General features: G+C 39.9%; 1 protein-coding gene across 6 annotated transcripts; it reads left to right on the plus strand.

Moving 5' to 3' along the window:
- The first annotated feature begins 46,224 nt into the window (after window positions 1-46,224).
- Window positions 46,225-239,660, plus strand: ARMC3 (armadillo repeat containing 3). 6 transcript variants are annotated; one of them, XM_055092481.3, is made up of 19 exons: window positions 46,225-46,516; window positions 131,562-131,610; window positions 145,665-145,782; window positions 155,326-155,451; window positions 158,597-158,665; window positions 158,926-159,101; window positions 161,408-161,602; window positions 167,799-167,982; window positions 180,776-180,928; window positions 181,029-181,134; window positions 197,558-197,807; window positions 201,319-201,455; window positions 202,600-202,768; window positions 206,246-206,343; window positions 207,633-207,731; window positions 208,193-208,288; window positions 230,856-231,056; window positions 233,119-233,281; window positions 237,457-239,660. In XM_055092481.3, the coding sequence occupies exons 1-19, from the start codon at window positions 46,326-46,328 to the stop codon at window positions 237,664-237,666; spliced, it is 2,790 nt and encodes a 929-aa protein (XP_054948456.1). In that variant the 5' UTR covers window positions 46,225-46,325; the 3' UTR covers window positions 237,667-239,660. The 6 variants fall into 6 exon arrangements, with proteins under 6 accessions (XP_054948456.1, XP_003821441.3, XP_003821442.3 ...); XM_003821393.5 differs by lacking the exon at window positions 46,225-46,516 and adding an exon at window positions 127,565-127,737 and having other exon boundaries at window positions 208,172-208,288; XM_003821394.5 differs by lacking the exon at window positions 46,225-46,516 and adding an exon at window positions 127,565-127,737.
- The last annotated feature ends 48,698 nt before the right edge of the window (window positions 239,661-288,358 follow it).

The following is a 288,358-nucleotide window of genomic DNA, read 5'->3' on the forward strand; positions in this document are numbered from 1 at the left end:
AGCTATTTTTAAAGTTTAACACAACTGGAAAATTTTGACTCTGCAAGATCAGGAAGTCATATTTCATTTTGATGAGACCCTAGCAGAATTCTCTGTGCACACTCAGAATTATGTTTTAGAAACTAGAAATATCCACAAGGGAAGCTATCAAATTATAAATATCTTATAAACTAATGCCTAAGGATAATAGTAAAGTTGCTTGAATCAATGGAGATAAATCTTGGGGCTAGAGATCAGGGTTTTTTTTTTGTTGTTGTTGTTGTTGTTGTTGTTGTTGTTTTGAGATGGAGTTTTGCCCTTCTTGCCTTTTTGCCCAGGCTGGAGTGCAGTGGCACAATCTTGGCTCACTGCAACCTCCACCTCCCAGGTTCAAGCAATTTTCCTGCCTCAGCTTCCCGAGTAGTTGGTATTACAGGTGCCCACCACCACGGCTGGCTAATTTTTTGGATTTTTAGTAGAGACAGGGTTTCACCATGTTGGCTAGGCTGGTCTCAAACTCCTGACCTCAGGTGATCCTCCCGCCTCGGCCTCCCAAAGTGCTGGGATTACAGGCGTGAGACACCACACCCAGCCGGGCTTGTTCTCTTTAGGATCTCACAAAGTGCCTAACACTGTGGGTGCACAGTCAAGATTTCGTTGAGGGCTAACTCAGCCTTACTTTGCATGTAGAACAATTATAAGAACAATAATCTCTCCAAGAATATATAGATGTTAGATGTTGGAGGCTGCAACATCTACCTTCTTCAACCTCTGATGGATGCACTCAATGCAGACCTATCTTATGGGGATCAACAGGCACATTTCGTAAAATGGCCAGATCAACAAATCTTCTCTCCCGCTTTTTTAAATCTCCAGTGCAGGAAAAATGTTAGGGATACGTAATTCCAACTAGGGGCCAAAGTAGGGCTCCTGGCCCACCAATTTTTTTTTTAAATATTTCCAGTCCCTAGAGTACCCTTGCGGGAGGAGTACCAAGTAGGTTTTACTGCACGTTGTCACACTCAGGGCACAGGAAGCAGCAAAGAACATGGTTTCTTCTAACCTATCAGGAAATGAAGAATTTGGGCAAAACAGATTGGGCAAAACAGATGTAGAAACACTTCATCATGTGTGAAAGGCAGTCAAATGGATGTCAAGCTCTTCAATATCCCTCCCCAAAACTCTTTGATGGGGTGTAGGTAGTCGCCATTTCTTCTATGAGCCAAGTTGAAATTATAAGTAGGAAGCATGAATGTTTCTCCTCATAATAAAATAGACAAGCATGGTTTTAATTTTAGATCAAGGAGATTCAAGTTAGAGCTAAGCAACACTCTTCTTTCAGTAAGAATTATTCACAATGAAAACAGTTCTCAATGAAATGCTCAAGATGTGGCTTACAAGTGAATGCCTAATTAAAGTCAGACTTCCATATTGTTCATGCATGCACTATAAGAAATAAAAAGCGGGGCATACAGCCAAAAATAGGAGATTCTGGACACAGAAAACATAGACAAATGTGCTACAGTAACTCAACAAGATTGACAATAAATATTCCACAATTGATCATAAATGATTTGTTTTCAGGACAAATTAATGAAAGATTGAGTTGAAATATTTGTTTATAAAAGAAATCAGAAATGTACGGGAAGATTAAACTTCTATTTGTCACCCTGTAGGAATGTTCTATTTGGCTCCAGGGCTTTATTTAAGAATGAAGTTTTACTCTTCTATGTAGGAATGCTCAGGCTTGGAACCAAAATCTATCTGCAGAGCCGCTGATCTCAAAACACAGATTATCCTCTCTCTTATCTCTCACATGACTTAAGTTCCCATTCTTGAGCTATCTATTTCTCCTTCTCTGATGAAAACTTTTCAGATCTCACCCGTTAGAGGAAGTTGCTTTTCCTTTTGCCAAATGATCCAAATAATGTGTGGTTCAAAGTGATTGTTCTTCCAATCCTCCAGGTGCCTAATCTTGTAGGGCACACAACCTTTTTCCACGGGGCTTTATTCTGAGGAAGATTCTTTTGTGAATCAAGATACAGCTGCTATAACTTGAGAAAGTGTAATAAGACCCCTTGGGTGAGCCATTACTTTTGAGTGAAGAAGGTAGTACTGAAGATGAAATGCAGTGAGTTCACCGGCATCTGCGTCTGCTGCTGCCTGGCTCATCTAGGGTCCTAGGATTGCTACTTGACCACAATTCAGAAGATACCAAAAAGAACTCAAAGAAATGTATCATTCGGTTAATTTTCACATTAGCTTACCAGCTTCCAAATAATATAAACAAGGTGGATGGTGTAATTAAATTGTCAACAAGATTTTAGAAAATGTATAGTTCATGGCACTGTGCTAGGAAAACATTACTTGTGTAGGCCTGTGGGTAAATATTTTACTAATATTTACCTAATAGTAAAGTTGTTATGCCCACTTTAGCTCCCTATTGATTTGGAAGACAGAGGATATTTTAGACGAAATGTATAAACAAAGGCAAATCTTGATTTGGATTCCTTTTTTTTTTTCCTTTTCGAGACAGGGTCTCACTTTGTCATCCACAGTAGTGTGCAGTGGCGTGATCATAGTTCACTGCAGCCTTGACTTTCTGGGCTCAAGTGATCCTCCCACCTCAGCCTCCTAAGTAGCTGGTACTACAGGTACATGCCACCACTCCTGGCTAATTTTTTTTTTCTTATTTTTTTGTAAAGACAGGGTCTTATTATGTTGTCCAGGCTGGTCTCTAACTAACAGGCTCAAGCAATCTGCTTGCCTTGGCCTCCCTAAGGGCTGAGGCTACAGGCGTGAGCCACCATGCCCGGCTTTGATTCAGATTGTTAGTGAATATCAGAAGGTTCATACAACCTTTATCATTCAGCATCATGCATTGTAGACATATACTTTTAAACAATCAAAAATAAGAAACCTGGAAAATAGAATTTTCTTGAAAAACATCTCCAGTAGTGCGAGGGACACATATTTTGTGATCACCGTCTGCTAAGGTGTATTTGCAGGTCTTCCTTTTCCCTCTTGCAATTGCTCCCTGTGTTTCCTTGTGAAGCTGTGTTATGTGAGCCCAAGCAGAGATTCCACCTAGGTATTCTATTGGCTTTTACAGTAAACAGTGTGTAGAAAACACAAATGACGGAAGTCATTGCTTTTAAAGCCCTTCTCACAAATGAATTTCCTTTGGAGACGCAATATCCCAGGAGCATAATAGATTTTCCTCTCCCTTCTTCCATTTGAACAGACACGTTCACAGCTAACTAATCAGTTGCAATTCTAATCTATATTTCTGATTTGTTTACATGCATCATGCAGGCTGGCAATCTTTTGAATTTAAATGTGACTTAAAGTAAAATAAAATAAACTACAAGTAAATGACCCAGAATTGCTAACAGTAGGAACTTTGTTTACATTCCACATTCTGAAAATATTTTGTTCAGCTGGCTAGGGAAACCACATGGTGGAGACAGACTGGGTGAGGATTTGGTTTACTGCCTGGCTGGAATCAGGATGGAAAAAGGGATGGCATGTGATATGGCTGTCTGTCACCTCAAATCCAGAGAAAGAACACATTCTCAGCACACATGTGATCTGTGCTTTAACAGAAGAGCTCTGATAATCCTAGCCAGATCATCATGTGCGCCTGGCACTGGGCCAGAACAATATGCCAGTCTATTGGAGTATTCAGATAATAACCGTCTCTTCATTTCTGCAGTCATCAGCAGGTGCTGCTTCGTACATGACTCTCTTGGAGCCTGTTTGTTCTGCAAGTCCTTTGTTCCTGCCTACTTTCTGAAATTATCCTCTAATACAGTCCTATTTCTCCCTTCCCACCTACATTTGAAGGTTTATTGAGAGGCTTTCGTATTCTTGTTGGCCTCGCTGCCTTTCCCAGATGATGACTCCAGCTCAATTAAATGAAACTTAGCTCAGGAATGGTCACTAAAGGGACAAGATGCATTGAAAACACACAGATGCCCTTTAATGTGGGCTCTGTCCTCCAGAGCAGAACATTGCAGTGAACGCACCTGTACCAGGGTGCATCCTGGTACAATTACTTGGTGTAAGAAATGAGAAAGAAGGCAGGAATGGAGATGAAGACAGAATTTAGAAGGGAAGAATGAGATTTTAGCAGGCCAGTTCTAATAGCAGATGCTCCTAAGATGCAACTCAGAAAATTAGTTATTTCATTATCCCTTTGTTAGGAATATATTGCCCACATGAAGAGAACCAAAGGAAAAAAAAATTTTAGAGATGTAAGGACACTGTTCACATTGTTGTTGTCTTTTTTTTCTTTGAAAAAACAAGTCTCCTTAAGCACATGTGTACCTTGGGATCTCATCAAGGAACTCATCCTGCTTAGGGATTTCAGGAGCTCCAACAGAGAGTGCTTGGAGTACTTAGAAGAGGGGTCAAGGCATGGGAAGAGCAGAAGTCTCCTCTCCCAGCCTTTGATGTGTCCATCTGGAAAGGAAAGAATGTCTAGTAGGCACTGTGAGAAGCAGAAGAACTGAAACTGTTCCAGATTCTATAGGCATGTCTCCAATTCTCTGCCCTCCGGGGAAATTAAAGGCAGCCCCTGCTGCCTTGGCACCTTCCCTTGCCTCTGTCTTCCCTTTCCCCGCCCTGGCCCAAGCTCACCTTGACCAGCTCCAATCTCTGTTCTCTGAGCCTGGTGACAGGTCTTGAAAAGCACTGCCCTGCTTGGATGTTCTTTGGCCACACTCGGAGGAGTCTTGCTGTCCATTTTCAGGGGAGTGGTGTCCCATCCTCCAGCCTGGGCCTGCTTTCTGCTTGGTGTTCTTTAGTCCCAAGCTTCACAGACCTACTCCTCCATGCGCCCTCAGCCTTTCCTTCCAAACTTGCAGGCTTTGGAGAGAGCCTTTCAACTATGAGAGCCTCTCATAGTTATCAAAGAGCAACACATCAAGCTCTAGAATGAGAAAAGAGAAAACAAATGGAATTCTGGAAAAATTCTCCAGTAAATTTATAAATGCTTAGAGAAAAACCTTTCCCCTTGTGACACAGACTTGCTCATGAAACAGAAGAATAATGTAGTTAATACTTTTAGTTCTCAATGAAAGAGGATATTTGGAACACACACACACATACACACACACACACAGAGATCAAACTTTAATCAAAAGCAATAAAAAGCAGACTTAACACTGTAGAAAACTCTACCATGTGTAGATAACTAGCTTAAGGAAATGATTTAGATTGTGAAGGAATTTTTTTTTTTTTTACTTCATTGAGTTCTAAGTCATTTACAATTGTCCATTTTAGGTATACAGTTGGATGAGTTTTGGTCAACGCACACAGTTGTGCAACTATAATCACAAGAAGGTTTCCAACAGTTTATCACTCCCAGACCTTCCTTTGAGCCCCTCTGCAGTAAGTCTCTACCCCCACTTCAGTCCTTAGCCCAAGGAAACTAGTAATCTGCTTTCTGTCACTGTAGTTTTGCTTTTATAGAAGTGTTTATCAATGAAGTCATACAATATATACTCTTTTGTGTCTGGTTTCTTTCACTTAGCAGAAGTGTTTTTGCGATTCATTCATGTTGTTCATTTTAGTAGTTCATTTCTTTTTATTGCTGGGTCCCTTGTATGGATACACCACATTTTGTTTATTCATAGGTAAGCATTTAGGCTGTTTCCATTTTGGAGGTTATTATGAATAACGCTACTGTGAGCATTCACATGAAAGTCTTTACGTGAACATATGTTTCCATTTCTTTTGGGTAGGTACCCAGGGATGAAAATGTCGGTACATTGGTATGTTGGTACATGCATATGGTAAATGCATATTTAACCTTTAAAGAAACTGTCAAACTGTTTTTCCAAAGATTTGCAGCATTTTGCATTCTTACCATCAATAGATGAGGGTTCCAGTCACACCACATCCTCATGTACCCTTGGTATTATCTTAATTTTAGCCATTTTAATGGATGCATTTTGTTGTCTAATTTTAGATTTAATCTGTATTTCTCTACTGATTGATGATATTAAATAAACATCTTTCTGTGTGCTTCTTGGCCAGTGATTTATTTTTATTTCGTAAATGAGTAGTCAAAACTTTTTTGCCCGTTTTTTCCATTTGGATTATTTGTATTCTTCTTCTTGAGTTTTAAGAGTTCTTTTTATATTCGGGGTACAAATCTTTTGTCATATCTATGTTTATTTTATATTCATATATAAATACAGATTTCCAATCCATGGCTTGTCTCTTCTTTTTTTCTTTTCTATTTTTGAGACAGGGTCTTGCTCTGTCACTCAGGCTGGAGTGCACCCTCAGCTCACTGTGGTGCCATCTCAGCTTACTGCAATGTCTGCCTCCTGGGTTCAAGTGATTCTCATGCCTCAGCCTCCCAAGTAGCTGGGATTACAAGCATGTGTCACCATGCCCAGCTAATTTTTGTAGTTTTAGTAGAGACGGGGTTTCACTATCTTGACCAGGCTGGTCTCAAACTCCTGGCCTCAAGTGATCTGGCCGCCTTGGCCTCCCAAAATGAAGTCTTTTCATTTTTTAATGGTATTTTTCAAGAAGCAAACATTATTAACTTTGATGGAGTTCAATTTAACAGGTTTTTTCCTTTATAGTTTGTGCTTTTTATCCCCCATCTAAAAAATCTTTGCCCTAACCCAAACCCACAAGAATATTTTCCTGTGTTTTCTTCTGAAGTAAATATTTTTTATTTATTTATTTACATTAAAAAGAGTATTTATTGAGTACTTACTATATGCCAGGCTTGGAGCACTTCATATATATTATTTCAATAAATCTTCATAACAATCCTAGGAGGTAGGCTGTTTTGGTATTTTGTTTGTTTTATATTGTTTTTATACGTAATTACCTGCTCTACTGTTCTCTTTTAAAATTTCAATAGTTTGGGGAGAACAGGTGGTGTTTGGTGCATGGAAAAGTTCTTTAGTGGTGATTTCTGAGGTTTAGGTGCATCCATCACCCAAGCAGTGCACACTGTACCTAATGTGTAGTCTTTTATCCCTCACCCCACTCCCATCCTTCTTGCCCTTACTCCAGGCCCCAAAGCCCATTATATCATTCTTATGCCTTTGTGTCCTTATTGCTTAGCTCCCGCTTATAAGCGAGAACGTAAAATGTTTGGTTTTTCATTCCTGAGTTACTTCACTTAGAATAATAGTCTCCAACTCCAACCAGCTTTCCGTGAATGCCACTATTTTGTTCCTTTTTATGGCTGAGTAGTATTCCATGGTATCATAGATAATACATTATCTTTATTCACTGTTGGCTGATGGGCATTTAGGCTGGTCTCATAGTTTTGCAATTGTGAATTGTGCCGCTATAAGCATGAGTGTGCAGTTTCTTTTTCTTTTTCTTTTTTTTTTTTTGACGAGATGAAGTCTTGCTCTGTCACCCAGTTGGGAGTGCAATGGTGCAATTTCAACTCACTGCAACCTCCACCTCCTGGGTTCAAGCCATTCTCCTGCCTCAGACTCCCAAGTAGTTGGGATTACAGGCGTGTGCCACCATGTGTGGCTAATTTTTTGTATTTTTAGTAGAGATTGGGTTTCACCATGTTGGCCAGGCTGGTCTTGAACTCCTGACCTCAAGTAATCTGCCCACCTCAGCCTCCCAAAGTGCTGGGATTACAGGTGTGAGCCACCACACTCGGCAAGTTTCTTTTTCATATAATGACTTCTTTTCCTCTGGGTCGATACCCAGTAGTGGGATTGTTGGATGAAATAGTAGTTCTACTTTTAGTTCTTCAAGGAACCTCTATACTGTTTTCCATAGTGGTTGTACTAGTTTACGTTCTTACCAGCAGTGTAAAAGTGTTCTCTTTTCACCACCTCGCTGCCAACATCTGTTATTTCTTGATTTTTTAAAATTATGGCTATTCTTGCAGGAGTAAGGTGATATCTCATTGTGATTTTGATTTGCATTTCCCTGATAATTAGTGATGTTGAGCATTTTTTCATGTGTTTGTTGGCCATTTGTATATCTTCTTTTGAGAATTGTCTATTCATGTCCTTAGCCACCTTTTTGATGTGATTATTTATTTTTTTTTCTTGCTGATTTGTTTGAGTTCCCTGTAGATTCTGGGTATTAGTCCTTTGTCAGATGCATAGTTTGCAAATATTTTCTCCCACTCTGTGGGTTGTCTGTTTACTCCGCTGATTATTTCTTTTGCTGTGCAGAATCTTTTTAGTTTAATTAGGTCCCATCTATTTATTTTTGTTTTTGTTGCATTCTGAAGCAAATATTTTTAATAAAGAGGCAGATTTAAAAAATAGATTATGGAGTGCTGCCAATCTGTAAACTATTGTTATTAAAAAAGTAAATAGACCAAATAATCAGAAATGATAAATGAAAGTGAGCAGGGAAACAAATCTTTTATAAATCTAAAAACATTTAAAATTTAGATCTAAAATCCAAGAACAAAGGCTTGAGATGGGTAATCATAAGCAGGGCAGAGATAAGGAATAGAAAAAGAGAAAATGTACCACATGTTACAAAGAATGAAAAAATGAAGTACCTATTTGTCTTAATACATTTTGTATTGCTATAACAATACCTGAGACTGGGTAATTTATAAAGAATAAAAAAGCTTTTCAGCTCATGATTCTGGTGACTGCAAAGTTCAAGACTGCACATCTATATCTGGTAAGGGCCTCTGGCTGTTTCCACTCATAGTGGACAGTGGAAAGGAAGCTGGAGTGGGCAAAGACATCCTATGGCAAGAGAGTGAGCAAGAGAGTTAAACTGAGGAAGCCAGACTCATTAACGATCTGCTTTCATGGGAACCAATCCACTCCTGTGAGAATTCACCCCAGCAGGAGGGCATTAGTGGGCATTGATCTATTATTGAGGGATAAGTCCCCTCAAACACCTCCCAGCATGACTCAAACACCTCCCAGCACTGCCACATTGGGGATCAAATTTCAACATGAGTTTTGGTAGGGAGAAACCAAACCACAGCAGTGTTGTAGTTAAACGTTTACATTTATAAAGGATCTTAATCTCTCTAACTCCAGCCTTTGAATTGAGGATGGCTCCTCCACTTTTGTCTCCTGTACCTGCTGGCTCAGGAAATGAAGGACTAGGATGCCTTCCTGGCCCTGCCAGGCTGGGTGGTGAGCCAGATTTTGCCCTGCTTTTCCACATGTTTTCCTCTTCCAGACTTTGAGACATTTGGCTCCTGGATCCCAGCCTGGGCCCCTGCTTTCTCTCTCCAGGTGCTCCTATTCTCTTTTCTCAGCATTTCAACGCTAAACCAGCACTTAGTGGACTCTGGCCTGGGAAATCTCGGCCCCAGCCTGGCCACGTGGCTGACACTCAGTCTATCATTCCATGAAGTAGGAGAAGGGAAGGCTTAGGAAGATATTACCACCACAAGAACTAAAGCCAGCTTAGCTTGAGATGTCTCCTCCCCAACAGTGGAATGTGAGATACTGAAGCAACATCTAGAGAACTTGGCAGAAAAAAAAAGAGAATTTAATAATCTCGTAGAAGTTAATTTTTAAAATGTCAAATATGCTTATTTCTGGAATATAGATGATCCCAGTGTGATTTCTACAAAAGTTGCTTTAAAATGTGCTCCAAATACTAAGATAAATCGAGAACAATTGAATTAATGGAGATTATATAGATGAAGAGGATTGGGAGTAGACTTTAAAACCATCCAAGGCGGGCATGGCAGCTCATGCCTGTAATCCCAGCATTTTGGGAGGCTGAGGTGGGTGGATCATCTGAGGTCAGGAGTTCAAGACCAGCCTGGCCAACATGGTCAAACCCTGTCTCTACTAAAAATACAAAAATTAGGCGGGCGTGGTGGCAGGTGCCTGTAATTCCAGCTACTTGGGAGGCTGAGGCAGGAGAATTGCTTGAACCCAGGAGACAGAGGCTGAGTGAGCTGACATCATGCCACTGCACTCCAGCCTGGGCAACAGAGTGAGACTCTGTCTCAAAAACAAACAAACAATAAATAATAAAAATAAAACCATCTGAAGATGGAGATATGTTGAAAGATATTAACTGATGAATAGACAGTGCTATTCTTGAAAAGTTAAAAATATTGTTAGCAGATAAATTATGAAACTATGAGTGGCTTGAAAAAAATATTCAGGAAGTGACTGAATCCACAAAGATGGGCTGAGTGCTTATTACATGCAAAGGCCTGAGCTAAGAGTGGTTAGGAAGACAAAGACATAGAAAAGCTGAGGCCCTGTCCTTGGAGAGGTTATGATGTACACAGTTGGATATTGAAGGCTTACCGTCTTAGCGATGCTTAGGCAAAAGCAGGGGAGCAACTGGCCAGTAGGCTCTGTGCTGTCCCAGAGCCCATCTTAGGGACTAAACTAGAGCATAGGAAGTTTGAATAAAGTGGGTCAAATTCTAGGGTAGATAACATTTGGAAAACTATAGAGAATCTGTGTCTATCTATGGCAAGAAGGAGAAAAGGGTCTGGCAGGTAGGAAGTCAGGTGGAAACAACTACATCCCAGGAGTTCCTCAGGTAGGCATCTGGAACCCAGGAGGCTGATGGCTTTCCAATCACTTCACAATCCAGCAAGACACAGAGATGGCCCTTCTCATCTCTTAGTGGGCGTTATTCTTTCTAAGGGCAGGTTTCCTGTCTGCAGCCCTGGTGCTGCTTCTTGGGCATGCTCTGGGACATGGTGGCAGCTGGCTGAAGACTAAGGAAACTCACTGCCAAAGGAGCTCACTGATCAGTCACACCATTTAGATTTTTTTTTTTTTTTTTGAGACACGGTCTCACTCTGTTGCCCAGGCTGAATGAGGTGCAGTGGCGCAGTCACAGCTCATTGCAGCCCTGAACTCCTGGGTTCAAGTGATTCCCCCACCTCAGCCTCCTGAGTAGCTGGGACTACAGGCATGTGCCACCATGCTTTTCTGAATTTTTCTTATTTTTGTAGAGATAGGGTCTCACTATGTTGCGCAAGCTGGTCTCAAACTCCTGGCCTCAAGCGATCCTCCCGCCTCAGCCTCTTAAACTGCTGGATTACAGGCGTGAGCCACTGCATCTGGCCAATGTCAGCTTTTGAAATGTGTGTTGTGCACCTGCCATGTCTGTGAATAAGATGCTTCACGGTCTTTGTTGGGAATAACCTCTGGTTGAGTGACAGATATAGACACATCAGCAGATGATTTCCATACAACAGGGCCAATGGTAACTGCAAGAGCTGAAGTCTTCACAGTACCTCAAACACATAAAGAGGGACACTCAGCCTAAGTGCCAGGGCCTGTCAGGGAAGGGTTGCTGGAGAAATAATACTTGAGGGATTATAAGAATTTGCTATCTGTAGGTAAGGGAAAGAAGAGGACATTCAAAGGAGAGAGAGGTGGGTTTTCTATGCATAGGGAAACACTTGAGAAAAAGAGCAGGGTGTAAAGTGTGCTGGGAGCTCCGTGGAGCTCCGTAATGCTAGAGCTTAGGACAGTGTGGAGCAAGGGATGATGAAAGACATCCCCATGGGCAGGGTCCTGAAGAGATCTCCAGCCCATCCATAGTGAGCATGGACCATATCTTATGGTGAGCCACTGAAGGATTTTAAGTAAGAGAATGATGTTGCCATTTTAACTCACTCTGGTGGAGAAGAGAACCTGATGAGAGGCAGGGAGATTGGCTGGAAAACAAACTCTTCACACTCAGTGAAAGGTAATAAGCTTGGATCAAAGTCAATGGTAGTAGAGAAGAGAAATGAACAGCTTGGAGAAATATTTAGGTGGTAAAATCTGTGGTGGGTGAGGGAAAGTGAAATACCTAGGATTTCTCCCAGCTCCCTGGCTGGACTCCTCTGTGTAATTAACATGTAATATGGGAGTGTGAGCAGGTATGGGCCAGGGATAGGAGAGCTGGGAATACAGGGAGATTTGTATCTCTTAAAAATAATAACCGCTGGCAGGGTGCAGTGGTTCATGCCTATAATCCCAGCACTTTGGGAGGCCGAGGCATGAGGATCATTTGAGCCCAGGAGTTTGAGATCAGCCTAGGCAACATAGCAAGACCTTGTTTGTAAAAAAATAAAAATCAAAAAAAAATTTTAAAACCTTTTATTATTATAGAAGCAGTATGGGTAGATTGTAGAATGTAAGAAAATGCAGAGAAACCAAATATAAGATAATGAAGAGATCTGTGACCCATTGATTATAACTATTACATTCTTAGCGTTTATCCTTCCAAATCTCTTTTCCTAGGAGATCATACTGCATGTGTTGGCCTGTTAGTTACTTCTTTAAGTGAGCAGTCTCCAACTTTTCCTGTCCGTAAGTTTTCTTCTCACCTTTCTCCTAAAAAATTCCTTTATTCCTGCCTTGTCCAGATAAGGTTCTAACCCAGGACCACGAAATGCCCCTGTTATATATCATAGACACTATTTCATATAGCAGAGTCTTTTTCTTCATGATACTGTCTTATTGAAGAGACAGTGTGTATCTGAGCATCTACCATGGCCAGATGAACTGCAGAATGTCTCACCTTCTTGGGTCTATTTGGAACTGCCTAGAGGAGGTATCATTTAGTTTGTTCCTCTATCCTGGAGGAAGATTTTTCCATAGGCACTAGTGAAAAGCAAACAAGTAATAAGCATAGAAAATGACAAGTCTAAATGAAGTATGAAGACAGCAAGTGCAATAAAATTTCAGAAAAAGGGAAATAATATTAGAGCAGGCCCTTAAGTAGCAGGATAGAATGTGGATCGTTAACCAGGTAGAGATCAATTCCAATGAGATAGCACAATGAATAAAGGCTCAGATAAAAGAGAATATAGAACTGTGATCTAATGACTCAGATTAATTCTTTTTATTCAGAGAATGCTGGTACTGCTTGCCAAAATTACTGAGTGATAGAAGTAGTTGCTATACTTGTGATTGCTGCTCTATGCAATGGAAAAATTATTGCAAAGAGCATTTTAAAAGGATATCTTGTTTTAGATTATACCACTGAAGAATACTGATTTTCCATCAATTTTACCATCTGAAAGAGTTAAAACAAACGAAATTTATTCAGAAGGTGAATTTGATATAGAAACATATTTCTATGTGTTAACCTTCTGATTGTATTTTATTTGGATCACTTAAAGATTTGCTCTGGCCTATAAGTTCAAGGAGGATATAAATCTTCAGGATATATTGCTTATGTGACCATGCTACTGAAAATTTTTTTTCTGATGAAACCAGAAAGCTTTGAATGAAAATTTTCAGTTAGAAGGTAATCTCACGGAATAAATGTAGACCCATGCTTCTGAAAATAAATGATATCAAATGTCTGCTCAAATTTACCTTAGTAATTGATACATTCTTGTAAGATTTGATCATTTAAATAAGCAGACCTTTCCATCCTGTTAGTTTGGTAACCTAAGTTCCCATTATAATCTTAACAAGAGGATTTTTTAGATGCTGTCTTAGAATGTGGAGAGATTTGTGTGTTCCCTTGGTCTCCTTCCCAATTTAGTGAGGATCACTTACATTTCAAACCTTGACCTCATCTTTGCTTTTTCTCCCCCTCATTTTACAGAGCACACCAGTCCTAAAGTAAACCCACTGATTCATCTTAAATTTTTTTTAGTTATCATACTTTATTTTTAATTCCTATAATGAACACTCATTTCCAGGTGCTCATCACATAGGCTATTGTATAGTAATAAATTGACTTCTTTTTTCTGGTTTATTTCGTCTTTGCCTACATGCTTTACACCAGAAAAATTATTCTGAAATGCAAACATCTGCACACCACTGCCTACTTAAACAAAGACACATGACATGACCTTCAAAGATTATAAAGCAGAGTTCAAATTCTGTTATTCCTACAGAGAAACTTCTGATTCAGTTTGGCTTGTCTCCTTTTTGCCTTTTGAACATGCCCCCAAATTGACTCTCCAATCCTTTCCTCCTGCCATTTTCCTGCCTTGAATCCTCTTTCTACCTTTTTTTTCCTTTCTGAGATGGGGTCTCACTATGTTGCCCAGGCTGGTCTTGAACTCCTGGGCTCAAGTGATCTTCCCACCTTGGCCTCCCAAAGTGCTGAGATTACAGGTGTGAGCCACCGTGCCCATCCCTCTTCCCTCTCTTACTGTATCTAAGCTTGCTTGTATTTAAACCTTTATCTCATCTATGGAATTTTTCTTAATGATTTTATGGCAGAGTAATCTCCATCTTCTATGAAATTGCATGATTCAATATATGCATGTCACTCATTTTGATGTTTTATTACTCTTGGCCTTTTATGACTTATTTTCCTGTGTATGTCTTCATAATCACCTCCACTGAAAATTACTGGAAAAGATGTAACACACTTTTGTATTCTCTGTGGTGCCCCAGGGGTTGGGAAAATTAATCTAGGCATCTTCTGTCCCATAGCACACCTCCTGACTCCCATCATGTTGATCATAGTGTGTCACTGTGATGGCCAGGCCATCCCCAACACTACACTCCTGGAGGAGAGTCATCAGTGTGGCCCACTGACCTATTTCCTCTTCTCCGTTGTGCACACAATAAGAGTGCATTTTACTGCCCATGCTGATGCCAGGCATGGCCATGTGATTTACTCTGGCCAGTGAAATGTGAACAGATGTATACACTTCTGGGAAAATGCTTTAAGGGCCAGTTCATTCATGAGTCATCACATCCTCTCTCCATGTCTTTACAATCTTTTTTTTTTTTTTTTTTTTGAGATGGAGTCTTGCTCTCTCACCCAGGCTGGAGTGCAATGGCAGCATCTTGGCTCAATGTAACTTCCGCCTCCCGGGTTCAAGTGATTCTCCTCTCTCAGTCTCCTGAGTAGCTGGGATCACAGGCACGTGCCACCACACCTGGCTAATTTTTGTATTTTTAGAAGAGATGGGGTTTCACCATGTTGGCCAGGCTGGTCTCAAACTCCTGACCTCAGGTGATCCGCCCACCTCGGCCTCCCAAAGTGCTGGGATTACAGGCATGAGCCACCATGCCTGGCTGTCTTTACGATCAACACATCTCAACATGTGTTGAGATGGAGCCTCTGGCACCCTGGGACAGAGTGACTTTGTCAGCCACTGAGATTTTGGGGTTGTCACTGTAGCATAATGTTTCTCATGCTGACTGACACAAGAAAAAGCAATCTTGACTGGGGAAGGATGAGAACTTTGCTGGCTGTATTCCAACACTCCAGACCTGTGGCTTCTGTGTGACTCATACATGGCTGCCATTTCCCCCTCTGTCATCATCCCAGGCTGCCATACAAAATACCATAGACTGGGTATTTTATAGGCAGAAATTTATTTTCTCACAGATCTGAAGGCTGGAAATCTGAGGTCAGGGTGCTGACATGGTCAGTTTCTGATCAGTGCTCTTTTCCTGGCTTGCAGATGGCTGCCTTTTTGCTGTGTCTTCGCATGGAAGAGAGAGAGAGAAAGAGAAAAAGAAAATCTTCATTTTCTTTTTGCTTTTTTAAAGAGATGGGTTCTCACTGTGTTGCCCAGGTTGGACTGAAACTCCTAGGCTCAAGTCATCCTCCTGCCTCAGCCTTCTGAGTAGCTGGGACTACAGGCATGTGCCACTATACCTGATTAGAATCTTTCTTTTCTTAAAAGGCCATGGTACTATTGAGTTAAGGTTCCAAGCCCTATGACCTTAAATAACCTTAATTACTTCCTAGAGGTCCTATCTCCAGACACAGTCACACTGGGGGGTAGGGAAACCTGCAAACTCATATCAAGGTGCTACATTCGCACTCAAATGCTTAATTTTTTTTTTTTTTTTGTAACGGAGTCTCGCTCTGTCACCACAGTGGAATGCAATGGCGCGATCTTGGCTCACTGCAACCTTCGCCTCCCGGGTTCAAGCGATTCTTCTGCCTCAGCCTCCCGAGTAGCTGAGACTACAGGCGCACACCACCATGCTCAGCTAAGTTTTGTATTTTTAGTAGAGACAGGGTTTCATCAGGATGCCCAGGATGATCTCAAACTCTTGACCTGGTGATCCTCCCACCTCGGCCTCCCAAAGTGCTAGGATTACAGGTGTGACCCACCACACCCAGCCTAATTTTTTTTTTTTTTTGAGACAGTCTCACTCTGTCACCCAGGCTGGCATGCAGTGGCATGAACACAGCTCATTGCAGCCTTGACCTCCTGGGCTCCAGCCTCAGTCCCCCAAGTAGCTGGGACCACAGGTGTGAGCCACCACACCCGACCAATTTTTTTTTTTTTCATAGAGACAGGGTCTCGCCATGTTGCCCAGGGTGTTCTCAAACTCCTGGCCTCAAGCGATCCTTCCACCTCAGCATCCCAGAGAGCTGGGATCACAGATGTGAGCCACCACGCCTGGCCAAAATGCTTGATATTAATTAATGAAAGAGTTATATTAGTGGTTCTCAAAATATTTCAAGTGGTTTAGTTTCTAGAAGTCATGAGTGTTTTTATGGAATACCATGAAATATTGATTTAGTAAACATGTGGAAACTAAATATAATCTTTTGTGTTGAATAAAAAAAGATTTCTTGTAGACAAAAAGGCCTATGCACAATTTATAGCAAGAGTCAAAGTTTTAAGAAAAAAAAAATACCCGTGTGAAAACCAACAAAGAAGACACTATTATTAACCTACATTTCTCTTTGAGTTGTGAAAAGGTCATCATTATACGATTTTTAAAGAGCAGGATATCTTAGTTCTATGCACAAATATCAATATTCTTTGAGAGGTTAGTTTGGGAATGACTTCCTTTTATCAGTGAAAAAAATACATTAAAAACTGCTGTAAAAAAAAAAAAAGAAAATCTTTACCCTATACTACTATAATGTGTTTACGTATGTTTAAAATTTTTCATAATAAAAAGTTTTAAAAATTAAAAAAAAAAAGTGCTGTACTCTTGCCTTTCTCATGATTCACATAGGAAGAGAAACTAAATCCTGAGTTTGTATACCACAAACAAGCTGAAAAAACATCGGCAACTGTGGGATTTATCTTGTAGCCCCAAACATTCCAAGCAATAGAGAATGTTAATTGGGGATTTCACAAACAAACAAACAAACAAACAAATGAAAGGAAACACCTCCGTTAAATGATGCTCTTTAAAACTGACTAATAACTAATACTCATTTCAGATGAGGGCTCTACTATAAAAAGGTCTATATCCCATGATGTATTTCTTGTACCAGTGCTATAGGTTAAAAACCTTTGGTTTTATGGGAATTCATTTCCTATTAAGTATTTCTTTTAAAACAAAATACGTGCTCTTGTTTAAAAGGGCCAATCATTTTAGTTTTCCATCATCTGAGTTAAAATGTCTTGGGACTTTTTATCCCCCCAAAATATAAAATTTCCCAAGAAATTAAACTGAAGTTAAAAAAAAAACCCCAACAACCTTGCAGACCAGACATATGGAAAAATGTTAATATATCTTTTTAAAATTTACCAAGAAAAAATTGCTACAGGGATTTTTAAAATGTGACAAATAGATACTTCACTGCATAAATGACTACAATAACATCTATTTCTATCTTCAAAAAAAGTGATTTTTCTTCTATAAAAAGTCCGCTTCCATTAGCAAAGTAAAATTCTTCTAACCTTAAACTTTTAAGTAGGCTAGTCTTAAATCTGATTGAAGGAAAAAAATTTGATATGTCATAGCTTTGTCTCCTTGTCTATTTTACATTACATTACATTAGGTATTACATTACATAAGTTACATTAATAATTTATTCATCTAGCAATGTAAGAGTATGTGTTCCAGGGAAATTTTCTAGATAGCTCAAACTTACCATTATGCATCCAGCTATACAAATCAAATCAAAACAAAACAAGAAGTTTTAAAAAATGAATATATCTTGAATGTAAAGGGGCATACAATTTAACCTTTCCTCAGTGTCTTAGGGTCCTCATTATGAATGTCAGGTAAGGTGAAATACTGAAATAAAATGATATCCCCAGAGACAAAGGAGGTGTGTACAACTATTGCATGACACGAAATGGCCCCAGACTATTCTGCCTTGACACCTGAGTTCTTCTGTTTTTTTCTCATAAGCTTCTACTTCTAAAGTTACCCCAACCTTTCCTTTGTCAAAGGGTTCCAGAGTTCATCTTTACCATGGCTTACTTCTGGGTTCTTGGTTGGGTTCTATGTCCTTCATGGTTCTATTTGTGATATACTAGGAAGGGGAGATGTTATGGTCCTTTCTCCTTCTCCGGATCTCTCCTGTTTGAAGAAATAAGTCAACCGATGCTTTATAGAAACAGGTATTTAAATAAACTCATTGATTTTTGAAGGAAGTGGGGAGATGGCAGGCAAATATATCTTGTAGAATCCACATTGTGTGGAACTTGCTGTTAGCATCTCAGCAAACTCAACAAGAACTGAGTCAGTGAATAGACCTTCAAATGTGGAACTACTCTGGAGACCTGAGACCCATCTATAACTGTCTTTCTCTCTCATCTGGTTCCAAATCCCTTCCCTAAGAATCTACTCTAAGTTAAATATTCAAGGCAGGGTAGTGACTTCATAAGCAGAGAGGTAGAGGCAGTACAAGGGAACGTCACTATCCTTTAAAAGACAACCGATCATCTCAAAGTCCTTGCTGGCAGGGGAGTTGCCACTGAGGAGGAGCAGTTGACCCAGAATTCTTCATCCTGAGTTTCTCTTCCTAGGCCCCCATGTGCTGATCTTGCGGAGACACGGTTCCTCTCTGACTCTGGCCCAAGCCTCGGTACAGCCTGGGGACTTGATATCCACAGCACAGTTGAGCCATTGCAGGGGCTTGCAAAAGATTTGATAATAGATGTGACACCTTTCTATCTACTTGTCTCACTTGACTTGGAGTTTCTCGAAGGCAGAGACTGGATGTATCTCAAGCACATGATGATCACTGGTCCTTCCTCATCAAATGTTTGTTAAGGACGCAAGCTGCAGTGGATCCTTTTGGGAATTTCTTCTTGTTTGTTCAATTTAGCACTGAATACAGATATTGACACAAGGTGAGGCTACCTAGAATTACTGTTAATCTGATAAATTTAGCTTTAGTGCATCAATTTTGTTTTCATTGTTTATTTTTTTCTAGAGACAGGGTATTGCTCTGTCACCCAGGCTGGAGTGCAGTGGCATGATCATAACTCACTGCAACCTCAGCCTCCTGGGCTCAAGAGATCCTCCCAGCTCAGCCTCTCAATGTGCTGGGATTACAGGAATGAACCATCGTGCCCTGCCCAACATTGTTTTTAAAATGGCAGATTAAAATAAGAAAATCTTTGATGTTCATGAGACGGAAAGTGATAATGGTCAGAATAAATATTTCAAAGTATACACATTTACCTCAATTAACTTTTGTTTTAAACACAACAGAGATGATACTGAAGTGTACATGCTTATATTATAGATGCTTAATATTTTTTAATCAATAAATCAAAATGAGGAGGAGCTTGAAGGATCTTTGCTTCACTTAATTCTAATGATTGTTCTATAATAGTAAGTTCCACACCGTAGCCTTAGAGAAGTTACCACTTGATTAAATTTTGTAGCTGAAGGATGAATTTTTAACGTTTTCCATTATAGTTAGCCCCAATTCACTCCAGTTTAGAATGAGATTTTAGTCTAACATTAGGAAAGGGAGGTTTAAATTCCATTTGGACACACAGAAAGTGCTTGGATAGACTTGTAGGGGGGAAAAAGTGGTTTTAGTTGTTTGCCGCAAACTATTAAGATGTTTAAACAGATGGTGATCCCAGTCACATGTCCTGGTGAAATGGAATTTCCTTTTCATAAATTCCTTGCAGCTTCCTCCTGATTATAAGAGGCTCATGACTTGGATTATCAGATTTTTATATACTTCCACATCTGCAATGATATAGAGGCTGCCCCAGCACTGGCCTCAGACAAGTTTAAAGCCATTTTGCAAATTCTTTCAAGGCTGGCTAACACAACTTGATCCCACCGCCCCACCTCCGAAACCTTTTAACCTGTAATGGTTTCTCCTCTTTCTGCTGGCTTTTCTGCAGATATTCTGTTATATACAGCACTGGGACAACGCCAATACAAATTTCACTTAAAAAAAAATAAATTTAACTATGCCTAGTTATTTATAATTTTTAACAAAAATTGTTTTCCTTCTTCCCTTTCACCTTCTCTTTAAAGATGTTTCCCTGATGCCCTTTCTGATTTCATTAGTTTTATTTATTTATTTATTTATTTTTTAAACAGAGACTCACTCTGTCATGCAGGCTGGAGTGCAGTGGTGCGATCTCAGCTCACTACAACCTCCGCCTCCCGGGTTCAAGTGATTCTCATGCCTCAGCCTCCTGAGTAGCTGGGATTACAGGCGCCCACCACGATGCCCGGCTAATTTTTGTAGTTTTAGTAGAGACTGAATTTCACCATGTTGGCCAGGCTGGTCTCGAACTCCTGGCCTCAAGTGATCCACCTGCCTTGGCCTCCCAAAGTGCTAGGATTACAGGAGTGAGCCACCGCGGCCATCTGCATTACTTCTTTATCTTCCCTGTGACCTAGCTTTTGAGTAACAATTTCTGACTATTGAGTATTATATTTTTCAAAGAGGAAGAGAGTCTGAGAGTTCACTATAAAACAGTTCTAGCTCTCATTCTACATATATTTAGATGAACACAAACTAAGTTCTATAAATACATAAGGTGGTAGATCGGGTTATTTAGCCCTTTAATAGTTCTAAATAACAGTTCGTGCTAGGTGCAGTGGCTCACGTCTGTAATCCCAGCACTTTGGAAGGCTGAGGAGAAAAGATCCCTTGAGGCCAGGAGTTCGAGACCAGCCTGGGCAACATGGTGAGAGTCCATCTCTATAAAAATAAAATGAAAATACCATAGTGTCTTAATTTTAAAAAGAAACAAAAACATTTCACTTCTCCTGTAAATGCAAGGTTGTTAGATTTGTGTACTTGGAAAGTTTGTGAAATATTCCTTAAGTGTAAGGAGAATGTGAAATTTGGAAGTTTATTGTGGAACCAGCTTTTTGTGATTTTATGATAGATGGAGAAGCATTCATGTACTGGCTTTCCTGTCATAGTGTCTTTTTATAAGCCAGGCACTACCCTAGGCACTTTGCATACATTATTTCATTTATTTATCATAACAGTCCTACAGAGAAGGCGCTATTGTTACCCACATTTCAATAGGTTAAATAACTTATTTAAGATCTGAATGGTGTGGACAGCTAGAAAGCTCCAGGCACAGGACTCCATTCAGATCAGAGTAAAGCCACAGCTTGTACTTTGTCCCATTGGGCCACATTGCCCATGTGCTGTGAGCTGACTCATTTCTCTTCTCATTGTGTCTCAGATGCCTGAAATATTACTAACTGAGATTTATTCTTTTATGTTAATGCATAGTCCCTAGTTAAAATACTAATCCTTTGGGTGGGTCAACAGGTTAAGCTGTCTTAGTCATTAATAACATTTAGTGTGAGCTGATGCATTAGATTCTTTCTACTGTGATTAACTTCAGCTAAAAATAGCAGGGAACTAGTAAAAGACAAACCATTCTCCACTAGGTGAAGATAGGTGTGTCCTTCTTTTGGCTTATGGTGATTGCTGATTTCATATCAACAGGAATTTCATATTTTACTAGTTATTGGATTAGGGGCCATTTTTGCCATATGATTTCATATGTAGCCTCTCGGGATAATTGAATTAAATACTTTGAAGTGTGTGAAGCCAGTGAACAAACCTTTATTTGAAGACTAACGTTCAACTTTGGTGTTCAGCTTTGTAGAAAACCAAACAAAACTTTCTTCATTTTTAGCTTAAGTCTCCCAAAGGTGGGATTTAAAAGGTAACCCAGCTTTTTACGAGAAACTGATCATGGTGTTGGCTCATGTTGCGATTTCCAATCTGTTTTAAATTGGGATTAATGGCTCCTTCTTTTAGGGCAGCATTTCAGTTGTATCTGCATAGCTTTCCCTAGAAAATCTGAGGCTGAGGTGGGCGGATCACGAGGTCAGGAGCTCGAGACCATCCTGGCTAACACGGTGAAACCCCATCTCTACTAAAAATACAAAAAAATTAGCCGGGCGAAATAGCGGGCGCCTGTAGTCCCAGCTGCTCCGGAGGCTGAAGCAGGAGAATGGCGTGAACCCAGGAGGCGGAGCTTGCAGTGAGCCCAGATAGCACCACTGCACTCCAGCCTGGGTGACAGAGCGAGACTCCGTTTCAAAAAAAAAAAAAGGAAATCTGCTTACTTGAAGCCTTTGGAAAACTAGGAGATTTTACATATTATTTTTAAATGGCCTTTTAAGGCAATCCCACTGACAATTTTGTTAGAAGGCAGAAACATCAAGTGAAGGATAGAAATGAAAATGAACTAAGTGAACAATTGGCAACGTTTCATTTCCTTCCCAAGCAATGGAGACAGATGACCTCCAGCTCACAGTGCTCACAATTCCCCCTCAGGCCACGTCTGTGCCACTTGTCACCTCCTGCACTGCTTTCAACATGTGCTGCTGCCCTTGGCCACAGGTATGCGCAAGTGAGGAAAGATGGGGGGCTCACAGCACCTCACCCTATCTGGCTCCAGGGGTGGGTTAAGGTTGTTTCTACTTAAGAACCACGGCAACAGTTTGTGTTATCTGGATCAACGTAATTCCCTTGTTATAATTAAACAAAAAAGTTTTAAAAAAATTTAAATTCAAGGAATCTGGCCAACAAGTTGGGTGTTTCTGAGAGGTATTATTAACTGGTCTGACCACTTCAGGCACTAAAATCCTGACTGAAACATTCAGTCATGGTACACCCAGGCCAGATTGTTTTTGACAACAATGCCTGAAAGGGTTTCATTTTACCTGGGACCTTGGAAGGCAACAAAAGAACAAATTGAAATGGACAGAACCCAAACAGCTCAGTGTCATTGAATATTAGAATTGTACAACTCATACCTCTTGTTCTGATTCTAGGCTTACGGATGTTCTCACAAATTGGTTTTCCATATTGTTCACATATGGGGTGGGGGCTGGAAATGCTGGTATCATTCATGATAAATGAACCAATTGGCCTGCTGGTTTATTAACTTCATCTCTTGTGAAGTTGGTTGGTCTGAGTCCCTGAGCCCAGTCAACCCTGGAGAGTGACAGGAATGCATTTGCAAGTGTACGACTTGGGCTGTGTCCTGGACAATGATGAATTGGAACTAGCGTCACTTGGGTGATCAATCAGTTGCCCTTCCCCCAGGAGACTACCCCAGAGGTGACTGCTCACTTCCGTTTAAAACTTTTATACCAAGGTCTTAGATCTCAGAACGATAATAGTGTGTCCTCACTGATTCATCCCAGCAAGAATGTGTGATTCAGTCAGCTGCTTGGGTAAGAAGAAAATTGTCCCATGCAAATTCTCTGCAAAGGTATATTAAAAGGAAAAGAGAAAAAATGTTTTGAACCAAATTATACTACATGACTGGCATAATTGTCTCAAGCAGACACAACCCTAATCGCTGAGTCTGAATATTATTCCATTTATAAAATGAAGAGGATACTAATTACCTAAACTAGTCATTATATCTAAAATTATTTTATGCAGTGTTGTGAATAAGCCCAGGAAGCAAAGCACCACTTAAAAACAAGGTAAGAAAGCATGATTCCACAGATTCGAATGATCATTTTGGGAACACCTATAATCTAGTCATGTGCTCTGCCAAGTGCTTTTGCCTGTCATTTCCCTTCATCCTGAGAACGACTCAGTGAAGTGGCTATCACCCACATTTCACCAATGAAGAAACTAAGGAATGATTTTGTTGCAGGACTTTTCCTTAGTTCAGCTAAAGATGGGATTCTTGTCTGTCCCACAGCCACGAAAATTTAGGCTCGCAGATGGTTTAAAGGGTGAGTAAAGCAGGGTTTTATTGGGTGAAAAGGTCAAAAAAAAGGGGGAAATAGGGACTTTCACAAGGCCAGAGTCCCTCTGCTAGAGCACTTCCCGCCAGGCCATTTGAATCCCAGGTTCTGCACAGGAAGAGGAGGGGCCACGGCCTACCCGCTGCAAAGGGCGTAAACTTCCCTACCCTCCACCTTAGAGGGCGGGCTGGTTGGAGTTTCCCCAGGGATTCCCCTCCCATCTGGCTGCCTCATTCCCTGCTCTAAAGAAGTACATCTAACTGCCCTTAGATTAAGGATAAGGACAAAGACCGATCTTAACTGCTTCCTGCTGACAGGAGGCTCTGTTTTGGAGAAAAGGCAGTCAGAGCTCCCTCAGAGGGAGCTATCAGCTCCTATCTAAGGGTTCCTGGCAGAAGGGGCCATTGTCAGAGGCTCTGGTTGCATGACCGTTTGGAGTTTGATGGCCTGAAGGCAAGAACAGACAAACCAGTTTATTAGAAAACATGTATCAAAACGAAACAAGGGGAGGGGTAAGGACAGCTCAAAAAGGTTTTACCAGTTTGCACAGGGAGAGGAAGTCCAAACGCCTGACTGGTAAAGAGACTTTACCCTTTTGCCACGATGTTGGGCTTCTGGGTTGCCTTCCCCCGAGTCCAATCCTAAGCCAACCAGTTTAAGGTTTGGGAAATTAACAGTTTGGAGGATGCATCTGAGGGGAGTGTCCCGTAGTAAGGAGAGACACAATTACCTATCAGTGAAGGGAGAACCGAGGAGAAGAAAGGAAAAAGAACGTGTTTTTAAAGGAGTCCCAAGGATCCAGGATGCATGTGAAAGGGGTACAGACTGAAGATCAATGGCTACCCATCTAGAAAGAGGGGAGCAGGCATCCTTGGTTCCCTTCTCTTCCTAGCAGGTACCCGGAGCAAGTAAGGGAGAGAGGGAAGAGCGTCCTCTTTACATCTCGCATCCTTGCAGCCCCGAGCCCTGGAGACCTTGGCAGGCACCGCCATGAGTGCCAAAGCGGCTTGCACCCATGAAGCACGGGGTCCCAGAGAATAGGAATTATCCATTTTCACCTATGCCCCTATCCCACCTACTGTCAGTAGCCTCGGAGCTCCCTGGACCTCATTTATGCCATGGATACTAAGGTGGCCTTTATCCATGAAACAGGAAGCTTGGGGTTGGCTTAATCAGCAAGAAACGGCTACGCTCACCTACGCTGTGCCTTTTAATCTCTGCTGCCATCTGCCTCTGGATCGCTCAGATCCAGTTTTCTTTCCAGGGCTTTGACCCAAAGCTTGAAATTGAGTCTGGGACAAAAATGTGTCTTAGAGGGTATTGCATGGACTCCTTATTATAAGCCGAATGCTACGGTGAAACTGTGGAACTGAGTCCTCCTCCAAGGGAGAGAAAAGGATGTCTTGTGACACACCCAGATAACCGGCGGCTATAGTTATGCTTGCTAGGATTTGGATGGATGATGCTTGGCTTTGTTTAGTTCCTTTGGTTTTACTTTCCCAAAAAGGAAACCTCCAGGTGATGGGTACCCTATTTATTCCATCACCTGGCAGGATTTGCAGGATAATTGCTCAGAACTAGAATATTGATCCAGATTTCTACATTACCCATCCCTCTTGTTCTTTCTGACCTGCAGCCAGGGGTTGCTGGTTGGTTCAGAGGAGCAAGCAGGGTTAGTCTGAAATGTAGGTGAAAACTTAAAAACAACTAATGATTTTAGGATTTAATGACAAATGTATGGTAAGCTTTAGAACATAATTTCTCTCTCTCCAGTCCTTATTTTTGTCAAAAAAATTATGATAGGACTGAGTGGTTTGCAGAATAGACTTTAGTCTTATACTTGGCCTGATTATTTGCTTAAAATGCAGCAAGAATAACTATTTCTGCATAGGCCTTTTGGATTGGCTTTGTTGGAAATGTTTTCCACATGGAATCACAGATGAGACCTTTTTAAAGCTGAGCCGAGCCATAGGTTTGCATCCTCAAATACCCGTGAGTTGGGTGATCCACTGCTCTTAAGGTTCCAAGATAAACTTGGAGCTCCTGGACCTGTTAGAAAGTGACATTCTTTAGTGACCACGGGTCAGGGACCCTTTATAGGGACTGCATAGAGAAGGGTATGAGGCCAGTTTCCCCATGGGGCTTTTATTGGCTCTTCAAGTTGAGCTTGACTCCTTAAAGGGAAGCATATCCTTCCAGTGAAAGCCTTGGTAGAATAACTACTTTCTCCAATTGTGTCCTGTTGCAAAAGAAAAATGGACTCTTATTGCACTGATGCAAAAAACTATATTGCCATAAGAATACTCACAGATAGTTTCCAAATTCTAGAGGAACCAGGCAGAGAGAGACAAACATGCTTCAAATTTTGTTCATAGGAGTATGCTTTACTCAATTATCAAAGGCTGTAAATAGTTCAAAATAAGTTTCCTTGACTGAAAAAACATGGATTAGCAATATTCCAACCAAAAGTCAAAAAAGTTACTTCAGCGTCCTGAGTTCAGACCATTTAGTTAATTCTTGTTTAGCTTCATATTTGTGAGCATTTCAGCTCTTCGTGAGTCCTGTGCATTTTCCTGTATTCCAATGTTACTATATCCAAATTTATCATAAACCTGCATTTCAGAGCAGCTGTCAAAGTCTTACAGCTTACTATAAACCATCTTTTGAAAAGGATTAAAACAAGACAACAACTCTCTGTCAATAGCAATATGTCCAGGGTAATTACAGTTAGAAACAAAAATGACAAACAAGTTTGATTATCTCCGTGGTTTACAATAACTCAACAAAACCTTAATTATAATTGATAGCGTATACTCAGACATCAGAATTTTAGAAATCCCATATAATTTTTCAACATATATTAGAATTATTCAGCAAGATATACCTTAAAGAAGATTGAGCATCATTTTCGCAATCCCATGTATCTAAACATATCAAATAATCCTGTCTATCTCTCTTTTCTGGACACTTCAGGGGCCCTCTGAAGTACTCAAAAAGAAAGGTGCTAGGGAAGATAATTTTGAAACTGAAGTTTGATTTTGGGAAGGATGTTGAATGTTTGAGGTTTAAAACACTTGATATTATGAAATACAATTCCAGATTACTGTAAGTTATTTACTTTGCCAAAATGATGACTCAGAAATTTTAAAGAAGCAAAAGCCTTTTTTAAACCCCTTACAAATTTTGCCAAAGAGCAGATTAGTGCCTTAGGAAAACCTTGTTATGCTTTCATTTCAATGCTCAATTTACAGAAAAACCATATAATACCCTTTTTTGAATGTAGTCAATATGCTCACACAGAAAACCTCTTTTGCGAGATAATTTTTGCAGTTTTTCCACCACTTCTTTGAACCTTCAGCTTTTTCCTATTTTAACTCAAAACAATCCTTTAACCCTAGGTAAAAGTTTACATTTCCATGCCTTCTCATAACCTTTTACTAAAAAACACATTTTAATGTTCTTACATACCTTGCATGTAAATCAATTTCTAGTAGTTTCAATTAAATCCTAGCAATTTTTAACTTTAAGACAAAATTTAGTAAGTTGATTTAATTGTATGCTAACTGCAGCCAAGTTTTGCCTTCTTAGTTAAGGCGGTGGTTAGTTCCATGTGTCCCCAAGCTTTACCAATTGTGAAGCCAGCAAGTCAAATTGTTCTCAAAACCCAAAATGCAGTTTGTAACCTCCAAACACTTAGCAAACCTTTCATCTCACCTGCATTTTACCAATAGTCTTTAGGGACGTTCATATTTCTTAAAGATTAAAGTTACATGAACTGAAAGGTAACACAGATTTTTATCTTCCCTTTAAAAAATATTAGATCCAAGTGCTTGTCTTACTTTAGGCCAAAGTAATTAGAGCTCTTTTTTTTTTTTTTTGAGAGGGAGTCTTGGTCTGTCACCCAGGCTGGAGTGCTGTGGCGTGATCTCAGCTCAGTGCAAGCTCTGCCTCCTGGGTTCACACCATTCTCCTGCCTCAACCTCCCGAGTAGCTGGAACTGCAGGCGCCAGCCACCACCCCCGGCTAATTTGTGTGTGTGTGTGTGTATTTTTAGTAGAGACGGGGTTTCACCGTGTTAGCCAGGATGGTCTCGATCTCCTGACCTTGTGATGCCCACCTCGGCCTCCCAAAGTGCTGAGATTACAGGCGTGAGCCGCTGCGCCTGGCCTAGAGCTCTTTTTACAGACATCACACACAGTACACACACAGACAGGCAGAAGAAAACCCAGTCGATGGGTGGGGCCCTTTAAGAGACAAGGCTAGGGCCGGGCACGGTGGCTCATGCCTGTAATCCCAGCACTTTGGGAGGCGGAGGCGCGCAGATCACGAGGTCAGGAGATCGAGACCATCCTGGCTAACACGGTGTGAAACCCCATCTCTTTTAGAAAATACAAAAAATTCGCTGGTCCTGGTGTCGGGCGCCTGTAGACCCAACTACTCAGGAGGCTGAGGCAGGAGAATGGCGTGAACCCGGGAGGCAGAGCTTGCAGTGAGCCGAGATCATGCCAGTGCACTCCAGCCTGGGCAACAGAGAGAGACTCCGTCTCAAAAGAATTAAAAAAAAAAAAAAAAAAGAGAGAGACAGGGCTAGGAAAACTTGCAGACATCGAATTTGAGAGGGGCATCCCCTCAGGAGGGATTGCTAAACAAAGCCTTGCCAAGCAGTTACCAGCCATGCCCTCAGGATGGAAAACAAGATGGAGACTTTATTTCACAATCAAAACTGCAGAGAATACAGTGATAGTTTGGGGTGGTGGTAGGGGGCGTCTACCCTAGTATAATATCTTCTAAAAGAAAAGAAAGATTCTTTTGGAAGTTAACATGTGGGCCAGGCACAGTGGCTGAGGCCTGTAATCCCAGCACTTTGGGAGGCCGAGGCAGGCGGATCACCTGAGGCCACGAGCTTGAGACCAGCCTAACATGTTGAAACCCTGTCTCTACTAAAAATACAAAAATTAGCGGGGCATAGTGGCAGGTGCCTGCAATCCCAGCTACTGGGGAGGCTGAGGCAGGAGAATCGCTTGAACCTGGGAGGCGGAGGTTGCGGTGAGCTGAGATCGCGCCATTGCACTCCAGCCTGGATGACAGAGCCAGACATCTCAAAAAAAAAAAAAAAAAAAAAAAAAAAAGTTAACTTGCTGATGGGTAGAGAAGGGGAAAGCAAAGAAACATTTTAAAAGTACCTGTGGAAGAACAACTTATTTTTATTTTTTATCTTATTTTATTTTATTTTTTTTGAGGCGTAGTCTTGCTCTGTCGCCCACGCTGGAGTGCAGTGGCGTGATCTCGGCTCACTGCAAGCTCCGACTCCTGGGTTCATGCCATTCTCCTGCCTCAGCCTCCCGAGTAGCTGGGACTACAGGCGCTCGCCACCACGCCCGGCTAATTTTTTGTATTTTTAGTAGAGACCGGGTTTCACCATGTTAGCCAGGATGGTCTCGATCTCCTGACCTCGTGATCCGCCCGCCTCAGCCTCCCGAAGTGCTGGGATTACAGGCGTGAGCCAACACGCCCGGTCGAAGAACATCTTATTCTTATGCAAGTGGTTCCTCCACCAGGGAAACAAGTTTAAGCTTAATTACTGTCCATCCGATAGAGTTAAACCCCTTGGCCAGGGAAGGGGAAGGCTGGGGGAGCCTCAAGGGGCTGGGCACCGGCCAGCGGGCTGTGCAGGACTCTTGGGCCATGCATCCCAGCACAAGGAGGGATGGGGGAGCAGAGGGAGCTGCTGCTCACTGGTGAGTCCCGAAAAAGAAAATGCCACGAAAAGGCCTGAAAAGGCCCAGGAGCTATGAGGGGTAGGGGCATGGTTTCTCCCACCCTCAGAAGTCCGAGGATGAAAAGTCTTAGAAGCAACAGTGAGAGGTTTTGAGTCCCCATGTGACTCACCGCTTCTCCAGCCCATGTTGCATGCCAAAAACGTCGCAGGGCTTTTCAGTGGGCAAGCTGGTTGGAGTTTCTCCAGGGATCCCCTCCCACCTGGCTTAATTGTTGGTGATTTAGTAACTCGAATAAGGTCAGGAGTAGAAAATGGCAGAACCAAATTTTAAACCCACATCCTCTGCCTTCAGGTCTGGATTACACTTGCTTATATAACATACTGCTTTCTTATTTTTATTTTTGGAGAGATGAGTAAAGTTTGAAAATAAGATATCCAAGAAACCCCTAATTAGACATTCTTAAATGAGGATCATTCTGTGGCTTTTCCCCCCCTTTCTCTCTTTGGACTTTTATAAAATGTCAGAATCATCAGACATAGATACTTCCATAGCTTGTTAGATTAAGACGGTAGATGTTTTACTTTGAAAGGAAAATATACTCCTCAGCAGATAGGACTTGACTTGCTCTTGGCTACCATTGCGAACCAAAAATCAACTTTAGACTTTGGTCTTCCCGTTGTGCTCAAAGTCCACTGCTGGCTGATTAGATTGATTTAATGTATTTCAATTCAGGAAATATTTATTGGGCAACTACTGTGTGACAGATACTCCTTTAAGGAGCTTACAGACTAGGCATGATTTGCAAGTAAATTGGCAGCTACAAAGTAGTGTAATAAATCCCACTAAACTCCAGTGCTGTCAAGGTGAAAGCAAAGAAATAACAGCACGGCTTTGTGAAGATTTACTGGTCATTCCCATTGTTGGTAAACTCTTGAACCAGGAAAAATCACTCCAGTGGATAAAACAGGTGTTTTGTCTCCAGGTGTTGGCATTATTTTTTTTTCTATAATTATATATACTTTTCGGATTTTGTAAAGGAAGCCTATATTACTCTGACAATCTGAACAAAATGATAAAGTAACTAGAAAAAAGCAAAACAAACTGGAACACAATGACCCCTGTCTTTGCCACATCATTATTACTTCAGAATAACTTTGCCCTGTCCCTTTTCACTGAGTCACATTGTGCCCAACAAGTTATTTGGGTGAATGGGAGCAGAGCAAGTGTAACAATAGGTTAGAACCCAGCATGAAAAGAATGAGGGGCCCAAACTCAACCTGTGATTATTTTTCTCATTTTTCTGTTGAGAGATAGGTATAGAAAACTGAGGCCTGATTATGATTGGGTCTACAGAATGAGAATTACCTCAACAACTGAATTCAATGCATTCTGTGCCCTAATGAAGACTGGAGAGGTGATTTCTTTTTTTTTCTTTTTTTTAGACAAAGTCTCCCTTTGTTGCCCAGGCTGGAGTATAGTGGTGTGACCCTGGCTCACTGCAACCCCCGCCTCCCAGGATCAAGCAATTCTCCTGCCTCAGCCTCCCAAGTAGTTGGGATTACAGGCACATGCTACCACGCCTGACTAATTTTTTTATTTTTATTTATTTTTATTTTTTTATTCTTAATAGAGACAGGGTTTACCATTTTAGCTAGGCTGGTCTCAAACTCCTGACCTCAAGTGATCCGCCCGCCTCAGCTTCCCAAAGTGCTGGGATTACACCCATGAGCCACTGTGCCTGGCCTGGAGAGGTGATTTCTTGGCAATCAACCAAGTAAGATATGGTTGATTCAGTAGTTGTGATGATGGATAAACGTGAATTCTGTATCATCAGGTTTGCTCTCCCCCCACCCCCAGAACATCTCTTTTTCCCATAGCATTTCCCAGTTCACGCATTTTAATCAATTGCATAACGGAATGAGAAAAAAGGTCAAATCCAACTTCCATCCTCTTGATGATGGGCTAGGAGATAGGATGAAAGCCAGCGTGAAGCAAAGCGTTGTTTGAACTGCTCGCAAGCTGAAAGGGGTTTCAGAACAGGCCAGTTAGTCTCCTCAAGGACTGAGGAATCTTGGTCTTCCTGGAAGTCTTGATACACAAACTGCAAATGCACAGTTTACACCAAGAGTAAATAAACACACGCTTTAGCCGTGTGGATTGTAGGCTTTTGAGGGAAAGGGCCTACTTGGTTTGATTCTAATTTTCTGAAGTGTCACCTACATCTCAAACATGGTCAGAATAGCCTGTAATAATTTGTGGCACTGTGCTGAAGTGGTCTATTTTTGCATTTCCCCAGGAGAAGCTGTAAAGGATGTGTTTATGAGCTTCCTGCTTTGCCTGTGGCTATTACTATTGGGTAAATCCTCTTGCCTCTGAAGAAACAATGGAAAAGTATTATAGTGTGCTATGCTGAAAGGACAATATCATGACTGTTTCAAAAAGGGCCTTTGCTTTTAGGATGCAGATGAATTGTGATAGTCGAGGCAGAAAGAGCCCTTATTTTTGTGTGCTCCATCTCTGGGAAAATGACATGCTGAAAAATACAATAAATACATTCTGATAGTTTTAGTGTTCTATATGAAAACAGAAACTTTGTTGACTTTTTTAATGGAAAAGCAAAACTTATTGCACACTACAATTGATAGTGTCTGGTTAATATTTTCTGTTTACTTTTTACCCACACACAAACACACACACATCGTCTATATCCATAAAAAATAAATAGTTAAGGCCAAGAAATAAGGTATTTTTAAAGGAAGTTGAGCCAATGTTTGTGTGTGTGCCATGAACATATCTATATTTTTATCTAAATTTGTCCTGAACTTTGACTGGTTCAGTGGTATATTGGAAGCAGCATAGCTTTTTTTTTTTTTTTTCATCTTTTTTTTTTAACCTTTTTCTACTGGAAGATTTTATTGCAGCAAAAGACAAAGGGACAAAATGGATAGTATCTTGATTGTCCTGTGAAGCAAAATGAAAGTTTCCAGGCAATGAGGTTGATGCATTGTTAAGCACACGTGATTGAAAGAGAAGTCTTGAGAATGTTCTCCGGCAGTTAGGGCACAAGATAACACACTCGCATGTTAGATTAATTCTCTAAGCTTTGATATTTCATAAAGGGGGATTTATTACAATGTAAGCCTGGTTTCTTTTCTATGACGTTTATGAATTTCCTGTGAGGCACAAAACAAGAGACCCTGAAGGCTATATCATAAGCAAATCGTAGCACTTGGCCAATGGAGAGAAGGCACAGATGTGAAGGCCGGGAATGAGAGGAGGGGATTAAAATAACACATATCTGCTATAAAACAGGTTCTATCCGCTGTCAACACTGTAGTACCGTATTTGGGGATAAAAATAATACGTGTGTGCTTATATTACTGTTTCTTAATATCAAAACCTAGCAGTGATGGAGTCTGCAGATTATGGTTTCTTAAGCCTAGAATAACAGATGAAATGGAGGATTTGATATGTTTGACACACAGTCAAAACCTTCCACACCTCCATTCAGAACCAGGATAAGGCATTAGTCCAAATTAGACCACCTGGAAGGGTTCTGAAAAACCATAAGGATTCATTTCCTCATGTGGCTTGCCTAAAACCACTGTTATTAAAATGTGTTAGAATATGTAAGAAATATTTCGATTTTTATAAACACGTATTGAAAATGATCTAGACTGGGCACAGTGGCTTACACCTGTAATCACAGCACTTTGGGAGGCTGAAGCAGGAGCATCACTTAAGCCCAAGATTTCAAGAACAGCATGGGCAACAAAGCAAGACCCCATCTCTAAAAACAAAAGAAAGAGAGAAAGAAAATGCTCTAAAGAGTAAACTCTTTCCACAGTCCAAACAGGTTGGCATTACCAATTATTTTATCTTACCCTCTCTCTCTCTCTCTCTATATATATATATATATATATATCCTTTTTTTTAATTTTTTTTTTTTTGAGACGGAGTCTCACTCTGTAGCCCAGGCTGGAGTGAGTGGTGTGATCTCAGCTCACTGCAAGATTCGCCTCCTGGGTTCACACCATTCTCCTGCCTCAGCTTCCCGAGTAGCTGGGACTACAGGCACCCACCACCACGCGCAGCTAATTTTTTGTATTTTTAGTAGAGATGAGGTTTCACCATGTTAGCCAGGATGGTCTCAATCTCCTGACCTCGTGATGCCTGCCTTGGCCTCCCAAAGTGCTGGGATTACAGGCATGAGCCACCATGCCCAGCCCTTACCCTCTATATTCTTAAAAACACCTTATGATCCTTAACTACACAACGTAATCCAAAAGAAAAACAAAATGCCTATCTATAAAAATTGGATGTTTTAATGTAAGTTTGATCTTTCTCCTTAAGCAGAGACTTAATGTTTCATAGCTTTAGCAGAAAACGAAACCTTTCTTTACCACAGGTCCTCTAACTATATAATAGAAAAGTGTTATGGAAATTACCAAATAATTCCATATTTAAAATGTAATTCAATCAACATTTAGATACCAATGCAGACCAGGCACTTTGCTTGGTATTGGAGATCCAAAAACTAAGGGGGACAAGGGTTCATTGTCCCCCTTCAACAAACATAATTTGATAACAATAGAATGTTTTACAATGGGAACATATGTAAACAATGGGCATACAGGTGAAAAGTCAGTCATTTTAGGGCAATACCTAAAATATACCTGGCATAGTTCCCACCTGAATGTTCAACTAGCTTGCTGTCAGGAAGTTCCCCCTACACATAATATAAATCCCTTAGTAACTGGGGAAAATACAGTAGTCATTTAACCACAACTATCATGGCTGAACATCCTCTCACTCGGGAGTCAGGAGTTATCAAAGGAACAGGAATAAAACAGTTGGCCGCCATTGTTCCATTCTACACGATTGCTACTTGCCTGGGCTCAGATCTATCAGATTCCTCTTTCTCAATGACTGTACATGCCAATATCTCTTAGGAGTTATTTTTCCTGAGACCACTGGGTCAGTGCTCTTGACAGAAGCCTCAAACTAGAGCACCCAACTCTATGAATGGGTTAATGGATCATTTGTAAGAATTAAAGGGGTTCTTCCATCTCTAGCTCTATGTTACTAGATCCCTCTCTTTCTTGCTATGAAAATCCTTTTCTGTTGACATTGTTGTTGATATTAACTTCTCCAGGTATCTCACACCACTTTACACATCTAAGAAGTTTTGTCAGTTTAGCCATCTTTCCCCATTTTATAAAGACATAAAGAGAGTCACTCTCCCTAAGGCTGGTGCGGGTGGATCACTTGAGGTTAGGAGTTCGTGACCAGCCTAGCCAACATGGTGAAACCCTGTCCTACTAAAAATACAAAATTTACCTGGGCGTGGTGGCATGTGCCTGTAATCCCAGCTACTCGGAAAGATGAGGCAGGAGAATCACTTGAACCCAGGAGGTGAAGGTTGCAGTGAGCCAAGATCATGCTACTGCACTCCAGCCTGGGCAACACAGTGAGACTCTGTCTCAAAAAAACAAAACAAAAAACCAACAAACAAAAAACACTGGCTTTCCTAGTGCCTTTTATTATTTTCAGTGATCTTCTAAAGAAAAGTGCAGAACAGACTATTGATTGGTCAGGCAGAAAGCTAGCTTAGGGAGGTATGGCTCTGCTGAGAGTAGCGGCTGTTAGGAAGCTCTGTTGAACTTCCCCCGCCCCGTGGTCTGGAGCTCCATGGTGTAGCCCAGTGCCTGATACAGAGCCGACGCCAGTGTTTATTGAATTAATGAATGAAAGATGAATGCCTAAGAGCATAGTTTCCTTGTGGGGTCATCTGGAAACTCGGGTCACAGCTAACATTTAATATTTCATGTGATGGCAAGAATACAGTAAACAAACAATCTAAGTTTGTATTTTTGTTTTGTTTGGGGAGGATAGTGAGATAAATTTCTGTTTGAAAATCTAAAATCCAGGAGCAGTTCTAAACAGATCTTTATTGATCTAAAAATTATTTAATGACTTGAGTAGTGCTGATATGCTATTTTAAAAGGGTGCATTTACAAATAGTTTAAACTTAGCAGATTATTAGAGAATTAACAAGGGAAGTGACTTTATGGGAAAAAAATGGCTAGAGGGGGGAAATGACTAATAGAGAGGGAAAGTGAAACTTTTCTCTTAAATGGGGAGGAATAAATAATTGAGAGTATGGGGGAAGTTAGGTATATAGAAACCTTCAAGATTTGGAAAGATTTAACCAAAACGGTCCTGCCCTCTCTACTCAGTATAAAGATGGGGTTAGTTGGTTTGTCTCCTCTAGTTTGTGTGAGAAAGAGGAGAGGTAAGAGAGTCAGAGAGAATAGGATAGTATTAGAAAGATAAAATATATTTAACTTATCAGCACAAGTAGCCTGTTAGGTGAAATAGCCTGTCATCAGCTGTAAAAATGGGAAGAAACTAACAGCTGTAAGAAGGTACACAATTTTTTTGATGCCAATCTGTTCTGAATTCACAACTTGACCACAGCTAGGAGGGACTTTTTAGAAGTGAATTTTCTAATCGTTTATTATTATTATTTTGAGATAGAATCTCACTCTGTCAACCCACGCTGGAGTGCAGTGGCGCCATCTCAGCTCACTGCAACCTCTGCCTCCAGGGTTCAAGCAATTCTCATGTCTCGTCCTCCCAATTACTGGTGCATGCCACCACGCCCAGCTAATTTTTGTAATTTTAATAGAGATGGGGTTTCGTTATGTTAGCCAGACTGGTCTTGAACTCCTGGTCTTAAGCAATCCACCCGCCTTGGCCTCCCAAAGTGCTGGGATTACAGGCATGAGCCACCGTGCCTGCCTGTCTAATCAAGATTAGAGGTAAAGTCCATGATGCCTCCAGTTGTGAAAATGGCAGTTACTGGTAGTGAAGAAGGAAGTCAAGGCTCATCAAATCTTGCTGTTATTTATTTGTGAAGGCAGAGTTTTCTATCATGGTAGAGGGTTTGTGTATTGATATTGCAAGAACAAAGAATGAGGAATAGTGTTGACCTTGAACTTAATTGTACCTCTGGGTAAAGCCTGGTAGTTTAGAGGCTGCAAAAGAGACTTCTTCCCACCACTTGGGAAGTGGCAACTCTTACTGGCAGATATAATTTTGAAAAGTTAATAAACTTCTTAAAGCCTGAATATATAATATAGAGATGATAATGTTATCAATTAACGAATACACTGAAAAACTCATTAAGAGAGTATCAGGTAGTGTAATGAAACATGAATTCAGTCTGAAACCCAGTTTTAAATTATTGGGATAGCTAATGTAATCATGCCATCAGGCACTTATGGTCACCTTAATTCCCTTACCTTAGACGATTATTTAAAGATTGTGATACCCAGAGCCTGGCACAGTGCCTGACATTGGAAGATACCCTATAAATATTTATTTGATAAATAAATGAATAGTTCATTCATGAAGAGTTCCTATTTATCTATCATCTATATCTATAATTGTTCATCTATTTGTCACAATGTCTATGTACTCTAAAGGAATTTATAATCTAAGTAAGGGAGCCCGCCTAGTAAGTATAATGCAAGTTCTTAAATCGTAAGTACTACAATAGTACAAGGAAGAAAGGGCTTGATGAGCACGCAAGGGAAAGAATTCATTTTATTATGGTCATCCTGAGTGCTTTATGATGGAAATCACATTTGACCCTGTAGTTAGAGGAAGGGAAGACTGGGGAGAAGAGCAGTCCAGGTGTGAACAAAGGCAGGGGGCAGGGGAAATGAAAGGGTGGGTGGGGGAAAAAAGAACACATGACAAAGCTGAAGTATAGATGGCAGGGGCTGATAACCAGGAGACAGGCTGGAAGAGAAAGTGGGAGTGAGACAGTGGAGGGCTTTGATTCTCCTGGTCTCCCTTTCTTCAAGGATCTCTTGCCTTTAGTGCAGTGATCCTAGCACTCTTCAATTATGTACCCCATAAGTCTACATTTCTAGGATAGAACCTCAATGTATAAATACTAATGTTTAAATCATATATTAATATACACTACTATTTATGTATGATCTGCATTGTCTAGAAAAGCCAAGGGAAGCTTTTCTGTAATAATATTTTCATGAATACGAACTGAAATCTATTAAAAATAAAACAGCATTCCTTTTGGTTTGGGCTTTCCAATACGTTTTCTGTAGGAGTTTATCCTAAAGAAGCCACTTTTGAAATGGGCAGAGTGACTTATGAACCTGTTGAAAAAATACTTCTTGGCAGGGCACAGTGGCTCACACCTGTAATCCCAGCACTTTGGGAGGCCAAGGCAGGCAGATTACCTGAGGTCAGGAGTTCGAGATCAGCCTGGCCAACATGGTGAAACCCTGTCTCTATTAAAAATACAAAAATTAGCCCGGGCATGTATAGTTCCAACTACTTGGGAGGCTGAGGCAGGAGAATCACTTGAACCCAGGAGGTGGAAGTTGCAGTGAGCCCAGATTGTGCCACTGCACTGCACTCTAGCCTGGGTGGCAGAGCAAGATTCTGTCTCAAAAAAAAAAAACAAACAAAAAAAAAGAAAAATAATTCTTCAAAGCCTACCCTTTCCCAGAAAATATGCTGGTCACTGGGGATGTGGTAGGAGGCAACAACAGACACACTCCTGCACTCATGAAGCTCATACCTTAGTAGAAGCCTCAGAGAGCCTCAAATAATCATGCAAATACACACAAAATTAGAGTTGGATCAGGCTGCAGCGGAAGGATTAGCATGCAGTGCTATGAGATCACGTAGTAGGGAAGTAAACCTAAGTTAGGGGGTCAGGGAAGAAATCTTGAGGAAAAGATGAATGAGCAGAGATCTCAAGACTAAGTAGGAGCAAGAATTGCTTATGATAAAGTGCCACATTGTTGATGATAAACAGAAGTGTTACCACCTAATGTGATCATATAGCCATTCAGTGGACTACTACCCAGCAATTATCATGATGGAGGTACTACCTTGGAAGCAAGTCCAACATGCATTGCTAAATGGTATAGCATTGTATTTTATATGATTCCATGTACGTTAAAAATGTTCCATATGCATAGAAAAATGTTGGATGCACACACACATGTATATCCATTAGCATATACATTGATTGTTTGCAATGGGGGTTATGGTAGATTTCCACTTTCTACTTTAAGTATTTCTGCAATGTTTGAATTTTGTACAACTCTGTTATGTTTATAGTCATAAAAATAATAAAAGTAGTTTTTTTGAGACAAGATCTCACTCTGTCACCCAGGCTGGAGTGCAGTGGTGCAATCATGGCTCACTGCAGCCTTGACCACCCCAGGCTCAGATGATCCTCCTGAGTAGATGAGACTACAGGTGCACTAGGTGCACACCACCATGCCCAGCTAGTTTTTTTTGTTTTGTTTTGTTTTTGGCAGACACAGGTTTCACCATGTTGCCTGGGCTGGTCTTGAACACCTGGGCTCAAGCCATCCACCCACCTCAGCCTCCCAAAGTGCTGGGATTACAGGCATGAGCCACCGTGCCCGCCTAATAAAAGTTATTTTTAAAACTGTGGTCTACAGCTTACAATTGGCATGGGGAATGAAGTACCCACACACATATACACACACAATACATTATGTGTATCAAGTATGGATAATTCTGATATTGGAGTATATAGTCACCTCAGATGATATTTCAAAATATGCATTAAACTATGTGTTTTGAGACTATTTAGCATCATCATTATTAGTGAATCTGAACTGATAAAACAAAAACCGCCTCTGATGGCACTAAATTTCAACTAAGTCTGGCTGGGAAGGGAGAGATTAGATTATTTCTTGAGATCTCCATCTTTTTCACCAGTTTCCTAAGGACTATAGTTCATATGGCAAGACATTTTGTTAAAGGGATTGAAAACCTTCTGTAGGTCCAGTGAGCCATGGGCCTTAGAAACTTACCAGGCTCTCATCCTTCAACATTGCCGAGAGTTTGTTAAAACTACCACAGAGAATTGCTGGGCCCAGTGGGTCTCAAACTTTCATGTGTATAGGAATCACTGGGAAACCTGTAAAATAATGGATTCCCAGGCTCCACTTTGGATCTGCTGAATAAGAATTTTGGAGGAAGGCTCGGGATCTGCATTTTAACAAGGTCTTTGGTGATTCTGAGCAAAGGAGCCCTGGACCCCATGTTAGGAAACATAATCCCCTTTGAATCCAACCAATCAACCTCTGCCTTGACAAAGAGGGTGTTGCTGGTTTGAGACGAAGAAAATCCAAGAACAAGAAATCCTCTTGTAGAAATTTCCTTCCTAACGGATTTTGATGAGTAAATAAAAGGAGAATCTGAATCCTTTTGGCAGAAATGCTTTTCCTCTTTCCTTTTTCTCAGATTTTTCAAAAGGCATCTCAATAATAGCGGTTTTAACTCCTCATCCACTTTCTTAGTGAACATTGGCTTATTAATTTAAAACAGTTCCTTTGTCATTGGATATAGTTAGCACCCTTCCTGTTCTTGGGACAGTTGCGTGATTATGTCACAGGGAACCCATTTTAATGGTGGGGTGTGGTGTGGAGGGGAAGTCCTGTCGGTAAAGAGAGAGCACTGTACTTTCCTGATCTTACACTGAAAATTATCAATGGTATAGTCACAACAGTGACCAATTTATAGAGGAGACCACTGCAGCCCTGTTATTAGACCTATTTTTATCATTTAAATATTACCTAATATTTTTTAAAAATTCATATTTTTTAGTTTAAGAAAGAGTACATTACTTTTGTGACATTAAAATTAGTGAATTTATTTAAAAATGAATTAGATAACTGCATATGTAATAGAAATATTACTTTATAAAATTATATGACAAATACAAAATAATTATACTTAATACAAAGTCTGTGCCACCTGTGAATTTGCAAGCACAGAATCAATCAACTAATTTTTCTTTTTTTGAGATGGAGTCTCGCTCTGTCACCCAGGCTGGAGTGCAGTGGTGTGATCTCAGCTCACTGCAACCTCCGCCCCCTGGGTTCAAGCAATTCTTCTGCCTCAGGCTCCCGAGTAGCTGGGATTACAGATGTGCGCCTGATGTCCAGCTAATTTTTTGTATTTTTAGTAGAGAGGGGGTTTCACCACGTTGGCCAGGCTGGTCTCAAACTCCTGACCTCGTGATCCGCGTGCTTTGGCCTCCCAAAATGCTGGGATTATTAGGCGTGAGCCACCGTGCCTGGCCGAATCAACTAATTTTTATTACTTTCCACTCTCTTTCTTTTTCTCACTTTCAACAAATACTCAGCGAAGCAACAGGAAATATTGCCACCCTTTTCAGAAGGCCCCGATTTCCCATCATGACATAAAATGAGCAGGTTTGAAGATAGAATAATGTAAATGATTACGTTTTTCCTCCCCTCCAAATAATTATTTCTAATCCCGAGTAAATCCCCAATAAATATTTTAAAATAGCATTGCTTATTTGCCCTGATTCCAAAAGAAGTATGTATTCATTTTTTTTTAAAGTTAAAAATTATTAGCCAGGTGTGGTGGTGCATACTTGTAATCCTAGCTACTCGTGGTGGCACATACCTGTAATCCCAGCTACTTGGGAGGCTGAGGCAGAAGAATTGCTTGAACCCAGGAGGCTGAGGTTTCAGCGAGCCAAGATTGCACCACTACACTCCAGCCTGGGTGACAGAGCAAGACACTGCCTCAGGAAAAAAAAAAAAAGTCAGAAAAGTATAGAAAATAAAATTATTTACCATTATTAACGGTAATTAACAGTTAATTATTTTAATTTTATTTTCACTATCTAGAAACTATCTCACTATCTAGAAACTACACTATTTGGAAACTACAGTTAATTTAGTGCATTTCCTTTCAATTTTCACATTACTATACATGAAATTATATTTTATATCATAAAATTTATACAATTATGTTTTTTTTAAATAGTCAATTCAATACCAAGAACATTTTACCAAGCCATTAAATATTCTTTGAGAATGAACTTTAAAATTGGGTCTCCAGTTTCCCACCATCTGGGGCTACCATAGTTTAAGTAACTCTTCCCCTATAGTTGGACTTCTCGGTAGCTTCCACATTTTTTCTAATAAAAATAGGATTAAAAATATTTTATTGGCTGCCCTCAGAGTTCTGTTTAGAGAGGAAATTATCTTTGTTCAGGAAACTTGCATGATGAACTGCTTTCAGTGGTCAAGGAACTTTCAGAAAATGAATATCAAATCCAATTGGAAGGTGTTTGTATTGTTGCGATTTAAAACAATCTCTCCTACCTCAACCCAACATAATGAGCTGCACTCCTTTGCTTTGTGTGAGAGGTTTGAGGGAGAATCAAGGAAAGGGTTTGAGTTATACGGGAGTCATGCATGAGATCAAATGTCTAGAGGTGAGCATAAGTGACAGTGAAGTGTTAAGTGCCCAGGAATTTGCAGAAATATCAGAAAAGGGCGCTGTGCTTCCCTAAGGACATAGAACTAAAGGCTCAGGCCAATTTTATTTTAATTTTAAAAGGTCAAGATGACCTCAGCTGACATCTATGAAAGAAATAACACTGACAAAAGAGCACAAAGTTGGATTTTGTTGTTTTGATCCATTGGAGTGTCTTTGTCTTTTCACAGAGGAGATTTGAACACATACATGTATGTCATCTCGTTTCATGCTTTCGGTTAAAAAATACTCTTCATGCTCTTAGAATTTTATTTTTTATTTTTTACTTTAGTTATAATGACTATGTTGACTTTGCTCTTTACACCCTCCAGTGATTTGGAAGTCACATATTGTCATAGGTCAGGATCCCCAAGAAACAACCGGAGATCTGCACCTGGAGGTTTGCTGGAAAGTGTACTCCAGGGGCAGCATTTATAAGGAGGTGAGGGATATAGGATTGAGCTGAGAGAGAAGTTGCCTCAGCTAAACTTATATGGAGCTCTGAGATTGAGATGGCCCTTCCAGAATGTTCCAAACTGAGGTGTGGGGGTGGAGGGGGTAGAGGGGCAGCTAAGTATATAATATTTATATTCCTGCATTGGCCAGGCATGGATGTGGGCTGTGCTTGGAGAGGGATCATGTTTTAGGAGCAAGAAAGCTCCTCCAATTGCAGGCAAGTCCTGGGGAGGGACTCAGCTGTGAGCCTTCAGCAGGCAGCACTCCCAACAGCTGGAGGAATAAATGCCTCCCTTCTGAAGATGGGATCTGAGCTTATTATGTTTCCACTAACACTTAAAGTAGAAGTGTTAGTAGAGTCAAAAATACCCAGACTTCTTTTCTCTCATTTTATTGTCAATAATTACATTATATTTTAACGTAAAGGATCATTGACTTGCTCTTGGGTCAAATGAAAAATGTAACAGGGTTTTATTCCTTTACTTCCCAGTTTAGGTTAATATAATCTGGCATTTTAGACTGACATAATTAACTACACCATGTGGTTGTGTAGAAGCATTATTTTCCTTGTCTTTAAGAATGATGTTTGTCATTAATGTTGCATTTTATAACCATTCCAACATCTATATAGAGTTATCTCTGTCTATATTGTTGCGATTTAAAACAATCTCTCCCACCTCAACCCAATACAAAGAGCTGCACTCCTTTGCTTTGTGTGAGAGGTGTGAGGGAGAATCAAGTCATAAGACTTAAATATGAATTTTCTCCACTATCTTGATATGAATGAATAAATGAATGAATGAACGCATGCATGCATGAATGAACAAAAAATGAAAGCCCCAGAGCTGAGGAGAATCACACCTACTTTGCTGTTAGCCCATAAGCCAACATTCCCAAACTTGCATTGATACTGCAAAGCCCATATTTTAAAAATCTGACTGTGAAAAGTTGCATTTTGAACCGATTTTTTCCCTTTTTGGTCTCACAGGAAGGTGACTTAGAATTCTAGCTAATGATATTAAAAACCACTTTCCAGTTCTTCCAAGCTGTGAGGGACAAGGCAGCAACAAGCAAGAAACCAGAATCACAATCACTTTGATCCATCCACCCACCACATTCACTAGATTGAATCCTTCCACCAACTTTGAACGCACCTTGATCCTTAGAAATGCATTGGAAATATGCCACAGCGTGATTCTCAGCACAGATCATGCAAGATTATGAGGCTAAAGCTATGAGATCAACTCCAGAAACCAAAGGTTGAAACCCAAAGTCTGCACCTCTTGCATGACATGACCTTTTTAACAAATCTCTGAATCTGTTGTCACATCCATTCTGTCATTCAGTCAAGTAAGGAGTGCTGGGAGGAGAGGACAGACTCTAGGTGGAGTCAAAAGTATTATTCAGAACATACAAACTAGAGAGTTTGCATGCCACCTTCTGTTAATGAGGTATCTTTCACAAAACATGCTTTTGTTTTTTAGAGACAGAGTCTCCCTCAGTTGCTCAGTCTGGAGTACAGTGGCACAATCATAGTCTGCTGCAGCCTCCAACTCCTGTGCTCAAGCAAGTCTCCTGCCTCAGCCTCCCGAGTAGCTGGGACTATAGGCGAGCACCACCATGCCTGGCTAATTTTTAAAAAGAAACAGGGGTCTTGTTATGTTGCCCAGGCTGGTCTGGAACTCCCGGACTCAAGTGATCCTCCCATTTCGGCCTCCTAAAGTGTTGGGATTACAGATGTGAGCTACCTCGCCCACTGACAAAACATGTTTTATTGGAGAAGGCTAAAGCACACCTCCTCAGAACTGGGACTCCAGTGGGGTTTCAGACAGTGTATAGGTTAGTATGCCTATCAAGAGTAATTGATTTATTTTAATGTGGTTGTTTTAGCTACTTGACTGTGAATTGGAGGGAATTTGGATGGAGGTGTTGTGGACCTGAATCATACAATATGGTGGCATCATTGGTGAGGTTTTCAAAACACTGGCATGACCTGCTATGTCCAGGATCTATCATTGCAGGCTAATTTAGATACAGTTCAAAGCAAGGGATGATGCCCTGTATTCAGTAGAATAATACATTAGGTCAAAATTTGGGCTTTTTTGTATCCTTTTGCTAATGGTTGAAGGTGTCCAGGTTCTTGGCGTCTTGATCAAAGATTTGGACAAAAGGCACAAACAAAGCAAGAAAAGAATGAAATAACAAAAGCAGAGATTTATTGAAAACAAAAGTACGCTCCAGAGGGTGGGAGTGGGCCCGAGCATAGGGGCTCAATAGTCCCGTTACAGAATTTTCTGGGGTTTAAATATCCTCTAGAGGTTTCCATTGGTTACTTAGTGCATGCCCTATGTAAATGGAGAGGATATTTCCTATCATAGCTGAAGTGTTTCCATTTGATTTAGTCCTAGGAAGTCAGTGTGAATCGGCCTTATGTTCCTGCCTCCAGACCCTATTCTCCTGCCTCACTTTTAGCCTATGAAGATTTAAATCCCTCAAGGTCCCACTATTTTTTTCTGGCAAATATATAAATAACTAGCCAGGCATGGTGGCTCACACCTGTAATCCCAGCACTTTGGGAGGACAAGGCAGGCTGATTACCTGAAGTCAGGAGTTTGAGACCAGCCTGGCCAACATGGCGAAACCCCGTCTGTACTAAAAATACAAAAATTAGCCACGTGTGGTAGCACATGCATGTAATCCCAACTGCTCGGGAAGCTGAGGCAGGAGAATCACTTGAACCCGGGAGACGGAGGTTGCAGTGAGCCAAGATTGCACCACTGCACTCCAGCCTGGGTGACAGAGCAAGACTATGTCTCAACAACAACAACAACAAAAATATATATATATATATATATATATATATATATATATATTTATATAATTTTGCATCTTTAATTTTATTATGCTTTCTTTTCCAGTTGTTACATGTGAGCACTGTTCATATCTGTGAATGTTCATTTTATATTAAATGTTTAAAACTTAGTTTTTGATACCATATATTCTTTAATTAGATAAGACGTAAACACAGTTTTCATATATATACATTTTTTCCTGAAGCCAATCTGCCCTATTAGTCAAGCAGCTCTTTTACTGAGTAGATGTCTACAGATAACATTACTTTAGAGCTGATGACGAGTATGATGCCCGTGCAGATATTTTTTGTTTGTCCTTAGAATGCCCTTTTGCTATTTCCATGGGAATGTGGTCATGCAATTAATTAGCCAATTTGAAAGTACTTCCTCTGACAAGCTAGCCACCTTTTTAGTAAGAGTGTAAATGAGCAATCCAAGGGACAGGTATTCAATTCACTAATTAATTTAAATGCAAAACCAAAGACTTCCAGGGATCATATTTCTTTCGTAAAGCAAATAGACATTTTATCATTAATAGTTACATTGTGGCCATTCATTTAATTGTAAATAGTGCCCAATATTAAGGGTAAATTCAAAAAACAACATTAGATATGAAATGCATTTGTATACTAGTGACTGAACATTTCCACCAATGGGTTTTCAGTGGCAATTTCCCCATGATATTATCAAAGAGATTTTGTTCTACAGTTTTAAGAGTGCTCTTGTATCTTTCTAAACCTCAAAAGAGAAAATATACGGTAGAATGCATCATGCATACTCATATCCTAGCCATATTGGTGGTTGACAAGAATGTCACTTGCCACTTAAGATGTCATCACACAGGAGGATAATGATTGCAACCTGTCCCCTCTGCAAAGGAAGCATATCTGGGCTTGATAATATAGTCAAATAGATCCTATGTGATGGGAATCGAAGGCCACTGCAAAGCTCTCTGCCCCTAGAAGCGCCATTCCTACTGGCTTCCTATGGAACTGTCAACCTCTCTATTTTGCCTTAAACACTTTTATGTGCATCATACTGTCCAATGAAACAGCAGTGAGTGGTAAACTCTGCAAGTGGCATTGAATATATGGATCTGAAAGTCAGGATGGAGGTTCGAGTTGATGCTATCTATTCCAGATGAAAGACTTCCCAAGGAGGGTGGGCAAAGTGCAATGAGAAGATGTCAAGGTGGCGGCCTGAGGGATACTCGTGTTCAGTGGCAAGAGGAAGAAGAGCGCGTGAAGGAAACGCACATAGATGGGCAGAGAAGGAGAGCACAGAGAGAGAAGAGGACTGACTGGAACCACAGGAGGTAAGAAGCTGCTGGATCAGGGTTAGTGGTCCCAAGTGGGAAGTGGCTTGGGGTGGGGAGTGGAAGAAGGAGGAATAAGCTGGAATGTGTGGGTAGGCAGGGGACCTTAAGACCAATCCAAATGTTCTGCAAATGTGCTTAGTTCTGGGTCCGGGTCACCTTCACCAGAAGAACCTATTTCCCTTCCCAGGGGACAGACTCAGGAGGGTCTAGCCCACATACACAAACCAAGTTATATTTCAACTGGCAGAATCAGAGAAGCCTTCTCAGGAGGCATGGCCAGATGCCACGTTGCATGTGAGGTTAAATAGGAAATAACTCAGACTGCAAAGCCAAGTTTAGAATCAGAAAAACAACTAATCAGAGCAACAGCAGTGAGAACAATCTGTCCCGGAGCTGGAGCAGAGGCTGCCGGGCTCTGACAGTCACAGGCGCCGCCCTGCACAATGCAGCCACTATGACTGCCCGGCACCAACGTGGCTGAGCTCCAACCACAAGCCCTTTCATCCTGGAAGGTCTCTGTTAGGAAGCAGAGTCTGGTAAGTAGAGAGAAGTAGAAGTTTAAACGCAAATCAGTGAGTGAAAAAAAGGAAGAGAAATCAAAAGGTCCAAACTGAAAACCCAAATATTTCCTTAATTTCAAATTCTACAGTAAGTGGAGTAATATTACAAAATATTAGGGAACTCTGAAACAAAACTGCCATGCAAACAGAATATTTGCATATTTTGTCATCTAAGAGGGAGATGAGCATATCATAAATCATAAAAAATGATTTATGATATGCTACTTATACAGCAAAGAGTTTATTTTATTTTGAAATGGAGTCTCACTCTGTCACCTAGACTGGAGTGTGTAGTGGTGTGATCTCAGCTGCAGCCTCCACCTCCCGGGTTCAAGTGATTCTCCTGCCTCAGTCTCCCGAGCAGCTTGGATTACAGGCACCCGACACCATGCCTGGCTAATTTTTGTATTTTTAGTAGAGATGGGGGTTTTACCATGTTGGCCAGGATGGTCTCGAACTCCTAACCTCAGGTGATCCACCCGCCTTGGCCTCCCAAAGTGCTGGGATTACAGGTGTGAGCCACTGCACCTGGCCAAGAGTTGATTTTAAAGAATGGTATCCTCTCCTATGAACTAAGTTATAGGTTACATGATAAATTAATCAATATTTCTATAGAGATACACAAAGACGTAATACTGATCATTTATTCATTTGTTCCTTTAACAAAAGTTGATTGATTGCCTACCTTGTGCTTGACATTTTGTCATGTGCTAGGCAGACAATAAGGAACCAGGCCCTTACAGGGTCCCTATGCTCACAGGGCAGCATTCCTTAGCAAGGGGAGAAAGACATCAGTCAAATAATCATACTAATAGTTGTAAAACTGAAGCCATATTGAAGGATATTTTATAGTAGGGAGACTTTCTAACTGCACCAGACCAATCTGGCTCAACTTTTACATAACAAAGTTGTGAGTTGTTTCTCTATTGCCAAGAGCCCCCGAGGTTGAAGCTTATGTAACCTGACCATGCCCAAGTGTGCAACCACAAGAACCTAAATGCTCAGCCTGAGGAGCAGAGACTGAATTAAGAAGCAGACACTGCACCAGGCACGGTGGCTTACATGTGTAATCCCAGCACTTTGAGAGGCTGAGGTGGGCGGATTATGAGATCAGGAGTTTGAGACCATCCTGGCCAATACAAAAATTAGCCGGGCATGGTGGTGCTCGCCTGTAGTCACAGCTACTCAGGAGGCTGAGGCAGAAGAATCGCTTGAACCCAGGAGGCGGAGGTTGCAGTGAGCCTAGATCATGCCACTGCACTCCAGCCTGGGCAAAAGAGCAAGACTCTATCTCAAAAAAAAAAGCAGCAGCAGGCACCACATGGCAGAATCCAGGATCCAACCAGATTGAGTGAGGTCATCACCTCATGGCAGGATCCAATCAGCTCATGCCTCCTGGCATCACCTCATTGTGAGATCCAATCAGATCACACCTCATTACCCTATGCTTATAAAACCTGCCTCAGCACCTAGCTCCAGGAGACAAACTTGAGCATTTCCTCCTGTCTCCTTGTGAGTTAAATGACAATAAAGCTTTTCTTTTCTCAAAAGCTGGTGCCATCATATTGGCCTCTGTGTGCATCAGGCAGCAAGCCCATTGATTGCGTGGCAACAGTTTGACAATCAGAGCCACAAGAGAAGTCTTTGCTAGAAAACTGACATTTCCAAATAGAGGGAACAACACGAGAGAGGTCCTGTGGCATGAAGAAGCATGACCTAAACAGCCACCAAGGGCATCTATCTCAGGAAATAGCAGGATAAAGAATTTTCTCTTTATTCTTAGAGCAATGGAAGCTGTTGAATAGTTTTAGCAGAAGAGCTGCGTTCTCAGAATTATGTTTCTAAAAGATCACTCTGGCTTCTGAGTGGAGGAGAAGGGTAAAGTATGGTTACAGGATGAGTAGTGTGGTGGTCTAAGCTGTGGCAGGAAGAAGCTACTGACATTATACAGGCTGGGACTGATGGTTGCCTGGGTTAGTGTGGAGATGGATTTGAGAGGTATTTAGGAGGTAAAATGAGCAGGACAAGGTGTTAGAATCAATAGTGGGTGAGAGAGACAGGGAGGTTATGGATGATGCCTAGATACCTGGCTTGTAGAACAGGAAAGATGGTAGTATCTTTTGCTGAAATAAGAGAGGTAGAAGAAGAGCATGGATTGGAAGGTGGGAAGATGCGCGATTTAGGTAGGAACTTTTGCTGTGCCTTTGTGATGTCTGCATGGAGATGACAGGTTGACAGGTGGACAGATGGGTCGGAGGCGCCGATGGAATGTCTGGTCTAGAGATACGCATTTGTGAGTCATCTGTGCAAGTTTGTCATTGCTAAGAATGCCTAAGAAAAGCACGCGGAGTGAAGAAAAGTTCTGGCATAACATGGTGGATATTTAATGGCCAGGTTTGTACAAAGGAAATGGGGTAGCCAGAGAGATGAGGGCAAGACAAAAAAGTCCTGCACCACCAGAGCCTGGCAAAGAGTGTTCTGAACAATCCCAGAGTCCTTCTGTTACAGCTTCAATTTTCTTTGTGTTGTAGATGGCAAAGTTTCTGCTGAGTTTGAGGAAGAAGGGGCAGATGCGTGTGTCTGTGTGTGCATGTGGTGTGAGAGTGGCTGTCACCAAAGGAGGGGAGAAGCTCTGCAGAAGTTTTGATGGAAAGTAGGAGAGTGAGTTAATCAAAATATGTAGTAAGAGGGTCCATCTGAGATTCATTTGTTTTTTTTTTTTGAGACAGGGTCTCACTCTGTTGCCCAGGCTGGAGTGCAGTAGTGCAATCTGGGCTCACTGCAACTAATGCCTCCCAAGTTCAAGCAATTCTCCTGCCTCAGCCTCCTGTGTAGCTGGGATTACAGGCATGCTGCACCAGCATGCCCATCTAATTTTTGTATTTTTAATAAAGACAGGGTTTCACCATGTTGGCCAGGCTGGTCTCAAACTCCTGACCTCAAGTGATCAGCCCACCTCAGCCTCTCAAAGTTCTGGGATTACAGGCATAAGCCACCGCACTAGGCCCTGAGATTCATTTTTATGCATTTACAATAAAGCCAGTCTGCTCCATTGCGTGCCTTTCTTCAGAAGAGTTCAGCTGCTGGGGGTTGGAATGCAAATAGCTGGATTCATTAGGGGTGAGAGTTTGCCAGAAGAGGGAAACAAACAAAAAAAGCTCAAAGGGCAAGGGAATATAGAGTATTGGCAAAAGGGCTATCAACTTGCTGAACCCTTGGCATCTGCCAGATGAGGAGGATGTGCAGACGGGACAAGGTCAAGGCAGTGAGAGACTGAGGATGGAGCTGCAAGCCTGAAATCCTGATGGGGCTGAGGAATGGCCTCAGTGGAAGGAGCTGAGTCAGCCAGGGCAAGGGGAAGTAGTGATGCTCAGAGGACATTTGCTTCAGTGACTCTGCAAGTGGGGGACTGGGGAGTGACAGGAAGACCCAATGTGTGTGCACTAGGATGGATGATTTGAGTGGAGTGGAAGAGCTATTGCAGATGAGAACTTGAGGAATCAGAGGCCATTTGGTACAGCGGAACGCCATGTGTTTGTTGAATTTATTGGGCAGGATGGTGGGACTTTGAGTCCACATGCTAAGACTTTGACAAATGGCTGGGAAGGGAGTGACCAGGAATTGGCTAGAAGAAACTAACAGGAAGGAGTGGTTGAGCTGAAAACCACGAAGTCCAAAAAAGCAAGAATTTCTGCAAGAGGGAACAATAGTAGTGGATGCAAGTGGAACAAGGAGCAAAGACGATGGCAGCCCACCTCCATAATAGGGTGCATGTGAGAGAAAGGCATTCCCGGGCAATTGGAAGGAGTGTCTTCTGAGAAGAGACAGCTTTCGGCTGACGCAAGATGCATGAAGGAAGCTCAGGAAGAGCAGAGGAGGTGGGAGAGTTTCTCTGATGGCAGAGGGGAAGGGGTTGGGAGGCAACTCGGTGCCTAGAAGTGCAGCATTCTTGTTACAAACACAGACAGGAGAATATGGTAGTCCCCGCTTATCCTCATGAGATATGTTCCAAGACCCCCATTGGATGCCTGAAACCATGGATGGTACCAGATCCTATAGATATTGTTTTTTCCTATACCTACATACCTATGATACAGTTTAATTGATAAATTAGGCACAGTAAGAGATTAATAACAGTAACTCATAATAAGATAGAACGATTCTAAAAATATACTGCAGTAAAAGTTGTGGGAATGTGGTCTCTCTCTCCAAATATTTTACTGTTCTGTGCTCACCCTTCTTGTGATGATGTGGGATACCACAATGCCTTTGTGATGAGATGCAGTGAGGTAAATGATACAGACATTGTGACGTAGGGTTGGGCTACTATTGACTTTCTGACGATTAGGAGGACCATCTGCTTCAGGTGAACCTGGATCATCGAACCATAATTGATGGCAGTGACTGAATGTCAGGAGCAGATGCTATTGATGACTAATGTGTGTGTAGTACAATGTGGATCCACTGGACAAAGGGATGATTCATGTCCCAGGTGGGATGGGGCGGGACAATTCAAGATTTTATCACCCTTCTGAGAATGCTGCCCAGTTTAAAACTTATAATTTGTTTCTTTCTGGAATTTTCTGTTTAATATTTTTGGACTGTGGTTGACCTCGGGTAACTGAAACCACAAAAAGTAAAGCTGTAGATAAGGGAGGACACTATAACAAACCGTAGACCAGGAAGAAGAAAGATGCCTGAAAAATAATAATGGAATGAAGAAAAATAAATCGTTAGGCAGTAATCCCTACCAATATTAAGTCAAATCAGACCAAGAAGATCAGGCCCTCCAGGAGGCCTCTGACCCCTAAGCAAATGGCTTTCAATTTAGAGCAGAGTTTGTTCAAACTGGGGTTTGAACTCTATTTTTAGACAATTCTCTTAACATGTAACCCCAAATATTTATATTATAGCTAAAAAGATTGTACCCTGGTGAAAAAAATAGCTGAATTTAAATACACATATATACATACATACACACATATTTACACACATACACAATCTTGCCAATTAAAGATGCCAATTTAATCAACTCTTGGCTTTCTCATCATAATGAACAATCTTGAGCCCTTACTTTTTTGCAGAAGTCCCATTTTCTAATCCTGGTTGACTTTAGGGATAGAATGTTCTCCAAGTTCTCCATGCCCCTTAATTCTAGAACTCAGGAATGGACACCCTGCTCCTAGAAAAGTTTGACTAGTACCATGTATAATGGGAGGGTGATCTCATGGTTCCCCTGGGGACTTGGTTTTACATCCTGGCACTGTTCAGTCTTTAAAAAGCTGCTGTTATGACTGACTCCAGCTTATCTATTTTCATTGCTGGCTCGTTTTAAGACATCCTTCCCTGTAGCCAGTCACATCTTATCTTCTATTTGTATACTTCACTTCCCTCTCCTGGAGGGACTCCTACCCTGCATTTATCTTCAGCAAACTTTAAAAAGCATCCTGACCACTGTTCTAATTTAGTAGGGTTATTTTAAACTTTGCTCTTCACCAGCGGGCTGAGGCTGGTCTTCCCACTCCTCCACTGAAGCAGTGACTAATGTGCTCTGAGTTTCCTTCATGCCAACGCTGTGTTTGGGGATGTCTGTTTGCAAACATTTCAGCCTGAATTTTTCTCTGCTACTCCTGGGGCCTCCCTGTGCTGGGAGCACTTCTGTGGAGGTCAGGCCTTGGTCAGTGTCGATCCTTGTTCCTTTTGGCCTTTATCAGTTAAGAGAATCAGCTGGGTGCAGTGGCTCACACCTATAATCCCAGCACTTAGGGAGGCCAAGGCGGCTGATTCACTTCAGGTCAGGAGTTCAAGACCAGCCTGGCCAATATAGTGAACCCTCGTCCGTACTAAAAATACAAAAATTAGCTGGGCGTGGTGGTGTGTGCCTATAGTCCCAACTACTTGGGAGGCTGAGGCAGGAAAATTGCTTGAACCCAGGAGGCAGAGGTTGCAGTGAGCTGAGATCATGCCACTGCAGTCCAGCCTGGGCAACAGAGGAAAAAAAAAAAGAGAATAAATTCCCTAATATTTCAAACCTTAGGTCAAACGTCTATAGATGTTAATGTTGAGGAGGACTATTTCTAAATTAACACACAGACAACAAGAACTTAATCTTTTAGATCCAAAATCAGCACCTGTACTATTATTATTTATTTGGTTCTTTTATATATTATATATCCCAGAGACTATGTCTGTTTTGCACTGCAAGAGCCGGTGAAATGTCTATCCTTTTTTTTTTTTTTTTTAATAGACAGGACCTTGTTCTGTTGCCCAGGTTGGAGTACAGTGGAATGATCACAGGTCACTGCTGCCTTGAACTCCTTGGCCCAGGTGATCCTCCCGCCTCAGCCTCCCAAATAGCTGGGACTGCAGGCATGTGCTGCCATGTCCAGCTAATTTTTAAATTTGGTGTCAAGACAGGGTCTCGCTATGTTGCCCAGGCTGGTCTTGAACTTGTGGCCTCCAGCAATTCTCCTGCCCCAGCCTTTGGAGTAGCTGATACTACAGGAGCACCATTGTACCTGCCTGGTCGTAATTTTTAACTCAACCATTCCAGAGGGTAAGAGCATCATTAAATAGTGAAAGAAAGAATGAACGCAAAGTCAGAAAATGCAGGAAAGGATGCACAGAGGCAGGTGCAAATCCTCCCTCAAGCCAGGACTAATCCCTTCCTGTCCAAGTTCCAATGGCTGGTGCTTCATCTTTCTTCCCTTCCTCTGGTCTACATGATTTCTCTGTAAATGTTGTTACAAGCATTTGCATCTAAATCTTGTTTTCTCTATGAAACTACAAACCTGCAGAGGGAAGTTCCTGATGGTTGCTAATCTATCTCTGTTTCACTCACAGTGTTTTACCTAATGTCTTAAAACAGTCAGTGCTCAATAAAGATTGGTCATTAAAGATTGCTCAGTAAAGATTGGTCACAGTGGCTCATGTGTGCCATCTCATCTCAATGCTTTGGGAGGCCAGGCAGGAGAATCGCCTGGGCCCAGGAGTGCCAGACCAGCTTGGGCAAGAGAGAAGGACGTTGTTTTTGGGGGGGGGAAAAAAAAAAGAGCCAAGCTTGGTACACACCTGTAGTCCCCACTGTGTGGGAGTCTGAGGTGGGAGGATCACTTGAGCCTAGGAGGAGGAGGCTGCAGTGAGCTATGATTGTGCCACTGAATTCCAGCCTGAGTAAAAGAGTGAGACCTTGTCTCAAAAAAAAAAAAAAAAGAAAAGAAAAAATTTGGCTGGGTGCAGTGGCTCATGCCTGCAATGCCAGCACTTTGGGAAGGTGGGGTGGGCATATCACTTGAGGTCAGCAGTTTGAGGCCAGTCTGGCCAACATGGTGAAAACCCCCCTCTACTAAAAATACAGAAACTAGCTGGGCATGGTGGCATACACTTGTAATCCTAGCTACTGGAGAGGCTGAGACAGAAGACTCACTTGAACCCAGGAGGTGGAGGTTGCAGTGAGCTGAGATTGCACCACTGCACTCCAGCCTGGGTGACAGAGCCGGGCTCCATCTGAAAAAAAAAAAAAAAAAAGTTGACTGAGTGAACAATGAAAGAATACATGCAATTTAAGACGGTTTAGTCCCAAGTTGATTTACTGTTTTGGCAAAGTAATTTAATTTTAATCGAATTCTCTTCTAATTCAAAACTTTAATTGATTTAAATAATAATAAGATGAAAAATAACCAATTTGAAATCTAGAGACACAGACTGGCAAATTGGATAAAGAGTCAAGACCCATCAGTGTGCTGCATTCAGGAAACCCATCTCACGTGCAGAGACACATAGGCTCAAAATAAAGGGATGGAGGAAGATCTACCAAGCAAATGGAAAACAAAAAAAGGCAGGGGTTGCAATCCTAGTCTCTGATAAAACAGACTTTAAACCAACAAAGATCAAAAGAGACAAAGAAGGCCATTACATAATGGTAAAGGGATCAATTCAACAAGAAGAGCTAACTATCCTAAATATATATGCACCCAATACAGGAGCACCCAGATTCATAAAGCAAGTCCTGAGTGACCTACAAAGAGACTTAGATTCCCACACAATAATAATGGTAGACTTTAACACCCCACTGTCAACATTAGACAGATCAACGAGACAGAAAGTTAACAAGGATATCCAGGAATTGATCAGCTCTGCACCAAGCAGACCTAATAGACATCTACAGAACTCTCCACCCCAAATCAACAGAATATACACTCTTTTCAGCACCACACCAAACGTATTCCAAAATTGACCACATAGTTGGAAGTAAAGCACTCCTCAGCAAATGTAAAAGAACAGAAATTATAAGAAACTGTCTCTCAGACCACAGTGCAATCAAACTAGAACTCAGGACTAAGAAACTCACTCAAAACCACTCAACTACATGGAAACTGAACAACCTGCTCCTGAATGACTACTGGGTACATAACGAAATGAAGGCAGAAATAAAGATGTTCTTTGAAACCAACGTGAAAAAAGACAAAACATACCAGAATCTCTGGGACACATTCAAAGCAGTGTTTAGAGGGAAATTTATAGCACTAAATGCCCACAAGAGAAAGCAGGAAAGATCTAAAATTGACACCCTAACGTCACAGTTAAAAGAACTAGAGAAGCAAGAGCAAACACATTCAAAAGCTAGCAGAAGGCAAGAAATAACTAAAATCAGAGCAGAACTGAAGGAAATAAAGACACAAGAAACCCTTCAAAAAATTAATGAATCCAGGAGCTGGTTTTTTGAAAAGATCAGCAAAATTGATAGTCCGCTAGCAAGACTAATAAAGAAGAAAAGAGAGAAGAATCAAATAGACGCAATAAAAAATGATAAAGGGGATATCACCACCGATCCCACAGAAATACAAACTACCATCAGAGAATACTACAAACACCACTACGCAAATAAACTAGAAAATCTAGAAGAAATGGATAAATTCCTCGACACATACACTCTCCCAAGACTAAACCAGGAAGAAGTTGAATCTCTGAATAGACCAATAACAGGATCTGAAATTGAGGCAATAATTAATAGCCTGCCAACCAAAAAAAATCCAGGACCAGATGGATTCACAGCCGAATTCTACCAGAGGTACAAGGAGGAGCTGGTACCATTCCTTCTGAAACTATTCCAATCAATAGAAAAAGAGGGAATCCTCCCTAACTCATTTTATGAGGCCAGCATCATCCTGATACCAAAGCCTGGCAGAGACAGCACCAAAAAAGAGAATTTTAGACCAATATCCTTGATGAACACTGATGCAAAAATCCTCAATAAAATACTGGCAAACCGAATCCAGCAGCACATCAAAAAGCTTATCCACCATGATCAAGTGGGCTTCATCCCTGGGATGCAAGGCTGGTTCAACATACGCAAATCAATAAATGTAATCCAACATATAAACAGAACCAAAGACAAAAAACACATGATTATCTCAATAGATGCAGAAAAGGCCTTTGACAAAATTCAGCAACTCTTCATGCTAAAAACTCTCAATAAATTAGGTATTGATGGAATGTATCTCAAAATAATAAGAGCTATCTGTGACAAACCCACAGCCAATATCTTACTGAATGGGCAAAAACTGGAAGCATTCCCTTTGAAAACTGGCACAAGACAGGGATGCCCTCTCTCAGAGTGTTGGAAGTTCTGGCCAGGGCAATTAGTCAGGAGAAGGAAATACAGGGTATTCGATTAGGAAAAGAGGAAGTCAAATTGTCCCTGTTTGCAGATGACATGACAGTGTATTTAGAAAACCCCATTGTCTCAGCCCAAAATCTCCTTAAGCTGATAAGCAACTTCAGCAAAGTCTCAGGATACAAAATCAATGTACGAAAATCACAAGCATTCTTATACACCAATAACAGACAAACAGAGAGCCAAATCATGGGTGAACTCCCATTCACAATTGCTACAAAGAGAATAAAATACCTAGGAATCCAACTTACAAGGGATGTGAAGGACCTCTTCAAGGAGAACTACAAACCACTGCTCAAGGAAATAAAAGAGGATACAAACAAATGGAAGAACATTCCATGCTCATGGGTAGGAAGAATCAATATGGTGAAAATGGCCATACTGCCCAAGGTAATTTATAGATTCAGTGCCATCCCCATCAAGCTACCAATGATTTTCTTCACAGAATTGGAAAAAACTACTTTAAAGTTCATATGGAACCAAAAAAGAGCCTGCATTGCCAAGTCAATCCTAAGCCAAAAGAACAAAGCTGGAGGCATCACGCTACCTGACTTCAAACTATACTACAAGGCTACAGTAACCAAAACAGGATGGTACCGGTACCAAAACAGAGATATAGACCAATGGAACAGAACAGAGCCCTCAGAAATAATGCCTCATATCTATAACCATCTCATCTTTGACAAACCTGACAAAAACAAGAAATGGGGAAAGGATTCCCTATTTAATAAATGGTGCTGGGAAAACTGGCTAGCCATATATAGAAAGCTGAAACTGGATCCCTTCCTTACACCTTATACTAAAATTAATTCAAGATGGATTAAAGACTTCAATGTTAGACCTAAAACCATAAAAACCCTAGAAGAAAATCTAGGCAATACCATTCAGGACATAGGCATGGGCAAGGACTTCATGTCTAAAACACCAAAAGCAATGGCAACAAAAGCCAAAATTGACAAATGGGATCTAATTAAACTAAAGAGTTTCTGCACAGCAAAAGAAACTACCATCAGAGTGAACAGGCAACCCACAAAATGGGAGAAAATTTTCGCAACCTTCTTATCTGACAAAGGGCTAATATCCAGAATCTACAATGAACTCAAGCAAATTTACAAGAAAAAAACAAACAACCCCATCAAAAAGTGGGCAAAGGATATGAACAGACACTTCTGAAAAGAAGACCTTTATGCAGCGAAAAAACACATGAAAAAAGGCTCATATCACTGGCCATCAGAGAAATGCAAATCAAAACCACAGTGAGATAGCATCTCACACCAGTTAGAATGGCAATCATTAAAAAGTCAGGAAACAACAGGTGCTGGAGAGGATGTGGAGAAATAGGAACACTTTTACACTGTTGGTGGGACTGTAAACTAGTTCAACCATTGTTGAAGTCAGTGTGGCGATTCCTCAGGGGTCTAGAACTAGAAATACCATTTGACCCAGCCTTCCCATTACTGGGTATATACCCAAAGGATTATAAATCATGCTGCTATAAAGACACGTGCACATGTATGTTTACTGCAGCACTATTCACAATAGCAAAGACTTGGAACCAACCCAAATGTCCAACAACAATAGACTGGATTAAGAAAATGTGGCACATATACACCGTGGAATACTATGCAGCCATAAAAAATGAAGAGTTCATGTCCTTTGTAGGGACATGGATGAAACTGGAAACCATCATTCTCAGCAAACTATCACAAGGATAAAAAACCAAACACCGCATGTTCTCACTCATAGGTGGGAATTGAACAATGAGAACACATGGGCACAGGAAGGGGAACATGAGACTCCAGGGACTGTTGTGGGGTGGGGGGAGGGGGGAGGGATAGAATTAGGAGATATACCTAATGCTAAGTGACGAGTTAATGGGTGCAACACACCAACATGGCACATGTATACATATGTAACAAACCTGCACATTGTGCACATGTACCCTAAAACTTAAAGTATAATAATAATAAAATAAAATAAAGGAATCTAGAGATAAAGATGTTTGGGTAGAAAGGGGAAACCTTTGTGGATTTTCTTTAAAAAACACTCAAATCAATTTTCATGAATGAATGTAAGGGGAAGTCATATGCCCGCCTGCCTCTCTCAAACCTGGACAGAATGTTTGCAAATATCAAATAGGAAGCTCCAAAAGTTCCCCATAATAGAAAATCAGTGAGAACAGTATGTCTGGATCCTACTAGACATTTCTAAACAATCTCATTATTCAGAAAAAAGAATCATATGAAAGAAAGTATTTCTGGATAAAAGAACACATTAAAAATGAACAAGACAGTTTGGAAAAAATTAGATTGAATTAAACATGTAAATGTGATACTTTGTTATACTGTCCTTACACATGCAGAATCACCTAGACCAGGCGAAGAAAGTGATTGTTTGCAATAATGATGATTACAGATACTACTAATTCCTATAAATAACCCTTTATGTATCCAGCAGTCTAATCCACTGTACCCAAAAAGATGTAGCAGTATCATAGAACTATTCAAATTTACAGCTTCGCATTTTCTCTACAGAAGTTATAAAATGACTAAAGCAAAATGAATCTTCAACATTTCGATGGAATAAATGGCAACATATAAAACGTAATCATCTGCTCAACTACCTATTTTAAGGTAGTTTAACACGTTAACTAAAGATTCACCTGTGTTTCTCATGTTATGTGGAATGCAGAATAAAGGAAGAAGTAAAGATACTGTGAACTACGGCCTCCTGCAGGACCTCCCAGTGGCTTCTTTCTACATGTTAGCTCACCAGGACCCAGTCCTGAGCTTCTCCAGCCAGACCCAAGAGGAAGGCAATAAACCCAACCTATTGTCTGGTGGGGTCTGAAATGATTTCTGCGATTATAGACTCCACAGGTCTAGACAGGAACATGGAAATTGACTGCACACTGACTTGCAAAACACTCCTGCCCCATAAAGAGTTGGACCAGCCTAAAGAACATCAATACTAACAAAGAAAATATAAACCCTTCCCCAATATTAAATACAACTACTATCACTTGTTGACATGTTACTGTTAGGTACTATACTAAATGCTTTATATATAAGATCACATTTAATTCTTCACCACCACCTTACGGGGGACATTATTATTCCCATTTTATAAATGGGGAAACATGAGATTGCAGAGTATTAAATGACTTGCTCAAAATCGCCCAGCTGGGAAGCGGTGGTGCTAGCACTTCAAACCAGAGCTACTTGATTTCCAAGCCCTGGCTGCGGCCCTCCCTTAGGAGATAGAACCCGCACCTTGGTCCTTTTACATTGTAGCCCTGACTTGAACCCCAAACTGTTTAGCAGAAAACTTGGGATCCTGCCCAGTTCTCATCAGCCCCCTCTATATTTTCCTAATGTGCTTGATGGAAGAATTTGAAGGTTACTCTTCAAAATAGTTTGTGTGGGGAATGGTAAATAATAAAAGGTAACGTAGAATGAACGAATACCATGTGCCAGGCGCATGCAAAACTTATCCCACTTGATCCTTACAAATCTGTGAGCTAGCCATCGTTATCCCCTCTTACAGATGAGGAAACAGGATCAGAGGGGTAAAATGCTATGCCCAAAGGTACACATTTGTTCAGTTTAAGAGCCAGGATTCAAAACTGTGTTTTCTCCTTTTAGAGTCTGTGTATTTGGACACTACAGTATTCTTACTCTCAGTCAACTTGATTGTACATGGCCTGTGATCATTTATTTGTTGACAGTTCTCAGATAAATCACCTTCCTTTAAATTAAAAAAGAAAAATCATTTCCACCTTCTTTTAAATTAAGAAAAGAAAAATCACTAACAGGTATTTTTTTTTTTTGCCTCCGGGAATAAAGCAGCCTGAAAATAAGTGACATATATTAGATAGTAGGTCTTGGTTTCTAAAATTTAATAGTGAGGCAACACATTTTTGTAGACAAACCATTGCTTCTTACAAAGATAAGGGTAGAAAGATACAGAGGAAAAAATCACTGTAGTGCATGATCTCAATTTCTTCCACAAGAAACCAGATCTGGAGAGATTAATATGTCACCAAATAAAGTAAAGTAAAAGAAAAATGAAGTAATTAAGGATCATATCTCCAGTTTTATATAACACAATCATACTATATGTAATAGTTCCCTATTGGCAGAAATATACTGTCATTTACTGCCAGGGATTATCTCTTGACACAATATATTTTATAGAGTTATATTGGAAAACAAGTGAAAAAGAAGGAATCCTGTGATTCACATATTGGAAAAATCTTGATATAAGTATGGTAGCTCATTGGCTAGATTAGGTTGTCAACGTGTTTTGTGAGATGTAAATGAACTGGAATTCCCTTCTGATGCCACCAGTACCATCTTCCTCTTTCTTTCAGAATTAGAGAAGTGATTTGCATTTGAGATTCTTCACTGTGAAGTAACTCTGGTCAGGGGGCATGTGAATACTCTCTGTGCATAACACAATCAGGGTATTTCTTTGCAAGAAATAAAGACAAAATGATGTAAATGAAAAAAAATAAACTTGTTCACTTGCCCCAGCACATCCTAAATCTGTAGGTACTCAAACCCCTTCAGTCAAGAACTGTATAAACTTTCATGGATTCCTGTATGTATTTGCTTCAGAGCAGATGTTGTGAGGTGGGATAGTTGGGGAAGGGGCATTCCTGTTCCCCTCTGACAATGATGGGCAGGGGCAACAAGTCCATCCTGCCTATGGGCAGCAAAGCCCATCTACATGAGAGAAATGAAGTAACTGGAGAAATGAAAAGGTCTTTCCTACAAATTTCCTCTCCCCAGGACAGAGCTAGAGCTACATACGATGAGTCCAAAAGAAGCCATCCATTCATAGGTGTCACATACATGTAAAAGTACAATGTGTATATAAATATACACATTTACGTAAACAGATCTATTGTAAGAAATTGACTTACATGATTACAGAGGCAAAGAAGTCCCAAGATCTGTACTTAGCAAGCTGGAGACCAGGGAGAGCTGATGGCATAGTCTCGGTGCAAGTCCAAAGGCCTGAGAACCAGGAGAGCTGATAGAGTAAGTTCCAGTCTGAAAGCCAGCTGGCTTGAAACTCAAGAAGAGCTGATGTTTCAGTTTGAGTCTGAAAGCGAGAAAAAGACCCATGTTCCAACTCAAGCAGTCAGGCAGGAGGAGTCCTCTCTTACTCAGCCTCTTTGTTTTGTTCAGTCTTCAATTGATTGGATGGGGTCTACTCGCATTAGGGAGGGTATACTGCTTTGCTAGGTCTACCAATTCAAATGCTAATCTCATCTGGAAACACATTCACAGACACACCCAGAATAATGTTTGACCAAATGTCTGGGCACCCAGTGGCCCAGTCAAGTTGTTACATAAAATTAACCTAATGTATGCTGAGGGGCTAGCTAACAAATGCCTGGAACAGATGCCTTTTGGGTTGATACAAGAACAATAGATTTTAAATTCTCAACCTGAGAGGCTCTAAAAATTAACTAGTTAGCATTATGTAACTACAGGTATTTCATCAGTCTATCTGCTGTTTCCTGTAATCAGATAAATTTCCAAAGAATTCAGATGGGCTTTACAAGTAGAAAAGGAGGAATCCTATGATTCACATATTGGAAATATCTTGATATAACTATGGTAGCTCATCTTCTAGATTAGGTTGTTGATGTGTTTTGTGAGATGTAAATGAACTAGAATTCCCTTCTGATATCACCAGTACCATCTTCCTTTACCATTCAGATCAAATATTAAACTCGGATTGATGACTTTCATGACTTCCAGAAAATGTACCATTCATTTTCATTCCTCCTCTCTCCCTGATTTGACAGTCTCATTTCTTTCCTCCATCTCTTATCTTCCCCACTCTTTTTGTTCTGAATGTTATAGTTAAGTTGAATATCAACTAAAATTTGTTAGACAGTGTTGCTACTTTCAAAGAATGTTTGTCCTATAAATGTTGAATCTTTGAGTATTTCCAATGACTGTTGAATGTAAAATGGTTAGTGTTACATATAAAAAGAACAAAAATTTTGAGAGGCCAAGGCAGGAGGATCACTTGAGGCCAGGAGTATGAGACCAGCCTGAGCAATATAACAAGACCCTGTCTCTACAAAATAAAAAAAAAAATTAGAAATAGTCCTAACTATTCAGGAGACTGAGGCGAGAGAAATGCTTATGCCCAGGAGTTCGAGGTTGCAGTAAGTTAAGATTGTACCACTGCACTCCAGCCTGGGCGACAGAGTGAGACCTTGTCTCTAAAAAAGCAAAAACAAAAACAAAATCCTCTCACTGCAAACCCCTTGTGGTGAAATAATTCATTTTAGAGTGACGATTAGAATCTCTGCAAACGGGAGAATGCTTAAAGGCAATTGCTGTGATTCGTCCTTCACTCTTGCTTACTGTGCCCAATTTTCTTAAACTTCCATTGATAGATGTTTCCCCCATGACTGTCATGGAAGAAATGGTAATTTTCCTAAGCCTACTTAAGCACTTCTAGTCTTGACTTGAGTCTAACACTTTTGGGACAAATTTTGATTTTTCTAGAAATAATATGTAACTAGTTTCAAGGTTTGCCAATAACTGGGATATACATCAAATACTGTGTATCTATGATTATGCTTTTGTTAGTGCGCTATTACATAATTAGCAAATTTTAGATTCCTATAATAGTCAAAAGAGCGCATATTTTAATAATGTGCCTATGATATGGCCCACAGAATATCATAATTCTTAAAGAGATACTTGCCTCTGTGCTTTTTCAAAATTTATACAGTGAAAAGTCAGCTCCTCTGGCTTCTCAGCTGTAAACCACTTAACAAATCCAGAGTGAATTTTAAAAATGCCAACCCTGCTTTCTGAAGAGCCTGCTATAGTGCCAGATTCTGCTGATGGAAGAATGTTTTTCACAGCTTGAATACCAATTACGGAAAAGTATACAACAGAAAGCAGAAATATTAGACAAAGGGGAAGACTCTAAACCCAAGAAAGGTTCTTTCCCTTTGCCGTGGTGGTTCTGCACTCATGACTGACTGAATTGAAACTTTTCAGATTTGCCCATTATTTTTATTTTTTTATTTTTATCTTTTTTAGAGATAGCGTCTTGCTCTGTCACCCAGGCTGGAATGCAGTGGCGTAATCATAGCCCACCGTAACCTTGAACTTCTGGGCTCAAGTGATCCCCTCGCCTTAGCCTCCCAAGTAGCTAGGACTACTCCTGGCTAATTTTTATTTTGCAAAGATAGAGTCTTACTATGTTGCCCAGGCTGGTCTCGAACTCCTGAGCTTAAGTGATCTTCCTGCCTTGACCTCCCAAAGTACTGGGATTACAGGCATGAGCTACTGTGCCTGGCTAGATTTGTTCATTTTAGAAGTGTTACTTTTACTATTTTCAACTTGAAAACATTTTACACTATTCACTGTTAATTAAAAAAAAAGTCACGTATAATGTGTATATATTTAAGCCAACTTTACAAATCAAGATTGGTAATTATTCTTTTCCCACCTAGAATATAAAATATTCTGTGATATTGCTATAGCAATTGAAAATATCCATCAGGTGTGAGTGTGTGAGGCCAGGATCTACAGTAACTAACTTCACACCCAGTCTAGTGGGAGAGTTAGAGACATTAGGACCTTGCTGTTCAAAAGAAGATAATGAGAGCCACATACATAATTTCTAATTTCCTAGTAGCCACATTAACAAAGGCAAAAAGAAACAACTGAAATTTAAAAATTTGATTTAACCCAATATATCTGTACTATATGGTTTCAACATATAATCTATATAAAAATTATTAATAAAATATTTTACATTTGTTCATACTCTGTCTTTAAAATCTAGTGTGCATGTTATGCTTATAGCACATCTCAGTTTGGATTAGCCACATCTCAAGTACTCAATAGCCACATGTGGTTGGTGGGTACCATATTGGATAACACCAATTGGATTGGACACAATCTGCTTCTTAGACTTTCGTTAGACAAATTAGATGATGGATTTTTTGTTTTGTTTTGTTTTGTTTTTTGAGATGGAGTCTTGTTCCGTCACCCAGGCTGGAGTACAGTAGTGTAATCTCAGCTCACTGCAACCTCTGCCTCCTAGGTTTAAGCCATTCTCCTGCCTCAGCCTCCTGAGTAGCTTGGACTACAGGCACCTGCCACCAAGCCCAGCTAATTTTTGTATTTTTAGTAGAGACGGGGTTTCACCATGTTGGCCAGACTGGTCTTGAACTCCCAACCTGAAGTGATCCACCCACCTCAGCCTCCCAAAGTGCTGGGATTACAGGTGTGAGCCACCGCGCCCAGCCAGATGATGGATTTTTAAAATGTGAACCTTTTACTGATGCATAAAAATATACAGAATAATGCATAAATAATAAGTGCATTTTGATGAGTTTTCATGAAGAACATAGCTGCTTAACTAGACCCCAGATCATGAGATGGAACATTAACAGAGGCTCCCTTGTGTTCCCTTTACATTTTCTTTTGATATCACAAATATCAAGACCTTGCTTTTCTTGCCTCCCACTCTATAAAGCAGACTCACTTATACATTAGGTTGGTGTGAAAGTAATTGGTGCACATTGAAAGCCAGTGCTTTGGTTTTCAGGGCAGTTCCAATCCTGGTCATGAATCTGCATTATGGATCTTCACAAATTGAAGAAACCCTCAAGGGGCCACGCCGGGAAAGGCAAGTTGAAAGAGAAGGACATCCCTGACTACTTAATAAACTGGATGTGTGTGTATTTCTCTTGGCTCTCATTTAGTTTCGAATATAGGGTGATGTAATTCAAATACCTTCTGAATCTGCTTTCTTTCTCCATGTGGTCATTAAATATGAGTGGAGTAAGAATGAGAAAATAACTCTCAGTTATATCAACTTCTATGGGATGTTGCAAAGCTGTGATCATTTTTGATCAAGCAAAGTTTTCTCTTGGCCAAAGAAGAACTGGGTATACAACATACACTCTATAAATACAGTGCATGGCTAGGAGGGTGAGAGATGGAGCAAACATCCAAGCATTTCATATATTTTTCTAAAAAAAATTTTTTGGAAAAGAAACTCAGGTTTATAGATGTAGCGTCTTTCCAGAGCTACAGAAAGGGTGAGAGGCCGGCATGCGGTGGCTCATGCCTGTAATCGCAGCACTTTGGGAGGCACTTTGGTGGATCACCTGAGGTCAGGAGTTCGAGACCAGCCTGGCCAACATGGTGAAACGCTGTCTCTACTAAAAATACAAAATTAGCTGGGTGTGGTGGTGGGCATCTGTAATCCCAGCCATTTGGGAGGCTGAGGCAGGAGAATCACTTGAACCTAGGAGGCAGAAGTTGCAGTGAGCTGAGATCCTGCCATTGCACTCCAGCCTGGGCAAAAAGAGTGAAACATCTCAAAAAAAAAAAAAAAGGGTGAGAGGGAGGTAAGCATGAATGCAGGAAAGCACACTTCGCCAAGCTAGAGATGAAATCGCACACCTCCCTGCCATTCCCTTCAGGAGCCTTCTCCTAGGAGGGGAGGGTCCATGACTTCAAGGCCCTTCCTCCGCAGAGAGCTGTACAACAGCAGCACAGATCAGCATGGCTCCCTCAGGAAGCAGAACGCCTTGTTCCTGCTGTGACTGCAATGGCTCCCTCTTTCTCTCTCTTTCTGCCTTGTCCTTCCTTGTGGGGTGCCTTTCTTTGAGGGCAAAAGTGTCTTGAATATTTTCAAGCACCTGAAAGATGAAGGACATCACAAGGGTGGGTCTGCCACATAGCTATTTAAGTGGTTAAAGATAGAAAATGATATTGGCTAAAAAAAACCCAGTATCTGCATAGCTTAGTGACTGTGATGGTTAAAATTGAGTGTCAACTTGATTGGATTGAAGGATGCAAAGTATTGGTCTTGGGAGTGGTTATGAGGGTGTCGCCGAAGGAGATTAACATTTGAGTCAGTGGACGGGGAGAGGCAGACCCACTCTCAATCTGGGTGGTACCATTTAATCAGCTGCCAGCGCAGCTAGGATAAAGCAGGCAGAAGAATATGGAAGGACTTGACTTGCTGAGTCTTCTGGCCTCCATCTTTCTCCTGTGCTGGATGCTTCCTGGCTTCGAACATCAGACTCCAAGTTCATCAGCTTTTGGACTCTTGGACTTACACCAGTGGTTTGCCAGGGGCTCTCAGGCCTTTGGCCACAGACTGAAGGTTGTACTGTCAGCGTTACTGCTTCTGAGGTTTTGGGACTCGGACTGGCTTCCCTGCTCCTCATCTTGCAGATGGCTTATTGTGGGACTTCACCTTGTGATCACATGAGTCAATTCTAATAAACTCCCCTTCATATACACATCTATCCTTTTAGTTCTGTCCCTCTAGAGAACCCTAATACAGTGACTATTTCGTCACACCTTATTCTGAAGAGAGCTACATCCTTTGGTGTTGAGGGGAGGCTGAGTATTCCCCGTTCCATCATCTGTTCTATCTCACAGGATAGGATTGAACCCCTGACATATCTGAACATCATGACAAACTGTGATATTATGCAGTCTCACGGCTCAGCAGGGAAATGGGCTGGCAACACTAGATGAGTCAAGGGATTAAACCTTTCCAATTCCCATATTTTAGTAAAAAAAAAAAAAAATAACTATATAAAAAATTAAAAACCAAAAACAAACTGAAAAGAAAATCTGACATATGGAAAAGTGTATCATAGGGATAGACCATGGGCAATTGCACATAGGTAGTCCATAGAGCTGGCTGATTATCACAATCATTCATTGTATTTTGAAGTCTTGCATCGCAATGAGTAGTTTTTTTTCTTTTTTTTTTTTAATTGGGCATGGCTTTCCTTGGTGAGTATGTTCGCATTGATTTTCTTTTTTTTTTTTTTTGAGAGGGAGTCTCGCTCACCTGGGCTGGAGTACAGTGGCACGATCTCGGCTCACTGCAAACTCCGTCTCCCAGGTTCACGCCATTCTCCTGCCTCAGCCTCCTGAGTAGCTGGGACTACAGGCGCCCACTACCATGCCTGGCTAATTTTTTGTATTTTTAGTAGAGACGGGTTTTCACCATGTTAGCCAGGATGGTCTCGATCTCCTGACCTCGTGATCCGCCTGCCTTGACCTCCCAAAGTGCTGGGATTACAGGCGTGAGCCACCACGCCTGCCCACGTTGATTTTCTATGTGGTGTTGCTCTTTTTGAAATTCTTCCATTATTTGATATACATGGAAATGAGCATTCCCTATTCTGCCTAACATAATGCAACTGTCTTGTGACTGTGATTTTCAGGGTTTTATCTAATTAATTAATTTTTTGGAGACAGGATCTTGCTCTGTTGCCCAGGCAGGAGTGCAGTAGCGTGATTACAGTTCACTCCACTTCCACCTCCCAGCCTCAAGCCATCCTCCTCCTTCACCCTCCAGAGTAGCTGGAACTGCAGGCACGTACCACCACACCTGGCTATTTTTGTATTTTTTTGTAGAGGTGGGGTTTATGTGGCCCAGGCTTGTCTCAAGCTCCCGGGCTCAAGCAATACTCCCACCTCAGCCTCCCAAAGTGCTGGGATTATAGGCATGAGCCATGGCGCCTGGACTGATTTTCAGGATTTTATATGTTAGAGAATTAATTTATACTTTAGGGATTTTGATCTTTTGGGATTTACACATTAAGCATTATGGCTTTTGGCATTGTGTCTTCCAGGATTATAATCCAAACCTGAAAAATACTTTGAAGTTTTACTTTCTCTGGGTCTTCCACCTACCTTCTGCCCAATGGTAGCCTTTACTCCCTGGTAACGCTGTAAAGTGTTGCTGAGTTTGAGCAAACGTGGTAGATAAAGTTGTACCAGAGCTTCTCTTGGTGCACATTTTCTGCCTATGTGAAATCACCCTCATAGAGTTAACAAGAATTGCATGCCAGGTTCTGGACAGAAATATAATACTTACAATTAAGCATTCCTCAGACTGCACTCTGCCCCACTTTCTTGTAGCTGCTTAATAAACACAAATCTAGTGTGCATATCAGGCTTACAGCACACCTCAATTTGGACTAGCCACATCTCACTAGATACTGACCATTTGCATTCTCACTGATACTAGATACTAAATTCTCATTGTTTCTATAGCTAGACTCTCTGACATTAGAATCCTAAGGATTTTGTTTAAGAATTGCTTAAGATGTTTTTCAGATCCTGAATTCCAGCAAAATGGGTGGTGCCAACCAGTTTGAAGAACCCCACATAGGAACGGAATCAACATGAGAATACAGTTTCTTCATCTCTCTATCTTGTGACTTCACCCTACACTCTTCAACCTAACAACCATCTCTACACCTCAGCCCGCTACTTGTCCAAGCCTCTTAAAATCCCTATCCCTAGACTCCTCCAGGAGGCAGATTTGAGGTTTCCCCCAATCTCTTTCATTTGTCTGCCGTATGATTAAACCTCTTTCTCTGCTGCAACCTAATGTCTTAGTGTATTTGCTTGCCATGGGAGGACTAAGCTCTGAGTTTTTTCATTTTGCCCAAATTCTTGTCTAAGAGGTCTGGGGAGTCATGCCCTACAAACCATAAAATCTCATCAGACGGGTTTTATTTAACCCTATATATTGTGATTTACTTTCCCATCTGACTCTGGAAAGAGTCTAGCACGTTTTAAAGATCTGAAGAGGAAACATTTGTCATCTATTCTCTCTAAGGGCAGACACTACAAGACTTCAAAAGGACCTTGGTCTCCACAGTCTTTTATCTTAACCTGAACATTTCCTTTCTAAGCAATTGTCAACCAGAAAATGTTTAAATTTACCTATAGCCTAGAAGCACTCCCTCCACCCCCCGCTTTGAGTTGTCCCACCTTTCTGGACCAAACCGATGTATTTTTAAGAAATACATTTAAGATGCAGTTGATTGATGTCTCATGCCTTTCTAAAATGTATAAAACCAACCTGCGCCCCGGCCACCTTGGGCACATGTTCTCAGGACCTCTTGAGGGCTGTGTCACAGGCCATAGTCACTCATATTTGGCTTAGAATAAATCTCTTCATAAATTTTACATAATTTGACTCCTTTCGTTGACACACATGTTGGGAAACAAACCTGGTACAGTTACGTAGGTGAGCTTATCACTCCCATGAATTTGATATCTTCTATATACCAACAACTCCTAGATCTACATATGTAGCACGGGACTTTCCTCTGAGCTCCAGACCCATGATATAGCTTTACAGTAGACATCTCCAACCACAAGGTTTATAGCAATGCCAAGTTCAACAAGTCCAATTGAGCTGGGGATGCTTCCCCAACAAACCTGTCCTCTTCCAGTGTTTTCTGCCTCAGTGACGTGAGCCCCAAATATCTAAGACAGGTCCTAGTCAATTTAGGAAGCCTATTTTGCCAGAGTTAAGGATGCGTACCCATGACACAGCCTCAGGAGGAGCTAACGACATGTGTCCAGGGTGGTCAGCGCACAGCTTAGTTTTATACATTTTAGAGAGACATGAGACATCAATCAATATATGTAAGATGTACATTGGTTCTGTCTGGAAAGGCGGGACAACTGGAAGAGGAGAGAGGGTTTCTAGGTCATAGGTAGGTAAGAGACAAATGGTTGCATTCTTTTGAGCTTCTGATTAACCTTTCCAAAATAGGCAATCAGATATGCATTTATCTCCGTGAGCAGAGGAACGACTTTGAGTTCTGTCTGTCCTTTGTCCACAGTGAAATTCCTTGTGAGGGAGGGAGGGAGGTGTGTAGCTTTTTTTTTTTTTTTTTAATTTTAGTAGCTATGTTTTTTAGGAATAGATTTGGAGGCAGGTTTGCCCTAAGCAGTTCCCAGCTTGACTTTTCCCTTTGGCTTAGTGGTTTTGGGGTCCCAAGATTCATTATCCTTTCACAGTGAACAGCCCCTTCTTGTCCCTAGTCATGCCTGACACCTGGGATCTCCTGCATCAGTACTCCAATTTCCATTTGATCACCAAGTATGGTTGATTCTAGCTTCTGCAGATCTTGAATGCATCCACGTTCCTCCACCGCCCCTGGCTGTGCTACTAGGACTACTCTTGTACCAGCCATGTCACTGGAGTGGATTTAGGCTCTCCTCATGCCTACTAAGTAACTATTAAAAATGCAAGTCTAATTGTCACTTCAGAGGCTTTCTAGTTTTCTAAAACAAACTCCAAAGTCCTTAACAGCATGCATGGGACTGCATGAAGTGACAACTTTCTTTCTCTCCCACCTCTGCTTGCCCCACTTTCTGCTGTCCAGACACTGCAGCCCCTTGTAAATTCTTCCATTGTGATGTGCTGCTTCCTGTCTCAGAGCCTTTGCATGGACTCATTTCTCTTCTTCAAATGCTCTTCCACTTCTAGGGAAACTTCCTTGACCCCTAAGACTAGGTAAGGCCCACTGTTATGTGTCTCATGTTTATTCGCATAGGTATTAATAATTTTTTCTCTAGCATCTTCAGTGGTCCATAAGGATCACAAGAACAAAGACTGCCCAGCCTTAGCCCTGTTGGGGCTCGGAACATGATACTCATAATTATGGCACTTGGCACACTGAGTACTTCAAACTGAGGGATGTTGGAGAGCCTCAGAAACAAGATCTCTCTGACCTCTTGAGGCAGGAGGATAGGGAATTAGGGTAGCCAAGGGTTGGGGCATAAGCAAAGGAATAGGAGTTTGCATAAGCAACAGAACAGCAGGTGCCACCAGTTCTAGGCAAGACTGGGCAGCATACAGGCCACCTTTTCACTTCTGTAAAAACAAGACAAAAGTTTCCACTTCAGCCTCTGATTGATGTGGACCAAGTCTCCACTTCAGCCTCTGATTGGTTGCAGGCCATTGTTCTTAGGGTGTAACCAACTGGAGGCCTCTAAAGCGCAGCTGAGGGTGTTACCGAATTCTTTTGGCTTTATAGAAAGCCCGGGGTGCATTGCAGTAGAGGAGGCTCTTGGGCCTCTTGCCTGAGCCTGCCCTTACTCTGTGAATTGTACTTTTGCTTTTTCATTAAATCTATGCCTTTGTTACTCCATTCTTTTGTTGCCATTTGTCTTTCATTGCTTTGTTCTTTTGTTGCTTTGTGCATTTTGTTCAAGTCTTTGTTCAACAAGCCAAGAGCTTGGACAATTCATAGTCAAGACCTTCCATCCAGGAACACTCTTAGCTCATGTCTTCCACCCCTCTTCTTCCCTAAAGCCAGCCACAGAAATCAGAATTCCTCCTCCCCAAAATGAGTCATAAACACTAGAACTCCTCTCCCACAAAGCAAGCCATAAGACCTAGGAAAGTCATTCTCTCCCTAGGGGTGCTGCCCTATTCTCGGGAGGAAGAAGTGATGCTCAGAGAGGCCAAAAAAAGTCTGGGCAGATGGTTCTTGCTAGGTTCCCCACCTCAGTCTATCACCATTAGATCATAGCCTTTTTGTCCAATCACATTTCTACATGGCTGTCCATTCTTCATTGAACCTAAGCATAAAAATAGACAGTATTCCTGGGTCTTTGAGTCTTCATATCTGAAGGCTTCTATGTCATGTAAATCTGTGGTTAAATAGTTACGCTTTTCCCTTGTTAACCTGTCTTTTGTTATAGGAGTGTTGGCTGTGACTCTTATAATAGGTGAGGAAAGGTATTAAACACAGCTGACACTCCTATAACAAAAGGCAGGTTAAAGGCACAGTCCTCCAGAATGTTACATCTACCCAAGACTTCTGACACCAGCTACAAGTTCAGGGATCCCCAGGGCCACCCTCACTTTGGATTGGCCAGCCACAAATTTGGGGGTCCCCATGGACTCCCTCAGGTTTGATAATGTGCTAGAATGAGTCACAGAACTCAGCAAAGCGTTATATGTAGGATGACAGTTGTATTACAGATATGGATACAGTGCAGAACCAGCCCAAGGAAAATATCATAAGGCAAGATCTGGGACTGGGAGGGTCCCAAACACAAAGCTTCCATGCCCTCGGGATGCGTTACTCTCCTGATGTTGATGTGTGGCTATATACAGAATGTCACCAATCTAAGAAGCTCACCTGGGCTTTGGTATCTAGAGATTTTCTCCAGGCTCCATTACATAGGCATGACTGATTGTATCATGGCCTACATGGTTAAACCCAATCTCTAGCCCCCTCCCCTTCTTGGATATCAGTCTAGCATCATATGGCTCAAAGTCCTGACCCCCTAACCACATGGTTGGTCTTTCTGGTGTGGTCAGTGCTCACCTTGAACCTATCAGTGTGGCCTGGGCCTCACACTGAGTCATCTCTTAGTGTGATGTACCAAGAGTCTTCCTTGAATCACCTGATTAACGCAAACTATCAGGTGTGGCTTAAGGGGCAGATCATGAGTAACAAAGACACTCCCATTACTCTAGAAATTCCAAGGGTTTAAAGGTTAACTCCGGAGAGCAGGGACAAAGACAAGACTTGTTGAGTAAAGTTAATTCATCACTAGGCACTGTCTTAGAAATGGCAATGCCTAGGACAGACAGACTTCATTCCTTCTCTAACTATACATATAAAGCCAAAGGGCAAGAAAAAGCAGGTTCATTCTTAGGAAGATTTCAGATTTCGAATGCCATTGGCATACTTTATTTTGTCTTTGGTTACTTAACCCTCATGGTATAATTCCCTACTAAAAAATGTAAAAGGCGGAGAGACAGGGAAGATTTAATATCACTAGATACATACGACTGAGAAGTAACACCCCAAACTGCTGTAGCAGAGGTTAGTGAAACCAAAGATTGCAATAATTTTACTTTACCTTTCCCCAATGATTTATAGTTTACAAAGTGCTTCATACACCCTATCCCTTGAAATGTTAAAGTCATAGTGCAAAAATGGTATAAATAAAGAAAGCAAAAATTGAGCGGTAATTAACAGAGCAAAAAGGTTGCTCAAATTATTTAAGAACTACATTGTGCTAGAATGCATTTTTCTAGCACAGCAAAAAGCATCATTTACATAACAATGAATATGCTAATTAAGATTCATCTAGAAAATCTGCTGTGCGACAATGCTTTGTTAATACATTTCAAGGTATTTTACAAATTTGAAAGTTTAAAATCTGATAGCAGGTTTTGCAAGTTTTTTCTTTAAAATCAAACTGTGATACAAAAAATTAAGTGAAGCAGACAATAAAATTTTCTTCTCAGAAGGAAGCTATTTTGTATTTAAGCAGAATATTTGCCCTTTTCCTTCCTACATGAGAGGAGATTCCACTATGTCCTTTTTTGAGACTGTATAAAAATTCTCTATATATGTCCATATATTTTATATTTGTTTCTCTGCCTCTAATGTGCTTTTTTTTCCTTGTGACTGCTTTACAATTTTTATCACAGGGTTTTGATATTTAATTTTTAAAAAAGTTTTTAATATATATTTTTTATTTTAATAGCTTTTGGGGTGCAAGTGGTTCCTGGTTACATGGATGAATTGTATGGTGGTGAAGTCTGAGACTGTAGTGCACCCAAGTAGTGTACATTGTTCTCAATATGTACTTTTTGATCCCTTGTCCCTCTCTCCCATTCTGTCTCCAATGTCCATTAAATTATTATCACTCTGCATAACTTCGTATATCCACAGGTTAGCTCCCACTTATAACTGAGAATAAGTCGTACTTGGTTTTCCATTTCTGAGTTACTTCACTTAGAATAAATGCCTCCAACTCCATCTAACTTGCTGCAAAAGACATTATTTTATTCATTTTTATGGCTGAATAGTGTTTCATGGTGTTGTAGCAGGATGGGTCACAGACAAGAACCCCTCACACACCGTGTTGTGGAAGGAAAGGGCTTTATTCAGCTGGCAGCATCAGCGGACTCACATCTCCAAAAACCCAGCTCCCCGAGGGAGCAATTCCTGTTCCTTTTAAGGGCTTGCAACTCTAAGGGGGTCCACGTGAGAGGGTCGTAATTGATTGAGCAAGCAGAGGGTACGTGACTGGGGGCTGCAAGCACCAGTAATCAGAACAGGACAGGACAGGACAGGGATTTTCACAGTGCTTTTCCATACAATGTCTGGAATCTATAGATAACATAACCGGTTAGGTCAGGGGTCGATCTTTAGCTACCAGGCCCAGGGAGTGGCACCGGGCTGTCGGCCTGTGGATTTCATTTCTGCCTTTTAGTTTTTACTTCTTCTTTCTTTGGAGGCAGAAATTGGGCATAAGACAATATGAGGGGTGGTCTCCTCCCTTAGTGTAATTATACCACATTTTCCTTATTCAGTCATCATTTAATGGGTACTTAGATTGGTTCCATACCTTTGAAATTGTGAATTGTGCTATAATAAACATATGCACGCAGGTGTCTTTTTGGTATGATGACTTCTATTCCTTTGGGTAGATATCTAGTAGTGGATTGCTGGATTGAATGGTATTTCTACTTTTAGTTCTTCAAGAAATTGTCACACTATTTTCCACAGAGGTTGTACTAATTGAGCAGCCCACCAGCAGTGTAAAAGTGTTCCTTTTTCAGCATATCCACGCAGACATCTATTGTTTTTTGAATTTTTAATAATGGCCATTCTGGCTGAGGAACAATGGTATCTCATTATGGTTTTAATGTGCATTTCCCTGATGATTAGCAATGTTGATTACTTTTTCATATGTTTGTTGGCCATTTGCATATCCTTTTTGAGAAATGCCTATTCATGTCATTTTCCCACTTTTTGATGCGATTATTTTTCTCTTGCTGATTTGTTTGGGCTCCTTGCAAATTCAGGATATTAGTCCATTGTCAGATGCATAGTTTGCAAATATTTTCTCCCATTGTGTGGGTTGTCTTTTGACTCTGTTGATTATTTCTTTTGCTGTGCAGAAGCTTTTTAGCTTAATTAGGTCTCATTTATTTGTTTTTGTTGCATTTGCTTCTGGGGCTATAGTAATCAATTCTTTGCCAAACCAATGTCCAGGAGTGTTTTTCCTAGGTTTTCTTCTAGAATGTTTATGGCTTCTGGTCTTAGATTTAGGTTTTTGATCCATCTTGCTTTGATTTTTGTATATGTGAGAGAGAGAGACAGAGAGATCCAGTTTCACTCTTCTTCATGTGGCTATCCAGTTTTCCCAGAACCATTTATTGAATAAAGTGTCCTTCCCCCAATTTATGTTTTGTCAAAGATCAGTTGGTTGTAAATATTTGGTTGTATTTCTGGGTTCTCTATTCTGTTTCATTGATCTATGTATCTACCTTTATACTAGTACCGTGCTGTTTTGGTTACTATAATCTTGTAGTATAATTTGAAGTCAGATAATGTGATGCCTCCAGATTTGTTCTTTTTGCTTTAGGATTGCTTTCGCTATTCAAGCTTTTTTTGTAGGGCCCATAAGAATTTTAGGATTGCTTTTCTAATTCTGTGAAAAATGATATTGATATTTTGATAGGAATTGTATTGAATCTATAGATTGCTTTGGGTAATATGGTCATTTTCATGATATTAATTCTTTCAATCCATGAGTATGGCATCTATTTCCTTTGTTTGTGTCATCTATGATATCTTTCAACAGTGTTTTGTAGTTCTGCTTGTAGAGATCTTTCACCTCCTTGTTAAGTATAGTCCTAGGTAATTTTTTGCAGCTATTGTAAAAGGAATTGAGTTCTTAATTTGATTCCTAGCTTTGTCATTGTTGCTGTAAGGCAGTGCCAGTGATTTGTTTACATAGATTTTGTAACCTGAGACTTCACTGAATTCGCTTATCAAATCTAGGAGTCTTTCAGTGGAGTCTTTAGGGTTTTCTGGGTATATGATGATATCATTGGCAAACAGGGATAGTTTGACTTCCTCTTTTCCAACATGGATGCCCTTTATATGTTTCTCTTCTCTGATTGCATTGGGTAGGACTGCCAGTGCTATGTTGAATAGAAGTGGTGAAAGTGAACATCCTTGTCTTATTCCAGTTCTCAGGGGGAATGCTTTCAACTTTTTCCCATTCAATATGATGTTAACTGAGAGTTTGTCATACATGGTTCTTACTATTTTGAGGTATGTTCTTTCCATGCCTAGTTTGTTGAGGGTTTCTAATCATAAAGGGAGGCTGGACTTTATCGAATGCTTTTTCTGCATCTGTTAAGATGATCATATAATTCTTAATTCTGTTTATGTGACATATCACATTTATTGACTTGCGTATGTTGAACCATTCCTATATCCCTGGGATGAAACCCACTTGATCATGGTGAATTATCTTTTTGTTGTGCTGTTGGATTCAGTTTGTTAGTATTTTGTTATGAATTTTTCTGTTTATGTTAATCACGGATATTGGTCTGTAGTTTTCTTTTTTTGTTATGCCCTTTCCTGGTTTTGGTATCAGGGTGATAATGGCTTCATAGAAAAAGTTAGGAAGGATTCTCTCTTTCTCAATTCCTTTGGAATAATTTCAGTAGGATTGATACCGATTCTTTCTTTAATGTCTGGAAGAATTTGGCTGTGAATACATGGGGCACTGGCCTTTTTTTTGTTGGCATTTTTTTGTTTTTTTGCTGATTCAATCTCATTATTTGTTATTGGTCTGTTCAGGACTTCTATTTCTTCCTGATTCAAGCTAGGATGATTGTATGTTTCCAGGAATGTATTCATTTCCTCTAGATTGTCTAGTTTATGTGCATAGAAGTGTTCATAGTAGTGTAAACTTAACTTTTGTATAACTGCGATGTCAGTTGTAATGCCTCCATTTTCATTTCTAACTGAGCTAATTTGAATCTTCTCTCTTCTTTTCTTAGTTAATCTAGTTAATGGTCTACTGACTTTATCTTTTTATATAAACGACTTTTTATTTCATTGATCTTTTGTATTTTTGTTTCAGTTTCATTTAGCTCTCCTCTGATCTTATTTTTTTTCTTCTTATAGCTTTGGGTTTGGTTTGTTCTTGTTTCTCTGTTTACTTGAGATGTAATGTTAGGTTGTCAATTTGTGATTTTTCAGACTTTTTAATGTAGGTATTTAGTGCTGTTAGCTTTCCTCACAGCACTGCTTTATGCTGTATCTCAGAAGTTTTGATAACTTGTGTTACCATTATCATTCATTTTGAATAACTTTAAAATTTCCATCTTGATTTCATTGTTAACCCAAAAGTCATCTGGGAGCAGATTGACTAATTTCCATGTATTTGCATAATTTTGAGTTTTCCTTTTGGAGTTTGATTTCTGGTTTTATTCTACTGTGGTCTGAGAAGGCACTTGACATGATTTTGATTTTTAAAAATTTATTGAGACAAGCCATGATTAAGATGGCTGAATAGGAACAGCTCTGGTCTGCAGCTCTCAACAAGATCAACACAGAAGATGGGTGATTTCTGCATTTCCAATTGAGGTACCTGGTTCATCTCACTGGGACTGGTTGGACAGTTGGTGCAGCCCACAGAGGGTGAGCCGAAGCAGGGCAGGGCGTCACCTTACCCCGGAAGTGCAAGGGGTCAGGGGATTTCTTTCCTAGCCAAGGGAAGCCATGACAGACTGTACCTGGAAAAACAGTACACCTCTGCCCAAATACTGTGCTTTCCCCAAGGTCTTAGCAACCAGAAGACCAGGAGATTCCCTCCCATGCCTGGCTTGGCAGGTCCCACGCCCAGGGGGCCTTGCTCACTGCTGGCACAGCAGTCTGAGATCAACCTGTGAGGCTGCAGCCTGGTGAGGGGAGGGGCGTCCACCATTGCTGAGACTTGAGTAGGTAAACAAAGCAGCTGGGAAGCTCAAACTGGGCGGAGCCCACCACAGCTCAGCAAGGCCTACTGCCTCTATAGACCTCACCTCCGTGGCCAAGGCATAGCTGAACAAAAGGCAGCAGACAACTTCCGCAGACTTAAACAACCCTGTCTGACAGCTCTGAAGACAGCAGTAGTTCTCCCAGCATGGTATTTGAGCTCTGAGAAAAGACAGACTGCCTCCTCAAGTGGGTCCCTGACCTCTGTGTAGTTTGGCTGGGAGACACCTCCCAGTAGGGGTCGACAGACACCTCATAAAGGTGGGTGCCCGTCTGGGACGAAGCTTCCAGAGGAAGTATCAGGCAGCAATATTTGCCGTTCTGCAATATTTGCTCTTCTGCAGCCTCCGCTGGTGATACCCAGACAAACAGGGTCTGGAGTGGACCTCAAGCAAACTCTAACAGACATGCAGCTGAGGGGCCCAACTGTTAGAAGGAAAACTAACAAACAGAAAGGAATACCATCAACATCAACATAAAGGACATCCACACCAAAACCCCATCTGTAGGTCACCAACATCAAAGACCAAAGGTAGATAAAACCAGAAAGATCAGGAGAAACCAGAGCAGAAAAGCTGAAAATTCCAAAAACCAGAGTGCCTCTTCTCCTCCAAAGGATTGCAGCTGCTTGCCAGCAACAGAACAAAATTGGATGGAGAATGACTTTGACAAGTTGACAGAAGTAGACTTCAGAAGGTCATTAATAACAAACTTCTCTGAGCTAAAGGAGCATGTTCTAACCCATTGAAAGGAAGCTAAAAACCTTGAAAAAAGGTTAGATGAATGGCTAACTAGAATAAATAGTGTAGACAAGACCTTAAATGACCGGATGGAGCTGAAAACCATGGCACGACAACTTTGTGACGCATGCACAAGCTTCAATAGTCAATTCAATTAAGTGCAGGAAAGGATATCAGTGACTGAAGATTAAATTAATAAAATAAAGTGAGAAGACAAGATTAGAGAAAAAGAGTAAAAAGAAATGAACAAAGCCTCCAAGAAATATGGGACTCTGTGAAAAGACCAAATCTACATTTGATTGGTGTACCTGAAAGTGATGGGGAGAATGGAATCAAGTTAGAAAACACACTTCCGATATTATCCAGGAGAACTTCCCCAACATAGCAAGGCAGGCCAACATTCATATTCAAGAAATACAGAGAATGCCACAAAAATACTCCTAGAGAAGAGCAACTCCAAGACACATAATTGTCAGATTCACCAAAGTTGAAATGAAGGAAAAAATGTTAAGGGCAGACAGAGAAAAAGGTCGGGTTACCCACAAAGGGAAGCCCATCAGACGAACAGCAGATCTCTCAACAGAAACCCTACAAGCCAAAAGAGAGTGGGGGCCAATATTCAACACTCTTAAAGAAAAGAATTTCCAACCCAGAATTTCATATCCAGCCAAACTAACCTTCATAAGTGAAGGAGAAATAAAATTCTTTACAGACAAGCAAATGCTGAGAGATTTTGTCACCACCAGGCCTGCCCTAAAAGAGCTCCTGAAGGAAGCACTAAACATGGAAAGGAATAACCGGTACCAGCCACTGCAAAAACTGTAAATTGTAAAGCCACTGCCAAATTGTAAAGACCATCGAGGCTAGGAAGAAACTGCATCAATTAACAGGCAAAATAACCAGCTAACATCATAATGACAGGCTCAAATTCACACATAACAATATTAACCTTAAATGTAAATGGGCTAAATGCCCCAATTAAAAGACACAGAATGGCAAATTGGATAAAGAGTCAAGACCCATCAGTGTGCTATATTCAGGAGACCCATCTCAAGTTCAATAATTAATAGCCTACCAACCAAAAAAAGTCCAGGACCAGATGGATTCACAGCCAAATTCTACCAGAGGTACAAAGAGGAGCTGGTACCATTTCTTCTGAAACTATTCCAATCAACAGAAAAAGAGGAAATCCTTCTTAATTCATTTTATGAGGCCAGTATCATTTTGATATCAAAACCTGGCAGAGACACAACAAAAAAAAGAAAAAGAGAATTTTAGATCAATATCCCTGATGAACATCAATGCCAAAATCCTCAATAAAATACTGGCAAACCAAATCCAGCAGCACAACAAAAGTCTTATCCACCATGATCAAGTGGGCTTCATCCCTAGGATGCAAGGCTGGTTCAACATATGCAAATCAATAAATGTAATCCATCATATAAACAGTACCAAAGACAAAAACCACATGATTATCTCAATAGATGCAGAAAAGGCCTGTGACAAAATTCAACAGCCCTTCTGCTAAAAACTCTCGATAAATTAGGTATTGATGGGAAGTATCTCAAAATATTAACAGCTATTTATGAAAAACCTACAGCCAATATCATACTGAATGGGCAAAAACTGGAAGCATTCCCTTTGAAAACTGGCACAAGACAGGGATGCCCTCTCTCACCACTCCTATTCAACATAGTGTTGGAAGTTCTAGCCAGGGCAATCAGGCAGGAGAAAGAAATAAAGGGTATTCAATGAGGAAAAGAGGAAGTCAAATTGTCCCTGTTTGCAGATGACATGATTGTATATCTAAAAAACCTCATTGTCTCAGCCCAAAATCTCCTTAAGCTGATAAGCAACTTCAGCAAAGTCTCAGGATACAAAATCAATGTGCAAAAATCACAACCATTCCTATACATCAATAACAGACAAACAGACAGCCAAATCATGAGTGAACTCCCATTCACAATTGCTACAAAGAGAATAAAATACCTAGGAATCCAACTTACAAGGGATGTGAAGGACCTCTTCAAGGAGAACTACAAACCGCTGCTCAAGGAAATAAAAGAGGATACAAACAAATGGAAGAACATTCCATGCTCATGGGTAGGAAGAATCAATATCGTGAAAATGGCCATACTGCCCAAGGTAATTTACAGATTCAATGCCATCCCCATCGAGCTACCAATGACTTTCTTCACAGAATTGGAAAAAACTACTTTAAAGTTCATATGGAACCAAAAAAGAGCCTGCATGGCCAAGACACTCCTAAGCCAAAGGAACAAAGCTGGAGACATAAAACTACCTGTCTTTAAACTGCACTACAAGGCAACAGTAACCAAAGGAGCATGGTACTGGTACCAAAACAGAGATACAGACCAATGGAACAGAACAGAGGCCTCACAGATAATACCACACATCTACAACTATCTGATCTTTGACAAACCTGACAAAAACAAGAAATGGGGAAAGGATTCCCTATTTAATAAATAGTGCTGGGAAAACTGGCTAGCCATATGTAAAAAGCTGAAACTGGATCCCTTCCTTTCATTTTACACAAAAATCAACTCAAGATGAATTAAAGTCTTAAATGTAAGTCCTAAAACCATAAAAACCCTAGAAAAAACGCTAGGCAATACAATTGAGGACATAGGCATGGACAAAGACTTCATGACTAAAACACCAAAAGCAATGGCAACAAAACACAAAATTGACAAATGGGATCTAATTAAACTAAAGAGCTTCTGCACAGCAAAAGAAACTACCATCAGAATGAACAGGCAACCTACAGAATGGGAGAAAATTTTTGCAATCTACCCATATGACAAAGGGCTAATATCCAGAATCTACAACGAACTCCAACAAATTTACAAGAAAAAATCAAACAACCCCATTAAGAACCATTAAAAAGTGGGCAAAGGATATGGACAGACACTTCTCAAAAGAAGACATTTATGCAGCCAACAGACACGTGAAAAAATGTTCATCATCACTGGTCATCAGAGAAATGCAAATCAAAACCACAATGAGATACCATCTCACACCAGTTAGAATGGTGATCATTAAAAAGTCGGGAAACAACAGATGCTAGGGAGGATGTGGAGAAAAAGGAACACTTTTACACTGTTGGTGGGAGTGTAAATTAAAATGCTTTTACACTGTTGGTGGGAGTGTAAACTAGTTCAACCATTGTGGAAGACAGTGTGGCGATTCCTCAAGGATCTAGAACTAGAAATACCATTTGTCCCAACCATCCCATTACTGGGTATATACCCAAAGGATTACAAATCATGCTACTATAAAGTCACATGCACACATATGTCTATTGTGACAGTATTCACAATAGCACAGACTTGGAACCAACCCAAATGTCCATCAATGATAGACTGGATTAAGAAAATGTGGCACATATACACCATGGAATATTATGCAGCCATAAAAAAGGATGAGTTCATATCCTTTGCAGGGACATGGATGAAGCTGGAAACCATCATTCTCAACAAACTATCACAAGGACAGAAAACTAAACACTGCATGTTCTCACTCATAGGTGGGAGTTGAACAGTGAGAACACGTGGACACAGGGCAGGGAACATCACACACCGGGGCCTCTCGGGGGTAGGGGGCTGGGGGAGGGATCGTATTGGGAGAAATGCCTAGTGTAAATGATGAGTTGATGGGTAGAGCAAACCAACATGGCACATGTATACCTACATAACAAACCTGCACATTGTGCACATGTACCCTAGAACTTAAATAAAAAGATTTAAAAAAATTTGGTGGGAGCCAAGATGGCAGAATAGGAACAGCTCCAGTCTACAGCTCCCAGTGTGAACAACGCAGAAGACAAATGATTTCTGCATTTCCAACTGAGGTACAGGGTGCATCTCACTGGGGATTGTTGGACAGGGGGCACAGGACAGTGGGTGCAGTGCACCGAGCCTGAGCCAAAGCAGGGTGAGGCATCACCTCACCAGGGAAGCACAAGAGGTTGGGGAATTCCCTTTCCTAGCCAAGGAAAGGGGTGATGGATGGCACCTGGAAAGTCGGGTCACTCCCACCCTAACACTGCACTTTTACAACAGTCTTAGCAAACAGCACACCAGGAGATTATATCCCGTGCATGGCTCGGAGTGTCCTATGCCTACGGAGCCTTGCTCATTACTAGCACAGCAGTCTGAGATCGAACTGCAAGGTGGCAGCAAGACTGGGAAAGGGGTGCCCACCATTGCCAAGGCTTGAGTAGGTAAACAAAGCAGCCAGGAAGTGCGAACTGGGTGGAGCCCACCGCAGCTCAAGGAGGCGTGCCTGCCTCTGTAGACTCCACCACTGGGGGCAGGGCATAGACAAACAAAAGGCAGCAGAAACCTCTGCAGACTTAAATGTCCCTGTCTCACAGCTTTGAAGAGAGTAGTGGTTCTCCCAGCATGCAGCTTGAGATCTGAGAATGGACAAACTACCTCCTCAAGTGGGTCCCTGACCCCCGAGTAGCCTAACTGGGAGGCACCTCCGAGTAGGGGCAGACTGACACCTCACACGGCCGGGTACTCTTCTAAGACAAAATTTCCAGAGGAACAATCAGGCAGCAACATTTGCTGTTCACCAGTATCTGCTGTTCTGCAGCCTCTGCTGCTGATACACAGGAAAACAGGGTCTGGTGTGGACCTCCAGCAAACTCCAACAGACCTGCAGCTGAGGGTCCTGAATGTTAGAAGGAAAACTAACAAACAGAAAGGACATCGACACCAAAATCCCATCTGTACGTCACCATCATCAAAGACCAAAGGTAGATAAAATCAGAAAGATGGGGAAAAAACAGAGAAGTAAAACTGGAAACTCTAAAAATGAGAGCGCCTCTCCTCCTCCAAAGGAACGCAGCTCCTCACCAGCAATGGAACAAAGCTGGATGGAGAATGACTTTAACAAGTTGAGAGAAGGCTTCAGACAATCAAATTACTCCAAGCTAAAGGAGGAAGTTCGAACCATCGCAAAGAAGTTAAAAACCTGGAAAAAGATTAGATGAATGGCTAACTAGAATAACCAATGCAGAGAAGTCCTTAAAGGACCTGATGGAGCTGAAAACCATGGCAGGAGAACTATGTGATAAATGCACAAGCCTTAGTAGTGGATTTGATCAACTGGAAGAAAGGGTGTCAGTCATGGAAGATCAAATGAATGAAATGAAGTGAGAAGAGAAGTTTAGAGAAAAAAGAATAAAAAGAAACAAACAAAGCCTCCAAAAAACACGAGACTATGTGAAAAGACCAAATCTACATCTGATTAGTGTACCTGAAAGTGATAGGGAGAATGGAACCAAGTTGGAAAACACTCTGCAGGATATTATCCAGGAGAACTTCCCCAATCTAGCAAGGCAGGCCAACATTCAAATTCACAAAATACAGAGACTGCCACAAAGATACTCCTTGAGAAGAGCAGCTCCAAGACACATAATTGTCAGATTCACCAAAGTTGAAATGAAGGAAAAAATGTTAAGAGCAGCCAGAAAGGTCGGGTTATCCACAAAGGGAAGCCCATCAGACTAACAGCGGATCTCTTGGCAGAAACTCTACAAGCCAGAAGAGAGTGGGGGCCAATATTCAACATTCTTAAAGAAAAGAATTTTCAACCCAGAATTTCATATCCAGCCAAACTAACCTTCAAAGTGAAGGAGAAATAAAATCCTTTACAGACAAGCAAATGCTGAGAGATTTTGTCACCACCAGGCCTGCCCTAAAAGAGCTCCTGAAGGAAGCACTAAACATGGAAAGGAATAACCAGTACCAGCCACTGCAAAAACTGTAAATTGTAAAGCCACTGCCAAATTGTAAAGACCATCGAGGCTAGGAAGAAACTGCATCAATTAACAGGCAAAATAACCAGCTAACATCATAATGACAGGCTCAAATTCACACATAACAATATTAACCTTAACTGTAAATGGGCTAAATGCTCCAATTAAAAGACACAGACTGGCAAATTGGATAAAGAGTCAAGATCCATCAGTGTGCTGTATTCAGGAAACCCATCTCATGTGCAAAGACACACATAGGCTCAAAATAAAGGGATGGAGGAAGATCTACCAAGCAAATAGAAAACAAAAAAAGGCAGGGGTTGCCATCCTAGTCTCTGATAAAAAACTTTAAACTAACAAAGATCAAAAGAGACAAAGAAGGCCATTACATAATGGTAAAGGGATCAATTCAACAAGAAGAGCTAACCATCCTAAATATATATGCACCCAATACAGGAGCACCCAGATTCATAAAGCAAGTCCTGAGTGACCTACGAAGAGACTTAGACTCCCACACAATAATAATGGGAGATTTTAACACCCCACTGTCAACATTAGACAGATCAATGAAACAGAAAGTTAACAAGGATATCCAGGAATTGAACTCAGCTCTGCACCAAGCGGACCTAATAGACATCTACAGAACTCTCCACCCCAAATCAACAGAATGTACACTCTTTTCAGCAGCACACCACACCTATTCCAAAATTGACCACATAGTTGGAAGTAAAGTACCCCTCAGCAAATGTAAAAGAACAGAAATTATAACAAACTCTCCAGGCCACAGTGCAATCATACTAGAACTCAGGACTAAGAAACTCACTCAAAACCGCTCAACTACATGGAAACTGAACAACCTGCTCCTGAATGACTACTGGGTACACAATGAAATAAAGGCAGAAATAAAGATGTTCTTTGAAACCAACGTGAACAAAGACACAACATACTAGAATCTCTGGGACACATTCAAAGCAGTGTGTAGAGGGAAATTTACAGCACTAAACGCCCACAAGAGAAAGCAGGAAAGATCTAAAATTGACACCCTAACATCACAGTTAAAAGAACTAGAGAAGCAAGAGCAAACACATTCAAAAGCTAGCAGAAGGCAAGAAATAACTAAGATCAGAGCAGAACTGAAGGAGATAGAGACACAAAAAACCCTTCAAAAAAATCAATGAATCCAGGAGCTGGTTTTTTGAAAAGATCAACAAAATTGATAGACCGCTAGCAAGACTAAGAAAGAAAAAAAGAGAGAAGAATCAAATAGATGCAATAAAAAATGATAAAGAGGATATCACCACTGATCCCACAGAAATACAAACTACCATCAGAGAATACTATAAACACTTCTATGCAAATAAACTAGAAAATCTGGAAGAAATAGATAAATTCCTCGACACATACACTCTCCCAAGACTAAACCAGGAAGAAGTTGAATCTCTGAATAGACCAATAACAGGATCTGAAATTGAGGCAATAATTAATAGCTTACGAACCAAAAAGAGTCCAGGACCAGATGGATTCACAGCCAAATTCTACCAGAGGTACAAGTAGGAGCTGGTACCATTCCTTCTGAAACTATTCTAATCAATAGAAAAAGAGGAAATCCTTCTTAACTCATTTTATGAGGCCAGTATCATCCTGATACCAAAGCCTGGCAGAGACAAAACACAAAAAGAGAATTTTAGACCAATATCCCTGATGAACATCGATGCAAAATCCTTAATATAATACTGGCAAACCGAATCCAGCAGCACATCAAAAGTCTTATCCACCATGATCAAGTGGGCTTCATCCCTGGGATGCAAGGCTGGTTCAACATATGCAAATCAATAAATGTAATCCATCATATAAACAGTACCAAAGACAAAAACCACATGATTATCTCAATAGATGCAGAAAAGGCCTGTGACAAAATTCAACAGCCCTTCTGCTAAAAACTCTCAATAAGTTAGGTATTGATGGGAAGTATCTCAAAATAATAACAGCTATTTATGACAAACCCACAGCCAATATCATACTGAATGGGCAAAAACTGGAAGCATTCCCTTTGAAAACTGGCACAAGACAGGGATGCCCTCTCTCACCACTCCTATTCAACATAGTGTTGGAAGTTCTAGCCAGGGCAATCAGGCAGGAGAAAGAAATAAAGGGTATTCAATGAGGAAAAGAGGAAGTCAAATTGTCCCTGTTTGCAGATGACATGATTGTATATCTAAAAAACCTCATTGTCTCAGCCCAAAATCTCCTTAAGCTGATAAGCAACTTCAGCAAAGTCTCAGGATACAAAATCAATGTGCAAAAATCACAACCATTCCTATACATCAATAACAGACAAACAGACAGCCAAATCATGAGTGAACTCCCATTCACAATTGCTACAAAGAGAATAAAATACCTAGGAATCCAACTTACAAGGGATGTGAAGGACCTCTTCAAGGAGAACTACAAACCGCTGCTCAAGGAAATAAAAGAGGATACAAACAAATGGAAGAACATTCCATGCTCATGGGTAGGAAGAATCAATATCGTGAAAATGGCCATACTGCCCAAGGTAATTTACAGATTCAATGCCATCCCCATCGAGCTACCAATGACTTTCTTCACAGAATTGGAAAAAACTACTTTAAAGTTCATATGGAACCAAAAAAGAGCCCACATTGCCAAGTCAATCCTAAGCCAAAAGAACAAAGCTGGAGGCATCACACTACCTGACTTCAAACTATACTACAAGGCTACAGTAACCAAAACAGCATGGTACTGGTACCAAAACAGAGATATAGATCAATGGAACAGAACAGAGCCCTCAGAAATAACGCCGCTTACCTACAACTATCTGATCTTTGACAAACCTGAGAAAAACAAGCAATGGTGAAAGGATTCCCTATTTAATAAATGGTGCTGGGAAAACTGGCTAGCCATATGTAGAAAGCTGAAACTGGATCCCTTCCTTACACCTTATACAAAAATCAATTCAAGATGGATTAAAGATTTAAACGTTAGACCTAAAACCATAAAAACCCTAGAAGAAAACCTAGGCATTACCATTCAGGACATAGTCGTGGGCAAGGACTTCATGTCCAAAACACCAAAAGCAATGGCAACAAAAGCCAAAATTGACAAATGGGATCTAATTAAACTAAAGAGCTTCTGCACAGCAAAAGAAACTACCATCAGAGTGAATAGGCAACCTACAACATGGGAGAAAATTTTCGCAACCTACTCATCTGACAAAGGGCTAATATCCAGAATCTACAGTGAACTCAAACAAATTTACAAGAAAAAAACAAACAACCCCATCAAAAAGTGGGCAAAGGACATGAACAGGCACTTCTCAAAAGAAGACATTTATGCAGCCAAAAAACACATGAAAAAATGCTCATCATCACTGGCCATCAGAGAAATGCAAATCAAAACCACTATGAGATATCATCTCACACCTGTTAGAATGGCAATCATTCAAAAGTCAGGAAACAACAGGTGCTGGAGAGGATGTGGAGAAATAGGAACACTTTTACACTGTTGGTGGGACTGTAAACTAGTTCAACCATTGTGGAAGTCAGTGTGGCGATTCCTCAGGGATCTAGAACTAGAAATACCATTTGACCCAGCCATCCCATTACTGGGTATATACCCAAATGACTATAAATCATGCTGCTATAAAGACACATGCACACGTATGTTTATTGCGGCATTATTCACAATAGCAAATACTTGGAACCAACCCAAATGTCCAACAATGATAGACTGGATTAAGAAAATGTGGCACATATACACCATGGAATACTATGCAGCCATAAAAAATGATGAGTTCATATCCTTTGTAGGGACATGGATGAAATTGGAAACCATCATTCTCAGTAAACTATCGCAAGAACAAAAAACCAAACACCGCATATTCTCACTCATAGGTGGGAATTGAACAATGAGATCACATGGACACAGGAAGGGGAATATCATACTCTGGGGACTGTGGTGGGGAGGGGGGAGGTGGGAGGGATAGCATTGGGAGATATACCTAATGCTAGATGACGAGTTAGTGGGTGCAGCGCACCAGCATGGCACATGTATACATATGTAACTAACCTGCACAATGTGCACATGTACCCTAAAACTTAAAGTATAATTAAAAAAAAAAAAGAAAGAAAGAAAAAAAAAAAAGATTAGATTGAGTTCCTATAGTAAATTACAAAATCTTTGCAATTTTCTTTTTCTCTGACATTTTAACATATTGTGAAAAACATTTATTCTTTGAAAGTTTAATAGAACTTACTGATAAAACCATCTGGCCAGGAAGTTCATTTGTGAATTGTTCTGTTTATTTGTTTGGTTATACATAATCAAATCCTTAAATGGTTCTAGAATTATTAAGGCTTTTTATTTCTATTTGTGTCAGTTTTGTATATACCGTGTGTATTTCTATGTCACCTATCTCATTTCAATTTTATAATTTTTTGACAAAATTAATGTAAATGTTTTGTAATGTAAATCTGAAAATTAGTGTACTTAAATGTCAGTCTAAGAAAACTGGCACGGTAAATCTGGAGAATGTTAAAGTCAGAATATCATAGAAATAAATATTAATAAAATAAAAAATATATAATATAATGTTTAAAAAAAAATTCAAAAAAAAAAAAATAAATGGTGCTGGCAAAACTGGCTAGCCATATATAGAAAGCTGAAACTGGATCCCTTCCTTACACCTTATACTAAAATTAATTCAAGATGGATTAAAGATTTAAATGTTAGACCTAAAACCATAAAAACCCTAGAAGAAAATCTAGGCAATGCCATTCGGGACATAGGCATAGCAAGGACTTCATGTCTAAAATACCAAAAGCAATGGCAACAAAAGCCAAAATTGACAAATGGGATCTAATTAAACTAAAGAGCTTCTGCACAGCAAAAGAAACTACCATCAGAATGAACAGGCAACCTACAGAATGGGAGAAAATTTTTGCAATCTACTCATCTGACAAAGGGCTAATATCCAGAATCTACAATGAACTCCAACAAATTTACAAGAAAAAAAAAAAACCCCATCAAAAAGTGGGCGAAGGATATGAACAGACACTTCTCAAATGAAGACATTTATGCAGCCAACAGACACATGAAAAAATGCTCATCATCACTGGTCATCAGAGAAATGCAAAAGAAAACCACAGTGAGATACCATCTCACACCAGTTAGAATGGTGATCATTAAAAAGTCAGGAAACAACAGGTGCTGGAGAGGATGTGGAGAAATAGGAACACTTTTACACTGTTGGTGGGACTGTAAACTAGTTCAACCATTGTGGAAGTCAGTGTGGCAATTCCTCAGGGATCTAGAACTAGAAATACCATTTGACCCAGCCATCCCATTACTGGGTATATACCCAAAGGATTATAAATCATGCTGCTATAAAGACACACCCACACATATGTTTATTGCGGCACTATTCACAATAGCAAAGACTTGGAACCAACCCAAATGTCCAACAATGATAGACTAGATGAGGAAAATGTGGCACATATACACCATGGAATACTATGCAGCCATAAAAAATGATGAGTTCATGTCCTTTGTAGGGACTTGGATGAAGCTGGAAACCATCATTCTCAGCAAACTATCGCAAGGACAAAAAACCAAACACCGCATGTTCTTAGTCATAGGTGGGAATTGAACAATGAGAACACATGGACACAGGAAGGGTAACATCATACACTGGGGCCTGTTGTCAGGTGGGGGTGCGAGGGATAACTTTAGGAGATATACCTAATGTTAAATGATGAGTTAATGGGTGAAGCACACCAACATGGCACATATGTATATATATGTAACAAACCTGCATGTTCTGCACATGTACCCTAAAACTTAAAGTATAATAAAAAAAAATTGAGACTAGTTTTGTGGCCTATCATATGATCTGTCTTAGAGAATGCTCCATACGCAGATGAGAAAAATGTATATTCTGCAGTTCTTTTATAGAATGTTATGTAAATTTCTGTTAGGTCCATTTGTTCTAGAGTTCAGTTTAAGTCCTGCATTTCTTTGTTGACTTTCTGTTTTGATCATCTTTCTAGTGCTATCAGTGGAGTGTTGAAGTCCCCCACTATTACTGTGTTGCTGTCTATCTCTTTTCTTAGCTATAGTAGTAATTGTTTTCATCAATCTGGGAGCTCCTGAGTTAGGTGCATATATATTTAGGATTGTAGTATCTTCTTGTTGGATTGATCCTTTTATCATTATATCATGACCTACTTTGTCTTTTTATACTGTTGTTGCTTTACAATCTGTTTTATCTGATATAAGAATAGCTATTCCTGCTTGCTTTTAGTTTCCATTTGCATGGAATATCTTTTTCTACCCCTTTACCTTGAGTCTATAGGAATACTCAGGTCTCGGGTGAGTCTCCTAAAGATAGCAGATATTTAGTTTGTGATTTTTTATCTATTCTGCTAATCTGTATCTTTTAATTGGGATATTTAGATCATTTACATTCAACATTAATATACTGAGGTGCAAGGTACTGTTCCAGTCATCACTTTGATTGTTACCTAGATATTTTGTTCTCTTCATTATGTTATTGTTTTATAGGCCCTGTGAGTTTTTTGCTTTCAAGAGGGTCTATTTTGGTGCATATCAACCTTTTGTTTCAAGCTTTAGATCTCTTTTTAGACATTTCTTTTAGGGCTCGTCTGGTAGTGACAAATTCCCTCAACATTTGCTTGTCTGAAAGATACTTTTCCCCCCTTCATTTGTGAAACTTAGTTTTGCTGGATACAAAATTCTTGGCTGACAGTTATTCTGTTTAAGGAGGCCAAAGATAGGACCCCAATCCCTTCTGATTTGTAAGGTTTCTACTGATAAGCTTGCTATTAGTCTGATAGATTTTCCTTTATAGGTTACCTGATGCTTTTGTCTCACTGCTCTTAGAATTCTTTCCTTCATATGGACTTTAGATAGCCTGATGACTATATGCCTTGGTGATGTCCTTTTTCCAATGAATCTCCCAGGAGTTCTTTGAGCTTCTTGTATTTGGATGGCTACATCTCTAGCAAGGCCAGGGAAGTTTTCCTCAATTATTATCCCCAAGAATTTTCCAGGATTTTTGCTTTTTTTCCCCCATCAGGAACACAAAAACTTCTTATATTTGACCATTTTACATAATCCCATATTTCTTGGAGACTTTGTTCATTTCTTTTAGTTATTTTTACTTTATGTTTGTGTGACTGGGCTAATTTGAAAGACCTGTCTTTGAGCTCTGAAATTCTTTCTTCTACTTGGTCTAGTCAGTCTATTGTTAAAACTTCCCGCTGAATTTTGTAATTACCTAGTATGTCCTTCATTTCCAGAAATTCTGATTGGTTTTTCTTTCAAATATCTGTCTCTTTAGAAAATGTTTCATTCATATCCTGAAATGCTTTTAAAATTTCTTCATGTTGGTTTTTACCTTTCTCTTGTATCTCCCTGAATTCTGTATCTATTATTTCAAATATTTCATTTTTGTTTAGATCCATTGCTGGAGAGGTAATGTGATCTTTTGGGGGTGTTATAGAACCCTGTTTTTTTCTTATTTGACTATTTTTTAACCCTCCCCCTGCCCACTTTCTAGGATGTGACTTTAATGTTTATAGTTTATTGTAACCTAATTTGGCTCTGGGTGCTGTTGGGAGTGAAGACTCTGTATGAGTTCCTTGGTTATATACACTCTTTGTATGTTGGCCTCGTCAGGTGCTCGTTGTAGTAGCAATGTGCTCAGTGTGTATGCAGGTTCACTGTCTCCTATCGGGTTGGAATGGCAGAGGTCTCTTGAAGCTTATTTCATTCTCCAGTAGTATTCACTTATTTTTTTCCCTCAGTATTTGTGTTTTATTTACTGAATTGAACAGTTCAAGCTTTGGGTCAGTAGGGGAGATGTTTATGGATAAAACTCAGCTGTGGTTAAAGCAGGTTGGTAAATGCAATACCCAATAATGGGCAGAGGGCCCAGCCTTGACAGAGCCAGCTGGGGGACATCTTAGGGAAATGCACTGAGATCTTTTGAAGGGGAAGACAGAGAGCCACCTCAGCTCCCCTCTTAGGCCAGCAGGAAAGCAATACACCTCCCAGTCACACTCCTGACCCAGTGTTCCAGCTGTTCAGATCAGACAGGCACCTCTTTTCATCAGCAGGAATGCTCATGTTCAATGTAGAGAGGGATTGTGACTCCAACCCTCATGCAAGCCTGAACCTAGAGGGCACTTTTCCTGTGGGAATGCAGTCACCCTGAAGTGGTCCAGAAAGACGGTCTGTAGGTACACCCCTACTGATCTCTTGTGGGAGAAGCCCCAGCTGTGTCTGCAGTGGTGGACACAGAGAAGTCTCCTTCTTCAAGGCCTTTCGTAAGCACCAGAATTGCCTGACGGTTGGGTGGAGCTGCAGACCAGCTCCCTGTTGAGCCCAGCACTGCGCTGTGCCTCTGATGAAAGAAACATCCCACAGTGGAAAGTTCTGGGACTGCAGACCTGCTGTCTGGATTCTTTCTCCCCATGGGGTGCTCCCTTGATGTAGTGCACTCCCCCTTCTTCTAGGAGGAGGAGTCCCCGAGGCCAGACTATTGTGAATGCTGCTGCTCCTCTGGACCTAGCTGCCCAGTGGGGCTGCCACACTCCACACTGGTGCTAGGAAATGTCTGCAAAGGGTCCACTGATGTGACCTGTTCTCAAGTCTCCCAGCTGTGGCTATCAGCACCAGCTCTGATGGGCGTAGCAGGGGAGTGGCATGGACTCTGTGAGATTCCTTGGTTATAAAAAGCCTTAGTGTGTTGACTTTCTCAAATGCTAGTTGTAATAGTAATGAACTGGTCATGTGGACAGACTCAGGAACCTCCTGGTTATCTAGAGTAATGCAGGCAATGGTGATAGCTGAGGTCATACACAAGCTTTCTTCTTCCTGCATGCTGTGTCGTTTTGTGCCTGCAGATGTTGTAATGCAGTGGTCCCCAAACTTTTTGGCACCAGGGACCAGTTTCATGGAAGACAATTTTTCCATGAGCTGGTGGTGGGTGGGGGATGGTTTGGGGATGAAACTGTAGACAGATTCTCGTGAAGAGTATGCAACCTAGATCCCTCCTATGTGCAGTTCACAATAGGGTTCGGCTCCTATGAGAATCTAATGCTGCTGGTGATCTGACAGGAGGCGGAGCTCAGGAGGTAATGCTTCCTGTCCCACCACTCACATCCTGTTGTGCGGCCCAGTTCCTAACAGGCCACCAACCAGTACTGGTCTGTGGCCGGGGACTGGGGACCCTTGCTGTGATGGGCTGTGTGCTGGGTGGCCTTTAGCCAGGAGGCAGTGCTTGCAAAATAGCTGCTGTACTAGCAGTGGGATTTGTGCTTGCCTTGTGTTACCCAGGGGAGGTATCCTGGTAACTCACACAATGGGCAGGGCCATAGGACTCCCAAAAGTTTCAGTCCTTTTTGTTAACCTACCAGGGTGGGTGGCAGGGCAAAGCTGGGTGGTAACTGGGTCAGGCAAGTTCATGCTCTGGCTCTCCACATGCAGGTAGGTGCAAGCAGTGGCCCTGGAAGGGATTAGAGGGCAGTTCTCTGGAGGCAGAGGTACTGTTCCAGGGAGGAGTGCAGTTGCCTGTGCTGCACAGAAGAGTCTGTATGGAAAGTGGGAAGTAGCAGGAGGCAGTAAGCCCCACCCAGCTCCCACACACTTGACAAAGCATATCTTACACCCTCAGTTTTCGCTAGAAACAGCTGGCTAGGTTCAAGGCAATCTGCGCTCAATAACTCAAAACTGCCCCAGGCCATAAGCCTTTCTGGGGAAGACAGCAACCACTGCTTTCAGGCCACACCCCTCCCAGTCTGCACAAGAAGCAGGGGTGCCCAGTTCCTATGCCTGTGGCTGCAGTACACTTCCCACTTGTCCCTCACTTCTGGCCAAGGGAGCGTGTCCCCACTGGAGATCATATCACGAATCTCAGTTGGGAACTTCTATCAACCTGTGACCACCACCTGAGTTAGCTGGCAGACTTCTGCAAGTCGTCTGTGAAGTAGGATCAGGAATGGCTTCCCTTCATCCCTGGCAGACTGGGAGTGCACACAAAGCCTGTCTTGATGCTGGTTCTTCTCGTGTTCTCCCCACTGTTCACTAAATCAGCTTCATTCCTGGGTAGGGGTAAGGCTTTCCCCCATGGCCTGGATTGCTAGGTTCCCCAGTGGGAGTGCGTATCCTGGAGGCAGTTGTCTCCCTCTCACACTCTGAGGAGTGGCTGGCTCATGGTGTAGGCTGCAGCCCAATGCTTCTTTCAAAGGATCTGTGGTTTCTTTCAGCTGTCCTGTTAAGTTTCTGTGTTGCTTCTTGGAAAAAAGTTCACAGTGTAATCTCTACACACTATTTTGTCTTTCCAAGTGGGAAAGACATGGTAACAATGCCTCCCATCCACTATCTTGGGGGAAAAAACCCCACAGAGTTTTTGGCAGTTTGATGATAATATATCTTAGTGTAATTTTCCTCATTTTTATCCTGATTCTTAGATCTATGGATTTATAGTTGTCATCAAATTTAAAAAATTTGAGGCCACTATTTCTTCAAATATTTTTCTGCTCTCCCTATCCTTCTGAGACTCCAATTAACATATGTAATAGTATCTCATGGATAACTAAGGATCTCTCATTATTTTTCCAGCTATTTTTCTCTTGTGTTTTATATTAAAGAGTTTCTATTTCTTATATCTTCAAGTTCATTGATCTTTTCTTCTGCAGAGTCCAATAAGCTGTTTAGTCCAACTGGTGAATTTTTATTTCAGATATTGTATTTTTCAATACTAGAAGTTTTTATTATATAGTTTCATTTCTTTCCTCATTATGTTAATGTATTGCTTTCATTTCCTGGTATATTTTTATTTTTACGTCATTTGTATTTATTTATTTATTTTTTGAGATGGAGTCTCACTCTATCACCCAGGCTGGAGTGCAGTGGTGTGGTCTCAGCTCACTGCAATCTCTGCCTTCCCAGTTCAAGTGATTCTGCTGCCTCAGCCTCCCGAGTAGCTGGGATTACAGGCACATGCCATCACGCCCAGCCAATTTTTATATTTTTAGTAGAGACAGGGTTTCACTATATTGGTAGGGCTTGTCTCGAACACCTGACCTCGTGATTCGCCTGCCTCAGCCTCCCAAAGTACTGGGATTACAGACGTGAACCACTGCACCTGGCCCTGGAGTATTTTTAACAGCAATTTTATAGTCCTTTTCTACCAACGTCATCATCACTATCATGCTGGGCCTATTTTTATTAACTGATTGTTTTCTCATAGATATGAGAAAGAGTATTCTGCTCTTTTACATATCTAGTAATTTTTATTGGATACTGGACATTATGAATATTATGTTATTAAGTGCCTGGATTTTTAAAAACTTTAAAGAACATTGAATTTTGTTATTATGGGCAGCAAGTTATTTGTGGATCAGATTGATCCTTTTGGTAACTATTTACAAGCTTTGGTAAGGTGGGTCTAAAATAGCCTTTACTCCAGGCTACTTCAGCACTATTATTAAGTTGCAACCCTTCTTTGGTCTCTTCCAAATATTCCATGTTTTCAATATATTCACTCCATTCTAGCTAGTTAAAAAATCAAAACATCTCTCACCCCCATCTATGCTCTGGGATTTTTTTTTAGCTTACAGCTCCGTTGCAAGGCCTCATGGAGTTTTGCACTCCATATGGACAGCTTAGTAGTCAGCCAAAAGCTCAATAGAACTTTGTGTGGATTTGCAGGTTTCTGGAGCTCTCCACAGTTCCCTCTTCCCCAATTTTCTGCCCTGCAAACTCCATTTACCTCGACATTCCCAAATTCCAATCCCTCTCTCCTCAGCTCATGAAACTATTGTGGTCCACTTGGTTCCCTCTCACTGAAAAATGAGCTGACAATAGACAGATTAATAGGAGAAAGAGGCACACAAATTTATTTAGTGTGCACTGAATGGGGGAATTGCAGGAGAATGATTACCCTATAACCCAGTGAGGACCAGATGTTATGCACCCTTCTTCACAGTGGTAGAGGAGAAAGGGATGTAGAAGTGAATGCTTCTCAGGGGAAATGAATGAGCCCAAAAAACAGGGCCTGAAACAAAGTTCTTCTGAGCTCTGGGGGGAAGTGGTGGGAAGGTGAGGAACAGAACTTCACTGTGAACAAAGATTGTCTTATTATGCAGATAAAGCCTCCCAGGTAATCTCTCAGACCTGCCCTCAGGAAAATAGATGAAAAGTTTGTTTAGGAATGGTAACTCCCAGTATCTTCTCTGGTAGTTAATCCTTCCTGGTTGTTTGATGTGATTCCTAGGAAGGAGGTCTTAAGACAACCGCATTCTTTTTAGAAAGAAACTTTCTTAATCAGACGGAAATTCCAAAGATAGTCACTCTTGGTGCTTAGGGAAAGTAAGCAGATCAGATAAACAGGCAAGCAGGGAAAGGTCAGAGAGAGACCTTGAGGCTGCTTCCTTCATTCAGCCAGCATGTCACAATGGTATTTTGGGGTACTTCTTGCTGAGCGTAATAGTTTTAATCTGTAAAGTGCCTCTAGGTGAAAACGATGATCATCAGTTTCACCATATTTGTTCTGCAATATCTAAAAACTGTTGTTTCAAATCCCATCAAAAAGTGGGCTAAGGACATGAATAGACAATTCGCAAAAGAAGCTATACAAATGGCCAACAAACATATGAAAAAATGTTCAACATCACTAATTATCAGGGATATGCAAATCAAAACCACAATGAGATATCACCTTACTCCTGCAAGAATGGCCATAATAAAAAAAAAAATAGATGTTGGCATGAATGCAGTGAAAAGAGAACACTTTAACACTGTTGATGGGCATGTAAACTAGCACAACCACTATGGAAAACAGTGTGGAGATACCTTAAAGAGCTAAAAATAGAACTACCATTTGATCCAGGAATCCCAATTCTGGGTATCTACCCAGAGGAAAAGAAGTCATTATGTGTAAAATATATGAATACGTACACATGCCTGTTTATAGCAGCACAATTAATAATTGTGAAAATATGGAACCAGCCCAAATACCCATCAATCAATGAGTGGGTAAAGAAAATGTGGTATATATATATATATATATATATATATATATATATACACTATGGAATACTACTCAGTCATAAAAAGGAATGAAATAATGGCATTTGCAGCAACCTAGGTGGAATTAGAGACCATTATTCTAAGTGAAGTAACTCAGGAATGGAAAACCAAACATTGTATGCTCTCACTCATAAGTGGGAGCTAAGCTATGAGGATGCAAAGGTATGAGAATGATATAATGAACTTTGGGGACTCGGGAAAGAGTGGGATGGTGGGGTGAGGGATAAAACGCTACACACTGGGTACAGTGTACAGTGCTTGGGTGATGGGTGCACCAAAATCCCGGAAATCACTGCTAAAGAACTTATTCATGTAACCAAACACCACCTGTTCCCCAAAAACTCATAGAAATAAAAAGAGAACCTCCCCCACCAAATAAAAACTGTTGTTTGTTGCAGATATTTTGCCCAATTTTCCAGTTGTTTATGGCTAGTTCTGTATCAGGTTCTCTGTCATGGCTCAAAGAAGAAATATATATTTTCTCTTGGTTTCATCATCGAGCCACAGAATCACATAAAAATGACCTATACCGTGGGCTTTTTAGACATATGATCCAATAAATTTCTTTAAGACAGTATCAGTTGGATTTTTCTCCTGTCTACAACCAAAATGTGTATAAGTGGGACTCTATATAATGACTTGGATTTGCTGCCAAAAATGGAAATATTTAGTATTCTACCATTTTACCTATGTTCTTTTTTCAAATTGATCTTTATCAATGCAAGCAGTGCTCTAATTTAGTTGTCACCTTCTACACACATTTACTGAGTACCTAAATATAATTTAGATGCTATGCTAGAAACGAAGAGAGTAAGGGTAAAGAGCTTCCTGCTCTCAAGACATTATCAGTTTATTAAGGAAAATCTGCATATAAGCAAATAAAAGCAATACAGTTTGTTTTGGGTTGAATCATATCCCCCAAAAAGATATGTTAAAGTCCTAACCTCTGGTACTTGTGAATGTGATTTTTTTTTTTTTTCTGAAAAAGGGTCTTTGCAGAGGTAATCAAGTTAACATGAAGTCATACTGGATTAGGGTAGGCCCTAAGCTGATGACTAGTGTCCTAATAAAATGGGGGGAAATTTGAACACAGATGCAGAGAGGATAATACCATGTGGAGAGAGGAGAATGCCATGTGGAGACAGAAGCACAGAGAAACGCAAGGGAGAAGATCACATGAAGACAAAGGCAGATATTGGAGTGATGCATCTACATGCCAAGGAATACCAAAGATTGCCAGAAACCACAAAAAGCTAGAAAGAGGCCGAAGGAAGGACTTGGAGAGCCTTGAGGAGAACAAGGACGTGGCTACACCTTGATTTCAGATTTCCAGCTTCCAGAACTATGAAAGAATAAGTTTCTCTTGTTTTAAACCATCCAGGTTATGCTACTTTGTCACAGTAGCCCTAGAAAACAAATATACAGTTTTGTATATACAATGGTGGAAGTACATAGTAAAGCAGCAGCTACTAGGAGGGATTAGAAGGACCTGTTAATAGATTTTTATCTAGGTACTTTGTATCAGTCAGGAGAAGCTAGTCAAGGAGGCAGAGCAGAAAAATATTTGAGGAAATATGGCCAAAAATTTCCTTAAATGGATTAAAGTCATGAACCCTCATATCCAAGATTCCCAAGTCTCAGTAACTGAAGACAACAAAGATTTATTTCTCATGCACACAAAGTTCACTGAGGCTCTGGGAGATCTGCCTCAGCTTTTTAAGACAATGTCACACCATTCTCGGTATGGTCCCCAGTGCAGGACTCTTCAGAAGAGCAGTCTTTGCTCCAGAGTTCTGTCTTTCGGTGGCAAAGACTCTGCCCTGTCTGTACTGTGGTCTGATGGCTCCTGCTGCCCAGTCCTGCTTTCTCCCTTTTGCCTTTTGTAACTTTTACTTCATAATTAAAGGTTTACACCCCTAACTCTGTCACCACAACTACTTCCTGGAGAATCTAACGTGTGACATGTCCCTTCCTTTTTCACCCCATCATCATGGAAGGAATTTGGAAATCAAAGTTAAACAAATTGAGAAAGGTCATTTCCCCACCTTTTGGCTCACAAAGAAGTATTTTCCACTAAATTCAGAGCACATTTTAATGAAAACAGGCCTAGGTAGGAGGCAAATATTCATTTAGCATAGTAAGAGGCTGTCTTAGTCTGTTTTGTGTTGCTATAAAGAAATATCAGAGACTGGGCAATTTATTTAAATAAAAGGTTTATTTGGTTCATGGTTCCAATGACTGCAAAGTTCAAGATTGGGCATCTACATCTGGTGAGGGCTTCAGGCTGCTTCTATTCATGAAAGAAGGTGAAGGGGAGCTGCATGTGCAGAGGTCACATGGGAAGGGGGGATGTTCCAGCTTTTTAACAACCAGCCCTCATAAGAACTAATAGAGTGAGAATTAATTCACCTCTGAAAGAAAGCATTAATCAATTCATGAAGGATCTGCCCCCATGATCCAAATGACCCCCATTAGCCCCAACCCCAATTTTAGAGATCAAATTTCAATATGAGGTTTAGAGGGGACAAACATCCAAACCTTTGCAGGGGTATTATTTTGTAAGACAAATGGCCTAAGTCATAGTAATAGGAGGAAAAGACAGTCATGTGGTCTTCAGAAGAATATGAATTCTTAGTGGAGTCAGAGGAAGCCAGCTGTGGCCTATCCCTGGGGAGAGAGAGAGTTCAAATGGTCTTGCTTAACATTTGCCTCTTTTTCTTCTTTCAGAGCCAGGCCACAGTTGGGCAGAGGAAAACCCATCAACACCCAAGTGAGGTTTTTGTTGGCAGATTTTATAAACCCAAAAAGACCTGAGATTAAGGTTCTTTTATTTTGTGGGATAATATTCACCCAAATTGGCCATATAAAGAGATCTTAGCCCCCAAAATCCCAACCAACAGTTTTCTGGTGCTGTGCTACTTTAGGTTGTTTACTAGAACACCCGAGTAATATTTTCATTTTTTATTTTTTCAAAGGTTGCTTTTTTTTCCATCCCAGTTCAGTGTGTTTAATCTGGGGAGAAAAACACATGGCAGTACTTAGAAAGCGGTTGCTTCTGTTCCTAGCACTTGGCTGCTCATTGTCTGAGCTTTTGTACCAACAGAGAGAACAACTGTCCAACTTTCTCTTAATGCTCCTTCCCTCAAAAGGGCCATGTTTAGTGCAAGGAGAAGGGATCCTTGTGGTACTGGTGATACATACATCTGTCTGTGTGTCTAGGATTTCTTTGGTGCAAACTGGTCTAATTTTATGAACCTCAGTTGTTTGCTTATTTTATAAAGTAGTTTCTCAAAGTCTGAAGTATGAGTCTCATAAAACTCAAAATGCTTCCACAAACCCCTTGGGCATAAGGTACCATGCTATCTTCCCAGCCACATCTCCTGCCCCTTCTTATGGGCTCCATCAGCTCATGTCATGATAACTTTCTTGCCGTCTACAAAATGTATTTTGTCAATATTATTTCCTCTACTTGAAATGAGATATACCCATTGTCAACCTGGCTAAAATGTGATCATTTTGTGGAATTCAGCTTAAATCACCTCCTCCTAAGAGCTGTCTTGGGAGCTGACTCTTTGTCTTTCCTGAAGCTGGCAGTTTTCTGTCTTCTTCTCTGACTCTTCTTTCCTCTAATCACCTAGACTGAGAACTGGTAACTTAGTGATAGGGTTTATATAAAAGACTAAAATTTTCTTGTAAATATTGTACATGTATCCCTAGCTCTGTTCATGTCACTCAAATGAAGTAGAAAACATCTATAAAATGACAATGCTTCTTAAATAAATACTGTATTAGTCTGTTCTCATGCTGCTAATAAAGACATACCTAAGACTGGGTAATTTATAAAGAAAAAAAAGGTTTAACAGACTCACAGTTCACATGGCTGGGGAGGCCTCACAATCATGGCAGAAGGCAAAGGAGGAGCAAAGGCATGTCTTACATGGTGGCAGGCAAGAGAGAGAGTGTGCAGGGGAACTTTCCTTTATAAAACCATCAGATCTCGTGAGACTTATTCACTATAACGAGAACAGCATGGCAAAAACTTGCCCCCTTGATTAAATTACCTCCCACCAAGTCCCTCCCACAATATGTGGGGATTATGGGAGCTACAATTCAAGATGAGATGTGGGTGGGGACAGAGCCAAACCGTATGAAATACCTTACTAAAACAAAGCAGTGGTATAAATATCATCATTGCTATTCTCTTTAATATATATTACTGAAATAGGAGGTATTTAGTTCAGAAATATATGATGGGCCAAAATACTGGAAGAGAAATGAAGAGAGAAATTTAATTAATCAAATTTAAATTTTCAAGACTCTTCCTTGGTTTTATCAAAATTTTGCTTCTGAATCTCTATTTGTCTAGTGAAGGACTAGGTTAAATTTCTAATTCCAGAGATGGAGTGTGGGCAAAATACAAGTAAGTTTTTTTGCTTCTTCTTATCCTCCTGAGATGCAGAGGGGAAAAACAAGAAAGGTCATTGGTGGAACAGACAGTGGAACATTCAAGTTTCTTACAATGCGGGATAGGGTAAGTGCCCACTGGCAGTAGAGAGGTGGGGATAGATTTGTTTCCAAAATTCATAGATTTCTAAGGAATTACAGTCTTTCTTCATGGTTGGATCAGCAGAACACTGGCATGGCAGTCTCAGCAGCAGCAGAATGGGCTGGCTGTGTGTCCTATCACCTCAGAATGCCCCTACAGGTGAGGACCATTGTCCCTGGATTACGGAGTCAACTGGATACACCCCTGATTTTGTCAAGGCTGGTGGGGTATTTTGGGTACAGGCTGCCTAGACACATTATTAATTAGTATTTGTTTTGCTTTAATTTCTAATTTAAACATTACTTTGTTTATCTTTAAATAGGTAATATAATCATGTTACACAAAAGGTACCAAATATTATACCGTAAAAATCAGTCTCTTTCCTCCCCTCTCTAGCCATCCAATTCTCCCCAGATGGGACAGCTGTAATTACCTGCTTGTGCATCTTCCTTTCAACCAATGGTAGCATAATAGTAACATGAGTCCACACCTTGTGTTTTTAACTTAATAGCTCTTTGAGATTATTCCAAATCAATACATACATTTCATTCCCTTTTTTTTTTTTTTTTTTTTTTTTTTCCTGAGACAGAGCCTCACCCTGTCATTCTGGCTGGAGTGCAGTGACTTGATCTCAGCTTACTGCAACCTCTGCCTCCTGGGTTCAAGCAATTCTCCTGCCTCAGCCTCCCAAGTAGCTGGGACTACAGACACATGCCACCACACCCGGCTAACTTTTGTATTTTTAGTAGAAATGGGGTTTCACCGTGTTGACCAGGCTGGTCTCAAATGCCTGACCTCAAATGATCCACCACCTCGGCCTCCCACAGTGTTAGAATTACAGGCATGAGCCACCATGCCCAGCTTGTCCTTTTTTTTTTTTTTAACTGGTGCATAGTATTCAATCAGTAAATAAATCATTTAATCCGTCCCCTCTTTAGAGATTTTTATGTTGATTTTGTTCCCTTCAATTACAAATAATGCTGACATGAATATTCTTGAACACATGCTATTTCTTATATGTGTAGGTATGTGCATTTAATCTTTGATATTAGCAATTTATTCTACAGAGGTTGTACCTATTTAAAATCCCATAAGTTTGAGAGTGCCGGTTTTCCCATACTCTAACAGAGAGTATTATCAAACTTTTGATTTTTGATGTTCTGATGAGTGAAAAATGGTATCACATTATGGTGACAAATTGCATTTCTCTTATGTGCAGAGCTGCCATATGGTTGTGAAAGTTGTGCACTGCATAAATCTGGGAAGATTGTTTTAAATACACCCTGATATGAATAGTGCTGTCTCAAATTCTTGATGTCCAATCTGTATAACCATGGGTTGTGTCCCTATTCTGTGTGAGGTTGAAGTTGAGCCAATTTCACATGATTGAAAGTCATTATGTAGTAGCTCCTTTTCTATTAACTAGCATATTCCTTAATCATTTTCTATAGGTTGTTGGATTTTTTAAGTTGTAGGAGTTTTGCATATATTATATATTACCACATAGATACTAGTATACATTTGAAATGTATTTTTCTAATTCATTGTATTTTGATTTTGTGTATGTATATTGCTTTCACGGAAGGTTTTTTTTTTTTTTTTGGTTATATGCTTAAACTTATCAATATTTTCATTTATGGCTACTTTTATTTTGGGCCTTGTTTAGAAAGCTCTCCTTGATTCCAGAATTTTTGTTCAGTATATATTCTCCAATATTCTTATGTAAATGGAGGAAAAAGGATAACTTTTTTTTTTTAACAATACAAGTCCAATTAATTTGTGGAGAAGAAATGATAGAAATAAATTATTGTTAGGCAAACAAGATAGTAAAAATTTTAGGCAAGAATCACTGTTGGGTGCTAAAATTAAGGGTAAACTTGTGATAAGAAACAGGTAGGATATTGCACAGATTCAAAGTATCTCTCAACAGGTACTCACTAATTCCAAAGGGAAAAAGAGTAACTTTATAGTGGAGACACCACCATAGATACAATCTTAACAAGTGATCAAAATGCACACTATCCATGGAAAGAAATTGACACCATGTGCCTCCTGATATGATGTGCTGAGAAGGGCACCTCATCCCTTCTGTGGGATTCTTGCCAGAAATACACAGTCTCAATCTAATCGTCAGCAACTGTTGACAAACCCAAACTGAGAAGCATTTTACAAAATAACTGGTCAATGCTCTTCATAAGTGTCAAGGTCATGAAAGACAAAAAAAAAAAAAAAAAAAGACTGGGTAACTGTTTCATACTGAAGGAGACTCAGGGAATTTGGCAACTAAGTGCAATATGGAATCTTGGACCAAAAACAAAGGACATTAGTGAGAAGAGACCCCTTCCAGTTTGTGAGAAGCCCCTGACCAACCTTATATTTTTCAGAGATGCTTTGCTTTTTTCTTTAAACCCAATCTGCCTTCTTTATTTTTTTCACAGAGGACACTGAAGTTCCCTTAAGCCTGGATCCTGAATCATTAGTCCCCAAAAAACAAATTTCCCATTCTCCAAGGGTAAGGAAATGTTAGCATTCAACTTCCTGAGGTGAAGGGCATTCCAGTCCCTCTATATTTCTATTTCTTCTATTTCTTCTAAGGCAAATGGAGAATAAACAAATAGGACAATCTGAATAAATATTTGTGTTTCTACAAAGAAAACTTATTTCCCATGTGGAGGTTCTCTACTCCCTAACTGCTGGGGTTGAAATGTTGATCTTTGCCTGAATTAGAGTTTCAAAAACAGTAAACTTCTCATATTTAAAACAGTACCTTTCTGCATGTGATTTCTCTAGGGATACCCAAGAGTTACATTGAATAAGGTTTTAAAATAGAAGTAATGGCTTTAATATCAGTTTTGTATCTACTGAAACTCATGATTAATTCTCTCTTTAAAAAATGGTGGGCTCAACTTATTAAATAAGTAAATCTAACTCTTGTTAAAAAAAAAAGAGTAAGAGATGCAACTGCAGTCTTCTTTAAAATAATAAAAACAGAAACAAACACAGCATTTAAAATATAAATAGCAGAAAATAAGTTGATGAAATTCTCCAAATGAAAGATTCAGTTTCCCAACAAAGAGAACCACTGGTTCTCTAATTTATATAAATAAAGATGTTTATGAATGAAAAGAGAAAAGAATTTCTGAAAAAAATATGATGGCCTTTCATTGCTTTTTCTCTGTGAGGTTTTTCAGTTATTTCCTTGATTTCAGCTATTTCCTATGATTCAGTAGTATCAGGCTTCTAGAATAAATGAAGAGGCAAGTAAATAATCTCTTTTGAATTACATACCAATAAACTATGGAAATAGGGACACATGAAATACTCAGATAATTTTTAATTTGTGCATTTTAGGCATTATTCTCATGATCACTTGTATCTTGGTTCTATAGTGAGTCATTTTATCTGAAAATGATATATCTTTTACTTAAACAGGGTTGGCCAGTCATGGTGGCTCATGCCTATAATCCCAGTAGTTTGGCAGGTTGAGGCAGGAGGATTGCTTGAGCTCAGAAGTTCAAGACCAGGTTGGGCAATATAGTGAGACCCCATCTCTACAAGAAAAATTTTTTAAAAAAATAGCTAAGTGTAGTGGGATTCGCCTGTGGTCCCAGCTACTCAGGAGGCTGAGGTGAGGGGATCACTTGAACCTGGGAGGCTGAGGCTGCAGTGAGCTATGGTTGTGCCACTGCACTCCAACCTGTGTGACACAGCAAGACCCTGTCTCAAAAAAAAAAGGGAGAAAAAAGCACACAACAACAATAACCTCCCAAACACAGGGTCAGCAACTGTATTTTCAGTATTTATTCAAACAGTTCTAATAATCGAAGAGTCAGTCAGTGGACTCTTATTTTCACTTGATCATTTAAACTTTCACTTCATCACTTTTTATTTGTCAAGAAAAATATGTTTATAAATTACTTAGTATTTTCATATGTTTATATAAAATCTTCAAAATTCCATTCTTCTACCTTAAAGCATGGAAATCTCTATAAATTATAGAATACGAATATTATTTTAAAGAATTTTGGCTTCTCTACTAATATTGCTGGTATTGCACAACAATGCTTTATAAGATAGTTTTAACCATCATATAATTTTCCTAATAGTTACAATATTGGCAAATCTACATTCATGCTTAATTACATATTTCTACCAGTTACATATCTCCAAAACACTGGATGCTTTGCTTGGGTCATAGGGCAAATTGCCATGGAAATGGAATCTAGTGGCCTTGGTTTTAAGGCCAAAGTAATACATAACAGCTTGACTTTAGCTCTTAAGGTGAGTTTTGTCTTGCATGGAGGACCATCTTAGACCCTTTACATCCTAAGTTGCTGTATTCAGGACTAGTGGATGATGGAATTTCTAGTGTCATCTGCTTATTGTCTATTTTGATGAGTAAATTACAATTCAAGATTTTCTAGTTAGAGTATAGAAATTACAAATATTTCTTTTCACAATAACTAATCCTTTTTAACACAGTAATTTGCATAAGTATAAATTATACGTTGTATTCAAATTTCCAAGTGATGCAATTAGTAATGCCAACATTAGAATAATATTTTTTGAGTTGCATTATGTTCACTAAAATGCTCAAAGATGTGTATGGGAGGCTGAGCTGGGAGGATCCTTTGAGTGCAGGAGTTCTAGACCAATCTGGTGAAATAGTGAGACTCAGAAAAGGAAAAAATGCTCAGCAATGTAATGAACATCCAAAATTGCAAGGCCCACATGAAAAATGATGTGTACAATCAACATTAATGGACTCAAAGAAAAAAAAAATCACAAGTGTTGTTTAATGACTGTTAGAATTTGAATGTTAAAGAGCAGGACTAGTGTATTAGTCTGTTCTCATGCTGCTAATAAAGACATATGCCAGACTGGGTAATTCATAAAGGAGAGAGGTTTAATGGACCCACTGTTCCACATGGCTAGGGAGGCCTCATAATCATGGTGGAAGGCAAAGGAGGAGTAAAGGCATGTCTCACATGGTGGCAGGCAAGAGAGCATGAGAGCCAAGCAAAAGGGGTTCCCCTTATAAAACTATCAGATCTTCTGACACTTATTCACTACCACAAGAGCAGTATGGTGGAAACTGACTCCATGATTCAATTATCTCCCACTGAGTCCCTTCCACAACACATGGGAATTATGGGAGCTACAATTCAAGATGAGATTTGGGTGGGGACACAGCCAAACCATATCATTCTACCCCTTGCCTCTCCCATGTTTCAAAACCAATCATGCCTTCCCAACAGTCCCCCAAAGTCTTAACTCATTTCAGCATTAACTAAAAAGTCCACAGTCCAAAATCTCATCTGAGACAAGGCAAGTCCCCTCCACCTATGAGCATGTAAAATCAAAGGCAAGCTAGTTACTTCCTAGATACAATGGGGATACAGGCACTGGGTAAATACAGCTGTTCTATATGGGAGAATTTGGTCAAAACAAAGGGGCTCCAACCCCCATAAGTTCAAAATCCAGTGGGGCAGTCAAATATTAAAGCTCCAAAATCATCTCCTTTGACTCCATGTCTCACATCTGGGTCACACTGATGCAAGAGGTGGGTTCCCAAGGCCTTGGGTAGCTCCACCCCTGTGACTTTGCAGGGTACAGCCCCTTTCCTGGCTGCTTTCATGGGCTAGCATTGTGTCTGTGGCTTTTCCAGGTGAATGGTGTAAACTGCTGGTGGATCTACCATTCTGGAGTCTGGAGGATGGTGGCTCTCTTCTCAAAGCTCCACTAGGCAGTGCCCCAGTGGGGACTCTGTGGGGGGGGATCTGACATCACATTTCCCTTCTGCACTGCCCTAGCAGAGGTTCTCCATGAGGGCTCTGCCCCTGCAGCACACCTCTGCCTAGATATCCAGGTGTTTCCATACATCCTCTGAAATCTAGGTGGAGGTTCTCAAACCTCAATTCTTGACTTCTGTGCACCATCAGGCTCAATACATACCACATGGAAGCTGCCAAGGCTTGGGGCTTGCACACTCTGAATCCATGGCCCAAAGTGTACATTGGCCACTTTTAGCCATGGCTGGAGCGGTTGGAATGCAGGGCACCGGGTCCCTAGGCTGCATGCAGCAGGCGGACCCTGGACCCAGCCCATGAAACCATTTTTTCCTCTTGGGCCTCTGGGCCTGTGATGGGAGAGGCTGCCATGAAGGTCTCTGACATGCTCTGGAGACATTTTCCCCATTGTCCTGGTGATTAACATTTGGCTCCTTGTTACTTATGCAAATTTCTGCAGCAAGCATAAATTTCTTCTCAGGAAATGGGTTTTTCTTTTCTATTGCATAGTCAGTTTGCAAATTTTCTGAACTTTTATGCTCTGTTTCCCTTTTAAAACTGAATGCTTTTAACAGCACACTCAAGTCACTTCTTGAATGCTTTTCTGCTTAGAAATCTCTTTTGCCAGATACCCTAAATCATATCCTTCAAGTTCAAAGTTCCACACATCTCTATAGCAGGGACAAAATGCTGCCAGACTCTTTGCTAAAACATAGCAAAAGTCACCTTTACTCCAGTTCCCAGTAAGTTCCTCATCTCCAACTGAGACCACCTCGGCCTGGATTTCACTGTCCATGTCATGATCAACATTTTGGTCAAAACCATTCAATAAGTCTCTAGGAAGTTCCAAAGTTTCCCACATTTTCCTGTCTTCTTCTGAGCCCTCCAAACTGTTCCAACCCCTGCCTGTTACCCAGTTCCAAAGTCACTTCCACATTTTCACGTATCCTTACAGCAGCACCCCACTCCACTGGTACCAATTTACTGTATTAGTCTGAAATCATGCTGCTAATAAAGACATACCTGAGACTGGGTAGTTTATAAAAGAAAGAGGTTTAATTGACTCACAGTTCCACATGGCTGGAGAGGCCTCATAATCATGGCAGAAGACGAAGGAGGATCAAAGGTATGTCTTACATGGTGGCAGTCAAGACAGAATGAGAGCCAAGGGAAAGGGGTTTCCCCTTATAAAACCATCAGATCCCATGAGACTTACTCACTACCACAAGAACAGTATGGGGGAAACCACCCCCCATGATTCAATTATCTCCCACCAGGTCCATCCCACAACATGTGGAAATTATGGGAGCTACAATTCAAGATGAGATTTGGGTGGGGATACAGTCAAATCATATCAACCAGTAGCTCAGTATTGTATGTACAAGGTCTCATGTATAAGGACCATGTAGTCATGCTGTGACTGCAATGAAAAAAATTATGTAAGAAGTGGAATATATGCAGAACTACGTTTTCCTTTCGGCACAGGTAGAAATGTGTTTACAAAAGGTAGAGATTAAAGGTGAAGTAAAAATCTCACCCTATTGTGAGTAACAGAAAATGAAATCTCTTTATTTTGGTATTTTTTTCTTTTTGGACTTTTTCTTTATTTCAATATATCAGCTTCATGATGAAAAACTTAGATTAATGTGATGTAGAAAATTATTTCTGTTTAATAGTTTGTTTTGTTACTTAGTCTTTGTGTGAAGTTGGTCTCAGTCTTTCATTAAATAAACATTGCAGAATATTTTATTCCTCTTTTTTTAATTCTTACAGGAGTCATATTTAAAACAAATCTGCCATGCCTGCAATCAACTGTTCAAAAAATTATTAACTCCTTCAAGATGACTTGAAGTTTGAGGTCTATTACAAATTTAAAAATTTTTAACCCTTTGACTTGGCGACTAATCTCTGGAGAGTCATAATTTTCATCACCTTACATAATTTCAATTGTTAATATCACAGATTATACTCTACTTGAAACTAAAAATTAAAACTTTAAATACTTAATAAGTAAAACTTTTCACTATTAGATATATCTATGTGCTATAATAAAAAAAGTGGGATTCTTTCCCTTCCACTTATTTCAAAAGATCCTATAGTTGATCATCAAGCATCATCCTTTCCTTATTTTTTCTATTGTACAAGTATTTGAGTTAAACCTTTGTTAATTTTAAATGTTAAGTATTTGCATATGATTTAAAATATTGAAATGAGTGATGGAAAATATAACAATTTTGAAATGAAAATGTATTAGTCCATTCTCACATTGTTATAAAGAAATACCTCAGATTGGGTAATTTGTAAAGAAAGAGGGTTAATTGGCTCACAGTTCTGCAGGCTGTACAGGAAGCATAGCAGCTTCTGCTGCTGGAGAGGCCTCAGGAAACTTACAATCATGGCAGAAGGTGAAGGGGAAACAGGCACATCTTACATGGCCGGAGCAGGAGTAAGAGAGAAAGAGAGTAGGAAGGTGCCACATACTTTTAAACAACAAGATCTCATGAGAACTCACTATCGTGACAACAGCACCAGAGGGGGCATGGTGTTAAACCATTCATGAGAAACTGCCCCCATGATCCAATTACCTCCTACCAAGCCCCACCTCCAGCATTGGGGATTACATTTCAACATGAGATTTGGGTGGGGACAATTCTGCACAGTTTTAGACCACAAACTTTAATAATTTGTGGAAGCAAAACTTACTATGCCCAAAATAATGCTGCCTTGGAACCAGATGCAAGCAGACTGGGCTGGGCCTTCAAACATGAAGAGCCTTCTAAATGCAGGCCATAGGATCCTCTCTAATCAGGGTGATAGTCACCACATGTTACTGGAAAGACTCAAGCCCAGACTTCCTTTTCTAGCAGTAATCTTGTATCATCTTGATCAAGCCAAAATCTCTAGCCCAATTTGGCCAGAAAACCCTAGAGAGATCAGACCCAGGATCCTGGCCTCAGTAGTTCTACATGCTGTAGGATTACTTACAGCTCACAACAGGCAAAAAGAAGAGCTTTTTGATCCATTCCCTCTACTTTCAACACACTGGCCTTCTTAGGGGAGCCTCTCAACCACATTCTATTCAGTATAGTTTATTCTGGTGATTTGGAACTGGGTTTTAGATTAACCTAGTTCTTCTCAGTTCAGGGGATCCTTTCTTAAACAAGCACAATTACTCTGGTTTTTGTTTGTTTGTTTTTTAAGACAAACTAAATGTCAGAAGCCAACCTAGTGGAACCACTTTTTACCAAGACATTGCTCTGACAGGAGTACCTACTGTTTATCCACCAGTATGAATTACACATTCCAGGTAGAAGAATTTCTTCCACCACTGGAATAAGCCATTTTGGAGCATCCCTCACAGAAGATGTTATCTCAAAGGGGTAGGTTGTCTCAGACATCTGTTTTTACTCTTTTTCTAAGCGAAATGTACCCTATTTTATCTTAAACTTCACAACCACTAGCAAACAAGCTGCTATCTCCACAATGCAAATTACAGAAACCAAATTCAGAGTCAAAAGAATGTAAAAACTTGTCTAAGAAGTAAATGATTGCTACTTAAGGACCTCGTCCACTAAGTTAAGCTGATTTTAAAGGCCCGGAGTCAAGTACACAATGAGCCTTATTTACTTTGAAACTATCATTCAGGCTTTTAAATGATCTTTTTTATAGAGTGGCTGCCTCTCGTCTGAGGGGATCTTATTTTTCGCTGTGGGCACTTGGTAGTGTTACCCTTCTGAATAGCCAACAGGACTTCCCACTGTTTCATGACCATTTGCAGAGCAGTGTCAGTCTTTGGAGCCATTAATTTTTTTTTTTTCTCCTCGGTACAAGAATACAAATACTCTGAAATTGTGCCAAGATTTCCCTTCCCCCATAGCATGAGGTAAAGAGGATTTACAGGCAAAGAGCGCCCTTGAACGGCAGCCAACAAAGCAGATAACTTTTAAATAACACAATGTGGTGGAAGAAACTGCCTTGTGGCAATCTACTGTTGAGAGAAATAGCAACTCTTTATGGTACATATTGGCATATGTATGCTTAAGCTCTAGAAACGGCAAAAGGTTACCACACTGTTTATAGCTTTCCTTACATAGGTAACACTGAACTGAATGTTAAAGAAAACAGAAGTCTTTACATTTTTATTATTTATCTTCGACTAATTTCAGTTGATTTACAACAATAAACCATATGACTAATTCAATTTGGATAGAAATGAATTCAAAGACTGCATTAAAAGGAACATATTATGATCATCTACCTAGTATTGTACAGATGTACCCTTTCACTTGAGGCAAATTTAGATTTCAAAAGTAAATAAACAATAGATAATTGCTTTCTTTACTGAAGAGTTATCTTAGTTCAGGTTGTTATAACAAATACAAGTGCATTAAACAACACACATTTATTTCTCACAGTTTTGGAGGCTGAGAAGTGCAAGATCGAGGTGTGAGCAGATTCAGTATCTGGTGAGGGTTCTCTTCCTGGTTTGCACACAGCTGCCTTCTTCATGTATCCTCATGTTGCAGAGACAGATCTCATGTTTTTTCCTCTTAAGGGCAGTAATCACATTATGAGGGCCTTACTCTAGTGACCTAATATAATCCTAATTATCTCCCAAAGGCCCCACCTCTAAATACCATCGCATTGGGGATTAAGGATTCTACATATAAATTTTGGGGGGACACTAACTTTCAGTCCCTAGTAAAGGTTCTTTACTTTTTGTCTGTGAAGTAATTCATTCTCAGATTTCTCTAAATAGTAAACTCTCTTACTGTTCTCAAAGTATAATTAGATTTCAAAAATTCTTTTTTTAAAAAATCTATTTTCTAGAACATATCTACTGAGTCAAATGAAGTTTTTTTGTGCTAAGACTCTCGGATTGCTAAAAATGGGAGAGCTGATACTATCATGTGGTTTAATTAGTTTCTGACACTAACAGCACCAAAGTACTTGTGGGTAGCGCATGGGAGATAAAACGTCATCTAGGCATGGAAATAGATATGTTGACTATGACACAATCTAGGGGAGAAAGATGCTGAGTCTGAAGGTCCATAATAACTTAGATGCAGCAAGAGTGTTTTCTGGGGTGGGGTGGGAAAATCCATCATGATTTCTTACCTCTTCTAGTCCTAGTTTATGTTCACCTACAACTATAACATTGCGAAATTAACACGAATTAACATAGTTAATTTCCTGCTCAAATACTTCAATATCAGGAAAGAAAATTGGCTGATTTAGGGAAGGTAAGACCAAGTTTCATTAAAAATTACATAAAAGACACATTTCATGATCTCTGCATGTATGGATAATGCCAACTTACTAGACTAGGACTGTTGGGAACAAAATTCTGTAGATCCAGCCAGGAACTTAATGGTGGTTGGTAAGGCTTTAGATGAGTGCCTCTCAAACTTTTTCACACCAAGATACTTACAGAAAATGACAATATTTGTAAGTCCCACTGAGCCTTCCAGTCAAACTGGGAGAGATTTGGGGAAATCAATAGGTTAGAGTGCAGTGGCACTATCATAGCGCACTGCAGCCTCAAACACCTGGGCTCAAGTGATCCTCCTGCCTCAGCCTCCCAAGTAGCTAGGACTATGGATACAGTAATTTCTCAACAAAATCTTACATATTCTTGATAGTCACCTTGCACACTCCAGCCTGGGCAACAGAGCAAGACCCTGTCTCTGAAAACAAAAAAAAAAAGAAAAGAAATTACATGCTACAGGTTCAAGTTGTAAATGAGATATTGTGTGTGGGGGTGTGTGTGTGTGTGTGTAAAATACTTGCAGGGGCAAAGCCAATGATCTCATTTAAAGATGTGAAGCTATTTATATTATGAAATCAGTACTTAATATATCCACAGTAATTTTTATTTCATTTTCTTTATCATAAATATATAAAAAGGATATTCACTTTTTTTCACTAAGGTGATTTTGTCAGAGACTACACAAGTAGATGTAAAAAGTAGCATATTCTTGCTTTGTCTTTAATGAATTAAAACTGCTTTCTTGCTCTTATCAGATCATTTCTTCTCTGACCTTTTAAAATCATATTTCATAGGCTTATCACTTTTAAACACAACTCCTTTCTTTGACAAATGCAACATTGAAATAGTTTGTGATAACAAATGGTTTTGAATCTTTTAAAATGTTTTCTTATTATTTCAAAATTTTAATAAAGTGCTTCTTCCAGCAAAAATAGATACAGCTTTACTGGTCTTTCTAACTCTTTAGCATACAAAGTCCAACACTTACTAAAACATCAGTAGTGATTTCTTAAGTCCATGGATATTGACAGTGCACATTACTGTATTTCTTGTGGTCCTTCCAAACTTGGATCATGTGTATTAAAATGCTTGAAAATGTTAGTTAACACATTTTTTTAAGCTTACAACTAATCTTCAACTCTGTAAAGTAAGAATAATTTATACTCACATAAATTTTAATTGTTATTTGAGCTCAGCTATTCTTAACAAAAAATTTCATTGGTTATACTCTGTGCTATGAACCAGGAAAGAGTGTTTTTTTGATCTTAATTCTTTGCATAGAGCTGAAAACAGATATGACTACAGTGGCTTGGATTCGCTATCTTGAGAATATCATTTAATGTGGACTATAGATGCATGGAAAAAGTTTTACACTAACATTTACGTGTAATTAAAATGATGGATTCTTTTACTCATAGTATTTGAAATGAACTTTTTATGTAAAGCCGCTAACTACTATGAAAGCAGTATCACACCCATTTAAACAGTGTTTCTAGTGTATTTTATTTCTTCTGACATATTCATATAGTACTTTAAGTATCTTATTTCAAGAACTTTGTTTTGGTAACTCTTTGTAAGACAGATAATGTTTTTTTCCAAGCATTTCTCTTTAGGCAGTCTTAACTAGATTTATTAACTGCACGTTACTAGAAATGTCCATAGAGTCATCAGTCTTTGTTTGATTTAAATATTTTCTAGAGCAGTGCTTCCTCTGTGTCACCTCACATCATAAATGCATCTACTAATGGCACTATATAAAAGTGACATCTTTTCTATGACTTTGCCTTGCTGTTCTCAAATTTTCACATAGGCTGTTAAATTGAATGATTCTGCAATTACACATGGAACTTGGCTTTAGCTATGAAATTGAACTTAATGTAATACTGTTGAATCTGATTTCACAAGATAATTTTGTTTCTTATTTTGAACTTGCACATGCTTTAAGAAGTTCAAAGCTTTTTCTCTTTGAGATATAAATTTTGTGGGGTGGAGCTGGCCTGATTTGCTAGGCACTATTGTTTCACTTGATAACTTTTCCAAGACAAAAAAAAAAAAAAAATTAGCCTAATTAGGGTGAGGAAGAGAAAAATTAGTGAACTTAAATGCCAAATCAAGATTATCCTCATTATTCTGCTTGAAAGTGACTTAAGCTTCCAGATCTCTTGGCTTTCTTGGTTGACCATTTCTGCAATATTATTTTGAAATTCTTCTCTCTGGCCAAGTGCGGTGGCTCCCAGCACTTTGGGAGGCTGAGGCGGGCGGATCATGAGGTGTGGAGTTTGAGACCATCCTGGCCAACATGGTGAAACCCAATCTCCACTAAAAATACAAAAAATGAGCCAGGCGTGGTGGCATGTGCCTGTAGTCCCAGCTACTCGGGAGGCTGAGGCAGCAGAATCGCTTGAACCTGGGAGGCGGAGGCTGCAATGAACCCAGATCGCGCCACTGCACTCCAGCCTGGCAACAGAGCGAGACTCCGTCTCAAAAAAAAAAAAAAGAAATTCATCTCTCAAGCTGAGCCTAGAAACTGTTCCTCCAGCCCTTGCAACCACACTACATGTTAAATTCCCTGCTAGTTAGAATTGATTTTGTTTTCTGCAACAGAATGATATAATACTTAGAACCAGAGTGGTTTTTGACCTTAGAAGATCAAAGATAGAAATCCAGGACTGGTCATTTGACCTGCTTGAATTGGAAAACAGTAAGAATCTGCTTAATTTGAGAGAATGTCTTTAAAAATTAGAAGTCATCTGTGGTTTTCTGGAAAGAAGTACCCATTGGACACATTTTTGGCTTTTTTTAAGAGACAGGGTCTCACTCTGTCACTCAGGCTGGAATGCAGTGACATGATCGTAGCTCAGTGCAGCCTCCAACTCCTCAGCTCAAGTCATCCTCCCACCTCAGCTTCCCAAGTAGCTGGGACCACAGGCATGTGCCACCACAGCTGGCTAACATTTTGTAGAGATTGGGTCTGGTTTTGTTGCCCAGGACATATTGGACACAATTTTGACAGACCCAGTGGCTACTGCCATAGCACAATGTGGTAAACAAAAGAACTACAAGGGACATGGGATGGGCAGATTACTTCTGGTATACCTGTTAGATCTGAGACAAAAAAAGATAGGTTTAGAGATTTAAATGCCTAGTAGAAGCCATGGCTACAGGACAAGAGAGTTTCTATGACTGTCACACACTGATTATCTTACCTCTCATATCCACAGTCTGGACCTGTGGATTTCTGGTTTACAATGTGTGCTGAATGCATGGCTTCACCAGGCTTCTGAAAAGGCCTAGAAGCAATGATTGACCCAGCAGCAATGAGCAACCTAGTGTCTAGATTATGGTCTCTAAATGCCATTTTCCAGTATAATGAACCTAGGTTCTTTGGATTCCACTTTGGGGACATAAAATATGTAAGATGAGCTGGAAACGTATTTCATACTAAACAACAGGGAAGCTATAAAAGGCTACTGGAGTCACATCAAAAGGACACTGGAAATTAAAGGGGCTCTCAGGCTAGGTGCAGTTGTTCACACCTGTAATCCCAATACTTTGGGAGGCAGAGGCAGGAAAATTGCTTGAGGTCAGAAGTTTGAGACTAGCCTGGGAAACATGGTGAGACCTTGTTTTCACAATTTTTTTTTTAATTAGCTGTGTGCCTATAATCCTAGCTACTAAGGAGGCTGAGGTGGGAGAATCGCTTGAGCCCAGGAATTTGAGGTTGCAGTGAGTTATGATCGCACTGCTATATTCCAGCTTGGATGATGGAGCCAGACCTTGTCTCTAAAACAAACAAACAAATAAATGAAAATTTTAAAAAAGGGCTCCCACTGACCAATATAGGACAATTTATCAAAAAGAATAGTGACTATGATTGATTTTAATATATCTGTTAGAAACCCATGTGTTTATATTGCTAATAAACAAAGAACCAAAACTCATTAATTACCTTTGGAAGTTCTAGGTAACAATGCATTATCCCCCAAAAACTGGTAAAAACAACGAAAGAATAGAACATTTATCCTGCCTTTCCTATATGAACTGTATTTCCTGTTAATCAGATAGTTGATGAGAAAAGATCTTAGAACTATAACTAATAAATTCAGAAGTAATGGAGGACATAGAAGATCATCATTCTGCAAACATCTAATGAAATCATGGACCCAGAAAATTATGCTCAATGGCTACTCAAGCTAATAGATAAAAAAAGAAAGCTGAATGGAATGTTATAGAGGAGATATCAGGCTAATAACACCTGAACCCACTCATTAAGTCATCAAAAGGGAGATATCCAGAAATTTTATGTTTTCTGATGTGACACAATAGGAAATATATAGCATCGCCTGTGATGGGTTACTGTCAAAAATTGCTCCTGAATGTATCACTCTCTGGATATAAACACCCATTTATAGAATAAAACAGCCTACAGACCACCATGTTAAATCACATTACGGAAAACAATCACGAAAAAAAGGACAAATAAGTTACCTGGTTTCTTTAATGAATAGATAGCAAGATTTAACAAAGAGCAGGCTGAAATTGCTGTATGTTTTTTACAACAAAGTTTTAAATTTAGAATAGTTTTAGATTTACAGAAAATTGTAAATATAGTATGGAGAGTCTCCATATGTGCCTCACCCAGTTCCCACTGTTGTTTGCATTTTATATTACTATGACACGTTTGCCACAACCAAAGAACCAACATTGCAATATGACTGTTAACTAAACTCCATAGTTTGTTCAGATTTTACTAGTTTCCCCCTAATGTCTTTTTTCTGCTTTTCAAAATGTTTCTTAATTTGGGTTTTTCTGATGTTTTTCCATGGTTAGACTGGGGTCATGGGTTTCGGAAGGAAGCATGCAAAGGTGAAGTGCTGTTCTCATCACATCTTTGTTTCTTTATTATTATTATTATTTATTATTGAGACAGGGTCTTGATCTGTCATCCAGGCTAGAGTCCAGCAGCACAATCACAGCTTACTGCAGCTTCAACCTCCTGGGCTCAAGTGACCCACCGACCTCAGACTCCCTAGTAGCAGGGACTACAGGTGCATGCCACCGCTCTTGGCTAACTTTTTGTCTTTAGTAGAGATGGAGTCTCACTATGTTGCCCAGACTGGTCTTGAAGTCCTGAACTCAAGCGATCCTCCCACCTTGGCCTCCCAAAGTGCTGGGATTATAGGCATGAGCCACCATGCCCAGCCACAATAAAATTTTACCAAACTACGTTCTGCAAACATGACTTATCATGGAATAATGTTAACCTTGACCACCTGGATGAGGCAGTGTTTCCCAGGTTCTCCACTCTGAAGTTAGTGTCCCTCTCTCCTTTCCATAATCTACTCTCTGGAAGCAAGTCACAAAGAGCAGCTTACACTCAAGAGTGGGGATATGGAAAGAGTTAAGCTATACCTCTGAGAAGGAGGATTATCTACATAAAACATTTGGAAGTCTTCTATTTGTTTCCTCATCCCCATCTATTTTTTCAATTATTTATTTAAATCAATATGGACTGATGGGTATTTATTTAATACTTTGTGTTACAGTCAGTACTATGCTATTTATTTGGGTGCTCAAATGCTTCTAGCTTTGACCTCTAAAAGCTCCTTCAGGTTGACTCCTTTGTCCTTCTAACATACCCTCATTTTTTGTTTTCTGAGCACTTCCTTACATTCTGGTAATACAAGATGCTCCAGATTAATCTTGTGTATATCCTGCCCAAGACTTAGAATAAATTATTTCTCCAAGGAGCCCCGGTTTCCTTTATTGGAGAATGGTATTAGAAACAAAGACCTGGGTGCTAGAGGTACTTATTACTGGAATGTCACTGCCTTTAGGTCCTCTTGGTAGACAGAGTTAGGGAATATATGAATGTATACTGACCCATAGAAACACATTTATGATTATTTCTGTATCTATTCATCTGTGCATATATTAGGCTAAATATGAGTTTGCACTGATTCTGATCCAATCCTAGTTTGTTCTAGTCCTCTGCCTTGTTTATCCGTAACTTTTCTTTACAATAGTAGGAAACGTGGCTCCCACCGCTTAACATTTATTTGCTCAACCTCCAAAATAAATGTACAATCACTCCAGAATTATTAACCTTCATAAACTCTATGAGAAACAACTTTGCCTGGTAGAATACACTATTTATTTACTGTTCCATTTGTTTTTAGTCTTAGAGTTTCCAGTCAAAACATGGTTTCCCAAAGTTAATTAGATCATTTCATTTTCCCTGCCTGCTTCAGTGAGGTTATGTCACACATTTGTAACACAGTTAAGCTCTTTTATCACTGTCTGTTTTCCATCCTAGGCTCTTCCAATCCCCTGAATAATTTTTTTTAATTTGCATGCATTTAGGTTCACTTCTTATGCTGTGAAGTTCTATGGGTTTTGACAAAAGTATAGCCTCATGTATCTACAACTACAAGATCATATTAGTTCCATCACCCTAAAAATTCCCTGTTTCCCTGTGCTTCCCCTAGTCAAATACTTTCCCTGCTATAAAACTCTAGCAACCACTAGTCTGTTTTCATCCCTACAACTTTGCCGTTTTAAAAATGTAGCATGAATAGAGTCATACAATTTTGTAGCCTTTTTGGTTTGGCCTTTTTCATTCAGCAAAGTGAATTTATGATTCATCAATTTTATTATGTAAATTAATAGCTCATTTCTTTTACTGAGGAATAGTATTCAATTGTAAGAATACACCAGTTTGTTTATTCAAACCCCCTTGGTTGCTTCTAGTTTTTAGTGATTATAAATAAAGCTGCTATAAACTTTCATTTGCAGGTTGTTATATGGATATATAATTTTGAATCTATTTTTTTAAATTATACTTAAGTTCTAGGGTACATGTGCACAATGAGCAAGTTTGTTGCATAGGTATACATGTGCCATGTTGGTTTGCTGCACCCATCAACTCGCCATTTACATTAGGTATTTCTCCTAATGCTATCCCTCCCCCAGCCCCTCAACCCCCCGACAGGCCCTGGTGTGTGATGTTCCCCTCCCTGTGTCCATGTGTTCTCACTGTTCAACTCCCACCTATGAATGAGAACACGCGGTGTTTGGTTTTCTGTCCTTGTGATAGTTTGCTGAGAATGATGGTTTCCAGCTTCATCCATGTCCCTGCAAAGGACACGAACTCATTCTTTTTTATGGCTGCATAGTGTTCCATGCTGTATATGTGCTACATTTTCTTAATCCAGTCTATCATTGATGAGCATTTGGGTTGGTTCCAAGTCTGCTATTGTGAATCGTGCTGCAATAAACATATGTGTGCATGTGACTTTATAGTAGCATGATTTATAATCCTTTGGGTATATACCCAGTAATGGGATGGCTGGGTCAAATGGTATTTCTAGTTCTAGATCCTTGAGGAATCACCACACTGTCTTCCACAATGGTTGAACTAATTTACACTCCCACCAACAGTGTAAAAGCATTCCTATTTCTCCACATCCTCTCCAGCACCTGTTGTTTCCTGACTTTTTAATGATCCCCATTCTAACTGGCATGAGATGGTATCTCATTGTGGTTTTCATTTGCATTTCTCTGATGACCAGTGATGATGAGCATTTTTTCATGTGTCTGTTGGCTGCATAAATATCTTCTTTTGAGAAGTGATTGAATCCATTTACAAATTAGTAATATCACAAATGAAAGTGGGACATCACTATAGATAATACAGATATTAAAAGAATAACTCAGGGAAATACTATTAACAAATTCATACCAATAAATTTGAAAACTTACCTACACTGGACAAATTCATCTAATTACATGCACTACCAAAGCTCACTGAAGAAGAAATAGATAATCTCAATAGCTGTGTATCTACTAAAAATAAAATTCATAATTAAAAACCTTCCCACAGAAAAAAAGAAGATAGCTTCACTGATATATTCTACCAAACATTAAAGGGAGAAAACTTACCAATTCTACATAAAGAATTCCAGAGAATTGAAGAAGAGGAAATACCTCCCAAATTATTTTCTGAGGCCAGCATTATCATGAAACCAAGATCAAAGACATTATGAGAAAAGAAAGCTACAAACCAAAGTCCCTCATGAGTATAGATGCAAAGATCTTTAACTGAATATTACCAAATCAAATCCAGTTTTGTGTAAAATGGTAATGCATAATATCCAAGTGGGACTTTATCCAGTAATGCAAGGTTGGTTCAACATTTGAAAATAATTCCGTGTAATATCAGCATGTTAACAGACCAGAGAGGAAAAACCATACAATTATTAAAGTAGATGTTAGCAAACACATTTGACAGATTTCGGCTTAATTCACTACAGTAATTCACCAGCAAACAAGGAGAGGAAGGAAACTTTCCTGACTTGATTAAGGGCGCTTTTTAAAAGCTTATATTTCATGGTAAAGGCTGAATGCTTTCTCCCTAAGATTTGGCATGAGGCAAGATGTTCTTTTACCACTTTATTCAAAATTGTGTTAAAGATTTTACCTTGAGCAACAGGGCAAGACAACTTTTGTCTCAAAAAGAAAGATAGCCAGATTGGAAGCAAAAATGTCTTTACTGGTAGATAACATGATCGTCTACATAAAAAATCCTAATGAATCTACAAAAAATTTACTAGAATAAGTGAGCTTAACAAGATCACAGTAGAAAAGATCAATATAAAAATCAAATGTATTTGTTATACTAGAAATAACCATTCCAAAATTGAAATTTAAAAAATACTCTTTACAATAGCATAAGAACTTACAAAAACACTCAGATGCAAGCTTTTAAAAATGTGTGAGACCTGCACATGAAGAAATAAATTTTAAAATAAATAAGGAGCTATACTATGTTAATAATTTAGAAAACTCAGTATTAAGCTGTCAATTCTTCCTGAATTTATCTATAGATTAAATGTAATTCTTACCAACATTCCAGCAGATTTTCTGATGAAAATTGACAAGCTAATTTTAAAATGTGTAGGAAAATGCAAAGGACATACAATGGCCAAAACAATTTGAAAAATAACAAATTTGATCTTTTTGATAACTCCTGTTACTTGACTTAAAGGCTTACTGTAAGCTACAATAAGCAAAAGGTGGTAATATTAGTGTGAGGACAGATGCATTGATCAAGGAAGCAGAATAGAGCCTAGTAATAGATCCACTTACAAAGGGTAAATTTATTTTCGACAAAGATGCTAAAGTAATTCAATACACAAATAGTGTTTTCTTCAAGTGGTACTAGAACATTTGGACATTCATATGCAAAATTGTGATTCTCAAACCATCTCATACCATATACAGCAACTAATGTGACATGGATCATAGACCCAAATATAAGAATCAAAACTGGAAGACTTCTAAAACGAAACATAAAAGGAAGTCTATTTTCTTCCCTTTGGACTAGGCAAAGATTTCTTAGGCAGGGCAAAAGCAAAATGAAATAAAACAAAACAAGACTAACCTTTGAAACAATGAATGAATTGGACTTCATCAAAACTGAAAGCTTCCGGTGTACAAAATATATTTTTAAGAAACAAAATGATAAGCCACACACTGTCAGAAAATACGTCCAAAATGTATATCTGACAAATGACCTGTATCCAGGATATACAGGGAACTCTTACATCTCAAGAACACAAACAACCCAATTAAAAGTAGGAGAAATATTTGAACAGGCATTTCACAAAAGAAGGTACAGAAATGGCTAATGATCACATAGAATGGGATCATCATCACTATACAGGGAACTCTTACAACTCAAGAACACAAACAACCCAATTAAAAGTAGGAAAAATATTTGAACAGGCATTTCACAAAAGAAGGTACAGAAATGGCTAGTGATCACATAGAATGGGATCATCATCACTAGTCATGAAGGAAATGCAAATTAAACCCAGAGGGAGATACCATTATACTCCCACTAAAATGGCTAAAATTAAAAGGACTGACAACATCAAGTGCTGTAGAACATATGAAGCAATGGCATCTCTCATTTTTGCTGGTGGGAATGCAAATACAGTATAGTTCCTTTGGAAAGCAATTTGGCAGGTTGTTATAACATTATACATACACGACATAAGACCCAGAAATTCCACTCCTGGGTATTTTCCCAAGAAGAGAGAAACACATTCACACAAAACCCTGTATATTTAACCATATTTATTTATAACAGTCCCAAACTGGAAAGTACCAGAATGTCCATCAATCAGTAAATGGATGTTGTACATCTATGCAGTGCAATACCACTCAGCCATAAAGTGAGATAAGCTATGGATAAATGCAACACCATGGACAAATCTCCTAAACTATGCTAAATTAAAGAAGCCAGACACAAAATGCAGCATATTGCATGGTTCTGTTTATAAGACATTCTAGAAAAGCCAAAATGATAGGGAGACAAAGCAGAGCAGTTGTTCCCAGGGAAGTGAGTTAGAGGGAGAGATTTGACTTCAAAGGGGCATGAGGGAAATTTGGGATGATGGAGATGGTCTCTGAAACTTCCCTGGGGTGATGGTTACACAACTGCAAACCCTTGTCCAAACCCATGCAACTGTATATGTTAAAATAAACATGATCTCCCGCCCAAATTTGACATACTCAGCAAAGACTAAGTCTATAAAACAAGAATTAAAGCAGTAGTTTTAATTATTTCATAAAAACACATCACAAGGGAACATCACACACTGGGGCCTGTCATGGGGTGAGGGGAGGGGAGAGGGATAGCATTAGGAGATATACGTAATGTAAATGACGAGTTAATGGGTGCAGCACACCAACATGGCACATGTATACAAATGTAACAAACCTGCACATTGTGCAGAACTTAAAGTATAATAAAATAAAATAAAATAAATCACAACTTGTTATAACACTATAATTTCAGGATGGGCTGGTATGATATATTGGTGCAGAACATGGATATAAAAGTCAAGCTGACCTTAGTTCAAGTCCTGTCTTTACCATTTACTAGTAGAGTGACCTTCTGCTAATCACCCTGTACTTCATTCAGACCTCACAGGATTACGGTGTGGATTTAATCGTGCACTTTAACCACTTCATAATTGCCAGTCTCATAGTGAGTATTAAAAAAACTTTAGTTACTTGAAGAACATTTAGAAACAGCCTAGGTGGGGAGACATACATGTCAACAAATACATTACAGTATCATGTGAAAATAACAAATAGAGCAAGTGTAAGGTACAGCTATAGCAACGAATGAGAAATGCTTCCCTCTGTCTGAAGAAGCTAATAAAGACTTTTTGGAGGAAATGATGACTAAGTTAAAATTTGAAAGATGAATAAGTGGTTTTCAGGCTGATTAGGGGAGTGAAGGGCTCAAAATGTCATGGTGTACTTGGAGAATGCTGAGCAGTTTGCTATATTTTTGAACAATGACAGAAGCTATTGTAGTAGGAAGCAGTCAGTCAGAACAAGAAAGATCTTGTGTGTCAATTTAAGAATCTTGTTGCATTTCATCATTTGTGTGTTAGAGCTATTGGATCCAGCAAGGACACAGACAAATTAAATTTGCATCTTAGAATGATTACTTTGATTGTCTTGGAGAAGATGAATTGAAGCTAGGATGAGTCTAGAGGATGGAAGACCTGCCAGAAGGCTTGTTAGATGAATTCAGGTAAAGGACAGTGACTTTCTGTACTTGGGCTATGGGAATTGGAAGGTGAGAATAAATTCAAGAAACTTTTAGGGGAATCCAATAATTAACTGTATGAAAAGGAGAATAAGTCTAGGATGCCTGTCAGACTTGGTGGTCTGTTTGGGTAGACCACCTGTTGGTACCCCTAGATAAATGGAAAAACATGTCTATACTGGGAAAATGATGAGTTTAGGTGGGTAGTGTTGATGACTGAAGTGCCTGTGGGTATCCAGGTGGAACTGTGTAGCAAGTAGGATATATGGGTCTAGAGTTCAGTATCGGAGTCTGATGAGGAGCTACATATGTGCAATAGTTGAAGTCACAAATATAAATAAGATCACCTAGAAAAGCATATAGTGTGAAAAGAGAACAAGGGACAGATCCCTGGGAAATTTCAACATTTAAGATTCTGTAAAAAAAACCACAATAGGGCATATATCCCTATAAAATCCCAGCTACTCAGGAGGCTGAGTCAGGAGGATTCCTTGAGGCCAGGAATTCAAGACAAGCCTGGGCAACATAGATAGACCCTGTTGTATAGAAAAGATCTTAAATGATGGTCATAAAAGAAAGTAGGAGGAAGATCAAGAGCAAGTAGTACCAAGGAAACCAAGAAAAGAGTTTCAAGAATGAGGTGTCATTGAGTATTATACACAGCAGCAATGTCAAGCAAGATGAGGGCTAAGAAGCATCCAATGGATATGGATAATTTTAGTGCTGGGATGAAAACAGGTCACTATAGTCTGAAGAGTGAATAGGAAGTTAAAAATACGTAAGTATCTAATGCTGGCTACTTTTTTTGAAAAGTCATGACCAAGAAGAGAAAGAAAACAATAGGATAATGGTTAGAAGGAACAACAGCATCAAAGGGATTTTATTTGTTTTTGCTTTTTAGATGAGGCATGGGAGGGGCTTCAACATAATTATATACCAACAGGAAAAAACGTGGAAGACAGGGAGAGGCTGAAAATACAGGTGTATATTATTCAACACTTGATGACGCTTATATTCTTGAAACTCCCTCCTTAGTTTCCTTGATGCTACTTGGTCTTAATCCTTTTCCTACTTTCATGACCATTACTTAAGATCTTTTCTACACAGAAGTCACACCGGATATTTGACCATGGAAAACTGAATACAAATAATTGTTATAAAGCTGTTTATCAGGCAATTTAAACGGTGAGAAGAGAACACAAGATATATAAAAGTAGCAATTATAAGAAGCATCTATCATTCTTAGGACTGGGAGACCAACAGGGGCCGGTAGCAGACGGAATTTGCAAAGTCTCAGAGGAGAGGGAGAGACTTTTTGCCAAAGGCAATCAAAAAGTATTTTATGAAGATGGCATTTAAGCTGGGCTTAATTAAGTGGAAATGAAAGAATATTCCAGGTGTTGCACATGACCTGGGAAATAGAAGCTACTTTATAAATATTTGTTGAAAAATGAAGTGATGAACAGATAAGCAAAAAAAATCTAGAGAAAAGTGTGGAAAATTTCGGGAACAGTAAGTTTGGCTGGAGCTTGGATGGTGGAGATCGGTAGAAAATGTGGTTGCACAGATGGAGTAGAGATGGAGCAGACGGTCTTAAATTCCAGGCCAATGTGTTGAAAATTTATCTTAGGAAGCCGCTGACATTTGAGTAGGGAAGTGACAAGACTGGAACGATGATTTCTGGATGGCCGATTTGCCTGTGATACGTAGAAAGAACTGTAAGCAGAGAGCAACTGAAGTTCTCAGCCAGAAGGCCAAAAAATGACGAGCTGGATTGAAGTGACAATAAGGATATGAGAAAGGGAACAAGCAGGAAACAAAATGTAAGCCGCCAAGAAGTGGCTGAAGTGATGACTGTGGTTGGGGGGCATGGGAGGAAGAAGGGAAATTGAAGCTCCTTCTGAGTCTAGGCAATTGGAAGAATGGCAGGAAGAGGAAAGAAAGAGGAAGAGAACGGGGCTTTGAAGGGCCATGAGAAGTTCTGTGGAAACGGATTGGACATCCTAGTGCAAGGAGATGTGGCAGTGCAGGTCTGCAGCTTAACGGAGCCTGGGCAGGAGGTGGCTGATGTGGGTTTCATCTGCATAGAGATTCCGGCTGACGCCTCTATTTGGAAGAATGCAATAGTATTTGCGTATTTGAACCTACAGCCAGTCCTTGGGCCAGAAGCTGAGGCTGAACTGCCTCTTGATTTACAGCTTCCACCCCCAGTTTCCATTCTCCCCTAAAGCACTGGATTCAGGTAATCGCGGACGCACCTGGCTCCTCCCGCACTGGCCGCTGCCCTCGGCGGGACAATGGGCGCCCTAGCAGCCCCGAGCGTTCCCAGGGCGCAGGCGCGGCGTCGCCTAGCAACGAGGCACAACAAGGGACTGGGGGTTCGTCTGCTGGGTTTGCGGAGCAGCTAGCTACTCGGCGGGATCTCCCGGCAGGTAAAGGTAACCCCGTGGGGTGGGGAGGCCCAAGGCAGAGGCCTGAGGAAAACCTGGGAAAGGAGAAGGTGCCACGTGGGCGCAGACTGCTTGGGTCAGTGAGGCAACACCTTGCTGGGCGTTGTTAGTTTCTGCCTCGCGCCCGCAGGGTTAGACGGGGCTTGGGGTGGGTTTCGTAAGCATCCCGCCACCTCCCATTCAACAGGTGACAAAACTGAGGCCCGAGAGGGGATCTGAGGTGAGATCAAGTCAGATTCCGTTACTTGACTGTGAGCAACTCAGAAGTGGCCTCGATTTCTTGAGCCCTCCTCCTCTTTAAATCTTCTCAAAGCAGAACTCATTAGAAAATATTTAAAATCATAGGCTGAACGTTCACGAAGAACAAATACAAAGGACCAATCAACTCGTGAAAAAAAAATGGCTCCAGTAGTCAAGAAGATGCATTTTTAGAACAGAGTTGTTTGCGTATCCAATGCCCTGAAGTTTTCACCCAGTTAATTTACTGCTAGAGATTTATCCTAAAGAAATAGTTGGGGATATGGATGAAAATTTTATGTCTGAGGACGTTCTTTGCCCTGTCCATATTTCCAGAAAATTAGAAACAAATTTCAACAATCAGAGACTGGCTAGATAGCTAATGGATTTTAAAATATTTGAAATGGCATGTTATGCTAATCCACTGGAGATGATTAAAGCAAGGAAGGGAAACTGAGACTTCATGAATTTATTTGTTAATATAAGAATTTAGTAGGAATATGAACCCAGGAAGGGAAGGTGAAAATAGGGGATAGAAGTTGAGGCAGGATGTTAAAATCACTTTAGAAAAACACACAAAGCCAGGTGCGGTGGCTCACGCCTATAACCCCAGCACTTTGGGAGGCTGAGGCGGGTGGATCGCCTGAAGTCAGGAGTTCGAGACCAACCTGGTCAATGTGGGGAAACCTGTCTCTACTGAAAATACAAAAATTAGCCGAGCGTGGTGGCGGGTACCTGTAATCCCAGCTACTCAGGAGGCTGAGGCAGGAGAATCTCTCAAACCTGGGAGGTGGAGGTTGCAATGAGCCAAGATCAGGCCACTCTCCAGCCTGGGCAACAGCGTGAGACTCTGTCGAAAAGAAAGGAAAGGGAAAGGGAAAAGGAAAAGAAAGAAAGGAGGGGAGGGGAGGGGAGGGAAAAGAAATAGTATTGATCTCTCTGAGCTTATCTTTGGGTGATTTTTATTTTATTCATTGTGCCCTTGTTTTCCAAATTCTCCACAGTGAAATGTATTACCCTTGTAAGGATCATCTCCATAGCTCATTGCCACTGACCTATGTCAGCTGTTCAGTCTCTCCTCCATTAACTATCATACCCAATATGGTGATAAAACACATAGGCTTTTTTGGGGGGGGAGACAGAGTCTCGCTCTGTCACCCAGGCTGGAGTGCAATGGCGTGATCTCAGCTCATTGCAACCTCCCCCTCCCGGCCTCAAGCAATTCTCCTGCCTCAGCCTCCCCAGTAGCTGGGACTACAGGCGCATGCCACCGCCACTGCAGGCTAATTTTTGTATTTTTAGTAGAGACAGAGTTTTGCCATGTTTTCCAGGCTGGTCTTGAGCTCCTGACCTCAGGTGATCCACCCGCCTCAGCCTCCCAAAGTGCTGGGATTACAGGAGTGAGCCACCACGCCGGGCCATGATAAAACACATAGGCTTTAAACTTCATTCTTTAGCTTAGTAGGAGACACTCTATCATTGCAATACTGTCTGTGTAAGCTCTTCTAACCTCTGCACTATGCAATTGCTCAAAAACACTATCCTGAAGTAGGAAAAATTAGTTCGTAAGTGAAAATCAGATGATTTAAAACAACTTTATGCAGGTGTAATTAAATTGCTTCCTGAATATTATTCATAAGCAATTCTTTTATAAATCAAAGGCTGCTCTATCTTGGAATTGGTTATAGAGTGCTATAAACTCTCTTTTTTTTTTCTTTTCCTAGAGATTAATTGTAGGATAGATTCTCATTTGCCCAGAATAGTTTCTGCCTGTCTGCCTGAAATATTATAGGCACAAGGTCTAGGGCCTGTTCACTTTTCAAGCACCTAAGGAAGATGTTTGAGATTTGAAAAAAATGCTTATATTGGCTCTAAAATATGAAAAGAGAACTGAAAAATTAGTGTTAATTAAATGTTTTATTAATATAAATTTTTATTACATTTGAAAACAATTTTCTCATTTTACAAGAATTTCCAGGTGTATGTACTGATTGCTGAGTAATTTCAAATACAAATTTCAAAAGTTTTTATGATGCAAATGACATTTAATGGGCGATGCAGGCACATTTTAACATTTTAATATATTGGCTATTGTGTGAATAAGCTTGCCCAGGCCCTCAAAAGTCTTAAAAGTAGTGTAGTCTGAAGTTAGAGACCTAGAATAAATGCCTTTCAGAAGTATCTAGGAGTTTCTATGAAGACGTGGCTTTTTAATGTATGTGATAAATTCTGGTCAGTGTCTCTAATGCTAGGAGTTGCTTTTGACCCTTGACATGCAATTTGAGCTAACCCTGACACTGTAGATTCTCCCCAAGGATTTTCTACTTCCTAGGATTTCTACTGAGACTATGGTAATTTCCTTAAGGCTATGATATACCGTTTAAGATTGCTCCTACGATATACCGTTTAAGATGGATCTGATGTCAAACATAATTCCACAAACTCTCATTGAAGAAAACTAGATAGATTTCCTGGGTTATTCTAATAGACATTAACATCTTGAAAAGTTTTTTTTTTTTTTGAGACAGTCTCACTCTGTTGCCCAGGCTGGAATGCAGTGGTGCGATCTCGGCTCACTGCAGCCTCCACCTCCCGGGTTCAAGTGATTCTCGTGCCTCAGCCTCCTGAGTAGCTGGGACTACAAGGCACGTGCCACCACACCCGGCTAATTTTTGTATTTTTAGTAGAGACAGGATTTCACTATGTTGGCCAGGATGGTCTTGAACTCCTGACCTCGTGATTCGCCCACCTCGGCCTCCCAAAGAGCTGGGATTACAGGCGTGAGCCACCTGCCCGGCCTGAAAAGTTCTTTGAACCCAGGCTGGTTACTCCTCTGTGGTATGTTAACTGTGTATAAATTCCATTCCTTTCACTTTTTCCACACAGACATGGACATATGAGGACAAGTGGAAAGGAAGTAACCTCAGTTTCCCCAGAATATATCTCTTCAGATTTTTTAATTGCTTTTTTACTGAGCTGTGGATTATGAAAGAAAACTTTTTGTTATCCGGGCAAAGGACACAAATGTTGATTCAAGACCTGGTAGATTTTGTATACCATTTATGAGATCATTACTCCTAGGAAAAATGGAGTTAATGAGGTTTATAAATATCAAATGCCAATTATGTACCAGACACGGTTGTAGGTGTTTAGGATAGATCAGTGCAAGAAAATAGACAAAAACCTCTGCTTTTGTGGCACAAACATTCTTGCAGGTCTCAAAAGTAACTTGGTGGGCTTAGTCTCTTAAGCCCATCATAAGCGAGCTATAAAAATGGTAAATGATTTCTTGTTATTTAAGTTATGTCACTAATATATTCACCTCCTTTCTAAACTGAAAGCCAGGACTAACACTCAATGATCTTATCAATAAGTTCCTTAAAATTGCAGAGTTTGAAATTGGGATGTAGGTGACATATTTGTACACATGTGATAATTTTTACACGTATTGCATTGTGTTTTAGGAGGTAAAAATTTAAAGGAGAAAATAAACCTCCTCTCAAGGGCACAGGTAATTGAGAAATGTATGTGCAAATGACACTTTAACCATATGTTGCATCTTTTTCCAGGATGGGTAAAAAGATAAAGAAGGAAGTAGAGCCTCCTCCTAAGGATGTGGTAAGTTTCTGATTTGAATACTAGTAGCACTTTAACAACCAGTTATAAAAATAAATTGTTCACACAGTTTGGCATGTACCAGTATATACATGAATACGCGGTGGCAGAAGTCCAAAGTCTGACTAATGATAAGATTAGTCAGAGAAATCTAACATTATATAAACAAACATTTACAACATTGTCATTATATAATTAGCACAATTAGAGAGTAATTATTAGCTTTTCCAGTATGTAGATGGCATGTTTATAGCATAGTTAATGAATAAATAGTTTGGGTTGTTCTTTTAAATACTTACCATTTACATTTGCCAGCCTCTCATTTATGTTAATTAATCAAGTGAATTTTCAAAAATAACTGGAAGTTCTGCTATAGCTATTAGATATGTATAAAAGGTTGTCTGGTGATGACCACTGCACGTGAGAAGTCCCTATCCTTTCCAGTTCTATCGAGAGACTAGTCTGGCATCATCATCTTTATTCCAAATGCTAAGTAATTCATTCCCCACTGAAAGCTCTTCTCTGTCTTTAAAAACAGGATTTTATCTTCTCTCTTTAAACTTTATCAATTATTGAAAGGTTGTGTTAAAAGTGAAAAATGACCTTGGACAATTTTCAGTTTAGAAACTTATTTTGAAACAGACATTTGGTGTGATTTCCTTCAGATAAATCAGGAATAGAAAAGAAATAAGTGGAGTCCACAGACTCACAGCAATTTCAAATTTGAAGGAAACTGGGCTAATGGCAGAAATCTGCCCCCTTGGGAGCTTTGTGGTTAAGACGCTGGGGGCCTTGAGCCAGCTCTGCCTCTTACCAACTGTGTCATTGTGGCCAATTTGCCAAATTTGGCCAAGTTATTTCGGTTTTTCTTTAGCTCCTAAATGGAAATCATAATATCAAACTCGTTCCCGTTGTTGTATGAATTAAAACAAAATAAGTTACATAAAGGTCTTAGTGCTTGGCACGTAGCACTTGGAAAATAAGATCTATTATCATGAGAATCCTCTGGACTCTGCTTCTGAGACACACACACACACACTTGCACCCCTGTGCAATCCACTAGGTATGATACTTCAATACAGTTGGGAACAAAATCTACAGAAGTGCCTGTCTTCCCCGGTCCAGGAAGGCTTTGCAGGGGTAGACATTGTGATTTCATGATGTTTCATCATTCTGGCTTCTTCTCTTAGGACATATTCCTAAAATGTTGCAGATTCTCTTATTTTTTTTCATTGCATCCAAGGTTTGTATTACTCCCCTTTTTGCTACCAAATAGCATTAATGGCATCTGATTAGCAAAAACATATTCTGATAAAAATTAGAATTACGGGGCTAATAAATAATAGATGTATATGGCTAATACACTTTCTATAACTTCATAATGTCTTGCTGATATTGTCCTCTGGACTCCAATCCTTGGGGACACAATGGAGAACTTGAGAAACACAGTCCTAGCATTAACAAAATAGAACTCCTGCTTCCTCAGCTCCCAACAGCCTTGGAGGTAGCCAATGGCAGGTGTAACATTGACCAATGGTCCTTACTTTTCCCTGCCTTTCCCAGGGGACTTCTACTCTGACTATAAAACCGACAGAGTGTTGGGAGGCTGAGGCGGGCGGATCATGAGGTCAGGAGATTGAGACCATCCTGGCTAACACGGTGAAACCCCGTCTCTACTAAAAATACAAAAAATTAGCCGGGGGTGGTGGCAGGCGCTGGTAGTCCCAGCTACTCGGGAGGCTGAAGCAGGAGAATGGTGTGAACCTGGGAGGCGGAGTTTGCAGTGAGCTGAGATCCCACCACTGCACTTCAGTCTGGGCAACAGAGCGAGACTGCATCTCAAAAAACAAACCAACCAACAAACAAACAAACAAAAACTGACAGAGTGGTATTAAAATAATATCTAAGCCCTTTTCTACAGTATTTGTTTTCATACTTCAAAGCACTATGCCACAATTTACAGTATCTTAACCTGGAACTTGTTCCAGAATATACCTCTAAAGTCAATAAAGGTTTGTTGTACACATTGTAAATGAAAACCACATTTAAAGAGAAATATAACTACTTAAGAAAATAAACTTTTCTCTGTCAGCTAATAGTAATTTGCTTCTTATATGTTTCCTAGAAATATTGTTTCCAAAGACCTTAATTTTTATCAGGCTTTCCTCTATAGTTTAAAATGAGTAATAAAGACAGTAAGAAAAGTGTTGGTATTAGGATGAGAACAAAAAGCTCCCTTTGCTTTTCTGAATATTCTCATTTGTCGTAACATTAATATATGCAGATATAGTACTGATTACATTTCCTTCTCATAAAAGAGACACTAGCTAAGAAGATGCCTACATATGGAAAAGACACGGCTTGATCTACCAATACAACTATATTCTTCCTTTCCAAATCATTTCCATATCTGGCCAAAAGGTTGTTTGTGATGCTTTAACAAAAGGAAAATTTACTGTGGAATATTGCATAAAAGAATTCCTAATAGAAATGACTCTACTAGACATGATTTAGTATAAGGCAAAATATTCAGTGTCTAAGAGTACCGGCTCTGGGGCTATCTTGCCTGAGTTTGGGTCCTTACTCCATTATCCACTTATGCCCATCTATGAACTTGGGTGAACTTTCTAACCTCTGTGCACCACAGTGAGGATGTGATACTGCTTAATTCATAGGAATACCCACTCACACCAGTGAAGGAAGGTTAGATCAATGTAAAATGCTTAGAACAGTGCCTGGCATTAGGTAAGAGCTTGGTAGATGTTATTATTATTAATGATATAGTTGAGGGTGCTGTTCATCATTCTACAGAACTGAGTAAGTTTGTGTGAACTGTCAAAGGAGACAGGGAAGTCAGGGATGAGGCATGGACGACCAGCTGGCCACTGAAGTCCCCTGAGGCCTGGTGTGTGGCCATCATGATTTACGGTCAGATCTTTGAGTTTGCAAGCATGGAAATTGTAGTCTTTTAATATTTCAGAGGTGATTGAGCTTCAATGGATAAAGCCACAAGCTCTAAATTCCCAAGAGACTATGACCTGGCCCTGGAATCGTAATGATTAAGTATCAAGTTAACTGAACATTTATGTTAATGGGTCAGGACTTTCTTTCCTTAGTTAAATGCACACAGGAAGCTAAGCAGGATGAGTATAGAATCAGAGCAATGGGAAGTAGTGCAACATGCCCCCTCAGCTGCACAACCAAATCCAATTCCTGGGAAGAGGGTGAGGACTCCTGAGTTTTCCTGGACCTCCTTCATCAATCTCAGAACTCAACCTTTCATTCTTTGTCATAGACTGACAACACTACTATGGACTTTAAAAAATAAATAAATAAATGGCCTGTGCTTGCCTTATTGGACAGCACAGAATCAGAACATTTTTATCATTGAAGATCTATTGGACAACACTATTCTAGACAGTATTATTCCTTAACAGAGACATAAAAATATTCTAGAAGCCTATGGCCACTCGAATTGACTGGGCTTAGAATTCAAAGCTTAGCCAAAATGCTTCCATTTACTTTCATTCTTTTTGTAAATAATTTTGTTTTATCATTTATTTTGCTATGTAAAGAAGTTATAAGGACTTCTTTTCCCATCTTTCTCCCTCCTGACAGTTAAACACTATGAATTAATAAAAAATATAAATTCATAAACAATATACATATATAAAACAATATGGATAATTTTCAGCTTGCTCACCTTACTCCAAAAGTTTGCTACTTTGATCAGGTTATAAAGTAAACTAAAAGGTATTTTAGCTACTTTCATTTTAATCTTTAGACATTTTAGCAAATTTTTCCTGATGTCTAGATATTCTCTACTGAAAGTTCCTATTAGATGAATGCTGTCTACCTCGTCCTGTTTATCTATCTCTGTCTTTTCCTATACAATTAGCGCCTCATGATCTGGGACCACTGAGGTAGTAAACATATTGAAATAGAAATTGTAAAAGCTTTTTCTTTGTACTTATTGGCACCATAAAAATCACTCAACTGTGATGATTTATTTTCGCTGTCATCTTCATAATTTTGTATTTTTTTAGACCTGTGCTAATACTCCAGCCACTAGGCACATGTGGTTATTAAAATTTGAATTTATAATGATTAAAATTATTAATTTTAAAGGCCAGGGGCAGTGGGTCACATCTGTAATCCCAGCAGTTTGGGAGGCTGAGGCGGGAGGATCGCTTGAAGCCAGGAGTTCAAGACCAGCCTGGGAAAAATAGCAAGACTTTGTCTCTATTTTTTAAAAAAGAAGTTAAAAATTCAGATTCTCAGTCGCATCAGTTACATTTCAAGTGCTAAAGAACCGCTTGTGGCCTGTGACTACCATATTGGATAGCACAAAATCAGAACGTTTTCATTGCTGAAGTTCTGTTGGACAGCGCTATTCTAGACAGTATTATTCCTTAACAGAGACATAAAAATATCTCTAGAAGCCTATGGCCACTCTAATTGACTGGGCTTAAAATTCAAAACTTAGCCAAAATGCTTCCATTTTCTTTCATTCTTTTTGTAAATAATTTTATCATTTATTTTGCACAGAGCATGAAATTATAATTTCTCAACGAGCTTGTTGGTGACTGACTTTCTCATGGGAAAGCAGATGGGATACGTAATGACAGCACAGTATTATTTATTTAGTCATGTGGCACTCTGTTATAGCTATCATTTATTCTCAGTGCCCTTTTTAATAAAAAATTACTATAATGGTGCAGGCTCTGTAGGAGAAACAAATGTCATGCCAAGTTTCTCTACTCTCTGCCAAACATTTGTATTTCTCCTGTGTCAGCCTATTGGATTGCAACTCTTACAGTCTCAAGCTTCCCTTTAAGCTTCTCATACCCCATATTATCTTTTTTTCTTTTTTGAGATAGGGTCTTGCTCTGTCTCCCAGGCTGGAGTGCAGTGGCACAATCATGGCTCACTGCAGCCTCCACCTCCCAGCTCAACTGATCCTCCCTGCTCAGCCTCTTGAGTAGCCGGGACTAAAGGCACACACCGCCATACCCGGCTAATTTTTGTATGTTTTGTGGAGACAGGGTCACACTATGTTGCCCAGGCTGGTCTCGAACTCCTGGGCTCAAGAGATCTTCCCACCTCGGCCTCCCAAAGTGCTGTGATTACAAGCATGACTCACTGCACCTGGTCTTTAAAATTAATTTTAATTATTATAGATTCACACTTAAATAACCACATGACTATTAAATGATATTTACTAAAGCTGATGTTTAAATGTATTTTCGTATACTCTACCTACTCCTCTGAGACTTGTTCTTCTGTGGTGATCATGACATACCCATCCTTAACCATAGTATCCTTATTCACACGCTTATATAATCAGCTTTAAAAATATAGAAACATGTGAGGTCTCTGGGGTGAAAGTTCCAAGAGGGAAGGGAAATCTGTTTTAGATGTGGGTTGGTGGAGAAGATGGCCAGCTGGGACATGAGGGGAAGTGCCCTAAGTGGTGAAGATGATCTAAGGCTGTGGTTCTTAGGAGTTTGCGGGGCAATCAAGGAATCTTATGAAGGTAGGTTGGGATCTGTGGAAACTCCTCCTTCTGAAATGTACTCCAAGTATTTTGCATATGATTTCACATAGAGAATGTACCTTCAAAGCCTACTGATAGCTCCATGGACCTCAGATTTAGAGCCCTCTCTCCTGACATCAGCAAACAGTACACAGTTAAGGCACTTTAAGACCACAAGCATAGAAAAAGTTTCCAGGGGCACTTTAATACATTCCTTTACAGACATTTTCCAAGTAGTACCATCACCCCAGTATTGTTCATAGGTGATGGAGACAGAGAAACAGCATGGTCCTTTGCCTAAAGAAATGTATTTATTTGCTGGACAAATATAGAGTGCCTACAATATGCAAGCATTCTTCCACATCCTGGGCATAAAGATGGGGAGAAAGGAAAGTTCAGGCCCCAAGGCAGCTTATATTATAGTGGGAGAAACAGTCAATTAATAATAATATAATTCAGGTAGTGATACGATCAATGAAGAAAAATAAAGTATGATATGGTAAGGAGTGTGATGGGGCCTCTTTAAATAGAATCTTGGGCAGGCCTTCTTGGTGGGATCTCAACCAAAACACACTTAAATGAAATGAGGGGGTAATCTGTGCAAATATCTGGGAGGGGACCCCAGCCAGACCACAGTAACTAAAGCCTTATGCAGTGTGTTTGAGGAATGCCAGGAAGGTTGGTGTGACAGGAGATTAGTGAGCGAGGTGTAGGATGGAGTCACAAAGATGGTGAGATGGTGGTGACCACGTAGGACATTAGGCTATGTTAAGCAAGTTGGATTTTTCCCTAAGGTGCAAAAAGGAGAATTCGTTGGAAGGTGACAAAGAGAGTAGTAGTGACATCTGATTTATATTTAAAATAAAAAATAAGATCATTCTAGCTACGATGTGGGAGAAACATGAAAATTGGAAGACCAGCTTGGAGGTTGTCACAGTAGTGCAGTTAAGATACAATGGCAGCTTGGACCCAGGAAGTCACCGTGAAGAAGATGAGATGTGGCCAGAGTGAGGATGAGCTCTGAAGGTCGAGCTGGCAGGATGTGCTGATGGGTAGGACGTGGAGTGTGAGAAGGGGACAAGTTGAGAGATCAAGCCTGAGCAATGGAGTGAATGGAAGTACAACATACTGAAATAGACATGTAAATCAAAGACATAATGCAGTGTGTTAAATTCAGAAAAATAACAGCTGTGGAAGAAGAGAAAGAAAAGCAAGCAAGCAAGCCTAGTCGCCCAAGGAATTTCAACCCCCAAACCACCATGAATAAAAACAATAAAAAGTGTATCCAGAGAGATGGAGGCCTGACAATTAAATACACCATAACTCTCTATAGTTTCAAGTATTATTGTATTATTTTCTTTAGAAATGAAATAAAACTCTCAAGAAGTCCTGGGTGACGTGACATGGCGCTCCCAGATGGTGGCTTTAGTGAGAACTATTTTGGTAAGTCACTGAGGGTGAAAGTCAGATTGGATATGTGCAGCAAGGAGTGAGAGTAAGAAAAGTAAGTATTTGTAAGGTTTTTGATTGTGAAAGACAAGGAAGGGTAATGTGTACAAAGGATGATTACTATCTAAGGACAGTTGGTTTTTATTTTAAAATAAAAGAGCTTCAAGAAATCAGAGTTCAAGGAGGATTAGGTGGCTGCAGTTTGCAGGGTAGAGTACCAAAAAGAAGAGACCAACATACAGCAATAGCTCCAGAAATCCAGTTAATGGTCCTCTGGATTCTCTGAAGTCTAATCTGTATGGGGTGGAACTCCACATGGCAAAGGACATGCATGAACAACTCTCAGGGTGCCGTTAAGTCAAACCCTCTCTAGAGCTCACACCGGTCTGGGAAGCATTGTAATTTGCTTGGAAGGCATGGAGGGTCTTATTGAATACCTGGGGCATTAATAAGAGTCCCCAGAAAAGTCATGCGTTAATAGTCGTGTGGCTAAACTATCCAGCCCTATAGAAAAGGTTTCTCTAGTCCTGCCCTACCTAATAAAGCTTAAAAACGGGCTTTAAATAGATTAACCTGATCCATAAGTAAGATAACTGCCTGCCAGAACAAAATTCAATATCCTTTAAGGAACACTCCTCCTCCCCCAGCCCCCAAAAGAATCCAGATGCTCAGCTACATAATTTTCACAATGCCCAGTATCCAATACAAAATTGTTAGATGTGCAAAAAAGGAAAATGTGACCTATAACCAGGAGAAAATCAGTTAATAAGCTAATAGAGGAGGTAAAATGGGATACTAAAAAAACCCAATCGACTGAAAAAAGGCAGGATAAAAGGAACAGGGAGCAAATGTGACAAAGTGAAAACAAATAGCAAGATGATCAATTAAAACCCAACCATATCAACAACCACATTGGATATAAATAACCTAATATTCCAACAAAAAGTGATTGTCCAACTGAGTAAAAAAGCAAGACTCAACTGTCACCTGTCTATAAGAATCCTCCTTTACATATAAAGGTACACATAAAAGTAAAAACATGAAAAAAGATATATACCATGCAAACACTAATCATAAGAAATCTGCAGCACCTATGTTAATACCAAATGAAATACATTACAATTGCAGGACAAAGAATATTACCTGAGAAAAAGATGGACATTTTATAATGATACAAAGGTTTATTTTTTAATGGTCCTAAGTGTTATGCATCTAATAACACAAGTTTAAGATACATGATGGCAAAAAAGGCTATGCAATAGCATAAGAAACAATGAAATACTTAGACATTAGTTTAACAAAATAAAATCAATACCTATATGCTGAAAACTATAAAACATTTCTGAGACAAATTAACTAAGACCTAAATAACTGAAGAGATAAAAGCACTATGTTGGATGCAGATACATTGCTGGTAGGAATGCCAATGGTAGAACTACTCTGGAAAAATAAACTGTATTTTTTTCTTTTTTTGAGACAGGGTCTCACTCTTTTGCCCAGGCTGGAATGCAGTGGTATGACTGTAGCTCACTGCAGCCTTGAACTCCCTGGTCAAGCGATCCTCCCACCTCAGCCTCCCAAGTAGCTAGGACTACAGGTGCATGCCACCACACCTGGCTAATTTTTTCACTTGTTGTAGAGACAGGGTCTCACTATGTTGCCCAGGCTGGTCTTGAATTCTCGGCCTCAAGTGATTCTCCTGCCTCAGCCTCCCAAAGTGCTGGGATTACAGGCATGAGCTGCAGTGACCCAAAATTATATTTTCTTATAAAGTTAAACATGCACTTGCCAGACAAGCCAGAAATTTTACTTCTGGGCATTTGCTCAAGAGAAATGAAAACATTTGTCCATAACAAGACTTGTATAAAATGTGCATGGCAACTTTTATACATAATGGTTCCAACCTGAAACAACCCAGAGGTCTATCAACAGTTGAATGGATAAACAAATCGTGATATACAATGGGATACTACTCAGCAGTAAAAAGAAAGGTAAAAACAAATGAGATCCATGAAACATGGATCTCAAAAATATTCTGCCACATGAAAGAAGCCTACACAAAGGGTCCCTATGTAGTAATTTCATTACTACTAAATTATAGGACAGGCGAAACTGATCTGCAGTGGAAGAAAGGAGATCAGTGGTTGTCTGGGACCAGTCACAGGAGGGGAATCAACTGCAATGAGGCAGGAGAGAATGTTGTGGGGCATGGAAACTTTCACATATTGCTTGGAATGGTTGGTTATACAGATGTATATGTTTCTTAAAATTCTATACAGATGTATACAATCCTCAAAACTCATCAAACTTACACTGAAAATTACTGCATTGTATTACATCTAAATTGGCCCTCTGTAAGCTGGATTCAAAAGAAGTAAAGGAAGAATTTAGTTGACAGGGAGGAGTTGACTACTCATGAGACAAAAGAGATTATTAATAATATAAAGTAAGATGAGAATGTGTCCATTCTGTGAGAATAGGAGATTGAGTTATCTAATGTGCTAGTCTTAGCGTCTGGCACTTAATAGGGATTCAATAAATGTTTATTAAATAAGTGAATTAATGAAGGTGAATGAGTTAAAAAGCCAAAGCACCTATTAGAGATTGGCCTTGGGTATTTTCTCTGATGTAATAGAACATGTGCAGATATAGGTAGATTTGAATCTGCAAGTTGGAAGTTGATGGAGTTTCCATCTGGTAACTTTATTTTTTCTGAAAATTTTGCTGGGTGAGGAGGAAAGAAAGGGGGAAGTAAGAGTGTTAAATGTTCAAGGATAGTAGAAATGTTTGAAATAATTTTGTTCTTTTGAGAAGGAAAAATCAAGTTTACAAAAGAAATGTAGAAACCTGGTTTGCAGTGAGGCCCTCTCAATTGCTGGTCATGAATTTATAATGATACTAATTTTCTTCTAGTTTAACATTCTTTGAGAATGGTTGGACACTTGGGTATAAATGCAAAGAAGAAAATACTAGTGTTCACTTGTGGTTTGGATTTGAGAAGATTCATCTGATGAAAAGACAGAGAGACAAGGAGGTTTACGCTTTAGCAGAAGTGTTATTCAGATAATAGAACATGCAATCTAAGCAACTTAAGAGGGGAATAAAGGAGAAAGCTGATAAAGGGAGAGAAAACAGAGGTAGTAAATGGACTGGGGATCCAAATGCAATTGAAGAATCTCTGAGTGGGAGTAGTTGAAAAAGTCAAGTTGTATCTTTCACCACTTGCTGTTTGGCTACCAAGAACCCCTCAGAGCCTGAACACTGTGGGTGCGGCAGGAAACCCATCTATGGGCAGATAGAGAAAAATTAATGGATTCTCAAGCATAATAGCAGAAGACAAAGCTGAATGATAGATGGATGCTACTGAGTCAGAATTAGTAAAAGAGACAGGGGAGAACTTTCAAAAGTAATGAGAACACTTCTCTTCTGTCTAGGATATAGTGGTAGCAGGCAGCAGCAGGCATTCCTCCAGCTACAATAACTATGAAAAGCAGATGGATTTAAAACTATGATTGAAGAGCTTTGGAAAGGCAAATTAAAAAGACTGATAATACCAAGTGTTGGTGAGGATGTAGAGCAAGTGGAACTCTCATTCATAACTGGTGGGAATGTAAATTGATAAAAACCACTTTGGAAAACTGTTCGATAGTACCTACAAAAGGGAAATATATGTCTACCCTATGACTCATCAATGCCATTCCTAGATAAATACCCAAGAGAAATGTATGTATCCACAAAAAGACATGTAAAAGAATATTCATTGTGACTTATGATTTCCTTAAACTGGAAAGAAAAGAACCCAAACTGGTATATTTATATACTGGAATACATTATATAGCCATAAGAAATATGACTTAGCTATATAAGCAAAAATGTGAAAGAACTGCAACAGGTATTGCACTGAGCTAAAGAAACCAAATATGAAAGAGTGAATGTTGTATGATTCCTTATATGAAGTTCAAAAATGGAAAATTAAGTGATTATTTTAAAAGTCAGAATAATGGTTATCTCTCATGGTGGCTTAGGAAAGGAGTGTGAGGAAACCTTCAAAGATACTGGAAATGTTCTATACCTTAGTTGGAGAGATCTGAATTAATATTCTGGAAGATCAAGTGGAAGAAATATCTAATAACACAAACAGAGTCAATTTTGCTTTTTAATCCAATCTAACAGCCTTAGTTGGATTTATTTACCCTAGTGATGTTTATTTTGATCATTGACTTATTTGATTTTATTCCTATCATTTTATTTGAAGTTGTGGTTTTTCTTTGCTATGTTTTCATCTTGTAATTTCTTTTGTATTTTCTGTCCCTTTTCTGAATTGAGCAATTTTCCTTTGTTTTCCTTTCTTTCTGGCAGTGTGGAACTTTGGTTACTTGTTGGTAGCCTATCTATTAAATACACATTTTAACCTGCATTTTTTTCTATTAATGTAAAAATAAATAATAGCTGGGCAACATTCCTCTTTTTTTAAAACCAAAAATTTTCTTTACCTGTTTTGTTGAAAAAAAAATCTGTTTTAATTCCAAGCCATTATTAGTTTTTTTTCCCTTATAAATCATCATCACTTCAGGAATCCTTTCTTAAGAATTGCATTGGCCGGGTGAGTTGGCTCATGCCTGTAATCCCAGCACTTTGGGAGGCTGAGGCAGGTGGATTCCCTGAGGTCAGGAGTTCAAGACCAGCCTGGACAAAATGGCAAAACCCCATCTCTACTAAAAATACAAAAATTAGCCAGGCATGGTGGTGGGCACCTGTAATCCCAGCTACTCAGGAGGCTGAGGCAGGGAGAATAGCTTGAACCCAGGAGGTGGAGGTTGCAGTGAGCCAAGATCGCGCCATTGCACTCCAGCCTGGGCGACAGTGAGACTCCATCTCAAAAAAAAAAAAAATTGTATTATGATTCACATCATCTGCAGAATTTAATAAGCTAAACAGCAAAATACATTTTACTGTATTTTTTGATCCACCACAATTGTTTTTATATTTTGGTTCTACCAAGTTGTGGCTGGAGATTTTGCCTGAGCAATTTGTTTAAGAGTGTATGGTTGATATACTTTTTGAGTTTGTGAATGCCTGAACATCTGAATGATAACCTAGCCATACATAAAATTCCAGAGTCACAATCCTTTTCTCTTGGACCTTTGTTGATTATCTTCAATAAACAGTCAGGAGAAGGAAAGGTATAGGTCATTTGCTGAGGTCTTTCTTCTTATTATTCAATATTATTTCTGCTTCCTGTTGTATATTTTCTATTTGGTCAAGCTAATATTTTATCCACCATAAACAAATACTCCCATTTTAAACCATCTTGTGTTAATTTCCCCATTTGCATATCCTCCCTTCTTATTGCCATCCATCCCATTTTATCTGTTCTTCAAATCATATCTGAAGTTCTACCACATCCATGGAGCTTTCTCTATTTACCCCAGTTTCAAATTAATTTCCCCACTCTCATCATAGTATTTATTGTTTCTGCCATATGTTTTGCACTTCATAAAATCCTAGAATTTTATATCTGGAAGAGATCATACTCCAGCTTCCTAACTTTTCAGATTAAAAAAAACCATGGTCAGTGAGCCACATGTGTCACTTGGGTGATGTGAGGTCCTCGGGCATTCTGGGGCTACCCTTTAATACCTAAAGAAGATGGTTCTCAAGCCCCAAACCCTAACTACATTCAGAAGTCCTCCCTTAAGATTTCTGTGGATTTCCAGGGCCTTCTGCTCTCATGATCAGTGTTGCAGCCAGCATCCCAGCCATTCCTCTTCGCTCAGCTAGAGGCCACCTTTTCTCATTGGATCATGTCTAGAATCACAAGTGCCACCAACCTGTTGTACACAACTGATTTTTTACTGAAGATTTGTCTTCTCTAAAAGGGTCTAAGAGCTTTAAGAACAAACAAGACTTTTGTAACTTTTATAGCTTCTAGTATAGTGGGAGCCATAGAAAAACAGCAGCTTTACTTTGGGTGCTAGACAATGCTGTTCTAAAATTCAGCAGCCATTTCTCCTCCAAAAGGGAAGTTTTATCCTGGCTGTGTCCTTTCAGGTCATTGTTTCTTGCTATCTTCTTTCTTCTTTACTCTTCCAAACTCACACAATCATGTTTCCTTGGAGTAATCAGAGTAATATATTTCTCCATTCTCTACCTAAAACGAAACAATCTTAAAAATATTCCATGACATAGTAAGATGTCTATATAGGAAAGCCAACACAAAGAACCAGCTAAAGCTTTGAAATACAGTTTTTTTCCTTTATCCTAAGCAGAACTCCATCCTTCATTAGTCTCTGGAAATGGAAGAAAAATAGTGTAATAATTTGTTTTCTCCTTGACCACAGAAAGCCTCTATGTGCTATGAACAATAGTTCGTTTCAATTACGCATTTTGATTACACATGAATTCTCAGGAAACAGGTCTTCTTCGAGTCCTATACTTTTCTTTAGACTATATTATCATTTCCCCTGTTCCAGGTTTTATTCAATTTTACATTTTGTTATATGCTCTTTTCTACTGCTTTTTTTATTGTTTTACATATGTAATTCCTGCTTTTCTAGAGTCTAGTGGTTGGAAAGCAAGTATTGATTATTGAGATGGTCATGGAATAAAATATATACAGGTATTCAAGGATTTTGTATATTGAGTAAGCATTTATATCATTTGATAAACATCTGTCATGTGCCAGATGACGTGCTAAGTGCTTTACATACATGGCCTCTACTCCTTTCCTTGCTTCTTTGAGATAGGTACTATTATCCTCATCAAACAGAAAAAGAAATTTACATTCTAGGAGCATAATTCATTTGATTCCACATGGCTAAATTGAGAAACTAGACCTGTCAGATTCCAAAACATTTTGCTCTTCCCACCATACCCCAGGCATTCCAATGCTGACAATTGTTTCTCTAGCGGTTGATGTATTTTTAATGAAAAACTTTGCAGTGCACTTATTGGGCAGTGACCACATCCTTTTTGCAAGATTACATTTTCTCTAAGTTTTAAGACCCATTCATTTTTAATGTGATTTTTAAAGCTCATATGTGAAACTGATAGTTTTCTTTCTGCCTTTCAGTTTGACCCATTAATGATTGAAAGCAAAAAAGCAGCAACTGTGGTGTTAATGCTTAATTCTCCAGAAGAGGAAATTTTGGCTAAAGCATGTGAAGCCATTTATAAATTTGCTTTAAAAGGTTTGGATTTTTTTCAGTTTATCTTTCTGTTTCATTAATTTCTTAAAATATTTACTACCTCTTGGGCACTTTTCTTCCTAGTCTTTAACTTACTTGCTGTCGGATGAATTATTTCAGACAACCAGGATATTATTTAATGCATTACCTAAGAGCAATCTGTCTTCCTGAGTTCCTAGCTTAATCTTAAGGAGTAATTTAGTCACTGGGTAGAACAGTCATTCTGAAAGTTTCATTGTAGTTTTAGAAATTTTAAATGTCACAGAAGCTAAAAGAACTCCCAATAGTCAAGGCTGGAACAATTAGAACAACAAAGTAAAGCAGTATTGGCTTATCATCCAAGTGGAAAATAAGTATCCATGAGTCCATACTGATATAAATAAAATGGGTGAATAAATGGAAGAGACAAGACAAATCTCCTATGCAGAAGAATTCCTAATAGTTTATGTAGACACTCTTGACTTCAAGGAGGTGAAATATAACTTCCGACTCTTTGAGTGGGAGAGGTACAGAGTGACTTATTTCCAAAGAGTACAATGTAGAAATGGGGAAAATAAGCTTACAATGGATAAACCTGACAAACACTACCGCAGCTAGGTGATCAAAATCAACACCACACGTCTGGGCGTGGTGGCTAATGCCTGTAATCTCAGCACTTCGGGAGGCCAAGGTGGGTGGATCACTTGAGCCCAGGAGTTTGAGACCAGCCTTGGCAATGTGGCAAAGCCCCATCTCTATATAAAAAAAATATATATACAAAAACTAGCCATGTGTAGTGGTGCATGCTTTTAGTCCCAGCTACTCGGGAGGCTGAGGTGGGAGGATCACTTGAGCCCAGGAGTTCAAGACCAGCCTTGGCAACATGGCAAAACCCCACCCCTACAAAAAATAGAAACATTAGCCAGGTATGATGGCACATGTCTGCAGTCCCAGCTACTTGGGAGGCTGAGGTGGGAGGACTGCTTGACCCTGGGAGGCAGAGGTTGCAGTGAGCTGAGATTGTGCCACTGCACTCCAGCCTGGGCAGCAGAGAGAGACCCTGTCTCAAAAAACCAACCAACCAAAAAACAAACAAACAAAAAAACCCACCAACTGTGATAAGTCCTATCAATATTAGGTGCTCTTGATATGATGTGATGAAAATGACACTTTATTTCTGTGTCATTTTTCTTAAAAATCTATAACCCCAGTCTAATAATGATTTTTAAAATCAGACAAATCCCGCTTCAGGTACAAAATACCTAGCCAATGCTCCTCAAAACTGTCATGGCTATCTACAACAAGCAAGTTTGAGAAATTCACATAATGGAGGCATTATGAGTAATGACATAGGATCCTGGGACAGAAAGAAGATATTAGGTTAAAACTAAGGAAATCCGAATAACTAAGTACTTTCGTTAATAACAGTGTCTTCATATTAGTTCACTAACTGTAAAAAATGTACCATACTAATATCAAATGTTAATAATAGGGGAAACTGGGTCTGAGGTATGTGCAAAGTCTTTGTACTGTCTTTGTAACTTTTCTGTAAAACATTGTTGTAAAACATAAAACTTATTTAAAAATTATAAATATTACACATCAGGTTCTACTGAAAGGTTTATTCATAGAGGATTTAAAAACATACAAGATGCCTATATTTTAGTCTTCATATTATTACAAATGATAAGATTAGACTTTTATTATGTTGCATGACATTTTAATTGAGAATATTAATTTAATTGAGAGTTTAGTGTAACTAAACTGGTTTTTTTTAATAAACCATTTCAAACTAAGATCGGGACAATTTTGTTTTAAATAAATGATACTTGACATATTGTGTTGGAAACTGAATGAGAGAACAACAAATCATTCAATTAGCAAAGGGTACAATACTCACCTTGCTTTGTCACTCAGGTCATCATTGGGAATCCAGATGTAAACCAGAGTGTTTCTGGAAGTTACTATATCTTTTTGAGTGGATGGTGTAGAATCCTGGGTCAAATTTCAGGGAGATACTGGATTGTGCATCTATGGCAGCATGAATCCCATTCAGTCTTACAGAGTCATTATACATCATCTGGCTGTCACGTGTATCTAATTATGTGTTATCTCTTTTTGCATGACATGAAGAAATAGGCATGTATTTCATGTGAAATCAATACAGAAATAATTTTAAGTCTGATGTTTTATACTAGTAGTATTTTCTAAAATTAAAAAAAAAATGATAGGACTTTGGCTTCTGGCCATGACGGACCACTCTACTGCCTGTAACAAAGAATGAAACAGACCCAATATGTGAAAGTAGAGTAGACTTACTCTATTGGCGGAAACAATGAAGAAAATAAACCAGATATATGAAATAACAGTTGACAAGACCATCAACATCAGACAATAAAGGGCAGTGACCACTGAGAGATGGGAAACAAGGGAAGTAAACCCTATGATTGCCTCAGATTTTTGACTTTAGAGAGCTTTTTGGCCATAGCACTGGAAAAGGTAACCTGGTGGATTCTCTGAGTTAAGAAGACAAACCTGAAAGTCCAGAGAAATAAAGGTATTCAGAGTTTTCAGGACAGAGCAAAGGAGAGGAATGAGTTTCACAGAAGGAGAACTCAGGAGGTCTGTAAAGGGTCTCATTCTTGTATTTAGAAGAGTAGTGAACAGCATGTACATGTGAGGGTAATAGTTGGGACAAGAGGCACCCAAAGGATTGGGGTAACAGTGCCTGGTGCTCACATACGGCTAGGAGTAATGCCTGTTTCCATCAGCCAGGCAGAAACTTCAGAATTCATGGAGCATTGTGTAGAATACACAGAGGAGTCTTGCCTCAGTATGAGAAATAATTAGTCCTAGATTGTGCCCTGTTCTAGTACCACCTAGTAAATATTAAAAGCAAGATTTGAAAGGATCAAGTTGTTTCCAAGTAACTTAATTTGTCCCTGAAAAAAATCTTAAGAATACAGAAATATCCATTGCCCAAGAAGGTAAAATTCACAATATCTTGCATCCAATAAAAAAATTACCAGGCATGAAAAAAAGCAGAAAAAATGCATAATAAGATATATATCAATGAGTAAATCAAATTGACCTAGATGTTAGAATTAGCAGGAAAAGACATTAAAAGATTAATTACAACTGTATTCTATATGTTTAGAAAGTGAAAACATGGAAGCTATAAGACAGATCCAAATACAACTTCTAGAGATGAAAACTTCAATGTCTGAAATGAAAAACACATAGGCTTTGATTAATGCAGTTTGGACATTGCAGAAGAAAAGATTAATGAACTTAAATACATAGTAACACAACCTGTCCAAAATGAAGGACAGTGAAAAGAGATTTTAAAAAGATGAACAGAGATTCAATGAGGTATGAGAAAAATTCAAGTGTCCAATATATGTGTAATTGGAGTCTCTGAAAAAGGGAGACAGGGACAGAAAAAGCATTTGAAGAAATAATGGCCAAACTTTCCCTAAATCTGATGAAAACTCTAAGTCCATGGATCCAAAATGTTTGTCAAAACTCAAGTGCAAAGAATATGAAATAAGCCATGCCATAGTACATTATAATCAAATTGCTTAAAATCAGTGATAAAGAGAAAATCTTAAAAGAAGCCAGAATCAGTAAAAACATGTTACATTCAAATAAAGATAAGGATGACAGTAGATAATAACAAATTATAAATAAGGATGATTTATCATCAGAAATTATGCAAGTGAGAAGTCTGTAGAGCAACAATCTTTAAAGAATAAAAGAAAAATAAAAACTTTCAACACAGAATTACATATCCAGAAAAAAGATCTTTCAAAAATGTAGGTGAAATAACGTTTTTTTCCCCAAATATAAAAAGCTAAAATAATTTATTTCCAGCAGATCTACACTACTACTTATAATAAAAAGAGGCCTTTTAGGCAGAAGGAAAATAACACTAGATGGAAATATGGATCTACAAAAAAGAATACAGAGTGCTAGAAATGGCAACATATATGTTTTGTTATTTGAATCACTTCAAAAGCAAATTTATTAAACAAAAATAATCATATATTGTGCAATTTGAAACATATGTATAAATAAAATATATGGCAACAACAGCCCCAACATAGAAAGGGAAAAAATGGAAGTATACTATTGTTAGGATCTCATATGTGAAGTGGCATAATACCATTTCAAAGTAGACTGTGTTAAGTTAAAGATGTATACTGCAACCCTAATGCAACCACTAAAATAACAAAATAAAGGATAATATTAAATAAGCCAATGAAAGAAATAAAATGGAATCAGTAATATTCACAGAATACATAGAAAAGAAGGCTGAATATGAAGAAAAAAGAAAACATGGAATAATGGGGCATATAAAAAACAACGAGATGGCGGATTTAAATCTAACCATATCAAAAATCAAATTAAATATAAATGTCCTAAATACCTTGATTATCAGGGAGAAATTGATATATTGGATAAAAAGCAAGAGTAAACCACATGCCACCTTCAAGAAGTGCATTTAGAATATAAAGACAAAAATAACGCAAAAGGATGACAACAGATATGTCATGCTAGCATGAATCAAAAGAAAGCCCAAGCATTAGTAACAGAAATATTAATATTATAAAAGTAAACAGAGAAAAGAGTAGTACCAGAGATAAAGAAGGTCATTTTATAATGATAAAGGGATCAGTTAATCAAAAGACTGTGAAAAATCTTTTTTTTTTTTTTGAGACAGAGTCTTGCTCTGTCACCCAGGATGGAGTGCAGTGGCACAATCTCGGCTCACTGCAAGCTCCACCTTCCGGCTTCACGCCATTCTCCTGCCTCAGCCTCCCAAGTAGCTGGGACTACAGGCGCCCGCCACTACACCCAGCTAATTTTTTGTATTTTTAGTAGAGACAGGGTTTCACCGTGTTAGCCAGGATGGTCTCAATCTCCTGACCTCGTGATCCACCTGTCTCGGCCTCCCAAAGTGCTGGGATTACAGGCATGAGCCAGTGCGCCTGGCCGAAAAATCTTAAACAGTTGTGTACGAAATATGAGATCTTCAAAATACACGAAGCTAATAATGCAAGGAGAAATAGATATCCACAATTAAAGCTGGAGATTTAAATACTCCTCTCAATAAATAAAAGAACAAGTAGACAGAAAATATAAAAGGATATAAAGGATTTGACAATATCAATGAATTTAACCTAATTAATATTTATAGAACACTTTAAGAGCAGTAGAGTACACATTTTTTTTTCAAGTGCATACAGAACATTTATCCAAATAGATCATATTCTAGGCCATAAAATAAGCCTCAATAAATTTTAAGTGATTCCAGTAACACAAAATGTATTTTCATACCACCATGGAATTAAATTAGAAATCAATAATGCAGAAAACTCTGGGTAATTGTTAAGTAGTTAGAAAATAAATAACATACTTTTAAACGACTCATGAATCAAAGAAGAAATCAAAACAAAAATCAGAATTGAAAATTAAAACACAGCAAAAGATGCCACTCAAAGTATTTAGAGAGAAGTTTATTGCACTAAATGCCTATACTGGAAAACAAGGAAAGTCTCAAACCAGTAATCTCAGCTTCTATCTTAAGAAACTAGAAAAAGAAGAACAAGGCTGGGCACAGTGGCTCACACCTGTAATCTCGGAACTTTGAGAGGCTGAGGTGGGCAGATCATGAGGTCAGGAGATTGAGACCATACTAGCCAACATGGTGAAACCCTGTCTCTACCAAAATACAGAAAATTAGGTGTGGTGGCATGTGTCTGTAGTCCCAGCTGCTTGGGAAGCTGAGGCAGGGGAATCTCTTGAACCAGGGAGGTGGAGGTTGCAGTGAACTGAGATCATGCCACTGCACTCCAGCCTGGCGACAGAGTGAGACTCCGTCTCAAAACAAAAACAAAAAACAAACAAAAAACAAATTAAACCAAAAGTTAGTAATAATAAGGATATAATAGATATCTCAGTATAAATCAATGAAATAGAAAACAAAAAAAATTGATGAGCCACAAAAATGAAAAGCTGCTTTTTGAGATCAATAAAAATGATAAACCTCGAGATGGATTGATAGACAAAATAAGAGAGAAGACAAATTATCCATATCAGGAGTGGGAGAAGGGACATCACTAGAGATCCTACAGATATTAACAGGATAAGAGGAATATTATGAATAAATTAATACCAATAAATTCTACAACTTAGATTAAGTGGACAAGTTTATTTCAAGACATAAATTTCCAAGCTCACTTAAAAAAGACAGCTTGAATAGCTCTATATTACAAAAACTGAAATTTGTAGTTAAAAACTTTCTCACAAACAAAACTCCAGGTCCAGATGGTTTTACTGGTGAATTCTACCAAACCTTTAAGGAAGAAATAATACCAATTACACACAAATACTTTCAGAAAATTGAAAAGGATGGCATACTTCCCTATTCATTCTGTGAAGCCACCACTACTGTATAAAGGCCCAAACAGCAAAAGGCAAGAAAGAAAGAAATCTGCAAGTCAGTATGCCTTATTAACATAGATGTAAACATTCTAAACAAAAGTTAGCAAATTAAATTCAACAATGTATAAAAAAGGCAAACACATCACGACTAAATGACTTATTCCCAGATTGCAAGGTTGGTTTAATAACTGAAAATTAATCAAGGTATTTTACCATGTGTGGTAGGTAGAAAAATAACCCCAAAATATCTACATCAGAATCCCTGGAAGCTATGAAAATAGTATGTTACATGACAAGGGATAAATAAGAATGCTGATAGAATTAAGGTTGCTAACCAACTGACTTTGAGATGAGGAGATTACCTTGGATTATCTAGGTTGGGCCAACACAATCACAAAGGCCCTTATTGGTGAAAGAAGAAGGCAAGAGAGTCAGAATTGGAGAAGATATGATGGTGGACACAGAGGTCAGAAGGGCGTGATTTCTGGCTTTGAAGACGAAAGGGGCTCACTAGCCAAGGAATGCTACCTGGAAAAGAAAAGGAAATGGATTCTGCCATTGAGTTTAGCTCCCAAGGAGCACAGATAGCCCTGCCAACATTTTGAATTTCACCTACTGAGATATATATCAGACTTCTGATTTCCAAACCATAAGATAATAAATTTGTGTTGTTAAACCACTAGATTTGTTATTACAGCAGCAATAAGAAAAAAATATATTTTTTAAAAGAAAAAAGAAAAACCATATGATCATCTCAATACATGCAAAACAACCTTTTTGGCAAAATCTGACATCCACTCCTGATAAAATATGTCTGCAAAGTAGGAATAGATATAAACTTTCTCTCCCTAATAAAAGATATCTACAAAAAAAACCTATGGCTTACAACACACTTAATGGTAAAAAACTGAATGCTTTTCCCCTAAGATCAGGAGCAAGAGAAGGATGTCTGCTATCATCACCTTTATTCAACATTGTATGGGAGATTCTAGCCAATGCAATCAGGCAAGAAAAAGAAATAGAAGGCATCCAGAAAATTTATAGTTATAAACTTTCTCACAGATTAGAAAAAGGGATAGAACTATCTCTATTTGATTTATAGAAGATGACATAATCTGGCTCTGTTCACTCACCCTAATTATTTTGAGATTAATTCATATTGTAGCATTTCTTTTTATTGCTACCATTATATGGATTTACCACAGTTTGCCTGGGTCATATGGTAGGTGTACATCAACATTTTAAGAAACTGCCAAACCATTTTCCAAAGTGATTTGTACTGTTTTATATTCTCACCAGCAATTTATGAGGGTTCCAGTTTCTCTCTACACTAGCTGGCACTTGATGCTGTCCATCTTTTTGATTACAGCAATCCTTGTGGGTGTGAAGTGGTATCTCATTGTGGTTTTAATTTGCATTTCCCTAATGACTAATGATGGAGAGAAAAATGTACTTTATTGTCATTGTATATCCTCTTTGGTGATGTATCTGTTCAAATCATTTGTTCACATATATTTTAAAATTTGGTTTTCTTATTCAGTTTTAGAAATTATATATTCTGGATATACATCCTTTACTTCTGTATCAGACATATATTTGCAGAATTTTTCTCACAATTTGTAGAATCTTTTTAAAAAAATTTCTAGACTTTTTTTCTGTAAGCAATTTTAGGTTTATAGAAAAATGAGGCCAGGCACAGTGTCTTGTGGAGCCTGTAATTCCAGCACTTTGGGAGGCTGAGGCAGGAGGATCACTTGAGCCCAGGAGTTTGAGACCAGCCTGGGAAACATAGTGAGACCCCATCTCTACAAAAAAATTCAAAAAAAAAAAAAAATTAGCTAGGCATGTTGGTGGTTGCCTGTAGTCCCAGCTACTCAGAAGACTGAGGTGAGAGAATCACTTGAGCCGAGGAGGTCGAGATTGCAGAGAGCCATGATCACACCACTGCACCCCAGCCTGAGTGACAGAGCAAGACCCTGTCTCAAGAAAAAAAAAAAAAAAAGAAAAAAGAAAAGAAAAATGGGAAGTAGAGTTCCCATAAACACCCCTCCTCAATTTGTTTTCTCTATTACTACAGTTATCTTTTGCATTGTATTAGTCAGGATTCTCTAGAGAAAGAGAACCAATAGGACATATGTAGATATATATGAAAAGATTTGTAATGGGAATTGACTCACATGACTGTGGAGGCTGAGAAGTCCCACGACAATACCATGTGCAAGCTGGAGAATAAGGAGAGCCAGGGGTGTAATTCAGTCTGCGTCCTAAGGCCAGAGAACCAAAGCTGCTGTAAAGTCCTAGAGTTCCAAGGCCTGAGAATAGGAGCTCTGATGTCCCAGGGCAAGAGAAGATGGATGTCCCAGCTCAAAAAGAGAGAGGATTTTTCCTTTTTACACCCTCTGTTACTCAAGCCCTCAACAGATTGGATATTGCCCACTCACATTGGTGAGCTCACATCTTTACTCAGTTTAGAGATTCAAATGCTAATCTCTTCCAGGAACACCCTTGCAGACACACCCAGAAACGTTTTAGTAGCTATTTGTGCATCCCTTAGCTCAGTCGCTTTGGCACATAAAATTAATGTGATGACATCTATAGACAATTCTAACAAATCCACAAAAAAGGGCTAGAACTAATTAATTATGCAAGGAAGTATTTGTTGAGTGTCTGTTACATGACCGGCACTGTCCTAGGCACCCAAGGGTATGAGAAAATAGGGCAGAAAGGGCATCTGTCCTTATGGAGAGTTATCGTGGAGTAGGCAAGCAAAACACAGAGGTTGTTAAGTGATATGACAAAAATACAGCAGGATAAAGAGGGGTAAGACAGACTTGGATGTGGTGACAGAATTAGATAGGGTGATTGTGGGGGACTGCTCCAAGGAGGTGCAGTGTGAGCTCAGAACTGAAGACAAGATGAAGCCAGCTTTGTGAACAGGGGAAGGGAGAGGAGGAAATGTCTGGGATGCGTGTCCTTGAAGTTTATTCTGAGGGAAATATGAACGGAAGCCAAGAGTAATGTGAAAGGCAAATGGCAAATAAGAAATTGGAATGGCACAAGGCAGAATGCTGATGAGATCGATAATATCCATGTGTGGTTTTGTTTTACGTGTGATGTCAGGTGAGGAAAATAAAACAACCCTCCTTGAACTTGGAGCTGTGGAACCTTTAACTAAGCTACTCACCCATGAAGACAAAATTGTAAGAAGAAATGCTACTATGATATTTGGAATCCTGGCTTCTAATAGTAAGTATCAACTTTTAAAAATAATCAAATAATCCCATGTTAATGCATTATCATTCTTTTAAATTTAACATTAAGGAATTTGTTTCAATTTTATTTAAACTGACTTTCATGTTCACAAAAACATTTTATCAGTATAATGCAGCAAATGTGTGATTTCACATTTTAAGGGATAATTTTAAAATAGGAAAATATGTGCAAGCACATCCATGCAAAAACTCCTCTCAGAATTGGTGCTGTAGTCCTACAAGCTGAGAGAGCAATCACTTTCTCTTAAAATTATTTTTCTTGAGTTAGTGTAATGTAATTTGCCTGCCTATATGTATCTTACATTTCATATATATTTCATAGTGAACAAAGCCTAAAGAGTTTTGATAAACTCTTTTCTTGAAACTGCAAACTATATTTTGCAAAAGATAAATTTAAATGTGCGTTTACCAAGGTAAGCGGATCACTTGAGGTCAGGAGTTCAAGACTAGCCTGGCCAACATGGTGAAACCCCGTCTCTACTAAAAACACAAAAAGTAGCCAGGAATAGTGGCGGGTGCTTGTAATCCCACCTACTTGGGAGGCTGAGGCAGGAGAATCGCTTGAACTCGGGAGGTGGAGGTTGCAGGGAGCTGAGATTGCGCCACTGCACTCCAGCCTGGGTGACAGAGTGAGACTGTCTCAAAAGAATAAATTTTAGAAAGTGCATTTACTCCTTAAATCAGACCTATTACTTGTTTGGAATCATATATGTCATATTATTATATTAATATATAATATATAATGAATATATTATGTAATATTAATCATGTGTACATGATTAACATTAATATGTGATTAATATGAACATACAATTAATATCAATATATTAATATATTAGTATAATATATTAATATGTAATTATATATTAAATAACATATTAGTATCATATAATATGATGGTATAATATTAGTTAGAAGATGCTATTATGTCCATTAGAATATCAGTTTGAACACCATGCCAATAAACGCAGTCTCTGACTTATGAACAGGATATATTTTCCTTGTCATTTTCTAATGGTAGTTTTTGAGTCAGCCACCAAAAACCCTGTAACTCATAATAAATTTTAAATGACACTCTTAGTGGAGACTAAATTCTAACATAAAACTTAGGCTGCTCTGAATAAACACATGCCTATCGTGGTACATGGCTAAAATCATTATACTTTCCCCATCTTATGATAATCTCAGCAAAACACAAGCACGGATTCTTTCCTAGTCTTCCTGCCCATCCGCCCCCCGCCATTTTCCCTGGACACCGTGTGATGACAGTGAGGCCTCCTTATTCCTTGGCCAGCAGGGATTGTGGTATGAGTGTGTTCAGGGACAGTTATGAGTGGAAGTTGGGGAGAGACGTGGAAGGGCGGTTTTGTGTGGCGTCTGTGCCATTACAGCCTCAGCTACAGAGACTGCACTTGCGGGCAGCTGCAGTGCTGGAAGCAGATGGGGCCCTGTGCGAGGGGTCAGTGGAAGGCAGTGACTTTGAGAGCTCTGATGGTAGTTGTGCTGTAAGGCAGGGGCCTGGGAGTGTTTCCGGAGATGGCAACAGGATGAGGACAGTCATGGCGGAGTGCATGTCCCACCAACTTAGACTATGGTAATACTAGTTAACACTTACATACACTGACAAGGGGCCAGGCACTGTGCTAAGTGCTATTGATACATTAAATCATTTAATCCTATCTAACAGCCCTGTGAGGTAGGTACTATTATTATTCCCTTTACATCTGAGGTAACAGAGGCATACAGAAGTTAAATAAGGCAGTACTCAATTGAATTATGGGCCTTCCTAAATTTATCACAAGGATTATCTGTGTAACAATTCTATGTTAGTATCATAATGAATGTTTAACCAAAAACAAAAAAAGGAAAATTATAACCAAAAAAGGGAAGATTTTTTTATTTCTTATGTTTTATTCTACTTACATACCACTGAATTTGAGAAACAAAAATATTTTGTGGCCAGGCATGGTGGCTCACGCCTATAATCCCAGCACTTTGGGAGGCTGAGGTGGGAGGATTGCTTGAGCTCAGGAGATTGAGGCTGCAGTGAGCCATGACCACACCACTGCACCCCAGCCTGGGTGACAGAGCTAAACCCTGTCTCAAAACAAAAACACACACACAAACCTTTGTAATATGTCTTATGCAACTCTTCATTTTAAAAGTAGGATATATATCTCAAAGCATTAGTTTATTTGCCCAAAATCATGCAGGTGGTTAGTAGTGGAACTGAGGTTAGAGCCCTGCACACAGGCATACCTGTCTAGCTTTAATTAGGCTGACAAAAATAGTGTAAAAATGTACTTTAAAACAGTCAATATACTTATTTTTAAGCATTTTTGGCATTTCTAATAATCAAATTGAATGTAAGCAATCAAGATGTATTAATTAAAATAGGCTGGGTAATCTTACTTGCATTCTGTACAAGATTTATTAAAATCAGAATTTAAAAATACCCTCCCAGCAACACACACACAAAGATTACTATTACATAATAAATAAACGTAGGGCACAGTGACTCAACTCTTCTGATATGTGTTCTAGGCACACTTTGCACTTTTATGGTTATTGTTTCTAGTGTCTTAGAAGGAAGCACAGCTCATGATCAAGGAATATAGGCAGGCTAGAGAATGTGTGTGGGGTTGGCCCCACCTAGGCATGAAACCTGCCCCACCACTTGCTTTGTGGTTTTGAGCCTCAATTTCCTTATCTGTAAAATAAGATAATAATATTACCTGTCTCATAAGGGACTGTTCAGTAGATACTACCATTATCATTATTATTATTTTGAGACAGGGTCTCACTCTGTTGCCCAGGCTACAGTACAGTGGCATCATCTCAGCTCACTGCAACCTCTGCCTCCCAGGTTCAAGCGATTCTCCTGCCTCAGCCTCTCAAGTAGCTGGGATTACAGATACAAGCCACCATACCTGGCTAATTTTTGTTATTTTTAGTAGGGTAGGGGTTTCGCCATGTTGGCCAGGCTGGTCTCGAACTCCTGACCTCAAGTGATTCACCCGCCTCAGCCTTTCAAAGTGCTGGGATTACAGGCATGAGCCACCACACCCGGCCTATTATTATTATTAATAAACATCAATATTCTGTTTCTTCCTTTGTAGATGACGTTAAAAAATTGTTAAGGGAGTTAGATGTCATGAATTCTGTCATTGCCCAGCTTGCTCCAGAAGGTAACTTTGCATTCTATATCTGTTTTAAAAAATGGAACTGGTTTTTTACACTTGATTAAACTATATATTGAAAATCATTCATGAAATATTGTAAAGTGTTATTAAAATCTCTCAAACCACAGCTCAATTTTGAGTTTATAAAAGAGGTGAGCTTTAAGCAAGATACAATTTGTGGAGCTTTGGTTTCCAAAGCATATTTTAAAGTAGTGGCTGAATAATAAGCATTTGGCATACTTGTGTTATTTATTTTTGATACACAGAAGAAGTAGTTATCCATGAGTTTGCTAGTCTTTGTCTAGCAAACATGTCTGCAGAGTACACCAGTAAAGTGCAAATATTTGAACATGGGGGATTAGAGCCACTCATCAGACTACTGAGTAGCCCCGACCCGGATGTAAAGAAGAACTCTATGGAATGCATTTACAACTTGGTGCAGGTAAGATTAATTTCTAAAAAGCGTTCTGACGAAAGCTGATTTTAGTATTTTCCCATTAAAAATAGAAAAAAGCTTTTAAAAACGCACCAGTTTTGCATCATCAGATCTTCTTGTTACTGGTATTTATCATTCAGAGAAAAAAATAATGGAAGCTTAATGTAGATAATCTTTCAATTTTCACATTTTGTAAGTCATTGTCTCCTGTGAAAAAGTATTTTGGAAATGTATTTGTTTTTAAAGAATAGAACGGCATGCAAATAAAATGTACTTCTTTTGAAACAGGAAATCTAATATGTGGAAACTGCGCAGTTACTATTGACTGAACCCTGCTGGTCTAAGCACATTGGATGTAATATATACCCTATTCAATGTACTGAGATTTTGGTTTAGGCTTATTTGTTGCTAAAAATCTAGTGATTTTTGATTTTTGAGTATGCAGGACAGAATTCATTGTCCACAATAGCAAGATGCTACCTCACTGTGCTGTTTTCCTTTGTCATGGAAAGAAACTGCCAACCTTCCCCTCCCCTGCAGTCCTGTCCTTTGCACCCCAACCCCCAGAATATACACACATACACACACACACACCCTCACACCCACAGCAGGTCAGCTTCCTGACACTTTGAACAGCCTTCTCTGCTGCTTAGATTCCTTAACAATTAGCATGCACATTTGATGAGCTTTAGATCACCTGAAATTGGAAAGACACAAATTTTAAATGGCCATTAATAGAGTAGGGAATGAGGAGATACCAAAACCAGAGTGAAGAAGAGGATTAATGCAGAGGCAATGTATTCAGGCAAAGAGGGACAAATAGGCTCATGTCAAAATGCAGCAAAAGCAAAATTCCTGGCCCAGTATGCCATTGCTACTCGACAGGACTGGTTTCACCCTCACCTCTCCCTCCCTAAAAAAGAGACCCTGAAAAAGAAGCTCAGCCCCTCTTTTCCCTTCTCCGGTCACTTTGGCTTTACCTCATTTGATTAAATATTCCTGTGTGTTTGTGTTTTAAATCCCAAGACTCCTTAGAGCAGTATTTCTCTATTGTCTTAATCAAGAAGAAATCAAAATGATTACCTCCACAATTCTTAACAGCAGTACTGGCTAAAAACTGTGTATTAGTTTCCTAGGGCTGTTGTAACAAAGTACTACAAACTAGGTGGCTTAAAACTACAGACAGTCACAGTTCTGGAGGCCAGAAGTCCAAAATCAAGGTGGCAGTAGGACCACGTCCCCACTGAGACCAGATTGGACCCTTCCTCTCCTCTTCCCAGCTTCATGTAGTGGCCATCCATTGGTGGCATCCCTTGGCTTGTGGCTGCATCCCAGCAAGCTCTCCCTCTGTCGTCTCTCTCTCCTAAGGACACTAATTGTACAAGGACACCACTAAGGGCCCACCTAACTCCAGGATGACCTCATCTTAACTAATGACATCTGCAATGACCCTGTCTTCAGTAAGGTCACATTATGAGGTACTGGGGTTAGGACTTCAGCATATATTTTGGGGGAACACAATTCAACCCATGACAAAAAGCAATCTACAATTGTGTCTAAAGGAGGCTGAATATTAGCAATCAATTGAAGGATGGACAGGGGAAAGCTAAGCTATAATTGGAGCCTTTTCCACCTTTAGTACTATTTTATATTTACCATGTTTTGATCAAAGGTATCATGTCTTAAAAGAGTTTGGGAGCTTTTCATGGCTTCTTGGCTTGTTTTCTTAAACTCCCCCAACCACCCACTTCTTCACTCACACAGAATCATAGACATACAGGCACAACAATTGTCTAGATTACAATGACCCCTTGATTGTGTAAATGTCTTAAATAAAGGTCATGTATCTGAATAAACCTGCTGTAAATTTGCATGCAGAGGGCCTGTCAACAGTACTGCATGCTAATAGGTATTTCATAAACAATCCATTTGAATGAGATAATAAGGAATCAATGCCATTTCATTGTATTAATTACTATTTGAAGCTGTATATCCAAGTGTGAGAAGAATTTCATTATGCATAGATTTTATTATACTGCTGTTTAATCAGAATTTGCTGCATAATAAACAATAGATAAAAGTCATAGATCATGTATATTTTCTGTTGTAGACAATGTCTACATATTAGTTAAAATAAATTTTGGTGTTGTCAATTGAAAGATTTCTTATTTTGTGAGTTATTTTGGAAGGGAATCTGGAATAAAAGACGGGAAAATTATAACTTATGTTCTTGTGTTAGAAAACAGAATTTCTCCATTCTTGAGAATGTATTTTGCTTAAAAAAATTATTGATCATCTGTATTTTGTGGCAGGATTTTCAGTGTCGAGCTAAACTTCAAGAACTAAATGCAATACCTCCTATCTTAGATCTCTTGAAGTCAGAATATCCGGTGATTCAGTTGTTGGCTCTCAAAACCTTAGGTGTTATTACAAATGATAAGGAGTCTCGAATAATGCTAAGAGACAATCAAGGATTGGACCATCTTATTAAGATCCTAGAAACTAAGGTATTTAGTTTCATTCATTCCACCCTCTATGAGGAAATGTATTTCTCCCAAATGTTTAACAATGAAATTTTATTATACTTAACGTGTATTAAGTGTAATGGATTAATTTGCTTATTGCTAGATAAAGTTTATTGGCCTGCTTAAATCAGGCTAATTGTAGAGACTATTATAAACTAATTTTAAAAGTCTTCTAGTTTAGCAGACTTAAGGTTTTTAAATTCTTGTCTATGATCTTCCTCTTGATTTCCTGAAACACCTAGGGTGAGTCTTTTAACCTTCATTATGGTTTTCTCTGGGATAAAGCAGAAGCGTAATTTACCTTCTAGATGCCTTTTAATAATATTGGAGCTAAATGTCCATAGTTGCTAATAAGCTCCTTAAGAATCAAACTTTAAGAATTTATCTGTGCCTTCTGGGATCTCCTGGTTAGAAAAACTCATCTAGCAGTTTATTGAAAACCATTTAATTGACTTGAGTGGTTCAGATCTCTTCTGAATGTGTCCTGTGTCTTTCGCCACTAATTCCTTAGTGAAACAGTAATAAACAGATTTCAGATCCAGTATCCCTACTTTAATATTTAGTAAATTCAATTAATTCTAATAACAGAAATCTACTTGAAGTACCTCTTAGAAATTCCAGAGATAGGAACATATTGAAGGAGAAAAACGGAGTAATAACTTTGTATTCTGTTTCAAACTATCCAATTGTTAAATTTTTTTCTAAAAAAACCAGAACTCAGTTTGATGATACAACACCGGGAAAATGAAGTACAATATAAAAGAGCAGTGATGGCACAAGCATGTTCCCAGCCATGTGGACCTACCCGCCTTTGATTGGTGGATCCCATATGTGATCCCCTATAATTACACTTGTGATGCAAAATCCTAGTAACACTATATAGTACACATTTTATCCTGTTTTTTAAAAGGGGAACTGAAACCAGAAATGTTACTTAATTTGCCTTATGTCACACAGGTAGAAAGTGACTAACCACAGGGTTTATCTGATATGCCATAGTATTCTCACCTATCTGATATTTTACCTGTCTTCTTTTAATTAGGAAAGGGGATGGAAGCACCTACTAGGTGGCAGGCATTGTGATTTTATTAAATCTGTAATTCATTGAGGAATGTGATGGTATTTTTATCTATAAAATGAAAGTATTGATAATAATTCTATCATTACATATATAATCATATATACCTATTATAGTGTTAATCCTACTATACAAATAAGAAAAATGCCTCTCAAAGAGGTTGAATAACTTGCCTATGGTTAGAGCTAGGAAATATGTGAGAAGGGTTTTTTAAGAACTGGTATGTATATCTGTATATATTCTAGTGGGAAAAATTCAAAGAACACAAAAATATAGAGAGTGAAACATCAAAATTCTTCTCCACATCCTCACCTAAGAGTAGGTAGAAGGCACAGGTGTCCGCTCCCATAATTTTTATTCAGCATTGTCCTGGAAGTTGGAACCAGGGCAATAAGCCCAAATAAATAAATAAATGACACAAAAGACTAACAAACTGGGGCCAGGCACGGTGGCTCACACCTGTAATCCCAGCACTTTGGGAGGCTGAGGTGGGTGGATCACAAGGTCAGGAGATCGAGACCGTCTTGCCCAACATGGTGAAACCCCGTCTCTACTAAAAATACAAAAATTAGCTGGGCATGGTGGCACGTGCCTGTAATCCCAGCTACTAGGGAGGCTGAGGCAGAAGAATCACTTGAACCCGGGAGTCGGAGGTTGCAGTGAGCTGAGATCGCACCACTGCACTCCAGCCTGGCAACAGGGCGAGACTCTGTCTCACACACACACACACACACACAAAAAAAGACTAACAAACTGGAAAGGAAGCCGTAAAACTGTATTTATTCAGATTGCATGACCATTTATACAGAAAATCTTAAGAAGACTACAGAAACTTACTAGAACTAATAAATAGATCTATCGAGGTCAAAGGATGAAAGTTCAATACATAAAAATTTATCATATTTCTATATGTGAGCAATGAACAAAACAGCAAAAGTACAATTGAACTTATAATACCTTCCTAAAATATGAACTACATGGAGATAAATTTACCAAACTTTTTGCAAAATCTATACACTGAAAAATATAAAACACTTTTTAAAAGGAACTAAAGAGATAATATATGTATATGGACTGAACACATATTAATATGTCAGTTTCCACTTAATTACCTTTTGATTAGTTTTCAATTATCATATGATTATTGATTTGGTTATAGTTAAGCTTCCCATTTATATTTGTCTGATCTGTTTTATTCCACAGTTCCTCTCTTCCTGCCTTTTGTAGTGTTAATTTTTTTTTTTTTTTTTTTTTTGAGATGGAGCCTTGCTCTGTCACCCAGGCTGGAGAGCAGTGGCACGATCTCTGCTCACTGCAATTTCTGCCTCCTGGGTTCAAGTGATTTTCCTACTCAGCCTCCCAACTAGCTGGGACTACAGGCACGTGCCACCACATCCAGCTAATTTTTGTATTTTTGGTTGGGGGGAGGGGTTTCACCATGTTGGCCAGGCTGGTCTCGAACTCCTGACCTCAGGTGATCCTCCTGCCTTGGCTTCCCAAAGTGCTGGGACTACAGGCATGAGCCACTGCACCCGGCCCCCTGTAGTGTTTTTTTTTTTTTTAGTGTTACATTTTAATTGGTCTCTTGGCTTTTTTGCTATATTTCTTTGTTCTATTTTTAGTGGTTGCTGTGGTGATTACAATACGCAACTTAACTTTAACTTATAATAGTCTAGAGTTAATATTGAACTACTTCAAGTAAAATACTCAAACCTTTTAACAATGTATCTCTACTTTTCCTATTCTTAATATTGTTACATATTTTATTTCTGTGTCCATTACAAACCCAACAATACAATGTAATAATTTTTTGTTTTGAAGAGTCCTATATCATGTGTTAAGATATTAAGGATTATATATTCATATGTGTTTGTGTAGTACCTATCCATATATTCATCTATCAATATTTCGTATTTTATATTTACTCACATATGTATGATTTCTGATGCTTTTCATTTTTTCCTGTAGATCCATGTTGTCATCAGGGTCATTTCCCTTCAACCTGAAGAACCTCATTTAGCATATCTTACAGTGTAAATATAATGGCATAAATTCTGTCTTTTAAATTTATCTGGAAGTGGCTTCCTTTTGCCTTTAATTTTGAAAAGACATTTTTGCTTGATACAAAATTCTTGGCTGCTAGTTTTGTTTTTAGCATTTTTAAATTTCTTCTGAATGCCAGTATTTCTGATGAAAATTCAGCCATTAAGCTTAACTATTTTCCTGTACGTGATGTGTCACTTTTCTTTGGCTGCTTTCAACACTTTGCTCTTTATCTTTGGCTTTCTGCATTTCTCTTCTGCATGGAAGTGATATAATTATATATCCTGCTTGGGGTGCTTGACCTTCTTAGATCTGTAAATTAGTGTTTTCTGCCAATCATGGAATTTTTCAGTCATTATTTATGCAAATATTTTTTTCCATTCCTTCTCTCCCTCTGGAACCCAATTACATATATGTTGTCTTGCTTGATATTTTACAGGACTCTAAGGCTCTGCTCACTTTTCTTCAATTTTTTAGATTAAATAACGTCTTTTGATCTCTGTTTAATTTATGCGATTTCGGCATCTCTAATCTGCCGTTTAGTCCACCTAGTAAATTTTTCTTTCTAGTTTTTGTACTTTTCAAGTCTTAAATTTCCATGTTTGAAGTTTCATTTCTCTACTGAGCTTTCCTCTGTGAACATATTTATCATAGCTGCTTTAAAGTCTCTAATTACTTAATTCACCAACATCTGTCCCTAACAGAGTAGATTTCTGTTGACTGACTTTTTTCTGACTTTGAGTCACACTTTCCTGTTTCTTCTTTGCATGGTTAAGAATGAGCATTGTAGATAATACTTTCTAGTGATTCCAGATTCTGTTGTGTCCTTCTGAGGATTGCGGCTATTTTGCTGTACTAGGCAGTGAGCTACACACTTTGTCTCTCTAGTGGTGCCGCTGGTATCTCTACTCAGTTCTTACAGTTTCTGGTTGCTGCTGTTTTTAGCCTGACTCCATGGAGTTCTCCCCAGAGCTTCTGCAGTTTGCTGGTCACCTGTGGCTCCTCTGTCAGTCTCAGGCTCTGACCTCTGACACCTCAGACCAGTAAGGCTTCAGCATTCTGCCAAATGAGCTGCACATGGATTGAGGAATGCACTGTATTTAAAAGCAGTAAATTAATCAGTCTCACCTAGCACAGCTCCCTCTTCAAGGAGAAGATATGCTTTCTAGTCCTTGCCTGTTTATTTTCACCAGGGTCCCTGGGGTCTTCTCCACGCATGTATAGTTTAGTAGTCAGCCAGAGGTCTGGGCATAGTTTATACTCAGATTTTGGGTTATACCTTATATTAGAGTTCTCTAGAGAAATAGAACCAACAGGATGCATGTATATTGTACATGTGCATGTGTATATGGGTGTATTAGTCCATTTTTACACTGCTATAAAGAACTGCCCGAGACTGGGTCATTTATAAAGAAAAGAGGTTTAATTGACTCACAGAACCTAGTGGATGAGGAGGCCTCAGGAAACTTACAATCATAGCAGAAGGGGAAACAGGTTCATCTTACATGGCAGCAGATGACCATGTGAAGGAGGAACTGGCAAACACTTATAAAACCATCAGATCTCATAAGAACTCACTCACTGTCATGAGAACAGCACGGGGGAACTGCCCCCATGATCCAATCACCTCCCATCAGGTCGCTCCCTTGACACGTGGGGATTATGTTACTGAATTTGCCTAGAGATCACAATTTGAGATATTTGGCTTAGGACACAGAGCCAAACCATATCAATGGGTGTGTGTTTGGGGGCGGGGGTGGGTAGTTGCTTTAAGGAATTGGCTCATGTGATTTTGGAGGCTTGGTAAGTCCAAAATCCACAGGTTAGACCAGTAGGCTGAAGACCCAGAGAAGTGTTGTAATTCGAGTCCAGGGGTGCTGTACTGGCAGGATTCCCTCTGTGGCCAGGCAGATCAGTCTTGTTCTATTAAGGCCTTCAACTCATTAGATGAGGTCCACCCATATCGTGGAGGGTAATCTGCTTTACTCAAAGCCTGTTTAAACATTAATCTCATATAAAAAGTACTTTCACAGGAACATCTAGAATAATATTTGGCCAAATATCTGGGTACTGTGGCCCAGATAAAAATTCATCACAAGTTTTCTCCTTGTCAATTTGGTACCCATATACCTCTTAAATCATAATCTTCAGACAATAATGAGATCATACTTTTACCTAATGTGATACAACTATCCTATATACAACCAAATATTTCCCAATGCTTACCCCAGAAGAGGATGCAAAATCCTTGGGTGATGTTTACCCTTCCTGGACCCACAAATCCTGGCTATGGGAGAAACGGCACCATATGGTAGATACTGATTCAGAGCATATACAGCATTCTGGAGAACCTTGCCAAAGCCCTGCAAGGTATTGCCACCTAGCTGGTGCTGTAACTGAGTCTTCAAAAGGCCATTCTATCAAGCCAGCTGCTTCAGGATGGTGGGAAACGTGGTAAAACCAGTGAATTCCATGAACATTGGCCACAATGTATTTGCTGTGAAAGTGAGTTCCTTCCCTTCATGATGGTGGATTATCCTTTCTGAGCATTTCTCACTTTTGGGATTTCCCGTTTACATTTCTAGCTATTTAGGTAAAACCGCAGTTTTCCATGACTGTGGGGATTCAGTAGATTTCCTCAGGCAAGACGGCCACACACTCGCAATACTTCTGTTATAGTCACAAATTATTTTAAAGTATATATTTTCATCAGCTTCTGTCCTGCTTTTTCAAAAAATGTTTTCTCCAGATTTCAAAATTGTTTTTTGTAGAAGACTGTATGAGCAACTTCATTGACTACCATTTCTGGAAGTTTCCTCCCTAGCATTACTTTTTATCCATAAAACATTTTGGAGTAAGGGAAAGGAGAAAAGACAGGGCACATGGCCAAGAAGAGTGATGTTACTTTGATAAGCAGAACTCCTGTTCCCTGGGGCCTCTGTCACAACAAAAATCATGACATTGTGTTCTGACTGACTTTATTTCCTCTTGTAGTCAAATTTGGGAAGTGTACATTTTAGTACAACTTTCTAAAGTTGTATTTGCTTTTATTATTAGGAATTGAATGACCTTCATATAGAAGCACTTGCAGTGATAGCCAATTGCCTTGAAGACATGGATACTGTGGTGCAGATTCAGCAGACAGGGGGTCTTAAAAAGCTCCTGTCATTTGCAGAAAACTCTACAATTCCTGATATTCAGAAGAATGCAGCAAAAGCCATTACTAAAGCAGCTTATGATCGTATGTCTCATTTTATTTTATTTATTTTGAGATAGGATCTTGCTCTGTTTCTCAGGCTGGAGTGCTGTGGCGTGATCACAGCTCACTGCAGCCTCAACCTCCCCAGGTTACAAGTGATTCTCCCACCTCAGCCTTCCTAGTAGCTGGGACTACAGGCATGCACCACCATGCCTGGCTAATTTTTGTATTTTTTGTAGAGACAGGGTTTTGCTGTGTTGCCCAGGCTAGTCTAGAACTCCTGGGCTCAAGCGATCTGCCCACTTTGACTGAGTTACAGGCATGAGCCACTGCACCCTGCCATGTCTTATTTTATATAAACAAAACATATATAATTCCTCTTGTCTCAATTTTGATTAGTACTAACCAACACTAGAGCATTTGTCTGCTTTTTAAAAACCATTTGAGAATAGTGCTATATTTACTACTTAAGTCCAAACTCATCTCACTTCCAATGAGTTAGAGATTTGTCAGGGATATGAAGAACTCAATATGATTTCATTATCCTATTTTTCAAAATACAATTCATTTCTACATTAAGTTTTAAGCCTTTGTTTCACTTGAATTTGGAATTATATAGAAGGTATGCATTGTTTGTGAACCTGAGAGCATTGAAGAAATCCACATTCACAATGATATCTATAAAGTAATTTTCAAGTTTCAGCTGGAGTCTAGTAGCACCATGTTACATAGCTGTGAAAAATATGCTCATACTATATACATAATACAATTTGCATTTCAGTGACAAGTTATGTTGATACAAATCTGTAAAATATGAGAGATTAATTACAGCACAAGCACAGATGAAATTATAGTTTTAATTTATGTATATTTGGAGTCTTTTATCTAATAAAAGATGCGATCTTATTTTTCCCCTTCTGCACCACTACTTTTAGAAATGATGACAGCGTTGACTATTTTAAGTGATTTATATTCTAAACATATATACTCATATCTGTATATTGATATGTATACTATGGGAAACACTCCATTTTCAGCACACACTGGATTTCTTCAGGACAAAGCTTTAATGCAGTAAGCAAGATTTCACCATCCAGTATGTAGAGTGCATAGAGGGGCCTCATGAGTTACATTATAAATGCCTATTTGAGAGACTGGTTGTGAAATCAAGGTTTCTTCATATTGGCAAAAGTTGGTTTACCCAGTATTCTATCAAATGGAACTTAGACATTATTCTAGCTGGTCAGTTCTCTCTTCCTTCTATCCTAGTTCTTCTTAGCTAAGTGAGACCCGAAGAGAAGTAAAATGGGGAGACACGGACAATGCCAAACCTGAAATGTTTGCGTATCTCAGCATCTCTTTGGAGAGTATTTATATGTATCAAATGTGGCTGGGTCATTCTAAGACTGTTCTCACTCATTTTGAGGTGGTGAGTTTGATGATGCCTACCCATCATGTGCCACAGTACTGGAAAGTATGCTGCAGAGTTCCTGGTACTAGAGTTCTAGTACTAGTTCCACTACTGGCATTGTAACGACCTACTTAAGTGATTTTGAGTGAACTATAACTTCTCCAGAACAATGTATATATTCGTTTACTCATGATTTCTTACTGAGTTCTCACCCAGAACAGGAAAGTAAACAGGCACTTACAATGCAGTGTTCAAAGTGATTAATGATGGAAACACAGGATCACCCAGGAAGGCTCCCAGCACAGACCTGGATCAGAAAAATATTTCTGAAATCAGTGATTAACAAGCTAGGACCTAGAGTAAATAAGATAAATTGTCTGGTCAAAGAAGGTTCAGATGGGATGGAGGAGGAGAAGTGGTTCTGAGAAGGAACAGTATGTATAAAAGCCAGAGGAGGGATAACATGGTAAGTTCCAGAACCGAAAGTTTTCAGAATGGCCAATGACCAGAAAGCCACAGAACACTGAGCGCTCAGGCTATGGACGTGGTGAGGAGCCCAGTGCTCATGGACATTATAAGCCCAGTTAAGGATTTTGGACTTTATTTTAATGGCAACAAAGAGCCATTGAAGTTACTCAGAAGGGAGGGAACATCATGGATTTTCACTTGTTAAAGAAAGAGAACTCGTGTTGCAAAGTGGAGAAGAGATTGGAAATGTTTAGGACCAGACACAGAAGACCAAAAGGGGGTTGCTATAGTAATCTAGGTGAGATGTGAAGGTGCCCTGAAACAGAGATGCGGTGTTCAGGACTGGCTCAAGGCACTTTGCAAGGAGAACCACCAGCACATGTGTGAGTATTTTTGAATGACTATGTTGGTTGAAAGAGGAAGAAGGCGATACCAAGGATGACGCCAGGTTTCTGGCTTAGACAGCTAGAAGTAAAATGGTGCCACTCACAGAACTGAAGAACTCAAGAAGGGGAGTGGTTTTGCTTGAAGAAAAGGAATCAATCCTATTCTTGCTTTTTAAATTGTGGTGAAATACAAATACTATGAAATTTACCGTCTTCATCATTTTTAAGTGTACATTTCAGTGGCATTAAATGTATTCACATTTTTGTGGTGCTGTCCATCCACAGAAATCTTTTCATTTAGCAAAACTAAAAGTATACCAATTAAACAATCATTCCCACTCCTTCCTCACACAAACTCCTGGCAACCACTATTCTTTGTCTCTATGAATTTGATGACTCTAGATCCCTCATATATATGGAATCATACAGCATTTGTCCTTTTGCAAATGCATAGCACTTGGCACGATGTCCTTAAGTTTCATTCATGTTGTAGCATGTGTCACAATTTCCTCCCTTCTTAGGGCCAAAGAATATTCCATTGCCTGTATAGACCACATTTTGTTTATCCTTTCAACCATGGATGGACAGTTGGTTGCATCTGCCTTTTGGTTAATGTGAATAATGTTGCTAAGAATGTGGGTATACAGATATCTCTTTGAGTCCCTGATTTCAATTATTTTGGATATATACCTAGAAGTGGAGTTACTGAATCATATGGTCATTATATTTTTAGTTTTTTTTTTTTTTTTTTTTTTTTTGAGACAGTCTCGCTCCGTCACCCAGGCTGGAGTGCAGTGGTGCGATCTCAGCTCACTGCAACCTCCACCTCCTGGCTTCCAGCGATTCTCCTGCCTCAGCCTCCTGAGTAGCTGGGACTACAGGCACGCACCACCACACCCAGCTAATTTTTGTATTTGTAGTAGAGACATGATTTCGCCATGTTAGCCAAGCTGGTCTTGAACTCCTGACCTCAGGCAATCTTCCCAACTCAGCCTCTCAAAGTGCTGGGATTACAGGTGTGAGCCACCATGCCCGTCCTCTATTTTTAATTTTTTTGAGAAACTGCCATATTGTTTTCTGTAGCAGCTGTACCATTTTACATTCCCATAACCAATGCACAAGAGTTCCAATTTCTCCACATCCTGGCCCACACTTGCTATTTTCTGTTTGTTGATAGTAGCCATCCTAATGGGCGTGAGGTGCTATCTCATTGTATTTTTTATTTGCATGCCCTAATGATTAGCAACTTCAAGCATCTTTATCGTGTACTTACTGGCCACTTGCATATCTTCTTTGGAGACATCTATTCAAGTCCTTCTCCCATTTTTTAATTGGGTTGTTTTCTTGATGCTAAGTTACAGAAGTTCTTTATATATTCTGGATATTAACCCCTTATCAGATATTATTTGAAAACAGTTTCTCCCATTCTGTGGGTTGCCTTTTTACTCTGTTGATTGTGTGCTTTGATGCAAAAAGTTTTAAATTGTGGTGCATTCCAATTTATCTATTTTGTTGGCTATGCTGTTTGCTGTTGGTGTCATATCCAATAACTCATTACCAAATATCAAAGCTTTTGCCCTATGTTTTCTTCTAGGAGTTTTGTAGCTGTAGCTCTTACATTTAGGTCTTGATCCATTTTGAGTTTATTTTTATATAGGGTATAAAATTATGGTCCCAGTTCGTTCTTTTTCATGTAGACATAAATTTTTCCTAGCATCATTTGTTGAAATTGGTTATTTGTAATAGAAAGGAATTCAAGCAGATAGTCTTTAAATCCTTTCTGGCACTTAATGTTTTCTGATTCTACTTCCTTTTGTTAGTTCTAAAATAACTACAATCCAGTTTCAAGTTGTGTCTCCTGTCTTTATGTTAGAATCTAATGACTAACTGTATTTACTTCATATATGTCATCTGTGATTGTATTATGTTCCCTTCAAACATCACTTTTTCAGACCGAAGAATTCAGATCTTGTTTAGTCTCTCTCCACGCATGTCCTCAGGCCATCCTGGGATCATTTTCTTACCTCTTCAGGACTTCCTCTTGTTTATTATACCCTCCTTGAAATGTGTTGATAAGTATTACGAAAGCTATTTTAAAAGTATGCACCATCATTTTATATTATCTATAGATAGGTTAATTTATCATTATTTTCCATTTCAGTCTTATGCAGCAAGTATTTTAGTCTCCTAACTACATTAGCATATTGGGCCAACCCTTTGAGGGAAGGACCTGCAGGGAGCCCCCAGATCATCTTTCTCAGTCAGTACCCAGAGCTCAAATTTCCTCATTTTAATTTGTAACATTTTGGGGCTGGGCACAGTGGCTCACACCTGTAATCCTAGCACTTTGGGAGGTTGAGGTGGGAAGATCACTTGACACCAGGAGTTCAAGACCAGCCTGGTCAACAGAGCAAGACCTCCCATCTCTACATAAAATTTTTTTTAAATGAGCCATGTGTGATGTTGTGCACCTGTAGTCCCAGCTACTTGGGAGGCTGAGGAAGGAAGATCACTTGAGCCCAGGAGTTTGAGGCTGCAGTGAGATGTGATCATCCCAGTGCACTCCAGCCTGGGTAACTGAGCAAGACCCTTAATAATAATAATAATAAATCCTAACATCTTTGATTTATAGTTAAAAATGCAAACTTTGCTTTGGACTAGTATTGCATATTCTTTGAGGCCTGGTATAGGATCTATTTGTACAAGTGTTCTATTAAATCTTGGAAAGGCATACTCTGCTTACTATTTAAATAAACATTTATCATATGCAATTCACTTCTATATTAAGGATATTAAGATAAGGATAAACAATGGATGGAATGAATAAATATTTTCTGAATAGACAAAAAGATATATTTCCTGTAGAATGCAGAGTTTATCTTTTAGTTCAATTTTATAAATTATATTGTACAGTTTTATCCTTATTCTCTTTTTAGCTATATGATCTGTCACAGATGAAGAGTAGTATGTTAGAAGTTTTCCACTATATTATTTTTACTTTCTCGTAATTTTTTCTTTTTCTTTTTTCTTTTTTTTTTGAGACAGAGTCTCGCTCTGTCGCCCAGGCTGGAGTGCAGTGGCGCGATCTTGGCTCACTCCAAGCTCCACCTCCCAGGTTCTCACCATTCTGCTGCCTCAGCCTCCCTAGTAGCTGGGTCTACAGGTGCCTGCCACCAGGCCCGGCTAATTTTTTGTATTTTTAGTAAAGACGGGGTTTCACCATGTTAGCCAGGATGGTCTTGATCTCCTGACCTCGTGATCCACCCGCCTCGGCCTCCCAGAGTGCTGGGATTACAGGCGTGAGCCACCGCGGTCGGCCTTTCTCTTGTAATTTTATATTAAATGACTTCACTTTATGTTTTATATCCACTACTGATTTTTTTTAATCTCACTTTTATTGCTCTTTAGCTTTTGATTCTAATTTGATATTAAGATTACCATGTATTATCAAACATGGTCTTGGCAGAAAAAAAATTCTGGAGACTCCTGATGGTTTTAAAAGAGACAAATGAAGGAACTACTTTCAGAAGTATAATTAGGGTTAAGGGAATAAGCAAGAGATGATGAGGTCCCCAGAGATTAGCAATAGTGGGAAATCTTTACTACCACTAGGTCCAAAAGGCAAGGCAAATAAATATTGTTAGATTTATTTTTATAGCTACTATATTCACCCTTATTTCTGACATCATGTTTTATGCTTTCTGTTTATTTTTCTATGCTGTTCATTTCTTTGTATAGATTTTAAAAACTTTTATAAACAGTTATTTTAAAGATAAAGTTACTATAGTTATTTTAGATATTTAGCAATTTTGCTTCCACAATTCTTTCCCTTTCTGATGTTTCTAAGATCAATAAGAGGTTATAGATTCCCCTCTCTAAAATCTGTTTTTTTTGTTTGTTTGTTTTTTTGAGACTGAGTCTCGCTCTGTTGCCCAGGCTGGAGTGCAGTGGAGTGATCTCGGGTCACTGCAACCTCCGGCTCCTGGGTCCAAGTGATTCTCTTGCCCCAGCCTCCCGAGTAGCTGGGATTATTGGTGCGTGCCATCATGCTCATCTAATTTTTGTATTTTTAGTAGAGACAGGGTTTCACCATGTTGAACAGGCTGGTCTTGAATCCCTGACCTCAAGTGATCCACCCGCCTTGGCCTCCCGAAGTCCTGGGATTATAGGCATGAGCCACCACACCTGGCCAAAGACTCTCTTTTTTAAGAATCACTGTCATTACATTCAATTTTAACCACATTTGTCATTTAGAGTTATATACATATCGAATCTGTTTCAGTGTGTGCTGTCAATTTCTCATAATAAAGCTTACCTGTCCTTATGATTTTATTTGATTAATTTCTCAAATTAACCAGAGTATATTTTTCAGTTAAAATTTTTTTAAGGTATATCCAATAGTGATATGCTTTGAGACCTTACCTTACCTGTGCATAGGTTTGTTGCCTTCAAACATATATGACAATTTAACTGGGTTTGGAATTGTTGCATCGTAACATTTCTCCTTAAATATCTATGGAAGTGATGACAGGCACGGTGGCTCACGCCTGTACTCCCAGCAGTTTGGGAGGCCGAGGTGGGTGGATCACCTGACGTCGGGAGTTCAAGGCCAGCCTGGCCAACATGGTGAAACCCCATCTCTACTAAAAATACAAAAAAATTAGCCAGGTGTAGTGGTACATGCTTGTAATCCCAGCTACTCGGGAGGCTGAGGTAGGACAATCACTTGAACCTAGGAGGTGGAGGTTGCAGTGAGCCAAGATCGCACCATTGCACTCCAGCCTGGGCAACAACAGCGAAAGTCCATCTCAAAAAAACAAAAACGAAAAGCTTATCTATGAAGATTGCTTTTGTATTGTTCAAGCCTGATTTGCATTATTTTGCATATATGATTTTTTTGCTGTATTAAGGTAGAATTTTTTATCCTGAGTTTGAAAATTTTGCCGAAATATGTCTAAGTCCCCCTCTCCACTGTCTCTACTACACAGGCAAGCCTTTTGATCTCCAGAGTCATGATTTTTTCCCCTAATTCAGGAAGCTAGTTTTTTCCACTATACTTTGGATTCTTGTTTTTGTTTCACTTAATCTTTTTTCCTCATGAATACTTATTTTTAGACCATCTCTGTTCTCCTTTCTATGCAGTGTTTCATAATTTTGGTTTTTAATGCTCATCATGGAATGCAGAGGACTCTACCTGGGCCTAGTTTTAATGAATAGATGAAGCCTACAGGGTGCCCTTTGCCTGTTTTCCCATCAATTGAAAGGGCAGTGGACTCCTTTAGCCCAATTGTGGATGAGGAGGAGACTTTCCCATAATGCAGTATTGCAACGCCAGAGTTCTCTTCTCCTGATCCCACTGGTTTATATAAGAGGAAGGTGATATAAATTCAGAGCTTTCTAAGAGGCCCTTCATTGTCTGTGGCCTGGGTGACTTGTGGAAATTTGTTTCTTCCTCTCTTCCCCTTGCCCCAGGGTCCTCTTTTTCTCCTTTTCTTATCAACCTCTTTGACAGATCAGTCCATTTTAAATAGCCACATCTCCTCAGCTCATCTCCATCATTTCACCTGCTGCACCTGACTTCTGTTTCTACCATTCTGCCAAAATAGTCCTTGTAGAATTTGACATTGACCTCTCAACTCCGAAATCCTGCAGAGGCATTTTCAGTCCTTTTTAACGTGACCTCTGGGTGGGAATCCACACTGTTGATTGCCCTCTCCTCCTGTAAACTCTTTTATTCCATCGTTTCCAAAACACCCCTCTCTCCTGATTGTTCTTCAAATTACCAGACCAGCCTTCACCTTTACCACTTTCCTCAGCTTATTTCAACACTAAACTTGCCTTCTGTTTTATGTCTTATTCTCTTGAAAATCTCCCTGAGCACTCTTACTTATGACTAATGTTTCAGCTGCCTCCTTATTTGCTTATGAATCCCAAATCTGTTTCTAATTCTGACCTGTCTTCTGAATTCCTGCCTGTATTTCTGACAGCTTCCAAGCACATCCAACTATACTGCCCACACTCCACTTTGGGGAGTGTTAAGTTTCTTTGACAATCTGAACAAAGAGTAACCTTCTGAAAATGCACAAATACACTACATTCTGCATATAATTGCAGGGAGTTCACGGACTGCCTGAAGCCCACCTGTCTTCTGAATAACTCTTGAGCTAGAATAAGCAGGATCAAATCCAGATAGCCCCACTTGGCATCAGAGATTCTTCTATTTTACACAAGCACATGGCCATTGGTTATCAATTTGTTCTTCCTCAGAAACTCTCCCTTGTGGTCTGGATTGTATAACTTTGTTCGACCATAATTTTATACTCATTTGCTCTGGTTTGGGCCTTTTGTCTGGATTCTGGTTTGGGAAATGCTGTTTTGATCTATTGGTATCCATGTTCTTCAAATGGCTAGATTTAGAGGAAATCTCAAATTTTCTAATTCTGTTAATTTTCAAGGTGTCAATAAAATAACTGGTTTCTCTTTCTGTCCTTAAGAAATTAAAAAACCTGCTTCCTCGTGCTTTAACCTAGTATAGCCCACTCTGCTCTACATCTGCTACCAGTTTTCTCACACCAGACCTTCACCTGTTCCCACTATGGTAGATTAAAGCAACAACCTGTGCATGAACTAAAGTAACCCGGCCCTCAATGGAATACCAAGCAAGCACAGCACAAAAGTTAACTTCCATTGCTGAGCAGAACCTCCATTTCCCAGATCTACCTTAACATCATTCAACCAACTGCCCATCTGTATTAAAGTCGGGCTCCTTCACCATGGTCTTGCAGGTTTCCTCTATTACTGTGTAAACTTCCATTTTATAATTCAACTTATTCAACTGGTAATCTTCCTCCATCCCTTCTGACATAGCCTCCTTCCTTCTTAAATTGTTTTCATCTTTGGCAACTCTACAAAAACTGAAAAAGTATGCCAGGTAGGTCTTCAAATTCAGTGAATGCAGAGGTGGTTTAATTTTCTTATAGTCTAGGAGATATCTGGTCTGAAAGCTTGATTCTTGGAACCTCTAGAAAGATAGATGATTCCACGAAGATTCAAACTTTCTCTCTGTTCACATATCCCAATAAATTATTATGAATGAATGCTCTTCTCATTGGAAGTGCAGAGCTTTGAGAAAATCTCTCCATTCCAGAAGCAGGATTTCCCCTAAGGACTCTGATCTGCCTTAGCCATGACATTTTTGGGCAGTACTGCCCACTTCTGACCAGAACACAATATTAGGGCAGAACCAACATCTTTGAGGCCAGTGCTAGAAGATAGGTTAAATCTTTGTCATTGCCTAATTATTCTCCTCTATTTTGGTTGATTTATTTACCTCTTAACTCTTATTATCTGGCCAGATCTACCATATCCACTTCTTCCTCCTGCCTGGATTCTAGATTCTGCCTTCTTTTCAGGTCCTACCTGTATTTCTTGTTGTATTAGTCTGTTCTCAAACTGCTATGAAGAAATACTTGAGACTGGGTAATTTATAAAGGAAAAATGTTTAATTGACTCACAGTTCTGCCGGGCTGGGGAAGGCCTCAGGAAACTTAACAATCATGGCAGTAAGCACCTCTTCGCAGGGTGGCAGGAGAGAGAATGAATACCCAGCAAAGGGGAGAAGCCCCTGATAAAACCATAAGATCTCGTGAGAACTAACTCACTATCAGGAGAACAGGATCAGGGAAACTGGCCCTGTGATTCAACTATCACCACCTGTTCCCTCCCACAACATGTGGGAATTATGAGAACTGCAATTCAAGATGAGATTTGTTTGGGGACACAGCCAAACCCTATCATTTGTCTACTTTGTATATCAACTCTTGCCTGCCTTGACCTCTATCTGCCAGACACAGCCAGCTTCATCAGACATGTCTTATTTTATATTAGTTACAGTGGCAAACTCTTAAAAACTTAACAATGAATAAGAAAGCTATATCCTAATATTCCTGTATTGAAAGCATATAATCATGAAGAAGTTTAAAAAATTTCCCACAGTTAGAAAACTCCATTTATAAGTAGATTTTGACAAATATTGCTCCTTATACTGTTATTATACAATGTAACTATCAATAGCAATTTATACACTTATTTTTAGTTTCCATCATCATAAGAATATTTTTTAGACAAGGTCATGCATTGTCATTGTATGTCAGAAACACAGTCAAAACGTCCAAACTCATAAACACACTTTCTTTAAGTGTTTGTTGAGTAAACTTTTAACATGCATCTCAACTGTGGAAAGCCCAAATCAATATGCCTTTGACCTGGTACCAGTAGGAGGAAGGTGTTAATTACCATGTTGCCATGAGGTTTATGAACTGGCATTAACATCTCAGCAGGAGCAAAAGTGGCACAATAGCAACTTCTGAGAATGGATGAAGGAAAGCATCATTACATACAGATTTGTTTCCAGTAAGAAAACGTCACGCTTTTTATTTTAGGGGTACTGAACAAATGTTATTTTTAAAGGACATTATGCTATTAGTAGCATAACTATCTTGCCATCTTTATGATCTGTGTAATTAAATCACAAAAATACTCCTTGGTGTAGCAATTCAAGGAAAGTATTTGGTTAATATGTTAATTCATCTTTTAAATCTATTATAGCCACGCTGCAGTCAGCACTTTTAAGGTTTAGTGAACACAGCTGCATTTTGAGAACAGTCCCAGCAAGGTTGAGAAACTAATTGCCCTCAGTATCTATTTAAATTATTTTTAAAAATCTTTTCAAGAATTGTAAATGTACTGTTTTCTGAATGCAACATCTACATACTCCAAAGTTCGTTTTTTCAAATTAATCATTTTGGCCAATTTTCCTGATAGAATCCGTGCTAAGAGGGTTAGAGCCATCAGGGAAATCTTAATGAGAAATCTAAGCATTTTAGGTCAGAGACTCTGGAAAAGTTTTGGATATTACTTATTCTGTGAAAAATAATAAGAACCATGTATATTTAAAACATTTTCAGAGCCACATACTTTAGAGTTAAGTATTAACTGAAGCTTTTTTATGAAAAAAAGTTATGGCCTGCCTGAATTCTAATGGTAAATGAAAGGAACAAGAGATTAAAATGATAGGATTACAGGACATGGTTCATAATTGGTTTAAAACGAATGAGCAGGAGCGTTAATAACTTAGCCTGTGCCAGTTGTGGCCAGATTATTTAATATATATCTGTGTATCAGGTGAACAAAGGCCAAAAGTATTTGCAAATATGGTGCCATCTAAACGTGATACTGCTTCTGCGAAAAAGGACGATTTTTTTTGAGTCATCGTTGAAGGAAGGGAGAAATCATAACTTTACAATGGAAACCTAGCTGATGTTAATTTCTGAAAATATTTCTGAAAAAAACAAGTTAATTAACATATGTATAAGTAATGAATGAGTTCCACATGTAAATATTGTAACCTAAATTATTATCAGCATTTTTTTGCAAAAATTCTTATTCTAATAGAATATTCTTCTCTTATATATCTTAAGAGTGCATATCACACATTCTTCCATTTTAATCACAAAAATAGAATTTATAAAGGCTAATTTTATAAACTTTACAAAGGGTATTAATAAATAAATCTATGACAGTTTTTTGAAGGAACCAAATTATTTAGTAAGGAATTATTTGTAGGTTGTTTCTTTTTATACCAGTCCCTGGTACATCTTTATTTCATCAAAACAGTTTAATTTAATATATTTTTTCTAGAACATACTTTAATAAAGAGGAACTTCTTTAGAATTAGCTAGAACATAAAAAATAGAATAGAACACAAAACAAAAAATTATTTTAATGTTCTCATTTAGCTTAATGCAGTATTTACGTTAGTATAGTAATGAGACTGTCATTTATAAAAAAATCAAATGAAGCCAAGAGAAAACAATGTTTAGGGAACAAAAGAACATTAAAAATACTTTGGTTTCAAACTTAGTGTTTTAAATGGGATGAATAGAATGGTATGTACTTAGACATAACTTTATTTAATTAAGTAATTATTTTAATTTTTGCTACTTAAGTATGTATTGTCATTTGAGAAAAAAATGATTATATTTTGATATAAGACTATAAATTTCTTAAGACTCGGGATCATACTTTACAACTCATTTTTACTTTCTCCTCTCCTCTGCTCTTCTCCTGAAGGTCGTAAGCATCTAGCTCACCAGTTTGCACATCTTAGGCATTCTTCCAATATTGGGTTTTATATTTAAAAGAACCATCAAATAAACTGGATTTTGTCCTTAGTGAACAAATAGCCTGTGAACACTGAATAGCAGGTCAGGTGCATGACAGGTGTTAAATCAATGCTTGCTAAATCCAAAAACTTGCCTTTTTCCTATTACAGACTTTCCTTGGCCGTAATATTGATCTCATACAAGGGAATAGGAAAAAACATCCATGATTCATTTTGCATAATTACTGTATTCTAAAGTTAAATAGTTGTAGATTTTGTCTAGTTTAGACTCTGGTACTAAAACTACCAAATTGTTTGATTTCCTATTAGACTTTGGATGGGAAAGTAGTAATACTTCGCAGTTTTTGCATTAAAATTCTGAATTTTTTTCCCTTTGGTGTATGAAAGCTGAAAATAGAAAACTTTTTCATGAACAAGAGGTTGAAAAGTGCCTTGTAGCCCTTTTGGGTTCTGAAAATGATGGAACTAAAATTGCTGCTTCCCAAGCTATTTCAGCAATGTGTGAGAATTCAGGCAGCAAAGATTTTTTCAATAATCAGGGTAAGTCAACTGGAAACAACTCTTGAGCATTTTTAGGTTACCGTATTTTAGTGCACATGGGCATTTTAAAAGTCACATTTTTACCTTTCTCTTTCTGTAGGGATTCCACAGTTAATTCAGTTGCTAAAAAGTGACAATGAAGAGGTATGGGAAGCGGCAGCTCTAGCCCTGGCACACCTAACGACTTGCAACCCTGCTAATGCAAAGTAAGTTCAGAGATCCTCACCCAGCACTGACTTGTGGGACAATTCACAGTCCAAGATGTTCTCCTGTTAGTATATTGACTTTCACGATCATCTATGAATTTCTTCAGATGGTCTATCTTGGGGTTATTCTTCAGAATCCCTTATGAAACGGAATCATCAGATGGGTCTGTTTTCCAAAAATATTACAAAATCTTAACTGTTTCTGAGTTTGTTGGGAAAATGTGCAGGCCATTTGATTTCAGGGACCAAGAGGACTCTTGTAGAAGCTTCTGCAAATAAGACTGAATAATGCTGGAAATGTTAAAGACAAGATCGGATGAGCATTTGATAAATCTGGAAAAATGCTTAAAGATCCATCTTAAAAGGGTATAAACATTAGATAATATAGAAACATTTAAAAGGTCAGTGGCTCACACCTGTAATCTCAGCACTTTGGGAGGCTAAGGTGGGTGGATCATTTGAGGTCAGGAGTTCGAGACTAGCCTCGCCAACATGGTGAAGCCCCATCTATACTAAAAATACAAAAAAATAGCTGGGCGTGGTGGCATGCGCCTGTAATCCCAGCTAGTCAGGAGGCTGAGGCAGCTGAATCGCTTGAACCCCGGAGGTGGAGGCTGCAGTGAGCCGAGATCGTGCCATTGCACTCCAGCCTGGGTGCGACAGAGCGAGGCTCCGCTTCAAACAAACAAACAAACAAACAAACCAAAGCATATTATGGGCAAATACTGTGAAGAAAAGTTAAGGAATAGGAATGCCTTCTATATCCCAAGCACTCTGGTGTGTAATTTATACTCATTTAAAAAATTATCAAAATAATCTGCCAGCAGTTGAGGAAACTGAGACTTTTCAAGCTTACTTCATTTTCCCAGGTACACATTTTTATCGAAATAGCTGAGCTGGAAATCGATGCAGGTCTGTCAGACTCCAAAGTCTGTGTTCTTTCCTCTATAGGAGATAAGACTGCCTTATAAGACAGTAAGAATTTATTGAAGGCAGCTTCCATAAATAAAATAATTATTTGCCCTGCCTCCATCTCATTTGGTATGTTAGTTAGCTTTCATTTATTATTGCTTAGTGATATCATGGCTAAAATTACCCTTTTTCTAACTTGAAATAAATCTCCCTCTGCCTCCATCACATACTTAATAGTTCTTAGCCTTTCTTTCCCTTTCTATTCTCCCACACAAATTATAAGATCCTAATGCAATGACTACAAATCTAACTGCCTGATAAAAACATAAGAGGAATGCATTAAGTGTCAAAACAAAACTGTGTTCCTTTAATAGCTACAATCTTTGACACAGTAATTTCCTAAATTAAGGGTCATCATTATCTCTATGAAAGCATGCAAATTTCTGGAATATTGAGTCCTTCTAAGTAGCAATTTGAAAATAGCATATTCAGTGGCTTTTCCAGTATGGTCGCACAGTGCAAAAAAAAATCTTATCAGAGACACTAAACCATTTCTCTCTCCAGTCCATTTAGATGTGTATATGATCTAGAATACTTTTAACAGGCCTCCAGAGTGTATAGGTGTCTTGATTTGATGTGAATTTGCCTGGCTTATATTTTTTGCTTTATTTTACATAAAATCATAGAAAATTAGGATGGTAAGTAGTTCTAAAAGGGACTTCCTTCAGATTATCTTTCTCAGTTTAATTATCTATTTTACAGATTTTTGTCATCTGACTCATAGTTCCATTTTGTTACCATAGAAAGGTCAGTCAGGACTAAATGATGCCTGACTTCTCTACTACAGTCAACTTTAGTTACATAATATAATTTTATTCTTGTAAATTTTCAATTGCAGTTATTTCTTTAACCTATTATATACTGTCCATTCTGTTTTTTTTTAAAATTTTGTATTTTGTAAGGGAAATGGAACTTGAATGAAAGTGGCTTTCTGAATATTCCTTGAGGTCTATATAATTTTTACTTGGGATTTTCTGAGCTAAAAAATATTGAAGATGAATGCTTTTGAGGAGGATATGGAATCAAATTTGACAGATTTATGCCAAATACTGAAGACTGAGGTTGCAAAAGATTCTAGAGTCAATCAAAAGGAATGAACACGAATAAACCACATAGTCCTTCTAGAAGCCTCCTTGAGTTTAATTAGTAAAGCCAAATATAACAGAAGTGACTACAAATGTGATTGGTTATTGTTAATAAAATAATTTTCTACTCAGATCGTCTTTTAAAAATTGTTAGCTTAAACTCAGCATTGGTGAGTATTTCTGGCATCACTTTTAGTAGCGGTCCATTCAATCATTTCCCCAGGAAGCATCGTGGCTTTGCTGCTGGGGTGGTTGGAATCAAGGTTTTCTAATTATTTTTCTGTCATACGTAAGTAGCATAGGAGACAAAAGCCCGGAGTTAACTTCCTGCAGGTGCATTTGATAGATGTTTGAATATCTGATCATTGCTATCCTAATTTTTAAAAATGCACATAAGCGTTGCAAATACTAATTTTGTGTAGTTAAAATGTAACCCTTCTCCTACACGCATATCTTAATGTGCCTAAAGTGAATTTTTAAACTCTAATTATTAAACTCAGGGCATCTTCTGGAATTGGAGGCTCATTTCATGCATTGAGTAATCGCTGGTGTTGTCATGGTAACATATAATGTTGGTGCAATTTCCTTTATGTAATAGGTTTTTGCTTGGAAAATTGTGGGTAGATCAAAATTTTCTAAATTAAATAATCAACCCAGGGAAGGAGAAATGTACTTGTGGTAACGCTTTTTGTAAAACTAACAAATGCTTTTTTTAATTAAAATCTTTTTATAATCTAAAAATAGAATTTTATAATCTTTATGTAAATTAATTTATAGTCTAATGTATCTGATTTCAGATTTTCACACATCTTGCTTTCTCAGAACAAAAAAATACACTCAAATGTAATAAAATAGTATGATGATGAGCAATTTTAGTAGCAATCATAAATAAATAATCAGACCATTCATAGCCCTATGTAGAAGATTTTCAACTTTATTGAAGTAATCTGATCATCACCTTAATTGATGCCAAAAGATCTTACCCATTTGGTATTCTTTATGAATGAGGTTTCTTAGATACTCAAGTTTAGTGGATTTTTAAAAATTTACTTTTTTAATCCAAAAAAACTTTTAAAAATTTGCGATAAATTTGAATTAAAATCTTCTAAAATCCTTCCTTCTCAACTTTCTGTTTTTTTTTTCAGACAGGGTGTCACTTTATTGCCCAGGCTGAAGTGCAATGGTACAATCGTAGCTCACTGCAGCCTAAACCTCCTGAGCTCAAGCGATCCTCCTGCCTCAGCCTTTCAGGTAGCTGAGATTACAGCCATGCACCATCCCACCCAGTTAATTTTTCATTTTTTTTTTTTTTTTGGAGATGGGGTCTTACCATGTTGCCCAGGCTGGTCTCTCAAACTCCTGAGCTCAAGCAATCCTCCTACCTTGGCCTCCCAAAGTGCTGGGATTATAGGTTTGAGCCTCTGCATCGAGCTCCCTCTTAGCCTTTTGAACTGATTACACTGTTATTAAACTTTGGTGGGGAAAGTTATGGTTGCCATTTTGACTAAGTGACTGCCATGTGACCCTCGGAGGTGTTCTCAGTGCCCCTTGGGGAAGGGGGGCTACTTGTCCCACTCACTGGGTATAAATTCGGGGGGGCAGCTCCTTTGACCTTCGATGCATTTTGTTGATTCCTTATCAAGCTTCTGAGAGCTGTCAGTTTTTCATTTTCACTGCTATCAGTGGATCTGATTGGCAGAGCTCTAACTTCCTCCCTGTCAGAGTTCCTTTCAAATCCTTCCTTTCTGTCCATGAAAAGCCTGGATTCCAGGTAACCCAGCTTTATCAAATTGTACACAAAAGCCATACAGGAGGGCCTGATGCCTCTTTGGTATGTACATAATTTTTGCTTCTCAGAGGCCATTCCCCACCCCCACAGATAATTCTCATGTATGTTGTGGTTATGTGAAATTTCCAGGTATTTGAGTTATGGATACGTGGATATGGATGGTAGTTAAAAATTATTAACAAACATGAATCCTTTTACTTACAAATGGGCTAATGTTGTAGAGTAAAATAGACATAAAATATATCCTGGAAGTAAATTCCGCTTCCGGGAGTATTTTGCCTTAGGTCATTGTAGTGACACCCTCTTGCCTGGAAAACCTCTTCCCATGCAGGCTGTGGTTCTCTCCCTCACCCCGTTTACATCTCTGTTACCATGTCACCTTGGCGAAGCTACTTAGCATTACCACACGGCTTAAGATTGCACTCCACACATGCATATTCTCAACGCTCCTTCCCTGCTGCCCTTTTCACATACCCTTATCATTTTCTAACATAGCATGTAACTCACCTGGTACACTTATCATCATTTATTTTCTGCACCCCCACCCCCCTGCACTGCACACCCACCCCGCCACACACCAACCACTAGCATCCATGAAGGAAGCAGCCTTCATCTATTTAATTCACTGATGCATCCCAAGCATCTAGAACACTGTCCATCCCATAGTAGGCATTCGAAGGAAAATAGGCTTACATCAAAAATACAACCAAAAAATGGCCGGGCAAAGGTGGTTCACATCTGTAATCCCAGCACTTTGGGAGGCGAAGGCGGGTGGATTACTTGAGGTCAGGGGTTCGAGACCAGCCTGGCCAACATGGCGAAACCCCATCTCTACTAAAAATACAAAAATAAGCCAGGCATGGTGGTGCATATCTGTAATCCCAGCTACATGGGAGGCTGAGGCATGAGAATCGCTTGAACCCTGTAGGCAGAGGTTGCAGTGAGCCAAGATCACGCCACTTCACTCCAGCTTGGGCAACAGAGTGAGACTCCATCTCAAAAAAAAAAAAACAAAAAAAACCCAAAACAAAACAAAACAAAACAAAAAACCCAAAAGTAAAAGAAAAGTGATGAAAACAAAGTCTATTTGACAAACAAAGTCTGTTGTCAAACAATCAATAATGGCCATTACTTAAAACAGAAAGCAATCATCAGTGTTGTTTTCTTTGTTTTTATATAACTTGGAAAACAGAAGCAACAGTGGAGGCTTCCCTATAAGAGCCTCCTATTGATACTTCTAATTATTATCTACAGAATAAAGATTACTTAAAGTGGGTACAAATATGAAAAGGCAATGAATAAGAATAAAAATAACTATTTTTATAAAGTCATAGTAAAAGGGGACAAGAACAGCCAGATTCACTTATTAGCAGAAGGAGAAAGCAAAGTAAAACAATTTTTAAGTGAATAAATAAAAGGTGTGAAGGCTAAAACAATGCCTGTAGAAAGGAACAAATAAAAATGGAAACCAAGAAGCAATAATGAATTTTATAGAAAAATGTAGTTGTTTGGACACATATCTTTTCTTGGTATACTGCTAATCTCTTTTACAGTTAACAATTTGTAATGCCTTTTGAAAATGAGAAAACCGTTTATTTTTGACATAGGAAATATTGTTTTCAGCTAAATTTCATGTTACATTTATCCTGTATGCTTCTATCCAATTAATCATATCAAAGTTCCATATTATTTATGCAAGTACTGAGAGACTTATTCTCTGAGGAGCAGACCCTACATATTAAAAGAATGTTTTTAACTATTAATTTATAACATCACTGCCATCTGTTGGATCTGATCAGAATTAGAGTTTAAGTTGTTCCAAGAAGAAAAAGGGTTCAGTGTTTTTCACTTCCCTTTGGCAATGCTAACTAAATTTGGCCACTGGTAAACTATGAAAAGATTAGAATAAATGTTCAGAACTAATAAAGATTAGTATAAATGTTGGCTAGATAGTTTTCAAAAGATGCAATTATCTTAGGAAATAAAATGCAATGAACAAAATAAAAATATACACAGTAATAACTACAATTATTTAAATAACTATAGAGAAGTGAGAACTGAAGTTTTGTTACAGTAAATGCATGATCAGAAGTCCCTTGTTTACACATAGATCACACTAACTCTGATTCTTCATAATTATTCCATGTCATCCCCATGAAGAACTGAGTGATTTACCTAAATCTTAGAGACCCTTTTATTACCATTTCTTTGCTTTTTATTTTTTATTTTTTGTACCCCTTCTGACTTTACATGACAGCAGTGACCCAAGAAAGTTCTAAATGTTAGCACATATAGTGGTGACTAAAAAAATTAATTGATTGATTACTGGCCCATTGCCAACTTCTACAATACCAGAGACAAAAAGCTCTTCCCCAGAAACTGTCTTGCTGTTGTGTTCCCTATGGTCAGGACCGCACAAGGGAATGATGAAATTGTAAGCAGTACACTCCAAAGGGACTCCACAAACAGATAGAATGCCCCCAAATTATATGGATGTGCATTTGAGTGCTTTGGGAAGCTTAGAATGTCCTCGTTATATATGGATAACTTGTCATTTTGTATTATCAGTATTAAACATTCTTTTCGCTAACATAGAAATAAAGCATTGACTAATTTTAATACTTATTAGAATTATTCATGGAATATCATGCCTGAGAATGCCATGCAATTTGTAGAGAAAACTTTAGAACGTATGCCACATACAGAACTTCACACAGTGTTTCAAGAAAAGTCAATACTTCATCTAGTGCTTCAACAAGAATCAGTGCTGCATTTACTCACAGTGACCAAAGTCCTTATCAATCATTTCAGTATTGTCAGGGAGGGGCATGATCTTAATGATTTCCTGGAATGTTAAGTTTCTCCAGCAGAAATAGAAAGCACTTTTCAAACCTTTTGAAAAATTTCTCTCCCATTCAGTAAAGTTGGTGGGAAGATAATGTATTGTGTATTTATTGTTACCATTTCTTTTATTCTATTGATTTTAGGCTAATGGTTTCTCCTTAGAATTGCCTATATTTCATGGTGGAATGAAGGCTGAGTGCAGTGAATGATGATGGTCATTTTGAAGGGGGGAGAAATCTCTTAAAGTTAGCAAAATACAAACCACAAGTTCCACTTTTCCTTCTCCATCCCTGTACAGGAAGAGATGAAATGGCTAGACATGTGTCCCATCACCCTTTGAAAAATAAATGTTAACACCCTATTCTTAGAACACACTTCTTGGCCAGTTACACAGACCCACTTACATAAGTAATCCTGTCATTCAGAATACTTTTTACTAAAGAAGCATTGACCATAGAGATAATCCACAGTGATTTACAAAATTAAAACGTAGTCCCCTGAAAAATGCAAGTTCGTGTTGTAGACTTGATGTATAGGTTGCATTTAATATTGCTAAGGTTGTACAGCTATTGTCTTTGTTGCATAGGGTTTTTCATTTTCGGAGAGTTCCATTTTCTAACAATGCAAGAAACTGCGTCTTCATACTGACCCCTAGTGGTCGTTTAGGAGGACGTTGGGGGAGGGGCAAAAAAGGTAATGGAAGGATTGTTCTGTAGTTTAATGAAACGTACGTTAATTTAATTTGGAACACTCTCCAGTGTACCTAAGATAATATTTCCAAAACATTTTTAAAAGATTCCGATCTGAAAATCATTTCAACATGGTGCTTTTAGAGATAATATTCTACTGCTAAACGTGTGTTTTAACAGATGCTTGTATTTGACTTTGTCCCCTATTAAGGTGTAGTCATTTACAAATGTTTTGACGCATTCATTGTACGGGTAGCTGGACATCTTCTGTGCTATATAACCAGATAGGATAAATGTAATACTCTTGAACAACATAACCTAAGAAATCTCATTGCTATTATGGTTTCTCTAGAGTTGATTTTTTGCTCTTGACTTTGTATAATAGATTTTGTTTTACATTCTTATTTATATCACTTTGTTGTAAAATTCTAGATCCTTTGAATTAGAATACTCACAAGATGAGTATCTTGCAAGATAACTTAGCTAATTTCATACGTTTTTAGGAGGTTTTGTTTTGTATTAAGGATGAGCTCTGGAAGAATGTATTTAACATATTAATTAATACCTTAAAAGTCCTCTGAAATTAATAGATAAAATAAATGGGAAAAGTCCTCATGGTAAACCTGAGAATTATTCTTGCATTATTTCTGTCCAAGTTTACTGAGTGGATGCTTTTCTTTCTGCCCCTTAGAGCCTAGATTCCTCCCTGTCTGATGGAATCTTATTCTAAACCTTGGTTATACTGGATTGGAAAAATCATACTGAATTTGGAAAACATAGAATGAAAAGCTGAATTTTGCAATAGAACAAGTGGATTCCCTATCCCCATTTCATGTCAGTGGTTGCCCACCTGACCTTGACCAACAGTTTGAATTTGATTAGCTACTGATTTTGTGAGGCCAAGTGAATCCCATAAAATGTTCAATTAGAAAATTGTCCATGCTACTTTTATTACCTACAGTGCAGAGACTGATATTTGCATAACCGCGTTTTAAAGTTGCTAGTACTCTTTCAGGTTTAATTTCCAACATTACTGATTTTCAGAGGAAATCTTTATATTGTGTGATTCCTCCCCCCCTTCCAATTTGAAGCATACTTAAACCTATATAAGGTTATTTTTACCAACCCTTGACTTTTTATGTTAATCGTTTCTCTTGATTTTTCTTCACACTGGAAATGGTCCTTACCGCTCATTGATTACACTTGAGTGGAAAGGCTTGAGTAGGATTTCTGAGGAAACTGCCCCAGCTCCAGCTCTGCAGGTGTAGGAGATTTTGCTGTTTAGCTAAAAATTGTCTGAAAATGAAATTTTCATGCACACACACAAGTTTTACAATATGATCTTACGTTTCCATGATCTGAAACTCTCTACCCTTGTGGCTCACTGAATGTTAAGAGGATGATGATGTTGTTGAAAGCTGGCAGTTATCAGCCAGGTATTAAGCTAAGTCCTTGAGTGGAATATATCATTAAATCCCAGAGCAGTGCTATGGGGGAAGGAATATTATTGTCATGCCCATTTTGCAGATGAGGAAACCAAGGCCCGGTGCTTACTCACAGTCACAGAGGTGGTCTGTTCTGTAGGTCCCCAGGGAGCTGGTAGGAGCTGAACCTCTTACTCTCCACCCCGGCAACTTTTCTCTCATTCTTTCCTCATCAGTGCCGCCAGGACCCTTAACTTCTCCACATTTTCCGCACCAGAAATTTCCCTTGTGCTGAAATTCATGACCTCTTTGAATTCCTCCAGCACTCCTTGTACTCACTCCAGTAGGCACCTTGAAATCATCTTTCATCCCTTCCTTTCCCTTTCTCTTTGCTTCTGACCCTCCCTCCACCTTTTTCCCCGGGTTCCTTTCCCTAGTCTCCCTTCTCCCCCTCTCTGCTTCCTCTGCCTCCTCCTCTCTGCTTCCTCTGCCTCCTCCTCCTTCTCATTTTCCATTCCCTAAGGAATGATGTCCTAAAGCAAGTAAATTCTTTTGGTTTTTGTTTTCCTGAAAATACTATACTTTTTAAAGCTTAAGAAGTTGAAAAATGTAAAAACTAATAAATCAAAGGTCAGAAAACCATGTGTTTGTTTTTCCGGTCTCTGTTGATTAACTTACTTTTGAGCAAGTTTTAGTCTCTCTGCATCCTGTCTTTTTTGACTATGAAACAAACAAGTAAAAATGAATCTATATAATCTACTGTATTTTGTGCATGTAAGAGATTACCCCCTAACCAGTATCACAGGGAGTCTGGAATCCAGCTTCCTCCACTGGGGGCCAGATGTGATCCGTCTGTACAGCTGTTATCATTTCACCCCAAAATACAGGGAACTTACCACCTTGACTGTAGGTTTTTTTTTTTTCTTTTTTGTTTTGTTTTAGGGTTTTTTTTGGTAATGATTCTACCATTATCTGGGTATCCTTTACCTGCTGGGCACTGTGCTAGGCTCTTGGGGTACCACAGGAAAGGAACACATCAGGCCTACATTTCAGTCAGGGAGGCCAGCAGTACACAAGTAATTTTAAAATGGTAATTGCAGAATTGTTACAGTATAGGTAAACTTAAAACAGCACAATGTGGAGAGAGGGCCATGACCCCGGGGTTAGGAAGGGGGCCTAGAGAATGATACAGGGCTTGTTAAGGAAGGGCTCTCTGAAAAAGTGACATCTGAGCTGCTGAGAATAAACCAGTCCTGGCAAGCGCAGGGATTTTTTTTTTGTTTGCTGTGGCACTAGAGCATTCAGCATCCTTATTATTTAGTTAAGAAAATCAACAACATGGTATCTCTAATTACTTTGGGATTGTATCCCTTGTCATTGACAGATATGTAAATACGCCGATTTCCAGGCTAAACAGAAACATTTGGTAGCTGCAAAAGTCATTTATTATGAATATCCTAACTCCTTGACCATCATTTCTATTTTATTAGGAGACAAGTCAGCCATGCAAAAGAGAGTTGTTTTTTGCTGATGGCAGGTAGTTAATTATGAGTAGGGCATTCTAGCATTTGAAACAAGGTAGCATGTATGGAAGTGAAGTATTGTGATTGAACAGATAGGTCAATAAAGGCTCTGTGTCACTTGGGAGGAAATTACATTTGATTTCCCCAGACTTTGATTGACTGCCTCAAAATCGGTAGCAAAAACATGCATGCTCTTTGTGGAAGTGCTGGGGTAGCACTCACTATTCTCTTTGCAGTCATGCTGTTCTCTTTGAGAAAGCATAATGTCACCGCGGCTGCAACATCAAAGCGAATTCTGAAAGTCTCAAAATGAAACCTGCTAAGGTGCATCAATATGATGTAATCAATTCGGTTTCACATATTTCCTAGCATTTTTTGGGGGGCATTTTTCTTATTTTGCTATAGATACAAACACATTTTTTTTCCCTGTGGCTAGGCTTTACTTTAATTATGTTAATTTTAAAACCTTCATTTTAAGCATATGCCTACAATTAATTGGTTGTCTCCCTTAATTGTGAAAAACTTCTTAAATAATATTTCTTTAAAAGAAGAACATTCTCTTGGCTAGTTTTGTCAACCTGGAGTTCCGCCAGAGTTTAGGGGCACATATACTAGCGTCCTGTAGCTGTGGGGCTGTGGCGGGATGATCCTTGTTCTGGACTCAGAAATTGACCAATTTAGCAAACACACTCCACTTCTTGGATCATTACCTTTGTTGAGAAACTGGCTGGAACAAGAGTCAGGAATTCTGTTTACAGCATTCCAAATCTGGCTGTGATAACCAGGAGACCTGTTTATCATAACGGCCAGTGTTCCACCTGTTCAGACTTCCTGCAGCCGGCAAGGCTTAAAAATGCCAGCTCTGAGTTGCTGCTGCGTACACACCGCCCCTGACCACTTGCAGAGTGTCTGCCGCCAATATGTCTTCCTTGGTGTGACAAAACTCACGGAGACATATGAAAAGTCATGCTGGTGGGAATGGTTGTAATCACTGTTAACAAACAAGGTTCTTATTGCCAATATCACCATCTGTTCCATCGGGTTCCACATATTACCCTGTATGTGGGCTCTGTTAAGCAGATTTCTGTTCTGCCCAAGGTCACCCTTGATTCATGTTACTAGACTTTGCAGATGGGTTGAATGTGAACCTCAAATTGCAGCAAGGATTCAACTCTGAAAGGTACCAAATGGTGTCATCTGGTGCACACTAAAATAAACAGAGTCAACAATGTCTGCAAAGACAAAATAGAGACATCCCTTGATAAAAGAGATGAATATATTCCCAAGAAGTTGTCTAAAGTGTAAAATTTTATTTCTTGAATACCATCTAAAAATTACCTCACTGTATAATTGGAGAAGCATGAGGGCAGGGAGGAAATGAACCAATTTCAAGAGCAGCTGTAAGTGATAAAACTGGAAATCGCAGTGTTGCTGGATCCTATCCCTTCTTGCAAACTTAAAGCTGAGCTAAGCACTTTCCCCCTCCCTTCTTCTTGATACCTGCAGCGAATTTCTGCTCACTCACCTTGAGTTGATTCGAGTCAATTAAAATACATTGATCTTCTCAGCATCGGAAATATAAATAAGACTCAAATATTACCTCTAAGAGGTAAGTACCAGGTACAGACATAGCACAGCAGAGGGAGTGATTAACAAGGAGGGCCGTGATGGTCACAGATGACTTTGCAGAGGAAGGGACAGGTAAGCAGAGAGTGAAGAATGAGCTAGTGTTCTCCAGCCACAAGTGCCAGAGGGATAGGGAAGGGTGTTTGGGACAAAGGGACCACAAGTGCAAAGACACAGACGTGAAATCGCACAATATTTTTAGTGAGCCATAGACGCTATTTGTGTTTGAATTTTTCCTCAGTGATGTTCTTAGCATCCTTTCTGTAAGTGCTCTTTTATTGTGGGGCTTGGGCATTTGAATGAAAAATCTGCTGAATTCCATTCATGAGTGCTGCAAAATAACATTTTTAAATTGTTACTTTTTCTGATGTAAACATTTATGCCAGAACATCATATTTTTAAACAAAAAGAAATGTGTATATTTAGTACACAAATGCTCTGAGCTCATGTTAAAAAGAAATCTCCTTTGGGGATCCAGAAGTGCCTCCTTGAGGAAAAGACATTTGTGCTGAGCTGTGAAAGAGGGCTGGGCATTGTCCTGGGGGAAGAGGATGTCAGGAAATGGGAAGAGCGCAGGGGAGCCCTGATGTGGGAAAGAGCCTGGCATATTGAAGGCTGCAAGAGAAGCCTAGAGCACGGAGCAACAGGAAGAGGCGGCGAGGGGCGGGGGGTGCATGGGGCTGGCGTGAGAAGTGGGGACCGCTTGTGTAAGGCCTTGGAGGTCATGTCAGAAATTTGGGGGTAGGCCAGGCATGGCGGCTCACTCCTGTAATTCCAGCACTTTGGGAGGCCGAGGTGGCAGGATTGCTTGAGGCCAGGAGTTTGGGACTAGCCTGGGCAACGTAGCAAGACTCCATCTCTAGAAACATAATTTAAAAATATAACAAAAAAGAAAAAGAAAAAATTGGGAACTTTATCCTAAGCAATGGGAAACCGTGAAAGTTTTAAGTAGGGGAGCAATATGATTATAATTTTAAAACATCACTTTAGCTGTAAGACGGAGGAAGGACTGGAGGGGGTGAGGAGAGACCTCTTAGGAGATTATTTATATCAACCCACAAGAGAGGATGCTGAATTGGATTCTGTGGGAGGATGGAGAGAAGGGAGAGATTTGAGAAATATGGAGGAGGAAAATAGTCAGGACTTGCTAATAGATTGATGTCACATGACATGTCAAGCTTCACCTCTGTTTACGTATATCAAATGATATAAACAGATGTTTTCATACATTCCCATATTTGTTTTTTAGTTTGTTTTTTTCCCAATTTACATTTTAAACTCTTACTTGATTAAACTCCAACTGGATGGAGACTAATGATAGTAAATATCAGAAAATATTTTCAAATTATTGTGATGACATATGGCCCTATAATTCTGGATTTTAAAACAAAGCAGTTTGACTTCCATCCCATTCATTTGGATAATGCTATACTATTTGGGAAACCAAAATGTGCTTTAAAAATATGACAGGCTTCAGCTTGTGTACAGGGAAAAATACAACAGAATGTCTGAGGTTTGAAATAAACAGAATTACTTCAATTCTTTTTTGTTTTTTAAACAAACAATTTTGTTTCAAAAGAATTTTGTTCAATTCTTTTTTGTTTTTTAAAGTACAAGTTCTGGACTCTACTTCTGTATATAAAATTAGTTTTTTTAAGGTAAGAATAATAGTTTAATTTACCACCATAATAAGTTAATCTCAATTATTCTTTTTAGACTTAGTGCTGCATATAGCAAATTATGGGCAAATATGTACATATAATGCAGGTTGTGCCAGCTGTGCCTGCACGATTCTTCTTTCTGTGCTGGCATTTATGTTCAATTTAGTAAAAGCTATATTCCACTGTGTACTAGAATCTTTGGTTTTTTAAACAGCTAGTTTTTTATGCATTTCGCTTTACTGTCTCCATCAAGAGCAAAGAAAAGAGCAGAAGGTAGAGATATAAATGAACCAAGTCAAAATATGCCTTTGTAGAGGAGAAAGAAAGAAACAAAATCGAAGCAGAAAGGCTGACTGTTCGGATATACCTGATGTAAACTCCTGTATCTCCATGATCCAATTTTTCTTCGTTTCTTAGTTTTCAAGATGAACGAAAAAGATGATGTATGACCCTGCGAACTCCTTTAGTTTTCCAAAAACTCCCTGGTACACACAAAAGACAAAGTATTTGAGAATTTATTGTTTGCATTTACTTAAAATACTTCTGTTTCTATCCTGGATGCCATTGAAGTACCCTGCGATTGTATGCTCTTTCTTAACTCTACAGGATGTTTTAAAAAGTGAACATTCTCGAGGGAAAACCACCAAGTGACAAAGGAATCATGCATTTTGGCCAAGCATGTTTATAATGATTAACAAATACAAGGTATTTGGTTTAAGGGGCTGATTGCATTAAATACCTGAAAAATAAGTCAAAGGAAAAAACTGATTTTTAAGGAGGTTAAGTATATATTATTAATTAGAAAATATGTATAATTTAACATTTTTGCTGGCAGTTGTAAAAGGTATTCAGTATTTCCATTGCAAAAATATGAGATGTTTCTGATAAACTAATATATTAGAACCTCCAACTTCTCCCTCTTTCATAAAACCTAATGAACGCCATGCCAATTAATAATAGGAGAGAAGATGAAAAGTGAAATTATGTTAAGAATGCTTATTTTATCCCCTAGGAAAGGAAATTAAATGCTGACCCTCGGGCTATTATAGTGAGTGATACAGGGCCTTTGGATATTTTTGTAGAGGTCAATTTTGGTTACATGTCATCTAACCAAATTTTAATTTTCAGGGACGTCATCCTAGAGAAAGAATGGGAGATACCAAAGAAGGGTTAAATGTACAAGGACTGGAGAATGAGTAGAAACGAAGCAAGGCCCTGCCTTTGTGGGATGTGGTGTGTTTGATGGACTGGTTTATATAAGCCAGGGTGGGAGGTGGTCCTGCGCGGGTGACACCAACTGAGCCCTTCATTCTCCAGAGCTGCTGTCCCTCTTCATTACGTTCCTGCCCAGTCACTGTGGTTCAGTTTCTTTCAGAGCTGGTGCCCCAGTCACAGCCTGCTTACGCCTATGGCTACCAGTCTCTTTATGGAGATTTCATTTACCTCCTCTCTGATGGATAATTGTCATAACTTCTTTTCTTGGGGTTGTGAGTCCTCCTTCACAATAAGCAAATTGAAGTGACAGTACCAAATTAAATTTAATTCATCACAGTACAGGATGATGGGCTGAATCATATAGCTTCAGTTGTTTTTTTTTAAATTTTGGTTATTATTATATAGTCCTAAATGAAAAAATGTGTCAAAAACTTAGATGTTCATATTATTGACATCTCAAGTATTTTTCTTGTCTTGACTTCTATTACTATGATGATTTAAATGGATTCTGAAAACAGAATTTTGGGTCTCCCTTTAAAATCAGGATGCTCTCTTTATCTTATTGCTTGGAACATCTCCTATTTATAGCAATTCCAAACATTGAAGAACATAACTAAGTATCTTCCACTCATTAAAATGCTCTAATTTTTATTTTTACTACCTGTGAGCTTTAAACTGATTTAAAAATAAGGACAGCTGGTGTCTGGAGCCCTTCCACCCTGGCTTCATCTTGGAAGCTAAGCAGGGTAGGGACTGGCTAGAACTTGGATGGGAGACTGCCTGGGAAAACCGGGTGCTCAAAAACAAGGACTATTCTGTGTTCCTAAAAGAAGATTTAGGCTATCTAATTGTGAAAAAATGTTAGTATATTAATGGTAACTGTAGTCTTTTTATACTAGAGACAGGAAATTTAATAACTGAATATGCCTACATTACTAAAATTATCTATTTATATACATATCATGACTTTGATCTTTAATGTTTAATTTGTAAAAGCAGTATTCACATGCAGAATGATTTGCTGCTTTCAAACCTGTTCATCTTTGCCTACAATTAACAACCTAATTTGAAGAAGAGGAAGACAGGCTAATGAATTTTAACTTAAATCAGGAGTTCCCATGCTCACTCATTCCTACTATTTAAGGCTTTTGTTTTCTTAATAGCTAGGAATATTTTATCTTCAAGAAAACTTTCTAAGAATTTTATGGTTCATGTATGAAATCACACAAGAGTTTCTTTAAATAGAATTTCCTGGTCTTATAAGTAAATAAAAATAATAATAATGGTTGTACCTTTTTTTTTAAGAAGTAGTAGTCGTCTATTTCTGAGGTTTCTAAAAAGTAGTAATGATATATTTTTCTATAACCAAAAGCTGTACAAGTAGAAAAAGAATTATTTAAATTCATTCATAGCTCAAAATTTCCCAGACTCCATTTAAATCACTAGCACTCAATTCTGGGTTCATTGCATGGCAAATTAATTTATTTCTAAAATCGTATTTCTGTACTCATTTGTTTTAGCAGCTTAGTTGCATGCTCCAAAGATAATTTTTTGAATTCAGATGAATCACATTCATTTCTCCTTCATTTACTCAGCGCTGCTGCTGAAGCTGATGGTATTGATCCATTAATAAACGTCCTGTCTAGTAAACGAGATGGAGCCATTGCCAACGCTGCTACAGTATTAACGAACATGGCCATGCAGGAGCCCCTGCGCCTGAACATACAGAATCACGACATCATGCATGCCATCATCAGCCCACTGCGTTCTGCAAACACAGTCGTGCAGAGCAAAGCTGCTCTCGCTGTCACCGCAACTGCATGTGACGTTGAAGCCCGGACTGAGGTGAGAATTTTAATAACATGTGTTCTCTCATTTTTCTGGTTAGTACCTACTGGTGGATTCATTGGAAACATTTTTAAGTGATTGAACCTACCTGTCATTTAAGTCCTTCAAAACCGGTAAAACAGTGGAAAACGAATTGGCATTGTCTTGTCTTGTTTGTTTTATTAGCAAAGAAGGTGAGCATGCCCTATAAACCCAGCAATTCTGTTTCTAAGTATATACCTAAGAGAATCTGTTGCCTCTGTGTACCAGGAAGCATTGTTTATAATATCTAAACAAATAATATCTAAAACAAACAAATTGTCCAATTGTTAAGAAAATAGATAATCCATCGTGCTGTAGCCATAAAATAGAATCTCATGTCAGTGAAAATGAATGAGCTACAGCCCCACATGTCAACAGCGATGAGTTCACAAGCATTATGCCAAGCAAAAACACGTAGAAAAATACATACTTATGATTCCATTTATGTAACGTTCAAAAGTATGCAAAGCTAAGCACTATGCTGTTTTGGCATGCATACATATAAGTTAAAACTATAAAGAAAATTGAGGGAATGCTGAATCCGAAATTCAAGAAAGCGGTTGCTTCTGTAGGGAGAAAGGGGGGCATATAATTGGGTGGAACACCTAGGGGTTCGGTGTCATTGAAATGGTCATCTCTTAAGCTGGATAGTAGATAAACAGGTGTGCTTTTTACTAGGACTCTTTAAATTATACATGTGGGTTATTATATGTACTCTTGTGTTTCTCTTATATTTCTTATTTTTAAAACATACAATTGCATTTATCTGAAAATCTATTATATTAAAATGTCCTTGATAATTTATGGTGATCCTATTAAATCTTCAGAAAAACTTTATTTAGGCCAGGTGCAGTGGCTCACACTTGTTATCCCTGCACTTTGGGAGGCGGAGGCAGGCGGATTGCTTGAGGCCAGGAGTTCGAGGCCAGCCTGGGCAACATAGGGAGAGCCGCATCTCTACAGACTCTGCCTCCTAAAAGAATAAAAATACAACTGGACTTAAATCAGCAAACATCCTTTTATTTTTCTCAGTTTTCTCACATTTTCATGTCACCATGGCACTCATTTGAACAGCCTGGGACTTCGTTCTTCTCTGTCCCATAAAAATAACAAAACCAACGTTTATTTGGCACCTACTATGTGCCAGTGCTAAGCACTTTACATGCATTTAAGCCTCATTTGAGATAGGTATGTTTGTAATCCACATATTACAGATGAGGAAAATGAGGCTTAAAGAAATATGCTCAAAGCAGACTTGGTAAGTGGCGAGTCAGGGATATGAGAACACATCTGGGTCCAGAGCCCAAGTTTCACATGCTTGGGCCCATGCTGTCTGCCCAAACAACTGCCTAATCTTTTTCTTCTGTCTCCTTGATCTCTATTCTGTCTCCCTTGTTTGTTCCCATTGACTGACTTCATTTGTGCTCACCCACTCAGGTAGTGGTAGGCACCAGATATGTATTTACTAAGTACTGCGTGCCAGGTGCTCTGCTGGGTATCAGGAGCACAGTGACAAACAAGGGTCCTGTTTATACCTCCATGCAGCCTGCAGGGAAGCCCACCTAGTTCCTGGAATATGCAGGAGACCCTTTACTTTTTTCCCTCCCCTCCTATTCCCCTTACTGGCTCCAGGCTTGTCTTTCTAACCTGTGGCCCTGGTCACATCATTGCACATCCTCAATGGGAATGTTAAGCTGCTCAGCACCATCTGCAGGGGCCCCCGTGACCTGCACCTGCCTACCTAAAGGTGTAAGCTCCAACTCTGTCCAGGTGGAACTCTACACTCCAGAAATGCCACACTGCTTGTAATTATGTCAGAATGCTCTGCTCTCACAGCTATACCTGCTTGATTTCTCCGCTTTCTCCCTTTTCCCCCACCTGATAAATTCCTATTAGTTCTTCAAAATCCAGCTCTACCCTCCTGTCCCCCAGAAGGCCTTTACTTTAGTTTTCAAACTAGGGTACATCTTTCTCTATGCTCCCATTGCACCCCTTGTCTTCCTTTTTTGAATTTTTTGGTTCTGTGTAAAAGACTACAAGATCCTTGAGACTTTAGGGAAGGGAACTGAGATTTTTCATCCCTGTGTCCATGTCATTAATATATACCTGGCACATAATATATGCTGAATGAACATTTGTTAAGTGAATGAGTGAACAAATAAATGGAGGAATTAATGAATAAATTAAATCTTTGCCTAAAGGACATGTGGTGTTAGCTTACTATCTCATATTATACCTTATGCTTGCTAAGCATAAGGATGCTTCAAGTGAACTTTCTAAGCTGTCCAAGTAATGTGTGATAACAGGTAAGCCCCACCAGGGCCCCTGTGTTTGTGATGAGAGTGACTGAAAGTGGAAGAGATTCCACAGGGATCCTGTCTTAGGATACTACACATTCAAGCTGGTAGAATAAGAACATTCTTTTTATCCTCCAGGCGCATAGATAATGCAGCATTACATTTCAGACATGACACAAGAACTCTGCCCAATCTTTTTTTTTTCTGATTGGAATAATTTTATACATGAGTGATGTCTTTTAATAATGTAATTAATGAAGTTCTATCCAATTCTTTTCTTTTTCTTCTCCTCTTCAGTCCTTTGAGAAATGAAGACACTGTGTATAGATAGCAAAGATGGGTCTTTCTCTGGAGAATTGCTTGAGTGTTGCTTTGGCTGCAGTGCTGACTTGGTGGCCATGCACAGTGATATGGGGGGTCCTTGCTGGCATCGGTTCATCCAGCCTCAATCTTAGGGACTGTGTTAACTTCCTATTGCCACTGTAACAAATGACCACCACTTAGTGGCTTAAAGCCATGCAAATCGAATATTGTATGGTTGGGGAGGTTAGAAGTCTGAAGCTGTGTCTTATGTCCTTGCCCTTTCAGCTTCCAGGGGCTTCCCACATTGCTTGGCTTGTGACCCTCCTTGGATCTTCGAAGTGCATCACTGCAACCTCTGCTTCCATCACGTGTCTTTTTTCTGCTTCCAGCACCTTCTGTCCCCCTCTTATAAAGATCCTTGTGATTACACTGAACCCTCCTGGCTAATCCAGGATAACCTCCCCATCTCAAGACCCTTAATCATCTCTGCAGAGTCCCTTCCAGGGATGAGGATATCTTTGGGGGCCCCTTATTCTGTCTATCACAGAGCCAAATGAACGGTCAGTGTTCAGGAGCAGAGTGAATAAGCATCGGGCATCCCACAGGTGGGCAGTGAGAAGACAGACTCCTGCTGCAGTCCCCGTCCCACGTAAAATCAGGATGACCTCCCTGGGATACTTTCCCGGGGCCCGAACACCGGGCTCCTCTGTGTAAGGGTTTGCAATAGATTTTTCACCCCTGAATTTAATAAACCTAAAGATAGACACATTCTGAAGCATTTTTACATAGTTAAAACCTTTTAGCAATCAAATAATGAGATTTTTTTAAAAGCACAAATAGTTACATTCTACACTCTTAATGTGTAACATTTTGGTTTCTGCTTTTAGTTAAGAAATTCTGGTGGATTGGAGCCCCTGGTAGAGCTGCTACGCTCCAAGAATGATGAAGTGAGGAAGCACGCCAGTTGGGCAGTGATGGTCTGTGCTGGTGACGAGCTGACGGCCAATGAATTATGCAGGCTCGGGTGAGTGGATGCCATCTCAAGTTTCTGGCTCAGATGAAGAGCAGAAGATGGAGAGGCACACTCTTTAGGCCCAAGGAATTTCAAGCCAAGTCTCCGCTGCTCTCTCAGTCCGCTGAAGCGCTGCACGTCCCCAGGGCGGGCCTTGGCTTGGAAGGAACCACCTGGAGGCAAGGGGGTCCCGATTCACCGCTCCTCACTGCCCTTGAAAAAAATCACCTTCAGTATTTTCTTCTAACCCCTTTATCTTGATAAATGCTTCTCTTTTACTTTCTTCTGCTACTGCCAAACAAATTCTATTTGTCTCCCAACTTTCAAGCCTAAAATTAAATGGGCGAGCTGTGTCTATCACCTCTATTTCTTTCCCACCCATCTAAACCTTTCACCAGAATTCCGCATTTCACCACCCTCACCAATCAGTTCTGTTGACCAAAAGCAGATGAGTTTGTTGCCTTTAACACATAAGCTAATAGGGTTTTAAGTTTCATTTCTTTTCTCTTTCTTTTTCTTTCTTTTTTTTTTGGCAGAGTCTCGCTCTGTTGCCCAGGCTAAAGTGCAGTGGTGCAATCTCAGCTCACTGCAACCTCTGCCCCCTGGGTTTGCAATTCTCCTGTCTCAGCCTTCCGAGTAGCTGGGATTACTTTTTTGTATTTTTAATAGAAACAAGGTTTTGCCGTGTTGGCCAGGCTGGTCTCGAACTCCTGACCTCAAGTGATCTGCCCGCCTCAGCCTCCCAAAGTGCTAGAAATACAGGCATAAGCCATCACATCTAGCCCCAGGTTTTAAGTTTCTATAGACAGGTTTCATTTATTAATTTCTAAACATTTGGCTTCTTTGCATATATCGTCTAGTTAGATGAAAAAGTTGAGGTCCAATACTAATTTTGCTTTTAGATGAACAAAGAACTTTTCCCCCCAAAAGCATCCTTTTCCCCTGATTGAACATGAGTTACTACTTGGCATATGTATCCTTAAGAAGGGCAGATTTGTCTTCATAATTCTGTCAGTATTACTTTATCTAAGAGGGTGGGGGAGGCTTTAAGCTCCATCTCCATTCTTCCTTCAGGATCTGAAGTCGGTATATAAATGGAGACTCAGTATTGGATGGCTTGTATAAAGCAAATAATGCTTTTTGCTTTTATTGACAGGGCTTTAGATATCCTTGAAGAAGTTAACGTATCAGGAACTCGGAAAAATAAATTCAGTGAGGCAGCTTATAATAAGTTGCTCAATAACAATCTTTCCCTGAAATACAGCCAGACTGGCTATTTGTCATCAAGTAACATAATTAACGATGGATTCTATGATTATGGTCGGGTAAGTGACAGCATTTATTTGTAGTTTAGTATGTACAATAATAATTTTTCTTTAATCCTGATGCCATTACATTGCCATTTCATCATCACCTAATGTAATTTATATTTTTACAGGCAGAAACTTGAAAATCAGCACTTCATTCTTAACTTTAGTTAAAAGATTTTGCATTTTTTGTTCAGTTTTAACTAGAATCTGCTTACTTGTAATTAAATCAGCTTGCTAGAGGCAGTCTTAAGTTTCAGATAAGATACAAAAGAAGAGCTGGGTGGGCCTGGTGATGCATATCTGTAGTCCCAGTTATTCAGGAGGCTGAAGCAGGAGGATTGCTTGAGACCAAGAGCCCAGGAGTTTGAGGCTAGAGTGCACTATGGTTGTGCCTGTGAATAGACATTGCACTCCACCCCAGGCAGCATAGCAAGACCCTGTCAAAAAAAAAAGGTATAAAAGAAGGAGCAGGTGACACGGCTCATGCCTGTAATCCCAGAACTTTGGGAGTCTGAGGTAGGAGAATCACTTGAGGCAGGAGTTCAAGATCAGCCTGGGGAACATAGTGAGACCCTGTCTCTATAAAAGAACTTAAAAAAATTAGCTGGGTATGGTGGCATGCATCTGTAGTCTGATCTACTCAGGAGGCTGAGTTAGGAGGATGGCTTGAGCCCAGAGTTCGAGGATGTAGTGAGCTATGATCACACCACTGCCCTCCAACCTGTCTTTAAAAAAAAAAGTAGCATTTAAAATTTGGGGGCTCTATTATCTGTATTACATGAATGTTGAGAGAAGTGAGAAGCTAGAAATTAAAATATTAAGGACACTTTTTACATGACTGATTTAGTCAGTATTTTCTACTTCTTCTGGAAACCAAAAGCAGTGAGGAGAATGGGGAAAATGTTAAAAACCCACAAATCCCATTTTAAGCAAAACTAGGAAGCAGATATGATCTGCAGACTTCAAACAATTTTAAGGGTTGCCAAAAGCTCCCAAGATCAGGCAGAAGCTGTGCAGGAAGAAAAAGGAAAAGGAAAAAAAAAAAAATCACAGACAGGAACAAGAGGGCTAAAGATGGCAGAGCTCACAAAGCAAGCACCACTAACATTGTATCCTTCCTGAGGTCATGGGAAAACTCAGAAGTGCAAAACTTGTAGATGTGGTTTGCTAGGCAGGTGCAAGAACTCAGGACACGGGGAGTGAGGCTGACAGCAGAAGCCTTCTTGGACCAATTTGGTTCCAAGAAGCAGAGGAGACAGGGCCATAAGTCACATCACTGAGCCCCGGTTGCAGGAAGCACTCCATCGTGGTAGTGGAGAACTAGAGAAAATTTGAATAATTCAAAACAGCTTGCCTAAAACTTGACTCTTACTCTCCCTTCTGCCTCCCCCACCTCTTGCCACCACTGCCGTACCCCATAACACACACAAACCACTGAGAACTTGCTCCCAGGAAGCCCATCTCCTTCAATTACGATAATTTAAAGAGAATGTTGCAGCATCAGGACAAAGCTGCTTTAAGAAAACCAAGAGGGGGCCGGGCGTGGTGGCTCACGCCTGTAGTCCCACCACTTTGGGAGGCCGAGGCGGGCGGATCACGAGGTCAGGAGATCGAGACCATCCTGGCTAACACGGTGGAACCCCATCTCTACTAAATCTACAAAAAATTAGCCGGGCGTGGTGGCGGGCGCCTGTAGTCCCAGCTACTCCGGAGGCTGAGGCAGGAGAATGGCGTGAACCCAGGAGGCGGAGCTTGCGGTGTGCCGAGATCACGCCACTGCACTCCAGCCTGGGCGACAGAGCTAGACTCGTCTCAAAAAAAAAAAAGAAAAAAAAAGAAAACCAAACCAAGGGGTGAAAACAAACAAGAAAACTGACGGGAAAAGCCGAAAAACGATCGCAGAACACTTACCAGGAAAACCTTGCCATAGATCAGATAAAATTGTGACAAAACGTGTTTGGTCATGAAGTTTTAAAACATTTAACGAGACAATTTCTTTTTTAAAGGGGGATGCTCTGATTCATTCAGTAAATATTGTTATAAGTTTCGGATATTGGAGGCTGTGAATACGTCAGTGAACAAAGGAGACCAAGGTCTCCGCTCCCATGGTACCAGTGCTGGAGGACAGAGAATAAACACCAAACATGATACTGAAATAAATGATATCCCAGGGTAAAAATGAGAGGCACTGGCTTGGTGTGGTGGCTCACGCCTGTAATCCCAGCACTTTGGGAGGCAGAGGCGGGTGGATCACCTGAGGTTAGGAGTTGGAGACCACCTGACCAACATGGCGAAACCCTGTCTCTACTAAAAATACAAGAATTAGCTGGGCATGGTGGCACGCACCTGTAATCCCAACTACTCGAGAGGCTGAGGCAGGAGAATCACTTGAACCTGGGAGGCAGAGGTTGTAGTGAGCCGAGATGGCACCATTGCACTCCAGCCTGGGCAACAGAGCTAGACTCCATCTCAAAAAAGGGGGAAAAAAAAAAAGAAATGAGAGGTGCCATGGAGGGAGAAGAGAGCCGGGCAGAGGGAGGGTGAGGGGCTCTGAAATGCTGGGGAGCCCTGAGGTGGGCGGTTGCAATTTTAGAAGTTGCAGTCAGGTGGGTATCACTGAGAGGGTGATCATTTCCAAGCCAAAACTTGCAGCAGGTGAGGACCTTAGTCCCGGGCAAATCTGGGGCTGGGGGAAGTCCTGGGCAAATCTGGGGTTGTTTTCTAGGCAGAAGAATCAAGCAGTGTAAGAGCCGTGTGGTGAATATATGTTTGGCATGTGCTAGGCACAGCAGGAAGGCCGGTGCAGCTAGAGCTGGGCTAGCAAAGTGCGAGGAGAGCAGACCCTAGACCAGAGAGCTAACGAAGGCCAGGTTAAAGGCCTTTACTCTGAATGGAACAGGAACTGTGGCAGTGTCTTGGGCAGAAGAATGACAGGATTGGTCTTATTTTAAAAGGCTCTCTTTTGCCTTCTTCCCAAAGGACCATGAAATGTATCTTGGATGAGAAAGGGATTCAACTATAACTTAATTGGAAAAAGATCTCAAAAGTGATCTAGTCTAGCCCTCTTCCTCCAGGCTTGTGAAACTGCCTGCACAGGGCTTTGTCTAGCCTACTTTTAGATACACTCACAACACTTTTAGTCATCTGTTCCAGTATTCAGTTACTTTTGCAGGCAGTCAGCTCTCCCTTAGGTATATAGATGGATTTGCCAATCCAAATACTTCCAGGGGCCAAGATGATAATGATGGGATGAAACAGCCGAGTGTAAAGCAATCGAGATGATAAGGAACTGGATCTGTCCTGCCCAAAGGCAAGAACATCCACAAGCTTCAGGTTCCTATTTCTAATTTTATATATGTATATTGTACATGTGTGTGTTTGTGTGTGTGAAATGAGACACCGCAAACAGCTGAGAATATATTCTATCTGTATTCATTTTCGAAAATATGACCCCTGCAGATACTACTTTTTGGTCCTTAAATTATCTCACAGATAAATCCCGGCACCAAACTGTTGCCTTTGAAGGAGCTCTGCTTACAAGAACCAAGTGACCTACGGGCTGTACTCTTAATCAACAGTAAATCTTACGTGTGAGTCTCTGCAGGGAGAGGGGATGAAGGGAAGCACGTACTGCTTGTTGTTGTTGTTTCTCCACCAACGTGTGAATATGCAAAGATTCCCACACTCTTTTCTCCTGTATCTAGCACCTCCATGAAAATAAACACTGGCTCATAAACTCATAGCCTGACATGGAATAACCATGAAATAGCCACCACTGCAAATCAATGCACTCTCTGCTCTCTTTCTTTGACTCTATACTGCCAGTCAATTTCAAGTGTATTCTGAAGTCAAGGCCTCTTACCATGGAGTCATTGAAGAAAGTGTAAATAGCAGCAAACTGAGATGAATCATGTTTACAATTCTCCAGGACTATGTACTGGAGTACAGTTACCACTCAACATTTTTCTTTGAAATAAGAAGTAAATGATAGAGCTAAAAATTAAAGCTTCCATGGTCTTCTTTAAAATGACCATGGCCGGGCACGGTGGCTGACGCCTGTAATCCCAACACTTTGGGAGCCGAGGCGGGCAGATCACGAGGTCAAGAGATCGAGGCCAACATGGTGAAACCCTGTCTCTACTAAAAAATACAAAAATTAGTTGGGTGTGGTGGCGCATGCCTGTAATCCCAGCTACTCAGGAGGCTGAGGCAGGAGAATCACTTGAACCCGGGAGGCGGATGTTGCAGTGAGCTGAGATTGCACTGCCACTGCACTCTAGCCTGGCAACAGAGCGAGACTCCGTCTCAAAAAAAAAAAAAAGAGAGAGAGCGAGAGATCATGTATATCTATATATCCATATAGTAGTTATGTGATACATTTTATACAAATAATTTCTGTTCTAGCTTATGAAAGGCTTTATAATAGTCTTTTTGCAGTGGCTCATGCCTATAATCCCAACCCTTTGTGAGGTTGATGCAGGCGGATCCTTTGAGCTCAGGAGTTTGAGAGCAGCTTGGGCAACACGGTGAAACCCCATCTATACAAAAAATACAAAAATTAGTCGGGTATGGTAGCACATGCCTGTAGTCCCAGCTACTTGGGGGACTGAGGTGGGAGGATCGCTTGAGCCCCGGAGGTCAAGGCTGCAGTGAGCCATCATCGCACCACTGCACTCCAGCCTGGGCGATAGAGTGAGATCCTGTCTCAAAAAACAAACAAAGAAAAAATGACTTCTCCTTTATACTTTAAAAACAGTATGTCACTGTTAAAAGTCAGCTTCAGTTATGACTTTCAGAAAAAAATCTGTTTCGTGGAATAAAACAATCTGTTGACAAATAATTTTAATCTATATATAATTTTAAATGTGTAAAATTTTAGTTCTCCACCTTCATCTATGGAAGATAAATCAGATGTTGGTTATGGACGAAGTATTTCTTCTTCATCTTCCTTAAGAAGATCAAGTAAAGAGAAGAACAAGTAAGAAAATGATGTTTTATCTGTATGCAAATAACTTCCCCTTTAATTTGAGTGTGAAAAAATGTTTTAGATTTTAGATTTGGGCAACTTGATTTTTATTCTTCTTATGGTAATACAATTGCATAATTGCCTTTTACATTGCTATGGGAAAGATCTCTGGAATAGGAGCCAGGAAATCTGGTTTCACCTTCTATTTCGCCCTGTGGACCTGCAGTGATTTGGGCCACATGACTTAGTGTCTGTGTGGGTTTCGTTTCCTTAGCTGTGGATGAAATAACACCGGGTCCCTGGCTTCATCATGGGGAAAGGAATCAAGTTATATAATGAAGTAAAAATTGTATAATGAAGTAAAAATGCCTTGTAAGCTCTAAATGCAAATGTAATGTATTGTTGTTTTCCATATGATTGAAATTGGTTGTGGTTTTTTTTCAAATGACAAGAAAAAATAGTTATCATTTTAGTGCTGGATTTGGATCTCCCATAGAAGACAAGTCAGAGCCAGCTTCTGGACGAAATACTGTTCTCAGCAAAAGCGCCACCAAAGAAAAAGGATGGAGGTAAGAAAGTGCCCTGAGTTCCTCATTACCCAGCCAGGCTGGTGGAAGGGAGGGGTGGCTCTTCAGTAGGAACCTTTCTTCTGACATCAGGGTGTTGAACCAGGCAAGACTCATGAGATGAAATTTAAAAGAAACTTGATTTTTGTCTCTTACCATCTCTTTAAAACTTACCCGGAGAGAATTGTCTTCTGGCTCTGGCCAAAAACTCCGGTCACTTGGATCACTTGTAGGAACAACAGGGTCCTACAGTCGCTTTAATTAAAACTTGGCAACAGGGACAGCAGTCTCTAATCAGTCCTTTGAAAGCCCAACCCTGGGTAACCAACTTGGTGTGAGGGTCTCTGCCTCCCGCTGCTGACTTTTGCAGGTGGGGAACCCCACACCCAGATGTGTGGTCCCACGCTCTCTCCTCCCGCCCCACTTTTGCTTCCACGGCCCTCCCCACCTCCCTCACCATCTCTGACCCTCCATGGGAGAAGGAACGAGGAGGAGGAGAGGCAAATAGGGCAATGCTCTTACTTGGTTGGGACAATTATAATGTCGTTTTGAGGTCTGTGTTTTGTTTTGTTTTGTTTTCTGAGGCAGAGTCTCGCTCTGTCGCCCAGGCTGGAGTGGAGTGGCACCATCTCCCATCTTGGCTCACTGCAACCTCTGCCTCCCTGGTTCAAGCAATTCTCCTGCTTCAACCTCCTAAGTAGCTAGGATTACAGGTGTGCACCACCATGCTCGGCTAATTTTTGTATTTTTACTAGAGATGGGGTTTCACCGTGTTGGCCAGGCTGGTCTCAAACTCCTGACCTCGTGATCTGCCTGCCTTGGCCTCCCAAAGTGCTGGGATTACAGGCATGAGCCACCCTGCTCGGCCCCACATGTTTACATATTTTTAAAACATACTTCTTCTGTGAGAACTTTCCTGGATTCTTTGAAAAACTGTATTGAGTTATGGTAGACTTAAGCCTGTAAGGGCCACAGTGGCATTGGAGGCTGTGGGGAAAAGATACCAGACCCCTGCTTTCCAAGGAGGCTGGGCCCCAAGTCTCCCAAGGCATACGCAGTGGTTTGCCCTCCTCCTCAGACTGCTTTATTTTCTGCTCTGGCTTTCTTCTCTGTTGTTAGAGTCTCTGTTGCTCAATATTCTCATCACTGCTTCTCATCTGTTCCTGTGTTTCCAGTCCCATAGCTTCTGCTTGCTCTCTCCTCCCCTTCCCTGTCCTTCCCTTCCCTCCCTCCCCTTCTCTTCCCTTCTCTCCAGCTTCCCTCTCCTTCCCTTCCCTCCGCTTCTTTGTCCTTCCCTTCCCTCCTCTCTCACTTCCCATCCCTGTTCTTCTCTTCCCTTCCCTGTTCTCTTCCCTTCCCTCCCCTCTCTTTCCCCTTCCCTTCCCTTCTCTCTCCCCTTCCTTCCCATTCCCTGACCTACCCTCTTGTCTCTCCTTCCCTTTCCCTCCCCTTTCCTTCCCTTCCTTCCCCTCTCTTTCCCTTCCCTCTCCTCTCCTTCCCTTTCCCTCCCACCCCTTCCCTTCCCTCCCCTCTCCTTCCTTTCCCTCCTCTCTCCTTCCTTTCCCTCCCCTCTCCTTCCCTTCCCATCTCTCCTGTCTCCCTTCCCTTCCCTGTTCTTCTCTTCTCTTCCCTTCCCTTCTCTCCCCTCTCTTTCCCTTCCCTTCCCTTCTCTCTCCCTTCCTTCCCATTCCCTGACCTACCATCTTCTCTCTCCTTCCCTTTCCTCTCCTCTCCTCTCCTTCCTTTCCCTCCCCCTTCCTTCCTTTCCCTCCCCCCTCTTTCCTTTCCCTCCCCTTTCCTTCCCTTTCCCTCCCCCTCCCCACTCCTTCTCTTCCCTCCCCTCTCTTTCCCTTCCCTCTCCTCTCCTTTCCTCTCTCTCCCTGCTCCTTCCCTTGCCTCTCCTCTCCTTCCCTTTCCCTCCCACTCCTTCCCTTCCCCTCCCACTCCTTCCCTTCCCTCCCCTCTTCTTCCCTTCCCTCCCCCTTCCTTCCTTTCCCTCCCCTCTCCTACCCTTCCCTCCCCCTTCCTTCCTTTCCCTCCCCTCTCCTACCCTTCCTTTCCCTTCCCTTCCCTGTTCTTCCCTTCCCTCTTCTCTCCTTCCCTTTTCTCCTCTCTCCTTCCCTTCCCTCCTCTCTCCTTCCCTTTCCTTTCCATTCCATTCCTTGTCCTTCTCTTTTCTTTGTTTTGCTCTGCCCTACCCTTTGGCCTCTCTGAGCCTCTCCCTACTGGACTAAAAGCTCCTCAAGAACAAGGAATGTTCTAATTCGAATAATTTATTTTCATCTCCTGTATTTAGCGTAGTGCCTGGCTGGCACTCATAGGCATTCACATTTATTCAAAAGAACAGAAATCCAAACTTTGGCAGGAAAAGGTTATTTCTGACAAGTTCCACACTTATAAATGATGCATCTGGAGCAAATGGGTTACCTTCTCTTTGTCTCTGTTTCCTCATCTGTAAAACTGAAATAAAAATAGAACCATTTTCATAGTGCTATTGTAAGCCTCAAGTAAGTTACTACGTGTGAAATGCTTAGCGCGGTGCCTGGCACATGGTAAACACTCAACCAATGTCAGTTTCTGTTGCTATTATTATTGTTGTACTAAAAAGTTTCGAGGAGCCAAAACCCATTCCAACCATACAAGGATATAAAGGAATTCAGTGCAGGGATGCAGAGGGTCCTCAATGGGACAGGTGACAACCGCAGGGCCTGCCCATCTCTCTTCCCCTCTCTCTTTCTCCCTCCACCTGCATGGTAATTTACTTGCACTTGCTTCCTTGCTTGCTTTTTTTTTACGGCCTCTCCTCTAACTGTAGCTTGCATGTGACCTTGGTTTGCTAAGGGACCAAATCTGGCCCCAATTCCAAAACAGCCTTCCAGTTCAAAAGCCTGGCAGCAATCAAATACAATCTCTCTCTGTCTCTTCGTGCATTTTCAGGAGATGCAATCTTATTTTCACAGGCCATCCAGAATGTCAGCTGCCTCTGAGACAAGTGTTCCCCTTTAGTCCACCCAGCTATGGCCCTGGGAAAGACTCAGCCTTCTGCTCCCTTGCTAGGGACAGGCCACTTGACTGATGAGCAGCCACAGGACTTTATTGTACATATAGTCCCTCAATCAAAGTGCACCTTTCCCTCTGGTCCTCACCCAGACGAATGAACACATCAGCTTTCATCTTTGGTTCTTCTGCTCTTCTTGGCTTTTTACAATTATCTTATTTTTCTTACAGCTCAATGTGGTTCTTAATCCTAAATTTTTTGGGCAATCCTTCTGGGTGGGAACTCATTTTGTGTATTCAAATGAGTACACAAGCTGCTGATCAAGCTGCTGATCTTCACACAGCTATAGTTTGCTTTATTGTGATATTTGACACTGATATTTTCCATAACTGTGAAACACTCACATCTTGATCTCACTAGATCCATGTCGCTTTGTTCTATAGATAAATCCCTTCTTTTTTGGCCCTTGGTGCTATCTTCTCATCCTTTGCAATACCGTAAATATCAATGTTCTCCAGGAGTAGTACTCCTGTTCCTACTCTCCATACTTTTAGCTCCCACTCCAAAGCTGAGACCCTTCTCTTGAGTCCAGACCTGTGTGTCCAGTTGCCTGGTGGAGTATTCTGCCCTGTCACTCTGAAGGCACCTTAAGTTCAATATGTTCCAACCCGAACTCATTGTTCACCGCAGCTCCCAAGCTCCCTCCCCCTCTCTTCCCTGTGCTTGTTCATGTTAACCATATTCCCATACAATCACCCATGCCTAGGAACCATCTTGAAGTCCTTCTCATTTATCCCCAATATGGAATGACCAAGACAGTCCTATCCACTCTATGTCTTAACTCTCCTACATCTATTTCTTCCCTTCATTTTCACTTTTACTTCCCTAGTTCAGGCCTTTATGTTATATGTCAATCACATCAACCTCCTTATCGTACTGTAAATCCTCCCACTTTCGCATAGCCCTCCATAAACCCGTCCTCCATGCATGTGCCCCCAGAGGTGCTAGCCCCCACCTTTTTTTTTTTTTTTTTTGAGATAGAGTCTCACTCTATCACCAGGCTGGAGTGCAATGGTGTGATCCTGGCTCATTGCAACTTCCGCCTCCCAGGTTCACGCAATTCTCGGGCCTCAGCCTCCCGAGTAGCTGGGATTACAGATGCGTGCCATCATGCCCAGCTAATTTTTATTTTTATTTTTATTAGAGACGGGGTTTTGCCATGCTGGCCAGAGTGGTCTCAAACTCCTGGCCTCACGTGATCCGCCCGCCTCGGCCTCCCAAAATGCTGGGATTACAGGCGTGAACCACCATGGCCAGCCACTACACACCTTTTTAAATGAAAGTCAGATCATATGACTCTGCCTAAAACAAAGTTCCCTCTCATCTTATAGCTGAAGCCCATACTCCAAGCATGGCCCACCCTGGAATAGCCTTGCTTGTTTTGTGGCAAGTTCCTATTCATTCTTTATTTTCTTTACAGCTTTGTTTTTGTGAAGCCTTCTCTGATCACACCAGAATAAACATTTATTTTGTGCCTATTTTTTTGTGAATTTGGGTTTTTAATTATTTAGCTATAGTTTTTTCTCACTTTATCGAGCCTTAATTGACAAATGAATTATTATGTACATTTAAACATGATGTTTTGATATCTGTGTATATTGTGAAATGTTTACCATGATTAAGTTAATTAACACTTCTGTCACCTCAGAGTTCTCTTTCATTTTTTGTAGTTTCGTGGTGAGAACATTGAAGATCTACTCTCTTAGCAAATTTCATGTGTACAATACAGTGTTATTAAATATAATATAATGTCTCCATGCTGTACATTAGATCTCCAGAACACAGCCCTTAGTCATCCCATGAAACTGAAACTCCTTTGTGAATGCATTCTATCTCTTCCATAGCCTGCACTGATTTGTGTTGATTTATTTGTCTTTCTTACTGAACAATGAGCTGTTTGAGATCTGGGACCATGCTTTTTTTTTTATCTTTATATCCATAGAGCCTAGAATAGTATCAGGCTCATCACAGGCAGTAACAAATTATTTATTTATTAATAATATTAAAAATTACTTTAATTATTGAATGCTGTTTGTTGAAAGGAACAGATGTTTGACTCCTTTACAGTATGTCCAGGGAGAACAAATATAAACAAATGAGAATAATTATTCCTTCTTTGTACTGTCTTCACTCTCCCTCTTCCTCTGCACATTCTGAGAGCTCACTCCCCACTTCAAGATAAACCCTGAAGCACTCCTAGGATTTAAGAGGATTGTTGGCATGAGGGAGAACACAGAGACTTTGGATTCAGACACAACTGGGCCTTGGTCTTCTGAACTGTAAATGAAAATGATGATCCCTGCCTCAAAGAGCTGCTGTAAGAGGAGAGATGGTGTCAGGAAAGTGCCTGACCATCACCTAGCACACTTAGGGGCTCAATGTGTGTCCCTTCTCTCTTGCCTTCTTAGCCTTTGGTCCATTGAGGGGTAGATTAGCCATAGCCCTGTTGTCCTGTTGCCTATCTTTTGGTCAACCCTTCTTGTCTTATGACTATTAAAACTTTGGACTCCTGGAAATAGAATAAAATATTTTAACTGCATTCATCTGATAAGCCATTGGGAATATTTTATGTTAAAAAGAGTGTGACAATAGCAAAGACATGGGATCAACCTAAATGCCCATCAATGATCGACTGGATAAATAAAATATGGTACATATACACCACGGAATATTATGCAGCCACAAAAAAGAGTGAGATCATGTTCTTTGCAGAGACATGGATGGAGCTGGAAGTCATTATCCTTAGCAAACTGATGTAGGAACAGAAAACCAAATACTGTATGTTCTCACTTATAAGTGGGAGCTAAATGATGAGAGCACATGGACCCATAGAGGGGAACAACAACACACACTGGGGCCTACTGGAGGGTGGAGGGTGGAGGAGGGAGAGGATTACGAAAAATAATGAATGGGTACTAGGCTCAATACCTGAGTGATGAGATAATCTGTACAAAAAAAAAAAAAAACCCATGACACAAATTGCCTATGTAACAAACCTGCATATATACCCCTGAACTTAAAATAAAAGTTAAAAAAAAATTTAAAAGGAGATCATAAAGAAAAAAATAAATTAAAAAAGTGAGAGATACTGACAAAGAATAATGAGACATCGAGAACCATGGAGTGCTACATTTTTGAAAGGGAGAGGAGAGAAGAGATGGGAAAGAAGTAAGATCAATTACATGTGAAGTGTTCTAATATGGAGAAGAGAAAGGGAAAGTATGGATTTCTTTTTCCTGATGAATATCATTACCATGCAGCACGTAAATTTGAATCTCTGTCTCCTGGGTGACCAGGCACCATATTACTTTTGGTTTCGAAGGCTTTAGTTGTACTCCCCTTAATGGCAAAACACTCATAGGACACGTGATTAATTCGTTCCCTGGTTATCCACTCTCCTCCTTCCTTAGTCTTCACCGAAACCAACATATCTAACATTTCTTCTAAAGCTTTTCCTTATAGAGGACATTTGAATGTAAACATTTAAAAATAGCATTCACTAGATCTGTTTGTGAAATGTGTGGTAAGTTCTGTCTACACTGTTCTTTTGTATTCAGACCAGTTTTCATGAATGTTCACTTGACTGAACATGAGTTTATTACACACATTTAAAAGTTAGTTGTTTTTCTGTCTCTTTTTTCATATCCTCTTTCCACGCTGATCATGTCTAGAGCCTTTTAGATATTTATAGCAAATGCTTTAATACTTCTGTCACTCAGACAATCTTGATCTACAGGATAATGATTTCCTAAAACATTTTTGTTTTTAAAATAATTTCCCACTACCCTCTTTTTACCCATAACTTAAACTGTTGTTGCTTCCTCCCCCAAATCTTGACTACTAAAGTCGTTCAGAAACAGATATTGTCTCTTAGTCACATGTAAACACCTTCTTACCTTCTTTTCTACAATTCATTCATTCAACAAATACTTATTGAGCGCCTTCTATGTGCCTGGAATTGTTCCAGTGCTGGAGATACAGCAGTAAGCAAAAACCTTTGCCTTCATAGAACTTACATCCTAGTGAGAAGACAGACAACAAAGAAATATACACACTCACACACACTCACACAATCAGACACTACCCAGAACAAATCCTATCTCTACTTTGAACAATGCCTTGTTCTCATCCTTTTGGAATAAATTGGGTGAATACATTTCTTTCAACATTGAACTCCTGGAGACTTTCACATCTTTATCACTCATGTGGAATTTATTGAATGCTGCCTGGTATTGTGATTATTTTCCACATAACAAAATCTTCTTGCTTAAATTGAAACCCCAAGAGGGCTGGGTTCATGACCTGTATTTCTCCCACCAGCCTTGTCCTAAAATTATGTATTTCAATAGTCGATGGTATCAAAAAGGAGCAAGGGATTAAACTTTGAAAATGTCAATAAGCGATTTAGAGCCAGCCAAATATTCTATATGTTTACCTGCTCTCCTTTTCATCCACTATGAATGTAGAAAAATAACCTTAGAGCTTTGGATCCCACAGTAAATCCCTGTTTCCTGAGGTAGTTTTGCTAAAGTTTCTGCAGGAGAGGTAAAAGTTCTGCTGTCTTTAACCAAAAACTGATGCTCTGAGAATTAATTTTACCGGAGTTAATTTTATAATTTCCAAGTGTTTATTTCCATATGCATGAAATGAAATTTATTTAAGTACTGAAGCCCTTATTAATATAACCTGGCAGACTTCATGGGAAAGAAGTCCAAAAGAAATGCTTCTATTTATAGCAATAACAAACTACAGTTCAGGAGTTACCGGAAATTCTCTCTTTTTAATCATTCATAAGATTGCATTTCCTGGAGGTGTACCAGATATTTTCTCCTTCATGCCAAATGACTCCTTGTTCTTACATCAGGCAGCACGCTCTGTGAGACACACTCCTGCCTCTGTTTTGTAGGTAACTCTGAATAGTCACTCTATTCAGTGACTAAGTATTGGACTGACTTTTGGAACTGAGCTCTCCAATCTTACACCACCACCTTGCAATTTTAGAAAACAGGTGAACCTATCTGTGCTTCCTGCACTTCTAATTGACCTTCCTAGTATTGGTTTCTAATTTACTAAAATCTTAACTATGTATGTGACAATGTCCAATTTATTATTATTTTTTTTTACAAATAAGAGAAAGGGGTTAAGATGATCTCTCTGGGAAATACTAACTTTTGCTTAGATATTTTATTAGAATGCATGGTGGGTGCATTCAATGATACATGATTAACCTCTCTCCTTTACTTAGCTGCAGCAAATATAATATTTAGTTAGAAAGTATGAAACTTTTTGTACTTGTTAAAACTAATATAGAGCTTTGTAATTCTCAAATAGCAGTTGACAGGATTATTTTTCTATTCTTTTCTTCAAAATAAAAAGAAAATTCATCTGGATCTCAGTCAATTCTTCCCTCCCACCTTGTGCTTCAAGTAATACTTAAAGTTAAATAATTCCCAAACCCCCTAATTTACTGCTAGTGTAACAGACGCTCAATATGCATGAGTATATAACAAGTGATTGACTGGGCATGGTGGCTCACACCTGTAATCCCAACACTTTGGGAGGCCGAGATGGGCGGATCACTTGAGGTCAGGAGTTTGAGACCAGTCTGACCAACATGCTAAAACCCTGTCTCTACTAAAAATACAAAAATTAGCTGGGTATGGTGGGGAATGCTGGTAATCCCAGCTACCTGGGAGGCTGAAGCAGGAGAATCAGCTTGAGGCTGGGAGACAGAGGTTGCAGTGAGCCAAGATCGCACTACTGCATTCCAGCCTGGGTAACAGAGCGAGACTTCGTCTCAAAAAACAAAACAAAACAAAACAAAACAAAACAAAACAAAACAGGTAATTCACCTGCCTGGTCTGGCCTAGCCCCATTTTCTTGATTTCTTGACCCTCTGACACATTTGTTGTTTTAAGTTCCTTGTTCTCAAGAAGGTAACAAAATAAAAGCTGCAATCAAAGCTACTGTTTAATCTTAATATTGTCAGATCCTATTATAATGAACAAGGTGTGTAAGAAAATCTGCCCTCAGAAAGCAGGCTAATGTCACGGAGAGCAGTGTGGTAGATATTTAGATAAGGCAACAATTCTTTTTAATAATAAACAGAAGCATTTATTTGCATATCACTGGTTAATTGACAAAATTCTACTGGTAAAATGGAAATGAACTAGCAGCAGTGTTGACTGCAAGTCAGGTATTAGAAACAGCATTGTGATCCTTGGAACTCCACCTACTCAAAGTCCCACCTGGCCTGTTCTGGAGACTTCTCTCATCACGCAAAAGAGCTAAAGTCCTTGGGCAGGGAAGCAGGTCTGTGGTCACGGCTGGGGTTGTAGAACAGCCTCCCAGCCCACGCTGGAGTAACCAAACTGTCTGGAGTCCTGGAAACTTAGGTTCTCATTTTGTTCATTTTTAGACCTTCTGCCCAAAGTCATGTTTGGCCATAGATGGTGCCTCTTGATCTGTCTCTGTGTGACTGTGGCTCAGCTGAGGGCCTGTGTGCTTCAAAACCAAAAAGGCATCTATAATGGTATCATTTATTAGACTTGCACCTTAGTAATTTTTTTTTTTTTTTTTTTTTGAGACGGAGTCTCGCACTGTCACCCAGGCTGGAGTGCTGCGGCTCAATCTCTGCTCACTGCAAGCTCTGCCTCCCAGGTTCAAGCCATTCTCCTGCCTCAGCCTCCCGAGTAGCTGGGACTACAGGTGCCTGCCACCACACCCGGCTAATTTTTTGTATTTTTAGTAGAGACAGGGTTTCACCACGTTAGCCAGGATGGTCTCGATCTTCTGACCTCGTGATCCACCCGCCTTGGCCTCCCAAAGTGGTAGGATTACAGGCGTGAGCCACCATGCCTGGCCGCACCTTGGTAATTTTTAAGGAAAAACAGCTAAAGCCAAAAACTGGAAGAGGATAGGCTGCATCCTGGCACAGCTGTGAAGTGAGGAGGCTGTGGTTCCCCTGACCCCTGCATCTTCCCTTTTAGATTTCCGTGAGTTCCTTGCAAAGCTGCTCTAGTGAGTGGCTGTGGACATCCTCCCCACTGCCTCCCAGACGGCTGTCCAGCCTCACTGCTGGTTCTCCCAATGTGGGCTCTCAGCTAGCAGTGGAAAGTAGAGAAAGTAAGCCTTGCCAAGGCACAAATGACAGATAAGCCATTATTTACCAGCTCAGAAGTATTTTAACGAAATGATGATCGTCTCCTTTGCTACTGAAAATGTTCAAGTTTGTGTCAAGCTGTTTAGGGGTGTTTGGTGCAGAGTAAAAAGTGGGGTGCAGGTCATCAGGTCACGCCAGCATCCCCTAGGGTGAGATGCAGAAAGTGAGTAAAGACAGACATTCCATCTATGGTGTTAGAATACAATTTGTGTAAAAGTAAAATCATAACTCTCATGTAAATATAAAGTGAATACACAGCAAGATTTATTTTAAAATTGATGTCTGTATACAATTCTATGAATTTTAACAAAAGTGGAGATTTGTATAACCATCATCACAATCAGGATACAAAACAGTTCCATCACCCCAGATAATCCTAACCCCTGGTATTTTCTATTGGTTCTCTGTTACTGTTGTTTTTCTGTTTTGCTTTGTTTTGTTTTTTTTAGAGACAGGGTCTCACTTTGTAGTCCAGGCTGGAGTGCAGTGGTGTGATCTTGGTTCACTGCAACCTCCACTCACTGCAACTTCAACCTCCTGGACTCAAGTGATCCTCCCACCTCAGCCTCCCGAGTAGCTGGGACTACAGGTATGCACCACCACACCCAGCTAATTTTTGTAAGGTTTTGCCATGTTGCCCAGGCTGGTCTGGAGCTCCTGAGCTCAAGCAATTCGCCTGCCTCTGCCTCCCAAAGTGCTGGGATGACATGCGCAAGCCATCACCATGCAGCCATGCCTGTTAGTCTTTTTGAGAATGCCACATGAATAGGATCATACAGTGTGTAACGTTTGAGACTGGCCTTTCCACTCAGTGTAATGCCTTTGAGATTCTTCTGAATTGTTTTGTGTATCAGCAGTTTATTTTGGAGTATTATTTCACTGTGTGGATATACCACAGTATATGTCCACTCACCTGTTAAAGGACATTTGAGTTGTTTCCAGTTTTTGTTGATTATGAACAGAGCTGTTATAAACATTCATGTGTGTGTGTGAATGTAAGTTTTTGTTTTGTTTTGTTTTGTTTTTTGTTTTGTTTTTTTGAGGCAGAGTCTCGCTCTGTTGCCCAGGCTGGAGTGCAGTAGCATGATCTTGGCTCACTGCAACCTCCGCCTCCCAGTTCAGGCAATTCTCCTGCTTTAGCCTCCCGAGTCGCTGGGATTACAGGCATGTGCCACCACACCCAGCTAATTTTGTATTTTTAGTAGAGATGGATGATGGTTTCTACTAAATGATGGCCAGGCTGGTCTCGAACTCCTGACCTCAAGTGATCCACTCGCCTTGGACTCCCAAAGTGCTGGGATTACAGGTGTGAACCACCATACACAGCCAGTTTTAATTTCTCTAGGGTAAATACCTGGGAGTGGGATTTCTGGGTCATATGGTAACTGTATGTTTAACTTTATAAGATACTAGCAAACTTTTCCAGAACAGCAATAGCATTTTGCTTTCTCACTGGCAATGTATGAGAGCTCCAGGTGCTCCACATCCTTGCTGGCACTTGGGATTGTTAGTATTTATTTATCCATTCTAATATGTAAATAGTGATATCTCATCATGATCTTAATTTGCATTTCCCTAATAGCTAATGCTGTTAACATTTTTTCATGTGCTTATTTGCCATCTTTATATCCTCTTTGGTGAAGTATCTGTTCAAGTATTTTCTCCATTTTTTAAATTGGGCTTTTGTTTTTGCTTTTTCTCAACTTTAATTTTAGGTTCAGAGGGTACAGGTGCAGGTTTGCTACGTGGGTAAATTGTGTGTTGCTGAGATTTAGTATATGAATGATCCTGTCACCCAGGTAGTGAGCCCAATACCAACAGGTAGGTTTTCAACCCTTCCCCACCTCTCAACCTCCCCCACCTGGTAGCCCCCAGTGCCCTAGTGTCTGTTATTCTCATCTTTATGTCCATGTGTATGCAATGTTTAGCTTCCACTTATAACTGAGAACATGTGGTATTTGGTTTTCTGTTCCTGCATTAATTCACTTAGGATAATGACCTCCAGCTGCATCCACGCTGCTGGAAAGGACATGATTTTATTCTTTTTTATGGCTGTATCGTATTCTATGGTGTATACATATGACATTTTAAAAAATCAAGTCCACTGTTGATGGACATCTAGGTAGATTCCGTGTATTTGCTATTGTGAATAGTGCTGCAATGAATATAGGAGTACATGTGTCTTTTTGGTACAATGATTTATTTTCCTTTGGGTGTACACCCAGTAATGGGATGGCTGGGTCAAATGGTAGTTCTGTTTTAAGTTCTTTGAAATCTCCAAACTTGTTTCCACAGTGGCTGAACTAATTTACAATCCCACCAACAGTGAATGAACGTTCCTTTTTCTCCACAACCTTGCCAACATCTGTTAATTTTTATTTTTTAGTTTTTTAGTAATAGCCATTCTAACTGGTGTGAGACGGTATTCTCATTATGGTTTTGATTTGTATTTCTGAAATGATTAGTGATGTTGCAGATTTTTTCATATATTTGTTGGCTGCATGTATGTCTTCTTTTAAGAAGTGTCTGTTCATGTCCTTTGCCCATTTTTAATGGGGTCATTCATTTTTTGCTTGTTGAATTGTTTAAGTTCTGTATATATTCTGGATATTTGTAGACCTTTGTTGGATACATAGTTTGTGAATACTTTTCCCCGTTCTGTAGGTTGCCTGTTTACTCTGTTGATAGTTTCTTTTGCTGTGCAGAAGCTGTTTGTTTTTTTACTGTTCAGTCGTGAGCATTCTTTGTCTTATATATGAGTCTTCTGTTGACCATGTGGCTTGCAAATATTTTCTTCCACTCTGTACCTTGTCTTTTTATTCCCTTAGCAGTATCTTTCTCAGAGCAAAAGTTTTTAATTTTGATGAAGTCAAATTTGTCAAAATTTTCTTTTATAGATTGTGCTTTTGGTGTCATGTCTAAAAACTCCCTGCTTCTTGGTGAATGCCTTGAAAAAATATGTATATTTACATTTATATCTATAGAGTGTTTACATACATAATAGGCTAACCCTAGATCAAGAAGATTTCCTCCTTTGTTTTCTTCAAAATATTCAATGCTTTTAGGTTTTCTATTTAGGGCTAGCATTAATTTTGAGTTAATTTTTACATACAATGTGAGGCTTATGTTGAAATTTACTTTGCATATGAATGCCTAATTTTTCCAGGTACATTTGATGAAACGCAACATTTTTCTCTCTTGAATTATCTTTGTACCTTCGTCAAAAATCACTTGATGACTTCCTGCAGATCAAGTTGGCACAGACTAGTTTTTCTATGCTCCTCCCTGCTAAATAGAACTATTAACCCTGGAAATAATGCAAGAGGCAAACAAAGGAGAACTCCAAAGGAGGCAAGAAGAAGGTGAACTGGCTGGGGACCCTATGACTTGGGGGAAAACACAGCAGCAGGGCATCTTATGTTCCCTCATCTAACAGAAGGCCCCCCAGCCTAGCAACAGAAAGCAACCAGTAGTCATTTGACAACACTAGGCAAACTCAGTGCCAATGACAAGGGGGTTGACTGGAGCCCCACTAACACTAGGAATCTAGGGTAAGCAAATGCCTCTTCTGACAGCCAGAGACAAGTTCCCTTTTCCCCCTTCTACCCCTAGACCTGCCAAGAGATATCAAGGCAGCTGGGCAGGAGTAGCAAGAGGGACCTAGACACAGCAAGTATACCTGGGGGGCTGAGACTTGCTTCTCCCACCCAGAGATACTGGAGTGGCCAGAAGGGACCTGCTCAGACCAGGATGTGGCCAGCCTGGGAATCCGCTTTGTCCCAGTAAGCCTGAGTCTCCCTCTCCCACTGAGAAACACTGGGCAGGTGGGTGGAACCTGCAAGAGGGACCTAAGCACAATAAGTACCTTGGTACAGGGCACTCCTTTGTCCCCATGGCATTGAGGCTACCTTCTCTCACCAAGAGACATGGAGTGGGGGATGATAGTAGGGAGACATCTTGCCAGAAGGGTCCTATCCATCTTACACAGGCTGGGGGAAACCAGCCACAACAAGCCCCTGCCTAGGGAAGCCTCTGGGTCCTTGCAGCCCTGAAATACCTATCCTTCACAGAGAGTCCCAGAACGGGGAAACCCCTCGTATTCCTTCAGATAACACCAGGAGGGACCAGTGGGAGTCCCAGCAGCCTAGTTAAACCAAGCAGAAAAACACGTACACTCACTGAAAGTCTCTGAAAATTAACGTGTCATTGGAATCACTGCCTACAAAAGTAGTCCAGGACCTCTCTGCAGAACTCCAGGGAGACTACTTGCTAAAATAAATAAATAGAGCCAGAGTTTCCCAATATAATAGACAACATATCCAGATTATGACCCACAAAAGACCTATCATATCAGGAACCAAGAAAATCACAATACCAATGAGAAATGACAATCAATTAATGCCAACATGAAGATAAATCAGTTGTTGGAATTATCTGATCTGGATTTTAAAGCAGTCATCATGAATGTGCTTCAACAATCCATTAAAAATTTTCTTGAAATAACTGAAAAAATAGAAAATTTCAACAACAAAAATAGCAGTTATAAAAAAGGAACCAAATAGAAATTATAGAACTGAAAAATATAATAACAAATAAAAAGTCTCACTGGAAGGATACAATAATAAAATGGAGATGATAGATGATAGAATCAGTGAACTTGAGGACAGAGCAGTAGAATTCACTCAATCTATATAACCAAGAGAAAAATTAACTGGAAAAAAAAAATGAACAAAGCCTCAAGGACTTACGGGACAATAATAAAAGATCCAACATTCATATCATTGCAGTTCCAGAAGGAGAGGAGAGAGGGTAGGACTGAAAGAGTATTCAAACAGGTAATGATTGAAAACTCCCCACATTTGCTGAAAGATATAAACCTTTTGATTAAAGAAGAGGAGAAGATTCCAAATAGGATAAACCCAAAGAAAACAACAGTAAGTTTATTATAATTAAACTTCTGAAATCGAGCAGCCAAAGAAAAACTATGCATTTCTTGTAGGAAAACATCGACTCAAGTGACAGTGGCTTTCTTATTTGAAACTATAGAATCCAGATGGAAGTGGCATGTTTTTCAAGTGCTGAAAGAAAAGAACTGTCAACCACAAGTATCTGGTGAAACCATTCTTCAGCAATGAAGAAGACAAATAAAGCCCTTCTCAGGTAAAGGAAAACTAAACAACTTACAGTTAGCAGGCCTATCCTAACAGATTGGCTAAAGAATATTCTTCAAACAGAAAGGAAATGGTGAAAGAATCTGGAAGGATCAGGAAGAAAGAGGAATGCCATATAGATAGATAGATAGATAGATAGATAGATACCTCCTTGCAGTAGACTATCCATTTCCTCATGAGTATTATAAGTCACATTTGATGATTGAAACAAAATGTATAACATCTTATACTCAAGACAATGATATTTTAAAGTAAAGGAAGTAAAGACACCTGAAAGGAGGTGAGGCTTCCATACTTTACTTGAAGCAGTAAAATGTGGATACCAGTACACTGTGATAAGCCATATTTGTATATTGTAATATCTACTGTAACCACTAAAAAACCTATACAAAAAGCTATGCTCAAAAAGCCATAAATAAGTCAAGATGGAATCCTAAAAACAATGTTCAAGTAACACACAAGAAGGCAAGAAAAGAGCAGAGGAATAAAAACTAATTGAAAGACAGATTGGCAGAGTGGATAAGAAGTTATGATCCGACTGTATGCTGTTTAAATAAACTAACTTCAAATTCATTTGACATAGGTAGGTTGAAAGTAAAAGGATGGACAAAAATACCATGTAAACATTAACTTTTTATGGAGCAGGAGTGGGTTTTAAAATATCTTATAAATTAGACTACAAAGCAAAGAAAATTACTAGAAATAAAGAGGGACATTACATTAGTGATCAAATGAATTAACTTATGAGGAAGACATAATGATCTAATGTGTGTGAACCAAACAACAAAGCCTCACAATAAATGAAGCAAAAAAAACCTGATAGCACTGAAAGGAGAATTTGACAACTTCACAATTATAATTGGGACTTCAACACTGCCCCCAACCCCCAGCAACTGGTAGAACTTCTAGGTGGAAAATTTGCAGGGATACAGAAGATTTCAGCAACAGCAGCAACCAACAAGATCTCATTGACATATGTAGAACACTCCAACAATAACAGCAGAATACATGTTTCATTAAAAGTGCATGTGAAAATTCACGAATACCCTGAGCCATAAAAAAAACCTCAGGAAATTTAAAATACTTGAAATTATACATAATATGTACAATAATCATGATAGATTAGAAATTAACAACAGAAATACAACAAGAAAATCTCTAAACAAGTGAAAATTGAATGATGCACTTCTCAATAATCCATGGGACATAAAAGGACATCTCAAAAAAAATTAAGAACGTAGGACTGAAAGAAATTTAAAATAAAGCATATCAAAATTTGTGGGGCACACTTCAGGGAGTGTTGAGAGGAAAATCTATTGTACTAAATGCTTACATTAGAAACAAAAAGAGGTCTCAAATCAATAATCTGAGCTTCTACCTCAAGAAACTAGAAAAAGGAGAGCAAAACACTCCCAATACAAACAGAAAGAAGGAAATAATAAAGGTAAGAAATCAATGAAATTTAAAACAGAAACAATAGAGAAAATCAATGAAATAAAAATCTGTTTCTTTAAAAAGTTCAATAACTTGGGTAAACCTCTGCAAAGATGACAATTAATCAAAGACAGAGGACACAAATTGCCAAAACCAGGAATGAAAGAAGGAATTATTACTATAACCCCTCAACACACAATAAAGGATAATAGAGAAATGCTACAAGCAACTTAGTTCAGCAACTTAGATGCAATGAATGGACCAATTATTTATCAAAAACTACAAACTACCCGATCTCACCAAAGATGAAATAGACAACAGCCCTGTAACTATTAAATAAATTTAATTCATTAAAATTTTTTTCCAAAAAGAAATCTCTTGATCCAGATAGTTTCATTGGCAAATTTCACCAAACATTTAAAGAATTAACATCAATTGTACACAATTTTTTTCAGAAAATAGGAAAATAGAGGATACTTCTCAACTCACAATGATCTAATGCCAATCTATTTGCATTAGGTTACTCTAATGCCAATACCAGACAAGGACATTACAAGAAAATTACAGATCAATATTCCTCATGAACATAGATCCCTAAATCCTGTATGAAATACTAGCAAATCAAATTCAGCAGTATATACAAAGAATAATTTATCTGAGCAACTTGAGGGCTTTATCCTAGGAATGCAAGCCTGTGTCATGCTTGTCAATCAATGTAATCCATCATATTAGCAGTATAAAGAAGAAAAACCAACTTATATTAACTGACACAGAAAAAGCATTTGGCAAAATTCAACATCTACTTATGATGTTGATATGATAAAAATAAAAATAAAACTGTTGAAAAAAGGAATAAAAGATAATTGCCTCAACTTGATAAAAGCCATCTACAAAATAATCTACAGATCACATCATACTTAATAGTAAAAGACTGCAAAGATCATGAACAAGACAAAATATCATCTGTTTTTGCCACCCTGTTCAACATTGTATTGGAATTCCTAGACATTGCAATAAGGCAATTTTTAAAAGTTAAACAGATTGGAAAGTGTGGGAGAAAAAAAACCTGTCTCTATTTGCAGACAACATGATTGTCTAAATAGAAAATGCTTAAGAAATCCACTTTTAAAAAAACTCTTGGAACTAATAGATGAGTTCAGTAATATATCAGGATATAAGGTCAATACAGTCAACATACAAAAATCAATCATGTTTCTATATGCTAGCAATGAACAATTGAAAACCAAACATTTTGTAAATATTTTAAATAGCTTTAAGAAATGAAATATGAAATAAAAATGAAAGTGAAAGAAAACATGTCCAAGACTTGTATATTGAAACTATAAAAACACTTACAAAAGAAATCAAAGAATCACTAAGTGAAGAGACATACCATGCTCAAATATTGGAAAATGCGAAATAGTAAAAATGTCGATTTTTCCCCCGTTGCTTTATAGATTTGATGCAATTCCATCAAAATTCTAGCAGGATTTTTTGTAGATATAAACAAGCAGATTCTAAAACTTTTATTGAAAGGTAAATAAACTATGATAGCTAAAATAATTTTGAAAAAGGACAATAAAGTTGAAATAATCACTACCTGATGTTAAGACTTACTATAAAGCTACATTAACCAAGATCACGTGGTATTGGTGAAGGGATTGACACATCAATGAACAGAATACAGCCTAGAAGTAGATGACAAAAGTAAGGCCAAGGAAGTTTTTAACTGAAATGTTTGTGAAGTAATAACATGCTGTTACAAGAAGTAATATAGAGCAATTCCATGTACCCTAATTATACAATTTTGAAAACTATAGAACAATATCATAACTAGGATATTGACATTGATACAATCCAATCATTTTATTCAAGTTTATTTTTCTTCTACATGTGTATTTAGTTTTATACAATTTTATCACGTGTAGGTTTATGCCTCTACTAGCACAGTTAAGATAATGAATAGTTTCATCACCACGTGGACCCTCAAGTCGAATTGCCCCAGTACCATTTGTTAAAAAGACCATCCTTCTTCCATTGAATTGCTTTTGCACCTTTGTCAAAAATCAGTTGAGCATATTTTTTTGGTTTCTATTTCTTGGTCCTCAGTTCTGTTACATCCATCCATATGTCTATCCCTCTACTAGTATCACTCTGTCAGAATTACTGTAGCTATATAGTAAGCCTTACTATCAAATACAGTGATTCTTCCCACTTTATTTTTCTTTGTCAAGATTGATGTAGCTATCCTAAAATCCGTGCCTTTTCATATAAATTCTAGAATAAGATTTTCTATTATATGTCTAGAAAAAACCGCTGGGATATTGATAGGAATTGCATTAAAACCAGAGATCATTTTGGGGGAGAACTGACATCTTTAATAGTTACATCTTCAAATCCATGAACACAGTACGTCTCATCATTTATCTAAGTCTTCTTTGATTGCTTTCCTTAGCATTTTTAATATTCAGCACATAGATCATGTAGGAATTCAACATGTTTTGCAAAGTTTATCTGTAAGTATTTTATTTGGAGCAATTGTAAATGCTTCAAACAGTTTTTTGGTTTTAATTTTGATTTGCACATGTTCCTTGTTACTTACTATATGAAACACAATTGTTTTTTGTGTGTTGATCTTATATCCTGACCCTTCGATGAACTCACTTATAGTAGTTTTTTTGGAGAATTCCTTGGGAGTTTCTACATAGACAGTCATGTCATCTGCTTTGTGTTTAGTTTTCAAGAGTTTGATTTTGATGTATCTGAGAGTAGATTTCTTTGGGTTTACCTTATTGGCATTCACTGAAATTCCTGACTGTGTAGATTTATGTTTTCAACCAAATTGAGGGAGCCATCTCAGCCTTTCCTTCTTTATTCAATGTGTTTTTTCTATACTGTACCCTTTCTCTTCTCTGTCTGGGACTTTGATGACATCAATCTTAGACCTTTTTAATTGTACCACAGGTCCCTGAGTGTCGGTCAACTGTTTTTTTCAATCTTTTGTTTTCTATCCAGGCACGGTGGCTCAAACCTGTAATCGCAGCATTTTGGGAGGCCAAGGCAGGAGTTTCGCTTGAGCTCAGGAGTTGGAGACAAGCTTTGGCAACATAGTGAGACCTTGTCTTTACAAAAAAATAAAAAACAAAATTAGTTAAGCATGGTGGCACACACCTGTGCTCCCAGCTACCCAGGAGGCTCAGGTGGGAGGATCACTTGAGCACTGGAAGTTTGAGGCTACAGTGAGAAGTGGTGGCAGCCAGTGCACCCCAGCCTGGGCAACAAGTGAAACCCTGTCTCAAAAACAAACAAAGAACAACAACAACAACAATTTTGTTCTGGGTGTTATTCAGATTGGATGATTTTTATTGTTCTATCTTCAACATTGGCTAGTTCCTCTTTTATCTTCATTATGCTATTAAACCCATTTAGGTAGTTATGTTCTTTTAAACTTTTAATTACGTATTTCTCAGTTCCAAAATTATATTTTTATGTCTTCTATTTATTTCTAAGATTTTTATACTTCATTTCAAGAGTATTTGATCTTACTTCTTGAAGCATTTTTAAAGTCTTTGTGTAATCAACATCTGGGTCATCTAGGCAGTGGTGTCTATTGATTGTCTTATCCTATATGAGTTGAGATTTTCTTGGTTCTTCACATAATGAGTAATTTTAGATTATAATAAGTTATAAGTCCTATGAGTCTTATTTATGGGTTTTATTTACATTCTAAGAATATTCCTTTTGGGTGTGTTTTAGCAGACAATTGACTAAGTTGAGTTCAGGCTTCCAATTCCAACCAGGCTTCTGTGGATTGTCATTCCCATGTCAGTTGAATTTTCAAAGTCTTTGCAGTGCTATTTGGATTGGTTCTGCATGTATGCCAACCAGTATCCACTTTGGGACTTGGATAGCAGTCTATCCAGTAGTTCAGTTTTCAAAGTCTATGTATGTGCTGTTGAGGGTCAAGCCATGTATGCACAACTCAGGATAAGCCTAGGAATTTATAAATAATTTTATGGGGTTGCTTTTCTGAGCCCCTTCTTTTCCATAATCTTCCTTGCTTTTTCTGATTCTTTGGGGGCTTCCCTTTAGGTCCTCCAGCCAGAAAACTTTATTTACCTTGATCTACTGCACTCTTGCCATGACTGCACCCATATCTACAGCCAAATAGCAGAAGGTCTGAGGTAGTATAAAGCAATTTTAGGCTCTTATAGGATCCTAGTGCCACCACTGTCACAGGATTCCTTATGGGCTTAGAATGCACAAGAATGAAGAAAAATTAGAAAGAACAAAAATTAAAACTGGGGCTTTCCTTTATTCTTTTTCTTTCTCTCAAGAGGGCATCTTCTTGAGCTTTCTCTGCCTGTGCTGATGTTCACTTCCAGTTACTGGGCTAAGTTTATTTCAGCATGGGGAATTATATGGAATTCAATAGAAGGATAAACTCATCATCAGTAGAGTATTAATTCAAATTTTGTTCTTCTCTGCTCTTCCTGCTGCCATTTACTTTTCAGAGTCCTCAAACAGCTGTTGCATGCATCCTGTCCAGCTTTTGTGACTGTATTCAATGGGACAGACAGGGTGAAGTATGCTTACTCCACATTACCTGGAATAAGAACCCATGCTATTGTTTTTGTTTGACTCATTAATTAGGGAGGGAACCAGTAAGATGTTCATACTGGTTCAAAGAACCATTGAGGTGGAAGGTATTTCTATCCAATTTAACTAAGGAATATTCGAAAAAGATTGCTGAATTACATGCCAAATTGATTAACATCCTATAGGACAATAAACTGTAACCTTTGAGAGTATCTTTTCCATTGGACAGGAATTATTTGCATCTCTACATGTTAAAATATACATGCTAACTAGTAATTCTCTAAGGCCAGAACTTTTAATTAAAATTTCATCTTTATTAAGTACTAAACTAAGTACATTTCTCTAGATAAACCTTGGATGAGTCTTTGTTCTTGTACGTCATGGAGATTACATGCCATTCTCATTTTTTAGGGTTTTTTTGCTTTATTTCCTTGTTTTGAATAATTTTTCTTAAAAATAGCAATCCAAATTATTTCTGCAGAAGGTCTTAACTGAAGTAACAGATGATGTAGCTGGCTTAGGCTCTCTGAGAAGGCAACCTAATTGTTTCCAATTCAATAAATATGTATTACATACCTACTACTATGTGCCAGACACCTTGCTAGGCAATCGTGCAGAAGACTAATATATGATTTTTATAATATATATCAATCACACAATGTGCTCTTGAAAATTAGTTTGTCCTGCCTAATATAGACTCTGTAAAATTCTCCAATTGCCATTGAAAATGAAAATTTGAAAACTTTACGTATTTATAAAATACAGTCATTCCTCAGTATCCATGAGGAATTGGTTTCATGAAGCCCTATAGATACCAAAATCCATGCATACTCTAGACCCACAGTCAGCTCTGTGGAACCCACGTATATGAAAAGTCAGCTCTCTGTATCTGTGGGTTTTACATAGCACAAATACTGTATTTTCAGTCACATTTGGTTGTGGAATGCAGAACCCATGGATAAGAAGGGCCAACTGTATTTACTGAAAAAAAAATCCACATATAAGTGGATCCACACAGTTCAATCTCATGTTGCTCAAGGGTTCACTGTACCTTTTTTCTGTGATGCTCTTTTCAGAAATGCAAGAGCAATTGTTTGTTTGTTTAGCAGAAGATGTGATTTTGATTGCCCTTGTTTACTTTCAAAGGAAAAGCAAAGGAAAAAAAGAAGAGGAAAAAGTGAAAGAGGAGGAAGAGGTTATGGCGGTACCAAAATTTGTTGGTGAAGGAAGCTCTGAGAAAGAATGGTGTCCTCCCTCTGACCCTGATTTCTCTATGTATGTGTATGAGGTGACCAAATCAATACTGCCAATAACCAATATTAAGGAACAGATTGAGGATCTGGCAAAGTAAGTTGTCTATGTATATATGTTTTTAATTTCTGAAAAAATTTTAGTGTCATATACATTTTAGCCATGTTTTAGACAAATATACCATAAATAAAATTGAAGTTTACAGCACTCCGACTCTGACACAGAGACACAATGAATTGGAAAAGTCCTCAACTTCTACTTAGGTCATACGTTCACTAAGAATCAGAGATAGCAGCTGGAAATTGCTTCAAGAAAAATGCCTGTCATTTTCTTCAGCTAGACCATGAAAAGCATCTTTCAATGTGATCCTGTAGAAGTTATGAATGAATCAAAAGTTTGAAAATTAAATCATCCCTTAGGTGGATGGGGTGTTCATAAGTTAAAGGAATCCTACTGTGAATTATTTGTAAACTGATAAATTTTCTAATACAAATGTCCAATGTCTCTTTTTCTGATCTGTTTCTGATATTTCGTGTTTCATGTTACTCTAAGTGGGGTGTGAGCATTCTAAACAATGGCTGCTTAGGCAGGCTCAGGGCTCTGTATAAGCCAGTGAAGTTGTCTTCTTCATTAGAGTGTTTAATTACACCAGGTAAAGGCTGGAATTGGACTTGGTAGCTGTAAGGGGTTAGGAATCACCAGAAGTGAGGACAGGCTTCGTGACTGACACCACTCAGTAGGTAAGCTGCTGGCTTGTGCAACAGCTGCGGTCTTCATGGGAGGTTGCATCTCCTCCAAATAGCAGTGAGTTGCTATCATGAAACCTGGATGTGACAACTGCTAGTAACACAGCTGCCAGATCATTGACTTTTTGTCAGCCAGAACTAGAAGAGAACATTTTTGGCTACTGAAGTGTTCCTGATGTCCTTGAGAAGTGATGGCTCAAGCGGAACTCTGTCCTGGCTTATGTGAACATTTGTCAAATCTCTTCATGCTTTGTTCCTATCAGTAACACTTTTCATCATTCTCAAACAATTGTCTTTTTTTAACTTGAGGCCACACCAAGATACAAAGAGAGGCAGAGATATGTCCCCATGGCTCTGGTTCCCTGGCATTCACTAAACTACCCCTGGCTTGGTGGAACTGCAGTCAGTTCAACAGCTTTCTCTCCAACTCTTTCTCTCTCTTTTTTCTTTTTTTAAATCATTGTTCTTCTTTGCTTGGTTTTTCATGCAGCAAGAGGAATTTCTTTAAAATTCGCAATTTGGGCCAGGCACGCTAGCTCATGCTTGTAATCCCAGTGCTTTGGGAGGCCGAGATGGGAAGATGTATTGAAGCCAGGAGTTTGAGACCAGCCTGGGCAACATAGTGAGACTCTCATCTCTCTTTATAAATACAAATTAAAAAATAAAATTGCAATTCTGCCTTTACTCCAAGAATGTAGTGGTCTTCAGAGACAAAGGGTATTGCAGGTGTGTTTACTGACTTCTTCAGTGAGAGCCTAATATTAGGAGAAATCCACAAGCAAAGTATACCACATTTATCCTGCCTTGCCCACAGATCTGTGACTTTATTTTTCTTTTTGCCTCTTCCTCTTCTTCCTTGCCCCTGACTTCAGTGTTAAGTCACACCATGTCTTTCTCTAAATTAAAATAAATTTTTAAAGAAAAAATAAAAATATAAAACTTGAAAATGTTCATAAATCTAATGGGAAAATGTTCTGTGTGTTTGTCTTGTCTCTGAGTTTAAATTCCTTGAAAGAAGAACGCTATGTTACTTCAACTCCTTCCTTGGATTTCAGATTAAAATATTTAAAAATACTTTTCAAGAGTAAGATAAAATTTTAAAACTGCATTGATATTTAGAGTTATATTGATTTTATCTTGTTATAAGTATTGGGAAAAATTAGCACTCATTTTCTCCTTCAAATTGAATGAAATTGCTAGAATTTCAGTTTATATATGATGGTTTGCATACAGTAAGCATGCTATGCTACAGTAAGTGTAACTATTTATGGTTAGTACTTTCTCAAAAATAAAGCACAACAAAAATCACAGCAAATGTCATTTTTACATGTATATTTACATGTAATTACACTCAAAGCATCCTAAGTGAGTTATTAAAATTGACTGATTTGATCTCAATGTAATTGACACAGGTATGTGGCAGAAAAAATGGGTGGTAAGATTCCAAAAGAGAAACTACCTGATTTCAGCTGGGAACTTCACATAAGTGAACTGAAATTTCAACTTAAATCCAATGTTATACCGATTGGACATGTCAAAAAAGGAATCTTCTACCATCGAGCTTTGCTTTTCAAGGTATGTAAGGTATTTTGCCTCATTTGCCATTAAGTAAAAATGCTTTGTCTTTATCATATTGGAGTAGGCCAGTTGCTAACATTTAACTGGATATTATTAATTCTACCATTTAGATTTATTTATATCTACATATAAGTGTATATATACATATATACAAGCATACACATATATATGAATATATACATGCATTGTACATGACACATACCTGCCTATATAGTCACCAGACTACTAGAAGCATATTTATTCAATAGTGACCATACACCTACTATGGCGAGGGCCTCTGCTAGGGCCTGAGAGTACAGAGATACTAAAATGACAGTCCCTACACTCAAGGGTTACCTAAACCAGACTTGCAGCTTCCAAAGTGAAGTCAGGGAAAATTCCAGAGAAAGAGCTGATATATAACCCAAGTATGAGAGGCTGCACAGGGTTTATCAAGTAAAGAAGGAAAACAAGCGTATACTAAACAGAGAAAACATCTTATGCAAAATAATACAGGTATGAGAATCAGTGGTCTATTTGAGGAGGGTAGAATAGTTTGTGTGCATGAGGAAAAGAGGAGGGGCGAATGCTAGATCATAACGCATCATGTAAGTTTGGGCATTATTTTATTACCCTAAAATATAACAGTAGCTACTGAAAGTTTTCAAGAGGGTAACATCATTTTGAACCACTATTCAGGCAACAGAATGGGGAATGAATTAGAGCAGGGGCAAGACTAGAGACAGGAAAACCAGTTAGAAGGTGACTGAGCAAGAAGTGTGGTTGATCCATGCTAAATCCTAGGCGTGGTGCGAGAGAGTACATGAGAAGAACAAAATGATTTCTGGGCTTTGAGTGGGGCAGCTGGTAATGATGGCATTATTCCCTGAAATGGGGACATCAGAGAAAGATCAGGTTGAAGAGAGGGGGTGATCTTTTGCTCCATCATATCCAGTGTCTGGCATATAACAGAAGCTGGGAAAAAGTGAACTATAGACTAAACGCATAAATTTCCTACCCATTCCCAAATACTTATAAACATCATTGCATTCACATGCATCTTACCTCCAGTTCCAAGCTAATTCTATTATCTAAGTGCCAGTCTTTCCTATTCCCTTGGATTGCCTGCTGTATCAATTCTTCCTTCTCTCCTGTCTTAACTCTGTTCTCTCTCTTAGCTATTTTCCCCTTTAAAATCTAAACATGCTTAAGTCTGCCGTATATAAAGAGAAAATATAAAGCTTTTATCATAATAGCTACAATTACTACCTTAAATCCTATTACCATGACTAACATCATTTTGAACTATATGCCAGGGACTTGATAACTATAATTGTGAAGAGTTTCAAAAATGCCAAATATAGAAATGACTACCCTTGCTTTAAAGGTGAGCAAACTGATACCTGGAGAAATAATTTTACCCAAGGTCAACCATAGGTGGAGCTGAAATTTGAGCCCACGCCTACCTGAATGAAAGACCTACCACACTGCTTCTACCCATAGATAATTCCCATTCCTGGTCAAAATTCTGAGTCATCTTAGCTCCTTGTCATTCTTTGGCACACCTCTCATTTTTGTCCTAACTCACGGCCATCTGGCTTTCTCAATAAGGACCTTAGTGATCTCCCTATTGTCTGCCTTTCTTAACAGGTCAAAGAATTGGAGAACACCTCCAGGTCTCTCTTAAATATTGGGGTTCCTCAAGGTTCTGACCCAGACACTCTTCTGTTCTCCCTTTATGTACTTTGCAGGGTGAGGTTTTCCTTCATATGGCCTTAAATAGTACCTAAATACCTAAAATCTACAGATTATTTCCTTCATCCTTCAAACCTCCCCTGATTCCAGATCTATGTATGTGATTAGTATCCAGCTAGCTCTATATGAGTGTCTCATAGGCACTGTATTTGTCAAGTTGAGCTGCTATAACAAAATACCATAGACTGGAAGATTAAACAGCATTTATTTATTTCTCATAGTTCTAGAGGCTGGGAAGTCCAAGATCAGAGTGCCAGCAGATTCAGTGTCTAGTGAGGGCTCCCTTCCTGGTTTGCAGACAGCCATCTTCTTGATGTATCCTCAAATGGCAGAGAAAAGGCTCCAATTGTATCCTCACATGGTGGAGAGCAAGCATGCTCTCCTGTCTCTTATTATAGGGACACTAATCCCATCGTGGGATCTACCCTCATGACCTCATCTAAACCTAATCTCCTTCCAAAGACCCCCACCTCCAAATGACATCACATTAGGGATTAGGGCTTCAACATATGAATTTGGGGGAGTACACAAACATTCAGTTCATAGCAGGCATCTTAAGCTCATTATGCCAAACAGAATTACCCTCACATCTCAACTGAGTCATGCAATTAATTACCCAGAAATCTCCCACCACTGAAATTCTGAACACCAATACTCACTGGTAAAATATCTTATCCTTCCCCTCCTCCTAAATCCTTCAGCCCTTCTATATATACTCTTTATCTCCCTTATTTTCTTCCAGTTTTTTGGCCTGTTTGGCTTTACTTTCTTCCCTAGGCAGGATAGACAAATATACCACAGCCCTAATAATTCACTCACTCACTAACTTCCCCCATTCCCTCTCCTCCCATCCTTCCACCCTCTGCCTTGTCAACCAGGCCTTGTTCTGATTGCCTGTCTTTTCACTCATACACACCATCTACAGGCCACTCCTCTATAGGCCACCCTTTCCCAGCTCCTAGTGGCAGGCTTTTTCCTATTTCCTTCACCTACTGGGCCCCACATCTGCCCTTTGCCAAGCCCTTCCATCTGCACTGCTCCCCTCTAAGCAGGTGACCTTGTGTCCCACTTCACAAAGAAAACAGGGAGTTTCAGATGGGAATTCCTTCACCTCAGTCAGCAGCAGTTATTATCCTGACATTAAAAACTCAGATTCCAGAGACAGATGCCCTCGCTCTCACTTTCCGTCACCACATACCATGACCTTAGGAAAATTATGCGACCTCAGTTTTACCCTCTATAAAACGGGGAAAACAATAGCATCTATTCCACAGGGTTGGTTGTTTTGATGATTTACAAGGCTTTGACATGGAGTGTTACTTTTGGAAACATCTTATAATTATATATTTATTTTTGTCTCTCTACCCCACTGAACTATGAGTGCCATACATTCAGATACTATTTGTGTTATAGTTGATTCTTTACCAGTAGGTCTATGTAGAATGTAAGGCTCTAAAAATGATAACCATGTCTTAATCATCATGGTCCACCCAAGACACAGTGACCTGGTGCAGTCATTATATTGTCAGTAATCAATAAATTAATATATACATATACAGGGTACTAAAACAACACAATTCCTGCCTTCTGGTGCTATGTAGTATTAACTGAGTATGTAGCCTTGCTGGTGTTCGCTGCTTTAAGCACTGGACAGATAATTGACTTCATCTTCCTAATACCTTATGAAGAAAGTACTGTTGCTTCCCTCATTTCTCAGATGAAGCCATGGAAGCCCAGAGATGCCAAGTCCCTTGCTGGGGTGCGCGGCTAGTCGGTCTCAGATCTGGGCTACAATCCAGACCCAGGCAGGCTGAGCCGGCTCTCCTGTTCACTATAAAGTGGCTGAGTAGTCTCCAGATTAGAGATACTTTGTTTTAATAACCTCAAAATCAGGAATCATCAGAGGGCAAATTCAAGAGACAGTTTCCAAGGAACCAACGTAGTCTCTGGTGAGGTGGCAGCAAGGAGCCCTAGGACCAGGCACCCACAGTTCTGCCTCTCCTGCCCCATGGCACGCAGAATAGTTTAGCTGGAAAGAGCCCCCGCCCCAGGGTGATGCCTCCATTCAGTCCCACTGCATTTCACAGCCAGGGAGAGCCCAGAAGTTTGGAAAGATGGATAGATGCACTAGTGCAAAGAGTGCACAGAATAGCTTTTTTCCAATCACCCTCGCCATCTGATACAATAGTGTTACTACCTGAAAAAGGTGACTTCCCAGCAGGACCTACACAGAGATTTTGCATCTACAGAATCTTGAGTGAATTTATCACATTTGATTGGCCCCTATACCAATAGTCCACATCTTTCAGCCTCCTATCTAAACATTTCTTTGCAAGACTTGTGTATTTCACCTTCAATCAAGGTGTGCAATTACAAATAGGATATTCCCCACCCCTCTCCTGCATCACCCTTGGTTGATCTCTTGTTTTCTCCTGCAGGCTCTGGCTGATAGAATTGGCATTGGTTGCTCCCTAGTTCGCGGAGAGTACGGTAGAGCGTGGAATGAAGTCATGCTGCAGAATGACTCTCGGAAGGGAGTGATTGGGGGCCTCCCCGCTCCTGAGATGTACGTGATTGACCTCATGTTCCATCCAGGTGGACTGATGAAGTTGAGAAGTAGAGAGGCTGATCTTTACAGATTCCTTTAAGCCATCAGACGAACACAAGAGAGGCTCAAACAAGAAATTCACTGTGTACACTCTCTAAGACATTCTCCAAATTGATTTTATCTCTTTAAATAAAAACTTTAAATAAAAGTATTAGACATGTTTTCTCTGCATAGAAATTAGGAAACTTGGAGTGAACTTTGCTGTGCTTCTGATTTCAGGCTTTTGGCAAGAGTTCTGTCTTATTAGGTCATTTTCTGCTCACTGACCCTCACATAAAGCTGATTGTTGTTGAAATTCATCCAGCCCACTGTGTCCTGAGGAGCGTCTCTGTCATTTAGGAATCACATGTAGCGCTCAGCTGCTGCATCCAGGACAACACTGTGGCCTCATGACTGTCATCTTTCATGCCCAGAATGCTTCAGGCACGCTCAGTTAAGCAAACTAAGTGAATTTTTAGTATTTGCAGTCACGTTGTCTCAGTTTCATTTAAGATTTTGATAGTTTAGATAGAATAAACACAGATCTGAGTGTTACAAATTCCTTTCTAAAAATTTTTGTTTCTATTTTTAAAAATTCATCATTAAAAACACTTTAATATAGTGAATTAAAAATATTTCTAAAGTATATTTCCATAAAATGGTTTTGGTTTCATCTTGTCTGTGTTAGCTTGGAAACATACCTTCAGCTAAAAACAATTCTGATTTGCTCTTCCACATTTTAATGCTGGGCCATTAATATATTATTTTCAATTTATAGAACTAAAAAATTTTTATTTTTTGGAAAACTTTGAAGCATAAAGGTAGAGCAAATCTTTGCTGAGGAATTGTGTTTTAGTATTGAGCACAAAATGGGGAGTAAATTCACATTTCAAATGATAAGACAAAAACTACTAATGTGGTGAATCTCATGAAGTACATATTGCCTGTCACGCTTAAAGTCCAGTGTTGACCTGTATAGTCATTTTCCTAGAAGACGTTTTAAAGTGAATTTGATTTTAGAAATTAAAGCTAAGATTATTTTGTATTAATTTGTAATTTCAAATAATATAATTCTTTATTTCAGAATAAATTTATTTCAAATGGCGTGGTAATTATATTTATCATAGAATTTTATGAAATTAGAGCGTGGATTATGGGATACAAACCTATTTGTAGGTTTTTCCTCTGCATTTTAAAGTCTGTTTTGATCCAGAGAGTATTTAAAGTGGATTACAAAGATCCATGGGATATAAGAAGGAAAAAAAAAAATAAATGAAATACAGGCATAAGTGTAGAAAAGTCCAACAAAGCAGGAATAAGATTTGGATCCAAAGATTAGAATTCACAAAAATGCAGTGCATTTGTTAGAGATGAATGGAAATTTGACTCTATACTCACTGGCAGCCAGTGTGAGGGGAAATGTTATTTATCCATTATGGGATTTACACTAGGATCTGCTAGATAAAAGCACAGACCAGTTTCTCAGGTGGAACAAATATCAGGGGAATTTCTCTTTGGTAGATTCATAGAGATGGCAAAATGTAACCTAGAAAATAACATCGTCAAAAACCAACCTCCTGGTAAGTTCTGAAAAGAAGTTTCACAGGCCAAGGCCCCAACATCAAAGTGGAATTAGGCAAATGTTCTATGCAGAGCTACTAGGATAGGGCCCGGGTATACACCACTTTTTAAAATCTGGTGCATGCCAAAGATTTTTTTTTTTTTAATCTTTGAGACAATTCTGTACAATGTCTCTTTCAACTAGTTTCTAGATAATTACTGAACAGAGATAGTTTAAATTTAATTCTCATATAGGTTTTCAAAGTTCATTTCTTCTGATTTACTTGGTTTAAATGTAGAGCCATAAAATTTAATAATCAGCCAATTATACAAAGACAATACATTTGCAATGGCAACAAAAGTTATAAAATACATAGAAATAAATTTAACAAGAACTATGCAAGAAAAACTACAGAATTTTAATGAGACTTGAATAAATGGAGATGTCCTTTCCAGGAACAGCATGCTCTTTGATGGGAAATTCAGTAGTAAAAAGATTTCAGTCCCCCATATTAAAATCTAAAATTAGTATAATTTCTATTAGAATCCCAACACATTTCTTTTTTTTTTTGAAATTGACAAACAGCAAAATGTATTTAGAAGAATAAATGTGTATAAAAACTAAGAATATTTTGAAATAGAAAAATACAGAGGAATTGTCTCACTTATCAGAACATGTATTAAAAAGCAGTAAAAAGCAAATTAGGATGGTACAGGCATAAAAATTAAAAAAAATTAAGACTCCAGACACAAATCCATACATATAGGTAGGATTTAGCATTGTTAAAAGTAGCTTTTTTGCCCAGTGGAAAAATGATAGCCTATTCAGTAACTGGTTTGGGGAAAATTATAATCTTGAGAAGGGAGATTCTATTTATGCCAGAAAAACTAGAAGTCATAAAAGAACATATATGACAAGTTTGGCTACATAAAACTCTTAAATTCCTGTCAGCAAAATACACCGTAAGCAAAATTATTGACAGGGAGAAAAAAACACAGCATATTTAACAAGCAAAATGTTAACATTCTCAATAAGCAAAGATCTTCTAAAAATCAATAAGAAAAAGACAATACACTTGGAAAATAAACAGAGATGGCAACACTTTTCTATAGGGGTAATAATCCTCAGATCTCAGTGGCTTAGGTCTTTTATCACATTACATATCAAACATAGGTCAATAGTGGGAGCTCGGTTCCACACAGTCATTCAAGAACCCAGGCTGACAGAAGTTCCTCCATTTTGTAGCTGCAGCATCTGGAATACAAGATCTCCTCAGTTGCTACAGCGAGAGGGAAAAGTGCTAAGGATATCCTTCAGGAATTATATGCTTTGGCCTGGAATAATGTGCAATTTGGTCAGAACTAGACCCAAACCATATGGGGTAATAGCTGAAACTACAGAGATTTTAGTCAGAATCCTGGGTGTCCCTTAAAACCCTGGCAACTGTTGTGGTTGTGACATTTCAAGACAATTTATATAAAGTAACTTGTAGTTGTTCTGTCAGATCCAAAATCCAGAGTTTTACTTCTGGAGATCAAAACAGTTCATTAAAATTAATAACTAACTTTTAAAAATAGCTGTTAATTAAATGGAAAATGGACAGTTAAATAAAATCCATTTCACAAGCTTTGATCTTTAAGCAAGCATCATAAATGAGAATTGAAGTTTGCACTGTGCTTTTCATAAGTACACATCAAATGTGTTTAATACTTTTAATAAGTACACATCAAATGTATTATTTCCTTGCCAAAGAAGCAGAACTTCATCCATGAAAAATACTTTTCCAGAAGCTCAAAATAACATGTAAAATCGAATGGATTATTATTTTTTGAGGCAGGGTCACTCTGTCACACAGGCTGGAATGCAGTGGCACAGTCATAACTCACTGCAGCCTCGACCTCCCAGGGCTCAGGTGATCCTCCCATCTCATAAGTAATTATGGTTTTTGTCATTACTTTTAATGGCAAGTAACTTGTTTCTCAGCAAGATATCTCTTACAGTATTCCCCTGCCAGAGCTGGCAATCTGGAGATGAGGAATGGGGTTTCAAGAGATGGTGCATTTTTCCTTAGAACTATCTAGAGAGAGGCTGTATTTACATGCTCTTTTTTTGTTTGTTTGTTTGTTTTTTGAGACAGAGTCTCACTCTGTTGCCCAGGCTGGAGTGCAGTGGTGCCATCTCGGTTCACTGCAACCTCCACCTCCCGGGTTCAAGCTATTCTCCTGCCTCAGCCTCTCGAGTAGCTGGGATTACAGGCGCCTGCCACCACACCCAGCTAATTTTTATATTTTTAGTAGAGATGGGGTTTTGCCATGTTGGCCAGGCTGGTCTCAAACTCCTGACCTCAGGTGATCCACCCACCCCGGCCTCCCAAAGCGCTGGGATTACAGGCATGAGCCACCACACCCTGCCACTGTTTGTTTTTAAACTCAACTGAATACTGGGGTAGGATGAACTTACTAAACACTATATGGAAAAATATCACTGTTCTTGGTATATTCTAGGAACAATACGATAGTGTCAAGTCACTTATTTAGGGATTAATATTTAAAAGTCCTATTCTTTATTTAAAATTATCTGAGTAGTATTATATAGATCACTAGCAAAAGCTTTGCTTAGGTTTATCATTTTAAAGCCATGAATATAATTAGTTTAATAATAAAAGTGGACTTCATTTCCAAGGACAATCATCAAAGTGTCAGGTGGGACTATATTAATATAGTGAATTCAAATAAAGTTCTTGTGGAACTCACACAGTACAAGAGACCTGTAGGATCTACCAATAAATAAACCACAAATCACAATTTAAAAAATAAAAAGCATTGTTGGAAAAGGTAAAGAAATTTTCTTGTGGTGATTTTACTTATAAATTCAATAAGCCTTTATTATTGAGAATTAAAATAATAGCAGGGATAAAAAATTCAATGTCTTTATTATTGAGAAGCAATATAATAGCACCTTTTTAGAATTAGAGCTGAGATCAAGTTCTGTCTCTCAATTTTTCTAGCCGTGTGACCTTGAGAGAATTACTTAACCTCTATCTCCCTCAGTTAGTCTTCTGGAAAGTAAGGAAAAATAATAGCAAATATTTATATATTGTTTACGATGTGCCAGAGGCTGTTCTTTGTAGTTTCAACTCTTGGAGTAATCCTGTGATGCATAGGTAGGACTACCCACAGTTAACAAGTGAGAAAACCCAGGCACAGAGAGGTTAAGTAATTTGCCCAAGATTGTCCAGCTAGTAAGCGGCAAAGCTTTCAATTTAAACACAGTTTGGCTTCAGAGGCCATGCTTCCAACCTATATGTCTCATAAAGCTGTTGTGAGGGTGAAATAAGACCATGCATATAAATGACAGGTGGGGGATGGCATATGCATTTGTATATGTGAGTGCATGTGTGTGTGTGTGTGTGTGTGTGTAGCTCTCTATTCTATGCACACATGATGTTCTGTTTGCCTTTAGCATGTTTTAAGGGAATTCCTCATTCTTCAAGCATTTGTCTCTCTCTTGAGATCCCTCTATAGGGCCAGAGAGTAAATATTTTAGGTTTTGCAGGCTATTCCATCTCTGCTGCAGCCACTCAACTCTGCTATTGCAGCACAAAAGCAGCATAGATAATACCTAACCAATGAAACTGTATCTACTAAAACAGGTGGGGGGCCAGATTGGCTCACGGACAATAGTTGGTCAACAACCCTTGCTTTAGATGATGAGCACTTTGAGGATAAGGACATGGAAAGGCTTCAGTTTACTTAGTGTAATCCCTGGGCACCGTAGCTAAGTATTCAGGGGAGACTCCCACCCTGGCATTTGCCTTTCCTGGTTTCTCTGGGCTCTAAGATGGATCTGCTTGATGTTATTCCAATGGATGCCAACACAGATGCCTTATTTTTCAATAGGATGAGGACAGATTTGACCAATCTACATAAGAAAATAAACCTCCTATCTTCTATACTTTTGTTAAGAACTGTGAAGGGTCTGAGATTTTATCCTACTTGCAAGCTAACTGCCAATTTTATTGTTGCTGGAATAAGACATGAGATATCTGGATCAGAGACAAAGGATTTTATTACTCACAGCAAAGCAAGCAGCATGAGCCAGGCTATTTGTGTCAAATCTCCTTGCTCCCAAGTCTCATGGGGAAAACATGGATAGACCCAGATGGATGCCTATCAGTGCAGTGGTTTGTGTTGCAGAAGAACTCTGAGCTTAGAGAACCCAAATCCTTTATAGTGAGCAGCAAGGGCCAGGCGCAGTGGCTCACACCTATAATCCTAGCACTTTGGGAGGCTGAGACGGGCGGATCATCTGAGGTTGAAAGTTCGAGATCAGCCTGACCAACATGAAGAAACCCCATCTCTACTAAAAATACAAAATTAGCTGGCCATGGTGGTGCATGCCTGTAACCCCAGCTACTCAGGAGGCTGAGGCAGGAGAATTGCTTGAACCTGGGAGGTGGAGGTTGCAGTGAGCTGAGATGGCGCCATTGCACTCCAGCCTGGGCAACAAGAGCGAAACTCTGTATCAAAAAAAAAAAAAAAAAAAAAAAAAAAATGAGTATAATGAGCAGCAAGAGAGACACTATATTATTTGCCAAGGCTATTCACCAACACCCTTGAAAAGATAGTCTGGAACAAAAGTCAATCAGGAAGATGTGCAGAACGAGGGAGACCCATGGAGCATTATCTCCCAATAGCTTCATCAATTCTTAACAGTCTTTATGGAATCTCTCATCGGTAAAATAGAGACGATTCATACACGGATATGTGAACTTACCCTAGCCAGTATCCCTATAATATGTATAAATATAGATATTCACATGTTTTATACAGATATATAAAAGCTTATTATATATGTATATTATTTATAATTACATTAAAAAGGTCACAATAGATGGGCCTCATAAGTCATTAAGGCCAATTTTCTTTTCTGGCAACCCCAAAGGAATATTTGTAAAAAAGTATGGTGGTTATCTGCTATATCATACTACATTGCCCTACTAATCTTTTGTCTACAGGTTCAAGTCCAAATTCAGATCAAGCCTCACTTTCTTCCCTAAGCTTCCCCTGATGCCTTATGCTCTACTGGTGACCTTCTCTCATAGCATCTTTGGCACTCATTTTGCATTTTTTCATATGCTTACTGCCTGGGGTTGCTGTTTTCTTAATGCACATGTACGTGATATCATGGTTAGAAGCATGCAGATCCTTGGAGTCAGAGAGGCTCGGGTTGGAGTGTCCTACTTAAACCATTCTTAGCTGTGGGATCTTTAGCAAATGTCTTGGTTTCTACATCTCTAAAATGGGGATGTAATAATAGCAGCCACTTCATAAGGTTGCTCTCAGAAGTAAATAAGTCCATGTACAGTACTGAACATAACGTCAAAAATAAAATCAGATCCAGTTAGAATGTTAAGAGTTTATCCTGCACACAAAAGAATAGTTCACAAACTGGGAGACCTCAATGTCTCAATTTTACAGCAGTAACAGTGCAGTTCATAGAGCACAAAGGAGGAAGGATTTTGGTCTTTTTCATAATTGGCTGTCATATAGTCTTTATTAAGGCAAACCAAACTGTTTAAGCTGATTTATTGATAGGTTATTGGTTTAATTTCACTGAATCAGTCTGATAAAGACAAAAAACTTACATTTGTGTTATGTTTACCTTTATGGTGAAAGGTTTGGGAAAATCAGGATGACTTAAGTTTTGTTTACACAGTTACGGGCAGCTGGGCTTTGGGTATACCTAAACTGTGGCCTCCATTTTTATTTTGCTTTAACAATTGTAAGCATTTGACAACTATTAGCTATTATGCTTTGATCTCTCCCGAAGAGATGGAAAGGAATTCTATGTTGGGCATACACCTTACTCTCAAGAGCTCCTTGCAAAGGGATAACTTGAATAGTATTTGTTGACTATCTGAATGCCTTAAACTAACTGATCTTAAAGACTAAAATGGAATTGGAATTCATTTTTATTTTCTTTTGGATATTTTTGAAAGTAGTTGGGTGGTAAAGAAAATCACTCCCATTTCTGATTAGGTACTGATTTCCTTTGGCCTTTCAGTGTAACAAATATGATGACCACACGGTTACTTTTTTTTTTTTTTTTTTTTTTTTTGAGACAGGATCTCACCCTGTTGCCCAGACTGGAATGCACTAGCGCTGTCTTGGCCCACTGCTACCTCCAACTCCCAGGCTCAAGCGATTCTCCTGCCTCAGCCTCCCGAGTAGCTGGAATTACAGGCGTACACCACCACCACCCAGCTAATTTTTGTATTCTTAGTAGAGACGGGGTTGCACCATATTGCCAGGCTGGTCTTGAACTCCTGGCCGCAAGTGATCCATCCGCCTCAGCCTCCCAAAGTGCTGGGATTACAGGTGTGAGTCACAGTGCCCAGCATCACACCTTTACTTTTGAATTTGTAGAATAGAATGTCAAAACGCAGAAATTCTGTCTTTGGAGCTAATGTCTGAAATCACTCCCCATCACCAACACCTTTGCTACCTGTGTGTGAGTGTTTCATTAAGAGAGGATACAGCATTACTTCCTATGGTTATATGACTCAGTATTGCTGCTTGGCGGACAGAGCTTGCCTGTGACTTTGAATACCTCCCCTTGCATACTGGCATACTTATTACCTTTTCTTGTTTCGTTTTTGAGACAGAATCTCACTCTGTCACCCAGCATGGAGTGCAGTGGCACAATCCTGGCTCACTGCAACCTCTGCCTCCCGGGCTCAAGTGATTCTCCCGCCTCAGCCTTCCAAGTAGCTGGGACTACAGGCATCCACCACCATGCTGGGCTAATTTTTGTATATTTAGTAGAGACGGGGTTTCGCCATGTTGGCCAGGCTGGTCTCGAACTCCTGACCTCAGGTGATCCACCCGCCTCAGCCTCCCAAAGTGCTGGGATTACAGGTGTGAGCCACCGCACCTCGCCTTATCACCTTTTAAAGTATGGTTGTTTGTGTAGTTAAGATAACTTGGGCTCTTGTTAACCTGCTAACAATGTATAAGGCTCAATATAGGGTAAGATCTTTCTTCCCACCAGAACTTGGAAAGGAGCAGGCTCCCATTTTGACAAGTCCCCAGTGAGCAGCATCTGCTTTAGGTATATTTCAGTCACAAACGTCTGGGTCTGACCTCAGAGCGATGAGCTAAGAGTCATTAATTTCCTTTTCCAGCTCAAAGGTATCAGCCCCCAAATGCTGCAGACAGTCAGGCTCTGATTATCTTGAGAAAGTCCCAGTTTGTTTTACACAAGAACAGCTGGCATACAAATGGAATCAAGCACTTTTAAGTAGTCGTTAATCATACTGATGAGAACAGCTGAAGCAAACAGCGGCCTCTGTAAGTACTCAGATATCTGACATACAAATCGAGTGATAGTCCAATTAGTTTATTTATAGGTTCCTTTCTTTGAAAATATGAGTTTGTGTCTAGCTGTCCTTTTGATTCTACAGTCTTTACTTTTAGAAAAACTTTGAAAAGCCCAGATGAATGCATTTATATCTGTATTATCAAGTCATTTATCTGCTAACTCATTGATAGTCATTATCTGCATACACAATTTTCTAGCTCTGTGATTTCATTTATTTAGCTTTCCAGAAAATTGTTTTATTAAAAGTCTCATTTTATTAATACAAATAAGAGAGAGCGATAAATACGCTAGTTCCATAGACTCTTACAGGATAGAAAGCTTAGCTTATTTTTCTTGTATGCAATTATTTGCTCCTTTGAGGATTAGAATGAAAAGAAAAATTAACTGTTGAATGAGGAGACTTCTTTATGCAGTTATTATTTTCCTTAGCTAAATAAGATAATAATAGAATAAATAATAAAAAGGGAGCAATGAATTGCCAGCAACAGACTTCAGAGTCCCACTCAGAAGTAACAATATGAAACCTATCCTAGCTGGCTTTAAAGAGCATCACAAAACTTAACAACAGTAAAACTCTCACCATGCCTGAGAGCCATGATTACTAGCTATGTAAACATTACTGCTGAGTTAAAAACATTTACAGGATAATTAAAATGCCCCTTTTCAAACATGTTCCTTACAAAATAAATGTCCTGAGACTCAAGCTGTTGTGTCTGATGCTGCTAAACCATTACATTCAGAGAATGTACTCACTAATATGAAATCCCCGGAAAGGAAATCAAGAAACGAGAAAAGTCTTGGTAAATCTCTTAATATCAACCATCTGATTTCTTTTAGGCTTAGCTTTAGTCTCACCATCAAGTTTTTGGCATAGTTGTAAACTGCTAAGTTTCCACTCTTCAAAGGCCCCAAAATGCAGGCGGGGTGAGAGCAGGGGAATGGCTTCCTCCCAGGAATCACAGTCCACAGCTTTAAAGTAAATCATTGCAGGAGAGAAGCCAGTTCTTGCCCTCAGCCTGTCACTGGTTGAGTTTCAGAGCCCTCAGAGTCAGAAACATGGGAGAGAATGCATAGAGAGTAGGTCCACCACAGGCATGTTCTGTTAGTTTTCATGTGCAGTTGACGTCTCTCAAAGACACCATGCAGAAGGGATACAAAAGCCTGTAGAGCTCAGATAAGAGCTAGGAACTGCCAGAGAGAAGGTCAGAATGGATCTTAGCAGGTGTTCTGACAGAGAGGAAACGTTTCCTCTAACCTTTTAGATTCTGTAATTGGGGGCCTGTGAATTAAACTAACAGAAAACAGATTAGCAAAAGACAGACTTAATCACGTACTTATGGGAGTTCGCAGAAAAGTGTCACTCAAAGAGATGGTTAGAAATCGTGGCTTCTATACTGTCTTAACTGGGGAAGAGGAGGGAGAAAAGGGCACTTAGGGAAAACAAGTGACTTTTTGGAAAGATATATAGGCCCTTAGGAGATATGATCGTTTGGTCACAATGGCTGTTTAGGTGTGGTGCTGACTTCCAGCTTCTGGTGATGAGTCAGTCTTCTCTGTTTGCTTCCAGGAAGAGAATGTAAGATAATTGAATTCTTTTGAGTTATCTTGGGAGGCTCTACTTTTAGACAGATTTCAGGAACTCAAATGCCTCTGCTCAAAATAATTTATATGCCACAATAGCATATTCTGGGCCCTTTCAGCTCCAAATTATTCCCCCAGGTCAAGTGTACTTGGAAATCTCTGCTCAGATTAAGTTCTCAATATCTACACTTAACCTTAAATATGGGATTGTTCTTTAAAACAAAATTGGAGCCATTGTTAATGGGTGTACATATATATATATACACACATATATATGTGTATATATATACACATATATGTGTGTATATATATAAACATATATATGTGTGTATATATATACATATATATGTGTGTATATATATATACACATATATATGTGTGTGTATATATATATATATGACAATTAGCCAGGTGCAGTGGCTTATGCCTATAATCCCAGCACTTTGGGAGCAGAGGTGGGAGGATATCTTGAGTCCAGGAATTTGAGACCAGTATGGGCAAAACAGTGAGACACCTTCTCTACAAATGATTTTTTAAAAAATATTAGCCAGGTGTGATGGTGCATGCCTGTAAGTCCCAGCTACTCGGAGCCTGAGGCAGGGGAATTGCTTGAGCCCAGGAAGTCAGGGCTGCAGTGAGCCATGAGCATGCCACAGCACTCAGCCTGAGTACCAGAATAAGGCCCTATCTCATAAAAAAGACAATTAAAAATACATGAAATAAATTGTCTAGAAAATTTGAGACCCGGTCAGGCGCAGTGGCTCACGCCTGTAATCCCAGCACTTTGGGAGGCCGAGGCAGGCGGATCATCTGAGGTCAGGAGTTCAAGACCAGCCTGACCAACATGGTGGAACCCAACTCTACTAAAAAGACAAAAAATTAGCTGGGCGTGGTGGCACATGCCTGTAGTCCCAGCTACTTGGGAGGCTGAGACAGGAGAATCACTTGAACCCGGGAGGCGGAGATTGCAGTGAGCTGAGATCATGCCACTGTACTCCAGCCTGGGCAACAAGGGCAAAGCTCCATCTCAAAAAAAAAGAAAGAAAGAAAAGAAAATTTGAGACCCATGTTGTACTAAATGACTTGGCTGCAAGATGCCATCAGCTTGAAGGTTTTGTCACTCCAGTTTTGCTGTTTGTGAAACAATGAAATGAAAAGTTTTGGGGACACACTTGAGTTGGTTGTCCCACCTTCTTGCCTTTATGTTCTTATGCCACTGGAATAAGCACTAAAATCCTTGGGCCTTGAAGATATTAAATGATGGTGGGCACCAGTACCCGGTGGTACGCTATAGCTATTCTTGGGACTTGGCAATAGCTATTAGACTATAGCTATTCCTTGGTTTTCACAAGGAATAATAACTAAATCGTCTCTTTCCAAGCTACAGAATCACTCACTCCCTAGACTCGTACATAATTACAGATGTAAATTGTTAGTACATTATAATTAGCATGACATCCAGAAAGATACTTAAAATAAACTTTAAAAAAAACTGCTACATATAGATGTGAGCAAAATCAGAAAAGACCCTCCACAAGCACCATGGTTGGGGGCAGGCTGTGCAGTGGTTTTCAGCTGACATGCCAGCCGAGAACAACCCAGTTCAGATCCTAGCTCTGCTACTAAATGAGTGGCCTCGGACAAGTCACTCCCTGGCCCTCAGTTTCTTTGCCTGGAAAACGGCAATGACGATAGCTCCCTCCTCATATGGTTGTTTGAGAAGTAAGTGGATGAATGAACATAAAGCAGTGGAAACGGTTCCTGACACAGAGGTTGCCCCCAGTGAGCATCATCCATTCTCAGCCCATCCATGCCATTCCCCACTTGGACAGAGCAGGGACGGAACTTGGCACCAACCCCACTAATGTATTTCTTCCATATATACCTGCTGACCACGAGGCCTTGCAAACTATGTGAGAAAACTAAGATAAGCAGCATTCCACCATACAACTTACCCAAGAGAGGTAACCTCAATCACCTGCATGCACGCAGGACCAGGAGAATAACTATCCTGACTCTGCCTTATTATACTACTAAAATCCCCACCTCAGGAGGGGCTGATGTGCCATTTTTTGATCAGGCAATGTATGTACTAACATGATTTCTCCCTGCACCTGCACCCCCTTGCTCTATCTTGCACATGTAATGATGCTCACATACCTCATGATCTTCATATCACCCTCCTGAAAACACTGCAAAGACCTACCCTCCAGGAGCCAGCTGGAGAATTTTTGCTCCTACACTGTCTGCCTTGTGCTTGAGCATAAGCCCCAATAAAGCTTGTATGGGAAACTTTCTCAGCCTCCTGTCAATTTCTACTGCATGAGAGCCTAAGAATCTGTGATCGGTAATACTGGGACCCAGATTTTCAGACATAAAAATAAAGGAGTACAAATATATAATTTGATAGAAGAAATAAGAGCTAGTGTTTGATATATCAGTAGGGTATGATTTACAATAATCTGTTGTGCATTTCAAAGTAGCTATGAGAGAATAATTCAAAGGTTTCAGCATAAAGAAAAGACAAATATTTAAGGTGATGGATATCCCAAGTACACTGATTTGATCTTTACAAATTATATGACTATATTAAATTACCACATGCACCCTGAATGTATACACAGCTTATAGTTATTAATTAGAAAATAAAATTAATTTTTAAAAGCTAAAAATTATTTGGTAACTTGTGGAAAAAAATAGAAACAATTCATAGCCTCCCTCCTTTTAGCTAGGGCTCCGCTGGAAGTAAAGAGAACAGTCGATCAAACCGCTTTTGAGAGGGAGCAAGGAGCCCTCTTAGGGGCCTGCTGGGAAGCAAGCAGGAAATAAACGAAAATCTTGAGTTCCTTCAAGGGAAAATTCCAGGTCCCTAAGCGACCCCTGAGAAGTAAATGAGCAACTTGATAAACAAGAAGATAATAGTAACTTAAAAGAACAACCAAGGAAGTGAGAGTCACAAAATGTTGGGTTCCCTATAGAAACTAAAGATCTTAACATATGTCCCTGAGCTGTTTTTCAGAAACCCAGATCCTACTAAATGAAAAATACCCTTCACTAGGCCTGGCGCAGTGGCTCACGCTTGTAATCCCAGCACTTTGGGAGGCCGAGGTGGGCAGATCACCTGAGGCTAGGAGTTTGAGACCAGCCTGGCCAACATGGTGAAACCCCATCTCTACTAAAAATACAAAAATTAGCCACGTGTGGTGGCGCATGCCTGCAATCCCAGCGACTTCGGAGGCTGAGTCATGAGAATCACTTGAACCTGGGAGGCAGAGGTTGCATTGAGCCGAGATGGCGCCACTGAACTCCAGCCTGGGTGAACTCCAGCCTGGGTGACAGAGCGAGACTCTGTCTCAAAAAACAAAAAACAAACAAACAAACAAACAAAACTCTCCACTGGCATGTAGACCTTAGATAAGGGGGGAATTAAGGACTGCATTCTGACTGTAGTTCTTTGTTCTAAATTTCTTCCTGAGGGGCCGGGAGGAGGTCACTTCCACAAGCCAGAGCTAACATTCTTTTCTGTTGATCCCAAATGTTTAGACAAAACATCACCTCTTTAACCAGCTGCAAATCAGAAAAATCTTTGAATCCACCTATGGCCTGTGTCCCCTCTGCTCAGGTGTCCTGCCTTTTAGGTCAAACCAATGTATAGCCTCCATGTATGAATTTATGACTTTGCCTGTAACCTCTGCCTTTCTGCCTTTGAAAACCCTTACCTGTAGACCATCTGAGAGTTTGGGTCTTAAGTATGAGCTGCCAACTCTCCTTGCTTGGTGCCCTGCAATAAATGCCTCACTTTCTCTTGCTGCAAATCCCGATGTCAGTGTTTGACTTTGCTGCGCTGGGTAGGTGAACCCAAGTTTGGTTTGGTGACATTTTCCTGAGCAAATTGAAAATTCTCCTCTCTTGTTCTTGCTGTGCTTTGTAAGAGTGAGCCAAGATGAGGACAGGTATGTCCTCTGATGGGGTTCAGAAAGTGCTACTCCAAAACATGGCACCTTAGAATATTGAATATTTTAAGCCAAAGGAATTTGAGAAAGTGGCAGAAGCAGACAGGTCTCTCTCGCCTTCCCTTGAAGCAGGTCATGAGACCTTCATGTGCTCTCCCTCTGTTAGAGACATTTGAACCACAGTGACTCCTCTTGAATAGGGGCTGGGTAATATGAGGCTGAGACCTACTGGGCTGCATTCCCAGGAGTTTAGGTATTCTTAGTCACAGGAGGAGACAGGAGGTCAACACAAGATACAGGTCACAAAGTCCCTGCTGATAAAAGAGGATGTGGTTAAGAAGCTGGCCAAACCCAACATAAACAAGATGGCGACAAAATAAACCCCTGGTCACTTTCACTGCTCATTATATACTACTTATAATACATTAGCATGCTAAAAGACACTCCCACCAGTGCCTTGAGAGTTTACAAATGCCATGGCAACGTCCAGAAGTTACTCTATATGGTCCAAAAAGAAGAGGAATTCTCAGTTACAGGAACTCCCCACCTCTTTCCCAGAAAACTCATGAATAATCCACCCCTTGTTTAACATCAAATGAGGAAATAATCATAAAAATAACCAACTAGCAGCCCTCAGGGCTGGTCTTCTAAGGAGTAGCCATTTGTTTTCTTTACTTTCTTAATTAAGTCGCTTTCACTTTACTGTGTGGACTTGCCCCGAATTCTTTCTTGCGTGAGATCCAAGAAACCTCTTTTGGGGTCTGGATCAGGATCCCTTTCTGGTAACATCTCTATCCAGAGGAAAGGAGAATCCTTATTTCTGAAGACAGAGGGATGCTGAGAAGAATTTGAATGAACAGGTCTTGCCAAGTTTCCTCCAGTTGGCTACTTTTGTTCATACACCTTTGCCCTATCCCATTTTTCCACGACTTTCCACTCTTCACCAAATCAAGCATAAAAACACTCAGGTTTAACCATTTCTTCGAGTCTTCATTTTCTCATGAAGCTTCCCGTGTCTTATAAAACTCAGATTAAGTAAATTAATATGACTTCCTCTTGTTAATCTATCTTTTGACAGCCTAACGTGCAGGGCCTCATCCAATGAACATAAAATGGTTAGAAGAGAAAGATTTTTTTCCCCTCCCATACACCTCCCATTTTTGCATGTAAAAACAAGAGTAGGAAAATCTGCCCAAATGGTTTCTGACAGCCCTAGGAGTATGATAAAAGGTTTCTTTTTTCTTAAAAGAAAAATCACATTTAATCACTCAGTGGCAGGAGTGGGACTTTCTGTTGTGAAACATCCAAAGACTCCCGCTTCCCTTTCTCCCAGAGAGAAAGAGCAGAGCTCAAGACTAGAGCCCTGGAAATTCAAGGGTGAGGGAGGGGCTCAGAAGAGCCATTGTTTCCTGATCTTGAGGGCTCCAGGCAACAGCTGGGCTTTCTAGGAATTCCAGTATTGCTAAGTGGGTAGGGTGTGTAGAAGGAGGGCTGCTCTTCAAGTTTGAACTTAAGATTCAAAATGTGCTGAGTCACAAGGTTCCCCCACTGGCAAACCCTGTGATGGGCAAAGCTGATTTTCCAACTCACCTTCCAGCATTTTCTCCCAGTCCCCTGCATCCTCCTGCCACACACCTCCTCAGGCTTATCAGAGCCTGCTCTCTGGGGTCCCTCAATTCCAAAACCTTCATTCTAGAAGGATGAACCCCACCACATGACTGTAAAAGACCTTCTAGGAGAATCTGCATCATGAAAGCATAAAAAACTTGAAGCCAAATGACTGACTCTTTCATTGTGGAATTCACATATGGGTGAACAAATAGAAAATGTATATTTTGTTTAATAGATACTTGCTTATTATGGACAATATGGAAGATACAGCAAGAAAGGAAAATATTTTTCTATCAACCACAGAGTATGTGTTTTGATCTATTTGTTTCCAGTCTATTCATCAGAACCTTTTTTTTTTTTTTTAAACTTAATGGCCTACTGAATATGCAGATTGTGTTCCCGTCTGGAGTATAGAACACAGGCATTTATTGAGGAAAGGCATGATGGGAGAGGGGCTGGGGACACCCCTGTGCTCAGAAGTCACACTATCCTCAGCAGCTACCATTCCCAGGTCCCTAGTGTTGTCATTTGTTCAAAGGAAAGCTGAGCAGTAAGAAGCAAACTGGGGAGTTGCGTTTTGGACCTTCTTCTTTCTCCTGTGCTTTGAGTCACTGGTGCTTTCTCAAAGGCCTGAGCTTTGTGGAATAGCAGCCACAAACCATGAAAAGTTGGGTGATAGGATATTGATGAGAAATCACCTGACACCAAATAGTTTCATAAATCAAGGTTCTGGAAGCTGGTCCCACAGTCAAGAGCAGCTGTAAGGAATGCACTGCAGCCCTGCCAGGTGAACATGGGGAGCAGAGGCAGCTCTTCTGACACCTTGCGGAGAATGGAAGTTTCCTTTGTGGGGAGCAGACACCCCCAGATGCACCATGCTCTGGCCAGTACAACTCTGCAGAAGGCAGGTGGCTGCCCGTACAGAGTTGGGCAGCTCAGGATGAGGTTCCAGCTAAAATGGGGCTCACTCCTGCTGACAACCAGCTAGCTCCATGCCTGGTACCTCTCGACCTTCTTCAGAATGGAGAGCTTTAACAATAATTGACACTTTAGGACTATCGCCGTAATACAGCCTCATTGTAGAGTCAAATGTAGACAAGTATTTAAAGAAGCAACTAACGATCACTCACAGTCCCATGACCAGAGGTAACTAACTACTGTTAACATTTTGTCCCCTTATAGGCTTAAAAAAAAACAAAAAGAAAAGAGATGTACCCATAGTTCTGTTACAGGAAGGGGGTCCAGATCCAGACCCCAAGAGAGGGTTCTTGGATCTCAAGCAAGAAAGAATTCAGGGTGAGTCCATAGAGTAACGTGAAAGCAAGTTTATTAGGAAAGTAACGGAACAAAAGAATGGCTACTCCATAGACAGAGCAGCCCCAAGGGCTGCTGGTTGCCCACTTGTATGGTTGTTTATTGATTATATGCTAAACGAGGGGTGGATTATTTATACCTCCCCTTTTTAGACCATGTAGGGTAACTTCCTGACATTGCCATGGCAATTGTAAACCGTCATGGCGCTGGTGGGAGTGTAGCAGTGAGGACTGCTAGAGGTCACTCTCGTAACCATCTTGGTTTTGGTGGGTTTTAGCCGGTTTCTTTACTGCAACCTGTTTTATCAGTAAGGTCTTTATGGCCTGTATCTTGTGCCAACCTCCTGTCTCACCCTGTGACTTAGAATGCCTTAACCATCTCGGAATGCAGCTCAGTAGGTCTGAGCCTCATTTTACCCAGCTCCTATTCAAGAAGGAGTTGCTCTGGTTCACAGGCCTCTGACAGTTCTGGATGCTAAGAAGGGGTGCATTTTCATCCTCAAAGCTCCCCTCCCTACCTCCTCCATCCCATGGGTCAATTGAGCTCTCCTTGTTGAAAAGGCAGAGAGCTCAAATTTCAGGCAACCACCTTCTTGCCAAAAGATGGCTCCAAAAGCTTCTAGCTCCCCTGACAACTGAGCTGCAGAATCCCCCCTGCTCAGTCTCATTCAGATACAACAAAAAGCGTCATCCCAGCCATGAAATATCAATACGGACAGGAACAATATTTTCCCATCAAAAAACCACATTTTAAAAACTCATCTGAAAGCCAGGGAAATCTGGTCTTAAGGATACATATTTTAGGCACTCCAAGCAGAACTGTTTACCAAAGAAAATGGCAAGCCCAGTGTCATTTCCAAATGTCACCAGAGTAAACCTTTACCAACCTCTCTCCAGTAAAAGAGAAAAAGAGGAAGGAACAAAGGCTCTATTCTCTCATTTTTAAGGGAATCACATTTAGATATAATACACTGAGTTTGTATGATCTAATAAACTTCTAATACAGTCATTTTGCAGGTAATCTGAAGCTTTTTAAAATAAATTTCTTTACAACAGTATTTTAAATACATGAAAAAAAGAATTGCTCAAAATTAATATTCCTTGAGATATCCTCGTTTTTCAGCCAGCACCTAACAGACCAATCGAGAGCACAGGTTTTTTTTTTTTTTTTTTTTTTTGCTATGGCAATATATCTCATTTCACGTATGGTTCCTTATCAATTACTGCCTAGATAGAATTTATCCTTTGTGTTCATAGCCACACAAGCATGTCTAAATGAAAAACACACCTTCTGCAGGCCCTCTAACAAAATCAATTCCTCAGCAGGAGAGTTGAAGGCTTGTCGATGATTGCGCATTGAAATGCGCATTTGCATGCTAATTACCCAGAAAGCTCCTCCAGTTCACGGGGTGTTATGGAAACGCTAGGTCAGAATTCTAGGAGGGGAGAGAGCAGGAATAGAAAATGTAGAGGAACAGGAAATGAGGGTGGTTTAGATGGAAGCAATTGGGATGCAATCTACTTTTAAAGTCATTTTTTAAAATCCACTTTAGTTGAATTAGTCATGTCAGATTAACCGGAGAACTCGCTCTTGGAGTTGCTCTGACTGAATTTCCGTGTCAAAAGCAAACAACTTATTTTATACTGTGTCATTTACAGCTTAGGGGGAGGCCTTTTCACTCAGGTTCTGAAGTCTCTGTGCCTGAGTACAATAAAATACTGTAGGGAAAAAAAACAGCTTTCTTTCCCATGGCTGGATTCATGGTGGAGGCCCCTATAACAAAGAACAGATTAACAAGAGAAAAGTGTACAACTTTATTTAATGTTAGTTTTAAGTAGCATGGGAGCCTTCATAAGGAAATGAAAACCTGAAGACACAGCAAAGCCTGTTATTTTTATGCTAAATCTGATGAAAAACTCAGTAGATAGTTGTGAAGTATGATTGGAAAAAGGGGGAATGATCTAACTATCATAAACTGTGGCGAAAGTTGTGATCAAGAAAATGGGCTCGCTGTCCAATGTGCACAGAAGTCAATAACTATGGCACCAGCTTTGAAGAAAAGAAAGGCTTTTTTACAAAATCAGCCAGATTGGCTCAAATCTGTCTCTGAGATGTGGGATCTGGGGGCAAGTTTTAAGGGATCAGAGAGAATGGGAAAGGATTTAGGAATGTTGGCTTGGCAGGGTCTGATTGGAGGGCTTCAAGTTTGACCATTTATGAAAAGGTATTGTATTAGTCAGGGCTCTCTAGAGGGACAGAGCTAACAGGATACATGTATATATGAAGGGGCATTTATTAAGGAGTATTGACTCACATGGTTATAAGGTGAAGTCCCACAATAGGCCATCTGCAAGCTGAGGAGCAAGGAAGCCAGCCTGAGTTCCAAAACCTCAAAAGTAGGCATGCCAACAGTGCAGCCTTCAGTCTGTGGCCAAAGGCCCGAGGGCTGCTGGCAAACTACTGGTGTGAGTCGAGAGTCCAAAAGCTGAAGAACTTGGAGTCTGATCTTCGAGGGCAGGAAGCACTGAGCACAGGAGAAAGCTGAAGGCTGGAAGACTCAGCAACTCAAGTCCTTCCACGCTCCTCTGTCTGCTTTTATCCTAGCCACGCTGGCAGCTGATTAGATGGTGCCCTCTAAGATTGAGAGTGGGTCTGCCTTTCCCAGTTCACTGACTCAAATGTTAATCTTTGGCAACACCCTCACAGACATACTCAGGAACAATACTTTGCATCCTTCAATCCAATCAAGTTGACACTCTATGTTAACCATCACAGGGATGTCGAGGCGGATTTTTGCCCCAGATCTTCTGAAAGAGTTACAGCATTCAGGTTCGGGTCATGCCCTGGTCTTTTTGGTTCTAAGGGAAGGAATCATTGGTTCCAGGTGTTGTTAGAGGTCAAAGCTTTGTCTATTGTGCATGCCTGCAATTTTTGGCCCTGTTTTACCTAAAAAGTACATGGCATGCCGTTTTTGGCCCTGCTTTACCTACAAAGTAACTTGACATTTTGTTATTAACAGACTAGGCACAGTTTGGGCTGGTCCTGTGGTTACAAAGTTAGCAAGACCTGTTTGTTCAGAGTGTTCTCTGTGTCCCTGTGTCTTCAGAGATAAACACAGGTATAGAGTGGGAACTTCTCAGATGAAGGTCTTATTACCTGTTCCAGGGGAGAAGGGCGAGAAGGAGGTGAAAGAGACCTTCCTGCTTCTGCTGTTTCCTCAAATGTCAGCATATCGTATATGGAGCAGTGTGTTCTGAACTCCATCCACACAAACACCCAAACTCATGGACTGCTCCAAAAACTACTTGGTCACAGCTCCGAAAGTTCTGTTTAATGGCTAAAAATATACTGTTTTCAAATAGTTATAATAGAAAAGAATTCTTTTCTGATGAAATCAAAAGAAGCTACATCTATTCCAAAAAATCAATCCGTGAATACAATTTGAAAATGTCTTTCTTCCACTAAAAGCAACAAGATAAAACTAAGGTTTTACTCATGCATATAAATGAAAAGTAAAAAGCCCTTTGGTTTTCTTAATTTTCTCCATTCTCTAGATATGACAATGAGTGGCCAACAGTTTTTTCCTTTTTCCCTTTTAAAGAAAATGCTGTTTCTTTTGTTTTGTCATTTTTTTTTTCTGTATTGCTTCTGAAAAGTTCCAAAACCCTGAGAATATGCCAAACAAAAGTGGAAATTTTGCTCCCAGTTTCCTAGACTTTGAAAGGTGGTGTTTAAGGCTCTGATTCCTTTGTCTATGTTTGCCAACCTTTCTTCTATTGTGAATGTTCTCTGACACACCTGTCCCAGTGATTCTGTGCACCTCAGGACTGCGTTTCTGTATTAACCAGAAACTCTTGGACAACAGGTCCAATGCATCTGCGAGGCATATCCAAACCAGCCCCACCCCAGCCCATAGTGCAAAATTCCTGAGGCCACAGAGCAAGTAATAACAGACACCTGATTTGCTCTCCTCTAAGTTCAAAACCTTTTTAAAAACCGTTTGAACTCTCAAATCTTTAATTAAAAATAGAAATAAAACTTATGTTAATCTTTAAATTAAAAATAGAAGAAAACTTGTTCTCCTGTTTGAACTGCTCTAGACGGTATCACTGAGCTTCTGGAACAGAATCCTAAGTGTGCATGCAGTTGGAGCAGAAACAGGGCAGGTATGGAAGCTTGCAGCATAGACAATGTGATCTGTAGTGTTTCCTGAGCATGTGTTGAACACAAGTGAACAGTACGCGGGGTTATGAAGACATCTTTCTTATGCAAAGTGCCAGAACAGTGAGCAAGGGAAGAAAATTCTAGCACTTATCTTTACATGTTAAACATTATGTGATGGAGGCTGTTTTTATAAAGGTTAGCCTAGTCTAGGTGGTTGACTCTGATGTAGTTTCATCCTGTATCATGTAATCTCAGATTTCTGAACAAGCTCTCCTGCAAATATGGGTGAGAGACCAATCTGAGGATTGTGTCTCATCAACCAGTGGAACTTACCCTCTCACTACACCCCCTCCCCTCTTTCATCATTTATTTGCAAAACAACTCTGAAGAACTTATCATCTGATAATCACACTAAGAATTCACTTAAAAGGGATTATAGTATCCTAGAAAATAGATTCTTCTCTCTGCTTCAAATAGTCTACTTACAGCTTATTCAGAGTTCACTTATATGAATGACCCATTTACTTTTTATTTTTGATTTTTCCAGAAAGAACTTTTATTATCTTCCCTATTGCATAGATACCATCACTAAACGTAGAAATAACAAGTCATAATATTCTTACAGCAACCAAAGGATTCCTAGAGCAAATGAGGGTTTCAAATCTACAGTTAATGAAACAAAGGCTTGTGCTACAATTAGGTTCAATAATACTATAATAGAGTTTTAGGGCTTGACGGATTCCTAGAGTCCATTTTGTTCAACCTTACTTTACAGCGAGGGAAAAACTGAGGCCCAGTGGAGCAAAGTGATTTGCCCCAGGTCTTTTTTATAAACTCCCGGCAATGCTGATTCAGAATACAGGTCTCAGCACTCCCAAGGAAGTTATTTTCCTACTGAAACCACCGTTGCAAAAATTATGACAGTGAGGAAAATTTGACATAGGAAAATCATGACAGTAAAATAAATCTGACCTAACCAACTCTACCTTGCTTCTAATCTCTGAGCTACCCTTGTTTGTTCCTGGGCATAGGCAGAACTAACCTTGGGAGGAATTTAGTTTTTAGTTTAACTTTGCAACAAAGATGATAACAGCCCCTCCCCAAACAAACCCCCTCCTTACTTGGTAACCAGACCACCTTTGTAAAACCAACAAATTAGCCACAAGATTAGAAGTTATGGCCCAGGAGTCATGCAGCCTGTGTTAAGCCATTCTTGCATTGCTATAAAGAAATACTGGAGGCTGGGTAATTTATAAAGAAAAGAGGTGTAATTGGCTCACGGTTCTACAGGCTGTAGCAGCACAGCTCCAGCATCTGCTTCTGGTGAGGGCTCAGGAAACTTAGAATCATGGCGGAAGGTAAAAGAGGAAACTTAGAATATGGCAGGAGCAGGGGAGACAGGGGGGTAGCACCACAAACCTTTAAACAACCAGATTTTGAGTGAACTCAGAGCGAGAACTCACTTATCACCAAAGGGATCCCATTCATGAGTGATCCACCCCCATGATCCAATCACCTCCCATCAGGCCCCACCTCCAACATTGGGAATCACATTTCAACATGAGATTCAGAGGGGACAAATATCCAAACCACATCACAGCTGGAAGTCACAAGATTACAAATCTCTCCAATTATTTCTATGGATACCATTACTATTGTAATGGTAAGACTGGTGTTTGAGGTATTCTTCAGAACCTGAATTCCAATGGATCAGCGGGTGCCAACTAGCCCAGTAAACTGGCTCATCTGGTCTTGGGGTCCAAACCCAGGGGAACTGACTCAGTGCAAGGGGACAGCTTCAGCTCCTTATGATTTCATCCCCAAACCAACCCATCAGTGTTCCCCATTCCCTGGCACCCTGCCCATCAAAGTGTCTTCAAAAGACCCTGGCTTCCAAAGTTTTGGGGAGGCTGATTTCAGTAATAATAAGAGACTCTGGTCTCTTGTTCAGCTGGCTCTATGTGTATTAAATTCTTTCTCTATTGCAATTCCTCTGTCTTGATCAATTGGCTCTATCTTGGCAGTGGGCAAGATGAACCTGGCAAGCAGTTCAATTACTCCTGAGGGAGGAGTGAAGAGGACCAACCTGCTTCTCAACAGCAGAGAAAGTGTCTTCTTGTTCTGTGGCTTACACCAGAGCTTGTGCCCTCCCCACCCCACACCTCTCCTCCACTCTCCTCCAGCAGCCAGCACAGTCCTGGATCCCAAGAGTGTGTCTAACACCTCCTGGGTCGCTGTGACTGCAGGGGTTAAATGCAAGGGCCAGGATCTCATCTTAGCCCTGCAGGATCTTAGCCATGAGACCAAGCCAGGTGCCTCTCTGGGCCTTGTTTTCTCACCTATGAACTGAAAGGTTGGGTCAGGGAGGGAGGACAGGTGCTGCTGGATCTCACCCATACCTAAGATAATTGAGGCTCAGGGAGGGTGTCACCTGCTCTGTTTTTACATAACCACAGCGTGGCAAAGCACAACAGAAATCTAGAGGCAGCCCTGACTCCAAATCACTATTTCCTCTGCACCATGCTGCTGCTGCTACAGTGATTGATAAGGTCTTCTGCAGTTAGAGACAGAAGGCATAGGAGGAAAGCTAGGAGAAAGGGAGGAGGAGGAGAGGAAGAAAAGAAAGTTCACATCTATGACTTTGCATGTGCACAGACCTTTGTACATCCCCTTACTAAGATAATTCATGATAAACCATTGTAGGAGAGAAACATATCTTTTTCCTCTACCATACTAAGTATGTGGCTGAGGTCCCTGTAACAAAACACAGATTTGCAAGAGAAAACATATAAATCTATTTAAGTTTTACATGACAAGGGAGTCTTCAAAAGGAAATGCAGACCCCATCAGAAACAGCTAAAGCTGTGTGTTTTTATGGCAGATTTGATGAAGTGTGGACACTTTTGGAAAAATGGGATCGGGCAAAAAGAGAATGATCTAGTAGTAATAAACTGGGGGAAACCTAGCCAGCCTGTTCAGATTCTTCCCTGTGATGCTGTGTCTTCCGAGATAAGGATGTCCCTTTCCTCCGGGTATAGGAAGGGCAGCGGTCACATGAGGATCTTATGCCCTGCTTCAGGCAAGAAGGGGAGGGAAAGGCCAGGGGGACCTTCCTGCTTCTGCTGTTTTCTCAAGTTCCTTCAGCTTAAAATATTCAGTATGCCAGCCAGGTGTGGTGGCTCACGCTTGTAATCCCAGCACTTTGGGAGGCCAAGGCGGGTGGATCACCTGAGGTCAGGAGTTCAAGACCAGCCTGGGCAACGTGGTGAAACCCCGTCTCTACTAAAAATACAAAAATTACCTGGGCACGGTGGCACGTGCCTGTAATCCCAGCTACTCGGGAGGCTGAGGCAGGAAGACTCGCTTGAGCCCAGGAGGCGGAGGTTACAGTGAGCCAAGATTGTGCCATTGCACTCCAGCCTGCGCAACAGAGCAAGACTCTATCTCAGAAAAAAAAAAAAAGAAAGAAAGAAAGAAAAGAAAGAAAAAATAAATATTCAGTATGCCAAGGTGCCGCTTTTTGGGGTAGGATGTCCTGAACACCGTCATTCTTATCATTTCATCACTGGCACAATTGAAGAGAAAATAACTGTTATTTCATTTCTTTTAGAGACAGAGTCTCACTGTGTCGCTCAGGCTGGAGAGCAGTGGTGCCATCATAGCTCACTGCAACTTCCAATTCCTGGGCTCAAGTGATCCTCTCACTCTCACCTCCCACCTCAGTCTCTGGAATAACTGGGATTACAGGCACGTGCCATCATGCCTGGCTAAATTTTTTCTTTTCTTTTTTTTTGAGATGGAGCCTCACTCTGTCACCCAGGCTGGAGTGCAGTGGCACGATCTCAGCTCACTGCAACCTCTGCCTCCCGGGTTCATGTAATTCCCCTGCCTGAGCCTCCCAAGTGGCTGGGATTACAGGCACCCGCCACAACACCCAGCTAGTTTTTTTGTGTGTGTATATTTTTATTAGAGATAGGTTTTCACCATGTTGGTCAGACTGGTCTCAAACTCCTGACCTCAAGTGACCTGCCCACCTTGGCCTCCCAAAGTGCTGAGTTTACAGGCGTGAGCCGCCGTGCCTGGTCGATGCCTGGCTAATTAAAAAAAATTTTTGTGGAGATGGGGTCTTCCTATGTTGCCCAGGCTGTTTTTGAACTCCTGGCCCCACATAATCCCCACCCCTCGGCCTCTCAAAGCACTGGGATTACAGGTGTGAGTCACCGTGCCTGGCTAAAAAAGAAAATAACTTGTATTATAGTTAGACTCATGGTACTGTGTCCACATTACATATTTTGCCAAGAAGTTGAAATAATCTAGAGATCAAGGCAGATTATTGGCCTTGAGTTGTAACTACAGTGACCGCCTCTTTTGTCAGAAGCAGAGTAGGGTGTGTCCCATTCTCAGGACCAGCTCCTTGCCCTTTGTGACTTTTTATAATAATTCTCCCACAGTCAGGGCAAATCAGAAACTGGCCAAGAAGAGGGGACTCTCTCAACACAGGGAGCAAGCAGTTTCTCTCTGACTGGAGTGTGTAAAACACGCTCCACGTAACACAGAGCAGCTCTTAAATCACTTAGATTTTCCTCTTTATGATGCCATTGCAAATTAGCTATTTTTTGCATTTGTAATTAGAACAGATGGAGAGGCCGTAGTTGGGGAGATAAATTTGCAGCAGTAACCAGGGCTGCGGCGGCCAGCGGCTGCTCCGTACTCCCTGCTGTGAGTCATCCAAGCGCCTCCCAGGAAGCAAATGCTGCAGGACCCCCTCCTGTCCTACTTCTTTCTCATTTGGGGAGACTCCTCCTTCCCACCTACTGCGGAAAAACATCAAAAGTAGAACCTACAATTCTCGCAAATCCCCTCAGCTCCCATCTTTATCTGGCACGAATCACACGATCTCTGTCCATCAGAAATAAACACTGGGCATCGGTTTAAGAGTCACTAAAATGAAGCATTTTCCTACAAGACCCAATCGTAAGTCAAGAAACGCTTCAGGGAGAGCTAAGGCTTATAGCTAATCCATCAACACCTCCTTTTGCCTGGAAAACAAATTCCGAGGAAACAATTGGCAAGTGTGTCCAAGCACAATGTCTGCCGCATGGTAGGTGTTTAATAAATACTCATGAGAGGATACTCGGCTGGGAGGATAAAATATATAGAAGTCGAAAGGTCATTTTGTTGGATGAAAGGTCGTTTTCTTGGATGAAGCTATTTCTCGAGAAGCTAATCAGTCCAGGGATCCTGCCATCCTCAGCCGAGCCCCGGGGCCAGGCGAGACAGGTGGGCTGTCCCTGGAAGGTTCTGCTGTCGCTACCCCTATCTGGGCTGGACGATGGGGTACCCCTTTTCTTTCCCAGAGTGTCTGATCTGCTCTGAGAGCATGTCCAGCTGCAACCAAGAAATTGCAAGGCTTCAGCACATGAAAGGTGAACTTTCCAAAAGCCTTGGCTTCTTTCTCAACCGCGCAGGAAGAGGTTTATGTTTGGGATATTGGATAGCAGTTTGGGCCCGGTTAACACAGCTCTCCCACCACAAATCACCCCATTGCATTCTCAGATGACACTGGCCATATAAGCGCCGCTGGGTTTGCAAGACAGTCTTTTGCTGAAATGTAAAACGAGGCTGGGGAACTGGATATAAGACATTGGCATGAGGATCTGGAACTGATCTGAGACCTACTTGGAATCCTGCTTTTGTTCTGCCTGCGTGAAAACATAATTTTGATTATATGGCATATGGATAATACCACACGGGCCCTAACTACCATTCCTGTCCAACTTCAACCAGTCTGCAAAAAGTTGCTGACAGCCAACAGCTGAAGGAAGATCTTTCCACTGGTTGCAGAGAGCAGGTGTTTGTATGGTGAGGTCTTAGATGGGGTAGGACAAGTTATGCTGTCTTTGTAAACTAAAACCTTGCATTTGTCACCATGTAGAGAAAACAACATTAAAAGAAATGAGTTTCTAAGAAAGAACAAACCATTCTCTGGAATTGGGTGGAACTTTTTTTGGGGGGGTAGGATCTTGCTCTGTCACACAGGCTGGAGTGCAGTGGTGCAATCTTGCTCACTGCAACCTCTGCCTCCCAGGTTCAAGCAATTCTCCTACCTCAGCCTCCCGAGTAGCTGGGATTACAGGTGCACACCACCACATCTAGCTAATTTTTTGTTTTTATTTTTGTTTGTTTGTTTTTTAGTAGAGACGGGGTTTCACCATGTTGCGTAGGCTGGTCTTGAACTCCTGACCTCAAGTGATCCACCTGCCTCAGCCTCCCAAAGTGCTGGGATTGCAAGTGTGAGCCACCATGCCCGGTCTGGTTGAAATTTCTTGAGTATTCACCACCATATCCAGCAAAGGAAAGGAAAAATTTTGGCTTGCTGCTTATCAGTTGCTATTTCTTTCTGGATAATCTCTTTCAGATAAATAACTGATGTGGCAGACTTCCTTCTTCCCTGCATGGCCTCCTACCCAATTTCTCCCCAAGATGGCATCTGGTGACTAGGGGTCTGTAGACTACCAGGCCCCACGAAGATACCAGTGAGAGAGAACTGCTGGCATCTGGCCTTCCTTCAAGGAGGAAGGAAATACGATGTTGGTATCATAGTCCCAGCCATTTGCCTCTGTCCATGAATTCTGTGTGCTCTCCGATTTCTCTGTTCTAACCCCAGGCTTCTGTCAGTCTGGTGACCCCCTCTCTAGGAGACACAGTAAGTTCTAGATTCCCTACAAACTCTACAAAGGATGTGAGAGCCAGGAGCAGTAACTGCCACAGGCCACTGGCCCAGACACTTCTCCCTGCCAAAGTTCTATGACAGCTCTCTGGCATGTGGAACTTGGCATGGAATGAAATGCAGGCATCACGTGGTGTCCTGGGAGGCTCAGAGCTGTTCTGCCGCAGGGAGACACAGAATGAGAAATGATTGGCCAGGAATTACCACCAGGCAGCTGATGACCCCTGAGTGGGCTTTCGCTCACCTTCCCTGAACCCCACCCCCTCATACCCAGCTCTCTCTAACCCAAAGTTCAAGAGGAAATGGCCACACCCTCTCCTGTTATCAAACAGGCAGGTGCAAACTTGGAGCACTGAGAAACACCAATTGCTCTCTGCAATTTAATGCACATTTAGCATAAAGCAGTGAAGGGCTTAGCTTTGGCTCCTGGGGCAGGAAACAAAATTTATGTAGCTAGATCATTTGCCTTTGGTGTATGCTTTATACTATTAATAAACTAGAATGGGCTCTGAGCTCTGTGCTCTCCAGTGATGTCTAGAAATATGTGGCCGAGGGTCACTGAGACCCTCTTCAGGTCCTGGTGCAGCCTTAAGATTTCCTATGATGATTTTACAGGCACTTTTAAATTGCCACAATTTAAGGTTACTATTTCAGTGTCTGGAAGGCACGATGTCTGGAATTCATAATCTTCCCAGGAAGCTGGGACAATATATAAAACAAAATTCACAGACGTTCCCTCTTAGGTGGTGGCATTTCAGGTGATTTTGTTTTTATCTTTGTGCCTTTCTATATTAAGTTTTCTGTATCAAATATTATTACACTGACATGTAGCAGAAAATGAAAACATTTTTTCTCTTGTTAATGTTTTCTTTATCTTTTCTTCTTCTTATTATTATTTTTTGAGATAGAGTCTTGCTCTGTCTCCCAGGCTAGTGTGCAGTGGTGTGATCTTGGCTCACTGCAACCTCCGTCTCCCGGGTTCATGCGATTCTTCTGCCTCAGCCTGCCGAGTAGCTGGGATTACAGGCGCCCGCCACCATGCCCGGCTAAATTTTGTATTTTTAGTAGAGACGGGGTTTCACCGTGTTAGCCAGGCTGGTCTGGAACTCCTGACCTCGTGATCCACCCACCTAGACCTCCCAAAGTGCCGGGATTATAGGCGTGAGTCACTGTGCCTGGCCGACAATGTTTTCATAAAGATGTTGTTTATGTTTACATGGAGTGGGTTTATTATTATTGTTTCAAATGAATGAATAAATATTTAAATTACTTTGCTTTAATTTATAGTGCCGTAAATAGCAACACACAAAAACTGCAGAAATGATATTCTTTAGAATCTTCAATATTTAGAGAATAAAGGGGTCTGAGACCAAAAAATTTAAGAACAGTGATATAGAGGATTCAATAGGATTTGGAGACAGAGGATCTACATTCAAGTTCTAGTTCTGTCACTTAACTGACATTAATTTCTGTTAAGTAACTTAAGTGCAGTCTCTGAAGTCAGACTGTCTGGGTCCCTAATTTTAGCCTCGCTGTTTGCTGGCAGTGTGGCTTTGGGTGAACCATTTCGCTTCTGTCAATAGGGATGACAATAGCACCAGGTTGCTGCGTGCCTTAAATGACATTAGATTTCTAAATGCTGACACCTATCACTAGAACACAGTAAAAGCCCAGTAAATGTTAGCAATTATTATTAGTCTGAAACATTTTTAAGTGGGAAAAAGGTCCTTCCTTTTTTATTATCTCATGGTTCAAAATAACTAATAATAAAGTGTGATTCTTTTTTCTTTTCTTTAGAGTTGAGGTCTTGCTCTGTTGCCCAGGCTTTAGTGCAGTGGCACAACCACGGCTCACTGCAGCCTCGACCTCCCAGGCTCAAGCAATCTCCCTGCCTCAGCTTTCCTAGTACCTGGGAGTACAGGTGCGTGCCACCTCGCCTGGCTAGTTTTTTCGAAGTTTTTTTTGTAGAGATGGGGGTCTCACTATATCGTCCAGGCTGGTCTCAAACTCCTGGGCTCAAGCAATCCTCCCACCTCGGCCTCCCAAACTGTTGGAATTACAGGCGTGAGCCACTACGCCTGACCGGTAGTGTGATTCTAAAGGGCCGGAAGTGATGACCAAATTCACTTTCTCCACCCTCCCCTCCTGCTTCCACGGGGAGGTATTGACATCAACACGTATCGTTTTTTTCTAGAAGGACGTGAGCAAGGCGAGTTGTGAATCGAAGGCAACAGGAAAAGTATGAAGTGGGCAAGTTGGCACAGGTGTGTGGGGAGACACTGGGGAGACCCAGATAGCCTCAGGCACACAGATGCCTAAGACCTCCTGGACCAGAGAGACTCCCAGCATCCCCCAGTTAAGCCCAAACCGGGCTCCTTCCCTGTCCGCCTATGTACCATAGGGTCCAAAAAGACACCTGTGTTCCACTGTCTCTGGAGCTGCCCAGTCCTGCAAAACGCAGCCTCCCCTTTCCCCGCCCTCCTCTTTTCCTCTTCTCCACGCCTCTGCTCTCTTCCTTTTCTCTCTTCCTGCCGCCCTCTCCAGTTTCCTTTTGCCCCTTCCGCCTTCTCAATTGCTTACCTTCTCCCCGACCGGCCTTCTCACTCCCATCTGGGGCTGGCAGTGCTCTTCTCTGTCCAACCAGTAATAACACATGAAGGCCTTCCAGGAACCTTAGTGAAGCCTGGAGTCAAGAGCCTCCAGGACCAGGCCTAGCGACCTGCCCGCCTCGTTGCTTAAAGGTGGACTATTCTGAGGCGTTGGGCGCCCCCTAGTGGTCCCTTCATGCCACCAATTCCCACAGGATCCCTAACGATAACCTTTTTTACAGAGCGGAAGGTGTCTTTAGTTAGGCTAAGTGGAGACTGAAACAAGGACCTGGCCTAATAATGCACCAAAACTGTAGAAACCTTCTCTGATCCCTTACTTTCCAAAACATTTTTTATAAGAAGGTAGGTGGAATAAAAAGCAAGTTCAGCACGGAGCCAGTGCACTTCACAACAATGCTTAATTTGTCTAGAGCCCCCAGTAAGATGCACCAACTCAAAAGCAGCGTGAGACAGATGGCGGAGTCTATAGCAATGCAGAGATGATCCTGGGAAAAGCCATGGGCAGAAGAGATGTCGATCCAGCAATAGTGGAGGCTTGACAAGGCCCTGGCACTTGCACCTGCTGATTTTTATTTAAGGACGCTCAAGAGGCCAGGTGGCTCATGCCTGTAATCCAAAAGCTGTGGTAGGCTTAGGCCAGAGGATTGCTTGAGCCCAGGAGTTCAACAGCAGCCTGGGCAACATAGTCAGATCCCATTTCTACAAAGAAAGAAAGAAAGAAAGAAAGAAAATTAGCCAGGCATGCTGGTGCCTACCTGTAGTCTCAGCTACTCAGGAGTCTGAGGTGGAAGGATCACTTGAGCCCAGGAGTTTGAGGCTGCAGTGAGCCATGATTGCACCACTGTGTCCCAGTCTGGGTGACAGAGCAAGAACTTGTCTCTAAAAAAAATAAAAATGCTCAGGAATAAATTTCTCTATTCTACGCATGACACACATTCCTCTGAAAAACTGCACTGTGACAGGCCACAGAGCTACCTACTCAGGATGCCGCAGAAAAAGTCCCAGCCACAGATTCTGGCTCCCTTAATGACTAGAGACCTCATTCTCTTTAAATGGCAGATTGTCCCAACCGCAAATCTCTTCTGCACAGTCAGCCTGGGATGCAAACAGATTGCTTTAACGTGTAACTTTGAAAGTCAGGTTGTCGTAACCTAGAACTCTGGGAAGCCTCATCATGAAATCATAAAAGCTTGTGTTTGGCTAAAGCAATGTGTTCATGTATCAGTAATTCATGCAATCCTGTACAAATGCAATTTTAACAGATGTTAGCACATACCTGAACTGGTGGAACATTTCCATTAATAACTGTCTGCTTGTTCCGGGAAGCTGGGGAGCCTTATCCTCATCTGCAGGCTTAAGTTCAGGTTAGGCTGGGGATAGAATTTCTATGTAGACATTTTTAAAGTAACAGTAGTGGACGCTTGAAAGTTTCTAGCAAATGGTAGGACATAAATATGCGACCAGCGTGACTGTTTTTGCACAGGTTCACCCAGGCAGTAATTACTCCTCAGTCTTATTTGATACATGCTAATTCCTATCTTGTTCTAATTGATTTGTTTTCAGGTCCCTGGGTCTCATAGTGACAACACTGAAACAAAGAAGAATGATGGCATTTCCCAAAAAGGAACAACAGTTCCCACATGTGTCCAAGAGGAAGAAATGGCCATGGTTGGGGCAGGGTAGTAGTGGGTTAGGTGGTAGCAGTGTCTCCATGTATAGGGAGAAGCCCAGGGCAGGTAGGCTTTGGCTGCAATCCTCTGGCACCGAAGTTCTCCTTAGCAATTGCCCATCTCATTAAGAGAGAAATGCAAGAGAAAGGGAGAAGACTGTCCTGGTCAGGCTGGGTGCACACACACTCTTCTGGCTATTGCTGGAGTTAAGGCCCAGAAAGATCTTTTTTTTTTTGAGATGGAGTCTCGCTCTGTCACCCAGGCTAGAGTGCAATGGCACAATCTCGGCTCACTGCAACCTCTGCCTCCTGGGTTCAAGTGATTAGAAAAATCTATTCAGAGTGCTGATGGGCCAGGCGTGGTGGCTCATGCCTGTAATCCTAGCACTTTGGGAGGCTGAGGCGAGCGGATCACTTGAGGTCAGGAATTCCAAACCAGCCTGGCCAATGTGGCGAAACCCTGCCCCCATTAAAAATACAAAAAAATGCCAGGCGTGGTGAGGCATGCCTGTAATCCCAGCTACTAGGAAGGCTGAGGCAGGAGAATGGCTTGAACCCAGGAGGCAGAGGTTGCAGTGAGCCAAGACTGTACCACTGCACTCCAGCCTGGGTGGCAGAGCAAGACTCCATCAAAAAAAAAAAAAAAAAAAAGTGCTGATGGCAGCACTTATCTTTTAATTGCACATTCCAATGGAACGTTCTTGTCACAATTTTATAGGAACCATTGTAAAATGCAGATGTGGACATGCACTTAAAACAAGGGTCACAGAGGCTGTTAAAGGACACAGAAAAACAGAGGGGAGACAGAGATTGGGTGACTCAAGTGCTAATATACTTCTGTCTGGAGTAACAAGGTTGTTGCAGTTCAAGAAATAATGTGTTCTATAGTATCTGGTTATCTGTCTCCGATGTGCCCTTTGTCATGGTTGGGTACTCAGCCATGGGCTGTGCCCATGTTCAGGTGGCTCCTCAGAAGATTGGCTACTAACTACCCAATTTTCTGACACCATTATCTAATTGTAAGCAGTCAAGTAATTACTGACGCCATTAACTAAGGCTTAGGAGTGGTGTCCCCAAACCACAAGCCACTTTAAAAGAGAAGTGGTCCTCAGTGTCCCATCTATTAACTATGACCCTGTATTTGCTAACCTGGCTAGACTGCAGTACAGGAAGCTGAAATGTGCTCTCTGTACTCATAGCATGATTCAATTCAAGGCACCTGTTCTCACACTAGACTGACGGACCAGCAGTTCTCACACTTCAGCGGGCATCAGAATCAGCTGGACGCTGATGATTCCTGGGCCCTATTTTCAGAAATAGCCATTCTATTAGACCTGGGATGAGGCCTCAGAATTTGCACTGTTAACAAGCTCCGGGTGAGCCTGCTTCTCTGGTCTGGGGCCACGCTTTGCGAACCACTTGCCTAGAATCTGAAAAAAATCTCCCACTTAGGCTAGCCCGAGTCTTTTTTTTTTTTTTTTTTCTTTTTGCTAGAGACAGGGTCTCGCTCTGTTGCCCAGGCTGGAGTGCAATGGTGTAATCATAGCTCACTGCAGCCTCAATCTCCTGAGCTCAAGCAATTCCCCCACCTCAGCCTCCAAAGCAGCTGGGACTACAGGTGTATACCATCACATCTGGCTAATTTTTGTATTTTTTGGAGAGATGGGGTTTTGCCATGTTGCCCAGGCTGGTCTCGAACTCCTGAGCTCAAGTGATCCTCCTGTCTCAGCCTCCCAAAGTGCTGGGATTACAGTCATGAGCCAATGCACCTGGCTAGTTTCACTCTTTCTTTCCCAATATCTGTGTAGCAAGAAATAGGACAGATGCTACTCAGTCCTGAAAAGTAAACTATCACCTTGGCTTACAACTGAAAGAGATGTGCAGTTTTGTGAATTTCTGAATTAAAGTCTCTTTATTAATAACCCACGCAATTCCCATTTTAGCCTTCTTAATGCCCTGGAGAGATTAGCACTAGAAACAAGAACACAAAATTGCAAAATGAATAACCTTCCGGTGACAGCTGTGACCACACTGAGGGCATTGGAGCCAAGTAAAAGTATACTCAACTGCTTGTTTATCTCATTTTGAACTCTGCATATATTCAGTCAGTCGAAGCTCTGAGATGCCTGAGACAAGGAACGAAAAGTAAGGAATTAATATCTCAATGCAGCAATTCAAAACTGAGAAAAGAAGGTCGGGCATAGTGGCTCAGGCCTGTAATCCCAGCACTTTGGGAGGCTGAGGTGAGGGGACAACTTGAGGCAAGGAGTTCAAGACCAGCCTGGCCAACATGGCGAAACCCTGTCTCTACTAAAAGTACAAAAATTAGCTGGGCGTGTTGGTGGGCATCTGTAATCCCAGCTACTCAGGAGGCACAAGAGTCGCTTGAACTTGGGAGGCAGAGGTTGCAGTGAACCGAGATGGCGCCATTGCACTCCAGCCTGGGTGACAGAGTGAGACCCTGTCTCAAAAAAAAAAAAAAAAGTGAGAACAGAGAACAGAGATTTAGAAGTGAGTGATAGCTTTTTGATTTTAAATTGCCCATTTTAGCACAGGATTTTTAAAGTAGAAAATAGATCATAAATTTTACTTATGTCTGTATCAAAACAGCTCTCCATCCACTCCCTGCCCTCCAGCCCTCAGCGTTGTAAGCTGATGACACAAATGGGTCAATGTATAATTACGTGTGTGTGCACAGCATGCAGCCTTAGCTGTGTCTTTTGTTTCAGGAAGCCCTCCCCTATGAGATCTGCAGCCGGGGTCTTGTAGATTTGGCCCTCTCAGCAAAATGCTTAGCTCCAGTCCATGTTTATTCAGTGGTTACTTTCTATTGTCATAGTTAATGATGGCCATGATATACCAAGGGCCATCTCTATAACTGCCTAGGTGTGACTCTTAGTGATTGTTTGAAAAAATAAAAAGACAGACTGTATGCACCCAAATTCACTTGTATTCATAACTTTTTCTAAAAAAAAAATTATTTATTTATTTATTTTGAGACAGAGTCTCACTCTGTCACCCAGGCTGGAGTGCAATGGCACGATCTCTGCTCACTGCAACCTCCGCCTCCCAGGTTCAAGTGATTCTCCTGCCTCAGCCTCCCAAGTGGCTGGGATTACAGGCGCCCGCCACCACACCCAGCTAATTTTGTATTTTTAGTAGAGATGGGGTTTTGCCATGTTGTCCAGGCTGGTCTCGAACTCCTGACCTCAGGTGATTCACCCTCCTTGGGCTCCCAAAGTGCTGGGATTACAGGTGTGAGCCATGATACCTGGCCACTTGTATTTATAACTTTGTGTCTGTTAAAAATTCGATCATACTATTTCACAGTTAAACTTTATGCTGTTCAAAGTGCTTAACTTACATCATGTATTTATACATCATGGTGAGATTGGGGTTTTTGAGAGTAATGGCCACATTCTCCTTGAGTTTTAAGAGTGTAGGCGTCGCCTGTAATCCCAGCACTTTGGGAGGCCGAGGCAGGTTAATCGCTTGAGGCCAGGAGTTTGAGACCAGACTGGGCAACATGGTGAAACCCCGTCTCTACAATAAAAAAAAAAAGAAAGAAAAAAATATATGTGTGTGTGTGTGTGTGTGTGTATATATATATATAGTGTATATATATAGTATATATATATAGTGTGTGTGTGTATATATATATATAGTGTGTGTGTATATATATATTGTGTATATATATATATACACACACAAAAAATAGCCAGGCATGGTGACACACATCTGCAATCCCAGCTACTTGGGAGAATGAGGTGGGTGAATTGCTTGAACCCAGGAGGCAGAGATTGCAATGAGGCGAGATCATGCCACTGCACTCCAGCCTGGGTGACAGAGGGAGAATCTGCCTCAAACAAACAAACAAAAAAACCAAGACCGTTGTTGTCTTAGGCTACTGAGACTATGAGGTATGAAAACCTGGCTCTTCAGAACTGAGAAGAGGGAGGGGAAAGAAGAAATATCAGGATTCCAGGAAGGGAGCGGATGGAGCTCTGAGCTGGCATTCTCCCCTGGCACAGACGGGGCAGGAACTACAAGGGCGTGAAAACCTACAGATGAGACAACTCTGTATAACCAGGGTGTTTCTTCCCCCTTAGTGTGGTTATTGGGAAAGTCTAGACTTAACACCTCTTCCCAAAGGGAATTTCCTCAGTGATGAAAACAGACTGTGCTTCCTGTCTAAAACCAGAGAACATGCACCCCTCTCCTGGTGCCCACAGCAGTGCAGTGCTCACAGCTCTCCATAAAATGCAGCTGTTATGATTATAAAATCTTTGTCAGACACTGATGCTTGAATGATTTGCCACATCACTATATATAGCTGTTTATTCATCCAAGCAAGGTAAAAAGATGGCTGTTTAGATGTTGTTTTACAGAATTCAGAATGATAGCTCTACCTCCAGAAATTAGAGCTATCAAATATCACATATGGGCTTGTTTGTTTATATACTTATAGCCCACCTTGTTCCACAAATAATTTGAAGAGGCTGATGATATGCGTGCCACTTTAAAATAAGAAAATGTGAATAAAAAGTCAAGGTGACAGATAATATGGGTAGAATGGGAAAATGTGACCCGAAGGTTATACGCAATTTTCTAAATTAAAGACCAGGCAGAAAATTGGGCCCTGGGCTTTCCAGGAACCAGAAAAAAAAAAAAAAAGAAAAGAAAAGAAAAGAAAAATAGGAGAAACGCAAAATTCATAAAATTCATATTGTCTATAAAAAGAAAACATTCCAACTCATCAGAAGAAAGCCTTTTCCCAATTTTGGGGTTGAAGTACCTTTCAAGCACATACAGTCTCATGAGAGATGCTCTGGCCATGCTGGGGTAACTGCATGCTTCTGGCTGAGCCCATCAGGGACAGAACACTGGAGGTGGCATCAGAAGACCTGGTTTGAGTGTTGGCTTCAGTTAGAGGATCCTGGAGCAGTCACTCACTTATTATAAACTAGCAAAACATATTCCATAGCTGGCATCAGAATTAAGATGAAATAAACAAAGATTGCAATCTGCTATCCAAAGGTAAGGCTTTTTTTTTTTTTAACACTTCCTTTATTATTGTTTTTGCCTGTCTTACCATAAAGATCATGCCCTCCTACACATCCTCCTGGGTCTCAGTGTTCCACAGGGGTGCTCTAACTATATGGATCCAAAATCAGCGTACGCCCAGGAGAGCTGATTTACTTTGGGGGCCTTGCTCTCGGTAATCAGTAACTGTGAACAGTCTCTGATTTATTACTGCCGCTTTCAAGTTCCATCCCTTGATCAGCAAGTCAGAGATTAATCTGAGAAACCCATTCGTTTGTTTATTTGTCACAGTTTCTACTTTTTGCCTAGCTTACTCCACCCAACCCTTTTTCACATCCTTTCTTCATAATGTAGCCTAACACAATGTTCCATGAAGACTCCGCAGGTGCAGCAAGATCTAAGGCAGGATATTGGTAATGAAGGATCATGCAGGATTTTATTTTTTATACTCAGTTTTTAAAAAGTCATTACCTTTTTTTCCTCAAGGCACATAGAGATGATGTTGATTGCTTATTTTGTTTTATTTCATATACATATTTTTTGAGATGGAGTTTCGCTCTTGTTGTCCAGACTGGAGTGCAATGGCATGATCTCGGCTCACTGCAACCCCCGCCTCCCAGGTTCAAGCGATTCTCCTGCCTCAACATCCCAAGTAGCTGGGATTACAGGCACCCACCATCACGCCCAGCTAATTTTTTATATTTTCAGTAGAGACGGGGTTTCACCATGTTGGCCAAGGCTGGTCTCGAACTCCTGACCTCAGGTGATCCACAACCCCTCGGCCTCCCAAAGTGCTGGGATTACAGGGGTGAACTACGGTGCCCGGCCATTGCCTATTTTATTTTTGAGAAGAGGTCTTGCTCTGTCACCCAGGCTGGAGTGCAGTGCCACGATCATAGCTCATTGCAGGCTTGAACTCCTGGGCTCAAGTGATCCTCCTGCCTCAGTTTCCTAAATGGCTGGGACTACAGGCATGCACCACCATGCCTGGCTAATTTTTGTATTTTTTGGGGGGAGATGGAGTCTTGCTATGTTGCCCAGGCAGGTCTTGAACTCCTGGCCTCAGGTGATCCTCCTGCCTTGGGCTTCCCCAAATGCTGGGATTACAGGCATGGGCCACCACACCTGGCCTCATTTGCTTATTTTAAAAGATTCAATATAATGACAGATTGTTTTGATCCCAAATCCCCAAATACCAAAGATAGAATACAAATTAGGAAAAAAATGTTACAAAATTGATATGAAAATTTTACCAAATGGACATCAAAAACAGAGACTTAGACCTATAAAATAATATGCCAGCATCATCGGAATTAGTCTGTTTTTACTTTGGTCTTGGTCTTTGCTTAAGATGCTTAAGATGATAAAACCTCTTTACTAAAACACAGGAACTCACACAAGACAAAAGAAGAATGGGTTTTCCATTTCTTGCCCTGTAATTTTTCATCAGTTCTGCTTCCTCTTCTCATGTCACACGCGGATGGACCCTTCAGGTGGGAGGAGCTCAATGGCTCACATTTTAAGAAATATGATGCACTTTGTGCATGAGGTCACCATTTGGAAAATTGCTGTCACGGGCACTAACCATAAATGAATGAGGGTGGTACTAGCTTCTTACTTAAACAGATAAGATACCTCCTATTTAAAGAACTTCTACTTATGACCATTTTTCTCCCAGGTTCCAAGAATTTTCCTCTATCTTTTATTGAAAGACAAGGGAGGAAACAGAAAGTATACTAATACCTTAAATATCTGAAAAAATTACGGTAGCTCATAAATTATTTTTGTAGAGGGAAGAATCTTGTTTCTTTAAAATCCCAAACTTAGGAAAAGAGCAGCCACTTTGTTTTTGTTTTGAGACAGAGTCTCACTCTGTCACCCAGGCTGGAGTGAAGTGGCATGATCTTGGCTCACTGCAACCTCCGCCTCCCAGATTCAAGCGATCCTCCTGCCTCAGCCTTTCAAGTAGCTGGGATTATAGGCGCCCGCCACCACGCTTGGCTAATTTTTGTATTTTTAGTAGAGACAGGGTTTCACCATGTTGGCCAGGCTAGTCTTGAACTACTGACCTCAGGTGATCCACCCGCCTCAGCCTTCCAAAGTGCTAGGATTACAGGCATGAGCCACTGCGCCCAGCCGAGAGCAGCCAGTTTGGATGGCAACCTTTCTAAAATGAATTATCTATATAACTGATTTACTAAGGAATTTAAATTATTTGAGAGTATAAAGATATTATTCTTGACTTAACCACAGCTTTCAGTGGTGCTATGTCAAATGAATTTCCCCTCCACTAATGACATCTTAGTCAGATTCCACATATCTGGTTACTTTTAGTTATTAAAACGTAGTCTGGCTGTGGGCTGTAGCTCGCTGCTGTAATCCCAGCACTTTGGGAGGCCAAGAACGGGAGGATCACTTGAGGCCAGGAGCTTGAGACCAGCCCTGGCAACATAGCAAGACCCCTGTTTCTACAAATAAGTAAAAGATAAAAATAAATAAATTAGCCAAGCATGGTGGTGTGCACCTGTAGTCTCATCTACTCAAGAAGCTGAGGCAGGAGCATCACTTGAGCCCAGGAATTGGAGGCTGCAGTCAGCTACGACTGTGTCACTGCACTTCAGCCTGGGCAACAGAGTGAGAGTCTCAAAACAAAACAAAACAAAAAGCTCTATAGTCTGCTCAATTCAAAGCTCTTCTTTGATACAGGCTAGATTGGGGAGACAAGGGCTTGGAGTGCCATAGGGGGCATGGATTATTTTTCATTCTTAGCATATTGGGTTTGGTTGGCTGGTGGGGAGGATGCTGGCTCCACTCCTGGGTCCAGCTGTTCTCCAGTAAGGAGGCAGAGGAAGAGTAAGGAAATGCCACTACTAAAACACTAAGCTCACAGCACTTGGTAAATAGCAGTTGTTGCGATAAGGAAATATTTTTCAGGAACGGATGTTGGAATGCCTTGCAATAACTCTCTGCAGAGCTGGATCTTTATCCAAGTGCAAGTGAACAGATGGATTTGACATGTTTTGTAAAACTCAGAATGATAGCTCTCTGGCCTGCTTTTGGTTTGCTCTAATGTGGTGACCTAGACTGATGTGGTTGACTCAGCATAGGGGTTTATCATCTTTCCTTGGATGGTGTTTAGTTTCATCCCAGCCCCCTCGGTCACTGAAGACCAAGACCATCTCTCTTTAGCCTCACAGGGCAGCCCAAAGAATGGGGAGCACTCCATCATTTGCTTGGTGGCCCCTGGGAAAGCCCATAGGTCTTACCTTTCTCTAGGTTCCATATTCCTTCATGCGCAGCCATGGGGATGAATAGGATACTTTTCGCTTTTCTCCAAGGAGCACAGAGAAGTTGGTTGGGGTGGGGCTGCACCCCACTTCTTCCCAGGCCACTACCATGCTTTAAGACATCTGGGTGTGGGCCGGGCACAGTGGCTCATGCCTGTAATCCCAGCACTTTGGGAGGCCAAGGTGGGTGGATCACCTGAGGTCAGGAGTTTGAGACCAGCCTGGCCAACATGGCGAAACCCCGTCTCCACTAAAATTACAAAAAATTAGCTGGGCATGGTGGCAGGCACCTATAATTCCAGCTACTTGGGAGGCTGAGGCAAGAGAATCACTTGCACCCAGGAGGTGGAGGTTACAGTGAGCCGAGATTGTGCCATTGCACTCCAGCCTGGGCAACAAAAGCGAAACTCCATCTCAAAAAACAAAAACAAACAAAAAAATACTTGCTGATGCAGAGTGAACTCTCCACTGGACCTTCCTCTTTCAGAACGCTCAAGAACAAAAATTGGCAGCAGGCCCTATGTGCTTGTATTCCCCAAACTCCAGAGAATTCATGTCAAGTATTCTAAAAAATTCTCCCACCACTCTTTAGTCTGGCTCGTTAAGCCTCTGGCCAGGGGATCAGAGGCAAGTCTCCCTTCTTGCGGGCACTCCAATTTCCATAAATTCTATCTTGGGGAAAAGGAGAGAACTTAAAGAAAATAATAAGGAAGGCAGGGTTTCCCAGAACACTTTTTACCTGATCAGGAAGTGGAATAGAATAAAAGTCCTCAGGAAAAGAACTAGGATATCATTTCCCTTCTCTAAAGGATATTTTGTGGCTCATGTCTGTAATTCCAGCAATCTGGCAGACTGAGGCAGAGGATCGCATGAGCCCAGGAGTTCAAAACCAGCCTGGGCAACACAGCAATACCCATTTCTACAAAAAAAAAAAAAAAAAAAATAGCCACACATGGTGGCATGCATCTGTAGTCCCAGCTACTCAGGAGGCTGAGGCGGGAGGATCACTTAAGCCCAGGAGCTGAAGGCTGCAGTGTGCTATGATGGCACCACTGCACTCCAGCCGGGGTGACAAAGAGAGACCGTGTCTCAAAATAAATGAATAAATAAATAAAATGTTTGTGCCTCGAAATTCTTAGAATATTGACTCAAATTAGGATGAGATTCTGATTTCCTTCTTAGTGGAGCTCCCAGAAAGATTAGCTCCTAAAAGTTTACTCTGAAGAGGAAAAAGAAACACACTGGTATAAGTGACCTTCCAGACGCCTATTGTTCATCATGGTGTGAGTGCTGTGATATTCTCTTTCACTGTTTGGGAGCCACACTATCCCTTAGCCTTGCAAAAGGAAGCTCCTTCTGTGTTCTGTCTTACAACACAGGAAGATAGCACCTCATGGACCAAAGAGAGTCTTCAGCTGGCTTGACTTGTCAGGCATTCCTGTGTTAGGATTGACAGAGCATTCCTGGCGGGCACTTAATGAGTGTGCATGCCTGACTTAAGTTTTCCATTAGTGGCCTGTGTGTGCGCTGGGTTGTGGGGAGTGTTAAAATTTTTGACTTAACATAGTTTGGCAGATGACACAAGTCTTGTTAAAAAACTAAATAACAGAGCCCAAGTGCAGTGTATCATGCCTGTAATTCCAGCACTTTGGGAGGCTAAGGTGGGAGGATCACTTGAGCCCAGGAGTTTGAGACCAGCCCGGGCAACAATGTGAAACCGCATCTCTACAAAAAATACAAAAATTAGTTGGGCATGATGGTATGTGCTTGCAGTCCCAGCTACTCGGGAGGCTGAGGTGGGAGGATTACTTGAGCCCAGGAGATAGAGACTGCAGCAGTGAGCCAAGATCACACCACTGTACTCCAGCCTGGGTGACAGAGCAAGACCCTGTCTAAAACAAAACAAAGATACAAAAAGGAAAAAAATAAAAAACATACAGGGATCAGTAGAGTTCCTGGAATTCAAGGAATGTTAGATATTGGTTCTTATTTATAACCTAACATAGTCCTCATAAATAACCTGCTTGCTCTTTTCTCTATGTCTGTCTGTTTGCTCTGGTATTCTGTTTTTGTTTTTATTGTATTATATATTTTTTTGAGACAGGGTCTCACTCTGTTGCCCAGGATGAAGTGCAATGGAGCAATCATAGCTCACTGCAGCCTCCAACTTCCAGGCTCAAGCGATCCTCCCACCTCAGCCCCCTGAGTAGCTAGGACTACAGGTGTGCACCAGCACACCTGGTTAATTTTTGTATTTTTTTGTAGAGATGAGGTCTCACTTTGTTGCCCAGGCTGGTCTTGAACTCCTGGGCTCAAGTGGTCCTCCTGCCTCAGCCTCCTAAGTGTTGGGATTACAAGCTGCACTGCTACTCTTACATCTTCCAGCTTCCCCAATTCTCTCTCTATCCATACCTCCTTCAAATCTCACTCCTTCTAGGAAACTATCCCGGATTTTCCCAGCTTATCCCCAGTTGTGTTTCCATTCACGTGAATCTACATATTAACTGCCAAACTTGGTTAGAGGTGCATGAAGATGGAAATAATACCTTGTCCTTCATTTTATGACCTTCCACAAACACGTAATAAATACTTGTTAAGTCCTTAAACGAGGTAGCAGTCACAGTATTGTGATTTTACAGACGATGCCTCTTTAATTCATAATTTGAAAGTATAACGTTCTATAAAATTATAAATAATAACTAATCAAGAAGTAGATGATTTTTATTCAAGTGAAGATTATTTATTAACAAAAGCATGAAAATAGATGCTACCCTGTGTGGATAATTACTAGATCCACAGGAACTTGGCTTTCAGAGAAGTGGAATGTGATGTTCTGCTTTTTCGTTTGTAAGTCAATCATCCAAAAACCCAGACAGATCTAGGCAAGGAAAGAGAAGGGAGGTAAAATGTAATCAACATAGGCTGCAATGGCCTGCTTATTCAGCTGTTAAGACATGCAGTAAAATTGATACTTTTAAATAAAGTGTATGCATTCATTATAACAAAAAAATGAATACATTCAATCAAAACATGGGCCTTTAGAATAATAAATGGAGAACAAAAAATAGAATGTGTTGAGATAATCAAGACAAAATAGCTATGATCATTTTGATCATCTCGATTTCACTATGGCCCTCCTACAGGGTTCTGTAGTGCATAAAAGTTGTTGGAAAAACAGCTTTGCCTGTAAAAAAAACAAGGGAACCAGAAGAGGTCAATCTTGCATTTGCATAGTGAAGCATAAAGAATCTGCATTAGAGGTCAGAAAATACAAGTTATTGATCTGTGTCTAATCCTTTAGATGTGTGAAACTCAGGAAAGTATCAGCCTCTATGGATCTCATTTGGCTAAAATGCAAATAAAGAGTTTGAATCTGATGACCTCTAAGGCCCCTTCTGGTCTAAAATTCAGCACAATGCTTGCAAAGGCTTGGAAGAATCAACTCCTATTACTCTGTGTGTTCAGTTCTTAATTATGAATGGTAAGATGACTGCATCTTTAAAACATTGTCATTTCATGAACCTGTCATGGGTTGACTACTCTCTAGCTTTGCCATGATGTGGATAGGCATGAGGGTGGGGTTTCACTTAATCATGACGAAAGCCACAGCACAGACCGTACATTTTCTGCTATATACTTGGAAAGGAGACACTTTCTCAGACTAGAAAATGAATCAGAAGATTGAGGGAAGTTAGGAAGCATGAATTAGGGTTCCTTGGCCTTGTTGGAAAAAAAAAAAGACAGATTTTTGAAACACTCTTGAGTGAGAATTGAGACCGTGCTCATACAGGCATAAGCAAGTCAGGAAAATAAGGCAAGCAAATTTTATGAAAGGTATGTTTTCCGGCTGGGCGCTGTGGCTCACGCCTGTAATCCCAGCACTTTGGGAGGCCGAGGCGGGCAGATAACTTGAGGTCAGGAGTTGGTGACCAGCCTGGCCAACGTGGTGAAACCCTGTCTCTACTAAAAATGCAAAAATTAGCCAGGCCTGGTGGAGGGCACCTGTAATCCCAGCTACTCAGGAGGCTGAGGCACGAGAATCACTTGAACCTGGGAGGCAGAGGTTGCAGTGAGCTGAGATTGTGCCACTGCACTCCAGCCTGGGCGACAGAGTGAGACACCATCTCAAAAATGTTTTCCTAAGCTTTCTAAACCTAGCTGTTTATATAGTTTATAAACGTAAATCGCTCTCTATTCCTCAGAAGTAAAATTCTAGTATTTGCAGATTTAGTGTTGTATAAAACTTTTTTGTAGTTGCCAGAATTCCAGTTTGCATATAAGCAAACCTTGAGTCACTCCTATTAAGGATAATTAGAAAAAGAAGGAGCTGGATATAGAGAAGGGGAAAAGAGAGAAACATGAAAACAGTAGAAATATTTTTTCAGTGCCACATTATAAAAACAAATAAACAAATTAAAATGTAATATTTCTTCCCCCAAACATGAAGATTTGTAGCTCTAAAAACTCCTGAGCTGACTTTTGGTTCTGGTCATGATGAACTAAGAAGTATCAGACTTAACACTTCCAAAATAATAAGCACAAAACTGGACAAAATGCATGAAGCAGCTGTTTTCAGTCATAGACAACAGACAGCAAGGGTTGTGATTTTTAGAAGAAAGGAAACAGTACACTTGCCATGGCAGGCTTGGAAGGTACCTGGGGGCACCTTCCACACTGTGCAAGAGGAAAGTGGAACCCAAACAGATAGCAGTGGTCTCACTGTGCTAAGGAAACAGAGATTTGGTTCAAGGCTGTTAAGGCAGCTAGAATTTGGGGGTTAGAATGCTATAGAGGAGACAGCTTCTCAGAAGAGGAGCTGCAGAAGTCCTGGATTCACAAAGCGTCTTTAAATCCTTAAATCTTTGGCTGAAGACAAAGTTGTGCACATGGAGGTTAAGACTCTGTGGGGCAGAGAACAGCTACTGAGGACCTCTGAGCTGAGCAGCGCAGAGGTTCCAGAGGTCACCTGGAGCTGGAAGATGTCAAAGTTCCAACCAGTCAGTGTGGAGAAAACTTGCTGAACATCTCAGGTATTCAGCTGAGAGCCTAGAAAGGCCACACCTAAAACACGGACTACCCAAGACCTGCCCTAACAAAGCCTAAAACAAGTCTTAGCAAAATCAAACTAATCCATCAGTAAAGTAACTGGATGCCAGAAGTGAACTCAACATACTTTAAAGAAAAACATCAAAATCCAGCACTGGCAGCATTCTCAAAGTCCAGCATACAATAAAAAATTACTAGCTGTGACAAAAAGCAGGAAGAAAGTGGACCACAATCAGGAAGAAAATAAATTAATAGAAGCTGACCCAAAGATGACACATGTTGGAATTCTTGGACAGGACTTTAAAACAGCTATTATAAATTTGTTCAAGGATTTAAAGGAAAAGATGAACTTAAGGAGTTAATAGATATAGAATCTCAACCAAGAAATGAGAAATATAAAAACAAGGAAGCAAATAGAAATTATAGACCTAAAAAATAAAATGTTTAAAATATAATATTTAATTGTATTGATTTAACAGTAGATTAGACACTGCACAAGAAAATGTCAGTGAACTTGCAGACAGCATATCAAAACTGAAGCACAGAGAGAAAAAAATAACTTAAAAACATGGACAGAGCTTCAGTGCCTTGTGGAACAGCATCACATAATCTAATAAACACAGAGTCACAGAAGAGGAGGAGAGAGAGATTGAGACAGAAAAAAAAAATCTAAAGAAATAATGGCTGAACAATTTTCAAATTCATGGAAAAATTTCAACCCACAAATTGACGAATTTCACAAGCCTTAGTTAGAACATAGTGATATTCACATCTAGGCATCATAGTCAAAATGCTGGAAATCAAACATTAAAATCAGCTGGTGGGGCTGGGGGAAGAATCACTTTACATGTAGGAGAATAAGATAATTGTTGACATCTCCTAATACAGTACAAGCCAGAAGTCAATGAAATAACATCTTTAAACTGCTGAAGAGGCAGGAGGGGTTTCTATGGGGAACTGTCAATCTAGAATTCTATAAATGGGAGAAACATCTTTCAAAAATGAAGGTGAAAAGACATTTTCCAAAAAACAAAACTGAGAGACTTTGTTGTCAGCAAGCCTGCACTACAATAAATGTTAAAGCATGTTCTTTAGGCTGAAGGGAAATAATACCAGTTGGAAACTCAAATCTGTACAAAGAAATAAAGAACACCGGAAATAGTAAATATATAGATAAATGTAGAAGAACCTTTTTCATTTTTAAAATGTTTTCACAGGTAAATTAAAGCAAAAATAGGACTGTGTCTGGTGGCTCACAGCTATAATCCCAGCACTTTGGGAGGCCTAGGCAGGTGGATTGCTTGAGTCCAGGAATTCGAGACCAGCCTGAGCAACATGGCAAAACCCTGTCTCTAAAAAAAAATTTAAAAATAAAAAATAAATAAAGCAAAAATAAAAGAATGTGCTGTGGGGTTTATGGTGTATGTTGAAGTAAGACGTCTACAGCACAAAGACCAGAATGTGGTAAGTGGATGTGCAGTCACCCCTCAGTATCCTTGAGGAATTGGTTCCAGGACCTCCTACAGATACCAAAGTCTGCAGACGTTCAAGTCCCTTATTAAGAATGGCATAGTATTTGCATGCAACCTACTCACATCCTCCCATATACTTTAAATCATCACTGGATTACTTCTAATACCTAATACAATGTAAATGCTATATAAATAGTTGTTATCTTATATTTTTATTTGTATTTTATATTGTTATAGTGTTATCTTTTATTGTTTTTTAAAATATTTTCTGTCCATGGTTGGTTGAATGCCCAGGTGCAGAACCTGTGGATATGGAAAGCCAGCTGCATATAGTTTAAGATTTTATATGAGAAGTGGTATAATAGACTGCATGTAATAAGGATGTAATCGTAACCTCCAGAGCAACCATTAAAAACAAATACAAAGAGGCATGACTCAAAAATTCAACACAGGGAAAAACAGAGAACCAAAATGCCAAAAACTCAATTAATGCAAAAAAATCAGGGAATGAGATTTTAGAGAAAACAAAAAACATTTGGGACAAATGGAAAACAAATAGCAAATAAGCCCCTGAGTCAAGTGTAATGATTCCTGGCGGGACTTAGCTTCTATGGGAAAAGCCCTTATAAATATTATTATAGTCACTAAATCACATAGCCATGGCAGTCCACAGGCTCAATAGTAATATCTATGATAATTTATACACATTAAACTTGTATGAATGGGTTATTAATAATTTCCATTTACTATCTTGTAATCAAGAGAAATTTTTTAGAACCTTCTTACCCAGCAGTTTCAACAAGAATTCTGCTTTGCTGCAGATAAAATACATTTTGAGACTAAGAGCTATTTCCACAATGATTGAAGTATTTCTGATTCTATGACTGGGAGTTGCTTGGGATAGTCTTGGGGATAGACTTTTATTTAAGCTGCCTGGTCCAGACATTCTGAGTATCTGATGCCCTAGCTTCCTGAAGGAGGCAGTGGGGGAGATGAGACTTGAGCACACAGACCTGCAGTGGGAGTGTTGCACAGTCCTCGGCATGAACCCTGAGGTTGCCCAGCTGCTGGACTGGAGAGAAAGACACTAAACCAGGCGCACATGTCCCCAGTGAATGCGGGAGAGTGACCCAAAGGTTGACAGATGGCAGGACTGAGAAACAGATCATGGGTGTTTGTAGACCTAAGTAACCTGAGCCTCAAAGCAGGAGTTTGTTTATGGCCGAAGTGGAATTCCAGAGGACTTGCTGGGAGGAAGGGTGAATCTAGGGTACCACAAAATCAGATTATGGGAGGGGACAGGTAAATGGAGGAGGCTTAATTCACTGTTTATTTCTTTCTGGTTTTCCTTTTGCATGTGCTCATGTTGTTTAGGAATTGTTAGTCTGCCTGGGCTGGGCTAAACGGAACGCAGTAAATTTGTTGTTGCTGTTGTTATTTACAACAGAGCAGGACACTGGACACTGACTGCTCCCAAAAGGAAAGGACGGAATTGAGACCCACGTGTGGACGCTTTCTCCAGTTTTGGAGATGTTCTTTCTAGAGCTCTTTCTTGCAAAACTCTTGGAGGGCTCCGGATTTCATATATGGGGGCAGATTCTTCCGTTACTGAGAATGGCTCAGATTTAATTCCATCACTGCTGCTGTAATGTGAACACAAGCAGCTTAACCTCCACGTGGTTCATTTTCCCCACCTATAAACTGTGGAATGGGATATTTACAATGTACCCAACTGATGGGGAGTCTCATAAAACAAAGTAATTACAAAGACTTTTATGTAGTGTGTGTGTAATAAAATAAAATTGACTCCATTTCTACAGCTTTTAAAATAATCCATAATGAAGTCAATGTGCCATTTTACAATGACTAATGAAATTTAATTTAAATACAAACTTTAGTAATTTATAAAATTGAAAAAAAAAGCCAAGGATCCAGTTCAATGATGAACACTATTTTCTTGTTTTCTATTGACCTCTTGGTAATCATAAAAGCCAACTTATTACCTACATCAAAAATTTTGTAAGTCTATTAAGTTTCTAGAGGTGATTTTTACTCCATTATCTTGGTAGTATTTCTGAAAAGGCATTAAATACAAGGACTAGTTTCTCCATCTGCTCTGCAACTCTGATTTCCTTGTTTCTAGGGAAATTTACAAAGCTTCTCTTTGAAAAACAAAACAAAACTTCTCCATAGCCATCAAATTAAAGAAAAACGTTTGCTCAAGTCCTAATTTTTTTCCTAAGGTAAAACTTCCTTTTCAATCCTGCAGTATAAATTGGACTTTTAGGACTTGCTGAAAGCAGTGTTGGGGGTCAGTTTCCACTGTAGAGTTGTCCTTATAACAAGCTCTGGAAGCATCTTGCTTCATGTTGCCTCGGACCAGATGCCAGTCAAACAGGCAAAAAAGCAAGCCCAGTTATGTAATTATTTTCCAAACCCAATGTCTTGATGCTTTGTTTTACTTTTAAATGTGGCCAATTTCAAACGCCTCTGGGCTCATGGGCAACATTTAAACAAATACACTCACTGACGCAGAGCAGCAGGCAGCCTCTCTCTTACTCAATCAGGTTTCAGCTGTCTGCATGGCAAAGGTCCTAAAAGAAAGATTTTGCACAAAGCTTCTGAGGTCAAGAAACCCAAGGCTATGTGGAATAATTTGCTCTTACTTCTTTTTCCATGGTTCTGATTTTTAAGTACGGGGGATTACCCATTGCCTGTAGCTCATTAATCATGGTAGCTTTTGATTATGAAAAGTGCTGTCCAAAAGATAGGACTCTGAGGACTTGGCAGGGAGGTTCTCTGCCCGTCCCTTGAATGTGCCAGAACACCCTGAACTCTGCCAACTATGATTACACTTGGCATTAATTGAAGATGCTGAGAGATATAAGCCTTCCTGAGTTTAGCCACCTGGAGCAGATTAAAATCTGGGTCCTGCCGGTGAGGAGGTCTGAGGGATTGGGAATACAAGGCTGTTTTAATCTTTTCCAAGTCAGGCTGTTTAGAAATATCCATACATCAAATGTTCATGGATCTCATACAATTTCCTTCTCAGGGGAGAATTCAATTACCAGTAACATGAAGTGGGATTAACTTGTTGTGGTGAGCCATCTGGAGACAGAAGATTCACCATCCCCTGTAAATATGTTCAGAGATTTGCCCCCATGATTTCGAAGAAGTTGCTGAAGGTGCTCAAAGGCACAATGATGTTTGCTCTGAAAGCCTTGTTCAGTGGACCCAGTGAAATTAAGATGCAACTAGAGGATAATCTAGACCTTCCTCCATGCTGAAATACTTCTCTGCCACAAGAGGGTGATATTTGGGTTTCAAGGA

The sequence above is a fragment of the Pan paniscus genome, chromosome 8 (genome assembly GCF_029289425.2).
Source record: "Pan paniscus chromosome 8, NHGRI_mPanPan1-v2.0_pri, whole genome shotgun sequence".
In the NCBI taxonomy this organism is placed as follows: Eukaryota; Metazoa; Chordata; class Mammalia; order Primates; family Hominidae; genus Pan; species Pan paniscus.

Excerpts from the sequence above, each read along its gene's own strand:
- ARMC3 (XM_055092481.3), top strand. The coding sequence starts at position 46,326 with ATGCTATCTATTCCAGATGAAAGACTTCCCAAGGAGGGTGGGCAAAGT. Across the intron at positions 158,666-158,925 it reads TGCCCAGCTTGCTCCAGAAG|AAGAAGTAGTTATCCATGAG; the intron begins GTAACTTTGCAT and ends TTTGATACACAG. Across the intron at positions 159,102-161,407 it reads GCATTTACAACTTGGTGCAG|GATTTTCAGTGTCGAGCTAA; the intron begins GTAAGATTAATT and ends ATTTTGTGGCAG.